The sequence below is a fragment of the Harpegnathos saltator genome, unplaced genomic scaffold (genome assembly GCF_003227715.2).
Source record: "Harpegnathos saltator strain DR-91 unplaced genomic scaffold, Hsal_v8.6 scaffold51, whole genome shotgun sequence".
NCBI classification, from domain to species: domain Eukaryota; kingdom Metazoa; phylum Arthropoda; class Insecta; order Hymenoptera; family Formicidae; genus Harpegnathos; species Harpegnathos saltator.
This window is the reverse complement of record NW_020230327.1, coordinates 201,095-475,000: the sequence shown is the minus strand read 5'-3', so window position 1 is coordinate 475,000 and position 273,906 is coordinate 201,095. Positions and strand designations below refer to the sequence as shown.

Below are 273,906 nucleotides of genomic sequence, written 5' to 3'. Positions count from 1 at the left end.
TTCGTCAAAAGGGCCGTCCCTAAAACACTCCGGCCGAGCACTTTCGGCCACCTTGTATATTTTATTTTGTATCACAAAGCGCGACTTTCTCGTTTCCTTTCACGTTTCGCGAAGAACTTTTGCGATGATACGAGAGATGTTCGATTCGAGTTTCGACGAATGGTCGTCCAACAGATAACAGCGATCGTATCTAACAGCTGAAAAAGCATTGACTTGTTGGTCGCAAAATTAACTCGGTAAGCGGTGACAGTCGCGGTTCTGTTCTTCCACACCTCAAGCCCTCAACCTCTTTTGCTTTCGTCCGTTTTTCCGGGATTTCCCGCGCCCCCGTCGCGTGCCTCCACCCTACACCCAAGTAACGTTGCAACCTACCCGAGAATCTTTTCCGAGTTATTACGCGAAATGCGTCCTCGCTTTTATCCTTCAACAACTAAATCCGCAAAACCAACTCGCGGTACACAGACTAAGTAGGAAAAATCGTATTCTGTTGACAATTCAGCTAATATATCAACGACGTGCTTCTGGCGTGCAGAGCACGACAAAATGTACGAATACCTCAATAATTACACGTTGCATATATGTACGTTTATATACATATATCTTTTTGTTTGTAATATGTGTACGTTAGTAGTCTACGCGTTTTCTTTACTCTCGCATACATCGTGCGTGCCAGCATAATCAGCCTTTCCGAGCTTCATACTTCAACTATGTTCGCTATTACCTGAGATCGAACATAAACGGCAAACGATTCAATGAAAACTCCACAACGAGCCCGCGCTCCCTCTTTCGCGTCATTCTCCAACAACGCGCGTCTAATATACGTTATTACGTTGAATCCGAAAAACTATGGTATCTATGAGTGAACGGAAATATATCAAGGGTTATTTTTGCGATATCTTATCGTGATTAATTGATAAGTAATTTTGTAATCCCGTACGCGCGCGCGCACGCGCACGCGCCCGGAAGATATCGACGAGAATCCACCGATAAAACCGAAACGATTCACTAGACGATAAAAGCAACTGATCCGATCGATTGCATCGTTTTAAACATACCACTCGTCATATGGACAAAACTCTAAATCATCATATCGCCTACGGTATTAGCTACAACCTTTACAAATCTTCCCGTCTGCATCCCCTTATTTAGACGAAGGAACGTACTAGTCGAATGTAAGGTTACTGGCAGAGTGCTAGAAATAATAACTAGAACCAACTAGTGGCTCCGCCGAATTTTGTAGAAAGACCGCCGATGCCCTTGCCGAACATGTTACCGACTTTGCCAACAACGTTCGAGGTGACGTTGCTCAGATTGGCCACGTAATTTGCCTCCTCTCCTGTTATCGTCTCAACGATCGTCACTTTTGTCTTAGGTCTCTCCACCTCGTCGTCATTACCATTCTCCGAAAGCCCTCTGCAATGCGAATGGAAATCATTGCAGCAGCTATTTCTGTATGGCGGAAAAATTTCTACAAACGCGTATATAAGATTATGTGTAAGATTTTTCTAAGAGCGCGACTCTTACTCTTCGTTCTGAGCGCTCATGGTTAAGGCACAAGTTGCTTCTTCCGTCTGCATCCTCTTGGATATAGTCTGATATGTCTTCGAGTTGAGTTTCTCCTCCATTACGCCCTGGAGCTCGAAGTCCGAGTAGATCTTCTTCACGATGTGAGCTAGGCAGGTACATTGATACAGGTGCAGGTTATGATCGAGTCTCTCGGACAACCAATTACACAGTATTTGTATCTGCGCCGTGTACCATTGCTAGACACAGAAGCCAAACGAATCAACGCCAAGTTTCATCTTTCTCAGTTTTCCAAGCTCGCAGGTGCTTTAAATCGACTTACCTCGAAGAAAGTCAGGATCCACAATTCGTCGAGGACTTTGCTACGAATCTGATCCATGCAGTTTCTCGTGAAATTTACGTAGGCTTGTCCCATTTCCTTCCCACTTCCTGATACCTTCTATAAACAGCAATTTGCAAAGTACCGATTAAAAAACGTGCCTTTTAGTGCCTAAGTAGTTAGAATTTTGCGTCAGTCGGTTTTACAAGTATTTATCATTTAGCGGAGCGGAGCAAAGTACCGTAAAGCTGAGAATGGAACCGATGAGGGAACCTTCGTCGTAACGAGACAACTTCGAGAGTGTCGTTTCTAGTACCATTACAAGCTTGTTGATCATTCCTTGATTCATTCCCGCTGACGTCTTTTCGATCATGTCGTCGATCTTTGCATGATATTGATGCTAGAAACACGCATATTAATTGACGTGTGATAGCAGTACAGATTTATCTGCCAAACGGTCATTTCACCGTCAAGATTCACGTCATACAAGATATGCTGCGGCGCCCTCTATTCAATTCTTTATTCCCCATTAAATGCGACAACAGGATAAAAAGATGGATCAAAGTTCGAATTTCACGTAACGCACATATCGACTCTTATTAATAATAAAAAAAAGAAAAAACAATACTTCTACACCGAACATTCTCTCACGAGTCGTGCTGAAATGGAAATATCGTATCGTGGTGATCTTCTCGAGGGCTAAAAAAGTCAAGAGTACTTACCACATCGACACCATCGACAGTACAAAGTTTAAAACTCTGGTTCTTGGCATCCAAGATAACATTCACCATAGCGCACATCTCCGACGGTATGATATAATCGGTGGAGGTGAAAGTCACACCCTTCTTCAGCCATTGCTGAAAGGCCGCGTCGGTCCTCTGAATGCACGACTCCACCATGTCGCAGGCCATCAACTTCAGCCTCTGTTCGAGATGTTGTCGGAACTCCTGGTCGGGCCAGTGCAGTCCGCCGATAAACGACTGCAACGCATCCAACTTCCAGAAGAGGTCTTCCGAAGTGGCGCAGCCGTTGCCCTTGATCTCCCATCGCTCCTTCTCAAAACCTTTGTGAATCGACTGAGCGATCGACGTTTCCATCAAATCGACGTAACGCACGACCAACGGCGCGAACGTGTCGCGCAGATGCTGATGAAACCTTCCGTTCTTCAAATTGTCTACGTGCAAATATTAAATTTCACAACCATCTAGAATCCTCAGACCTAAGCTCGGAGCATAGGGGAACTAATCCTATCTCTTCGGATAAATGTAAACTGGCATAAATAGCGAACGTATTGGAATATACGTATTGGAATACGTAACATACGACGTGATAAATACGTGACAAGTACGTAGCGGTGGAATGAAGATCAATCCAGTTAATTCGCTCGTCGATAAAATATAATATGTTAAAATATCCTTTTTTTTTTATATACAAGTACAAGCCTCTCTGTACATACGTGAAGAAACAAACTCACCGTCCGTCCTAAGATAATCGTTCATAATCTGGAACAGCGGAAAACTGTCCCACGTGTCGGGTGGTTGCTCGGCCAGAATCTTATCCATGTCTTCGGCAAAGAGCGACCAGAAGATCTCAGCGTGCTCCACCATAAGATCGCTAAACCAGGCGAACGCCTGCGGTACAGTGTAGTAGGAGCGGATCGTGAAAATATTGGACGTCGCACATATACGGTGGGCACTTCTCTTGTAGCTCGGGGTGATGGGGACGCCACCCTGAGCACGGGACCCTCGAGAACCCAGAAGACACTACTTCTACCATGATACGTCGGTGATGTGAACGATCGCGAGACTCGTGATTGCTATGCGACAAGCGTTTGTTGCTATTGCTCTCTATATCTCTCAACTTGGACTCTCGGCTCAGCAGAGGAAACGCCGAGGGATATCGCAGTTGCGTGTAACAGAGACTGCTCTCGTTTGCAGAAGATAGATTATGAGTGAGAGGTAAAAGTGAAACTATATATTTTTAAACGAAAGGCAACAAGAGAGCTGTATGAAGGGATAGGTGTGGCGGATAGATGTATCAGCGAACAACAATTCAACGTCTTTGGCGAATAAAAAATATTTTTCTCTCTTGTATGTCATTTTTATACTGTCTTGAGGTATCGAGTAAAATTGCAAATCTTCAACAGTGTCGATTTGACACTGTTAAAAATGTATTCAAAATTGATGTGTTCAAAATTAAGAGTGAAGTAACGTTGGAGTAACAAAGTCACACACACACAGTTCATTCCCTGATACAGCTGCCCTATATTGTTCTGTGACATGTTTTGTGATGTATATATATATACACATGTGATGTACACGCGTGATGTATATTGACGTGACAAATTAGAGAACGCAATAACTCAAGAGAAAAAGTGTCGCTCTAGCCCTTCCACAAAAAGAAGCGAATAGCTCTTCACCGCAAAAGGACACCTCACGACGCCGCCCGCCAGCCGCACATCCGGCGCATTACTCTGAACGAAAGTGATTTTTTGCAAATTCTCGCAGTGATAATGAAAGCTGCCTAACGCAATTTTCTAATTCGCGATCGAGATCTACAACGACGAGAGAAAAGTGGGCGAACGCGCGTTTGTCTTCTGAGGAGGTGGCGGACCCTTACCAAGTCCGTTGTTTCCGGCATGCTACCCTCTCTCTCGAGAGCCCCGAGAATCGACACTCAGTTCTAAAAACCCAACTAATACCTCCGAATAATGTTCTTCGTTTTGCTGCAGCAAATCGACGCACAACTCGGCGAGGTGAATAAGATCCTCCAGCTTCTTGCTGGGAGGCACACACACCTCGCCGCTCAGATCGTCATCGAGTTTTGCCTCGGCGGATAATTTCTCGTAATTAACGATCGCCGCTGTTTCTAGGCATCTCTTTATCAATGCCTTCACTTCCTCCTGTGGCACCGACGCCACGCTGTCCTTCATCAGGACGCGTTCCAACAGAGACAAGGTTGATTTCAACGCGCCTTCAGGCCGCCCGAATGGAAAACTGTACCTATTGTGACAAATTTCATACAATTTACATAACGTTTTCTGTGCATACTTCGATCGTCATAATACATATGAGTTGGTCTTTGGGAATGTTATATTTTTTGAAGGAGACACATTTCCATTCCTCAATCGATTCATTTTCTTTTAGAAAAGCAATGTTAATGTACTTTTCAAAATAAATTCTTCAAGATATTCCTTGTGTCTCTCGAGCAAGGGGATTATTTGTTTACCTAAAGTTGGTGATTTGTTTCTCGAGAATCAGTCTCAGCCGTTCCTTGATCTCCTGAAATTTATCTTTCTCCTCGTGGGTGATCGAGCCCTCACCGTCGGTTGTGTTACCGTAAACATGAGTGGCGCAAAAGGCAAAGCTAAAGTGTATCAACGTGGAATCTATCATGATCCCACGATCGATTCTGTCCAATAGATCGTTAAGGTAGCAAAGATGCCGAAAGCACCCACGCACGCCGTATCTATCGTCAGAAAACAAACGTTCAAGTCGACATCGCAGATAAAATTTACGACGAAAAGTAATCGCGCCAGCATCTTAAAATGTTCACACGACTCGGCCATCATCTACTATACTAGTATATAATACTGCCGGAAAAGTGCTGATTCGTCGTGAAAAAAATCGTGGCTTTATCGCAATTACGCAAGAGGCGCGAATCTTGCAACCTAAAACAATTCTTGCAATTCTTGCAACGAATTTAATTTTGGTGAGTTTCCCGATGACTTTGTGCATGATAAATTTTTCTCTAGTAAAAGAATATTGAAAATAGTCGCTACACATTACAAATCCAAAGAAAAAATCACCTATTCGCTCAAGATATATTGGTGCTTATGTTTGTACGAATGCAATCGTACTAAATGCGTTTCGGAGACAGACATAAAGATAGAGAAGGTGAGATTAAGACTCGAGGCAAACAACAGCTTCATTACCTGGCGCAATACTCGTCCAGTACAAAAACTTGACCAGGCGAGAACCAGCCGAGCGAGCAGTAGGGATCGTTCAGTCTGTAATCCAGGATCAAGTTCTGCAAGTACTTGAACAGAGCGGCGTGGTCGAACTTGCACGGATCGGCGCTTATGTAGTCCTCCATGCCGTGCTTCTTCGCCCGGTCTGCGTCGCCCTGGATCTTGCTGATGGTGGAGTTCTTGTCGGCCACCGAGACCGGTGGAGTGGGCTTGTGCGACTGACCGGTCGCCCGGTACATCGCCATCACCCACAAGTGACACTCGTTCTCGTCGTCCGAGGCGAACACTATATGATCGCCCTCATGCACGGCGTTGAAGAAATACCTGTCGGGTATACGCGACTCATAAGCTGAATCGTACAAATCGCACGCGGACCGGACACTGGTCAACGCACGATCTTTGCCCCGCCAGCTGCAAGATACCCTGCTCGAGCGCGCTGGACACGTTTACGTAGCGTAGATCGTGTCTATCATCGGCGCGATCATCGTAATGAAAAGAGATTCCACGAGCCCAACAAACTCTATTTGTTTTCGCAACCAACTACTGAATACCGCTACTAAACTGCTCGCTAGAGAACCAACGTGAAACTGAGACTGAGGAACGAACTTTCGGCTCATGGAATCGAGCTGTCTGACGGAATGGAGCATGGGGTTCTCGAGCAATAACTGGAAACTTGAAATTCCAAGGTCGGATCGATGGCGATTGAGAGATACATGAGCTCGCTCCAACCGCCGAAAGATCTCCTCAGATGTTCGTCCGACTTGCTTTTGTTTTCTACTAAAAAGAACTTTCGAAAAAACAAAAAAAGAAAAGAAAGAAGGAAAAACAGTAACGTGATATGTCGCGGTAGTGAAGACGAACGAAGCGTCAAGTGCTGTCACTACTAAACGCATTGCTCAACGTACCACATCAATCGATGTCTCGCTCACGTTCAATAAGAGGAAAAAAAAAAGAAAAAGAAGAAGAAGGGGGAAGAAGACAACGGAAGGGCAACTCGTCTAACAACGTTTGCGATTGTGTGCTCTACTTTGCTCTCTACTCGCATGCTGCATCGCGGCGGTTAGGTATTTTTCACTCTCCGGCGGATGTGGCGGGGGGAGAAAATTTACCTTCCGCCCTCTAAATCCATGCCGACCACGAGATTAGCAGAAACGACCTCGGTATAGTCCACTGTATAGCCATCGAGCTGCATCATTTCCGACGGCTCGCTTTTCTTCTCTTTGTACGAGCACATCGCAAATGTGTACTGCGAGACTTGGACCAACACAAAGTACCGCTTCTTCCATTTTTTCCATACAGACTTGCCCATCGCGAAGAGATAGCCGCAGTGTTTCATGTTGAGTGGCTTGTCCATACGACATGCGATCTTCATACGTAAATCCTGATCGGCGCAATTCTTGGGCACGGTCATGTGATGCCACTCGGGCACTTTGCTAGACAACGGATTCGGCCGCAGTATCACCTTGCCAAGCTCCTTGTCCTCGAGCGCGAGCATCGCCGAGTTCTCGGTGAACAATCTAACCTTGACCACCGGTAGCGGGTGCATCGTCGTGAAGTCACCCTGTGTGTCCCACCTATAATATACCCGAGGACGAGAATGATGCGGACGGTCCTGACCCCCCTGCGGTCGATCGCGATCGGTCAATCGTTCGATCGTTCGACTCTACTCACATGGGCTTGGAGGCCTCTGCCTGACCAGTCTGTAGCTTCTTTCCGCCCTCCACCTCCATGGTGCAATAAACTATTCTATTGGATGCTAGGCTTTTGAGGCCTTTAACCTCCATTACGACTACTTCCACCTGGAAGGTCAGGCCGACGTCCATTTTCGTCAGCTGGGGCTCGGAATCAGCGGAGTCGCCCTCCAGTTTAGCGAGGGAACCCTGACCGCGGCAGCGGGAGCGCTCACCACGATGGTTGTAGCGCTTCAGCTTCTGCAGCCCGTATTTGCTGTCTATCGAACCCTTGGAGACCGGTAAAGACTCCAAATTTGACATTAGCAGGTTGATAGACGACTTGAGCTCCTCGATGTAGAGCGACTCCATTTCTTTTACGAGGAACCTGGGCATGAGCTTGCGGTTCTAGGGATAAGAGAAGGACGATCGGCGTTCAGGAACAGAGCAGAAGCAATCGATGGAGAATCGCTTGGAGAATGTGCGTGAGAAACAGAGAGAGAGAGAGAGGGGGAGAGAGAGAGAGAGAGAGAGAGAGAGAGGGCGAGGGAGAGAGAGAGAGAGAGAGAGAGAGAGAGAGAGAGAGAGAGAGAGAGAGAGAGAGAGAGAGAGAGAGAGAGAGAGAGAGAGAGAGAGAGGGCGAGGGAGAGACAGAGAGAGAGAGAGAGAGAGAGAGAGAGAGAGAGAGGGCGAGAGAGAGACAGAGAGAGAGAGAGAGAGAGAGAGAGGGAGAGGGAGAGAGAGAGAGAGGGAGAGAGAGAGAGAGAGAGGCAGAATACGAGTATTCTCCCTTGTCCCGTAGAGAACGACGAAGCGATCGATAAAAAAATAGAAAGAAAGAAGCGGTTGTCACTGTACCTTCTCCATCTCGTTGACCTTTTGTATGCGACCGTCCAGCTCCCTCCTGATGGCGGCAGCCTGCTCATCGGCTGAATCCAACAGGAGGGCGTTGAACAGAAGCTGGTGCTCAAATTTCTTGATGCCGAGGATCTGCTGAAACATGTCGTACAGCTGCTCCTTCGACAGTATCAGCTCCGAGTTCAAAGACTGCTGTTGCATCCTGGAAGGCCTCTTGGTGTCTTCGTCACCAGTACCTTTCAAAATACAATCAAACTTGGCCAACCAGGACGTAAGCACAGTCTCTTTGCTCAGTCCATCGATTTCCGGGAGACTCCGAACACGTTTCTCAATGTTCTTCTTGAAAACCTCGCGGAAGTCGAGCTGGGAGCATCCTCCGCTCTGCACCATTTGCACTATTCTGTCTGACTTCAAGAACACGTCGTAGTAATTCTGTATAGCGTTGTGGAACGCCTCGTCCGCCATGATCTGCGTCTCGCCCTTCAAAAAACTCTGAAATTTACACGGGCTTGTTTAAAAAAAGAAAGAAAAAACCTCCGCGCAAAGGCGTCTGCGTATGCGTCCTGTGGGATTGTGCGATTGTCCTCGGTATTATAACGCTCCTCTCGTCAAGGCGCGCTATTCGCAATTCTGATTTTCGCTAATTAGTCTTCTCGCATTATCATGTATACTATACACAGAGTATTCGACGACAGGCCGAACATTTGCCGACGAACAACAACGAACGAAAACGAACCGAAAACACGTAATATACGAGTAATGTACGAGTATACATTCGTATCTCTCGATCACATAAAAATGTCAAGGCGTGCTTTCAAGGAAATTTGACGTCGCATAGCGGCAAATGCAAAGACGATTAATATGCATCTCACGCAGTGTGATATAAACCGTGAGACACACGACTGCGTTGATATACGAGAGAAACGGGCTGTATTTATAGCGGCCAATAATTTAATGCGATCGTACAGCGCTTCGATATATCTAAGAGCAGCGAAGGTGAAGGTTACACGGGTAGACAACTATAAGACTCTGAATAGGGCTTCGAGAAACAGCCATCTACCACGAAGGGTTTCGCTCTTCTTGCTCCGTGAAATAATAAATACATAATACGTGTATTCAAACGGTGTATTCTTGCACGATTCAAATCAATAAATAGACGACGATAAAACACGTCGCGTTTTTCTTTTATCGTTAATGACTCGTTTTTCGCAAACGAAATGTTTCTTCGGATATTTACCTGAAAACGAGAGCATATCGTCTCCAATTGTTGCTTCGTTACTTTCATCTGCCTCCGAACCATGTCCATCGGTTGTTTGGCGTTGAACGGATAAGCGATGCATCTCGATATGAAGACATAAAGCTGAATCCGAGTCTTCCTCTCCACTTCTTCCCTCTCCTGCTTGTCCTAGAGGGGATGAAAAGAGTGGTATTAGCGGAACAATAGCGCATATCTTAGATAAATCGTAATCCAATCTTCCTTCGCGCAAAAGAAATTGGGCCAAGCAATATGTTTCCTCGCAATTTCTGCTGTTCGTAATAACTCAGAGTCCGTTACTGTTTCTATTACAAGAATATTTGCTATGGAAATTCACTCTCTCTGTACGCTTGCATCTCTATCCGCTTATATATATATATATATATATATATATGTTTTAGCCATGATATATTTCATATTATTCTCAAATATATTTTCGAATATCACCCGAAACACGGGAAGCGCCGACATTGAAAATGTCTTTAGTGTGAAAAGCAAGAAGGAGCATGCAGACGTGTACCTGCAATTCTGCCTCCGTTTTCTCGCTGGCTACCGACGGTGACGGACTCGTGGGCCTCTGGGCGTAATTGGCGGCGTCCTGTGCCGCGCTCGTCGACGGCGACAGAGAGTTCCTGGCGCTGGAGAGATTGGGCACGTCCAGGCCGGCTCCACCACCGTCTTGCTGGCCCGCCGCGCTAACAACGCGACCCCCAGATCCATGAGCACCCGCGGAGCTCGGTGGACCCACATGATTTGGACCACCGGGCGATGCGGTGAGACCCGAGGCGAGCGAGCCGACGCTACCAGAGCCCGGACCGCTGCCGACGCTGCCGGGATGGCGACGAGAGCCGTGGGAGCTTCCGCTCCCTGCACGGCCGCCGCCGCCACCACCGCCGCCGCCATGGTGGGTGCTCTGATCCTCCTCGCTCTCCTCTTCGGACGAGCTTGGGTCTATCATCGTCTAAGAGACGCTCTAAGGGGGTGCGCGCGCGGTCCTCGACCCCCCCCGTCGCAGGAGGCCCAGCCGCTTCACGTGGTCACGGAGCCGTCGTGCTCACAACTTTCGGTGATGCTGATCGCGTGCTCTTTCGCTAACTGAAACCAGTGTTTGTTCCCACATTTTTTACACGGCAATATCTCTCGTAATCAATCGCGATATCGTGTTTGGCAGAAAGCGCGTTCTGTGAAAAATCCATTCGCAGCTCTTATTTTCGCACAAAGACACACCTGCAGTCTCAGTAACCTCAGTAATTAATGACTGGTAATGTGGCAGATACGCTAGAAGCTAAAGGGAAAATTTGAAACTCGCGAGTCTCAAAACAATATTTCTTTACGCGCTCTTTCTCCCTCCAGGCAACAGCTTAATCCCGACACTCTCTCTCTCTCTCTCTTGTATATATTTTATATTTTATATTTTATATGTCGAATTATATGAATTTATATGCGATGTTTCACTTCTAGTGCAATTGCGTAATCCGACACATAAACAAGAAACCTCTTTGAAAGCTTTTTTTACATGAAATATCTCCTCTCACAATATTTTGTAATATTCTCATCAGGAGCGGAAAAACACCGTAAAATTTGCTCTAATATTTAAACAGCGAAATAATTTGTGATAAAAATGAAGCTGCACCGCGGCCTATTGGAATAAAAAAATATATAGAACCGTCAGAGATGTGATCGGCCAGTAGCCGGTCTGGTCACATTGAACTGTGCAGTTGCTGAGAATTAATGGATTTTATATAGTAGGAAGTAAAATTATAGCAATTTTCCGTTTCTATAGCACAAAGCCGTATTATTTCGTTAAATGCGTAGCGCGTTCAATTATCGTTGATTAAGCGCGGAATTTCTAATTATGTGCGCGAGGCGATTGTTACGTTCGTTGTCTGGCATGAGCGTACAAGTTGCGTGTCAGGGGTGCAAGTGCGTGCCTCTCGGCGCAATTTGCATTCGGTGTTTTTCAAGTGCAAAGGCGCACTCTTCGTCGCGAACTTCGAAACGCGCGCTCGCGTCGTAATTGGAGACTGTCGTACGAAAACGAACGGAATCATTTATCCCGATCTCATCGTGTCGTCGACGCGCCAAGTGGCAATTCGCCGGAATGCGCCAGTTTCTCGTGCTTTGTCGTGTCGTCGCGGAAGCACCTCGAAAAGGCAAAAGCCTCAGATGAGGCCTTTGAGCGAGGTCCTTAATTCCGTTTCCCCATTAAAGTCCCGAGAAGCAAAAGCCCGAGAATAAACCTTTGCAAGAGCGTCCTGCCGAGAAGCGCTGGTTCAGGTCGGCCTGGTAAAAGCGGCAAAAAATCGGTTCGCATATCCCGCGAAGGGAACGGGGGATTTAATCCCATAACCCGTCGGAGAGACAGCTAAATTTATCGGCTTACGGCGTATACTTTGTGCGCGCGGCTTTGCCGCGTGGTTTTATCTTAATTATAATTGATCGTTTGAAGAGTCCATGGCCTCCCTCTCTCTCTCTCTCTCTCTCTTAAAATACTATCGGATTGCCTCGAGCGAGTTTCTATCGACTCTTTTACGAGAATTTATCGTGGCGGTCGTATATAAGAATTGAAAGCTCACCCGACGCCAAAGATACGCGAATTTCGCGCGGCTGATCTGCAACTCGTAATACGGACGTTTAAAGAGTTAGAAATATGAATTACACTTCAAGCTATCGCGACTTATGAATACGCGAATATAAAGTGTAAAATTGAACGAGCGATACGTTAATAATGTCCAGTCGTTATCTTTATCGCGGCTGTAACTCTGAAATTGTTGTGCATGGTTGTACGAGTTGAGAATTAATTAACAGTCATAAATTAAGAGATACAGCAAAAATCGACGTATAAAACCATTTTCAATATTTTCGCAGGAATCTCTTTTTCTCGAGTTTCGGTATTTATCGCAACCGAACGTGAAATTTTTCCGTTACCTTGTCGTGCGCGAGTATATGTATGCGTCGTGATTTATTAAAAATGCGTACCTTCAGCTATAAAATTATAGAATTTACATCGCTGCGCAGTTTTCGCCTATGAATCTGCATCTGTATCGAATGAATTTATCGACCTTTTCAATGCGATAAACATGCTCCCGTATTTACTGACAGTATAATACCCTCCAATTTCGCGTCGTACGGATCGTGGGCTACGAATGGCAAAGCTTAATTGCATTTAACTTCTCCGTATGCGCAATACAAATCCGTCGGTAATTGAACCGGCTCTTTGATGTGCACCTGTAATAATACACAGTCCTTCGCCCACTCACGTGCGATATACATCGTATTCGATTTAAACTATCGTCCATCTAGCGAGAAACTCGCCTTCTAGCTAATATTGAAAACGTGAATGAATCTTCAAATGCGTTGTCCTCGCGCGTACATTGCAATGTACAGTCGTATTCCTTGTAATCCTACAAATTTTTCTAACATCCTACGATATCGGGGAAAGAATCTCGAGGAAAAAGAACAGAATTTTTAACAAATTTGACATCAATTTTTGCAAGTAACATCGGCACAGCATCATTATTTTCCGTAATTTTGTCAGCTAAACGCTACGTATGAAACTTCGTATGAAGTTTCTATTAAAATGGAAATTAAGAAAGGAGTAAAAATCTATTCATTTATGTCACTTAATCTAACAATAAGTTTGTGAAAATACAATTTCCTACTTTAAAATTATATTTTGATGGATCTAAAACTTTCCGATGCGAGATGATTATTTTCTAACTGATATGGAGTGAAAATTGTCACTTTTGATGAAACATATATTTGCACGATACCTAGAATTCACATATTACGACGTTCCCGAAATAAATTTTCACGGAAACAAGACGAAAAATAGCAGACGTTTGAAAAGTGGTCAATACTGTCGATAGCAGCGATATAATACAATCGATGTAGATTCTAAATTAATTGCTGAATAGATCCTAATTTAATTTAATATTCGCTTGGTTCCTCCATAGTACGCATTGCGTAGGCGTAATTATGTCAACGAATCGTGTCCCATGTAAGGCGTCTCTAGATTGACAGAAATGCCAGCGGATCATTCTCAATGGTATAACACTCTCCAGCGATTAAATGAACCGACACGTGCAGACACGTGCTACGAAAAATAGATTGCCTATTACAAGCTTGGCTGCGTTAATGGAGAAATGCTTTTCGCGTCACGTCCGATGAGAAGAATTATTTCACCGAACAAAGTCAGTTGTTAATTGTGTCTTTATTTATACGGTTTTAATATAATGTACGACAGATAAAATATACATTCCTTCTTTATAGATTAATTAATTCAAAAGATATCTCAAGAAAAAGAAAAAAACGTCTAATGCCCGTTACAATGTAGAAATAGGAAATTGAAGTAAAAGAGAAATGCTGATGAGAATATGCTGATTTTCTTCACTATTATTCTGATATGGTTCGTAAAATGTTCAACCAACGTATAAACGAATTAACCGGAACCAGAACTGGCGGATTGTACATATAACTCGTAATTTTAATAAAAATTCCTGGAAGAAAAAAATCTCTCTTTCCTCCGTCAAGTCTTTAGCCTTTAACTATCACGAATAAAAGTGATATAAAAATATTACCTCAGTCACGAAACTTGGTCAGCATTGTTCCTTTTGTTGATTTAATTTCTTGCCAACAGGAATTATTAACTCTCACTTGTTATCGAGCTATGAATTTCATCTTTGCAATTTTTAGTGATTTATCAAGATAAATTTAATTTATTTCGTAAATACGTACATGGAAAGCGTAATCTGAAAAAAATTTATCCAGCATTATTCTACTCTTGACCTATTTCTTTAACGTTGTCTATTCTTCGTCATGTCACATTTGTCAAACAGATAGATCCGCCACGAGAGTACGAGAGAATGCCGAGCAATCTCCCCAAATTCTCAGCTTTCACGAACTCCAGTCGAGAACAGTTTTCCATATAATATATCCCTGAGCAATCTTCGGTTTTCAAGAATCTCGCGCAATTTTCGGGGCTCTCATCCGGTGTAATATGTTGCGTTAACACGATATTACATGCAGCGTGACAAGTGCGATCGCTCAATGTGTAAAGAATCCTACTACCAGGGCGAACGAAGGAAACTCGGTTGGTTGACGATAAGTGTCGGGCCGCGGAACTTAACAGCGCGGAAGCCGTCGATAAGCTACTTCCGGCTAGCGAAATCAGAACGAAGGAAGCAATGCACGTGAGAGAGGAGAGCCCGCGAACGTGAAAACATACCTGTTCCGTTCCTTGTACTTCGAAGAAAACGCACTTGTACGGATGCACGTGTGTGAGATTATGCATGCGTGTATACATGCGACTATTGTCCGGAATTTTTCCAGACACGATCATCGATTTCCGCATGCGATACTGCGCGCCCGACGAATGCAGGAAGCGAACTGGAACGGAAGAAAGACGTGCGTGGCCGTCACAGTGCAAACATATCGATTGTCTCTGGCCTGTCTCCTTCTCTCCGCTTCCTCCTATCTCTCTCTTTCTCTCTCTCTCTCTCTCTCTCTCTCTCTCTCTCTCTCTCTCTCTCTCTCTCTCTCTCTCTCTCTCTCTCTCTCTCTCTCTCTCTCTCTCTGCCGAGTTATATCCGCGATTCACCACTCGCGCTTCATGTACGCACGCGTGCACACATCGGATACGCATCGTGTGTTTAACGTCAAACGAGCAAACGAGGTTACCACGGGTCTGGAAAATCGAGATAAGTCGGAAAAAGATCGAAGAATGTCGACGAAATTCGGAGAAATTACAAGAGAACTTTTGAATTGCTTTATAGATAACAAAGAGTAAAATCTTTTAATGATGACTGTCGATATCTCGTAAATTGCAACTTGCTGAATTCTAACGTTACCGTATTTTTTGTTTCAGGTTGCCCCTCCCTTCAGGTTGAATGCATCTGCTGAGATGCATTTCCTTCACTTGACTATATCCCATTTCATTACGAGCATCGCATATTTCTTCAGGCATCGAACGTTCATGTAAGTAGAAAAAGAAAATAGCCGACCGTTCACATTGTATCTCGTATCTCTACGAGAGAGCCTGGAATAAGAGATCGTCGCGCTGCGCTTAACCCTTTGTTTGCCAAAGGGTTATTCTTGGCAAACCTCGTATTTCCGAAAGTCGGATCTCAGACTTTGCGTTATTGCCACTGTGCTAACCAACAATGGGCGCAAATTTCGAGCACGTAGAAAATTCGTATCAAAATTCTGTGTATCACCGAATTAATAATAAAGCATCGATCTCGAACGTCGCGTAATGACGCACAAAACAGTTTTGTGAGACAGAGAAACTGCGAAAACTTATGGTGGTGAAATATTTTCCATGAAATAATATTACTAATAACTATAATACCATACAATATCGATATGATTCGATTGACATAATGCAATTCCCGGTTTAATTTTCAAACCAAAGTCAGTCGTGCGAATTTTGTCGATACGTAATCGGCTTCCTCGCGTGATCATTACACATTGTAATAATACGCGCCCGGTTCGCGTACAAAGGCGCGTGTATACGGGCGTGTTAATGCCTAACCCAGAAATGCAAATGTTTCTGTGGCGACGTTGATACAGGGTGCGATTCGTCGACTGGGAAAGTGAAATACCGCATTCGTGCGAGACGTAAAACGCGGATACTCGATTGTGAAGCGGTGTGTCGTTATAGTAGTCGTTATCAGACACACGCGTGCACACAATGAATATTTAGCAATAGCGAAGTAACGTCTGGTGTAAAAGGGATTTGGAATAGTAGAGATAATGGCATCGGGGTTGCGAAACGATCAGGCAACAAATGCAACATTGCGCTGCGCTAAACGTTAAACGCTAAACGTAAACACGAAACACACGCGCACGCATCGCTCGCCGATCGGTATTACAAAAAGAAACTGCAAATTATACTGATAATTTGAATTATCAATCTTTTGTATCAGAAATGCCTGACAGATTGAACGTAATGAATCAAATACAGTAAAGAAATAACGTCAAATACAGTAAAAGAAATAACGTCGAATTTTATATACTGAAAATGCAATAAATAATAAGAATTAAGCGTAGTTATGTGTTGACTAATGTCGAGCTAGGATTAAAAGGTGAATTATAATCTTAAATTAATATTCCGTGTATTAATCTTCGTGATCGGATAAAGCGCAATTTTAATGCAGAGAGAGAGAGAGAGAGAGAGAGAGAGATGTTATAAAACATTACAAAAAAACTAATAGAACACGTAATCCTCGAGATTCCTCTCCATGCTCTAACTCGTAGCTCTTTTTTTCTATTCATTACAAAAGTAACTAATTGAAGCTCATCAATCTGTTCAGTTACATACGCATTTTATTATCAGGATTAAGTTCCCGCCGTAATGTCCTTTTCCTCCGCGATGTTAATGGTGATCTAGAGTTATAGTTGGAAGCTTACGTCACAGAGAAGAAATAAATATAACGCTCTTGAGCGTAAGATTAACAACTTCATTTTTATTAACCAAACTTTAGAGCTTCCTATCTCGAGCTTCGTAGACAAAAATATTGTGTATCCATGTTTGCTTCTCCGGTATTAGGATATTCCTCGCATAAAAATATTCAAAAAGTTATATTATCTGATATAGTTATTTGACACGAACGATACATCGACTTGAAGGTGAAACAAAATTGAACGGTGATAGAAACGAAAGGAAAAGACATCAGTAAGAGTTAAGAGTGAACATGATCGGAAATGGAGCATGACCAATCTTGTATCCTCCTATATCCTACGTACCGGAGAGCACGAGAATATTCGCGATATCATCCATGGGTGGCTGGAGCTCGACTCAAAGCTGGATGTAGTATGTGCCGAACACTCTTATAAATAACACACCCGACAATGATGGAAACGACAGGGACGGATTATGAGCAATTTTGCAGGTTGGGATGTGGCGGGTTAAGGGTGAAAACGATCGGATAGCGGCTTGCGTAACGGCCAAGTTTATCAAGTTAGGTACTAATCCCGCATGTAAGCGCAGCACGGCCGAACGCTATAGGCACCGGTACGGGCGATTAACTTATTGGATCACGTAAACGCGCCCCACGGGGAAAAGTTTCGAAACGGCACCACGAGAAAGAGGGATGAGGAGGGGCAAATGAAGAAGAAGGAGGAGGAGAAGGAGGAGGAGGAGGAGGAGGAGGAGGAAGTGGTGGTGATGGTGGAGGTGGTAGAGGAGCAGGAGGATCCGGGGCACGATTGCGCCGCAGCCGCGACACGAAATTTCCGCCAAACTTATGCGCGCGAAGATCGATAACCGGCGCTGTGCTGTAACGGTTCGGTTTTGGTAATTAGCGGCGTGCAGTCGGCGCACATTTTCCAGATGCATTCGAAGCCGGATTTACACACGAGCTAAAACGAGTCGCGGCTTAGGATCGCACGTTGCACAGTATATGCCTCGCGTCAGGAAAACGTATGTGTGGATTGACAGTGTTGATGAAGAGTGACGCAAACACGAGAGTCTGTGACTCCTCTCGGGAGAATTGTTTTTTATCCTCCTTCCTTTCTCAATCATCTTTCGTTTAATAGTTAAAAAGAGAACACAAAGATATATATATATATATATATATATATATACATATATATATACATATATAATATGAAATACTATGTACACGTGAAGATTACAATTCCAAAATCCTTTTTCTCGAAATGTATTATGATGACAAAATGATCAAATTGAGGGATAAGTGGGACCAAAATGCTCGAAAATCCAGTTATGACACATTTAATTGGGTTGCCACGAAAATAATCCATCTTCTCATTTGAATGACATATATTTTAAATTTATTATCATAATCTACTTTATCATCGTGCTAGAGAAAGAAAAGACAGAAAAGATTCGTTGACGATATAGCTTAAGTACAGGACGTATTCAATTCCAGCATCGAATAGACTGCGAATTCGTTGAAAAATTTGCCATTAAAATTACAAAATAGGAGTTCCTAGCGATTACTTATATATTTTCATCCAGACTCTCCTCTCGATATATAAAATCTTTCCAAAAAATAAGTTTGGTAAATCTGATTCGAATACTTTCCTTCCGAAACATATTAATTAATTAAGGCTTTAATCGCCAGTAACACCGCTTGTACACGGGAATTCATGCGCGAAATTTCCATGGAACTAGAAGATCGATAACCGGCTATATAACATTCAGTTTCGCTAATTACCGGCGTGCCATTGATGCGCATTTTTCACATACCTGTTCTTCGTTTGGTAATATTCACGACTGAAACACTGACTAACTGTTTGACTAACTAATTAAAATAATTGTAATTATCCGGTAGAAAATTAAAAGTGACAATTTTATCGCACGTTCTCGTATTTTCTGGAAAGAGAATAATTGCAACTAGAAATTAGTAACATTCTACATCGGAAATTCTCAACATTTCCTGAAAATATATGAAAAATATATGAGAATTTAAGGATGATATAAATATAAATATTTTTAGCTCCGTCGTGTCAAAGAGTTGACACAGCGCTAAACACTCCGATCCCCGTGTCACGTTTACAACGAATTTCGTTATTTTTAGAAATGCGTGTTGTTCGTCAGAAATTTTATTATTATTTCTGATGCCGGAGCTCTTCGGCCGGTGATTGGAAATCCCGTGTCAATCAAATTTTCCGGCGTATGCCGATGCTTTTAGCACGATATTGATGCGCTCCTTTATCTGCACTTATTAAATATGGCGCTCATTGATCCACTTATCATCGCAGCTCGCGTTGCCTCTATCAATCCCATTTCCATAACGATCCTCGCAAACGAGAGAAGTCTACTTTTTATTTACCATCCTCTCGCAATGTATGTTCCTACTGCACGCTTTTACACTGCCTTTCATACTGCTTTTCGTTCACGTTCTCATAGTTTTCACGATAGGCATGATACTCCGAGAAAAAGAGACACGAAAAAGCGAAAACAGACCGGGACTGGGATGAAAAATTATTTTAAGCACACGAAAATATATGAGATGCAAGGATGATTATCTCCAGAATGGTGCCGCTTTTGTCTCTTTTCCTCGTTCCTCGTTATATATACGGATTTTATGTTGACCGTAGTTAGGGCAAGTAACAAGGTTAAAGTTAGACCTGCCCGTTTAAAATGCCTGGATATTATTTTTATCCTTCTACGCGAGGTCGTACCTTTTTATCAAGATCCAGCAGGTACGTCATGGAGTACCACCTGTATCGAACCGTGCAAAAGAATAAATATATTGATTTTAGCCGTCCTATTTACCGGCACACACGCGCACTTCACATTGCGTTATGCCAGATTACCGCCGGAGGATTCGTCGTACAGAGTATTCCGATATGCAAAAGTTCACGAACGACTAATCGGATTTTCTCACATGCTCAAAACGCGAATCAATTATTTCGCTTTACGGTGTTAATAATTACAATAAATATTACAGCATTATCTTTTTAACACATGAAGTCTTCAGTGTGTTAAAGCGCGCACAAATTACTTTTTACTATCATATTTTTCAGCGGCAATCAACCATTGTTTTGATATTCCTCTCGAGATGAAATATATTCTAAACGACAGAAATAACAGCCATTCAAGTATCAGAAATATAAAATGGATGTTGATTTCGCCGCGATTTTATTTTGATTAAAATTTGATTAGAAGCTCACACTTACTAGTGCAGCTACCGCTATAAACTGCAACGTTGTCTCGATAAGTGCCGTCAAACCCCCCCCCCCCCAAGAAACGTATTCCAAATTGATCGAAAAACTCTCGACCGAATACACAGTATCTGGAATATCTTACATAGTAGAGTGCGCTATACCGCAACCATAGCAACGAAATACTTCAAATGAGATTTCGAACGTACGTTAGTCAGCGCATAAATTCAATTTAAATCTTATTCTTGCTCGTAAATTCGCGCGGCGTGGTAAATGTCGGAGGAAACGCGGCTCTGGATTTTCCCGTGCGACGAAACACGACCTATACATACGTGTATACCTCCGGCATGATCGATAAGTCGTTTTGTGAGCAGCATGAATGGCAATGCCTTTGCTGATGCACCATTCACGAGGAACAGCGCAGAAAAATCTCATTCCGCTCCGAAGGACGCGAACTGATTTTGCGAACGAAAAAATTCCGCACGTGTCGTTTTTCATTTTCGGACGTGTGTGTCGTCCGCGCGCTACGTGCAAAGGCACTATATCCATCAGTCGTAACATGATCGATGGGACTTTCGGCGAAAGATAAAGGACGTCGAAATATAGGACGGACGAACTCTTGTTCGTGGCTTATGAGATTTTGATCTGATATTCTCCCCGTCTCGCTTCCCCCCGCTCCCCTCTATGTGTATGTGCGCGCGCGCGCGTATTCCATATACCACTGCTTGGCGTTTAACAGTAATAATGTCTGCGAGAGACCATCGGTAATATAATTCACATATATATTCGCATAATTTCGCAACCTATCAAATTCGTACGTCAGGTTGCACGATAGAACCCGCAAATTCAATTTTAATTACGGACCATTGGACAAAATTGGAATCGATTTGGCCATGTCTGATTACTTGCTGCAACTGTTCAACGCGCTGTGTTAAACACTTGAAACAATTGGAGAACATATTACAGCAAAATACCGCGACGCTATAATTGATTTGAATATCTTTGTCCATTCCGCGAGAATCCCTTATTCTCGATGATCAAATTCGAAAATAATCGACAACTAGCAACGAAAATAATTTGCGAGGAAAATCGTAACCCAAATTCGCCAAGGAATCTTTCACTAAAAATAAGATCGGGAATTCTGGGACACTCTGTACGTGCGTTTAATTCTGTACGGAGGAATTGAATGTGAAAACGATTCAGTGTGGAAATGGCGAGAAAACTCTGTTCTCAAGGACGTGAAAAATTCTATTGTGACACGCAGTCGTTAGATTTTTCTCACGCACACTAATCAAAGTATACGCACGCTACAGCTTTTCGTCCTTGCGTCGCAAAGTGCACCACGATGTCATCGTTCTATTCAGCTCGCGATGAAGAGCGAGAGAGAGAAAGAGAGAGAGAGAGAGAGAGAGAGAGAGCTTGCTCGTAGAATCCGATTCTCTTTAATTCGCATTGGAACCTAATCCAACCGTTTGATCGACTTTTGCATCCATCGGATGCCGATATCTACCACAACGTTTCCGTTCATCCTCGACATTCAAGCCAACGAGCCGTACGTAAAAAATCGATAGCCGCCTCGATTTACAATGACACACCGCTGCTACGTGCGTCCGTCCTCGCTCGCCGACGCGGAATCCAACTTCCTCGTTCAGCTTGCCGCACAAAGTAAGCTCACTGAAGCTCCAAGAAGACTAACAAATACCGTGAACTATTTAGCGAACCATACAGCCGACCGGCAAACACTAGCTGATGCAGTCAATAAATTCAAAATCGCCAGCTAGATATCGATTAAATATATTATCAATTAAGTTCGCATCGTTAGTAAATTATCTAATAGGAAGCACTAGCGTGGATTAATAGACCGTCGACCGCGCGTGACGAGAAGAGAGGATGAAGGTGGCGAGACTATCGTCGATTAGACCGGATAATATAATCCGGTCATCCACCAAAAATTAATATACCAACGCGGTTGATCGGCGTGAATCGGCCGGTATATCGTCAGTTAGGATCTACCGTCATCACACGACACGACATGTCTCCACACGAGTACCGGCGCGATCTCTCGACGCGATCACGCCTCTAGAAGGAACATAATGTAGTAGGATTCGCAGAGCAGACTGGCGACGCACGAACTCTTGAAGACGAGAGCGGAGCTTCCGCGCGCGCGAGCGGCTTTTCCTCGCGACGTGGTTATTGATCTAGCGCGTCGAACGTGGCTTCGAAGGCTCGCCGTTGGCCCTAGGCACACTCAAAGGTGCACATTTCGTGGCTTGGGTGTGTCACACGCTGTTCCACTGCCGATGGGCTTTCAGGTCCGGCCCGGGAGCGACTCTCCCGGGGGACCGCAGGCTCGTCTCTAAGCGGAGCTTTTAGCCGTAAAAGCGAATGTGTGGGGATCTGACTAACCTCCTATCAACCGATGTGTGGTCGCGATTCTCTGGTCTGGCGAAGGTCCATCCCGCTATGTGCAGCCGGTGTGAGATTCGCGCAGGTCGTACACGAAGAGCACCACGAACGACAAACGCCGCGGCGGCGTTATGGTCCGTGTGTCCACCCGTCTGATCAGTAACGCGCCGTACCCACTCGGAGAGTAGAATCGAGCAGCGTGATGGCGGTGGTGAACGTCGCCCGAGATGAACTGACGCGACGAACCGGAGGAGAGGAGAGTGCAAGAAGAGAAGGAGAGAGAGAGAGAAATAGAGAGAGAGAGAGGGAGAGAGAGAGAGAGAGAGAGAGAGAGAGAGAGAGAGAGAGGAGAGAGAGAGAGAGAGAGAGAGAGAGAGAGAGAGAGAGAGAGAGAGAAGACAAGGAGAAAAGAGTGAAAGAGAAAAGAGAGAGAAGAGAGCTAGAGAGAAAGAGAAAGGCCGGAGACACTCGAAGGAGCGAGAAGAGGAATCACCTGCAAGGGTGGAAGCGGCAGACGGACAGACCCTTCGTGATCCGCAAGCTGGCGTGTTCGAACTGCGACCGCTCTGTTCTGACTGGTGTTCTGGTGGAAGGGAGAAGGGGCGGCAAAAGTGGAGGTGGTATGAAGAGGGATGGAAAAGCTGAGGGAAAGAGAAAGGGGGTAGTAAAAGGGGAATGAAGAGGTAAGGGAACGTCGGAGGGAGCGAGAATAAGAGGAAAAGGTTGAAACGACGCGAGGGAGAGCGAGAGTGGATGAACAGAGAAAAGATGAAGGGATGTTGCAACGAGCGAGAAGGAGGGAGGGCAGGAGGGCAAGAGGGGTTTAGTGAAACATCAAAGCGAGAGGGAGCCACGGTAATAACTAGCTGGCGCATCGAGAAGAGAGAAGGCGTGCATGGGGAGAGAGATCTACGGTGGTCAAACGGTGGTTGCGGAGGAGAAACGGTGCTCATGTTATTAATTTCGCAGGGAGCCAGGGCTAAAAAGCACTATCATAGCTGCGACTGGATCAACGACGGCAATGACGAGCGTTGTGTGACGTTCATCGCGCCTAGAAGAGAGAGGTATTGACAGCGGAAAGAGATGAAAATGAAAGAGCGACAAAAATACAACCATGTCTAAGAGGAAGAAGAGAAAGAAAGAAAAACAAAGAAAAATCAGGGAAACCTGATGAATATTGAAATGAGCAAGGAGAGCGCAGAAGGTAGAAGGATGTCTATGGTACGGGGAATCACCAGCCTCACGTTGTACGGTGGAGAGGGTTGGAGAATCGACAAGCTTTTAAACAAAAGTTTCAAAGTCGATTGTCATCAGAAGTCAAAAGAAGTCACTCCAAGTCAATTCCACGCGACAAAAGGCATATATTACGAGAAGAGAACTAAAAGAATTAAGATATTCCGCAGATTAGCATATCGATATACGCAAAGGAAAGGAGCCCCAGCAGCTAGAGGCAAAAGAGAATACGACAAACGGCATAGCTAGAATCGAAATAAAGATCTCAGACGCCGGATGCATAAAACAAATAGAGGACGAAAGAGAGAGGGAGAAAGGATCACGTTCTGAAACTCCCTGGAGCAGGAGTGGAGTCAACGACAGATAAAGAATACGTAAGGCAATATCGAGACGCGATTCGTGCATGGAAAAGAGACGGAGCGAAGAGTAGAAAACGGAGAGGAGATGCAGAAGACGGCGACATGCTGGCAGAGAGGGTGAACCCGCCGACAGCGAGAGGGACGAAGGCAAAGCAAGAAGAGGATGAGAGATGGCTCGCTTGTCGCCGGGGTGCGGGGCACGACGAGACGCAGGGTGAGGGTAGGATCGTTAGGGTGGGAGCTAGAGGGAGCGAGGAGGGTGCAGGAGACGGACGGAGGGGTGAGGCAGACGAGGAAGACAAGAACGGGGCTGCGGGGTGCGCGCTCCAAGTGGCACTGGGCCATCGATCGGCTGCGCGCGACCGTCCGCGTCGTAGCAGCTGAGCATTTCGCGCTGCACGCAGATTCTCGCAGCGCGACTTCTCGTCGCTCTCCTCGCGTTCGCCTAGGCGAGAGGAAAAAGAAGAGCGTGGAGGTGGGGAGTAGGCGGCGAGGGAGGAAAAGCGCGTTGCGTTGTGACCAGGAGGGGATGAAACCGCGACAGGGTCAGTAAAGGGAATCGAGGATTAACCGCTCAGAGGGATGCTCGCCTGTACGATTTTCGCTCGCTCGCTCGCTCGCTCGCTCGTTCGTTTTCAGCCGAAAGCTCGACACACCGGAAAATGGTAGCTTACGTCGTGGACACGCGGAGCGTGTTCAGACGAATTTTTGGAAGCCGCACTTTGAGATCCGCTTTGAGATCCGGTGCTCTAGCCGATGGTGGGTTTTTGGGTCAAGTGGGCCTAATCATGAGTCGGGAAGTCACGTTAGCGAATGTACTTTGCCGTATGTACCGACTCGTACGGTTGCTTGGTAACGCAGAAGTCGTTCGAGGGAGCTTTAACTTTCAGCGCGCGCACGCGAAGACGGAGAAATGATAATTATTTATTTGAAGTAAGTAACGTCGAAATCACAAGTGTGTTAAAACATCGCCAGATACCGAAACGGACAATTTCTGCTGCCGAGATTGTCGAACATCTATGATAATTACGACCGAAAAATCTTCTTTTCAGAATCCTCGAGCAATTCTCGCCCGAAAACAAGAAAAGACGAGAGACGTCAAATGTCCTTCAACGGTAAATTGCATTCGAAGATCTATTTGCTAAAAAAGGAATTCTCGTGAAGTAGTAAACAAGATTATATGATATTGCCTGACATTTTCCAGAGAGTATATCTTTGAAAGTGGACGAAAAACAAGACGAGTCGAAAAACTGCGCTGGAAATATTGCGCATAAGGATATTCTGGCTTTGAAGTAATATATATATATATATATATGTATATATACATATATATATATACATATATATATATATATATACATATACATATATATATATATATACATACATATATATGTATATAGAAGAGGAGCATTAACCTATCACGTATCTTTTGATAGAATAAATTTTCTACTACGCTCCACAGTTATATATATATATATATATGCGATTATTAGTTGCAAGATATTTTCTTTTCAATTTTTTCGAACTGATAGGATCCATATGACACGATGCAACCTACTATTACTTCATTTAACCCAGGCAAATCGCATCTATTCTTACCACTTCGCGTGACACGATCAAAGAAATATACGCCGCATCGATCGCTTTTTCCATATCCATGTACGAGTGCATTGACGTTACCAGAAACCTGGGATGTATTGATCTTGTGTGAAAAAGCCGAAGGCCAGCTATTGCCACAAGACTGATAAACACTTTCGAGTTTTTTTCTGCTGCCTTATGCAGATTCTTCATTAATTAATGAATTCACCTGACTAATTTCAAGGTGGCTTCGAACGGATGTAATAAAAAGAGCGTAGTTTCGATATCTTTTAATCATCCGAGAAATATGAGTCGTTAAAAACACGAATACAACTCGAATTGACGATAATTAACTTTAACAATTTAATTTATTAATTAAGTGGTTAGTAGTGAGTTCGTATTAATCTGACAGGTGTATAATTATTTTCTACATTCTGCTGCTTTATTTGATTTGGAAAACATAATAAATTGAAGTTCTCCTGGATTGATGCAGGATTTGCAACGGTTCTCCTTTTTTATCCCGATATCGACGAAAATGAGCATCAGCATCGGCGCCTCGCATCGGTGGCTCACAACGAAATCGCGGAAACGAACGTGAAATGAACGAGGAAACGTTTCGCGATGTGTCCGATGCTAAAATTAACGACGCCAACTTTGGCGTCCCAACAACAAGTAGTAACTAATTGTCCTTTGTAATCATTTTCCACGAGCGCCACCGAGCATTAAAAGAAATATCCGGCGATTCTCTGGCAGTCGCGAAACTTTGCGAGCCAAGTCGAAAGCGCCACGAAAAAGCAAATAATGAGGCAGCCGGACGATAATCGGATCAGTCGAAGAATTTATTGCTCGTTTCGCGAATCATATCATCGACATCCTGAGACAGGTTTCAGTCAGCCAATCGGTTGATCGGTTGCTGATCTCCGATCTCGATGCTGAGCTTGAGAAAAACCGGTCTGCTCGCGTGACGATAATGGGGCCGCGACTCGGTCGCACTCGCGTGGCAAATTTGTTTTTATTAATAGGCGGCGATCGATATGGTGTGCAATTTTAATGCAATTACGCTACGCCGAATTGAACGGTCGAGACGTACAAGTAACGGTCAGTAGTTACATCCGGGTACCGATCAGACGCGGTCCCGAGCCAATTTATCGTCGTAACAATGCCATGTACGCCCATATTCGTTGTAAAATTCATTGCCACTTGGCTCGCGGCATTTATTTATCGCGACACTTCGCAATCTACGATCGATGAGGAGTCTGAGATAAATTCCGAGCGCAGATAGGCGAATACACACATACACGAGGCGCGAAGTGTATTCTCTTCGATTGGCAATGGCGATATTGCTCCGCGGCGGCCGATGGTGCTCGCGTGATCAAGTAAGCAGAAATACGCGCGGAAATATCGCGCGAGCTTACAAGGAAACGCCATTAAGTTCGAAAACATGGGAAAAGGGGTATTATATCGGTGTTATCGAGCTGCAAATTGGCGCATTGGATGCGAAGGAAGCATCGCCTGTTCATGACGAGCGAGCTTCTTCACGATACTTGGTGCTTGGAGAGATATTACTTTTGAGTCTTATAATACTGCAGCTTTAGCTTTCGCGTTATTGGAGTTATTGCAAAAGTTGGATTGTATATAAATTCAATGGCTCAAAAAATAAGTTGTTTTACAAATTCGCAATTATCTGGAAGATAACAGGAAATGACGGATAAGTTTAATTAATCGGACACGCGTACTTTTTCGTTACTATTAATAAAAATGTGTGGTTTGAAATCAACGAAAACTCTTGATATTTCCCGGACACGTGTCTCAAAAAGTATCCGAATAATTAGAAATGAATGGTCGCACCTTTGATGCTGCCGCCAATGTCGTCCGCCGGACGGCCAAATGCACCGACGTGATAACGATGCGTCGTTATACCGTCGCGGTGAATTATGATTCCACATTCATCACGCGGATAACATCGCGTCGTGCAGACCGCCGCAAACGGCAAACGGCAAAATAAAAAACGGGCGCGTCCCTCTTTGTTTTCTGACAGCAACAACGCCTGCAACTTTGCGCTTTTGTGCCGTACATTCCGCGCTAAATGCGCCTACCTCCTTTCATCACGAATATTTTCGACAAAAAGAAGATTATAAATTCCGACTGTCGGCACGGAACAGACGGAGTTGACAGGCAGAGAAGACTAAGTTTCATCCGCTTTCTCCCTCTCTCTCTCTCTTTCTCGCTGCTGGAACATTGTTCCCTTCAAGACGCAAGACATTTTTGATTCAATGCACTTGTCTCCTTGCGTCACGAATTCATTCAACAGATTCATCGTGTGCGCGTGCAAATTCAACTGTTGACATCGGGGATCAGAGTCGAATCGAACGGTATCGATTCCCGTCGTCGTCGAGACGCTGCTCGTCGCAAATGCAAGCACGGTGCATTCGTTGCCATCGGACGCGGAAGCACGTGCGGTCACCTCGACCGTTAGTCTCGCCCTTGCTGTTTTGGTCGACTCCGACCACCGCGGAACCTTGTCTGGATTCGAAAACATTCGTGACCTACCCCGAGGACGAGGTTGCAGTGTTTGCGATGTCAAAAAGTCAGCAGCACTCACCAGGAATTCTGGCGCCATGCCAACCGCGGAAAAATAGGTTATCGATTAACCCCTTGGTCTTGGTAATAACTACGACCCCCCCGAATCCGGAAGGAGGGTAGGCAAGCCGGCAGGCAGGCACGAGGAAACAGAAGGAAAAGGAGGAGGGTGCAGAGAGCAAGGGGTTAGAGATCCGCGTCTAAGAAGTGGAAATCTCGTGCACGTAGCTCCGAGACGCCTTCCTCGCGCCCGACTCCGCAACGAGCATCGTTAAATATATATATATATATATATATATATATGCGATCACGTACGAGCAGGCAAAATCCGTGTCAAGTTTTATTAACGTCCTCAGTTCCAGGAGGGACTCGAGTGTATTTACCGATTATAGTAGCGCCGATTAGCGCTTCGGCTAACTTTGATCACGCGAGACTAACGAGGTGACGAACAAAGGAACGAGGCGTGTGAAAGAGATGCCGCGCCACTTTCTACCGGATGTATAAAAAAAAATATATATATATATTATTATTATTAATTATTTGTGATATTTTTGTGTATTCTTAATTTTTATCTACAGAAGCTCACAATACTGCCAGTACGTTTCTCATTACTGCGTGTGATTTCGCGAATTATTGCGATGCTCAAAAATGAGAGATTAAAAATAAAGGAAGATTGAAGATATTAATTTCGCACGAGAAATATCGCGAAATACTATCATTAAGTTTGCATTTCCACTTGAAATAGTCCTTCAGTAATATCCTGCGTACTTTGGAGTTGTAGCAAAGTTACATTTTAGATGAGAACTTGGAGGAGGGCCCTCTCGCCATTCTTGAAATTAAACGGATTTAGTACATAGCTATTTTGTTCACGATGGAGATACGCGAGTTAATTTGCGCAGCGATTAAAGTAAATGGAGAGTATCTGCACGTTGTTACTGTGTACACCTTTATAATCTGTGTATACCAGCGTTTTATTAATAATTCAGGGTCGTAGGGAACGCATCGCCCAGGAAAATCACCGAGCTCGCGTCTTGCGAGAGAGTATAAGTGCGCGCGTGTACGAAAGAGGAGACTGAGAGAGAGAGAGAGAGAGAGAGAAGGGCATGTTTACTCTTATATTATATTATACACAGCGATTGCTCTCGCGCGAGAAGGTCTATCGCAATTTCCGGTAAAGATAGCTTTACGCAATGTTCATTATCAACTTATTAATCATTCTCAATAAAAAGTTGTCGCGAGCGCGCGAGCTCCGTTCAATTTCGGCAAAACAAAAAGTTAAACGATATAGTAAATATTAATTAAATAGCATATTACGTACGAGGATAAAGAGAGAAAGTGGGCAAACTATGCAAAACTCGATACACCGGGCATTTCCTGCGTCCGAAATTTCCTCAGTCCTGCACGATATCGCTAGGTTGCCTGTATAGGAAATAAATTCTCTATGTGACTCAGAGAGATAGTTTCAGCATCGTTTTATTCAAGATCAATTAATTTTTGTGTACTGTTGCTTGTGCGACTACTACATGAAATTTTCGTCGAATTTTTCTTCAGATAATTTATTAATCCGAGTAATTTTTCTTCGCAATTATCGTTAACTTTGATTCACGTTTACCGATTCAGCCTGATTTCTGAGGAAAAACTCACGTAGTGCTCCGATGTTTGTCCAAAAATATATACCTCGTCCCACCTTTACTTCCATCTGCTTCAACATATTACAAGATATTGCTGAATTATCGATTAACATCCCTTTATATAGATCTCACTTCCCACGTTAATCAGCTTAGCGCGTAATATTATCAGCTTAATGCTTAATATTGTTAACGTAGTCTCTTTCGAGAATTATTACACAAGAATCGATGAGTGTTTCGTCTGCAATAGCGATCGATTTTCTCCCAAAAATAATCAATTACTTAGCAATGCGCAAACAATCGCGTTATCGAGAGTCATTCATTTCGACAAATCTGAAAATTTCGATCAGCTTCTAATTTCGAACTGTATCAACTATCAACTACTAAGCTGACACTTCTAAAACTGTGATGAGCACGAATAATACATTTGAAGCACGTAACGGCGATACTTTTGTTGTTCGGTCCGAAGCTGTTAAAACATTCACGGCGTTTTGTAAGGTTTCCACCGCACGTCACCGGATATATGTCTGATAAACGGCAGCCGGAACGAGGATACGCATACAAAGTGACCTCATCATCATCGACAAGCAATCTAATGCGATATTCCCTGACAAATTCGCGGATTATCCATTTATACAAGAAAAATTCGATGGAGAAGCACTCTTGCAGATTTTTTAAATTTCTCCAACATATCCGATCTCATCTCGGATCTCATAAAAAAAACATACTTTTGCCGATATTATCTCGTACTTATTCAGTTTCAATTTTAATGTTTGACTCGTTTCTAAGGATTATCATATACTCAATCGACAATTATTTAAGCAACAATGATAGTTGATTTACCTCTTCATCAACATATACTTACTAATTAAAAAGAAGAAAAGGTTTCCTTACACTTTACACTGCATACCTCCGATCCGAAGCGGATCAGTTTTCCATTGAACACTTTGAAATCTCGCGGCGATTCCAGCGAAGAGACATACGGCGCCATCTCGCGGTCATATGGTGAATCACAAAGAGCGCGCGCGCGCGCGGCAACGGAAGGGAAGCGTCGTGGTCCCGTCGATGGGCGCTCGCGGATATGTTGGCCGACGTTGACGACCGTTGTGTCGATACGATGGTCAGGTTGGGGCCGCGACGGCTGCGGATAGCTTCTCACGTCACCTGGTGCACTTCGGGATCGCCGGCGGAGCAACGTAAGACAGTAGTAGCGTGTACGAGCGGACGAGCGTGGCGGCCGCGACCACGTACAATATAATGACGCGTAAGAAGACAGCGAGGGCGAGCGCTCGGTCGTCGTCGGAAGCGGGCCAGTGACATTCGGTCGCGCGCGCGGGGCCAGGGTCGGTCGTCCGCGTCAACCCCGGGGCGAGGGAAAGGCAGGCGAACGCGACAGACGGACGGACGTACGGGCGCGGGCGGGTGTGAGCGAACGAGTAGTAGTTGGCGAGTGGCTACACGCAGTATGGGAATAACCTGTCGGACAGCAGGCAGTGCTCCGAGCCGCCACGGAGTCTACGACGGAACGACGCCGACGTTCCCGTCAGGTCGGCGCACGGTGCACGATGATATGATATAGTCCGCGGACCCTCCAGGGACTGACTGCGTCAAGACCAGAGCAAGAGCGTGAGAGACGCACCCAACGTCATGTTTTATCACCTGCATCTCAGGAGTCGTCTTCTGCAGACACTGATCCTCGCGCTGATCGGCCTTACCTTCTACGCGTATTACCGTACCACCGTGTACGATGTCCGCCAGTTTAGCCTGCCACGAAACACCAGTGAGTATATGTAATACTGAAGAGTGATTTACTTGTGTCACAGAGTCACTGTGTAGAAGAGATTCTGCAGTAGCAGTTAATATTATTTATTCGTGAGTCTCAAGCAAATATAAGATTCCTGCGGATCTCTTTACATTTTTATTTGCGTTCAAATATGGAGAAACAGTGTAATTTTTGTTTGCAAATATTTGATGAAGCACTGTGTATGATGGACAACTATATGGTGCTTTCCCAGAGCATATTCTGTCAATATTTTTCACCACTTTCAGATGTAACTTTGCAAAAATCAATTGTTACAAAAAAATCAATAAATTCCAGATCATACCGTGTACCAAGAAGGCCTGCATCTACATATGAATCTCAGTGTGGACACACGGCTGACAGGAGCACCCAGAAACTCCAGCTCAGATAATGTGGCTCCAAGTCAGTATACAGCGCACAGCGTGAATAATCTCTCGACCCTTCTCACGACGCTATCGACGTCCTCCTCGTCATCTTCTGCGAGCACGTCGGTCAGCTCGAAGCAATCGAACGAGAAGCAATCGGCCGTGCAAACGGTAAGGATCAGCGTCAGCAACGCGACCAGGTCGTCGTCGGTCGTGGTGCGCAGTGATTCCGCGCGCGCCATATACGAGACCGGGCACACGGTGCCGATCCCGGAACGGTGTCCGAATCTGGGCAAGGACATGGATCTAGTCGTGATCGTAATGTCCGCGCCGACGCATCTCGACGCGAGGACGGCGATCCGACAGACCTGGGGACACTACGGGCAACGTAGCGACATGAGCGTGCTCTTCATGCTCGGCACTACCAACGACCGTAAAGTCGAGACGATCCTGCGCAAGGAGCAGAACATGTACAACGACATAATACGCGGACGCTTCCTCGATTCATACTCGAATCTCACTCTAAAGACTATCTCGACGTTGGAATGGGTGGGCAGTTACTGCCCGAAAGTGAAATACCTACTGAAGACTGACGACGACATGTTCATCAACGTACCGCGACTACTCGCGTTCGTGAGCAAGCACGCAAGGGATCGTAACGTGATATTCGGCCGGCTGGCCAGGAAGTGGAAACCCATCAGGAACCGCAAGAGCAAGTACTACGTGTCGCAGGCGCAGTTCCAACAATCGATCTTCCCGGACTTCACCACCGGCCCAGCGTACTTGCTGTCGAGTGACACCGTGCGCCGGCTGTACGACGCCGCCTTGGACCATACGTACCTGAAGCTCGAGGATGTGTTCATGACCGGTATCGTCGCGCACAAACTCGGCATCAAGCGCTCGCACGCCAATGAATTCCTGAACAAACGCATACCATACACCGCCTGCAACATTCAACGTGGCATCAGTATACACATGGTCAAGTACAGCGAGCAGTTCGACCTCTGGAAAAAGCTGCTGGACGGCAAGAGCAAGTGCAAGTGATAATCGAGGCCGGGCGAAGGTCCTACGCTTGACCCTGGCAAACCAAGTGGTACGATCGTTACCGCCTAATGCGACTCGAGTGCCCGGTTAACACGCTGGCTCGCGAGACCAGCCATCATATACATACGCATACATCCACCCACCCATACACAGGCACACACACACACGCGCGCGCGCGCGTGTGTCGAACACACTTCGCTCAAAGCGCGAACTCGGTGACACGCATAAAGAGTGGTAATTGCAAGAGTGCACCGCGAAACGAGAGAGACGTAGACGATTTCGTCGCTTAGATTTTCACACGACCCGCGCGCGTAAGCCGTATGACTTCGCGATTCTGCCTTCTCCCACAGGGGTCGGAACGACGGGAGCGGTAATAGCTTCATACGCCGGAAGGATCGCCGAGATATCGTGGCTGAATCCTTGTGTCTCGCATTCCTCTTACGTTCCCTCAAATTCCAAAGAAGTATTTTTTCGTAATCGTTACGTAAAGTTGCGTTAGAAATTATGAAATTATTTTGTAATATGTAGTGATTTCTCTCTTTTCCAACAGCCTCTCTCTTTCTCCGTCTGTTGCGGCAAATCAAGTCGGATCTCTCACGAAAAGATTTCGCAATTTTCTTCGATCTCTGGCCGCCGTTTCTTCTTTCTCCTCTTTATTTATCATGTCGTGGTACTAAAGTGTTTGCGGATATGCATCGCATGCTTCCGCCGCGTCAGCTCAGCGGCGGATGTGCGTGTCCAATTGTCAGCTTGTATTTATGCGAATCTTATCCTGCGTGTTGGTGCCGCACGAAGCGAGATCAGACAGCTGTGCGTGCAGTGCGTTAAATGCACCAGTATAAGATACGCGCGGTCCGATATTTTTACGCTGTAGTGTAGGAGGAAAACGCGTGCTCTTCCGCGCGGGGAATATCGCTCGCTACATGAGATTCCCAAGGGAGGGCTCCTTCGTGTAATCGGCAGCCTCGTTATAATCGACGTCGATTGCCACGTGCACGTGTAGCCGTCGACATTCAGTCCGTGGTATAATCAGGTCAAAGTAACAATATCTCGCAAGATGTATCGGGTATCGCGCGCACTTTCTCCCGACGAACAACTCTCCGGCGAATTTGGAGCCGATGTTTCCAGGCGGAAAGTTCAGCCTTAAACGCGCTCTGTTATTTGGCATTTAAGTGGCGCTTGACGAATTACGCTTTAATAGCATCCGTGAATTTCATACTCGATCAATATACCGCGCGCAATACTCACATTCTCTCTACCTTTCTCTCTAACAGATATTAAAGTCGTTAAAGTTTAGTCAGCCAGGATTACTGCCGAGTAACACATAAAGGTACCTTGTTTGATTCCCGGGGAGAAATAAAAATCGAATTCGTCGTGCTCGTCGAGGGTACCTAAGAGTCGCGCAAAGCTCCGCTGCGCTCCGACCAAGTGGGGTAATTGAGATTACACATTTTGTGCGAACGTGACAACGCGATAAGTCGCAGTCAACTGCGCGCGAATCTTCTCTCTCCCGAATATATTATCTAGTCATCGTTCTAGATAATACGTCGCGCGCGCGCACGATAACGCGGACGTGAATGCTGTGAAGCTCTATACACGATATCGACTATCCTCTGCGCCTCACACTCTTCCCCGTTATATCTCACACTCTCGTTATCGCACTACTTCTTTGTATCCTGCGGAAATATCGCATATATGTTTCCGTTCTCGGTGCCATATGTCTGAAGCCCGATAACAGATTTTTAGGCCTACGGCGCGATAAAGTGTAAAAGAAACGGAAGCCGAAAGCGGGGCCGAAACGAAGCTATTCCTGGTGAATGGAATTGCCGCTGGCTATTGTTTTCTGTTCTTTTCTCTTCTTTTAAACGAATATTACGATCAATAGCTGTCGCCCCTCGATGAATTTTCGATAATTATCGAAACGTTTGGTCGGCACTCTGACAGCTACTCTACTCAACCTTCTCTCCTGATTTTCATTACCGCCAGAATGGTATATTCGTATTTCGATAGTGTTTTATAAATATACACTTTTTTATTAGATTATAAGTACGTAATATTTCATGAGGGAGTCATTCCTATGCACTTCTACATTGTCTCATTACCCATCGGCCTCGGTTAACTATTTTTATATCTCATCGCGTCCAGGAGCTTATGTACACGTTGTGTTCCTATATTGCGCGACGCGCTTTCCAAAAGTGCATTATTTTTTGAATTATTATCATAGTCGCTTTTATCTCGTACGCTGCTCCTTCATACCTTCACACACTCTTTATTAAATTATTTAAGAAATTTACATCACATTGAGTATCCTATATTTTTAGAGCTTTTTAAAATTATTTAATCGAAGATAAATGTAAAACGTTTAAAAATTATGAGAAACATACATTTATTTATTTATTTATTTATTTTTGTAAGAGTTTATGTCCTTTCGGATGTAGTATGATTTTCGCATCCTGCGTGTAACCACCAAATCGAGCGTTCTATTCGTGTTAAGAATGAAAATGGAGCTAATGAGGTGTCACTTGACACTTCAGTTGCTGCTTTTAAGAATTGCCATCGTAGAAAGCCGACCATTGGTGGATTCGATTGTCAAGCCAACGCTAAACGAGTCGTTAAACTTTTGCAGTTAATCAAAGCCGTGCCTCGTCCAGCGAATTTGATCTTACAATCGAATCGATTCCGATTCTTGTCCAATAGGTTGAAGGAGGAGTGCATCTTTCTGTATTATCCGTTTTTCCTCGAGAGAAACGCCCGTGCGAATCACGCGCGAGTCGCGAGTTAACGAGTCCCGAAGATCAGGCCAAGGCTCCTTGCGAGCTCATTGCGACTGCACGCCACACGCACTCCAATTGTGTCCTTGGCACGTATTCCGACCGGCACGGCGCGTCCAAGTACGAGGTAAAGGGACTGCTTTAACCGCGGTGATCGTCGATTACGCGAACGATCGAAACGAAGGATCGTTCCATCCTGATTGCGATGCGATGCGATGCGATGCAATCGCGAATGGAGAACGCAAACGGCGAGCGGATCTCTCCGACCGAGCCTGACGAGAGAGAAGTGACACGATCAAAGTGACCTAGTCTGTAGTATTTCGCCGATCACACACGAAAGGTCGAGAGAAATTTTCCGAAATGTAACTCCCTCCTCCGATCGTCTCATCAAAAGAAAATCGCTCAAGAGATCGACTCCGCGAGAGATAGTAGAATAATAAGATAAATGATCAGGGGTCGCCATGAATACAATGAGAAACTAATTTAGCGACCAGTTTATGATTCATGAGCGGTTACGCTGCGCTAAAGAAGAAATGACTTGGCTCACGCAACGTCCGTCTATCTGCCGTGCGCCAAGTCGGACATTGAAAAATCAAAGTTTGCAGGGAATCGTGCGGAGATCGCCGTTCGTAAGCAAATAATTTCTGGGATTGATAGAGATTGATATTTCCTCTGGAAGCTCTGCGCGATAATTAAATCTCGCGGATTTACACAGTAATAGCGCGCAGAGAAATTCTGCACGAGAGAATCGGCCAGTGAACATGTATCGTCACCGAAAAGTCAAAATCTCGAATTTCGAAAAGTGGAACAGTTTCTCCGAAAGTCACGATTCCGATGTCTCGGAATCTTTGAAAATTTGAGAAACAGCTTTCTCAGAGTACATCGGAAACATTCAATTACCTCGAAAAGTTATGATGTCAAAAACTGTATTTTACATTGTCTCGCGCGCGGTATTTCGACGGATTATGACTTTTCGGTTCTCTCATTGCTCTCTTCGGATTATCCGACTTTTCAAACCTCGACACGTTGCTTTCTTTCCCCGGGACAATGCATGTCCATTGATCGGGCGTATCGCGAGCCAAATCACGGTAAACGACGATATTTAGCCAAAAATTCGAGTTAGACTCTTTTAGTTGCAGCCGACACGAGATAGCGAAACGTACTTACATATTCTAGATTTGCAGTATTGTACTAATATGTATCTACGTATGTAATACACGCGCGCGTCTCCCCCGCTCACGATAGATTGCACGTCGCACGATCCACTGCGTCCGGAGATAACAATTGTCATTCGTAACGCGCGATCGCGCGACGGATAATAATTTATTTCCATTCCTCTTTCTCTCTCTCTCCCTTTCTCTCTACCTTTAGCTTAGGTGAGCTGAGTGCCCTAGATGATGTGCATTTTATTTTTGTATGCGTCTACATATATAATAATAATAATGATAATGATAATATGTATATTATGCGAGTGTCTGCAACCACATGGATATGTGATTAATTGACGTGTGGTTAATTGTTACTGTACGTTCACTTAGTATCACGGAGTCGGAAGAGCCGCGAGCGTCAAGAATCGCGAAGCATTCTAATCATCTGGTTCGAATCTTGCCGCGTTTCACCCTTCGTGCTCGAAAGGATTTTTATTTTTTCCCCCTCTTAGGGGCGTAGCGTTTTGCATAAGAGCGAGCGGCGAGCGAGAGTTAGAAATGCAGCGAACCGTCTTACGAGAGAGAGAGAGAGAGAGAGAGAGAGAGAGAGAGAAAATTGCGCGAGATAACGGTGCGACGTTTAATTCCGCTCGCAGCTCATCGTGAATTATCCGTCGTTTAATTTATCCATGTGTAGCGACGTTTATTTATGGAAAAAGAATATATTTGTATTTTTTTGCAAAATTGCGAAAAATCTGGGCGCGAAAAAAAGCAAACGAGTGGACATTCCTCGTCGGCTCACACTATTACGCTTATACGCGCAATGCACGCAACACGCATTGCGAAATGTGACGCAATTCGCGTAGAACATCCGGTTCGCGCTAATAATACATAAGAGTCAATGAAATTAACAGTTCTTATGTTGCAAAACAAAATGTTGCAAAGTGAATGGGTGAATTGTGAATACGTACGTATCAGACATACAGAAGTTAATTGCGATATGAAACTTCCGACTGTATAAAAAAATATCAGATCAAACATCGTAAAATTCGAAGTCCATGACGAAGAAGAAAAATATGGAAAAGAGGCAGTAACATCGCTCATAGACATCGTGTTTTACGAAATTTGACTCCTCTTGTCTGTATACTTCATTCTATATCGTATTGGCTCTTATTAGCCGTCACTTGAAAAATAAACTTATTTTCTAGTGAAAAAGGAATCGAGTGAAACAAACCATCTCGTCTCGAGGTTGCGCAAATTTAATCTTAGAAACTACTCAAAGAATCTAGTCAAACTGAATATAAAAATTCAAGTTAAATGAACGGTCTGACGTAGGAATTTGAACTACAAAATTTAATCAGTGATGAGCAATTCACAAAAACGAAATATATTTTCAGATGTTCATTAAATATTAGACTAAATTTTGAGCTTGTTTCACACAAACAAGGGATTAAAGGAAGACGAATATTTTGCTAAAGGAATTATGTCAGTTGGTTCGTTATGCGCAACTCTGAAATTGAATTCGTTTATCCCGATTCCAGTTGTTTCGACGAATCTTTTTTCATAGTGTGTATCCGTTTCGTAGTTATCTAAATTTAACATTTTGGTGACTCAAATGCCTCGCGAAAAATTGCGCGACGCCATGTAAAGGATCTTTATCGACGCTGATACAAGCGTTATTAATCATCGTATCTCTAATTAAGGGAGATTAATGTTTGTTCCCATGATACGACCATTTTTACCATGTACTATCATCATCACATAGGAGATTACGTATGACATTTTCAGTTGCGAAGCGAATAACAAGGAGGAACACTTGGAAGGCTGTATCCGCATTTTACGCACATTTCTCGCGCCCGCAGGTCGGACGATTCTTCATTTTTCGCGTAACTTCATTCTCACCTTTGGCGAACGTGTATAAACTGTTCGTTGTTCGATATTTAGCGCGAAAGATCGAATCGCCCAGGCCTGGAGGAAGCTCGAAAAACGAGCGCGGTCTGAACGTCACGTGTCATTGTACGGCGAACGTTTCAGATCGCGCGCGCGTTCTGGAGAGCTTCGTGTGTATTTTTTATTTCCAGAGATATTTATATTGTACTACACAGATATGACAAGTGCTCAACCATCGTTTGAAGAATATAGATTCTTTGCTCACACCTGTGCGTTACTTGAATCTCCTATGATAAATCGTCGGTGAGAATCTCCTATGATAAGATCTGATCTCCCCATAAGAAAGATAAAAAAATATAATATACAACTGATTTTCACCACGCTTCTAATATGCTGCATCGGAAAGTATTCTCGCTTGACAAAAAAGGAAGGAAAAACTGTGCCGCGCTGTAGACTTACTTTTACACGAGGAATTATCCCTTCATTGATCGTTTTACAATCAACCGCGTAAAATTGATTCTCGTTACTCTCGTCTAATGTCAAATAATTCGCAATTATCTCTTCGCGATTAATCTCAGATCTCGATAATTAAGATTGAGACCTTCCGATCACCGAGACGCACCGATACATTTTTAGTCCGATCGCATAACTCGAGCGCAATTTATTCATTTGGCGCGCAATCATCGCGTTAGCTCAGTAAGAAAACGCAATATCTCATTGCGTCATCGCCTCGTCGTTATAAATATGTTTGCAATTTAAAGGACCGGGACTTCCCGCGGCGATGACGCCGAGATACAAGTTAACCGATTATCGTTTGGATCTTGACGAGGCGGCAATTCATGATTCTATTATCCTACGCGTCAGTCCGGCACGAACGTGTGCGGCTTGAATTGCACAGTAGCATCGCGATAGAGATAAAATTATGAGTAATTTACTGCATGGTTATATATGCATACGCTCACCTCCCTCATACGAGATTACTCACTTTTGTATCGCGTCGACGGCGAAAGTGATAGTCGTGGCTACCGGTTACACATCGGCACTTCTCCGCGAGACTCCGGTGTGCCTTTCGCCACGTGTGAAAGATATTTACTCTCAAAAGTGGAAAGTCCGTGAGATATCCACACGTTCATCAAAAGAATCACATACACACACAAAAGCGTCCTGGTGATCTATGATACTACAATTATTCGCTTCTCGAAAGCGAATCGTATATGATCTCATTTAGCTTCTTTAACCGTCGCGCGATAACTTTGAAAGTGAAGGAAATCATTGCGCTGCAATCGAATCTGTATTTGATTCGTTTGTTTCTCGCAAAATTGTACAAGCGCGATTGTTAAGAAACAATTATAATAATAAGTTTCGTTTCTCCATAAATAATGATAATTATTTGTCAAATATGACTTTCTCCGTGACGACGTCTCCCTGCTATATAGCAAACACATTCAAAACTGTCAGCCTTTTATTGAGAACAAGCTCTAAGTTACTTTCGCCAAAATCTCTCGCTATGGCGAGTGTAGGATCAAAACTCCGGAGCGGATCGCAGGTCGAGCTTCACGACGACGAACCACCGATTTAGAGTTATGTAACCGGTGATATTAAATCCTCTTCGAGTAATAACAGTCAAACACAGAGAGTGGATCGGTCGGGAAGAGAAAGAAAAGAATATAATCGTAGCGGCGGTAGAGCAGAGAAAGGTGCGGGAAAGGAAAGGTGACACGGGAAGGGAGGGGAGAGAAAGAAAGATGGCATTTGCGCAAACCGCTGTAATTAAATGCAAATACTGCGTGCACCCGACGAAATTAATATTTGACGTCGATGTCGTGCAACCTGACCCAGGCGCTTCGTTTCTCCTTCGAGGAATCGAGGACTCGACGATTACAATTTGCCCAGTAATGAGCGGCAAGTCAGACGCGCGCAATCGTCGACAAAATGAATAGACTAAAAACCTATAACCTGATGGCGAATTAACAAAGAACAAAGAAATCTCTCTTTCTCTCTCTCTCTCTCTCTCTCTCTCTCTCTCTTTCCTTGGAACGGCAAATTAGTTCATTATCGATAAGAAAATAAAAACTCATCGGTATTAAAGATAAAATTAGTTATAAATCTTCGAGAATTGGAGTTAATTCGAAATTAAGATTGGAGCTTGATTAAATTATATTGATTTAAGAATAATCATTTAGATTTTATTAAATTATCCATTTAACAATGTATTTAACAATGCAGTTTTGCAAGCGATCGAGCGAGTTTCTCTTTTCAATTCTTTCGGTAGAATGAAATACAGACATTTAACAAAATATCATTATACCGTTTACAGTCGAAAATTATGTACTGATAGTATATTATATACTTAATATTTATATAATTATATATTGACAGTTGAAAATCTGGAACTTGTGACTCACTAATTTCTATGTAAGTACGTCCCTGTCGCTTAATTTCTATCCCGCGACCCGTTCCGCGCTATCGTGACAGGATTATCTCTTAGATAATAACGTCGATGAAGCTCACCAACAACCGACCGCGATAAATGCTTTTATGTTTCAACACACGTACCCGAGAGATTTACTACGATTAAATAAAAGTCGACTGACACAACGGATTCTCGCTTTCATAGTTTTTTTTCTCTTTCTCTTTATTATATCATGAGAAAATAATTGCGCAAAAGAAAATCTAAAGAGATTTAAATTTCATATTCTGTAATCATTGAAAAATATTGAGATCCCTTGTACCCCTCATTAGAGGATAGAGATGTTGGACAAAATAATTAGCTTTCAAGAAAGCAGATTTTAGTTTGAATCTCGGCTAAAATTTTCTTTTTAGCCGAGAGTCGAACCATAATTCACTGTCCTCGCGCTCTCTCGAATAAAATTCGAAATATCGTTTTGCTAGAGAGGAACGTACCATCGTGACGTTGGCAGACAAATTGAAGATTTTCTAATTTTTTATTTCTATAATTTGGAAATCATTTAGGGAAGTTTAGGAACATAGTCTCATAGTTTGGGAAATAATAGTTTATTAGTAATTAATAAAAATTAATTAAGCATTAAGTTAGCAGACATAATAAAAGAAAAATGTTTTTTAATTTTTAATTAACGTAAAATTATTTGGGAAATACGTCTGTAATGTTTTTAACGTTTGGGAAATAATAAATTTTTATAATAATTGAAAACAAAGATTACATGTGGTACATTTCCGAAGATGGATGGAAATGCACCAATTAGAACGCAGTATTTTCATCCAGCAAGCAATCCAGCACACAAACAATCACCGTGTGCCGCTGGCTTAACGTTTAGCCAAATATTTAATTTCCTAGCCAAGAATGCTTATCTTCACCCCAAAAAGAAAGTCTTTTCTAACGTTAAATATTTAAGCTGTGCACATAAAAATGGATTCATTGTTTTGTATATTTCGACTGGTTATATTTTATGCTTATCAACAGATTTGGCTAGTTGATTTTTAATTCACGATAACATCAAATGTAATGTTTATGTTCACAAATTTAACAAATTTTACATGTATAGGATACAAATGTTGATATATTTGGTAAGAAAGTGTCACTGCAACACTATATATTTTTCCAGGCGTTTAGAATGGTGCTTGTTTGTGTGCTGGATTGCTTGCTGGATGAAAATACTGCGTTCTGATTGGTGCATTTCCATCCATCTTCGGAAATGTACCACATGTAATCTTTGTTTTCAATTATTATAAAAACTTATTATTTCCCAACCGTTAAGAACATTACAGACGTGTTTCCCAAATAATTTTACGTTAATTAAAAATTAAAAAATATTTTTCTTTTATTATGTCTGCTAACTTAATGCTTAATTAATTTTTATTAATTACTAACAAACTATTATTTCCCAAACTATGAGACTATGTTTCTAAACTTCCCTAAATGATTTCCAAATGATACAAAAAAAGAATTAGAAAATCTTCAATTTGTCTGCTAACTTCACGACGGTGAGGAACGTGAGAGCAGCCAACACGACGTTTTCGACATAGACATAGTATATCTAGACTGCGTGTTTGAGGAGTGGGTGTATAGCTCACGTAGAAAAGGATATACTCTGTTTTTACTCGCACAATCCCGATGGAAAGGGTACAGAGGAGGCAGTTGCTGTACAGTACTGTACAGTAACCACTGCTCCTATTGCCCTTCCATCGGGGCTGTGCGAGAGAGAATGAACAGTAAAAACCAGAGAGGAACGTGAAAGCGGACAACACGGCGTTTTCGGCGACACCGACTTTCCGCAATGGGAAAGTGCGCCATCTGCATCCATTTTGAGAAGGGAACTACGATGCTACATCCATCTTCAGGTTTCGGCGGTAAAACCTTCATGTAGTGACAGTCTGTGCTACATCCATTCTCAGGCGGTTTCTGTCCATGCTACAACCATAATAGCGTACTTGACAAGCGCGGTCTCGCATATGGTTACGCGTTTATAACATCGATTAACATGTTAACATGTGCAAAAAAAAGAATTAACATTGTGTATGGTTAATATCATGAAGATCATACGAAGTGTTCGGTAATTAGCTGCCAACGCGAAGTGTGAGGGTAGATTGGGTTGAGACAAACATAAAAGTCCCATACCGTTTTTAGGAGACAAAGGCACGTTCCTGTATCTTGAACCGTATAGGAGATATCCAAGGTTAAATTTTTAAATTGTACCGTTAATATCTCCGCTTCTACTGGGAATTAAGAGTCGAGTTTTATGGTCAGAATAGGGTTGATACAGGAATATATTTTGGCAGAAAAACAGGCCTGTATCTCGAGCCGTTTAGGAGATATCGAAGTTTAAAGTTTCCCAACTTGTACCGCTGATATCTCCACTTCTACTGGGAATTGAGAGTCGAAATCTATGGTGGAAATAAGGTTGATATAGGATTATATTTTGGCAAAAAAAACAGGCCTGTATCTCGAGCCGTTTAGGAGATATCGAAGGTTAAAGTTTTCCAACTTGTACCGTTGATATCAACGCTTCTACTGGGAATTGAGAGTCGAAATTTATGGTGAGAATGGGGTTGATACAGGACTATATTGTTGCAAAAAAACAGTCCTCTATCTCAAGCCGTTTAGGAGATATCGAAGGTTAAAGTTTTCCAACTTGTACCGTTGATATCAACGCTTCTACTGGGAATTGAGAGTCGAAATTTATGGTGAGAATAGGGTTGATACAGGACTATATTGTGGCAAAAAAGCAGGGCTGTATCTCGAGCTGTTCGGGAGATATCGAAGGTTAAAGTTTTCCAACTTGTACCGTTGATATCTCCGCTTCTACTGGGAATTGAGTGTCGAAATTTATGGTGAAAATACGGTTGATACAGGACTATATTGTGGCAAAAAAACGTGCCTGTATCTCGAGCAGTTTAGGAGATATCGAAAGTTAAAGTTTTCCAACTTGTACCGTTGATATCAACGCTTCTACTGGGTAGTGAGAGTCGAACTTTTTGGTCAGATTAGGGTTGATACAGGACTATATTGTGGTAAAACCGCATTCCTGTATCTTGAGCCGTTTAGGAGATATCGAAGGTTACTTTCCCCGTAATTATCCGCAAAAGTGCTCGTAATGCGGATTAAGCAGCCGCGGGAGCTACGGTACGGAAGGAAAATCCATGTGAACTTTACGACCTCACCGGCAGCAGGCTCTGATTTGTTTTTGTCTTTATCACCGACGAAAGAAGAGCCCATTTTAAAGAACGATCGATAAATTCGCGACTACTTTGTTACGTTTATATCATCAACGTCCGCTTCAATCTCCCACTCTCAATAGAGTCTCAACGCGAGATCGAGCGCGAGTTATGAAGATTCAGTTTCCGCGAAGAAACTAGTCGGCAGACATTCGCAGCCGCGGTGGAATTTAACACTCGCGTTCGCACGAGCCTAACATTCTACTCCCGAAAGGGCTCCATCGTCCCTTTTTTCACAACGGTGCGGATGTTTAATTCCTTTCTTCCTTATTTTCCGCGACGATACCGCGACGAGGCGCTAACGAGGCAAGTTCGCTTTTATCAGCGTTTATGTCGAGAGCGCTTCTCGGGAACATTTCGCTCGAGGGGTTAATCTGCGATAGAAAGCGACCGGAGGCCGCTGTGGTTTAAAGTTAAATTGCAGTAACAGCATTGCTATCGAGCTGCTCTGACACAGACTGCTGGCATCCGTTCATGACGTCTGCCGCGCACCTTTGCGATTATCGGCAAATTTAGTTTTCTTGATTGCTCGCGCGATTTTAAGTGGCCATAATATATGGCGATATTACATGGCAATATGTGGCAATAATATAATAGCAACAATATATGGCAACAATATATGGCAACAATATATGGCAACAATATGACAGCAATATATGGCAATAATATATGGCAATAATATATGGCAATAATTCATGGAATATATTTTTCACTACAATAGTCAATGCAAATTTGCGGCATGCACAATGTAATAATAAAAGAGCTCTCTGCGAGCATTGAGTCAAACGCTCACCGATGATGATATTGATGATGTCCCGTTGCATCCAACCAGATCCACCAATGTCCGTCCATGTCAATGCTCTTCATGTCGCGCAGCATCCATCTTGCAGCACGTCCCACGTTGATTGTTACACTTTTGTCACACTTTCACAACACGGTCGTAACTTGTATGAGAACAGCAGTATTTGCGTCAATTAACGAATGTTTTTCGTCGACATCGGTGGAAACTTTTTACGTGCTGCGAAACGGACTTTATAAACTTGATCGCCGAAGAGCAAGAACTGTGTGAAAATTTATCGACTCGTCCAACGGATTTTTACGGTGCTTTTCGCGATCGCGTCTGAAAAATCGCGAAAATGCGGGAGTATCAATATCTACGAGAATATTCGCGAATGCATGCGAGGAAATATTAGACAATCAGAAACCGGTCACTTCGAGGGAGCGCAAAAAGAGAGAGAGAGAGAGAGAGAGAGAGGGGCAAAGTTTTCACGCATGATAGTTCCGTCACGACGAAGCTTACGTTCGCGATACTTTGGCGAAATGAGAGTTTAAGCTTCCTTTATTAGCAGCGCGGATGAAAATGCGTATATTGGTAACCGCGATATTCGAAGGCACGCGAGCGAGGGTACCTCAAGCTCGGCGCTGGCACAATTCTGCGCATATTATACGCTACTCGAGACAACAGGGATCGTGATGAATGAACAATATTGCCAAATAATTTTACAGCCTGTCTTGGAAATAAAAGAAAAGTAGCCAACAGTATCGGCATTTATACGTATGAATATAATTTACGTACAATTGAATATTGTCAAATAATTGTCATTAAATAATTCTGCGGCCCGCTTGAAAATGAAAATAAAGCAGCTGATAACGGTATTGCGTTTGTAGACATGAATATTTCTTACTCAAATGAACGTCAAAAGAGAATCTTTCGGTATTTTAAATCTCGTATGTAATGCAGGCTGTCGATAAAGTAATCCTCTCATTACTTCGAGCAATGTATTTTATTCAACGTCAATGTAGTCGAAAATGTAGGGTTTTGAGAGGACTTTATTTTGGTGCCAGACCCAGGCCTGTATCTCTAACCGTTTAGGAGATATCGAAGATTAAAGTTTTCCAACCTTTCTTCGTTGATATCTCCGCTTCTACTGGGAGTAGAGAGTAGTCAATGTAGTCGAAAGTGTAGGGTTTTGAGAGGACTTTATTTTGGTGCCAGACCCAGACCTGTATCTCTAACCGTTTAGGAGATATCGAAGATTAAAGTTTTCCAACCTTTCTCCTTTGATATCTCCGCTTCTACTGGGAGTACAGAGTCGTCAATGTAGTCGAAAATGTAGGGTTTTGAGAGGACTTTATTTTGGTGCCAGACCCAGGCCTGTATCTCTAACCGTTTAGGAGATATCGAAGGTTAAAGTTTTCCAACCTTTCGTTGATATCTCCGCTTCTACTGGGAGTAGAGAGTCGTCAATGCAGTCGAAAATGTAGGGTTTTGAGAGGACTTTATTTTGGTGCCAGACCCAGGCCTGTATCTCTAACCGTTTAGGAGATATCGAAGATTAAAGTTTTCCAACCTTTCTCCGTTGATATCTCCGCTTCTACTGGGAGTAGAGAGTCGTCAATATAGTCGAAAATGTAGGGTTTTGAGAGGACTTTATTTTGGTGCCAGACCTAGGCCTGTATCTCTAACCGTTTAGGAGATATCGAAGATTAAAGTTTTCCAAAATTTCTCCTTTGATATCTCCGCTTCTACTGGGAGTACAAAGTCGTCAATGTAGTCGAAAATGTAGGGTTTGAGAGGACTTTATTTTGGTGCCAGACCCAGGCCTGTATCTCTAACCGTTTAGGAGATATCGAAGATTAAAGTTTTCCAACCTTTCTCCGTTGATATCTCCGCTTCTACTGGGAGTAGAGAGTCGTCAATGTAGTCGAAAATGTAGGATTTTCAGAGGACTTTATTTTGGTGCCAGACCCAGGCCTGTCACAAACACACACATGCAAAATCTATTTGCAATTCGCATTGACTCGAACGATATTTTATCTCCCATAGTCCCACATCCGTCATGCGGAATTTTGTTTATCTTTTCATTTTGCATTTACTCACCGAAACGACTTGCAGTCAGAGCCGGCCACGTTCCGCTTCAACTCTGTAACAAAAAATTCACATGCGCTTATCAGATTTGACCAACGAGTGCAGGCGAATAAAAGAGTAGTTTACCCTCTGCGATCGTAATTCAAGTCGAGCCGGAAATTATATCCCAGCTCTAGATCGCCAAGGGTCAAACAGAGGACTATAGTAAACTTGTAGTAAACTTACCTTCAAGCCGACTCTGCTTGGCCAGAACCGGAGCCTCCGGTGCGGCATCCGCGCCCGCCGGATTGCTGTTGCTTTTCGCAACAACTGAAACAGAAAAATAATTTTCCCGGTTGATAACCTGCGGTAGAGAGAAAATATCTTTGATCAGAACAAATCGAAAATACGGAAATATTTTGATACGGAATTTTTATCTTTATGTTTTGGTTCCAACATTGGAAATTAAATGGGACTTGAAGCTTTCAAGGAGCTGATGAGGAAGAAGTTGCAAAGGCGAAGATCATAAAGGGTTGAACACAGATGTGTAGGAAACTTGTAAACTTTACCTTCCGACCGACTCTGCTTGGCCCGAACCGGATCCTCCGGTACGGCATCTACATCTGTCGGATTGTTGTTGCTTTCCGCAATAACTGAAACAGAAAAGTAGTTTTCCCAGTTGATAACCTGCGGTAGAAAAAGAATATCTTTGATCGGAACGAATCGAAAATACAGAAATATTTTGATATGGGAGTTTCATCTTTATATTTTTGTTCCAATATTGAAGATTTAAATGAGACGTGAAGCTTTCAAGAGAGCTGATGAGGACCAAGTTACAAAGGCAAAGATCGTAAAGAGTTGAACACAGATGTATAAGAAACTTGTAAACTTTACCTTCCGGCCGACCCTGCTCTGCCCGAACCGGATCCTCCGGTGCGGCATCCGCGTCCACCCGGACTTGCTTCCCGCAACGTCTGGAATAAAAATGTAGCGTTCTTGGTTGGTAAGCTGCGGTAGAGAAAGAATATTTGGTCGGGATGAGTGGAGAATATTCGTTACGATTTTTTTTCTTCATTGACATTGAAAGTCTAAATAGAAGTTCTTGAAAGAGCTGACGAAAGAAAATGACACCAAGAAGCGGAGACAACAGTTGCGTGCTCTCGAAAATACTCTTTTACAAATGGACATTTAAATTTAGATTCCGTAACGAGAGTAAACAGACTTGAAAGAAGCGCTGACCGAAAACAAAAAAGGTCACAGTCTAAGAAGAAGGTATGACGTTGAATATTCTACACAAGACCGGTATACTCATACAGTTGGGAATTATTCAGAATGTTTGATTGAGAACGTGATGAATTAGAGATCCGCGTTCACGGACCGTTATTCGTTTCTGTCTGGATCAATATCTTTTGTATACAACAACAATAACTAGATAACAACAATAAATAGATAGATAGAGATTGACGAGAGTAATTGCAAATTCATAAAGTGATGATTCCTAGTCGGATGATGACGGATCGTGAATGCCGAGCGCGAAATTCCGACTGCTTATTCCCGGAAAATTCGTCAAAAAACGTCCGCTCTCGTTATCGGAGGCCTCCCGCATAATAAATGATTCCATATACCTGGAAACGTGACGTATTGCTGCCGGCGTCCTGTTTCCCGGCTGCTGGAGTCCTCCGGATTTCACTCGCTCACGCTTCTAATGCCGATACTCGCGATTCGACCGTGCGGTTAATCAACGTGATGTCGACGCAATGCGGATTAAGTATCTCGAGGACCGACGAGATACATTTCTTTTAATTACGCGAGACGGAAGTAACGAGCGCGTCGCGCACGGCTGCTGTTGACGGAATGAGGTCGAATACACGAGGTGCGCGAGTATTATAATGCGAAGGGCAAACAGTGTCGTCGCTCGCGAGCCGATCAACACGATCGGCGCGATGTAAACATTGCGGGCCTCGGCGGCGGTTGAAGCAAAAAGGGACTTGTCCTTGGATGTCTCTTCTTTTCTCGAAAGTTCCGGAACGACAAGGGAAACTTTCCAACGAGGTCTTTCAACTGTACGCAACATTGATGTATTCTATTTATTGATTACTGAAAATAAAGAAGATTACTCTGTCGAAGCACCGAACATTTGTTAGCTTTATGTTAATTAAAGAGGAATGTGTTAGATTAGAAAATGTGTTAACAACTAATTGTACAGAGTGTCAAAGTTGTTATGATGCTGTGTTCGGAGAATAATTAAAGGTCATGGTAACGTTAAAGAGTGGAATTTCATCCCATGCGAATTTTGTCTCATTCTTATTAAATGTTAGTCCTGTATAAAATGTCGTATTTAAAATTATTGTTATGTCGTATTTAAAAGTATTGTTTCGCATTCACGAGATTGTGTCGTGAATTCTGTTTTGCGTGAATCTCAGATTGGATCGCGGGCCAATACTTTTCAATGCGACGGGGAATAGAACGTGAGAATCTTGTATGCTTCTGAATCCGAAAATAATTAGGAGAAGTGAATACTTTTCAATACGAAAGTTCGTATTTGAAAATTATCGATTGCGATTGAATACAAGGCATGTTTGAAATGAATTGAATCCTTATTAATGCGAAGCATTCACCACTGCCATCTCGCATTTAGCGCGGTGAAATTTAATGGGAACTAATACTTTTTAGTCCCTTTCTTCAGATCAGAAAGTAGAATTCAGATGTCAATATTCAAAATGTCAGTACTTTTTAATATGTTTCAGTTCGACATTTTATACAGGGAGATTATCCGCTGCGGACAATAACTCTTCTACTTTTCATCGAATATTCAATGATGATAAATAACATTTAATTGCATTCGTTTGGCTTTTATTATTTCGAAAATAAAAAAATATATACCAGGGTGAGATTTTACCCATGACAACATCGACGTGATTTTCTTTGATGCTTTTTTTGAAAGTTCAAATATTTCGTCGACTCGCGGGATATTTATAATCGGAGTCTCGTCGCATTAATTAACATGTGCTCCTCCGAGCGGATCGAATGCTCACCGACGGCCACTGTCAGTGCCACGAGCGAATGTCCGGAGCGGACGGAATGCTGAATTGAGAAGCAGGACGAAGGGAACGGAACGCGGGCAACGATACATCATGCGTCTCCAGACATGTCAAATCGTTTATTATAGAGGAGACTTTGATACGACAACATGTATTCGAAGATTTAACATTTAATACGTACTTTTATTTTCTCTGTTCCTCCCCTCTTCCTCCCGCTCTTTTTAGACTACCGGGCATAGTCTGGTATAGAGGTGGCAACTGTGGTTGCAGCACGGACATAAACCGCCTGAAAATGGATGTAGCACGGACTTCCACCACATGCAGATTTTACCACCGAGACCTGAAAGTGGATGTAGCATCGTATTTTTTCCCCTCTCGAAATGGATGCAGATGGCGTCCTTTCCCAGAGCGGAAAGTCGGTGTCGCAGAAAATGTCGTGTTGGCCGCTCTCAGATTTCTCTCTGGGCTGCTATTCTGTAACTACTTATCGACAGTTGTCGGTGTCGTTAGCGGCATTGCGCAGGTTTTTCATATAACAAAAAAGCTGCGCAATGCTGCTAACGACACCGACAACTATCGGTACGCGAGTACGGAATACAGCCCCTCGGTGCGATTCTTTAACTCATTATTGGAGTTAACGACAGTTTCATTATCGTTGTGCAGCTTTTCTACGGTACACAAAAGCTGCGCAACGATAACGTAAGTGTCGTTAACTCCAATAACGAGTTACAGAATCGTACCACTGCTTTCTTTCTGGTTTTGCTTGTCTCGACGAGTACTACAGAATGTAATTTAAGACGAAATTTTGAATTTCAGGAAAGCCAATAATATCACAAACATTTTATTTAATTTCCAATCCTTTTTACTTTGTTCACAGAATATCCATAAGGTACGATATTTCTCATCATGTTCAGTCAGGGAGCTTTGAATATCGCCTCCTATAGTACATGTGAAAATAATTTACGACTCAAGCAATATTTCTCAATGTTAAAAGAAATATATCGACTTGTAAAAACGTATACGCACTTAATTCTCTATAAAATACCCACAGTAACAATAACAATAACAATAATAATTATAATGTTGATGATCACGATTATGATAATGATGATAATAAAACGCTCGACGAATCTAAAAGTTATCATGGAATCTATTTTACACTTTTACAAATCATAAAGTTAATAGTTACGCGAGAGATAAGTACTGCATTAGATGGTACAAATGATATATCATTGTATGATTATTATACGCGATATCGTACATAATATGCGTACGCTCTGGAATACACAAGATTCAAAGCTGCAGTGGTATTCTCTATACTACATTGAACGATATTTTAAATTTGTCTCGATATTTTAAATCACATCTTAAGCCACTCATCGTTTGCAATAATTATAGCAGCAGATCGATGTGATCTCAAAATAGCTTTAGGTAATAGGAAACTATAGTGTCCCATCAACTTGCCACTATGATTATTCTTAAATGCAACGTTCTAATTTCTCAATCAATAAGAGAAAATATCGTTAACGTGATACGGAAGGCCGCTGCAGTTTGCACGATACCAGAAACATGTTATGATATATGTACAACGAAAATCATGAATCTTCAGTGTTACAAGTTCCAACCTCTACATAATATCATTTGTTGTACAGCGATTAATGTACAACGACAATTAATTACTTTATTGCAACCGGTCTTCTATTATTTACACAGCGTCTTCTAGATTTTTTTGTACCCTCTGCCATTTTGCCACCATGGTCGACATCTCCTTATGCTTCTTGCTAATGCTGATTCTCGACTAAAATTACGTAATATTCAAACATGGGTCAATTTACAAATAAATTGAAAATTAATTTTCTTGATCTTAACTTGCAAAGTAGGCAGATGAAATGCGTGTAATTTGATGATATAAATATTATATGTTCTTTTCAAAAGGAAGACTAGAGTATCAAGAGAGTTTCGATTGCTTTGCAATGAACATGTCCACTACCTTCTTCCTTTTCTTCTCCTTTGTCGTTGTATCGCAGCAAGGCACGGATTCCGGTTCCGTTTCTGGCAGTTTTGCTTCCTCCATACTTGGTGCGGATATTTGCTCCATTACCACGACATCTTGATGTTGTGCTGCTGCCCGTTCCGTTTCCGTTTTTTCAATACGCGCGATATCATTGTAAAAGGAGTCGAGAGCGGATCCTAGGGATTCTTTCGCGGCTTTAACTGGGGGTTTGGCAATGATTTTGTTGTTCGAGTACATTGGCGTGTATCCTAGCATGAACTGAATTGCACTCTGCCCACTGTGTTTGTTCGCAACTGCGATCGTAGCTGTCTGCTAATACACGGGAAAAATTATAATATTAATTGGGCATATTTTGTAGATAAATGTATCTTAGTTGCAAAGATGTTATATTGAAAATTGAGTGGACGCCGTAAGTAATGATCTCACACAGCATTTTCATTCAAGAGGTCTGGTCTCTAAATCGCTCGAAAAATTTTTCGATGAAATTGGGTCAATTGCGAGTTCTTTAACATATTTTGTGTGTAAATTTCCTAATATCATTGTAATTAAGAAGCATCCTTACATTGTGCAAATGCTGATGAAAGGCTGGGTAATGAACAAACGGCTCCTGCAGCAAGCCCGGCTGATGACTTAAAATAGGTATCGTCGGGTCTGGTATTGAAGGTGCGTAAATCGGGTTACTTTGTTGGGACGTTGCGTTGTATATGATTCCCTTCAGGGTTGCAGCTTCGTAAGAGGTGTCTGGCAAATCTACGCCCGGTGGTAGAGGCTCCATATTCGTATGATTTGCAGGTATCGAAGTCTGCGGTGATACAGCTGCTTGCGGATGCGTGTAGGACAAGGATTCCAAGGCTGGATTCACTGCTTGCGTCGTATCCAGATTCATTATCCTGTCTGCGAGCAATATATCCAAATTTCATATTATAGTTCATTAATCATTATATCTATGATATAGTAATGCGCGGTAAAAACCATCTATATAGAATTATTGTTTCGTGATAATTCCTTACCTTTCCCCAAACGCTTTCTCTTCATGTCCAAAGACTTGTCGTCGGATTTCTTTCTTTTTCTCTTGTCCTTCTTCAAGTCCTCTTCAAATATCCTTGGAGGCGGCGGCGGACTCGGATTAGATATCTGTGGTGGAGGTGGGGCTTCTATATCCGTAGAACGTCCCTCCGTTGCGTTTTCGTCGTCTGCCTTATTATCCTCTTCTTCAGCCTGCTTCTCCTTCGGCTTCTTCGTGCCAGGAGATCCTAACACGAAAAAATCCAAAGGATTAATAATTTCATTCGTAGACTTCCCGTTGACAAGGTCCTACGTAAATGCATCTAGAAATACCTGTGACTGATAACTCTTCCGATTCTGGTGGCGGAGGAGTCGTGCATAATTCCATCTCCTCAGTGCCACCGGCAATTCCAGTGTCAGGATAAGTCCACTGTGACGTTCCAGTGGATGTATTGTGATAGAAGTACTGCTTCTCAGACCTAGAAAAATCCCCCGCCAAAAAGCAGCATATGAGATCGCTTTCTAGTGACGTTTTTGTCATTCGTAAGTAATTTCTCTATGTTACATCCATATACACGCTTAAGTAATGTTTCCGTGACGAAACATTCGTTCACGCGATATCGTCCGTCACCAGATTTCTTACAATATGAAACAATATGAAAAATTATAGAACATAATCTAGTATAACACTCCTACCTGCGATGCCGTGTCTCGTTTTTACCCAACGTAGGCCTTTCAGTTACAGAAGATGGGAGATAATCATGTAATTATGAGAGCGTGTTCTCTCTCGTGGAGCAAACGTTAATGCAAAATAAAGAAGTGAAAGGGAAATGAGGGATCGTGACTAAGTGTGAGGGCAATTATGATAAAAATTAAGTCCCGATAATATCTGGCTTATCTCTGTGATGTCTGTGTGGTCCCAAAAATTACCAGATATTAATAAAATATAATAGACATGTGTGATAGTACTTACATCGTTACGTTCAGTTTGTCGTTCGTCATCGAATAGATTAACGAACGTGTAATGTCAGATAAATTTTTTGTGCGATTTGATGCGCGAAGAATAATTTGATATTTTTCTCTTTATTTTTTGTTTTATTAAAAAAATTAGATCCATAAAGGTAATATATACCTAATGATGGCACATATACTCTTGAAACTTACAATATTTCTATGATAAAATATTTCTTGATAAATAGTATTGAATCTATATTTTTACACGTGTATACGACATATACAAAAATACTAACGTGTGAATTCATTTGTGATATTTTCAATAATTATATATCACTATGAAAATTGTAACAACGATAAAATACTCGATTAAATGCTCTCATAGTTGCTCTGTGAAAGTAATTCTTCGAAATTCTTTCGCTACATACTTTATTATAGTTAAAACGCGAATAATTAATTGACGCGACCAAAGAATATTGGAATTATTGTCACTTCTCACTCTTTTAGTATCTTCTTATCTTCATTTCAGAAATTTTACTTCAGCTTTGCACTTTTCTCGTAACCGTTCGTAAGCACAAACAATTCCTTAATCCGAGTAACTCGTGCTTGTTACTCAATTGTTGCAGTAGTGTTTGCATTATAACAGATTGTAATATCACTCGACACGTATAATTCATCACATTGACAAAATCACAAGGTCAATGACCTTTTATATTTTACGTAGGAAAGAACGATCACTCAATTTAACACTGAAATAATAAATCACTCTTTACAAGAGACTGCAATTCTTACAGGAGACTGCTCACTTGTGACTGCGTCACTTAGGCTAAACTGCTCCGTATGAAACAATAAAAATATATCAGCCGCATCATTGCTTTAGACTTTAGGAATAAAAAAGAAAAAAAGAAAAAAGAAAAAATATATACCTGCGTACATTAAAATAATATCCGTATATAATGCGACAATTGACTGTTTGTCATAAATATTATTAAATATTACCAAAATATTACTGAATTAATGATTACTGATTTACTTTAGTTTGAGCGTGATTAAGAAAAAATGTGAATCGTAGAAAAACAAATTTGAAAATATCACGTATTTGAGTATACACAGACACACGCAAATGACGTCTTAAAATATCTGAATATCCTTGTTTGGAAGTGCTCTACACAAATTGTCATAAATATTAAAATGCTCAAAGTATCCTTGAATATAATGTACCTACACCTTAAAGAAAGATAGCCAAAGAAAAGAAGAGATAGAGAAAGATCTGTTAATTAACTAATTCGTATCTTATATAGATTTTCGTTCTATATATGAAGCAAATTTTTCCGGTGATGAATGAGATTATGTAGTAATACATGACAATTGCATGTATGAGCTCTCGTATAAATATATATACGTACATATATACATACATATATATATATATACATACATACATATGTAGATATACGTACTTTTTCTATAAATTAATGATACATATAAAGCCATTAAACATATATGTTATATATGTGATATATCTATATTTACATAGAAAAATAATAATGCAAATTGCGAATGGAATACTGTACCTATCCCATTGACATAGCCAACCAGCTGGTGCTGCATCTTGTTCTAATCTTTCCAATTCATGATTTGTATTAGTCAGCCACTTTTGAAAGTAATTTTCCTCTAAGCTACCTGCTCCCCATGCAGCAGATAATGTCTATAATATAACGATAGAACATAATTAATTTACATTAGTATTTCAGCATACCAGATATTAATTCTTCTATCTCAAAACGACTTTTGTACAAAAATAAAAACAGTATAGAAACATGTACATTTAAAATAATAAATAAAATGTCATAATACAAATGTCTTCCTCGTCTATACGCCCTCGTCTATAAATGAATATTTACTTGTAACTGAATTTGCATTGTCTGGACAGCGGAAACGCTGTCTCTTCCCTCGGAAAGAAATTTCAATTTCTCCGTTATAATCTGTGATAAGTTATTCATTTCCTCGTTGACTCGTTCTTCGATTACATTGGACGTTATTTTATATTCCGTAGGTACTTCCGAATCACTAGATTCCTCCTTAAGACCGAGCTTTTCTTCAGGCTTATCGCTAATGTTTTGCTCCGTCTCTTCATGTATCTCTTCGCACTCCTTTGGACCTTCAGTACACGATTGACTACACATTTCTGTATCGCCGTCATCAACACTGCGAGAAGTAGCTCCATTGCTCGTGGGGTCACTATTATCATCCTGAATCGTGTTGTCGTTATTTTGTTTAATTTTGCTGGATGTAACTGAAATTGTAGTAGCTATTAATCATCTATAAATGCAAAACACAAAGATATCTTTACAAAATTAAAATTTATTGGCAAGGATGATTCAAAATATGTTACTGTTGATGAGAATTATTAAAAATAACAAGTCTCTGTGATTACTCTGAAGAATCAAAAACAGGTGAAAATAATCAATACGATACCGTCAAATGCTATTCGCTTCTTCCGTTGGAAAGCCTTTCCGCACATTTGCATGTCCTCGAGGAATATATTAGTCTTCATCTTGTCCTCGTCCGCCTTCGATTCCTTCTCTTCCGTTTTTTCATGATCCCCTTTTATTTCTCGAGTATCTGCATTACCGTCGTTACTTTGATCGGAACTTTGCACATTGCTAGAACTTTTCGTGAGAGCGCTGTGAGTATCCTTCAATGTGTTGGTCGTGCTTGCATAATCTTCGTCTTGGGCGATCGGAAACAGAGGTTTTATCTCCTGCTTGGGTCTCGTTTCTTCTTCTACGTCCGAATCGTCTCCATAACCAGGCACCAAAGAAACGTTGATATCTAATTTTGGAACCATGTTGTGCTTTGTACTTTTATCCTTTCTACCTTTATTCTCCGTAGAAAATTCTTTCTCTCCTTGAAGCATAGTATTATTGCTATCGGACTCAACCGTTTTGTTCTCGTCAGACTGGTCGGATTGATTCGTCGAACTTGATATGTTAACCGATTTTGTTGAGTCAGGTTTATAAGGATGAGACAAATTTTTAGCAGACGATTGCATTCCCACAGGACAAAGCGCAGGTCCTATTTCATTACTCTTTGGGTACGACACAGAATTTGAATTTCTTGATTCAGATGGTAATACCGACGTTTTCTTTTCATCCGAGGAATTATTATCATCCTCCGAGTCGCTCCCATCGCTACCAAAGGATGTTATCATTTCTATCCGTCTACAAAAAGTAACAGTATATTTTTTAAATTACAAACAAAATCCTATACAATCCTATATTAATACTTTATCTCAATATCATACCCATCGTCAGAATCATCATCTTTCGAAGGAGATTCGTTTTTTGTCTCCACTTTACTTTCCGAAATACATTTCTTTGGTGTCTCCTTGTGGATAAATCTGTTACGATTCCTTGCTACTACTTCCTGTGGTATCATGCCCTCAGGAATATTTGCTTGCGACTGTCGATCTACAACAATCACTTGTTAATAATATCTTGCATTATTAAGTAAAATATTACTTGGAATTAAAAAATTTATAATTTACATGCAATAGATGAAAATTCCATCCAATGAGGACTCTGAATTGAAGGTTTTATCACAGATTCCATTTCAGATTGTTTCCTTATCAGGCGTAATTCCTCTGGCATGTCCCATGTTACCTCATCAGTTTCGACATGCCAGTAATAAGGATAACCACTAGATTCGTCATAACATTCTTGCCATACTAAAGTCACATAAACATCTCTAAACATTGTACAGTGTTTATAAGTTAACTTGGTGAATTTATTTAATAAAATTCTCTCTTACATGTTTGTTGACCTGTACGATGTATAGATTGTGGATTCATCTTAACTGCTAAGTTTGGATCTTTAGTAACATTACAAGTGGGTTGTTTTGGAGCAATAAGTTGAATTTCCTACAGGACATATATAAAATTAAATTTCTATATATAGAATACATATCACTGTTTATCTAATAGATAAAATGTTAAGTATATCAGGAAACTGATAACAAATTTGGATAGTTGGATAATTACCTTAAAGAAATCATTGACTTCATCATCCAATTTCTGTACATCTTTCTTGGAATCCTCTGTATCACTGTCAGAATTATACTGACATAATAAATTGGCCAATGGATTTTCAACTTCATTTTGTATAGGTTGTACACTGTTTGTTGGCTTGTATCTACCTATAACAAAATATTATTTATGATATATAAATATAAATAATATGTACAAGTTATGTCACATAATAATTTCCTATATTATGTCACATAATAATATCCTATATTAATTTGTGAATTTATCTATAACATAAAAATGATGCAACCATCGATAATTGTAAATAATTATTAATTTGTATATTTAGATCAAAATTAAAAAAAAATATTTACTCTGAACGTATTCGATGTAATAAATACCTTGCGGCTTATCTATCGTTAACACCGGCCTTCTCTGACGTCTCTTCATAATAAAAATACAAGAACAATTACTAATTCTTACGAAGAATCCTAAAAGCAATTCACAGCGCGGAACACACTCTTTGGGTACAACCACAACTTTTGCTCACGTGCGTTTCGATGTGCAAATGTACATATTGTAGTACAACGTACACATTCATATGCCACTTTCATAAACTAATTAGGAGCAGTGTTTCTATACTGCGAGAAAGTAATTATTATAAAAGACTCGTACATACACACTCATCACAACCTAACTTAACCTAAAATATCCCTTCCACCTTGAGCAAGTATAACCAATAGGCCTGTTCGTTTTGTCTGCACTGCTGAACCGATGCATTAAGTTAAAGTGAGACAAACGTAGGTTTTCTCACTTCAACTTGTTGCACCAGTTCAGCAGTGCAGACAAAACGAACAGGCTTAATATAAAGCCAGCGGCACACGGTGTTTGTTTTCGTGCTGGATTGCTTGCTGAATGAAAATACTGCGTTCTGATTGGTGCATTTCCATCCATCTTCGGAAATGTACCAATCAGAACGCAGTATTTTCATCCAGCAAGCAATCCAGCACGAAAACAAGCACCGTGTGCCGCTGGCTTTAAAGATGATGATCCCTCAACATTTAAATTTAAAGTCTGTGAGTACAGTCTGTAACTTATACCTCAAATTGAAATAATTAAACACATTAAATATTAGTAAGAATACAAATATAAATAAGTAATAGCGTTTTTCATTGGGAAAATGAGTGCGCACTCAATGCGCACTAGTCGTGGACGATGTGGTTCATTGGGAATTTCAGTGCACATTAAAATCATACGTCGTGTTTCATTGGAAAATGTAGTGTCGAGTTTTTGCACTTTCGTGCACAAATTCGGCACGAGCTCGGAGAGATGGTGTCGGTTGAGTGCAAAACATGGCGGCGCAGAACAGAGATGTTTTGAATGAACAAACGTATGTGATAATTTCGGATTTCCTTTCATCTTCATCCAGCAGTGATGAAGATGAGTATTTTCTTCGAAATCCGAGGCGAATTGTTCCTAAAATGAAAAACTTTTTGCAAATAGTACATCAATATTCTGATCACGACGTAAGTTTATTGTTATAATTTAGCTTGTGAAAATAAAAGTAGAAAGTAATTTTTATTTTTGTTGTAGTTCAAATCCCAGTTTCGAGGGCAACAGCATATGATATTATAAATAATTTCGAAAATTCGACGTTCTATTCTGGTGATACAAGCCACGGAGGTATTAAACCGTCCTCTGCTGAATCACACGTTTTATCTTTTTTGTGGTAAGTTTTACATATACATGTATAGTTTTTAATTCATCCACCACTCATATTATATATATATATATATATATATATAATATTAAAAAGATTTCAAAAAATATTACTTTGTATAGGTTTGCAGGAAATAAAGTGTGCTTAAGAGATGTTGCACAAAGATTTGGAGTATGCGCTACAACGATTTTTCGACAAAATAAAAAAATGATGGATTTTCTATGCGATATAGCTGGAAACGTCATCAAATTTTCTGACAAAGAAAATACTGCAAACGAATTCCTTCAAGTATGTATATTTAATTAATGTATTTTAATGAAGCTAAAGCTAGCAGCCGATTCATAGCTGAATTATGAAAGCAGTAGTTTTTAATTATTATTTAATAAATGTCAATTTCTTGTTAATTAATTATTTAATGCTAAAAATTTTTCTATTATTCTTTAGTTCTAAACAGTGCTTATGCGAATTTGCTACTAGTTTCAGCTTTATTGTATTTTATGTATGTTTTTCTAATGAGTTATTTAATGTATATGTATATAAAATTGAAGATTGCAGGATTTCCGAAAGTTCTTGGCTGCATTGATGGGACTTTCATTAAAGTCCGAACGCCAGCCCACAAAATAAAATCGACATATGTAAATAGACATGACATCCCTTCGATAACATTGCAGGGCATATGTGATGCTCGAAAGAGATTTATAGATACATTTACAGGAATCCCGTCGAAAATTCACGATGCGCGCGTACTCAAATTATCAGATATATGCGACGAGTTGCCAGGAATATGTGAAGGCGGAAAATATCACATTCTAGGCGATGGAGCGTATCCAATAAGAGAATGGCTTATTATACCATTTAAAGACTACGGAAATCTGTCTGCAAAGGATAAACAATTTAATAAAATGCTGTCTGCGACTCGAGTATTGATCGAGAATGCGTTTGGACTGTTGAAAGGTCGTTTTCGACAATTAATCGAAGTAGATCTACATACTGTTGATAAAATATCAAAATTTATTACATCATGTTGCGTTTTGCATAACTTATGCATAGACAACAACGATAACTTTGATGTCGATATTGTTATAGAAAACAATGAAGATTATAATAATGAAGGCAGAGGTCAACAAGAAGCTCTATTACGAAGATTAGGGGAAGTAAAAAGAAACCAATTGATGAATGTACTTTTTCCATGAAATAAAAATTAATACAATATGAAATTATCAAACGTTTATTTGTCCTGTGGCAAATAAGTACATACTTTCCAATAAAAAGCAAAATATATAAAAACAAAGCATATTTTTTTTATAACACGTACATATTGATTATTTTTTCAAAATTCATATATTATATCTCTTATTTATTTCATAAACATGTAATTTTTTAACATACACGCTTTTTCAAAAAGTTTGATTGTAAAATTAAATAACACTGTTTTAAAATTAAATAACACAATAAGTTTACTTTATACTGGTTCATACTTAATAGTCTGAGCAGTACTATATCTTTCGTAAAGTGCGAAAATCAAAATATGCATACGCTAATATTAAAAACCAGTAATATTAAAAACAAAGACATACAATTAGTAAACGTACAAAATTATAAGAGAAAAAAAAATAATTAAAATTATATATCACATCCAGCGTTTTAGTTAGGAACTTTCATATTAACATATGGTTCAGACTGATTTTACATTAGTCTTTCTTTGGTTTTTTTTAATATTTGCTTGTTTCTGTATCATCTTACTTTAGTTCCCACTACTTTTGTTTGGCGAACAACTCCCGTATTAAATTCAACTTTTCTTGGTGACGTCTTTCTTTTGCCGCTTCTTTATTTTTCCAGTATTCCATCCTTTTATCAATATCACTTGGTTTCGATTTTTTTGTCTTCGGTGGTGAGCTATCAGTAGAATGTGTAGAGGCACTATCATTGCAGATTTCTTCCGACATTCTTGTATTCAATTTAGGATATTTAACGCTCCTTGCATTTCGCAACACCTCGGGCTCAATACTATCGTCCGAATGAGCAATTTTACGCAATTCTTCTTCGAATGGTACATCCTCTCTAGAGCTGCCTGATTTAGAGTTGTTCTCAACTGCTTTTTTTTTCCTTTTGAGAACGGTTTTATACCGATTTTCAACTTGAAGAGGAGTTTTTAATACGTCCAACATCGTCAGCATATCTTTTGAAATTTGCGCCCACATCAATTTTTTAGTTTTGAATTTTTTCATGGGACCAATATCCGACATATATGTTTCATATTTATCGAGAAGAAACGATGTTCCTGAATTGCTCCAGTAATCTGAAAATCACGTTGTTTAATGATTAATACAATAGTCTACATTATAGCACCAGTAAACCTATTAGTAGGTATTACAATAATGTAAAAATTTTGTGAAGTCAAAGATTTTAAAAAATCTTTTATATTTTATATTACATTTTTCATATTATATTTATTTCATTTATATTATATTTATATATATTCTATTATACATATATATTGTATGTATTTTATTTGTTAATAACATATTTAGATTATATTTATTAACGTATCATTCTTCGTTTCGTATCGTATTCATTTTCTGCTCGAATATAACAAATACCATATTTTATAGTACATTATCATAGTGCTATGAATAGTCGTAAATGCTTTATTAAAACAGATTTACCGCTACTCTTCTTTCCTTTTTTATCGTACTCCTGCGATTGTGATTCATTCTGATCATATTCCTGTGATTCAAAGGATTCAAACATGAGTGCTTCATTTTCTTTATTCTACTCCGATAGCTGATCTTCATTGCTGCGATTATCACCATGAATATTCGCGTGGAATATCAATTGTTCTCTGTAATACAAAATATATTGACATTTTACACTGCCATATACAGGGTGAGTAAGGATCCTCTGCAACAAACTTAGACAGATTGTTTGGAAAGTCATTCTGATTAAAAAATGTCATATGAATATAGATCCTATTCTTAATATTTACAGACCTCAAATGTTCGACAGAATTTGACAATCACTGCTACGATGGTGTAATAAAAGTAATCAGATTCAGAATAAACACTTTGAACAACTCCTGTAAACTGTCCGCAAGGATACTTGAAGAAATAAATGCATAATTCATTTCATAACTGTACATGTCACCTAAATTTTACAACTTCTGTAACTATGTAAATATTAAGAATAGGACCTGTGTTCATATAACATTTTTTACTCAGAATGACCTTCCAAACAATTTGTCAAAGTTCGTTGCAGAGGTCCTCTGACTTACCCTTTATTTTTTTTTTAATTTTTTTTCTGTTGTGTACATTTGAATTCTGTAGAACTTTGATTCTTTGAAGAAATAATGAAAAACAAGATTGCTTGGAATTAATATATGTATGTAAGAAACTGAAGAGTTCCTGTTTACCCTAAAGTAAACTTACTTATTTTTTTAAAGTAAACTTGTAAAATAAAATGGTAATTATATTTTATAAAATAAACTTTGCTCTTAACTTCTTAATGTGCTTTTTCGGAAGATTTTGATAGCTTGCAATTAATACATCTCAAAAAAATTTTACTTACTCATCTTCAATCACTCGAGATATTTCTTCAATTTTCTGATTTTCGCTTCCATGTAGAACACACAATCCATTTTTAATCATAAGTTTTATATATTGTATGCTATAGGTATCGTCATCTGAAATTAATTGACACAAGAATCAATAATATTCAGTTAATATTCTTTTATGTATATATTTTTGAATATCAAATGAATTGTGTTTTACAAGCTTTACAAGGGGTTATATATGCATTCAAGTTTTTCGAGTAGACAATATCCAAAAACTATTATGTACATAAGTACATATGTCTTTGCCGATAATTTATTTATACTACGGGAATAACCTCAAAATCCAAAATCATGCAAGTCCTATATAATTCTATACTTACTCATTATTTTATTGTATAACTCTGTTTCGCTTGATAGAAGTTTTAACGAGAGCATGTCATTATTGACTTTGAAAGAAATGCTTAATTCTTCTGATTGTTCCATAGTGAAGTTTACGTTAATGCATATATTTTCTTTCAATCCGAGGCGAATCGGTTCTTATGCGCACTCATTAAGTCATAAGTGTTTCATTGGGCGTGCAAAAAAACTTGCACTGTCGGTAAACTCGGGTAGTGTCGCCTAAACTCCACGAGTTCTTAATGCGCACTCAGTGCATCCCAATGAAAAACGCTATAAAATATATACAAAATTGAAAGATCTCTTCCAACGACAAGACACTAATAAAAATCGTTGGTAACAGCGAGGTAATAGAACCGACGAAGCAATATCATCGACGAAGTAAAATATCGTCGACGATATAATACTAAAGACTGTCAGATTGCGAATCTTGCAAAACAGTATGGGACTTTTATGTTTGTTTTAAACCAATCTACCTTCACACCTCGGCTTAGCAGCTAATTACCGGACACCCTATATATTTAATTTAAACATAGTATTATGTTAATATATCAAAATATTTTATTGGGTAGTGCGTATTTTTTCATATCATTTTTTATAATTATGTAATATTAGTGTATACACATGTTCGTTAAAATATAAATAATGTTTAATTTTATAATGATTATTAGTATCACACGACGTTTAGTTCGAACTTAACATGTTAATGTATTCGAAGATTTAATATTTTAATAATACGTACTTTTATTTGTTCCTGCTCCCTCCCTCCCCCCGCCCCGCTTTTCTAGACCTTCAGGCAAAGTCTGGCATAAAGGTGGCAACTGTGGTTGTAGCACGGACATAAACCGCCTGAAAGCGATGGATGTAGCATGGACTTCCACCACATGTAGATTTTACCACCGAAACCTGAAAATGGATGTAGCATCGTAAAGCCCTAAACACAATGCCAGACAACAGGCAATAAGAATAAAAATAGACCAATCACAATCGACTATTAAAAGAATAATCTATTGTGATTAGTCTATTTTTATTCTTATTGCCTGTTGCCTGACATTGTGTTTAGGGCTTAAGGGCCAGAGCACAGACTTCTGCATAACGCATAATACACAACGCATAAGAGAATCAACCAATCAGAGCTCTTCATTCCCCTCCTCAGGACAGAAATGAAGAACTCTGATTTGTTGATTCTCTTATATGCGTTGTGTATAAAGCCCGTATCAGACTACGGATTGGGATTGAGTATTGGATTGAAATTTAACCAATCAGGAGTAAGTTTACTATACTTGAGATTATTTTCTCTTTTTCAATTGGTCAAATTTCAATCTAATCTCAATCCCAATCCATAGTCTGATACGGGCTTTAGGCCCCTTGCACAATGCCAGGCAACAGGCAATAAGAATAAAAATAGACCAATCACAACAGATTATTCTTGTAATAGTCGATTGTGATTGGTCTATTTTTATTCTTATTGCCTGTTGCATTGTGTTTAGGGCTTTATGCGTTATGCAGAAGTCTGCGCTCTGGCCCTAATTCCCCTCTCAAAATGGATGCAGATGGCATTTCCCATGTCCTTTCCCAGTGCGGAAAGTCAGTGTCACAGAAAATGCCGCTCTCAGGTTTTTCAGTCAGGCTTAAATATAAGACCTGACTATGAATACCGGCCTAAATGTTATTTACGAACATCTTCATTTGTGTTAATAACTTTTTAATAAACATGGAGCGACGGCTAAAATCTTCTGAAGGTTCTTCCGATCCCTATGATATAAGCTAAAATCAAGTTCATAGAAATGAAGTATGTGTGTAATTGATATATTGATTGCATTTAATGCACAATCCTGCACATACAAACTTGTATTCTGCTACAGATGTATTAAATTCATCGTAAGTATCAAAGATAAGAATATCTTCAAGAATCCCAATATCTTATTTCTTTATCATTTCTTATCCAGATAATTAACAATCTGCGTCAAGCACAGCCCAATGATATTTCATTGTGATCTATTGTTGATATAGGCTAAATCGCAATTATTTCAACTGCCAGTAGCTATCCAGCAAATACATATTGTAATTTCCTACTCAACAATATAACTGTTATATAACACATATGTTATATAATAATTATATTGTTGAATAGGAAATTACAACTAACATGCACGTTACATGTAATATTGTGTTTGCTGGGTATCTTTGCGACTTATTAATTTAAAATCATTGCGGGTCTAATTCAGAATTAGTCAATACATACGATATTAAAATGATCTGTAAACCGATCCAAAGAACCGATCGAAAGTGATAGAAATCAGTGACCCGTGCAATCTCAGTTAAAATCGCAGTCGGGAATGACAGGCGATTTCATAATCTGTCATATTAACAGAAAGCATTGTGCAGGCAATACCAATCAGCTGATTCGTTTGAGAAACAATCTCGGTCTGATAAAATCATACGAACGCACAAATATCCGCGCGCGACGCTGTACCTGTGCGCACGTCGATGCAAACAAATTGTGCAATCGCACAGCGAATAAACAGTCAATCATCTTTGACAGTCTTATCGAACGTTACTATTTTCCATTTTCCGTGACACTCAATCACGATTGACGTTGATCACCGTCATCGGCGTATTATCAGTCGAAATTACGGTAGATTAACAGATGAAACTCTCGATAAGACCAGCACGGAAGCAAAGAGTGTAGAGCATTCCGTAAAACCGCGCGAAGCCATATATACGGCGCGCTTATTCAGAAAATTGCACAAGTCGGCACGCTCGCGTCCACCGACGACGATCTTTACCTCGTCCATTGGGCAATCGAAGATGTTGACCGTTCTCCTTTTCACGATCCTGGCGTTCGCGAACGCGACGCTAGATCCTGAACTCCGAATATTGGCCGACGAGAATTTGGCGAAATTGAAACTCAACGAAGATTTACCGCCGGACGCGAAGCTCAATACTGTAAGTTCATTTTACAGTTCTGTCAAACATTGAATTTTCCTCGCGCTACTTGGGAACAAAATAACCAATAATTGTTGTCGAAGAATGTGAAAATACCAATTAACAAAGTAAATTCTGGAAAATTGCCCAATCAACTAAAGTTGAAATAATGAGGAGAGCAAGAGGAAAAAATTGAAAGAGAAATGCCTGGCTTGTAAGAACCGCAGCCAATATTTTGACATAAATTGCTTTACGTAAATAGTAATTTACGTAATAAGTTATAATTAATTGATAAGTAAAATACGGAGAGGAATTTAATTCCAGGCCGATCCGCCGATTTTGCATTCGGAAAATTCAAGTATTATCGTATTTCTTTGCGCAGATGGAACTGATTGAGAAATATCACTACAAACCTGAGAAGCATGTAGTAATTACGCCCGACGGTTACATTTTGGAACTACATCGCATAGTAGGGAGAACGAATTCCACTGAGCAAAGACCTGTTGCGTTAGTGATGCACGGTCTATTGGCTAGCTCGGCAGTGTGGGTGCTTTCTGAACCTAAGAAAAGTCTTGGTAAGAAGACACACTTCGAATAAAGCATTTTAACGTCTACCTAACTACGGATATTGTCGTCTTATTCCCGAATGAAACATTCATCTGTCTTAATTTGTCCTTAAATCGATGACTGATGGAACGGTCATCAAAATTATCCTTGGATTCATTATTATCATTGTCGTTGAGTGCAAATTGTTGGATATTAATTGAATTATTAACGTATCCATTACAAGTTTGTATCTTTGTTTTTACTTCAAGCCGATTGGATTGTCTTTGAAGAGAGGCGTTACAAAATTCGATGGCCGATGCATTCTTTCGCTCTCTGAAACTGATTATGCGACTGTTGTCGTGGGTTTTTTTTTTTTTTGTAGAACTCATCCGTACTTTATCCCGGATATTTTACATTTTCACTTCGGACTGAATATTCAAAATGGAATTTCAGGATTCATCTTGTCGGACGCGGGATACGATGTGTGGCTCGGCAACGTGCGCGGCAGTATGTATTCCCGTACCCACAAGAACCCGTCGATCGCAAAGGAGGATTATTGGAATTTTAGGTGAGACTTGTATATATATTACACGTGATACACGTAAATGTAAAACACACATACACACATATTACATATTTAATTAACATACATTATACGCGTGCGCATTGAAAATAAGCTGAAAATAAGACGCAAAACATACAAACATACAGCGCGCGTCTAAAGTTTCAATTCAACGTCTCGAAACTTGTTTCAATCAATATTTGCAATCTTATCTTCGAACACTCTTCAATCCTTTTACCGTTCAATGGAAGGGATTAAAGCGCGCACAGAGAGAAAGAGAAAAAGGGAGAACTAATCTTTATTATATATTAACTTTTTCACGTACGCGAATCTCCGCGCACAAATAATCATATCTCAGGGCATGATAACATCGTGATAACAATAAAACAATCGTGACTAATGTTTTCCCACTTCACAGTATTTCATAGTAGATCAATATTAATATTAGACAATAATGAACATGTAATAATCATGATAATTATTTCTCTCTCTTCCCTATAACCTTTGGCCGAGTTTGGCAATTTTTCTTTTAATTTAATTCTCGCCGCCAATCGTCCCTCATCTTTCGGAGCAGCCCGCGGAAAATCTCTTCGCGTTGTCGCGAATAACTGATGCAAGCACAATCGCGTTGATAAACATTCGCGATAGGCTGATAACTCGATTCGAGTGCTATTGTTTTGATTCTGCATTTATTGCACCGTTCTGAATTTGCAAAAAAAGATCGTCGCTTTTGTTGGTAATTAATATTATCTCGTATTATTTCGATCAAAAGGAATTCTTTCGATTGTGTTATCCCGATTAGAAAAGCGATTGTTTGGACACGATAATATGAAGATAATGTCACAACGAACATCTCAGGCACGAGACAATCTCTAAAAAATATTAAGCAACTTGAGGAATGTAATCTGAAGCGAGTAAAATTTATTTAAGATTCGATCGAGTTTCTTCAAATATCGTTTCTGTAGGCATAAAAATAAATATAGACATAAAATATTGTATCAACATTGGGATTCGTAAAATTAAAAAGATGCACTTGCACAATGACGCATTTATACAACTGAAAATAAAGAAATATGAAAGCAGACGATGCTTTGCTCTCGCCGGTACTTAACGAGCAGGTAGAATTTTATTGCGGAAATCCTTATCTCTTGAATCTGGTTTCTTTCTTGTAATATCGCTTAGCTGAAAGCTCTATATTTTCGACCAAAGCTTTTCGATCTTTCGCGATCAAGTCGCAATTCATCTTCGCATACATAATTTCTACGAAATCAACATGAACTCATTATTCGCTGGCATGGACATACTTCATCGAGTCTCCTATGTGTTTGTAGCTGGCACGAGATCGCTACGCGTGATCTCCCGACGATGATAGATTATATCCTGAAGACCACCGGTCGCGAGAAGCTGTTCTACTTGGGGCACAGCCAGGGCACCACCACCTTCTTCGTCATGTCAGCGCAGCTACCCGAGTACCAGAACAAAATCCACGCAATGTTCGCCATGGCTCCGGTGGTTTATTGCTCCAACATGATAAGTCCTATTTTCCGGCTGCTGGCGGTATTCTCCACACCGATCGACGTATGTAGCTCGCCGAATTTCACAGACAAATCGGCGGTTTCTGCTCTATGATTTCTTAACGCACACGTGTATACGCGGTAATAATATCTAATGGTAATAATAATCCCGATGCAGTTGGTGGCGAAATTAATCGGTCAGTACGAATTCGAGCCTACGAACGAAGCCATGCAGAAATTTCAGGCGTTAGTGTGCGCGAAGGATGCTATCACGCAGCCATTGTGCTCGAACATGCTTTTCTTAATCGGTGGATACGACCGCGATCAATTCAACAAGGTACGATATATGTGTTATCGCTTAGTTGTGTTTTTAGATATGAAGTGTCGTAATGATACAAAACATGTGTCCGAATAATAAATACCAACAGTGATAGTCATCTACTGGTAATCAATCTTAGGGTTGGAAAACATTCTGCATATACTTATGTGTTACTCTATCACTCTTGCAGACCCTTCTGCCGATAGTCCTCGGACATGTTCCTGCTGGTGCAGCCACGAAGCAATTCGTACATTATGCGCAACTCATTAATTCTGGTAAGCAATCGCTCGCTCGCTCGCTCGCTCGTTCGCCCGCCCGCCCGCCCGCCCGCCTGCCTGCATTCGTTCTTTGCGCAAATATAGCGAAAAGTTTGCGTACTTAAATCTATCTTCCCCTCTTAAAAATAAAACAAGAAACACAACGTAACAACAGTTTCGATTTTTCATCAGGCAAGTTTCGACAGTTCGATTATGGATTTTTCGGTAACTTGGGCATCTATAACAGGATATTTCCACCGAAATACGATCTAAGTAAAATCCGAGTGCCGATTTCACTGCACTACAGCTCCAACGACTGGCTAGCAGACGTCGAGGTTTGTATCTTTTTGCACGGGGTGATCCATTCAATTCAACGTTCAAACGTCAATGTGTCTGCATCTTAAGAGAAAATAAAGCAATATCCATCAGATTTATCAGATTCAATAATGGAAACGCGAAAGCGTCCACAAAAACGTCTAATGGTAACGGGAACTCTCTTAAACCTGAGGAAAGATTAAAAGATTTTTCCACGAATATTATCGGATATATTAGAACTTAGACTGTAAATCATGCAAGTATCTCGGGCTTCTTCTCTCTTTTTGGGTACAGACATATTCCTCGAGATGTGAATTGCTTCCAAAAAATAAAAAGATACGAGCTTGTACGGATACCTTGCCAAGGAAGAAAAGAGGAAGAAAAGGAGGGCGAGATCAATTATAACTATACAGCACCGTGCAAGCTTATATATTAAACATTTTTTGGAAAGATTGAATATTCTGAAAAATATCCAAGACACTCGAGTTAAATGGATCTGTGTATAACATCATTTTGTTGCGCCAATCTTCTCATCACACTTACATCATATCGATTCTCTCCGCAGGACGTGCATCAGTTATACAAAGAGTTAGGCAAACCTTTCGGCAAATTCCGAGTGCCGCATGACAAATTCAATCATTTGGACTACATGTGGGCTAAGGACGTGGATACACTCTTATACGACAAGATACTGAGCTTAATGACGCGCTTCAAGGATTAAACTACGACATCTATGATGGACCAAGCGAAGGCTAAAAAATAAGACGAAGGTCAAAAAGTAACTTGCTTTCTATAAAAGACTGGATTTTGTACGGCGATTGTAAAAGTATCGAACGAAAGGATTTTTTATTGCATCATCACCTTCGTTCATTCATTTTCACTATTTCAAGATGTTCACGAGACATATGTGTTGTTTCTACGGTTGTATAATTTAATTTTAAAGCGTATTCTGGATGGAAATAACACCAGAAGGCAGATGTAAGTGTGCGATGATCAAACTGAGATCTAAATTTTTTCGCGCTTACATCTACATTCTGACATACCATGCATATGTGATATATCAGCTCTTTCTTTCTGAATTAAGTTTCTCGCCAATTTCTTGTTAACCCTCGTACAATCTGCTCAGACATATAGCCAAAGATTGCATTTTGAAGAATAAAAATTTTTTACTGTGATATCGAATGTAATGAAAGTTCCACTTGAGACTTAAATTTATAAATTTGGTTAATAGATATATAATATAGAACAATTACAAATAAGTCGCGTCTTTCAATATCCATCGAGTATACCGATAATTCTTATCAATCTGTTTTCCTAATTATCAAAGATAATTAGCATAGACTTAAGACGTTTGGATACTTAATATTTCCTAAAAGGAATTATCTGTAGAATATTCATGTCAATTTTAGTTCATAAGTAATTTTGCAAATTGATAAATATGTAATTGTGTTAGTGATCGAATAATGTAGTGATGAAAAGCCGAAACGAATATTGATAAATACATCGTATACATTATTAACTACAATATAATGAATGAAATGAAAAATCCGTAGACGCTAACGATAAGAAAGCAACTCTCATTAGGAAGTCCCAAGCAGGAAGCGCAAGTATCGAATTCCGCACACGTGCTCATGTAACGTTGGACATACATGCGAACGGCATGAGAGAACACAATAGATATTTATAGTTCCTATACGGGAAACGTGATAAACGAGTCTAACAAAGTTACGCAAATGATGCGAAACATAACAGGTAATTACCTAGTTAGCTACTCCGTATATTGCAAGTCACAAGGTTGAATTTTATCGAACAACGCATTATTGATGTTCTGCACGCAATATCGTGTGCATAGACACGTGTGAGTACGCGTGTATGCATATGTGTTCGCGACCGCAGCTCACTCTCTCTCTCCATTTTTGGCGTCATAATTTTTGAACAAAATTCCACCTCGTGATGTTTAATATCGCTCTCCGCAATAGCCTTGTTTTTACATCGTACGTTATACAACATTTAGCGCATGGAAAGTTACGAGTTTAGAGAAAGGTAAAATGCATCGTTTCGTGTGGAATTCGTTTTTATTGTTAAGCACAATAATATTCGTCTGCTTTTACCGCATCTTCTGCATGTTATTTAATCGCGAAGATATCTCTCAAAATATCTCTCGGTGGTACGGAACGGATTTCCACCGAGCAAGCTCGATCCTCCATGAAATACGAATATTGCCGTGCTAACCGCATTCGTATTTCGCTTATCAGCTTGTATGCATCTTCGAGTTATACGAAAAATAGTTTTATTTCATTTCCGGTACCTCGCACTATTTTGGTTTGAGAAAACGCGTCGGAAGCTGTGGTCCTGAAGTCAGCAAAATAAGCGAATACGGATCACCGTCACCTTAACAGCATTCTTCGCTCGGCACCTCGGGATGTATGTGTGTGTATATATATATACATATACATATATGTGCGTATGTATATAAGTATATATAACGTACGAAGTACAATAGGCATTTTAACAGCTACCGTCGATTTTATTCCGAGCCTATTTAGCGGTGCTTCTTGAACCGATTTCATGTAGCAAGTACGGCGAAAGCATAATGTACATCATCGTGTATAACACCGTAAAGATACAGATCATTCTGCTACTATTTATATATGCAATTTTTGTTTGAATAAAGTCGCTGGAATATATCTATTTATATATATATATGTATATATATATATGTATATACACAACAATAAATAAATAAAAAAAGAAACGTAAGGCGTTATAACATATCAGTTCAGGTATTTTCAGTCGATCTTCGGTACAGGATTCGATTTCTTTTCTTTTTTGCTCTTTTTTTCTTCAATTGTCGTGATTCTAACTTCGAGCACTTTCTGACTGCTTAAATTGTATTCGCTGCTTATAAAAAGTGGCATAGCGAGCTGTTGCTGCGAGAAAAAAAAAGACATTGCACGCTGGTAGTACTTTTGATAATATTTAATAGTCAGTCTAAAATTTGAACAATGTAGCAACGTTTACGATAATCAAATACTGCATGAAAAATCGTTTGAAAGATTGCACTATATATAAATAGTATATTATATAATGTATAATCTATATATGTATTTTATTATATATATATGTATGTATAAGTACCATAATATGGAGTGTTTAATATTACATAAAAGATAGAATTTAATCGGGCAGAAATATGATATCTCTCTCTCTCTCTCTCTTTCTGGAAACGAATAGTTTTTTCCCTAAGTATACATCGCCTCGAGATAAAACTTCTTGCATTAGTCTCTGTGCACAATATAAAAAATTGTGAAGGTAGCAATGAACGAGTCGTACATCGTTATTCAATAGCATGTTAGTTTTACATGGAAAAAAAGTTGTTAGAGTATTACGTGTACGACGGTATCATCGTACGACGAGATTGAGCTTTCTTTTCTTTTCCTTTTTTTCGATCCTTTTGAAAGTCCTTAAACTAACCGAAATTGTCATGTTAAAGTAAATATAAGGAATCGGTTATGATCGATGCGCAGTACATAAGGGATACAATATGATGGTTTTTTTTCAAATAATATAAAATAACGGTTTCAATCAATCACGAGCGGGAGTTACATTCATTATTGGCGATTACCTTACTGGGTACTGTGTATTCTCGCATTTGTGTAGAGAATCAAGCAAAATATTTCACTTGCGAATCCACCTAACGCGAAGTATATATTTATATATATATTTTATATATATATATAGTGCACTTAGTGTTCTTGAACACTATTATTAAACAATTACGCTAAAATTTGCTAATTTAAAATCGCCAGTATTGAACTCAACCGTTTTGCATATTACCTAATATAAAACAACACAACAAACTTGTTGGCATACAAAGTACATGTAACATGTAAGGTTGTATGTCATCTTATTCATTTTTTTTGCTTTCCAGTTCATTTCCCTACCCTTCAAAGTTTCTCCACAGAATTTATCCGTGTTTTATACTCCCACTTACATAACGATAAACAGTATTCAAGTCAGAACGTTCACATTTCTTTTATCGCTCATTTATCGGGCGCATGCATTAGTTTTAAAAGAAATTTTTGTTATGTATACATACACATACTGAAGGTCCTTTTACACATGTTTGGTGATTTTAAATGTAAACTTTTGTTTTCGCATAGTGAGCGAGAAGATGAGGAGAAAGGAAGGGAGGAAGGGAGGAGAAAAGGAAGGATGGAGAAAAGAGAATAGAAATCAGCTTATCCGCTCTTAAACAGGAGAATGGCTACCTGACCCAGATAGAAATAGATAAAATGTCTTGTTTCATGCGTCACATAGCTACCGAAATTACGTCCTACAATGCAATGCCACGTTGGGTTATACTTCTTGTCAAACTCTTTCTTGATATATGCCGCAATATCCTGAAAAAGGCCAATATCAATATAAGCTGATGGCAATATATAATATTAATGGTAAAATCAATAATGATATTGATCTAACAATTTCACTAGTATACCTCATATACATAAGGAATGACAAGTTTTCGAAAAAATATTTTTATGCAATTTAGATAATCATATTTAGATGTTATTTGCTTTTAATTGAAGCTTCCCATTTTATATTACTAAATTCTTATGAAATGAATGGATCCTTTCATCTGTACTACTTAAAATTAATATTTAACATTCTCTTTATTAATTATTTGCTTTATCGTAACATTCTATATTAATTTCTTTTATTATAGATTTTTATATGTGTATACACATGCAACTGTACCTTTTTTCGTCAAAATGCAATTAATCAAATAAAGCATTATTTTAACATACATTACATGCCTAGTAGAATTGTTTAGACTCCAATGGACCATTTAAATCAAATCTCATAGACACCCAATTATCATAGTCAAGTGCCCACAAAATATGATTTGTGCTATTATTGTCATTGGACAAGACATGATAGAACAAAGACTAAATATACCTAAGTATCTATATATATTTTGATCGTGTCTTACACATTCCCAGCATGCTCTTCAATAATATTCAGAAAATAGGTTACCTAGTACATTTATAACATAAGATAGAAGGAATATATACCTTTTCTATATTATATTTTTCAAGTGCTTGAGTAGCACAGTCTACAGCATCCTGCTGCATCTCCTCTGACATATCTGCATTCTTGATTACAGCCTTTCGGTCCGACATTTTTTCTATTGTCCTGAAACATAGAGAAAATCATGGTCACACGGTATACCGCCATTGTTCACAATAAAGTATATTTTTAATACTAATATTATACAAGAACTAATCAAACTTGCCTTGGCAAAATCACGATAAGAATTATATATTTGTACATACAGTCATATACACACACAGGGAACCATTAAATAATTTGAAAATAGCATGACTTAAACAAAATATAATCATTAATCGATGTGATGTGTCTCTTTCATCTAGATTTATATCACTTTCAAAATAAACAGCTTATTTATAAATGACATTATCGGTGTTTAGAGCCAATTGGAGTTAAATGTCACGCAGGTGAGACATGCTAATTAACGGCATATTGACGCGGGCCTCGCCAATGTAACGCGATCATGCGTACGCTATTAAAAAAATGTAATTGAGAAATTGAACGGATAAACCTGGATCGCGGAAAGCGCACGACTTTGACAGTAGCGTGTACATCCAACGCCGGCATGACAATACTTTAGTTGTGTGCGTGCAGCACTAGATCCAAGCAAGACAGAGACAGACGTAGAAATAGAGGTGGGGAGACAGGAGGTGAGAAAAAGAGAGAGGGAAGGAAGGGAGGGAGAAAGAGAGAGAGAGAAAGGGTAAGGGAGCGAGAATTCTACTGCTATTGCCGCGAATCTCGGTGCGAGGCACAAATAGAGAATAGGAGACAGAGAGAAAGCAAGTGAGTGAGAGATAGAGAGAGAGAGAGAGAGAGAGAGAGAGAGAGATAAAGTAGCGCGAATAGAGCAGAGACGACAGAGTGAAAGAAAGAGAACGAGGGACGGGAGGTGTGAGAGAAAGAGAGAGTGAGAACAGGATAGAACAGAGTATATGATTAAAGGAGGAGGAGGAGGAAGAGGAGGGCGAAACGCGGGAGGACGGTGTTTTGTCGATATGAGACAATAAAGAAAATGCTAATTCGGCCGGCACGCGAGAGCACGGAGCCGCGCGAAAGTGGGTCGCGCAACGATGCCGCTCGTCGTGTCGTCGACGACGGCGACGGTGGCAACGACGACCGTGGTGATGGTGGTGGTAGTGGCGGTGGCGACGAAGACGACGAGGACGGTTGCTTCGCCGTCTCCGGCGGAGCATCCCCGAGCCGCATCTGACGCAAGACCAGAACGTGCTCGAACGAATCCCGGCGATGAGCCAGGCTCTCGACGACGATGACGGCGGCGGCGGCGACGGCGGCGGTGGCGGCCGCGGCCGCCGCCGCCGCCGCTGCCGCCGCCGCCACCACCGCGACGATCGACGACGATGACTTTGTAATCGAGTGCCGCCGCATATCCACAGAGATTCGCGACGCGACGCGACGAGACGCTCTCGCGTATCCCGTGTTTTCTTTACCTTGTCTCGTTGACACTGTCTCCGGCGGATCACAAACGGGCTCGCCCTCCGGTCCGTGAATAGCCGCGAATACGTTATTTAACGCGCGCGTTGCAATTCGCGACAACGATGATTTGGAGACGCGACGATAGACGCGTGATCAAACGATGGACGACGTTATTGCCGTTCGGTTGCTGCTGCTGTTTCACACTCGGGGAGATTTTGCGCTCGTTGGCTCCTACGGGCCTCGAGAGAGATACGGTACCTCCGCGGCGAATCGGGCTCCGGACTGCGAGTAGTGCGGCCAAGTCGCGCGCGACACCGGCCTGTGATTGGCCGGCCGACAGGGTCTTCTATCAGGGTCTTCTATCGTCCCAGCATGCATCACGCGAGCGACGCGCGAACAAACGAAACGCACGGACAGATGAATGCTCCACGCGGGTGGAACTCCCGCACTGCGAATCCGCGAGTCCCCGTCGAGATATAGAAATGAATCAGCCATCTCGGGAGACGCGAGCCGCTCTCGCGCGTCTATCGGCGAGTTCTGCTAGTCTTGACCGCATGTGTTGCATGTGTCTCGTTATCTGCTCTCTCCAAGTGAGATGATAAGCGTACGATCGAACGTCCAGGGGGAGTGGAGCGTATACAAGAAGTGAATGGAAGTATGGAGACATCGGATAAAAATAATAGACCTCGGGTTATAAATAATAATAGATAAAGAGAACGAGGGAGTATGCGCAGAATTGCTAGAGAGATTCAAGAGCAAAGTTGAAGAAGGAAGCAAAGGTTCTAATAAGATTCGATTGATTATCTAAATGATAATTGATATCACTCGAAAATAATATTTGGTTCTACTTAGTTCTATATTCGTCTGTAAAATAATAACTTAAAAACTGATAGTATATCAGTACTCTTCTTTCTTCAAACAAACACTTCAAACGCTCATCTTTTCTCCCTCTCTTCATTCTACCAAAAGAACCAAAAGTATTAACGCGTGTATACTTTCATGGTATTCTGAGTATATGAACAATTATATATATATATATATATATGTATGTATGTATGTATGTATATATGTATACAAATAAATGTAATCGAATGATTATTATGTAAATATAATCAACGAGCTGCACGAACGAATCAAGAGCCTTCTTAAATTTTATTCGCGATAAAACGATACGCGGCGAGCTTAATTTTTATTATTGACCGTAAGCGCAACTTTCGTACGCAAGTATGAATTTCCGTATGCAATTTTATATAATACAATATTTCAGCTTTGACCGATGATAATACTTTGTTTCGCGCAGCGCTGATATGGCTTGTCTTCAACTGCGATGTTACTTCGCTCAAGTTTAACGATTTCATTTGCAAAGTGCAGTCTCTCATGCATTCGCCTAGTCAGTGAGAACAATGCATTTGCCGATGTACGAGGCAGGCTCACTCCTCATTCATTAATCATTCATCTATTTCTGTACGTCGGAAGCGCGCGAGTCAAAGAAAATATACGCAGAAAGATATTTTTGAGCTTGATTAATAAAGAAAGTGCTCTTTATCTGCGTCTTCCGCCGACCGATCGGACGATATGATGACATGCACTTCAATCCCGTTCGCCAATCAGCGCTGTCGTTTTCGGTGCCTCTTGAAAATACGGCCGCGCGATTGGTCAGCCGATGGAATTCGAACACTTCGCGCCTCATATCGTGCTCCCTTCTACCGCGCGCAGTGCACTCAATGGTATATATAAACGTCCCTCTGAATCGATAAATTGCTATAGTGAGCTGCAGTTGAGAGCGCTAGTGATCACTCGGCTTCTCGTTTCTTCGTCGTCTCTGGTTGCAAGTACGGACAGAAATCCGACGTCTAAATTTGCGTCGTGACTGTTTCTTTCTAAGTTTGGTCATTGAAAAATTCGTGAGATATGTTCCGCATTCTCGTGACGATCGTCGCACTCTTTGTGCTAAGCGACGCGAAATTACATAGGTAAGTAAATCGAAACGATTACAACATTTAGGCTACGTTCCGATATTCACTGCCAGCACTGAAATTCTATAGTATACATGACACAAACTATGTATTTTCAGTACTGGCAGTAAATTTCGGAACGCAGCCATACATGACATCGCATGACATGTATCAATTACGGATCACTCGATAAAAGCCCCCGTGTCAATTTGAATATCGCTGAATATTGAAGATTATGAATCAAATGTCTGAAATATGACAAGCCACTCTCTAACTACGTTCGTGGCTAGCTCCGTCACGATTAGTCAAATTTTAATTTTCAAAATCCGTTATCCTCAATCTGCGAAAATTGATTTTGTTACCGTCATCGTGGACCTTTGTAACCATATAAAATATAATTGATGCATGGAAAATGATTTTAAGTCTCTGGAAAAGTGTATTTTCGTTCATCATTACGAAAAAAGATATGTTTAATATTAGGACACAAGTAGTATATTTCTTTACGATAAGATATATTTACTTTAAGCTTCAAATAGAGTGATAACTTAGGTGTCAAATCAAAAATTTTGTGAAAATTTGCTCTTTCATATTTATCTGTAAAACTTTTTCAAGGAAATATCATATATTGAAAGTGTAAAAAGATTACTGATAAATATATTTATGAGATACTCAAATTATATCTTTCACTTTATCTCACGTGTAAATAAATGAGCTAAAAGTAGCATGTTATGATGTATCCTTGGTTTAGCAGACTTCATCAGTATCACTCTGCTCTTGGAAGCTTGCCTACCTTATTCCAAATATTATTTGTCCCCCCTCAATGAACAATTGTATATTGTCTTCTACTGTTAAATGTGTGCTAGAGTAGATATATATCATCTATTCTAGTCAAATGGTATTCTACCCAAAACTGTAGACTTTAGACAAAAATGATAATGAAATAATATTTTGTGTATGTACAATTTAGAAAGAAAAAATGATTAATTTAGCTTTATAATTAATTATAATTATAATTAATTAAAACTAATTTGATATGACCTTGAATATAGGAATATATTTAACACTTGTATCATAAACACTTAAGACAATATCTAGAGCAAAGCTTTAAATATATGCTCTTTTCTTTTAAAAGATGAGTCGCAGTGTTCTTTATATGACTGATCGCTTATACCAATAGATAAAGATATTTATATTTATATGTACATATATGTATTGCAATGCTTTTAAGGATCCAATTGCACAAGACAGAATCTATTCGAAGAATTCTGCAGGAAGTTGGTACAGATTTGCATCAAGTTCGTTTATACGGAGTTACTACTCCTACACCAGAACCCTTGTCCAATTACTTGGATGCTCAATACTATGGCGTAATTACCATTGGGACTCCACCACAGGAATTCAGAGTGATTTTTGATACAGGTTCTTCAAATCTTTGGGTACCATCCAAAAAGTGCAGCATTACTAACATTGCTTGCTGTAAGTATGCTATTGTATTTTACTGCTTCATTATTTATATATTTACATTTATATTTGAAGCATTTGTTATATAAAGTTATATAATCATTTGGATAATTGGGGTAATTAGGGGAATAATTATATATCAGTTAAAAGTGTAAATCACATTAATCTTAACACTATGGTATTCTATTCTATATATATCCATATCTCAGATAAATCTTTAAAATAACTTTAAAACTGAATGAATATGATTTAAAAAGACAAAATTTTTTATAACAAATATTATAGAAACATACTTCATTTACTGTAGACTTATTTATGCAATTTATCACTCCCTCTTAAGATGTAAGTGACCTTTGATACACTAAGATAAAATTATGAATCATAACAATGTATTCATCTAATTATATCTGGTAACTAAAGAAACAATAGATTGTTTATCCAGATTATTAAAATTATTTATTATTGTTGAGAAAAAACTTATATTATTATTTAAATTCCATTGTGATTTACAGTGTTGCATCACAAATATGACAGCAGAAAATCCAGCACATACCAGAAGAATGGCACTGAATTCGCTATTCGTTATGGTTCTGGCAGTCTGTCTGGTTTCTTATCATCTGATGTAGTGAATGTGAGTCATTCCACGAAAAGAAATTTGATAAGATATAAGTATGATCTAATAGTAAATCTTTACTGAGTGTTCTTTACATATTAACGTTTTCACTATTCTCGATAGAAAATGTACAATATTTTATCACTAATGTCAATATTTTTGCAGATTGGTGGATTAAATGTTCAAGGTCAAACATTCGCGGAAGCTGTCAAAGAACCAGGTTTGGTCTTCGTCGCCGCAAAATTCGACGGTATATTAGGAATGGGTTACTCCACAATTGCTGTTGATGGAGTGACTCCCGTCTTCTACAATATGGTGAAACAAGATTTGGTACCGAAAGCTGTTTTCAGCTTTTATCTTAATCGGTACATATCTTCTATTTTACTGTTAAAAGATTTGATGTTTAAAAACATCTGTTTAATTCGCTAAATCAAATATTGCCTTTCCATATTATAATAAAAAAAGAATATAATCTAATCACATAGCGACCCTGATGCTAAAGTGGGCGGTGAAATGTTGTTGGGTGGTTCTGATTCGGATCATTATGAAGGTGAATTCACATATGTTCCCGTTAGTCGCAAAGGATATTGGCAATTCGCAATGGACAGGTATATAACTATATTCTCTGGAAAAAAAGAACGGAATTTTATGATAGAAATCTACATAAATAACAATAGAATAAAAGATAAAAGCCTAGTAACACTATATGGAATTATTATTAACTTTCTCCAGTTCTTATATTTTCTGAATTATACATCGCTTGCACTTTCACGCACATAATTTACATTATCGTTTTGCAGTATTCAAGTACATGGTCACACTCTGTGCGCGTCTGGTTGTCAGGCTATCGCTGACACTGGCACCTCATTGATAGCTGGACCAGTCGAGGAAGTCGCAGTTATTAACAGTTTAATAGGAGCCACTACTATCATAGCTGGAGAGGCAATAGTAAATAAACGATTAATTTTGTACTTTTCACTGATATAAAGATTTTATCACACATTTTCTACAAGCAACACAAACATCTAAATTTTAATATTTCAAATTATGCAGAGATTATTACCAAAACTATAATTTTATGTGCTCTTACTCGAAGGTTGATTGCGATTTGATTGAGAAGTTACCCGGAATAGATGTCATCATAGGTGGTAAGATGTTCAGTCTTAGTGGTAAAGACTATATTCTTCGAGTAAGTAACATAAATCTTGATTCATACTTTACTGTAAAATTACCAAAATAGAAATTTTATGCATCATGTTTGAATTCTTCGTAGGTTAAGCAGTTTGGTAAAACGATATGCATGAGCGGCTTCATGGGTATGGATATTCCTCCGCCAAACGGACCACTATGGATTTTGGGTGATGTGTTTATTGGCCGTTTCTATACTGAATTCGACATGGAGAATGACCGAGTGGGATTCGCTGTGGCAAAATAAAATAATTGATTCTGTTCCTGTTCCAAGTTTATCATTAAAAGAACGAAAAAAAGTGTAACAATCGAAATTAAGATCAAGTAAAATTCATTTAGCATAATGATCAAATCTATGTTTATTGCTTTGTAATTGTTACTTATCGACGATTTAAGAAGTGTGTCGTGAAATATACTTTTATAATATTTTAGAAAAGTAAAACAAACATGTATAATTTCGATACTTAATGTTTAATCAATGCATCTTTTTTGTGCATAATACAGATGTAACTAAAGATGTTGAAATGGAATTAAATTTGTTGAAATAAATAATGTATTCTTTTCATACTATGTACCAATTTTATTTAATAATAATACCAATTCCAATATATTTATACTTATTCTGAATAAAATACCTCAGCTATATTATATCTTTGAAGTATTTTAGTATACAATGATCTTTGACCATAGTATCATAGTACATACATGTACATCTTATTATGTTCATAAAATATTTTATACAGAGAAAAATTATACATCGATTTCTTTCTTCTTGACTGCATGGAGGCCATAGCAAAATGCTGTGCTGGATGACAAAGACCATTCCTTAATTATTGGATTATATACTATTCCATAAATTAATTTAGTCTTACAACCATCTGTAAAATAAAAATATTAAAAGAAAATCCTCAAGTTGTCTGATGCAAAAGTACTTGCATGAATGATTTTTACATATTATAATTTCATATATTTCTTCGTGCAAAAAGTATCTTTAAGTAACACTATATATAATCTAGGTAAAAATTTACTTTTTTCCAATATACATTGAATTTCACAGGGAAGAATAAAGTTATTCCAATCATGGGTGCCGCGAGGTATTATATTTATAACATATTCAGCAACTATAATACCAAAAAACCAAGAGATTAGAGTTTTGTTCGGTGTTGTTATAAAAATTGATCCACCAGGCTTCAGAAGTCTTACACATTCCTGTAGTAAATATTTGTAAAGTGATTAATTCGATATTTAATATTTTAGGTAATTTCTAATGTGATATCATACCCTTAGAAATAATTTTTGGTTATATACATGTTCTATAACTTCAGAGGATACAACAACATCGTACAGTTTTTCATTCTCACCAGAGAATTCCTCTATGGTTGAGTGAACATAGTTTACATTCTTCGATATATTAGAATCTAACTCTGCATGCAGCTTAGCAATATTTATTAATTCTTCTGATGCATCTATTCCAGTTACTTGTGCTCCTATTCTAGCTAAAGCCTCAGATAGGATACCTCCTCCACAGCCAACATCTACAATCTTAACTCCTTGCAATGACATGTTTGGAGTCTGTTCTTTGAAACCAATATTAGCCAGACCATCTCTTATAAATTGTACTCTAAGTGGGTTAAATGCATGAAGGATTTTTATTTTACTGTTTTCACCCCACCAGTCATCTTTTAGTTTGCTGTGATGCTTGACATCTTTAATATTTATGGTTGATGTTGATCTGACTAATGTATAATTGATTTTTTTCAATCTGTTAAATCAGACAACCAATATACTTCATATTTAATCCGACAAACACTTCTCGGTGATTTGTGTAAATATTGAAAATCGAAATCTGATAAAATTATTGATAAGACCACTAGTAATCTGATAAAATTATAGATAAAATCAGCATTTTGTAACCAGTAAACAAATTTATAAAAAAGTCGGAACGGAACATTGTTATATAATTGATACAGTTAAATATCATAATAACAATTAAACAGTATACCTATTATAGAGAATAATTCTCTGTAGCCCACAAGGGTAAATAAAACTTTTCAAAATATTCATGCTTGCATTATATAAAATAAAAGAATAAATAATCAAAAGATGATCTTCACATAACATAGACCTATATGACAAGTGGTTAATTTTAATTGAAAATTTGCACTTTATAATTAAATATTCTGAGTTATATGTAACAAACAATTGTGTGTAATCTTATTTTAATTTCACAAATGCACTGTCCAGATTATTTTAACTCTTATATTGTAAAGAGAATAAGAAGTATTCATATGTCACAGATCATTGCAACAACATTGTAGCAACCTTGCAATAATGCAAATTGTAATAAAGAGGCATACTCATAGACATAATAAGAATAGACTGCGTGTGAGGGTCAAAACTTGAAAATCAAGTAGAAAGAGACGGACAATAGGTGCCGAGTATCTTTCTCTCTCACACAAGGAAAGGAGTGGGGAAAGAGTGGGGAGCAAAAAAGAGTAGTGAAACAGCTGTATGCGGTTGAAAAAAGGTGCGTAGTCGGTTCCCAGTTTATTTGCTGTACGATTCAGGAGATGCTCTGCTTTATTTATTTAAAGTTAGTATCAACGTATTGTTACGCGCTTAATTTCCTTGCGATCACACGCGCATGTCGGTCATAGCAGGATTAAGGGTAGCGTGAAGGTTAGAATCACATTGGAAGATCTTCTCTAACTGCTCTGTCCGCGTTTCTCTGCAGCTTTATTTCTCTACTTTCCTTCTAATGCTTCGGACATTCGTTTCGCATTTTCATTTAAGAAAAACTGATTATTCTGTCAGTGTTGTGTCAATGCTGGTGTGTTGCTAAAAGTTTTTGTTGACTACAGTTAATCGAATCCGTCGACGCACCATAGCATATACATATTCACGGAGAAAACAAGGAATAAAATAATTTAAAAAATAGTTATTACGTGCTGTATTTGTGGTGTGGAAGAAAACCCTCTTTATCCACGATCATTTCATAAGTAATTTAAAAAATATATTTGTATTCAATATGAATGTAAACATATCGTAATTAATAATATATATACACATATATATAAGTGAAAATATATATGTAAAAAATTTACAGAATCCCAAAAAATGAAGAAATGCGAAAAAAATGGTTTCACGTTATTGGCCGTGATGTATCTTACAAAGGAGTAAAAATATGTGACCACTTTACAAAAAATGACTATCATGAAATGAATGAATATAAACAAAATAAAATATTGAGAAAGACTGCAGTTCCATTAATTTTCGTGGAAGAAAATTGGTGAGAATGTTAAATTATAAATAAGAACATATATGTAATAATCTTACAGGAAGATGCAATAAATCCATTACATTGAAATATTTTGTTTTGTAGTAAACATGTGGAGAAGGATACAGATACCAATTTAAGCACAGATATAAATACAAATACAGCAGAAAATAATGACATAGACAATAAAAGAAATAGGTAAGAAACACTAAAGATACACTAAGATATACACCAAAAGGGAAAATAAAGTTATCGTAATATATAAGATAAAACATTAATGTATGTGAATATTTTTTGTTTTATAGTGAAAATACGAGTAAGAATTCCATTACGGACACAGATGCAGATATACATACACATGTAGCAGAAGATGTTAATAACATAAACATCTATAGCAACCATAGTAATAATCACAGTAGAAAAAGGTGAGATATCTAAAGATTTAAATAATTTTTCCTATCGGGTATTATTCCAACAAATTATAAATTATCAAAATTTTATTTTCAGGAAATTGTCGCAAGAGAATTTTAGAAACTCAAAAATTAAAAAAATATTTGTAAACACTTCTAAACATGCTACAAAATGCTTCCGTAAAACAGATTTTGTGTCTGATGCAAAATGAGAGCAGTTTGTAAGATATGTGTCATATATTCGAAATGAAACAAAAAATATGTGGCAAAAGAAAAACCGTATGCAGAAGAAAGTTTTAACTTATAAAGATTTGCTTCAGGACCTGAAAAGTAAAAACTTTATAACAAATAATGGTATAGATGCAATCAAAGTAAGTTGAGTTTAGTTATTTTCCATTCGCAGAAAGATTTGAAATTCACATTGTCCACAATATTTATTCTCTTATAAGAAAGTTCATGATAACTCTCCAATCACAATGTAACTTCATCATAATATTGACTCTTATAGAAAGGTCCATGATAATGAAGCAAATGATAGAACAATACTTGATTTCTACATCATGTTAAAAATATGATATAACAAATGTTGTGTATATACATATACCCTCTCAATCTACAAATCTACAAATGCACTAATGATGTTATATCTTCGTTCTAAATAAGTTATTATGTATATGTCTATGCGTACAACCATTTGTCTCCTTGATTTCTTCTGTTTTTATATCTATATTTTGTACTTCCTTTTTCTTTATTTAGGATATATTGTCACCTGTTATGCAACAGTTGCTACTTACAATGTTAAATAAGAAGCGAAAAAAGTCGTTCCCCGAAAGTTTAAAAAGTTTTGCATGCACGTTACATTTTCATTCGCCTGCAGCATATTTGTATGTAAGAAAAATGTTTTTAAAAAGTTTACCTCACCCCAGTACACTGCGCATGAGGACGCAGACAATTCGTAGCAATTTCGGTATATCTGAACAATCGTTTAAAACTAAACTCGATAAGGTGCAAAATGCTAGAGAGAAAGGAAAAAACTTAGTTTTCAATATAACTTTTGATGAAATGAATATTAAGAAAAAAGTTGATTGGGACGGCAAAGAATTACACGATTTTATTGAAACGGGTATTAAAGATAGTAAGTCTGACAGTCTGCCACTTGCTACCCATATCCTTCTTTTTATGTTAGTGTGCATAAATGATCATTTTAAAATCCCAATTGCATTTTATGTTATCGAGGCATTAAATGGTAAGGAAAAAGCAAATTTGTTAAATAACATTTTAAGTATTCTCCATGAAAAAGCAATTTACGTTGTTAGTATTACATTTGATGGAGCAACTTCTAATATTGCAATGTGCGAGATACTAGGCGCACAGTTAAAACATGTCAATTTTGAACATATTGTTCCATATTTTAAGCATCCTATTAACAAATCTAAAAATATTTATATTTTTTATGATGCATGTCACATGTTGAAGCTTGTGAGGAATGCAATTAGTAAAGGGGTTATTAAAGATAAAGACAAAAATGTAATAAGTTGGAACTTTCTGAAAGAATTAGTAAATGTGCAAACTGTGGAAAAATTACATGTTGCCAATAAAATGCGAAAAAGACATATACAGTTTTTTAATGAAAAGATGAAAGTTAATCTAGCAGCACAAACATTAAGTAATTCTGTAGCTGATGCATTGACGTTTTTAGAATATGAATTAAAAGAACCAAGATTTATAGGAGCTTCAACTACTGCAACATTTTGTAAAACTTTCAATGACATATTTGATATCTTAAATTCACGTAACATATACAATAAAACTGAAAATAAACATGCAATAACAAGAAATACATTATGTACTATTAAAGATAAAGCTAAAACTTTTATGCATTACATTGCTTCCTTAACGATAAATGATATTCCCGTATTATAAAGCATCCTCAAAACAGGTTTCATTGGATTTATAATTAATTTGCAGAACATTATTGCATTAGCAGAAGAATTATTTAATGTAAATGCAATAATCTTTCTTCTTAGATATAAATTATCACAGGACCATATCGAAACTTTTTTTTCATTGATTAGAAGAATGCATGGTTGGAATAATAATCTTAGCGTAAAGCAATTTAAGGTGTCATATAGAAAGATATTGCATTTAGCGAATGTATCAGTCTCATTGAATGCTAATTGCATTCCACAAGATGATACTGTATTGCTAACACTTTCACATGAATCTACGAATGATATACAGACAATTAACGAACATGTAGAACAAAATAAAGATACTATTTTAGAAGAAAGATCTTTAGAAGATGAACCTTCAGATCTCATCTTTATTGAGCATAATTATGTATTACGTGATAAAAAAGTTAATGAATATGCTGAAGAAATCATTGCTTACATATCAGGATATGTTGCTAAAACTATTATGAAAAGAATTAATTGTTCAGAATGCAAACAATTACTTTCAAATAATACATATAAACAGTTGAATATAGATCGTACCAGTAAACTTATACAGATAAAGGATCTAGGCAACTTATGTAAAGCATCAAATGATGTGATTACGATATGTAAGATAGCATATAAAATAGTACGATGTAATCAACATGGACTATTTACAAATAAAAATATTCTTGCACATCTCATCATGTGAGGCTGTACGCTCCATTCCTGTGCATATATTTGACTATAATAATCATATATTCGATCAAAGTCCACTTTTTGATCACCGAAACCAAATAATTAAATTAATTTTGAAAACATTTTTTAATTTAATTTTAAAACATGAAAGTACATCATTCGCAGATTCGATACAACGAGTTCGGATGAAAAATAATAAAATAACCTTGTTCAAAAATCAATAAATAAACAACAACTTATATAAAAATATATATATATTTTTTTAATAAAGATTATATTACTTTGTAATATTGATATTTTTATTACAACTTTTCCACACATATTCATGTATAAAATATTTAATCGTTTCAATATAAATGTTTACACGTAGTTTATAATAGTTGAAACACATTTATCTCTAAATTTTAAACGGTTTTATTTAACATTACACAACTTTTTTTAACCTAACATCATGTATATAGCACGTTATATATTACTACGCATCACTGCGCATGCGTGAGCAGAGAAAGAAAGATACTCGGCACTTGCTTTCTGTCTCTTTCTACCTGATCTTCAGTCTTCACAAGAGTACACGCGCAGTCTATTCTTACTATGTCTATGGGCATACCGTGCCTATAAAGCCCCTTGCACAATGCCAGGCAACAGGCAATAAGAATAAAAATAGACCAATCACAATAAATTATTCTTGTAATAGTTGATAAATAATTCTTCTGCTAATGCAATAATGTTCTGCAAATTAATTATAAATCCAATGAAACCTGTTTTGAGGATGCTTTGTAATACGGGAATATAATTTATCGTTAAGGAAGCAATGTAATGCATAAAAGTTTTAGCTTTATCTTTAATAGTACATAATGTATTTCTTGTTATTGCATGTTTATTTTCAGTTTTATTGTATATGTTACGTGAATTTAAGATATCAAATATGTCATTGAAAGTTTTACAAAATGTTGCAGTAGTTGAAGCTCCTATAAATCTTGGTTCTTTTAATTCATATTCTAAAAACGTCAATGCATCAGCCACAGAATTACTTAATGTTTGTGCTGCTAGATTAACTTTCATCTTTTCATTAAAAAATACGCGAAATTGCTAGTTGAAACGAGATGAGATATTCATATTTCAGCAATGGCTGAACCGATCGACGTTTTTTTAGTCCCAATCGATTCAGCCTTAAAAAATAGGAAGAAAAGTGTCCTAGTGTTTTTTGTGTACGTTGTCTCCAAGTATATATATTTTAAGACAAAGTCCAAATTACGGAAAATTACGATTCAGTAAGAAAGTAAGAATAAAAAAAAACACTAGACCGCTGAGGAGAGGGGATTTGTGCATCTCGTTTTTCCGACACAGTACCGCGATACTGTAACTCGTTATTGGAGTTAACGACACTTTCGTTATCGTTACGCAGCTTTTGTATACCGTAGAAAAGCTGCGCAATAATAACGAAACTGTCGTTAACTCCAATAACGAGTTACAGAATCGCAGCACAGAGGCGTTACGAGCGCGCTGAAGAAGCAAAGAGCAGCGAGTGCGAGTGAGCAAGCGATAGAGAGTAAGAGAGAGAAGAATATTGCTAGAATACAGGAGGTGGAAATGTGTGACAGAGAGAAAGAGAGAGAGAGAGAGGGAGAACGCGGGAGAAAACGAGGGAGAGAACGGGGGAGAGAACGGGAGAGAGAACGAGAAAGAGAACGGGAGAAAGAACGAGAAAGAGAACGAGAGAGAGAGAACGAGAAAGAGAACGGGAGAGAGAACGGGAGAGAGAGCGAGAGCAAGAAAGAGAGAGAGAGAGAGAGGGTAGGAACAGGCGAGAAAGAGAACCGGCGAGAGAGGTGAAAGAGAGAGGCATAAAAAGGTGAGAATGTTAGTATGCGCTGGTATGTTATGATGCACGTCATTTGATTGCCGATCAGCTGATGCTGAGCAGACGATGTGATGAGCTATGCCATCGAAAAATCAATACCGGTGTTTATTGACTCGTCGTCCAGGGTGATCGCCCTTCAATTATAAAGACCGCTTCATACAATTTATAAGTGGTACAGGTATTACGCGATTTAGCTGGATAATTAACAAGTATAAATTAATAACATTTATATATTAATAATGTACGTACGTGACGTATATATAAAATAATAATGTAACATAGTATAAGACAATATAATATAACGTATATTATAATATTTTTAAATATTTGAAATTCAAATTTTTTTTAAAGGTATATATATGTACATAACAAGTTTTTACAAGTAAAACTTAAAGATAATACATAAGATTTTACAAGTAAAACTTATATAAAACTTACCTTTTTAAACAAAAAGGTAAAAAAAAGGCGCCAAGTACAAGCGCAACACGTATTGTGTTATTTTTAGAAGTATCAAACTCCAATTATTTTTTTATCGTATATATGTATACATACGTTTTTACAAGTAAAACTTATAATTATAATAAAACTCTGCAACACTTTTCTACTGTACAAAAGAAGTGATATATTAGAACAGTAGCGCCAACTGAGAAACCTAACATATATATATGATTACTGTATATTTAACATAATATTTTTAGAAATCTCAAATTAAAATTATTTTTTTTAAGATATATATTATGTACATAACATAAGTTTTTATAATATATATACATAAACTTTTAAAAGTAAAAATTATATCGTGTTATAAAAATTTAACACGTTTGTTAATAGTGTCCAATGTTTAAAAACAATATCTTTTTAAATATTATGTATATAACATAAGTTTTTATAAGTAAAACTTATCAAATTATTTTTTTTGTAAGATATATATGTACATAAACATTTAAAAGTAAAAATTATATAGTGTTATAAAAATTTAATACGTTTGTTAGTAGTGTCCAAGCGTTTTTGTATTTTGTATGTTCAGAGGAAAAAAACTTTCTTTCCTGAAGTCACTGATTTGTTAATATCCTCCAGAGATAGCGATATTCTCATAGAATTCGATATTGATAGTAACTCAGGAGATAATTTTGATTTATAAAAATATATAATATATTAATAATAATTATATAACAAAATAATAATAATAACACAACAAAAAATAATAAAAAATACAAACAATAAAACTAGCAAAAATAAAAAAATAAATAAATAAAAATGACAAAAAGATTATAAAATAATGAAAAATACAAAAACAATTAAAATAACAAAAAAATACAAATATTGAAAAGTTGCAAATTAAGAAAGAATGCGTGGACTTATTACATTTAGAGGCCTATTTAATTATATTTAAATTCAAATTTCAATTAAAATTAAATTAAAATTTAAAAATGTAACCTTCGGTATCTCCTAAATGGCTCAGGATACAGGAACGCGCTTTTGCCTCAATATAGTCCTCTATCAACCCTATTCTCACCATAAATTTCGACTCTCAATTCCCAGTAGAAGCGGAGATATGAACATTTAAATTCAAATTTCAATTAAAATTAACTTAAAATTTAGAAATGTAACCTTCGGTATCTCCTAAACAGCTCAAGATACAGGAACGCGCTTTTGCCTCAATATAGTCCTGTATCAACCCTATTCTCACCATAAATTTCGACTCTCAATTCCCAGTAGAAGCGGAGATATGAACATTTAAATTCAAATTTCAATTAAAATTAACTTAAAATTTAAAAATGTAACCTTCGGTATCTCCTAAACGGCTCAAGATACAGGAACGCGCTTTTGCCTCAATATAGTCCTGTATCAACCCTATTCTCACCATAAATCTCGACTCTCAATTCCCAGTAGAAGCGGAGATATGAACATTTAAATTCAAATTTCAATTAAAATTAACTTAAAATTAAAAAATGTAACCTTCGGTATCTCCTAAACGGCTCAAGATACAGGAACGCGCTTTTGCCTCAATATAGTCCTGTATCAACCCTATTCTCACCATAAATTTCGACTCTCAATTCCCAGTAGAAGCGGAGATATGAACATTTAAATTCAAATTTCAATTAAAATTAACGTAAAATTTAAAAATGTAACCTTCCATATCTCCTAAACGGCTCAAGATACAGGAACGCGCTTTTGCCTCAATATAGTCCTGTATCAACCCTATCCCCACCATAAATTTCGACTCTCAATTCCCAGTAGAAGCGGAGATATGAACATTTAAATTCAAATTTCAATTAAAATTAACGTAAAATTTAAAAATGTAACCTTCGATATCTCCTAAACGGCTCAAGATACAGGAACGCGCTTTTGCCTCAATATAGTCCTGTATCAACCCTATCCCCACCATAAATTTCGACTCTCAATTCCCAGTAGAAGCGGAGATATGAACATTTAAATTCAAATTTCAATTAAAATTAACTTAAAATTTATAAATGTAACCTTCGGTATCTCCTAAACGGCTCAAGATACAGGAACGCGCTTTTGCCTCAATATAGTCCTGTATCAACCCTATTCTCACCATAAATTTCGACTCTCAATTCACAGTAGAAGCGGAGATATGAACATTTAAATTCAAATTTCAATTAAAATTAACTTAAAATTAAAAAATGTAACCTTCGATATCTCCTAAACGGCTCAAGATACAGGAACGCGCTTTTGCCTCAATATAGTCCTGTATCAACCCTATCCCCACCATAAATTTCGACTCTCAATTCCCAGTAGAAGCGGAGATATGAACATTTAAATTCAAATTTCAATTAAAATTAACTTAAAATTTATAAATGTAACCTTCGGTATCTCCTAAACGGCTCAAGATACAGGAACGCGCTTTTGCCTCAATATAGTCCTGTATCAACCCTATCCCCACCATAAATTTCGACTCTCAATTCCCAGTAGAAGCGGAGATATGAACATTTAAATTCAAATTTCAATTAAAATTAACTTAAAATTAAAAAATGTAACCTTCGATATCTCCTAAACGGCTCAAGATACAGGAACGCGCTTTTGCCTCAATATAGTCCTGTATCAACCCTATCCCCACCATAAATTTCGACTCTCAATTCCCAGTAGAAGCGGAGATATGAACATTTAAATTCAAATTTCAATTAAAATTAACGTAAAATTTAAAAATGTAACCTTCGATATCTCCTAAACGGCTCAAGATACAGGAACGCGCTTTTGCCTCAATATAGTCCTGTATCAACCCTATCCCCACCATAAATTTCGACTCTCAATTCCCAGTAGAAGCGGAGATATGAACATTTAAATTCAAATTTCAATTAAAATTAACTTAAAATTTATAAATGTAACCTTCGGTATCTCCTAAACGGCTCAAGATACAGGAACGCGCTTTTGCCTCAATATAGTCCTGTATCAACCCTATTCTCACCATAAATTTCGACTCTCAATTCACAGTAGAAGCGGAGATATGAACATTTAAATTCAAATTTCAATTAAAATTAACTTAAAATTAAAAAATGTAACCTTCGGTATCTCCTAAACGGCTCAAGATACAGGAACGCGCTTTTGCCTCAATATAATCCTGTATCAACCCTATTCTCTCCATAAATCTCGACTCTCAATTCCCAGTAGAAGCGGAGATATGAACATTTAAATTCAAATTTCAATTAAAATTAACTTAAAATTAAAAATGTAACCTTCGGTATCTCCTAAACGGCTCAAGATACAGGAACGCGCTTTTGCCTCAATATAGTCCTGTATCAACCCTATTCTCACCATAATCTCGACTCTCAATTCCCAGTAGAAGCGGAGATATGAACATTTAAATTCAAATTTCAATTAAAATTAACTTAAAATTTAGAAATGTAACCTTCGGTATCTCCTAAACGGCTCAAGATACAGGAACGCGCTTTTGCCTCAATATAGTCCTGTATCAACCCTATTCTCACCATAAATCTCAACTCTCAATTCCCAGTAGAAGCGGAGATATGAACATTTAAATTCAAATTTCAATTAAAATTAACTTATAATTTATAAATGTAACCTTCGGTATCTCCTGAACGGCTCAAGATACAGGAACGCGCTTTTGCCTCAATATAGTCCTGTATCAAGCCTATTCTCACCATAAATCTCGACTCTCAATTCCCAGTAGAAGCGGAGATATGAACATTTAAATTCAAATTTCAATTAAAATTAACTTAAAATTTGAAAATGTAACCTTCGGTATCTCCTAAACGGCTCAAGATACAGGAACGCGCTTTTGCCTCAATATAGTCCTGTATCAACCCTATTCTCACCATAAATTTCGACTCTCAATTCCCAGTAGAAGCGGAGATATGAACATTTAAATTCAAATTTTAATTAAAATTAACTTAAAATTTAGAAATATAACCTTCGGTATCTCCTAAACGGCTCAAGATACAGGAACGCGCTTTTGCCTCAATATAGTCCTGTATCAACCCTATTCTCACCATAAATCTCGACTCTCAATTCCCAGTAGAAGCGGAGATATGAACATTTAAATTCAAATTTCAATTAAAATTAACTTATAATTTATAAATGTAACCTTCGGTATCTCCTAAACGGCTCAAGATACAGGAACGCGCTTTTGCCTCAATATAGTCCTGTATCAACCCTATTCTCACCATAAATCTCGACTCTCAATTCCCAGTAGAAGCGGAGATATGAACATTTAAATTCAAATTTTAATTAAAATTAACTTAAAATTTAGAAATATAACCTTCGGTATCTCCTAAACGGCTCAAGATACAGGAACGCGCTTTTGCCTCAATATAGTCCTGTATCAACCCTATTCTCACCATAAATCTCGACTCTCAATTCCCAGTAGAAGCGGAGATATGAACATTTAAATTCAAATTTCAATTAAAATTAACTTAAAATTTAGAAATGTAACCTTCGGTATCTCCTAAACGGCTCAAGATACAGGAACGCGCTTTTGCCTCAATATAGTCCTGTATCAACCCTATTCCTCCCATAAATTTCGACTCTCAATTCCCAGTAGAAGCGGAGATATGAACATTTGAATTCAAATTTCAATTAAAATTAACGTAAAATTTAAAAATGTAACCTTCGGTATCTCCTAAACGGCTCAAGATAAAGGAACGCGCTTTTGCCTCAATATAGTCCTGTATCAACACTACCCCCACCATAAATTTCGACTCTCAATTCCCAGTAGAAGCGGAGATATGAACATTTAAATTCAAATTTCAATTAAAATTAACGTAAAATTTAAAAATGTAACCTTCGATATCTCCTAAACGGCTCAAGATACAGGAACGCGCTTTTGCCTCAATATAGTCCTGTATCAACCCTATCCCCACCATAAATTTCGACTCTCAATTCCCAGTAGAAGCGGAGATATGAACATTTAAATTCAAATTTCAATTAAAATTAACGTAAAATTTAAAAATGTAACCTTCGATATCTCTAAACGGCTCAAGATACAGGAACGCGCTTTTGCCTCAATATAGTCCTGTATCAACCCTATCCCACCATAAATTTCGACTCTCAATTCCCAGTAGAAGCGGAGATATGAACATTTAAATTCAAATTTCAATTAAATTAACGAAAATTTAAAAATGTAACCTTCGGTATCTCCTAAACGGCTCAAGATACAGGAACGCGCTTTTGCCTCAATATAGTCCTGTATCAACCCTATCCCACCATAAATTTCGACTCTCAATTCCCAGTAGAAGCGGAGATATGAACATTTAAATTCAAATTTCAATTAAAATTAACGTAAAATTTAAAAATGTAACCTTCGATATCTCCTAAACGGCTCAAGATACAGGAACGCGCTTTTGCCTCAATATAGTCCTGTATCAACCCTATCCCCACCATAAATTTCGACTCTCAATTCCCAGTAGAAGCGGAGATATGAACATTTAAATTCAAATTTCAATTAAAATTAACTTAAAATTTAAAATGTAACCTTCGGTATCTCCTAAACGGCTCAAGATACAGGAACGCGCTTTTGCCTCAATATAGTCCTGTATCAACCCTATTCTCACCATAAATTTCGACTCTCAATTCACAGTAGAAGCGGAGATATGAACATTTAAATTCAAATTTCAATTAAAATTAACTTAAAATTTAAAAATGTAACCTTCGGTATCTCCTAAATTGCTCAAGATACAGGAACGCGCTTTTGCCTCAATATAGTCCTGTATCAACCCTATTCTCACCATAAATTTCGACTCTCAATTCCTAGTAGAAGCGGAGATATGAACATTTAAATTCAAATTTCAATTAAAATTAACTTAAAATTTAAAAATGTAACCTTCGGTATCTCCTAAATGGCTCAAGATACAGGAACGCGCTTTTGCCTCAATATAGTCCTGTATCAACCCTATTCTCACCATAAATTTCGACTCTCAATTCCCAGTAGAAGCGGAGATATGAACATTTAAAAGGTCCGGGTTTTGCTATACTTCGACCCGCTGTGCGTCGTGAAGTTAGCAGACAAATTGAAGATTTTCTAATTCTTTTTTTGTATCATTTGGGAATCATTTAGGTAAGTTTAGGAACATAGTCTCATAGTTTAGGAAATAATAATTTATTAGCAATTAATAAAAATTAATTAAGCATTAAGTTGACAGACATAATAAAAGAAAAATTTTTTAAAATTTTTAATTAACGTAAAATTATTTGGGAAACACGTCTGTAATGTTTTTAACGTTTGAGAAATAATAAGTTTTTATAATAATTGAAAACAAAGATTACATGTGGTACATTTCCAAAGATGGATGGAAATGCACCAATTAGAACGCAGTATTTTCATCCAGCAAGCAATCCAGCACACAAACAAGCACCGTGTGCCGTTGGCTTAACGTTCAGTCTAATATTTAATTTCCTACCCAAGAAAGCTTATCTTCACCCTAAAAAGAAAGTCTTTTTTTACGTCAAATATTTAAGCTGTGCACATAAAAATGAATCGAATAGGTTATTTCTCCCTGTGTCTTATCATACAAGTATTCATTGTTTTGTATATTTTGACTGGTACTTATATTTTATGCTTATCAATAGATTTAGCTAGCTGATTTTTAATTCACGATAACATTAAATGTAATGTTTATGCTCACAAATTTAATAAATTTTACATGTATAGGATACAATATTGATATATTGATATATTGATATATTGAAATATTGATATATTTGATAAGAAAGTGTCACTGAAATACTATACTTTTCCAGGCTTTTAGAAAAATATATAGTGTTGCAGTAACACTTTCTTACCAAATATATTCTTTCAATTACACGAGACGGAAGTGACGAGCACGTCGCGCACGGCTGCTGTTGATGGAATGAGGTCGAATACACGAGGTGCGCGAGTATTATAATACGAAGGACAAAAAGTGTCGTCGCTCGCGAGCCGATCAACACAATCGGCGCGATGTAAATATTGCGGGCCTCGGTGGCGGTTGAAGCAAGAGAGATTTGCCCTTGAGCGTCTCTTCTTTTCTCGAAGGTTCCGAAACGACGAAGGGAATGCTAAGAGGTCTTTCAACTGTATGCGACATTGATGCACTCTATTGATTACTGAAAATAAAGAAAATTATTCTGTCGAAACATCGGATATTTGTTAGCTTTATGTTAATTAAAGAGGAATGTACGATTAGAAAATGTGTTAGCAACTAATTGTACAGAGTGTCAAAGTTGTTGTGACGCCGTTTTCGGAGAATAATTAAAGATCATGGTAGCGTTAAAGAGAGGAATCCCATGCGAATTTTGTCGCGTTCTTATGAAATGTTAGTCCTGTATAAAATGTCGTATTTAAAAGTATTGTTTCGCATTCACGAGATTTTGTCATGAATTCTGCTTTGCGGAAATCTCAGATTGGATCGCGGGCCAATACTTTTCAATGCGACAGGGAATAGAACGTGAAAATCTTGTATGCCTCTGAATCCGAAAACAATTAGGAAAAGAAGTGAATATTTTTCAATACGAAAGTTCGCATTTGAAAATTATCGATTGCGATTGAATACAAGGCATATTTGAAATGAATTGAATCCTTTTTAATGCGAAGCATTCACAACTGCCATCTCGTATTTAGCGCGATGAAATTTAATGAGAACTAATATTTTTTAGTCCCTTTCTTCAGATCAGAAAGCAGAATTCAGATGTCAATATTCAAAATGTCAGTACTTTTTAATATGTTTCAGTTCGACATTTTATACAGAGAGATTATCTGCTGCGGACAATAACTCTTCTACTTTTCATCTAATATTCAATGATGATAAATAACATTTAATTGCATTCGTTTGGTTCTTTTTATTTCGAAAATAAAAAAATATATACCAGGGTGAGATTTCACCCATGACAACATCAACGTGATTTTCTTTGGTTTTTTTTTTAAAGTTCAAATATTTCGTCGTCTCGCGCGATATTTATAATCGGAGTATCGTCGCGTTAATTAACACGTGCTCCTCCGAGCGGATCGAATGCTCACCGACGGCCACTGTCAGTGCCACGAGCGAATGTCCGGAGCGGACGGAATGCTGAATTGAGAAGCAGGACGAAGGGAACGGAACGCGGGCAACGATACATCATGCGTCTCCAGACATGTTAAATCGTTTATTATAGAGGAGACTTTGATACGACAACATGTATTCGAAGATTTAACATTTAATACGTACTTTTATTTTCTCTGTTCCTCCCCTCTTCCTCCCGCTCTTTTTAGACTACCGGGCATAGTCTGGTATAGAGATGGCAACTGTGGTTGCAGCACGGACATAAACCGCCTGAAAATGGATGTAGCACGGACTTCCACCACATGCAGATTTTACCACCGAGACCTGAAAGTGGATGTAGCATCGTATTTTTTCCCCTCTCGAAATGGATGCAGATGGCGTCCTTTCCCAATACGGAAAGTCGATGTCGCAGAAAATGTGTTGGCCGCTCTCAGGTTTCTCTGCTTTGACCCATATTCAGAACATGCTTATAACTATGTTAGTGCGCTGTTAACTAATCAGAAGGTATATTACGTGGCTTTTCATTGGTTAACAGCACGTTAACATAGTTACAAGCGTGTTCTGAATATGGGCCTTTCTTTTTAGAGTGAAGATAAGCATTCTTGGATAGGAAATTAAATATTTGGCTGAACGTTATAAGCCAGCGGCACATGGTGCTTGTTTGTGTGCTGGATTGCTTACTGGATGAAAATATTGCTTTCTGATTAGTGCATTTCCATCCATCTTCGGAAATGTACCACATATAATCTTTGTTTTCAATTATTATAAAAACTTATTATTTCCCAAACGTTAAAAACATTACAGACGTGTTTCCCAAATAATTCTACGTTAATTAAAAATTAAAAAACATTTTTCTTTTATGTCTGCTAATTTAATGCTTAATTAATTTTTATTAATTACTAATAAACTGTTATTTCCCAAACTATGAGACTATGTTCCTAAATTTCCCTAAATGATTTCCAAATGATACAAAAAAAAAAAAATTAGAAAATCTTCAATTTGTCTGCTAACTTCACGACGGTACGCTCCGTTTCGCCGTTGAGTTAACTTAGCGTTGATTATTGAATGTATGACGTTCTTGTCTCAAACTAATTATTTGGTAGTTTGGCTGTGAATACACGGTATTCGCTAGCACTGTCGTGGATGCATGATATACTTTCCTAATACGAATAAATCACTCATTAATTCGATCGTGGATATACGACATTCTCTATATATTGACCGATAATTGTCGCTAATTATTGAAATCTGACCGATAATTGTAGGTTCAGTTATCGCGGACGCGCGCAGCTATTTTATATGATTATACCTACGGTATTTTGAACCGATAATTGTCAATAGATATGCACAAAATGTATATAATACTTCTTCAGTAGTTCACTACTGTGTGTGTGTGTGTGTGTGTGCGCGTGTGTGCGTGCGTGCGTGCGTGTGTGCGCGTGTGTGTGCGCGCGCGCGCGCGCGCGTGTGTGTGTGTGTGTGTGTGTGTGTGCGCGTGCGCGCGCGCGCACGTATCAATTCAATTATATATCAATCAATATCAATTATATAATAAATATTGTAATATATAATGAATTCTATATTAATTAAGATAGGGAAGATAGGAATCAATTATTCTGTACATATCCCCTTTCTCATAGCTGTGTAAATATATATTAAATATAATATTTTTATATCTTCTTTCTCTTTAATATGGATAAAATCCTTTCCTAATCTTAAGATAATAATGTTAGTTACATTCTTCATAATGTTCTCGAATTGTCTCTTTGATAACATTTCATAATTAAATAATATATTACTATATAACATAAATTAATCACGCTCTTTCAATAAAAATAAAATCATTCTGATTCACAATTTCTTTTTATATTTTATAAAATTTACATTCTATGATAAAACATATGTGACATAGATCTTCAATTTTGTTTTGTAGATAACTTAGGTAAAGAATACCAGTATCAAATATTGTTCCTATAAAACTGTCGCTTCAAGCGCAATTGTTGACAATAAAGTTTATGGTTGTGGAAGACTCGTACGTATTCGAATACCGTGCATATCTTTGATTTCTTCTTTAAGAGCCTGCACATATTTGTCAAATGAATTGATTATAACATACTATTACCAACTTCTCTCAGAAAGGATTATTAGTTACCTCGTTAATTATTCGATGTTGCTTCACAGTGTTTAATCCCTTAAATTCTGGGGCGACAACGTTTATATCGAACATAGCACCACATCCTCCTTATGCAATTGAGCAAAAATTAAAATAGATTAATATAATATGTAATGGATGCATAGTATTTTTCATAATAATTGCTTACTACATCTTCTGAGAAAGTTCTTTTCTTGCAATATAGAATAATTTTTACCTGATACATCAGTCACTTCTATCAACACTGCTTCAGGTAACTTGTTCCTAAGGATGGATATCATTTTTTGCTCAGCCTGTTTACCTGCAAGTACTCCACCAGGTCCATTCCATAGCCGAGATAGCAGCTGCAACAGTTTGCTTTTATTCATCTTTTTCATCGCTGCCTCGAATTTGATCATTTATCTATAGCATGCAAAACATTGCTCAAGGAAGACAGTTAAAATTAAAGTTAATGTTAATTTCATCATAATTTTACACTTCCTTTCCTTTTTAATTATGTTTTCTCATCCTCTTTATGTAATTAAAAAATGAAAATAAGGATATTGTGTAAAAAAAGTAACAAAAATATAGCTGAAGTAGAAACAAGTAAGACTTATTTTAATTATACTGTCTATATTCCTTTTTACTTTCTCCTTTTCTAAAATCTCTTAATATAAAATGTATTTTAAATATAGAAAATGCAAATATTGCACTGCTATCGCCTTTCACGTGCTAATTCGTATCTATTAGTAACTTATAATACACTGTCACTAATTATATTATGTTTCAGTCATGTTATTATTTCCAGTCACATATAATATTATATAGTCACTTGTCAGAGAAGAGATAAAAGAAAAGAAAAATACTAATATATCTACAAAAAACAGTCAAAATTCGTGAATAAGTTGTATTCGACCTACCGATATCCCGCGAAAACTTGACTTAAATGCACGTTGAAACATAGCCGAATGAATTGCGGTTGTTGTCTGTTTATTTATCGGGCGTTTATTCTTCCTTCGACTAGATAGACTCGTTGTCAATAAATATTTTTTTTGTCGAGAAAAAATCGACAGAATACAACCGGCTACCATAGACCTACCTAACCTGGTTTGGAAAAGAACAAACTTTAAGTTAACTTAGATTAGGCTAGGTTGGCCGCGCTGATCAGCTGACTTTTTATTACGTACAAGCCACATGACAGTAGGTTGGCCGACAGTACATTGGCTGACTCCGCAGATATCCAAGGCACGTAGATAGCTAACTTGTAGCCCTTGCCTCTTAGGCAGATTCAATTTTCTCCTGAGCTCCTTATTATTCATGTTTCTCACTTTTCAGATTACAACAAGCGAGAATCTAATTTTACATATGTAAGGATAATATAAAATCGGTCGATTCAGTGATTGTACTGTTCGGTGTCATTGCTGCTATTCAACAAATTCGATTAACGAAAAAGATGTCGAGCTTTTCAGATTCATAAAATTCAAACCTACACGATGAAACGCTCCTGTCTACTTGCGATGCATATCTAGTGTTTGATAAATATTTGGTGACGCAGTATTGAGGCAACATATAAGCCTCGTGTCATACTCTGCTCATTGGAACATACAATATTCTTGTGTTAAAGCTATTTTTTTCAACCGAAGAAACCCGACCTCTGCCCTGAGTAATGTGCGTAGATAAAACGTTTTAAGCACCACCCATCACAAAGAACAAAGAAGAAGCGTGTTTTTACTTTAAATCAGTTCAATCTACAGTCACGACGTTTGGGATTGCATTTTTATCTGTAATCGACGTTCAGTATGAATTACGTGACGAACGAGGTTCCTGAAACCGAACGACTGATCACTAATGAGATGTTTTTGTCGACTGCGCCAAGTCCCTCCGCTGTGCATAATAGTGAAACTCGAACAGGTAAATAAATGGGATCATAAAAATGGAAAAAAAATCACACTGTTTCAATACACATTTTCCATTAGCTTTAAACACAAAAATTTGGATATCTAAAGTTCCACTGATAAACTGATCTTTTGTTCCTGTCTAGTCTTATTTCTGGAAAGAGAAATGAGTCACACATACCATAATCAGGGAAAAATTGATATTTATGAATTTGTATCTTGCAGAGAAATATATCGGACAGTATGAATTAACATAAATAGAATGAGAGAACTGATAATGAACCAATTTCATGAGCATATTCATTTCATATTTCAGGTGCTGGAATCTTAGGAACCATTTTTCTAATTGTCAATGCTACACTAGGGGCTGGACTGTTAAATTTTCCTCAAGCATTTGACAAAGCTGGTGGAGTCGGGACCTCTGTTCTGACACAGCTTGTTTTTCTTGTGTTCATCACAGCTGCTCTAGTGATACTAGCCAGTAGCAGTGACTTTATATATGCTGATACTTTGCAAGATGTATTTGCTGGTCTGTGTGGGTCTAAATCACTTATTTTCTGTGGAATATGTGTAGCCCTTTATAGTTTTGGCTGCTGTTTAACATTTCTAATAATTGTTGGCGATCAATTTGACAGATTGTTTGCTACATTTTATGGACTTGACTATTGTCACACTTGGTAACTGCCGCAATAATGAATCTAATTATCTATAAAATTACTCTATCTTATAAAAACAGTCTGTTTAAATTTGCAGGTACTTATCGAGACCATTCGTGACTGCTGTGAGTTGCAGCTTGTTTATATTACCCCTATGTTTTTTTAAAAGATTGGATGTTTTAAGCTATGCAAGTTCCATTGGCTGTGTAACTATCGTGTACTTTGTATGCCTAGTGACTTACAAAAGCATTACTGAGCACCGTAATAATGTGCCACCCATGAAAATCTGGCCGGACAGTGGATATGAAGCTCTACAGTTAGTACCCATCATCTGCTTTGCATACCAGGTATATATATATTTTCCTAATCCCTTTATCTAGATGCTGTATCAGTATTATTTATAAGTACATACAATATTAAAATATAATAATTTTTGTGTGATACTACAGTACAATAATAATTTATATATAGGCCTCATTATCATTGTAGGGTTATCTAAAAAATTGCCAAGTAAATTATAACCCATAAAAAATATGGGTAACCGATTATAATTTAATCATCGATTCAAATTATTAAATGTAACTCAATACACATCGATATAACGCAGCATGTGTGCGTGTATTTTATGTCTACAGAGCCACATGACCGCGATACCAACCTACGCCTGCATGAAAGATCGCCATCTGGGCAAGTTCATTCTGTGCGCCGTCATCAGCATGCTCGTCTGTTTCGGCGCGTACACCACGGTGGGCATTTTCGGATACGCTACGTTCGGTTCAGGTCGTGTGCCGAGCGATATCCTGCAAGGCTACGATGATAAGAGTGTCGTGCTGGCGGTGGCGATAATCGCTGTGGCCGTAAAGAACTTCACCACCTATCCTATCGTCCTATACTGCGGTCGAGATGCGCTTCTCGGTATCTCCGACGTGGACCTTGATCGAACTGGTGTTCGAGCGGCCGTCACCTTGGTGTGGTTTATCTCATCGTTGGTCATCGCTATCTTGGTACCAGACATCTCGCCGATGATCTCTCTGTTGGGATCATTGTCTGCGATATTTATCTTTGTACTGCCCGGCATTTGTCTCTTGCAAAATGTGCTCTTGAAGGATCCGCAATTGTATCTGAACAAGGACCGCTTGATGATAATTTTTGCAATTTTCTTGACCGCACTCGGCGCTTTCGCATGCGGTGTCGTTTTTGTAGAGGCTCTCCATGATCTGTACAAAAAGCCATTCGAGCCCAATCATCTGGTCACCGGCTTCAGACAACTCAAAGAGAGTTTATGCGTTTGATTAGGATTAGATTTATACGGGCTCTCTCGAAACACGCGATGTAACCTGCGTGATCTGCGAAACTTGAAGATTCGTCATTATTAAAGTAACAATAAATTAAGGATTGTTAGCTCTCTAAAGATCTCGTACGTGAAGCTGGGATAATATTAGGAAAGTTGATCTTTGTAATTCTGCCTCATTCAATCAGGTAAGACGTCAGAGAAAGAGACTGATGTATATACATTTTTATTAGTAAGTTTTTCTTTTTTTTACCGATCGACTCGTACGCGAATTTTTAAGTAATAATATAAGGACGAAGATGGATGTCCTTCTATCGAAGTGTGCTCAATAGTAATCGATATGCTGCATTTGTGGATATAAATAAAGCTTCCTTTGATACTCTTTTTACAACAATTTGCTGCCGCTCTCAATTTATCCTAATCTTTACAGAGGAAGGAAATATCTCTTATCGTCATACGACTAAAATTATACGTCAATTTTGTTCGGTACTCAGTGCACGATGCATTGAGAATATTGCGGAATTTTAACAGAGTTTCAATACAGTATACACGACCTTTGAGATACACGTGTCGCTGGATCAAGAAGTCGCTTTCGAGGTCGAGAATTCATCGGTAAAATCGTGCAATAAGTTCCCGCTTAAATCCTCGACTTTGTCTATGGTCGCTTTGCAAAAGAAGCACTCTCTGGCGTTAAGCAGATGACGATCTATGCAAGTGCGACACGTTTGATGATTGCACGGTTTGAAGGTCGCAGCGATTGGGAACGCGTAACAAATCGTGCAAGTATCATCGTCGTCGCTTATCATTTTGGCTTCTGGTAACAGCGTACGACACGTGTCGAGATAATTTATCATCTTTTTCACTCGATCAATTTCTCCCACTGTTACGTCTTCTTCATCTGCGAATAGAGAGAAAGAAGATGAAGAAATAATATGAAGTTATCGTTATCGTTATACTTTCAAGAAGAAACAAGTTGTCCGTTATTCTCTTTACCAACTTTCAAAGATTTCTTTCTCTACTTCCGTGCAAGTACGTTAGATATACTTACAGTTCGAGAGCGAGAACGGTTTCACGTTTTTCGCTTTTGTGTTTTTCAGTTTCGTGTCGCCCAGAACAAAGTACAAAGAACTGATCTGGAAGCTGGGCTCTGTCAGTAAGCATCGCGTAATTTTCGGCACTTCGACTGACGGTTTTGCTGATAAAAGTAGAACACATTCATTAAGATATACTCGGTACAAACAGCAAACGGAGGTTGCATCTGCACTGAGATTGTAGTACTTGCCTGCGAAAGTGGACATCTCCTTCTCGAGTAATGCCAGCAAGATACCGATAACAGCGGCTAATATGGGAAAATGGTCTACCGACTCTAGATCCGGTATTTCTAATAGCACTACGTGTTGGAAACAGCTCGTCTGCGAGCTCATTCTGTTCAACACTTGGCAAAGTAACTACAAGAGGAGCAACGTGATACGATCAATGCGAATACGATGTATGGATCGTGTCAAGACATCGTCCACTCACCTGACATAATCTGGTCAACAAGGTCTCACTGGAAGACTGCGCAGGATCGTTGAAAACACTCGGTGCCACCGTGGAGATCATCTCCAGCACTCGGAGCAACGAGATCGCTAGATCGAAGCAAGTTGCACAAATCTTCAACTGTCTCGATTCGATGAATACTCGCTCCGGTCTCGACGACACGTTGTGGATTTCCTGCACCATTCCGATAAACTCGGAGAACGCCCAGTTCAATTGATTCAACAGGGAGTTTAAGAACTGCGTGGTCGCTTGCGGATTTTCCAACAGTACATCTCTCACGTGCGCTTGGTACACTGCAGACGGGCATGGTTCTGAAAAATTACAATAATAGCTCATGGCATATTTTATCTTCCCTGAAATATAATCTAAAGTTATCGTCAGGACTGAAAAAGTTATTTTTTATTTATAATGTAATAACTCTACTATAATAATAATTAATAACTCGCGCGTTACTCATATTGGAAAACAGTTGTTGTTGCTGCTATCGGCAATAAAAAGAAGCAAAAAACACGAGTCATTAAAATTGTTTTAAATTTCTTCACCACGTTTCTTCATTTCTTTTACAATACAATAGTTATTGGAAAAAAATTAGAGAAAAAAAATGGTTTTACAAAAACGCGTTACTTCTCAATCCTAGTTATTATATCACATCGTATTGTCTAACTTCCACATTTCGGAGGAAGAAATACGTACTTATAGGCTGCGAAATGGATTCTTGCTGCAACAACTTCGGGCCGACCTTCTTCGACAGATGCGGACTCTTCTCGTAACGAAAGGCGAAGCCGTTACCTTGCCAAAATCTGACCAATACCCAATTGGACTGCGCCCAGGCACGATTCTCGTAGGGCTTCAGCAGGTTCGTGACAACCTTAATCCTACTGTCGCGCGGCACGTTCTCCAACGCCTCCAACGTCAACGGATTGGATACGAATCCGGCGAGCGTCAGTATCAGCATGTCTTTCGAATTGGCATGCACTATTCGCGGATCCAAGAAGTGATCGCACAGAAACTCGGCGGCGTTCAGCAGCATCTCCCGGTAGTCTTGTATGTTCTCAATCGGCGTGGTGGGATGCACGTGATTACGGAGGGCGACGCACAGATTGGCCAACACCTCCAGGTAGAAATCGGGCACGAAGCTGAACATGTTGCCCTGCTGGCTAGCTGTCTGCAGGGTCAGCGTGACCACTCGCAGCAGCCACGCCAGTTGCGCCTGCTTCTCCTCTGAATATACAACCGCGCGTATCCATGCCATATGCCTCGCTTGTTCTGATAACTTCGTGTTGAATACACCTATCGTGCGTAGTAACTCTCGCTGCGTCGCGGCCACGTCCGGGTCTTTCGTCGTCCCCTTTTTCACGAGCTCAAGCCTCGCCTTGGTGTCGGCGATCGCGTTTATGTACTCGGACATATTGTCCCGCAGACTGGCCACTTTGGCCAGCTGCTTCTTCGCCGCTACATGGTAGAACAAGATAATACCGTCTAATAATTCCATCAACGATATTGCCGGATCTGCAGGACCGTAACGTATTGGAGTCCTATCTTCTCTAATATGCGGAAAGAATCCCAATCTTTCCAGTATCATAGAACTACCTTGGCTCGGCGGGTTGATGTTAATTAGACGAGGATATGCGGCAGGTATCGCCACGGGCAGGTCAGCCAGTCTCGCGGCCGCGCCGACGGCAGCGGCGGCTGCGGTCGTATATGCGCTCGACGCTTGTTCGTGCGCCGTAGCCATCTGTTCCATGGCAACGATTACCTCATGATCTGGACCTAGGAGGCGTAGCAATTCGTTCTTGAATGTCTTGTTTAAGTGGGTTATTACGCCACCGAGTCTGTCGATTCCAGTGTAATTGATCGATGCATCGTAGAACGCCCTGCCCATTCCAATTTATAAGGAAATGCTATTACGTAAATTAAACGTGGCTCAATAATACTTGCGAATAATAGTAATAATGTACGAAGCGAGTGCTTTCATTTGGTAAAAAGACAAGAAAATAATCTAGAGAAGAAGGAAGAAAAAGAAAAAGGTCAGAGAAGAACTAGTTGCGGAGTATCAATATGTACATGGGTATACGCAGCTGTTCGCGGCAAAACAAAAAGTAGCGAGATGCAAGCGTTTAAAAGCATTTCAGATATATCAAATATATATATATACAATTGTATATATTGTGTGTGTGTGTGTGTATATATATACTGGATGATCCGAAATTCCTGCATTCGAAGTACAGGACATGATATTTTATGCTAAAACAAACAACTTTTTTCTTTAGCAAAATTGCGTCCGACAAGCAGTTTTTGCAGGAGAGCGTGTTAAATTTAACGAATAAGCGCTCTACGTCTACGTAGCGCTCAGGGCCGGCGCGCGCGCCTCACTCGCGTGTACCTAGTCCGTGATTAGTAATCATAAGTAGTGTCTTTTAAGACGCTCATACGGTTCTGTTGTGATTAGTTTACGACATTTTAAGACTGTGCTTAAGACAATTTTAAATAATAAGAATCAATTATGAACAATACCGGGATTTGACCCGCTTTCGTATTTGTATTGCTTAAATAATGAAAAGTTAATAAAATAAGTATTGCCTTTATTTCTTACGTAATAAATGAATAAAATATTGTCTGGTTGCACAATATTATCTGAAAATAAAGACAAATGTAAACAGTAATATGTTTTGCGAGCTGTGAGCATTCTATTATTTCAAATATTGCACAATTACGTGATAATTAAGTAGTATCATTAAACTTAAAGATTAATTTACTGATCAAGCATATATATATAGGAGTACACATATTTGTAACAGTGATTAAAAATAAAATATTTGAATTAATGTCTTTTAAGAGCTCTCTTTTTATTTTTTTATAACAGAAAATACAAAGAACTTATTTAAAATTCAAATTGTGTGATATATTCACGTCACGGTCTACATTTATTTATTATTGCTTATGCACGTTAGCCTTTCAATATGTACTTTCCTTACATGTTTCGATTATTGCGAGGAATATTGCTATAGCCTCAATGATTTATTTTCTTAACCAACTTGACTATTGAGGCTATAGCAATATTCCTCGCAATAATTAAAACATGTAAGGAAAGTACGTATTGAAAGGCTAACGTGCATAAGCAATAATAAGTAAATGTAGACCGTGACGTGAGTATATCACACAATTTGAATTTTAAATAAGTTCTTTGTATTTTCTATTGTAAAAAAAAATAAAAAGAGAGCTCTTAAAAGACGTTAATTCAAATATTTTACTTTTAATCACTGTTACAAATATGTGTACTTGTATGTATACGCTTGATGGGTAAATTAATCTTTAAGTTTAATGATACTACTTAATTATCACGTAATTGTGCAATATTTGAAATAATAGAATGCTCACAGCTCGCAAAACATATTACTGTTTACATTTGTCTTTATTTTCAGATAATATTGTGCAACCAGACAATATTTTACTCATTTATTACGTAAGAAATAAAGGCAATACTTATTTTATTAACTTTTCATTATTTAAGCAATACAAATACGAAAGCGGGTCAAATCCCGGTATTGTTCATAATTGATTCTTATTATTTAAAATTGTCTTAAGCACAGTCTTAAAATGTCGTAAACTAATCACAACAGAACCGTATGAGCGTCTTAAAAGACACTACTTATGATTACTAATCACGGACTAGGTACACGCGAGTGAGGCGCGCGCGCCGGCCCTGAGTGCTACGTAGACGTAGAGCGCTTATTCGTTAAATTTAACACGCTCTCCTGCAAAAACTGCTTGTCGGACGCAATTTTGCTAAAGAAAAATGTTGTTTGTTTTAACATAAAGTATCATGTCCTGTACTCCGAATGCGGGAATTTTTGATCACCCTGTATATATATATATATATATATATATATATATATATACAAATACACACACATAAAATATGCAAAAGCGCTTCATGAAAATATATTAAATTGACTGAAAATGTCTACGTTACTAAAGTAGGGAGTCGATTCCATTTGCTAGTGTATATGTGTCTGATAACACTCGTAACGTAATGCCTTATCACCTGCAGGGTATATAGACAGGGCTTGTTCCAATTTCAGTGTCCCATAAAATTCTGAATGCAACCAGAAGTCGGTGAAAGCAACATAATGTGATCGGCAAGGGTGTCTGCAGAATTCGTAACGTATCTGCAGGATTGCTGACTGATTTGTTCGATATCGCGCGGACGATTCGCGCGCAAAGAGTTTTTGTATTTACTGATACATTGTCTACTTACGCGACTGGATATCAGGTTCTCATTAATGAAGCGTTTGAATTTTCTTAAAAAGATAGTTCTCGAGGCCGGCTGTTTCGCCGTGCCGTCAGTATTATTCAGTAGAGTGACTAGTAATTCGACTTGTAACGCTTCTACCTCTGCAAAGGAAAGTGATTAGAAAACATTATGGAAATCTGTCTTTAACATTTTTTAGAGTAAGACTTTTGTGGTATAATGTAATCATACAAATAATTATAACTCATAATCGTATTTTAAACAAGAGAAATGCAAATATGTTACATCTTACCAGATATGGCAGCTTTGATGCGCTCGCAAGCGTAAAGATAATCGCCCTTATTAGCCTCGATAGTCGGATCGACGGGATTCGTCTTCCACCAGACCTTGCCTACTACGTCCGCTAGTCCGCCCTCATCCAATGGCTTTACGTGTACGAAATTGGCGAATCGCACACGATCGAACAGTAAATATTGCAACAAGTGTTGACGTGTGACGGTGTGCTGACAGATTCGAGTCAACAGCATCAAGCTCTTGCACTGATCGGGATACTCGAGCAGTAGAGAAACATGCCTGAATGTGGAAAGTAAATGAAGAACCGTGCTCTCCAAACACATCTTGATCTCCTGCTCCTCCAAAAACGTCCACAGCAGATCCAGACAGATAATCGGCTTGGCGCTGTGGAAATTGGAATATAACGACTTCGTTGTTACCATATAGTCAGTGTTTAGATTGCACAACGCCTGCATAAACGGCACAAAGACCGCTTCCGTGATGTAGGGAACAGTGAGTAGCGGCCCGATGTGCTTCAAGATAGACCTCGCTAGACACATAAGAAATGCCTGAGCACTCATCATTTTGTCCTCCATCGGAATATTCTGTTTGTCATGCTGCTTGTTCTTTAGTTGTTCCAACAGTTCGATCATTTGAGACAACCATTGAAAGAGGAGAGTAGCCTGCAAAACTTGTGCCGTCGGTGGTGCCTGTAGTGGTTGGTAACCTTTCACAGGATATCTGAAGGGTATAGAGCCAAAGTTGGCTGTTAGGTTCTCGGTGAAGGCCAAACTGACAGTGGGAAAGTATGCGATCCCGGCGCCTATCGGTACGTTCTCGAACGCTCTGCCCAGACTTCTACCGTTCCTATAGAAATCTATCGTCCCATCGTCCATGTCCAACGCACAGCCAATGATATCACCTGTTAACCAAGACTCGCCGTACTTGTGCGTCGTTACGTTCCACTTTCTCATGCGATTTCCGTCATAAGCGTATGAATTGGCAGTATCACCTGAAAAAAAAAAAAAAAGAAAAATAAGAAATGTTAATAATCAATATAGATCTCGACCTGATGCTGTATTCTTCATGTATTTGTTTAGCACACAAAGCCACAAAGAACTCAAATTGAGCATTTTTCTATAGCGCGAAGCCTGAAATATCAGAAATGTCAATGATGAAGATTGAAACACAAATAAATTAAACTCTGTGAGAAGACTGTGTTCTCCTACTTGTAACAAAGATATCCGACAGTAATTATTTTTATGTTTTTTTCGATCTTTTACGTACCAACACCAAATTGCTGATTAAATTTGCATTGAGCAGTCCCCCAACCCACTTGCATCACCCCCTTGGATCCAAGTTGTACTTCATACATCCACTTTCCTTTAAAGACTGCAGTGTTGGCTCGCATTGTGCTGAAGCTACTTTGCGAATTAACGCTCAGCCGATCGGGAGAGACGATGCAGAGACCATGGTGCATTGATATATCGAATCTAACGACATTAGGGCCTATACGACCTTCTCTGTTATCCTCGGAATTCCCGGTGTCGATATAATTTAGCAGAGATTTTCTGATATAATCATTCACCCGAATGAGACTGTGCGATGACCTGAAACATTAGTTAGCATTGGTAACGATTATCCCAGATAGCACAAAAAATCCTGAGATTATCTTGGATATCCTAGAATATCCCTGCGGTATATACATTGAATCAGAATTATTCCAGAATGTTGTGTACTGCCTAGGTGTGCCTAGATATAATCACTTTAGCTGTTTACAATCTTTATCACAGAGTACTTTGTTGAGACACGTTAAAAATATGTACGTGTACCTTTTATCATTCCGATGTACAAAAAATAATGATGATAAGAGAACTATTGTCTTATCATATACAGCACACATATGCATGATATACACAATATACACAAGGTCACTGCATTTTTCCTGTTCTGTGCACCTTCTTACAGTTCCCACGTTTGAAATGTGAATATAGTGAATCACGAGGAGGAGAAATGACAAAACTATAGGAGCGGGAAAACAACACACGGAAATAACGAACGAGAATATCCGTACCTGGTCGTTGCAAGATGATCCTCCTTGGATCTAGCCCCGGTGACGTGCTCGATGATGGGGCCCGTACCGAAGACTCTACGCAGAATCTCGTCGGTGTTCATCATTGCCACGGTGCAAATTTATCGAGTGATCAGCAGAGAGGCGTGCGAGTGGGCAAGAGGCCAGCAGATGAGCAGGTTAATTTGGTAGTCGACGCGACGACATTCTCAAACGAGCAACTCCGCGATCGAGTTCGCCTCATCCACGTTGATTCGCGTCGTTCCAGGGAAACGGCGGCGGCAAGGCGACGGGGATGATGGATAGTCTCGACGACGATACTGATTTCGTCAAGCTCGTATCGACGGAACCGCCGATGCCGCCATGTCCGAAGCGAACGATGAATCGCGCTCGCGAGAAGTGTTGGCTCCCGTCGCAAACTTCTCGTTATTGACACGGGAACGGACGAGCGAGCGCGCGCGCGTTGACGTGTCATACTCCTGGCGCTCGAGCCGCAACCAGGTGGCAGCTGGGAGCAGCAGGGAGGGAGGGAGGAGGATATCAGCTGATGCATCAGCCGGTTGCGTCCGCGCAGCATCAATGACAGATTAAAGGGGTCCGGAATTCCGGAGGAACGTCAGGGATAATATAGTAAGTCACTCGCTATATGACTTGTAAAATCGCGGAGCTGCGGCGAGTATCGATCGCGAGAGGACGGACGCGCCGCAGCAGACTCGCTAATTTTGCGTACGTTACGCGCGTTTCACACCCGGCCCGGTTTGTCGCAATCGTTGTTATCTTGAGATCAGCACTGGCATTTAATTGTATTCACAATCTGTCCGGCTGATTCGTAACGTCTGCACTGCGTATTATCTTCGAGCAGTCTCGTATATCGGCAATTTTATCTCAATAAGGATAGAAATATTCGTAAGATAAGACACGCTATTTGCTGGTGAACGATTGAAAAATCCAAAGAGCAACGATTAAATCATATTAGAGAACATCTCGAGCGAATGTCTCGTGGAATATTCGTTTCGAGGCGTGTTCGTTGTTGAAAATACTCTTCTGTCAAGTTTGAATCGATAGGTATCGAAAATGGCGGAAATCGAAGATGAATACGAGGGAGACGCAAGTCGGGTAGACTGTAGGCGCGGGAATCTTGTGACGGGAATCGGGACTTGTGACAAGAATGCTCGCACGTGAATAATAGTATACAGCCTGTAAGTTCGTTTATTACGATATCCATAATGTCATTAGCCTTAACGGGAGAGATTATCGATTAAGCTATTACGCTCCTCTCGGATCCACTGATAAGACGTGGCTACGCTAAAATTATTACGCGTTAAATTACGTTACAGATCGTTTAAAAATCGTTATTATCGTCCGACGCGTTCGGCGCCGTGTAAAAAAAAGAAAAAGAAACGATAAAGAAAAGGAAACGGGAGTTGATTACTATATAAACGCAGTCCGCGGGTACGATTTAAAACGAAAAGATGTGGGCGGGGAAAAGAACGAAGGGGACAGCATCTAAAAAACAGTCTCGAAACTCCATAAAGATCTCGAAAATTATTTTACAATCAATGGAGGGAGCAGGGCGGAGGGCGGGGGCGCGTATTCTTGGCTTTGGTATTTCTTAGTGCGGTGGGGTATAGCGCCTGCAATGTTCGGCGAGCCCAACATCAGCCAGTATTATCGCACTCGAATTTTTCAAATCGGAACTACTCTCCATATCCGATTGTTGATGCTCTTTCTTTCTCTTTTCGTACATATAATTTCGAGTATCCCGCCGGCCGCTGATTGTTAATTTTAACGACACGTTCATACGCCGATATGGAATTGATTTTTCCTCGCGATCGAAGCGTCACCGCAAACAGCAAACCATTTGAAATGGAAAGATATTCGTGCGCAAAGTGCGTATCTTTGAAATACGACCGAATAAAAAGTATCATCAGCGTGTCTCGAGGTTGAAGCGAACTCTACATTCCTTCGAAGAATCAATTCCAGATTCAACCGCAAAAGAATATTGAGATTTACTTGGAATTATTCGATCGAACGTCGTAGGAAGTAGCGGTAGAATTAACAGAAGGAGACAGAGAAAGAAATCCCGTTTTCACGAAATTATCTGGAGATACCAATCGGGAACGAGGCTCTCGCGAAATCCTCCTACGCAGGGACGCCGTGATCGCGATTGAGATGAGAGCACCGGTGATCGCGCGGTAATACGGACGACGCGAGGAACATCGCCGAGCACGTGCTAACATTTAGTTGATACACACATAAAGTGAGAGGGCATCGCGGAATTTATCGCGTTTCATCTCGGAGACACGCTCGAATCATCGAATCACTGATCCGCCGTGATTGATCCAGTGTCGAGTGTGAAAATCCTCGCGAAAACTCGCTCGCAGGAACGCACGCATACGCTAATGCCGTCGTAACATTTGCGCGTCGGTATACATTTCGTGTGTTAATTAATGTACGTGTATACGATACGCTATCGTTAAATCACGAGTACACAGACCGACATAGTGGTCCCGACGCATCACGCGAATTGAGTCAATCGGACTTCCCAAACGTGCGCGATATTGCTTACTTGTTTATCGATTAGCTCAAGGAAGCGGGAACGATGTGTCAAGTGTCGGCGTATCTGTCACACACAGCGAAAGCTTCGCGTTCATGCTCGGAAACAAATGTGTGTGTACATTCAGAAGATACCACCAACCTAATTGTAGCGAATGTTAAGACTATTATGCCGGTCTGTGCGCATTCGTTTGCGAAACGCTCATGAATGAGGGCGAATCCGCTGCTCACGAAGCTGCTACACGGGATAATCCGTTATAACAGCAGCCGAAGTGACAATATACTAGGGGGGGGGGCACGCGTGTGCGACAAAGCAACTGCAGAGGAGGATTCGAGAAAGGAGTGAGTGTGTATGTGAGTATATTTTATTGTATTCTTATATATGTCAAATAAGAACGTAATAAAAAGTCAACATGTACGCCGTCACTTCGGCTCTCATCCTGAGACATCACCGTGCAAGCTCGTGCAAACAGCGGCGCGCAATTGTGACAATTTGATACGCTCCGAACTTCATCGAAATATGTTCCAAACATCTCGCAAACGAGTGCATACAAGTTTCCTCATTTTCTCGCTTTTTTTTCTATTTTTTTTTTCTTTTCGATCGATCGATTACAGGGAGAGGCGATGCGTGAATATGTCGAGCTGTTACATAGAGGGTTGTCTCTTCTTCTCTCTTCATCTGTTTTCTTTTCCTCCGTTTTTTCCTCCTTTTCCCTTCCTCGTTTTTCTCCTTCCTCTTCTCTCAGCTTGAAATTCGATCCCGGGATTGAGTAACGGCCTACAACGCCATGTCAATCGATAAATACTAGCATTGTCGTCATCGTCGTCGTAGTCACCTAGCTATTCTCCTCTTCCCCCTTTCGCTCTATATCTCGGATATATCGAACATCGCTGTTTTGGATAGTTAGTACCTATAATTAAGACGGCACGCGGTATACATAGTAACGTACCCTATAGTAAACTTACGGTAAAGTCGCGGGACTCGCGGGACCCCGACCCTCGTCTCTCACTCACTCACTTCCGCTCTGACGCGAGATACGAACTCGCGTTCAAGGGTGGTGTGTTGATCGGGCGGGGAGGGCTGGGGAGCAGCTCTTGCTCTTCCTCTCTTCTTTTCTTGCCTCTTCTCCTTCCTCTTCTTCATTCTTCCTTTTTTCTCTTCTTTTAAAAAAAACTCATACTAACACTCGTTCGCGCGTAAAGGAACCATCAAAACGCGTTCGCCGCGTCTCGCGACTTACGATATATTCGTCAAGAGCAACAGGCAGGAAAATCCAGGCATGCGGGCACGCGCTAAAAAATAAATTACATCCAACGTTACAAATTCGCACACACATCGACTAAATATTTTACTTGCCAAGATTCTCATATTCTTCGATATTAATTCTCTCTCTCTCTCTCTCTCTCTCTCTCTCTCTCTCTCTCCCTCTCTCTCTCTCTCTCCCCCTCTCTCTCTCCCTCTCTCTCTCTCTCTCTCTCTCTCACACACACATACATACACACACACACACACACACACACACACACACACACACACACACACACACACACGTACACACACGCACGCACGCACGCACGCGCGCGCACGCACGCACGCACGCACGCACGCGCGCGCACGCACGCACGCACGCACGCACGCACGCACACGCACACCCACACGCACACCCACACGCGCACACACACACACACACACACACACACACACACACACACACACACACACACACACTTTCGCTCTTCCACTCTTTCTTTGTCTTACTCTTTCACTCTCTCTTTTTCTCTCTCTTCTCTCTCTCTCTCTTTCTCTCTCTCTCTCTCTCTCTCTCTCTCTCTCTCTCTCTCTCTCTCTCCCGCTCATTCTTTTTCATTATTTTTTTTCTTATTCTTATCTTCGCTCGATGACTAGAAACATCGCTTCGCGGATCATTTGGTAAAAAAATTATGCGAAAATGGAAAACATCTGTAGAAAAAATAAACTCGCCACCGCGCGGATAGCATCGCGGTCTCGCACATACTACTATTCACTAAAAGATCCGCTCGTGCCAAATTTAGCACCGAGATTTAGCGCGATTAGTATGCGCGCGAGCGCGCAGACACGCACCGGACCGCGCTATCCCGCGGTGGCTTTCCTTTCTTCTCGGGCACGGTAATTAATACAGTAGAAGTCCTCGCGACTGGGCGGAGTAACTGGTCGATGGGTGGTCGCGCTTATCGCTAATCTACACGCTACCGTCTCGAAATGGCGTAGTTTCGAATTCGCAGCACGGTCTCGCCTTGGCCTCCGGCAAACGGCCTAGTTTTTCGCCTTTGTTTTTCATCCCATTGTTTCCATTCTGCTCTTTTATTCGCAACCCGCGGGATTTCGCCGCGCGAGAAGGAACAGTTATTGTCAAGTACATCGTTCGGAAGCGGTGTGGACACGCGAGATAAATCGAAATTGGTCTGATGAAAATTAAGAGGGGAATATCATGAACGTAGTCGAGGACATCGGCTTCGCGAGAGCGATGCGACGGTTGGTCCAGTCCCGTCGTGACGGCTGAGCGCCGCTCGGCCTCGCTTCGAAAAATCCGCGCGTGTCGGGGTGGTTCGTACTAACCCCCATCCCTGTCTCCAAGAAAGAAGGAGAGACTGGACCTTTCTCGCGCGTCGCTCTCGTTCGTGACTCGAGAGATACGTTTCCCGAGTCGCATTCGGAGACCGACTGTACACTCCGGCTGCAAGTGAAGTCTCACGACGGCTCCGAGAGACAAGAGAGCGACGACATCCGGCCGATTGCCGGGGCCAAACGCTCCGACCGAGCGCGACAGTAAAAAAAACCTCTTGTCCGGCTCCGATGATGATTACTTATGGCAATCAGTTAATTGGCCTGTTCCGCGCTCTGCGCCTGCTTCTCGATCTTGCGCGCGAGCTCAGGGCTCATGTGCGGGTGCGGGAACGGCAGCACCGGTTTGCGCAGGATCGTCGGCTTGACCTTGACCTGCGGCTTGAACGTCGACACCACCTGGCTGCCGCCGGTCAGATGCATGTCGGCGAACTTGGCGACTATCTTGGGGGTGGATCGCGGCGGTAGGGGTGACTTGAGCGGCACTCCGCCGCCTCCCCCGTCAGCGAGCTGATTCGAACTGGCCGACCGCACGATCTCGTCGTTCTCGATCGCGTCGATCGCGCCGATCTCATGATCCGCGGTCTCCACCCGCTTCAACTTGCCCGCAGAGTCCGAGTTGGTCTTCGTGTTCTTCTTCAGCGTGCACTGGTTCTGCTTGGCGAAGCGTTCGGCGGCGGTACTCATGTCCGGCGACTCCGGGCCGCCGGTGGGCGAGGTGGCGGCCTCAGCGCGCGCTGGCGCCATCGGCAACGACGTCGGCGTCTCGTCGTCCGAGCTGCTAAGGCTGCTGGACGAGGCGGACTTTTTGCTGGCGTCCTGAGCGGAGAGCGGCAGGTCCATCACCAGGTCAGGCGTATGCTTCTGTCGCATCTCGCGAAACTCCTGAGACGTACGAAAGGACTTTGGCGTCGGCGGTACAGCCGGGTTTAGCTGGGTCTGCGAGGTGGCGCGACGCTGCCAGAGCTCGCGGTTCGCCGAGAAGTTGGTCGTCGTCGCCGTCGTCGTCGTCGTCGTCATCGTCATCATAGCCGTCGTCGTCGTCTCCTGTTGTTGCTGCTGCTGCTGTAGGTCGTCGTCCAACGTTGTCGTCGTTGTCGTCGTCGATGATGACAACGAGTTCGCGTGGGTTAGCTGCTGATGCTGCTGCGCTACGACGTTCTCGCCGACGCTCTGCGACTTCCAATGCTGCTGCTTGCGACCGGTGCTCGCGCGTTTCGCAGCGCCGTCCAACGACGACATCGTCGACACGCATTCGCCCTGCTCCTCGTTGACGACGGTCTCCTCGCTGCCGCTTCCGCGTTGTGATTGCTGCTGAGCGTTCGTGTCTGTCCCGTAAACGGAGATCTTGCTGTTGTTGCTGCCACCGTCGCAGCAGTCGACGTTGTTCTCCAGCGCGATCTGGAGAACGCCGTCGGCGCGATGGTGCTCCGACGACGAGTGCCTCTCGTTCTCCGGAGTGGACACCCTGGCCAGCCTGGACGGCGTCGCGGAGTCCTGCAAACAGTCAGGCGGAACAATCGTAGCGAGACTTGGCGCGCGCGCGCGCGTACAGCGAGAGAAAGCGCCGGGGGGCTCTAAATGGGTGTCGCCTGAAGTCGAGAGACGGACGGGTCGTTTACTATTGCGGGGAATACGCAGATTCTACGGAGTCGTCTTGTTCTACCGATCGTGCGCGCTGTAATGAGATACGAATTATTGTATTGTTGTCTGTCTATCGAATCTGCTTGCTTCTTTATTTTTACACAGCGAGTCTCTCGCCGCTAACGGACCAGTGCTCTTGTGTTCTCCGTCACAAACGCCACATACGGTTCGTGCTGCAAACCGGAAAATGCAAGACGTCATTTCGTTGGATATCAAGAGCCTTCAAGACAGCTCTGGTTCTAAATGAAACAGATAATACAGGAGAACGTGAGAGACGTGGGCAATGAAATTTATTCCTCTTTGAATTTTCAGCTTTATCCCGCTTTGATCAGTGGTTTCCAAAATCGTTGATGCATTTAACGTGTGTACATTAAAATAAAAGCAAAGAAATGGGAAGATGCGTCGAAGAGACGCACGAATCGTTCGCGGGGAATGACCGCAAGAAAAACTCGACGACACAATTGTACAAGAGACACTCTGTGTCTCTGAGAGGCTGTCCGGTAGCGGCGAGACAACACGCATACACAACGTTTCCACGTAAACACGTGTAGATACAGAGATTGGGGGCAGTGAGTTGGGTAATTTGTGAGAGATTGACAACTGCACGATGTACACAACGTGAGATATAAATACCGTACGAAAAAGGTGCCGTCGGTCGGATCGGGCAAGGTACACCGAAACTTGGCTCCATCAAGCTACCCGTACGGCCAATCGTATTGCCAATCCAACGCGACACATCGTGCAACGCGATCATCGCGAAGTGATCAGAGTCGTCGCGTGACTCTCAACACGATTGATCCAGAGTAGTGTTTTCGGAGATCTCACGGAGGCACGCACGACGCTTATCCGGAGCTTATCGCTCGCATGCAAATAGAGATACGCAAGAGTCGAAGGCAGAAGGGAATCGGATAAAAAAAGTACACACACATGAGGCAGTAACCATTAAGGAGACAGGATTAAAAACTGCTCGTAAAACTGAGACGAATAGAAGCGGGCAAAACGTACCGGCGCAAATAACGATGGATATTAGTTCACCTATCTCTTTCTGTCTCTATCCGATGTCCGAAGAGGAAGGTGCTAGAGTCTGGGGGTCTGGGCGGAGGGGGAGGTTAATAAAACGGACTAGGCTATTGCAGTGGGTGAGATCTCTCTCTCTTTACTCACCTCGAAGCCGAAAGGATATCCGCTGGAGATAAGCAGGCCCCCCGCGAGCGGCATTCCTTTTTTTGGTCTCAGACTAACAGACCGAAGAGGTTCTCTCTACGGAGAAATTTCTAAGACTCGCAGAATCGACAGGAAAAAAAAAAAAGTAAGAGAGGGCCGAGAACTCGCACTCCTCCCGCCGAGATCTCGATCTCGAAGTCTCGCGATCAACGAACGCACAACAGCGACGACAACAATAACGACAGCGAATTTATCGCACGACGACCAACTGCGACGGCCAGTTTTATCGAACAGTTTTTAGTCCGCCCAGTTTCGCCCCCGCGTAATAAATCTCTACGCATGTGTACGGCGCGAAACGGCTTACTTTTCTCGCCAACTAAAGGCGCCAAGAGACTAAACGTATATCTGGAAAAACAGCAACCATCCCAACCATTAAAACATCGACATTCATTAACGAAAAGAAAAAAGGAAACAAAAAGATATATATATATACGTGTAAAGGAGAAAAATAAAAAAATATATACACACATACACACACACACACACACACACACACACATACGCATGTACAGTAAAACGAAACGGTGCGCAGGACACAGGCGACGCAAGACAAGAACAACCAAGGCGACATGCAGCACAACATGAACATGTATATTTCTATTTTATTTACAGATCGTATCGTACAAAAATGTATAAAGTCCTACAAGATACTAGAGTACTGCTGTGTTTACCGGATAAGTTAACTTAAAGTAGCGGTTTCTCAGAGGGTGGCGTGCTCTCTTTCTCTTTCTCTCTCTTTCTCTCTCTCTCTCTCTCTCTCTCTCTCTCTCTCTCTCTCTCTTTCATCACAACGCGTCTCTTCGTCATCGTCTACCGTGACGCCGGATGCGACGTCATCACCGTCGTGAGAAACGGCACTCGCGAAACTTTTCGAATATATCTTCTCTCGGAATCACGCCCGCGGTGAGATATCGGCGATATCGATTCGCGCACGTTGCGCGTTAAATGATTAACGGCCCAGCTAAGCTTCGCGCGCGCGAGTAACTCGGCGTACCGACGGCGACTCGGAAATTCGGCGAATTATTCATCCGAAACCTTTATCTCTCTCCCTCTCTTCTCGGCTTCGAGAACTTTTTCACCGACGGAACTCGCTGTGTCAAATTGCCCGAGCATTTTCGACCCGGTCACTGTGACGAGAGACTCAACGTCGAGAATCCCGTCATTTTCGAGAACGAAGGAGACGACACTTGTTCGCGATCGATCGCGAACAACGGTTCATCCGCACGCGGTCGTTATAGACAAGACGAAGCGATGCGTGGTGCCTGATGTACAGGTGCGGTGCAGCACAGAGGCGAGAAGAAGAAGGAGAAAGAAAGAAAGAGAGGGAGAGAGTAAGAGACGTTCGTGTTGCCAATCTACATTGTGCATTCCGGGCGTGATTTCGTTGCTATTTAATGAGGGAGACGAAATAAAAGGAAAAGAAAGATACAAACAAGTCCGACGCAACTCGCGACAGCCATGCACCTGAGTGCGCCCGAAGGGGCAGGATACGAGAACGTCGGAGTCTACCTCGCGGTGCGGTGCGGTGTGTCGCGCAGTATTGACAACAAGCACAGAGATGAACAACAACAACAACAGCAGCAACAGCAACAACAACAACAACACGAGGAGGAGACAGAATCGGGAGATTAATGTCAGTAGCTAAACGGTGGTTTCCAATACCTCTCGACTGATGATCGGCTGCGCCGATGAGATGCAGGGCACATTCGTCACCACGGACGCGATAATACCGCTGGCGTTACTATTGTCCGTTATTATGTTCGTCGTGGCGGACGACATATCGGACGCGGCGCCGGACGACCAGGTGCTGGGGTTAGCTGACGGGCCCATCAACGGCGAATTGTTGCTCGATAGAACGCTGTCCGCCGAGCTGGACGCTCTTCTACGCATGGACTCCTCGCTGGACGATTTCAAGAGTTCTTTCTCACGCTCCTCATCCCTGATGCACCGCATAAAAAATGCCACCGAGACGGCGACGAATTAATGACATTATGATTTGGATTTTGATAACTCGAGAGTGACGAAGCGAGTTGAGAAAAAATAACTTGTAGCGGAGAATTTAATTCATACGATTGACATTAAGAACAATAATTCAACGATGAACAACGGTTCAATGTAAACGATGATGAAATAACGATTGAAATTCAAGTGGAAACTGCAATGAAATGTAACTGTGAAAACTGTGACTCATTTTGGAAACTGTACGTTCAAGGTTTTCGCATAATCAATAATCAATCGCATAACAATTTGCATAATCGCACTCACTTGATCTTGAGCATAATATATTTGTCAGGAATCAGCCCTTCTCTGCCAGCTAAAGCGCCTCGCCACCAGTCGTTGCTGACCTGTGTGAATAACGTCAGAGTGTCGCCCTTCTTGAAGCTCAGCTCTCTCTCGGATCTCGCGTTGAAGTCGAATTGCGCGGTGGCCTCGAGATTCTCCGATTCTAACGGACAAAACAGAACGTGAAGATATTTCTCATCTTGTGTCAGCATCGACAAGTAAGTTCGAGGTGCATTACCGTCTTCGGACGGGTAGACTTCCGAATCCATGTCTTCCTGAACTTGATCCGTCGGCGAATCTCCCACGTCCCTGAATCACGCGTAAATATATCTCGTTACGACCACTCAAGCAACGTGAAAGCCTTGGACTGGACGTCTGAGAGACGCGTGCTGAAGAATCACGTCTCTTGGACGTCTTTACGACGCCCTTCGCGTATGTTTCCCTCGTCTCGAAACACGACCCATCGCTCGCGAGAGATGGCCGGCGATAATTCCTACTTACACATCGTCCGGTTCTCTGCTGATATACTTTTCGTACTGCGTGCCGCCAATGTCCTCCGGGAAGATCTCTTCGCAGAACGTGATGATATTCTTGATCAGCTCGTTCACCTGATTCTGGTACTGCACCTGATCTTTGTCCTCGGGAACGGGCACCAAGGTTGGGCCGAAGCAGATAGCCAAGTTGTACGGGTCCATCATGTTCTCGTCCGAGAATTCCGACAGACTGCGCAATAGGGTCCGGGATTTATGCAGGTCTGGCGTTCGAATCTCACACGAGCCGACTGATACTCACTGATTGAGGAAAGCGAAGAGATAACGCATGACGATGACAACCGGCCTCGGCAAGCTCGCTATCATCTCCTTCATCTTATTGACGAAGTCTTGTTTCGACTCCAACTGCGCCAGTTCCATGAGATGCTCGAAGTAGATGATGGGGAAGAGCGGTTCGCGCAGCTCCCTTAGATACAGCTTCAACACCCCGGCGACGCTGTTGATGTCCGAGGCGTCAGTCACGTCCGCCAGAGGGTCTTCGCCTCTCTCGAACCACTCGCGGAAGTTATTGATCTCCACTTGGGAGCCGGACACGCGGAATATGCCTTGGTGGTGCAGACCGTACAGATTGATCACGCGAATGCAGCTCTTCATGATGAGCGGTATCTCCTGGTTAGTGCTCTCCAAGTACTCCTCGAGCGAGCCGCCGAACAGCTTCGGCTGACCGTTCATCTGCAACCGGCCGATTCGCTTCCGGCGAGCCTGTTTTTGTTTCGTGGCTGAGATGGACGGGTTCGGGCTGGCGTTCGAGCCGTCCAGTAGGCTCTGCCGGATGTATTCCTGTTTCGCGTCTAGCCTGGCTATCCTCGATGTGCCGAGAAGATATTCCCTGAATTTCTGCGAACACGCGCGAACAGACTGATCGCGGGCACGTCGGGCGCGAAGACATCGGTCTTGTGTCAAGAGACCAAACATCAACGTTTCTCGTCAAATGTATATTAAAATGAGGATAAACCCGGGTAAAGAAAAAGTAAAAAAAAACAAACCGGATGAAACAAGAAAGCGAGTCTCAGAGTTGTGTTGCACAAATTTTGCGATAAATTGAACGACAAGATTCAGAGTCAACTTATCTCGCGAGATAAGACGTAGAACACAAACGTCCTAATTTGATCCTATTGCGATTCCAGTTTAGATACAAACGCGAGAATGTACATCAACTGCGGCGTTGGCATCGCGCGTTTTATTTCTGCGTTCTTATCAAGGAGTCACCTTCGAGGGATCTTAACGCAAGAGGCGTTTTATTTCAGGGAAATAATCTATGGAAAGAAAAAGAGAGAGAGAGAGAGAGAGAGAGAGAGAGAGAGAGAGAGAGACGCCCTTTCTCTTTCTCTCCAAGTACCGAGCAGCGACGCGTTTTCTCAGCTATTCCCTACCTGTCCCTTTCTCGCGCTTCCACTATCCTTCGAATGCTAATGCGACAATCAATATTCTACCGCACGGCCAGGTCTTTCGCTCTCACACACCGTCGCCGAGATAGAATTCCCCGTTTACTCACTATGAGGTAGAACTCTTCGGTCTCCTGTCTGTCGGCCCGCAGCTTGATCTGCACGGTCTCCGGCGGCCTAGACGTAGGCACGGCATTCTCACCGAAATATCGCGAGCAATCGTAATCCTTGGCGGTCAGCATCTCGAGCAGACTCGCCTCCGCGGTCTCCAGCGTCTTCCACACCTCCTCGGACTCGGTACGCAACGACGTCACCCTCTGCTGCAGCTGCGCTAGCCGTTGCTCCATCTCTGAGTGCAGCATCTTTTGCAGCTCGGGCTCGGGTGTCTGTCGGGAGGAAATGTAAGCGCGGCGGTTTTTAGCAGAGCGCTCGTGCGGCTGTGCGGCTATATCTCGAGAAACGGACTCGACACAGATCGTAACGATCAAATGCATTTCTCTATTCTCGTTCGTTGACACTTGAATTACAGCTTGAATCTACAGCTAATCGATTTCGAATCGAAATGTTGCAAAAATGTCCTAAATTCTCTCGAAATTTCTCTCGACCTCCTAATAAATGCGCACTCACTACTCCATCACATGCCGTTCGATTCCCGCGTTCCCCGGGAATTTACCTATCGATTCGCTAAAGCGACATTTCTTACGAGTCAAATTACTGTTTGACTAAAATATGACGGGGGTTTCTTCTCATCAAAGAATTTAATAAAGCTCGAAGGAGAAGCCCCCTCTCTCCATGGTCGTCTCTTCATGGTTCATCATCTTTCGCCCGCTGAAATTCGCCGTTATTGCCGTACCTCATCTCCGCGTTGTCCTTGGAACTCAAACTTCTTGGGAATCATGAAGGCGGTGTGATGAGACTCCAGGAATCTCTGCTTATCCGCCCTGGAGTCGAGCGCACCGACGCAAGCGGCTAATTGCTCGGCGCCAGATTGCAGGGAACGCTGCCTGCCCTCCTCCGCGCTGCAGTGCATCAGCAATGCTCTTGCTATGCAGTTGTGAAATCCAAAGTCCATGCACTACGCAAGGAGAGCACACAGACGCACTCACGTCATTTCTGTCGTGCGATATCTGTCTAACGTGCAAACGCCGAAGCGTCGCGTCGTCGTCCGCGATTTAATCGTCGTCAAAGTAAAAGCATCTTGACGAATCAACTCCGACTGCACTTTCGTCTCGTATCAATGAATCGTATCTAAAGGGAACGGTCGATAAACAGAGAGGACTACGACAAGTGGCTGAAAGAGCCACGTGCATTGCAATTTACCGTATCTTCGTCGTATCTTGGACTGTTCGATCGGTCCAAGATCGGTTTTTGCGGTTTTCGCGCAATCGATGGGAATCAGCGAGGCAGTCGACGTGACATCGAGCTCACGACCAAGTATGGAACACACAACGTCGTGGAAATGGGATCGCCGGCGACGATTCCGTAGGGTTCATGTCGAGCAACGACGTCGTAGCCCGACGAACAAGTGCAACGACAATTACGGAGCCCGGAGAGAAAGCGCGGCGGCGGCGGCGGCGGCGGCGGTGGCGAGACAGTCGCGGGGGGTCAATGGGGTGTGTGCGTGTGAGTAACTTACGTCGATGAGATCGGACAGGTCGTCGACGAAGTATTTGTGTATCGTCGTGTTCGACGCCTCCAGGCACAGGATGTACTCGTTTCTCGCCTTGAGCGCCTTCAGCTTCGCCTCCTGGTACTTGCTCTTCCTCTGAAAGGAGATTGCGGATCAGAAGAGCGCGGGACTTTTGCTCGTGCGTGCCGCGACGCAACGCGACGCGACCGACTGGGACCGCTTAGTCTAATTAATCTCATTAATCGACCGCGACCGGCAGCAGCGTATTAATTGACCCGGTCGATTCCAGCCAGACGAGCACCGCCTGTGCGGTCGCGTCCTTTTCCCTCCGAGGATTATCCGCGATTATCGCTTTTCGTGATGCGCACGATCCAGCTGCTCGTCACTTTGCTTTCGATTATGTCACTTTACGACTATACACCGTCGCGTCGTACGCCTCCGACGGAATTTTATCTCAATCGCCAACACAATGTAACTTCCGACAGACATAATACTCTAATAACGCCGTTTTCTTTATTTTTTATTCTCGATATTTTATATTTATTTTTATTCTCGGTCAAACCGGGAAACGTATTTCTTTTCTTCAACTCGCCTACACAATCGGTAGATAGTTGTAATATTGGAGGGTAAAAGAAGTTCTTTTATCTCCATGTACAACTCTGAATAATCTGTAACTTCCATAACAATCAGCGGTATCATCCGCGTGATCAGACATTAAATAATTTAATTTTAGAGAAATTTGTCAAATCTACGTGTCCCATAAACGAGAGAACGTGCGTTCGACGCTGGATGCGAGCAGTGGCGCCGAGTGTAACGACGATAACGACGACGGCGACGAGTCGGTTGCACGTGTTGTCGATCTATCTCTCTCTCTCTCTCTCTCTCTCTCTCTCTCTCTCTCTCTCTCTCTCTCTCTCTCTCTCTCTCGATATTTTTTTTTCGACCTGCTAGGCTCCTGCTTCTCCTCCCTGGTCTTTTTCTCTCGATGTCCCCTTTACTTGCAGGCCGTTTTAACCATCTGTCTTATCACACTACAGCCGCCCAAGGGGGAGCGCTATTTATTTTTCCATCGAGCTGCATGTGCACGGCAAAAAATTCATTCTGTCAGGTCGTCCCTAAATCCTCGGCCCGCGTCTGCTCGGATTGGTAGTAGGTTGGGAAAAAAAAGACACGTACGGACAACGCGTCGTACGGATTTCGTGGAGTCTCACTTCGATTCACTTCGCCGAGTGGATGAAATCCACTCCAGGTAGGCCGAAGAAGTGCTTTGTATCTCGGGAGACTTCAGATGAACGGAGAAGCGGAGTGAATGCACTCTAGCAGAAGATAGAAACGAACGTGTTTGATGCGAAAAAAACATACGAGTGCGCTTGTGTCCTCTCAAAAGACATCAAAGGCTGGACAATATTCCCTACAAGCTTTAAGACTCTCCCTCTCTCGCACAGCCCAACGGAAAATTGAGTTTGGCCGTTGGAAATTAAGACGTGCGGCGGACGGGCCAAGTGCGACGTGAACTCGACGCGTAACATTTCGCCAATTTACGGAAAAATAATTCGAAAGATTAGATATCGCGCGGAGAGAACGTTTCTCGGAACAATATTTCCTTCGTTCTCATTTTCAGTCGTACGCGATTGTCATTCGCACGCCATTCTCGCCGACTCCGCGACTCGCGCCCCAGAATGCGCGAGAGCTGCTTTTCGAAAGGCCGGAGAGACGGGATTCGCTGCAAAGCGCGACTCTGCGCTCGATTCCGCGGAAAGCGGACGACGAGCGCCAACGAGATGGACGCGATGATGGGCAAAAAGCGGAACAATTGCCGGACTGATGACGCAGATACCTAATTCGGACATCCTGCGACTGGCCTGAATATTGTTCGGTCGACGCGGTGATGGCCGCGTCTTCACCTGGCCCCGGCCATGTTTTCGTTCACCGCACCATAATGGCTCAGCTCGATATTTCGCGGGGCTGTTATTTCCTTCTGATAATGCGCGTAGCATGCGAGGATATAAAGTGTCATCGATCGCGTCTCGCTCTAATCTTGGGCGAGGTGCGCGGTAAGAGCGGCGGCGGTAATAATTCCCGTGCGACGACAGTCGTAAATCACGCAGCGTGCTCGTGATAACGAAGTTATTCTCGGAGTAACGCACGTTTACGGAAACTATTCCGACGTTGTAATGTCCGTACTAACAAAAACATCAATTCCATATTCGCGCGTCTCCTACGACTATTGCAATGTCCTCAAAGTTGTATATATATCTCGCGAGCTTTGCGCGAATGTAAATTTCCTGAAACGTACTTTGGCTAAAATTAGGGAAATATACATAAATTCCTTCAAATCGCCACAACCGTGGAAGATTACAGAAGATGAGAGAGAGAGAGAGAGAGAGAGAGAGAGGAGGAGGAGGAGGAGGAGGAATGAGAGGGGGATCGTTCATTTTTACTACAAATCGCGCTTTGAAGACTGACTTGATTCCAGTTTCGTTTTGCAACAACACTCGCGTTTGCAATCAGCAACGACGTCCGCAGCGCGAATGGATTCTGCGAACGACGGATCTGCCGGTTGATTTTAATGATATCCTTATTGTTAAATTGTGACAGAGGAAATTAGCGGCAGCATCCGAGCCGTAATGAACGTATTTCCGTTGCACTCCTCCAAACGAAATTATTAAGACGCAGCACAGACGACAGCACTATTCGTTCCAGCTGTACTTTCAATTTCCTTTCAATCGCATCGACGAAGGCCAGACACGCAAACTTCCAGCCAGCCCCACGCGAAGTGCCCGCTCGCTTTTAAAGGGACACGAACAAAGAACACCCAATTTCTCGATATCGAGGAAACCCAAGTGCCAGAAACTTTGTTATTAATTTATCGAATCTTATTTGCACCGTTATCTCGACAATTATCTCGACAAGTTCACATCTAAATTAAATTAAAGAGCAACCCGACAAAGTTTTCGCAAAATATTTTCTCGCCTTTAAAAATCCTCCAAGACGCATCATTTTTTTTCCTCCGTATTCTCTGACCCTCTTTAAGAATCAAATTGTTGATTGTCTGAATCTGGAACATCTACGGCGGATGTTCCAATCGTCTCGAGTGTATTTGTTCCAGCATCGGTGGAGTACATTCGATTCACTCTCCAATTTCGAATGAAACTATTCGCCCCGCGATTCAGCGAAAAGAAGAATTCAATCCATAGGAGTGAAAAGCCATTCGATATCGAATGACTCGACTGTCGCTCTACTTTTCGAGCGGGATTTCACTTGGAGAAACTTACAGAATAAGACGAGCGATGCACAAAGCTATCGAGAAATTAAATAAACCTTCAAACCCGATCCCAAGTATTATCGTTTGAAACAAGCGCCCCGATTCACTCTTAACAAGTTAAAAAATACCGATGTGTGCCATCGTCCGGTCTAAAAAATAAAAAATACGCCACGACTCCCCAATGCCTATTGGCGTTGGCCTGTTACATACGAATCGTCGTGCGACAAAGCGGAAACGTACTGAAACATATTTCCCCCCTCAAGCCCGAGCTCGACGCGTCGCTTTGACTTCGCGAACAGCTGGTGGACGCGCGAATGTGAAAAAGAAGCACGTCGAATTCGTGCCGTCAAACGTGTTCATCGTCGCAAAGAGAGCCCTCTGATCGCGGACGATAAATCTTACCGCCGGCGTAAAATCACTAGCGATCTGTCGCCAGGAGCGACGATCGAGCAACCGACCGACCGACCGTTAAGAGGCCGCGTGGCCGCGTGGCCCGTTCGGTCGCGCCAGGTGCCAACAGCTGCCTGAGCGCTGAGAGAGCTGAAGAGAGGGAAAGTCATCGCGCATCGCGCGGATGCGATGACCGTCGACGAATAATTTCCATCGCGACCGCGTCGTCCGCTCGTAACGAGTCGTCACACCGCTGCCAAAAGCCGAAGGACACTCTCCGCGCGCGAACGCAATACGCCAGATTTATCCACGGCCAGGGTCGTCCCGAAAACGGCCGGTCAATTTGCGAGCATATGGCGGACGGCTTCTGCATTGGTTACGGTAAACAACGTGAGGCGCGGTGAACAGGAGGTCTACAAGGAGCTCGGTCATTAGAAGGGAATGTGTCGTTACCGGAGGAATAAAACGCGTCACAGAGCCAAGTTTTCGCCGAAGTCATCGGCGCTTCCGTCGAATTGTGTATTAGTGAGTTCGCGCACGGGGCACGACGGATTTATCCGCGGTCAGGGTCGTCCTCAAGGAGAAGAAGGGCGAATTGGCGAGCGACGCACACGTGGCTCGCCCCGGCGGAATTTCGATTCGATCGGTTATCGTAAATATACGATAAATGCAGGAGATGTGCATCAGGGGCCGTCTGTCGCCGAAATAAATATATTGTTGCAATACAGCTGATCGATTTCCACATACCGAAAATAGACAGCGATAGACACCGTTTTCCCCGTCCCGGCGGAGAATCATCACTTTAGAGAAAATGAACTCGACGGATACTCTTAAACTCGGACCGTTCGATTTCGTTCGCGCTGCATTCGACGCGAGTAACAAGCCGAAGTATATCACATTCGGGATACGCTTTACAAAGTTTGGACGCAATTTCTTTTCGCGGCACACGATCCCAGATTCGCTCTCTTATCAGCGTAACTTTGGCAGGCTGATTGCTCGAAGCAGCTGGAAAGAAGAAACTTGCACGAGCTCTCGCGAAGGTCAAGCGCTATCGAGCTACTTCAGACGTCGGCGCGAAGCGGATCTCCTCCTTACGTGTGCCTGTCGTCTCTCGCGAGAAGGCAGGCGCTCGAGAGATCTCGACCTTCAACAATTTTACCACTAACCTTGTTAACTTCCTTCTCGATGAGCTTGTACTTCTTGCTGCGCGCGAGCTTCTCCGGCGGCGCGTTCGCGACCTCGAGCTTGCTGCGTTGCTGCTCGGCGACGCGAAGCTTCGTCTCCGCCTGTCTCGACTCCGCCTGGTAAGCCTGGAAGGTCTTCATCGTAGTGTGCAGCTCGTGCAGCACCCGTAGTATCTCCTCGTGCGTTTCGTAACCAATCTCGCGACACTGAAACGAATCGAGCAGATGGATGTACTTGGATGTACTTGCGGTCTTTGTAAAGCGAATCTTCAATTCTCACCGTACGCTGAGATGAGAGTGATTGATATTTGTGGCTACAATTATTGACAATTTTACGCTCGTCTCGCTCATCGAACAATTTCAAAATAATTAAAGACGAGAAAATAATCGAGCAGCCGCGAGGAGAAAACGAAAAATAGAATCAGTATACGAATAAGAAAGCGATGAGAGAGATTTACAGAAATTCAATTACCGATCTACGAGAGCGCGCGCGGGAAGAAACGCGTCTCGCGCATGATCGCATCGACATGGACAAAGAAATACGCGACAAAACGAGTCGCGTATTATTCCAGCGCGACGTGACCGTCGCGCAGCCGACGGCGCGGCGGCCCCCGTTCCCACCTGGGAATGCGCATCGGCGCCGTGGCGAAACGTCGCCGTCGTGCCGGCGACGGAATTGAGACATTCGCGGCAATTAATTCGGCGAGACAATGGAACAGTCGAACTTCTCACGGCGCGGCGCAGCCGCGATCGGCGACGCGATATCGCGAGCCGACAACTGCAGCGGCAATCGAGGGAGAAGAGAGAGGGCGGCGATGCTGGGCGATTACGGGAGCGCGTATGTGACACTCACACGCTTGTAAATTCGCTGCACGTCCTCCATCACCTGATTGAGGCGACCCACGAGATGGGTGCTGTAGACCTCGGACAGGGCGGCGTGGTCCCGGCTGAGAGACTTGGTCTCGTTGACGAGCTGCTGCCAGCAGGCGTAGCTGGAGAACAGGGGCCATTGTTCCCGCCTGGAAAAGACGATCGATAAAGGGCGATATCTCGACGAGACGGCGGATGTTCCGTCGCGCGCGCGTATCGGCATAATTACACCGGCAATTAAATCGCCGCCGCCGCCGTCGCCGCCGCCGCCGTCGTCGTCGTCGCCGAGACAACCGATAGAACGTTGTCTTGCGGTGACCGCCACTGCCATCGTCGTCAATATGTCGTAAGCCGGGCTGCTTCGTGCTCGTAACCGCGATCGCTCCACTTACACGTTCATGCATACGCCAAGTGCGCGGATATAAAAGCGCGTATCGGTAGCGTAATGTGTTATGAAGGCGCGTCGTAACGATAAAGGCGTTTCGTTCCGCGTTCCCCGCCTGTACGCTTGTCTTTCAGATCGAGTATTACGAGAGAAATGTACTTTGTGCGGATGAATTATACAGTCGACGGGAGAAAGCTTGCGATATTTTTACCTTGATGAAATTCAAGACGCATCCGATACCCAATGAGGAGAGTTTACTCTTTTAGTCTTTTATCGAAAGTAGAGTCATTTATTTGCTTGACTCTTTCGAACGTGTTGTTCAATGTGTAACTTTTGATCAAACTGTGGTAGTCGATTAGGTAGCCAATCGACTACCTAATCACAACTTGTGTTTTGAGAATTTTTAAACAGATAAATTCTTTCGCTCCTGCCATCGACATCGATAATCGTAATCGTAATATTTTGTTCTCACATTACGATAACCGTGACACCTACGTATAAAAATGTGTCTAAAATCGATTCGAGAATAATCAACCCAAAACTATTTCGACAACATCGCGTTTAAAATCACACGCCTGTAGACATTCGGACGAATTATAGATAGCGTCCCCGCGGTGCGTCCGATGTTCTCTCGGTAGCAAAGTGTCTAAAATTGTTTCGACATTAAGAACGTCTATAAATAATAATTTTCACGTCGCAAACGGGCCGTCTAAACTCGTCCAGTTATCGACCGTAAGACCCAGTTTACACTGATTATTTTTCGCGCCAAGACACGCCGCTGCCGCAAAGGGTGAACGAATGTGTCGTGGCCGGCGCGGTGTAACCCCGGATGCGCTAAGCAAAGGAGGAGCTATCGATCCGCGATATCTCTCGAAGCGAAATGAGGGAGATGAAGAAGAGGAAAGAGAGAGAGAGAGAGAGAGAGAGAGAGAGAGAGAGGAGGGGGGGAAGCGCGTGCGGCATCGTGTGCTGGATTACGTTTACCCGTGTGTACAGCGCGGCGAGAGAAGCAGCGTCCCTTTTGTGGCCGCTGAATACGGCGCACAAAAGGGGCACCACGCGTTCAGGGTTGAATGAGAGAAGGAACTGGGGCATGTCGCAAATGCAGCAGCGGCTACAGCAGCGGCGACGGCGACGGTGACGGGGCGGGCGAATGCACGCGCGTGTACGACGCGGGGAAAAATACGAAACGCTTTTCCGCCATCGTGAAAGTAGAGCGCGGAAAATGTCAATCGCGGCCCACCCGCGAGAAAAATACGAACCGTCATGATGCATGCGATGGAGCTCGTAAGAGCGTTTGTTACGGACGGATATACCTGTTGGAAACAAATCCGTGCGATCTCGCGATATCAAGAATGAAATCAAGATCATTGAGATATATATAGTCAGCTAATTATCAAACGTTTTAAACATCTGTTGAGGATTCGTGAGATCTTGTGAGCTCCAAATGTTGTCGTTGAATCTAATCTTGCAGTAATAACGAATTTCAAAATCAACTTGAACATCAAATCGCATGAAATTTTCCAACTGTCCGATAATGACGTAATATGAAAAACGATACACATGTCTGAGCGTTTCATATGTTGCAGAAAAAAGCTTTCTTCAGGAACCCTAAAAAAGAGCCAACTGACATTGTGTGTGTGTGTGTGTGTGTGTCAATGACAGCGTAAGGAAAGCTTTTATTTGCAGCATATGCAGAAAGGCTGCCGAGAGCTGGAAGGAAGCAGAAGCAACAGTAAACGTAGCATCTCTTACTTTTGTTTCTGCTCCTTATGCCTCAGCTGTATGCTTCTGGCCATCTTGTCGAGAGACTTGCTGTAGTCTAGCTCCAGTTCCGCCCTTTTGCGGAAGAAGTCCTGGAGCTCGGCCACGAGGGCGACTTGCGCCTCCATCCTCACGTCGAGGCATCTCAGCTGCTCGTTCAGCTGTAGCCGTATGTCTGCGAGCAGAAAAAGGAGAAACCCCGTCAGTACTTGGTCGCTTCGTTCGTGACGAGCGTGTCGGGTTTCAAGGTTCGTGCGAAGACCCTGAAAAGACTTGTCACGGACTTTGCCCGGAAATTGGGCGCCTTCGAGGTGGTAACGGATTGCTCGTCGTCGTACCGTACAGGATCAAAGTTCGTCGGCCTGACGCGACAATTTCAACACGAAACGTGACTTTGTATGCGACTCTGTACTTTCTAATTTCTCAGAATGAAATCTCACTCGAAGCGAATGAAAATCCAGTCAAAGCGATATCGACGATACAATACCACCACTCGAAATCACAAAAGTGAGTGTTTAATTCAAATCTAAAAATGTATTCTTAACCAATACCATATACGGACGAATATTTCCCTTCAATTACAGCGAATTTTACTCGTAGAAATTTAGAGCATGACGAGGCAAATAATTTTTCTCTCATGCTTAATCGCATACATATTTTATAATGAAGTATTACGATTTAATTACAGCAGCGTGTTCGTTGAAACGTGTTCATTGCAAATGGGTTATTGATAAATGTCATTTATTAATCATCAGATTAATTATCAATTTCCATCGCAAGCGAGGCAGTTCGCAAAAACGAGATGTCCTTTTTTCCACTCTGACGAATAAATTCCACCGTCAGCCGATTTATTTCAATTGTACAATTTAATCGGCGGAAAATCCTTTGCGCTTGGTAGAAGGAGGAAGGAAAGATTATCACACGATATCCCACGTGGAAATTCGTCGGTCTTCACGACGATGCCGGTGGGATCGATTCCCGGCGCAAACTTGATCGGACAAACACTATTAACTTGAACGCACAAGGACCGTATTGTCTCCCGTGACACGATGCAGATTCCGATTGGGTGTCGTCGTCTCGTTACTTGGTCTCCAGTGCCGCGATCATCTTCCTCGTCCAAGTCGTTTTATTCCCGCATCGACGGTAGACAATGGTGGAGAGAGGCGGATGCTGCGCGGAATAATAATGTCTCGGGGATGACGGGCGCGTCGCGCGGCGGAGGACTTTGACACGATCGCGCGCGCGGACTTCCGACTATCTCTCTCCCGCTTTCCCGTATAATCCGTATTCCGTTAATGTTATCCGCAAGACAATGACGAGGACGACGACGACGACGACGACGACGAGGTCTCGGGTCTGCGGCGAGACGGCGCTAAAAATAGACGGTATGCGACGGACGCGAAACGATCTATCGTTTGCCGAGACAGACTTTGCCGAGACGAGGAGAGATGATCCGCGAGCGCTTACGTGCCGCGCAACGTGATTTATTGTCGCGGTCGTATCTCGTTTCCGTTCCGAACTTCCTTCGACTTTGATAATAAACGTCGCGCGCGCGCGCGCGGATACACGTTGCACACGTACGCGCGTAATCCGTTTCTGATGAAGCGCGAAGGAGAACGTCCTCAATTTCTCATCGTCTTTTTGTCGTGACCCGCGTCGTTGTCTCGGAGCGAAAGACACCGCGCGAGTTACGAACGTTCGTCGAATCGTGATCGCGCCGATCAGGGACGTTTAACTTTGTCGCGATCGGATTCAGTTTTGCTATCTCGTCCTTCTCTATTTCTCCCCTCTTTACCCGTTTGATTTTCCTTTGATTTCATCAACATGTGCCGCGAGGAGAGTCATCGGTTAGTCCACGTTAAATTTTCCGCTCGAGCCTTTTGATATTTTATTAGCTTCAAAGCGAAGTATAATCATGAAATACTCTTGAAAGTTTTATGAGACACGTGTTATTTGAGAAACATAATAACACGACAATGTGGCTCTCACCGATGTGCCACGTGATGTATATGAGAAGTCACAAAAAGGGAACGCGTCGAAAGATATGAGAGAAAGAAGGCGCTACGACCGTTTCCTTATTCGCTTTCGAAAGTCCGTAAATTAGAAGAGCAAGATAAATATACGTTAGATCCTCCCCCTGATTGAATTTTTCCCTGGTTTCTCGAGACTCGAGTTTCACTTCCGTGAAGCTTCGAAAACTAATGGGAGGTCAAAGTGGCTTGAAAGATTGTCGTCGCCCATCAAACTTTTTCCCGAAAATTTCAATCAAAATGAAAGGAAAAAAAAAGGGGGGGAAAAGCCCTGGGCCGACGGTGGTTGGAAATAACCGTCGTCATTATTGTCGGTCTTATTGTCGATCGAGCGGCAACCGACGCAACATAGTAATCTAACAGCGAGCTCACTTTGGCTGCACTAGCGCGCACTGGTGCATACCAAAAGCCATCGCGCACAAATTGACACGAAAGCATATGCATAACGTAGAGGCGACACGCCAATGAAATTTTCAGCATACATCACCATATTGTTGGTCGGAATTTACAGCTGGCCGTTTCAGCGACCGAGATACTTCACGTCTTGTGCATGCCTGCGCGCTTTGCCGCTAAATTTGCGCACCGCGCTTTTTACAGTATATCGGTCGCGTCCACAAATAAATTCGATATACACGTTGGTTTATCCGTCGAAAAGAGATTCATTCTAACGCCGAGAATACAAAATCACGCTGCGGCTAAATTAGGATTAGATTGAGTGCACTCGCTCGCTAAATGCACAAACTAGCTGATGTATGCGATCGATGTAGATTTAATTTTACCGCTAAGTTTATCACTCGACGTTGCATATAATTTAAATATAGTTTAAGTGCAATTTTATCTTATCGGGCGTGCTTTTCGGAATGGGTATGACCGCACCGGTCTCGACGCGATGCGATGCGACTCCTCCATACGACGGACTAATTAAGGTTTAAATTTGAATTAATAATCTTGTGGACTTTTTCGGAGAAATGAGTTTGAAGCCGTTATCGCACCGTGTGTGCCGCTCGATCCAATTTACAGCGTTACACTTGACAGACTGCTTCGAAGAGGCGGAAACGTTCCGATCGCGTAAGCGTCGATCAATCAGCGTAATTGGACGATCGTCGAGCAGAGGAGCTGGACGGTCTTAAAACCGTTTTTCTTTCATCGACCCGCCGACGTTTCAACGAGTCGTTAAAAAGAGCGCGGGAAAGAAACGGAGAGAGAAAGGTCTCCGGCGAGATAAACGGGACGAGCGGCAACGAGCGAACGGAACCGGAATGGTTCCTCTGTTCGTGACAGATCAAGGCGACGTCGCTTCGCATTTTCGGGAATATCGTCCGTCGTCTCGAGACAAAAAAAGAAGCCTGCGGGAGAGCACATGTCAGTCCGCTCACGTGTTACCAATTATCGAGAGCTCTAAACGGATCGGTTCATCGGCGGGTAGCCTGGGCCGTGTCGAAACTCACGAATGGACCTTTTATGAGACAGCGAGTCTCCGTCAATGTGTGTGCGATAATGTTATTTCTGGGAAATACCGAGTCCGGATGAAAAGATTCCGCCGTGGTTTTTTTTTTGCCATTGGTAGTCAGCGCGACGTGGTCGCGTCTTAATCACCACGTGATGAACTAGGTCGAGAGATAAAAAAATATGCGTTGAAATGCAGGATCGGAAAAGATAATTTTTGCAGGTGACTCGTTACGGCGTCACTCGTTGCCCATTGAAAAAAATAACTCATTAACGTCGTCTTTATTCGTTTTGGAAGAAAGAAAAAAAATCACTCGTTACCAAGTATTTGCGAGCTCTCATCTGTGGAGCTTTGCCGATTTGTTCAACGAGATCGTTCTAATTTTTAACGAGGTGACGTTAAATAAAAGATGCTTCGAGCGGAAAAGGTCGACGCGATTCCGACTCTAACAGTTTCGTTTGAATAATATCGAATGAAAGAATGAATATCGACAAAGATCCTCCGATAATCTCCGCCCACGGTCAGTCAGTTAAAATACGATATACTATATCTCGGTTTTACGACCGCCGTCAGAAAACGATTTTTTAACGATCGTAAATATATTTTGCGTCACCCACGATGATACCGCGGATATGCCAAGAAAAAAATGCGGGCGTAATTACTCTATCCATCGTGTATTACCTTATTTTCCCTTCAAAGAGAAAGACCGCTCATTATAATAAACTCTTTTTACTCGCCTCGCTCGACTCGCTTCAAGGACGGAAATTTCGTTCGCGACAGCCAACGTCTTGGAAGAACGACTAAGCCGTCCACACGGGTTTCCCTTCCAAGGGCGAGCGCCTCGATGCATTTCGCCGGACGTAGTCCTATCGATTTCCTAACTTCCGCGCGTGTGATTCATCCCTCCCGAAAGGACGGAGAGCGATCTTTGACCCCGAAATGGGAACGAGACGCAGACACGCAACCGCACGACGGAGGTAAATAAACGCACTCTCGTGTGCGCCCATAGCTTCGGGCTACGTATACAGGGTATCTCAAAGCCGCAGGACATCCACCCTCTGCGCGTAACGAACACTCTGTCCGATGCGGAATCGATTCCCCTTCGAAACGGAAACATCGAAGCTCACTGGCATGGCGGCCGCCGCGCGGTGAGCGAGAGTTGATGAAAATTCCGAGCAACTCGTGATTCTGAAGGTTCCAACGGTCACCGACGGTACCGGCCGAGACATTCTCGCCCGCCTTAATCGCTTGCGGAATAAAGTCATGCGCTCGATTGCCAGTGTTAAAAGAGAAAGTCCACGACAAAAACTCATCCCGCATTTCTAATCGCAAGCGTGAATTTCACTGCGCTGAGTTGCTTTAGATCGGCGATTACGAGTCACAAGATGACGGTTGAGAAAACGACAATTCAGAAGCGGCAACTCAACGGGATGATCTCCCGGCGTTTACAGCACGGAGATATATCATTTGCTCGATCACGAAGAAGCTATTCGATCAAAGGGAGACATCCGGCGCTTCTGGAACACTCTGTAGAGCACCCCCGCTGAGTCATCTACGTAACAAGCGAGAGGTCGATGTGTGCTGCGCGTCATCGTGGTCGGATGCACCAACTGACGAGCCGTTAGCCGATCAACGACGACGACGACGACGACGACGACGACAAGGGAGGATACGGATTGACCGGACGACATCGGCCACGAGAGTGGAGCACCGCGACGATCTCGTCGAGCACTTTGAAGACGGAGAATTGCGGTCTACGATTAACTAGACCGCGATATAGGCGCTATTAGCGAAATAGGTTGTACGATACAGGCCAGGCCGCTCGTCCTCTTTCAATCGCGCCCCACCGATTGAACGATTGTGCATCATCGAGCTATTGTTCGGCTGGGATTAATGTACGGGGTGTCCGGGAACACGCAACCAGCATTCCAAATGAGAATTTAGCGGTCGAGTCGGCGGCTGGGCGCGCTAAGCTTCATATTTACGCGTTAATATTAATGTTACATATATTATTATTATTGATAGTACATTAATAATAATAATTAACGATAGTAATACGTTAATATTACTGTTCCGTGAAAATATTAGCGTCTCATTCCTAGCGTTGATGTAACGTAACTTGAATAATCGCCTAAAGAAACGTCCTTTATCTTACGATGACGAAGGTGAAACGCGAGAGAGCAATTCACAAATAGATATCTAAATTTGCAAGATACGTTTAAATAAATAGAAAAAAATTATCACACAAATTTCAAGCACCTCGCAGATTTCTCAACAACGGCGGAAACGTCTGCGACCCTCGTCCCTCGTTGCGTTTAATGAGCCGCGTGACGAAGTAGGCGACGTGGGACGGAAAGTTCGGGAGCATCGTCGTCAACGACGACAACGACGAGAAATACACGGAGGAGAGAGTGGCGTACAAAAACGCGTTTATGCCCGAGAAGAGAGAAAGAGCGGCAGTCGAGAGGCAGCTGCGCCTAAAAACCACCCACGACAAAGCGCGAACCGGTTGTTGCGGTATCGCACCCCCGCCGCGGCCAGAAATATGCGCGAGTGTGCATACGGAGATTACCGGCGAGAAAGGGAGGAAGAGAGAGAGAGAGAGAGAGAGAGAGGAGAGAGAGAGAGAGAGAGAGAGAGAGAGAGAGAGAGAGGAGAGAGAGAGAGAGAGAGAGAGAGAGAGAGAGAGAGAGAGAGAGAGAGAGAGAGAGAGAGAGAGAGAGAGAGAGAGAGAGAGAGAGAGAGAGAGAGAGAGAGAGAGAGAGAGAGAGAGAGAGAGAGAGAGAGAGAGAGAGAGAGAGAGAGAGAGAGCGCGAGGTCGGGTCTTTAGGATGATCCCAAAATACGTTCGATTTCATTCTCCAAGACGCTGCGATCAGCGGGCGAGGAAACGGGTTTCTTCGCCCCGTGTTCGCCAATCGGCCGACGCTCTCGAACGGGAGCGATGCACTCGCGACGCGGAAATTCTACGACGAACAACATCGATCGATTCGAGTATCCCACAATCACTAATGTGCGCCAGATTTTTAGAAGAGAACTAATTGAGCTTGAGTTGATAGAAATGAAATTTATAATAACCGTGTGAATGGAGTCGTGGCGAATAATTGGAGCAGCGCCTGCATGCAACGTGAATTGATAAATTGTATGTAAAATAGACTCCTCTTTCGACGAGTTCATATTCATTATCTGTAACGCCGATGCACACGAATACACACAATCAAAAACTCACAACTCATCCCGGTACGATTTGTAGACCGGCAACATGTACTCTCTGTGACGATCGTTCCTTTCTTCCTTTCGTTAACGAAGCTACCAGTCGCACAAACGGAAGAGAGGGAAAGAATACCGAGAGATTTCAATTTTATCTCACCTTTAGCTATCTCACGTCGGAGACACACAAGCGCGAGGAAACGTCTCGAAATCACACAGTCTCGCAGCCGGCTGCGTGACGAGCACGCGTCGCTCGTAAGTAGCCGTAATTTTTGCGCACGATCTCATGTGCGTAACGCAAACGCGGACCGGAACGCATGAAGGTTGACACGGCAGGTGCGCAACGCGCGCGTAACAGAATCCCGCGGCGAGAAGAAGCGGCGGGCAATTTCGCGAACGACTGTGATTTAATAATCGCAGCGTCGCGTCGCGTCGCGAGGATCCGTTAGAACGCGCATACGGTACACACACACACACACACGTGCATGTGAGGAAACATAACTGTACGACCATGTGTATCCATGGGCAAGTGGACGTGATTCGCCGCGGCTACAATGTTAACGTTGTTATCAAGCGGATCCGACGCGCGCTCGTTGCGCTGAGCGCGAATAAATCGTTGCGAGACGAACGCGTCGGTATCGCTTCCTGTGTTACATCGTGCCCGCGCGTTCATTTGTCTCGTGTTTTATTACGCGATGAAAATATTATATTTTCTTCGGCTCGCCGTTCAATTTCGCGAATCAGCATATTGCGCTTCTCGTAAAGTCATCCACGGAGGAACGGGCACAAAATTGCGAATTTAATTGGCTCGATCGCTAATTAATTTCAATTAGCTGATAATTGATCAAACTTTATTTTTTCTCATATTTTCCATTTCATATTAATATTCTCTTCCAGCACGGAAAATAAGCGAAATATCTAAAGTTGTACGTGTGAGAGCGTCTGTTTATCTTACTAGTGTATCGCTGTTGCATGCTACAAGATGAATCGAATCTAAAGTGCAGTGGATACGTAAATTTTTCTCTCTGAGAGAGAGAGAGAGAGAGAGAGAGAGAGAGAGAGAGAGAGAGAGAGAGAGAGAGAGAGAGAGAGAGAGAGAGAGAGAAATATTCGACATATTAAGACATCGCAGGTGTCTCGACCACTCTCATCTACTTGAATACGTAACATTTGTCGATGCCTCGGCACAGGCAGTTCTGTTTGTAAATATATACTTGCTTTCATCGGCCAGACGTGTTACGACACATATCGTTAGTCGCGCGTTTCAGCGTTTTGTCTTACTTGGCAGAGCACACATTTTCTTCGCCGCAGAAATATCGCAGCAATGCGATCCAAAAACTAAAAAGACAACATTAAGGAATGATTCACTCACTGAAAGGTCACGCGAGGACAGCAGCAATGATGCTGTCGACGAGTGAAACGACTTTGCGGATACCATAGATGAGATACGATATTTTTTTCGTTCAATTTTACATAAATTCAACTTCGACAAAATCACCTTAATTATTGTTTAAAAATATCCAGAGCAGATTTAATGTCGCAGAGAAGAAAGATCACGAATGAAAACATCGCCGATGTAAAATTCTGAATTCGCCGGGGATCTAAATCAACGGGAGGAGCCGCGCGGCGCGATTCACCCTATTAGGAGCAAATAATTGACTTGGCGAATCTCCGACGAAATCGTCGGGAAATGTACAGATCCAAAGTCCGAGGCTTCGAGCTCCGTCCTCCTCTGCCGCGTCACCCTCGATTCGGTCAGCCAACACCCAGTTATCGCGACCTGTGAAAGCTCCTTATCAATCATCGGCGATCCCCTTGTCGCGCACACCTCACCCCTTACACCCTCGCAGAACTCGTTGTCCTTCTCCTCTTCGCCACCTACGCTCTCGATATTCCATTTACCTTTTGCGTAGGCCTCCCACTCGTGACGTCCGGCCAGTTTGAACATTTCTCCCGCGTTATTTATTATCTCGGGCTAGAGCTCTCTCTCTCTCTCTCTCTCTCTCTCCTCTCGTCGTCGTCGTCGCTGTTCCTCGTTCCTCGTTCACCCACGTTCACCAGCTACTCGTGCACGTCACTACTACCACACCGCAGACTTCGGAGACCTCGTGTTACACTGTGTCTCTCCTCGGGTGTGCACACGCACACCGGCGCTCGAGCGAGCACGCGCTAGCACTCACGTACATGCACTCACACACACGCACACGCGCGACGCGCGACGCGATCGCCCGGTATATATCACGCGAGTCTCTCCGTAGGCACGCACTGTGGCTCTCTGAGTGTGCGACGATTACTTGCCATCTGGAAGGTATACCGATCTTAATTGCAGAGCTTCCTCCGATACGATCCCAATCGCGAGATTAACACGGCCATCGGCCCGCGATCTTTTTCCGCACTGTCTCGCCATCGGCGACGATGTCACCGTGACCGCGCCGTTCGGACCGACGCGACTAACGGAAAATGTTACGCGCGAAACCAGACGAGAGAGGAGAAACGGCGATCCGGCGAACGCGAATCTATACGGACGTCTGAAATGGCTGTTGAAGTTGTAATAATAATCGCCGAGAGGTGAACGGACTCTCCTCCGTGAAGGAGAAAGAGGGAGAGAATCGGTAACGTTGCTTGGACCGCAAACACTTGCTGCGTTCGATTTTACACTCGCTCGTTCCCCGCTGAAAATCTCCTCTACGATCCTCCGCGAATTTTATTTCATTTATACAACGCGCTCGTAGCAAACGTTAACCCGCTTCGTCGTGCTTCGAAATGCTTTTTTACGTTGCTGGTTAAATGAAGCGTCGTTTAATAGTATAAACCACGAAAATTCCCGTTACTTCTTTCTCACCCGGTGCGAATCATCTATCCGTTTCGAAAAATATATTAATTTCTACACCTTTCGTCACATCGTTGTTGTGTGATCCCGTACAAACTGTGCATTCGAATCAGGGAGTGGAAGTACTCAAAGACTTCGATAACCGATACTTGTAATCGATAATACAAAAATATCGACGCCTTCGGACGCGTCTTGGATGGCGGCTCAAAGGAAGCGATATCGGCCACTTTTACGCAGTACCGGCGCGCGCTCTCCTAAGCAATTCTAATCGCAACAACCTCGCACGTCGGTCATCTGGCGCTCGTCCGTTGCACCGTCTGCGCAGTACAGCGTACATATGCACCGGGTGAGGATTAATAAATACGCGGAAAGGAAGGCGAATTACAGTTAGCTCCGTCTGTAACGCGAGGCTCATGTTCTCTCTCTCTCTCTCTCTCTCTCTCTCTCTCTCTCTCTCTCTCTCTTAGAGAGAGAAAGAGAGAGATCCGCTGTTTTATGACTCCCGTTACCCTCTCCGACTCCCCGGGGCGCCCCGGAAGAAACTCGATCGAGGGGTAAACGAACGCCTCTCGGCAAGGAGAGGAACTAGAACGTCGTCTATCGGGAAGGCGAGTTCACAGATCATGGCGATCTCGATCCTACACGCTTCTCGATTTACGACGATCGGCCGCATTTTCCGGGGATAATTCCGTCGTTACCTTTCGCCGAAGTACCGAATGCGCAAGAACCAGAGATTTCTCTGTTCCTTTCGCGTCAATATTTGTACTCGTTTCTCTCTCTCTCTCTCTCCCTCTCTCTCTCTCTCTCTCTCTCTCTCCCTCCCTCCCTCCTCTTCCCTTTCCGTTGAATACGCTCAGGAAACAAATTATACGTCTGGCCATGGTCGTTGTTAGACTGGATAATAGATTAAACAGGGACCATGTGCCTGTGACGAAACCGACCGAGAGAGGATATTTGCTTTTTTGTTCTTGATTACGACAGCCCGTAGATAAATTGGGCGCCTGAAATATTCTATTGAAAAAAAAAGAAAAGAAAAAGAAAGGCACGAAATAGGGGAGTGCTCGCGACCGTAACGTGAGCCGCTCGACGGAACGAATGAGAGTAGTACCGATAAAACGACAGTCGGCCGTTATTAACGAGCACATTCTGAGAGAGAGGAGAGAGAGAGGAGAGAGAGAGAGAGAGAGAGAGAGAGAGAGAGAGAGAGAGAGAGAGAGAGAGACTACGCTTATCGTTTATGTCCGGTGAAAGAACTCTGTTGATACAACCGTACAGTTCTGCTTAAGTGATTGTTATCGGGGCTTAACTCGCGTCCGTGTATCTGCGCCGCGCGCGCGCGAGAGAGAGAAAAAGAGAGAGAGAGAGAGGGAGAGAGGGAGGGAGGGAGAGAGATAGAGTACACGCTGCCGCACTCGATAATGTCGCGACTATTTTTACATCGCCTGCTTCGCGCGCGCACCCAACAGTTCAACCCTCTCCTCCCTGCCCGCCACCCCGATCGACCTCGCATAATCAGTTAGATCATTGGAGTTACGCGATTGAATATTTATGAGAACGCGGCGGCGCGGCGGCGGCGGCGGCGGCGGCGACAACGCGTCCGCCGCGCGGGGAATTGATAATCCACCAGTAGGGCCGGACAATAAAACAACGCGTTTGAACTTTCATCCATTGAATGACCGATCAATCATCGTATTATGTATCATCGACCAAAACGACCACAACGATCGAGTTGTGACAATGGTCGTGAAAATATTGGAGAGGCTCGAAGGTCGCGCGCACGCGCGCGCATGATCGATCGCACCGAGATGAAACGTATGCGAAAGTGAAAAGTGGAAAACTTGGTTACGGATCTCTCGTGAGAGATCGCGCAAGAGCGTAACGTTTCCTTTCCGCGGTAGCGCAGGAAGGAGAGGAGATGCGCGCGGATCGGCGGAGAGATGAGTTTCACCTGATAATTCGAGAGAACGAGAAAGTGAAGAAACACACACGGCGAGAGTCGCGAAATATCCTCATAAAGTAAAGTCCGCTATGAAATATCCCGGAGTCGAAGTAAATAAATCAACAACGATGCCTCGACGATAAATAAATCAACAGCCTGTATCCCCTGAAATCGAGACCGTGCGCGCGTTTCGAGGTCCGAGCTGTTTATGCAGAGGATCAAAGTTATTAATATCCGAGATATTATAAGGTATCGTGTAGCGGATATCGTTCCACGTAATCCGTGACGAATGATAACAACACGGGCGCCGCGATGTTTTTCACGGCGTGCTCGTCGAACCGAGCGGGTCGAGAATCACTCGGCCGTCGGAGCGAGCGAAGGCAGGAAGCGCGAATAATTTCGCATTCCGACGAGAAGGGCGACACGCCTCTCTCCATTATTTGATTACATCGCGCGCACTGCCGACATCCGTTAATCACTTTCGACGGCAAAAATCTCGACCCGACGATCCGACGATCCGCCGATCACGATGCACCTTCGGCGATACCTCGGCGATACCCGATCAAGCCCCTCGGCGCGATTCCGCACTACTTATCATCGCGCCGCACACACACACACGCACCGCACAGAGAATGTGAAATTCGTATGATTCTGAAGTCGGATAAAATGGGAAAAGCTGAGCGCACAGGTTGTCAGTCTGATTAACACACTGCCAAATTATCGCGGTCGGCCGCGAACGATTTCCCTGTCGTGTCGCACCCTCGTGCGAGAGAATGTGTAACGGTCGGTCGGGATTTATACATTCGCGCGATCAATCTCCAGCGAGATAGTATTTTCGTGCTCGCATGACGACAAACGGCTCTCGCCGTGGAAATCGGATCCGGACCGCGTTGTCGATCGCGCCGATACCGCCAAGTCCCGATTTTTCGACTTCGGCCGGAAAAATCTGCGGAATACTTATCAGCACAAACCGCGCGCGTCACGAGTGGAGATGAGTCCGCGGTGTTACCCGCGAATAATCGTCGCAACAACGTTCCGGGTCGCGATGTGGATCAAGCCCGATCGGCCGATTGATCTCTCAACGATGGCGGCCGCAGGTGTTAAAGCGGCGTTGATTAGGCGAAATAGCCGGTACGAAGCGATCACCGTTACTGCCGAGTCGCTCACGCGCACGAGAGAGAGAGACCTCTCCTCTCTCTCTCTCTCTCTCTCTCTCTCTCTCTCTCTCTCTCTCGTGCGTCGCGAGAACTCCCGACCGACCGACCGACCGACCGATCGATCCATCGATCGATCGATCCTGCGGACGTCATCGATCGACGGCGGGGAGATTAACGATACACATCGAGGCCGTGTTAGAATCGCTTTCGCACTTACGCCACTCGATCATTGAGTAACGACGATTCTCATTATAAAATCAGCGGTTTCACTTGCGCGTATATTTAGAATAAGCGTCGATCGCGACTTCGTCGAGAACGTTAATCTCGAGAGCGGCTCAATCGGCCCTCATTATTCTCCTCTGAAAGACTCGCAACTCGAAGGATGAATTCCGATTAATTCCCAAATCGCTGGAAACTGGAGCACGAGCGAGCGCGTTTCTAATGATTTTGCATCGAGTATCGCGCAAGTGCCGCTGCTTTCCCGCAAAAGTTCAATTGCTCGATCTGCGCGATTCGTCACTGCTTATCGTCCGATCGCGCATATGCGCGCAATATGGAGAAACACGAGAATATGAGGAACCCGAGCTCATTCACCTCTCGCTCACCGCCCACAGACTCCGTTTCTCCACTCCTCCCCTTCAATTACTCATCAATTTCAGGCAACACGCACACACTTTCTTCGCGTTACCCTACACTAATTCATCTCCCGGACGCGTCTTTCTCAATCTCGTTTCCGAGCACAGCTGTCGCGCGACCAATCGAAGCAACTAATCAATCAATCAATCAATCAGTCAGCCAGCCAGCCAGCCAGCCAGATTCAACCCGTATTTTCCCGTATTAGTTAGCAATACCGTTGCTCGCAACGCGCAACGCGCGACGACCCCTGCGCGACTATAACGGACGGCACCGAAATCGCAAAAGCAGTAGCACGATTTCCGACAGGCCGACGACCAGGGCGAAGCGGATTTTCGCGCGCGCGCGCGCGTGCGGACGCTGCGGCCGGCGCTCGGGAGTCGGCCGCGTAAACTGGCCTGTAAGGACAGGCAGTGACTGCTTTGACCGTCGTTAAATTAACCACAATTACCGTTCCCGGGCCCACACATGCTCTCACGCATACACCGCCGAGGAGTCAGTGTGTCGGGCACAGGCGCGAGCGGAAAGCAGGCGCGGTGAGACGCTTCGAAGGGCCCCGCCCTTGACATTGAGCGCCCGCGATCATGCGTGATGCGATTTTGCCTCGAGAAAAACTCGGCGGGATTGCCGTTCTCGCCGTGACTCGCTGATAACAATCTTTTTCGTCTTTGAACCGTGAGAATCGGCTCGCGCAATGTGGAATACTCGAACGAAAGGACGACGACGAGGGTGGAGGACGACGGAGAGATGTTTCTCCGACGAGAAAGGACAACGCTGACAACAAACTCCTCGTTTCGTGGAACGGAGGCAGGTAGAGCGACGACGTTCCTGTATAATCCACCGTGATAATGAGTAATCAATAACTGATGCTGAAGTGTATCGGCGCGACGAAGCGGAGCTACAGACACCTCGATAATAATAATGGCAGTATCGTTGCCACAGGCACGGAAGCGGCGTATAATGGGCGCGTTAAAGGGCGCAGAGGACCTAGGATAGATTTTCCATAGTGGGAGGAAGGAAGAGAAAGAGGGGGGAGGAGAAAGAGAGATAATGGCTTTAATCACTTTTGCTTGCGCGTTGACGGACCGGCGAGCGCGTCACAGAGCGCAAATGATTGCCTCGGGGATTGCATAAACGAGAAATAAATCGCAAACTTCTCGTCCAGCTCTACGAGTATTTTACTTTCGCCTTTACGTCATATCCTCGGAGATCGGACGGTCTCGCCCACGATGCATCGCTCGGAACGATAATCGGGAAATCCGGCGAGCACGAGACGCGGCGGTAACGACAATGGGTGGCGAAATGCGAATAACCGAATTAAAAATTCGCGCGACGCTACGATTGCGGCTACCGCACGGTGAAAAATACGGCTGCGATAAGGTGAAAAGCATGCGCGCGCGAAATTCGTTAATCGAGGAATCGATAATTTTCGCGGCGAAATGCTTCAACGGCCGACAGTAACAATATCAATGTTGCTCTGCGGTGCCGCGTTAAATGAATATAACGATGCACGATGCACGAATTACGGGGGAAGGGGGAAGGAGGAGGAGCGCGAGGATTAGGTTTAAACTGCCGAATAATTAGGTTTACTCGTCGCATTCCACGTCATTGTATGTGCTCGTGACCGTGACAAATTCCGAGTACGATGAGTGCGACGCTCAAGCGTAATTTCTTTATCACCGCCTTTGTTGCGGTTGTTACACGTAACGATTAACATTCGCTCAGAGATCCCGAATATTAAACGCTCTCGCACGCTCAATTAAATCGTGATAATCTCTCGCAAATTTGCACGTGCAAATTAAAGTGTTACCGCGTTTGTCAAATTAAAATAATATGTACCTGATAAAAACACGAAAATTTCGCTGAAAGAATCAAGGTATTCAAAATTCGCTGTCTCTTATCTAAGACCGTAAATTTTTCACACTTTGGATCACTTTGGTAACTTTTTTTTGCGTCAAGAGCAACACGTTCCGCACGTTTGACGATCCGATTTGTTCCTCGCGCATCTTCGGTCCTTTGATATCAAAGCGAGCGAGTGTTTCACTTTATTTTAGTATTTCACTTTTAGTATTCACTTTATGCGTATGCTGTTAACAGGTTAACGCGCATACGCACGTGCGCGAAATGAAACTCAAACGAATTGATATGCAGCGCATCGACCGTCTTTCTCTCGCTCTCTCCATCGACTTCCTTCCTGCGCGAATTGAAGGGAAGCGTCAAGTGTGTGGTTATTGCGTCGACGATTACTTTTTCGTTATCTTAACTCTGATACACTCGCCCGAGTAACTGTGTCAAGCTGACCCGCTGATGATGTATAAATGTGTGCGCGCGTTTGCGTATGTTGCGTGTGTAAGTGCGACCAGCTTGAAGAGCGCAATCGGCACAATGGCGGGTCGGAGGATGGTTCGATGGCCTCTCGATAAGTTTAATAAAAGTCACTCGATAGGATCGGCCGCGCCTCGTTGCGCAGCCGTACAGTTAGACTCGACCGTTTCATTCGAAAATTTTGTGGCCTCCGCAACAGAGAGGGTCCCCGTCGGTCCCCAGAATCCGCAGAAACTCGAGAATGTGTCACGCGTAGTGTCATGCATAAATATAGATTCGAGTAAACGTCCCAGAGAGCTATGAGTGATATGCTAGATATTCTACATGTAATATTCTGCGTAAAAAAATACATATACAGGGTGTCCGAAAAATCGCCTACTCCACTTCGGGAGGTGATTCGGGACCTAAAAACAAGCAAAAAAGTTCATACAAACATAGGTCCGGAAATAAGCCGTTTCCGAGTTATAGCCACTTTTATGTTCAAAAATCGTAATTTGGAATCCGCTTGGCATCCCTCTTTCTTAATTATTTCTTAAATTAAAAATTTTTATTTTTAAATTTTTATTTGTTATTTTTATTTAATTTTTAATTTTCAATTTTTATTTTTAAATTTTTATTTTTAATTTTTCTTTAATTATAATTTTTTTAGTTTTTTTCAATTTTTCAATATTTGTAATAATAATTCATGGGTTTGAAGAAATAAGGAGGGATCCAAATTTTCAAAGTGTTCGGAATTCCTTTGATAGAAGAATAAGGGCCTGCATTCGTGCTGAAGGTGGTTATTTTGAACATCTTATTTAATTCGATTTAAATATCTGTTCATGTTTACTTTAAAAATAATGTAATCGTATTTACAAATATTGAAAAATTGAAAAAAACAAAAAATTATAATTAAAGAAAAATTAAAAATAAAAATTTAAAAATAAAAATTGAAAATTAAAAATTAAATAAAAATAACAAATAAAAATTTAAAAATAAAAATTTTTAATTTAAGAAATAATTAAGAAAGAGGGATGCTAAGCGGATTTTAAATTACGATTTTTGAACATAAAAGTGGCTATAACTCGGAAACGGCTCATTTCCGGACCTATGTTTGTATGAACTTTTTTGCTTGTTTTTAGGTCCCGAATCATCTCCCGAAGTGGAGTAGACGATTTTTCGGACACTCTGTATATCTTGATATTAAAAATATATTAATACCGATAAGAAGGAAAAGAAGTAAAAATTGGTAGTTTGTAAAAACGAACGCGGTTCGCCCCGAAAAATTTAGCGAGAGAGAGAGAGAGAGAGAGAGAGAGAGAGAAGCAATCTCGTTATTAACTTCTCAATAAAGCCGCGAGAGTGCGAACAACGATAGAATTTAAATTAATCGGGTAATTCTCAGAGCTATGGGACACCCTGTATAGCAAGACGAGATGCACGGAGAGGGAAATAATGGTGCGCGAACGACGGTCGTCGGTTCCCACCACTCGGCGAGAATTCGTCTCGATCGTCGTTTCGCGATTCGCCTCTTCTGGCTCGTTGATTTTCGAATAAGCATCGTCGAGTTCCTTTTCTTTCGTCTCTAATTGCGCCATGCTTGCGATAGTAATGTACCGTTTTAATGATGTGAAGGCAAGCTGCAGTGCAGCGCAGCGCAACGCAACGCAACGCAGCGCAGCGCGCGCGCACGAGGCCGATGATAACGCGGCACAGCATAAAACAGCTGTTTAATTTGTCATGAGCGAACACGTTCCTTAACGCGAACGCGCGTATACTACGTAATTACGGTAAGTAAGTAAGTAAGCGCGCCAGCACGATGGGTCTGTTTTCCCTTGGGACACGCGACATTTGTTTTCCTTCCGTTCCGAGATACGTCTCGAAGGCGAATCGGCAATTAATTTCAATTGGTTCTCATTAATTTTGCGTTTCAATTGAATCATCTTTCAGAGCGTCGAGCGTATGAAATTCAACGTGGGGAGGAATAGCAAACAAGTGCCTTGTCACAGTGATTAGCGAAGGAAATTTCATCCATTAACAAATGATATTTGCCTATGATATTATTGTTATTAATAACTGTGATGGGTTATTGTTTGCCATTTCTTTCCGCGCAGAATTCCGTTTTCGCAAAAGTAATCTTAAACTATAAAATTTCTCACCGAGAATACGTCATGGCTAATCTGAAGAATGAATACAAATGCATTTATAATATGACATGCGTAATGTATTTACTTATGTCCTAAACCTTGAAATAAAAATTACGTGCTGAAGCGTCTCGTTATAACGGAAGAAATTGCATTTGCGTTTATTTCCAGTTGTAAAACGATGTACAAACAAACACGGAGCTCACGTGATATCGCGTGCGATAAAGCAGAAACACTGCTGGCCGCCGGATTGATAATGATGCCGGATTGATAGGGTATTGCATATTCCACATTCGCTTATCAGCCGCGCTCGTCAACGGAAGATGTTACACGAACGACTTCCGCCGGTTTCTTATAATTTTACTCTCACGAATATCTCATGTGCTTGCACTCATGTACTGATTCAAGAGATACGCAAAATTACACGGCAGAATCCACATCACGATAACAAGTCATATACTGAAATTGTTTAAAAGCATTTATACACGTAAAATTATTTCGAGATCGTCGCAACAATATGTAACACGACGTTGTGACAAGCACACAATTCTTACTCCATTTCTCCCCAATACGAAAAGTTTCCAGAACATCTCCTCGGATGCACCCGGACTTATTTTGGACTTGTTTTGTCCGCTGCTCGTGAAAAAGAGGGGAAACTGAGCGCAACACATCTCTGACATTTTCGGGCTAAAATCCCTTTCTAAAACAAGTGCTCCAATTACATCTCGGTCTACATTTTCGCACGGACAAGGTCAACCGAAACTTTGAAGTTCTAGGCCATCGGCACAGACCTGAAATAACGTACACCACAAGAGCTAGGAGAGAGAGAGAGAGAGAGAGAGAGAGAGAGAGAGAGGGGGGAGGGTGAGAGTGAAAAGGCGACTGAGGGCGACTTACAACATAACGTGTGATTATACAGGCGCCGAAAGGACCGCGGCTAAGTTTTCAATCCTGGCATAGTTCCTCCGCTAGCGCTAATTATCGATCGCTCATGCCCACAATCGCAATCACAGACGGAGAACAACGATCGCCTTAATAATCGTGCGGTGCGCGCGAAATTATTACGCTCTTCGAAGCGCAAGCTCGCGCAGGAGTTGTGCAAGAATGCAACGCTCGTAGCGCACATCTATTGTTGCAAGAGCCCGGCGGCGGCATTTGAATCGAGGGACTGACGTGGAATGTCGGGAGAAGAGAGCGAGGTGGAAAACGGAAAACCATGGGCACGAGCGTGTGCTCCGTTCTCCTCAGGGTGAAGATCGCGTTTCCAGCCAATGTCAACGGGCGGGATTCGTCTTTGGCCGCGCGTCCGTCTGTTACGAGCGACGAGAGCCGGGACAAGTCGAGTTCGTTACGACTTTTTCTGCGTCCGACTGATGTCATTAGGATCGTGTTTCATGCGCGTGGATGCCGACGGTGGAATTAATTGTCGGAATTAGGAATTAATTGGCGAGACCAAACCTACTCCCGTGCGCTCGCAGGGTTTAAACCGCGACGGAGCGACGCAATTTTCCGCCGAGTCGAATGAGATCGGGAAGAAGAAGAGATCCGCTCTCTCTCTCTCTCTCTCCCTCCCTCTCTTTTTCACTGGAAACGCCGTGTTTAGCTAATGGCGAGTAAATTTTACGAGCAATACCGTGCGGCACGAGTCACATGTGCTGCAACGTCGGAGATCAATCGGTCGAGCAATTTCCGCGGGTGAATTCGAGCGATTGCATAACTTCGTACTCTTCGATCTTTCTGGGTTCCGTCGACACGTTTCTCTCTTTCTTCGGCTGACGCTCGTCACACGTGCTTTCCCGCCGGTAACAAAATTCAAGTATGCAAATATATGTGTCAAGATACTCTCTAAATTTCTTAGAGTGGAATCTCATTGAAAGCGAGTGCAAATTCACTCGAAACGACTCGAAGATACGAAGATGTCGCTCGGAAGAGTGTATGTCCAACTCAAAGGTGGATTCTTAATCTACATAAGCGGATATTCTCTAGCTCTCAGCTAATTAAACTGAATATGTCTTCATCACCTGGCATACGCTTCTCAATTTGGAACCAAAGTATTCACTCGACAATTCAGAACAGAGAATTCGCTCTGTACGAATGAAAAGTCACTCGGCTGCCACTCTATTTTCTCCGAGCGGAATTTCTGTCAAGACACCTAAAGGACATGCACCCCGGTGTGCAAGGCCTTTGAAGAGATTAAACATCAAAAACGGAATCAGGTTTCACGGTAATGAGAATATGATTTTAATTAAAAGAGCGTAATTGACGAAATACATAAATTTTTAATGACCAGATAGATGGAATATTTCACTGTTGCGCCGGATAAAGATCGCTTCGCGGTTCACAAGAATACGTCTCTCGTCACGAATCCCGCTTGTGTATGTGTCTGTGTGCATTGCTGTAACGCAATTATAGTTCGCGGGTTCGCCACGCGCGGCAAGCTATCGGCAAGATTAATCGGCGAAATTGGAAATTAATTGGCGAAATAACTTCTCCCGTGACTGGAATTCTCTCCGGGTGCAGCGGCGGCGAGGCCACGGCGCGGCCGTGTTCAAGCGGTTTAAACTGACTTTCGCGCGGCCAAAGATCACAAACGAATTCAATTTGTCACGGCGGTGTCACTTTCATGCGCGACGCAATTGTCACGCAGCAAGTAATTAGCCTGGAAAAAAAGAGTTATGCGACCGTTCGCAAGTCCGCGAGCAATGGCCGGCGAACCGCGTCGAACTTTACGTCTGCTGCTTACGAAGCCTTTCATTTCTACCGTACAATAGCCCCTTGGAGAATATCCCACGATTGACATGATTTTTCGAGCATACTCGGCGAGCCTCGAAAGCTGAGACAAAAAGATATCCTCCGCGATTACAGTATCCATTTGCAGGAAATCTTTTAAGCCGACTTGCTAAATTCTCAGAGTAAAATTTCGCTAAAAACAAGTGAAAATTCGTTCGAAGTGAATGTGAAAGCATTACTCGAAATCATAGAAATGCGATGAAAACAAAAGTTCACTCCAAGTCTGTCAATGGATTACATAAAATTCATATTTCCGTATAATATAATCGCTTCATATTATCAACTTTTATAAATGATAAAATGTGCATTCATTATATGATTGATTAAAAGATCAAGTCATGGATCGTGTGACAAGCTACAGAGGCCAGAGAGAGAGAGAGAGAGAGAGAGAGAGAGAGAGAGAGAGAGAGGGGGAGAGGGGGAGAGAGAGAGAGAGAGAGAGAGAGAGAGAGAGAGAGAGAGAGAGAAATAAAACCAGATGATTAAAACCAGGAGCGAAACGAATTATTTGCACGAAGCGCTTGCTTGCAGAAAAAGAGAAATGTCGGCCGAGTAATTGCTTTTATTCGACGGTATCGGGAGAGAGCGTCGATTATTTAATTCTTGGCTGGAAACGGCCGCGTCGATCCCGCACGAGATTTCACCGGGCTTTTGTTTCCGCGGGGCTGGCGATTTCGCGCCGCGAGCCGCTTTTGTTATCGACATTCGCGCACGGGACAATCGGAAATCGACACCGAGAACCGCCGGATATACTGCACACATGTACGCACACGGGAGTGCGTCTCGAAGTTGTCGTTTCTCCGTCAACCTGCGGATTCCTCAGCAAACTGGGAATCGAGTTTCTAGCATGACTTTGACGTCGAACATACGATTAAGAGATTCGCTCTCCAAAATTCCGTTGAATATATTTCCATCTATTATGGACTTGCAAAAGAGATAAAGAGAAAGACACTCGTCAGAGCTCGTCAAGTTTTTAACCATTTCTCTTATTAATAACTATATTTCTTATTAATAACAATGAAACGATACATGTTCATATCAAAGTCATCTGCCACTTTTCGATTAATTATATAGTTCCGCATCTAAAATCTTTCAAGCGAATAAAACTATGGACGGTCTGTTAAACTTTCACAGAGACCTAATAAATAAAAAAAAATGTTATCTCATTGCTATTCCTTATGAGATTAATTAGCAAAGATTTCGCCACTGGATTCACCGGGAAGAAGCCGAAGTTCAGCGACACTCTGTATGCAGGTGTCGTTTTATGGTTCACCGCGATACAGCTGTTTGAGACTCGATTTCCAACGTGACGAGATGCGTGCACGAACGTCGATGCTATTTCATACATTATACTCTGGACAGTCGCTCGGAGCGATGTACAGATTTATCGTAATGCGTATATCCGTGTATACACACGTGCGCGCGCGCGCGTACACGACAGACTTTTGTCGGAATGTATTTATTGTCACTCTTATCACGCGCAATAAAAGAGATATCGGCGACGCCGATACGGAGGCAAGCTCTCGGACTCCATTATGTGTTTACGGAAGTATAAATACCGCTTACGGCCACGGAGAGCTTCCTTAGTAAGGGAGCTTCGGCTATCTCCCCTAGTTTCGAGCTCGCAGACGATGGACTGGAACGATTTATCGTACATTTGCATTTCGCCGATACGCGCTACGCCTTATTTGCCACGCTGCACCTAGAAACTGCACGTGGTGTTTTCGTGTGTCTAATCCGAAATGTTCTAGAGACTCACCCCGATAAGTCGCATTTCGTGGGACAATAGAAGTTTTCAAACCAACAACAAATAAAAAAGAATGAGAATGAGCAATCGATAATTAACCTAAAAAGATTAAGGATACAAAGGATGTAAAGATCAATATTGAAAAGAAAGAGATGAAATGATTCGCGTCCTATTGTGTCCTTTTGAGTCTTTTTTTGGTAAAGAAGAGCAGAAAAGTTTATTTCAATCAGATCGTGTGCGAAGTACATATGCGATTAAACTGTCGCGCAATAAAACCGCGGGGGAAGCTTTACGTGAGAAACGTTACTAACACCGTGAGATATTTCTGTTTTCTTCTTTGTCTTTAAATATATTTATGCTCTCAGATTTTACGAATTTGCGCTATCGCGCAAACACCGTGTTGTTTCCATTCAGACTTGTCGCGCGACGAGTCCGCTCGCGCAAACGGGATCAACAAATGATGATGCAAAATGAGAACGAAAGGGAACCCGAAGGCGAATTTAGACGAGCGGATTTTCGCGTTGCATCACCACGACATCCACGGTTACTATTTATACCGCGCGGACAGGTACACCACGCGAGTCGACACGCCGACGATTTATCCGCCGATAGCAAACAACAACGCCGTCGTCGTCGCAGTCGAACGCACCGGCGTTTACATTTTACACGCACGTGCAAATGGGCGCCGATGTGGCTGTATTTCTCGGCGAGGCGTACGAACGATATTTTTTTAGCACTTGGAAATCTCGATCCCCGGTCGAATTAGGGGAGCTAATTTGCGCTACGCTGCTACAAGTCCGCTCTACGCGTGCGAAAAGCGAGGAAAAATCGTCGGTTATATTTTTTTAATTTAACACCTGCGTTGTTTGGAGTTTTTCTTTTTTTATATTTTGGCTTTTCTTTTTGCCTTTTTTAACTTTTAATAACGCGAGGCAGCGAATTGCCGATGCATCTCATGTTAAAAACACGCTGCGACCAATTCGCTCGGCCAAACCCGAGCCCGGATTCTTCTCCGCAGAGTCCAATTTTCTTCTCCTGCCCCGAAAAAAAATTCGCAAGGCTGTCAATCAACCCCCCTAGCACGCGATCATGCATGTGTGCCGGTAACATAACGTGCGCTGTCGCATCGTTTCACACATACGGTCGTAGAGGAAACGCGACTCACGCACGCACGCACGCACGCACGCACGCACCCGCCGCTCCTCCCCTCCCGTCCCTCCAGCTCAACGTGTCAATTTAACGGCTTCCTGCTCCGGCGTCGAGTTTCGCCATGCACGCACCGCTTATCGACCGAAATGTCCCGCGCCTTTTGTACACGCGTACGTGTGTACGCGTCTAAAAAGGAGGAATGTTGCAGCGGGCAAATAGGAAAATAGTAAATAGCACGGTGAAGCAAAGTGGCTGGCAAAATGAAGCGAGCGTGAACACGCGTACAGCAGCTTCGACGAGCGTTAAGCACTCTCGTGAAAGTGTTCGGAGAAAACCCGTTACCGCCTTTTAAAGCGTAAAAAAACGACATTAGCAATTTTTGAGATCGGCACGGCGATTCTTACCCAATTCCTCCCGACACACACGCGCGAATGAAACTGTGATATTGAACGCGAGAAATGAAACGCCTCAACTCCGGATTCTCCGACGAGTGTTTTATTTTCGAGATTAATGACTCGCGGATAATCGCTCGCACTCGAGAGCGACGAGAGCGAGAAGCGAACAGTCGGCCTCGGTATATGAGTCTTCCGTAGTTCCAACGGGAAGTTTGATAATTTTTTATCGACGGTGCCTGTACAGGTTGTGTGAAAAGTTCGCGGAGCGGCATCTATAAGTAAACGGTAGAATTATAAATTGTAGTCGGTTATATAGAATCACTCTTCACATGAATCTGTGTTAGGTTTCATTTCCATCTGTCAATTCTTTCTGTGTTTACAAGCCAATTGAAGTTGACGCGTCGGTACATTTGTTTGCAACGAAAAATTTGAAACAACGTGCAGTGATTGAGTTCTTTGTTAAAAAAGGTTTAAAGGCAATGGAAATTCTTCCGAGATGTGTTAGGGGAATCTGCTCCTTCAAAAACTGGTTTGTAAATGGGCACTTGAGTTTCAACGTGATCGTACAAGCATTGAGGATGATCCACGCAGTGGACGTCCAAAAAGCGCAACAACACCAGAAATCATTGAGCAAATACATGTTATTGTTTCTGAAGATCCAAGTGTGACTACGCGTGAAATTGCTCATACCATAGGCATTTCAGATGAACGGGTACGGCATATTATGCATAAAGAATTACAAATGAAAAAGGTGTTTGGAAAAGTGGTGCCGCATACGTTAACAATTCAACAAAAACTCGCTCGAAAGCAAATTTCTCAGCGTCATTTGGATCGTTTTAAGAAGAATGAAAACCGATTTTGTGTGTCGTTTTATAACTATAGATGAGACTTGGATCTATCACCATGATCCTAAATTGAAACAGGAACGTTTACAGTGGACTGAAGCTGGATGTTCAGTTCCAAAGCAAACGAAGCATGAAAGATCGGCAAAAAAGGTTTTGGCATCAGTTTTTTGGGATGCTAAAGGGGATTTTGTTAATTGACTATCTGGAAAAAGGTAAAACAATTAACTCTGAATATTATCGTAACCTTTTGGATCAATTGGACGCAAAAATTCGTGAGAAAAGACCTGGTTTGCAGCACAAACAAATCATTTTTCACCAAGCAACGCACCTGCTCACACAAGTGTTTTGTCAATGTCTAAATTCAATGAATTGAAGTACAAATTGCTTGATCATCCACCGTATTCGCCAGATTTGGCACCCAGCGACTTCTATCTGTTCCGAAACCTGAAACAATTCCTCCGTGGAAAGCATTTTTTGTCGAATGAAGAAGCTAAAGCAGCCGTAGAGGCATATTTCGCAGACCTTCCAGAAACACACTTCCGCGAAGGAACAAAATTATTGGAGAGCCATTGGGCCAAGTGTATTGAAGTTAATGGAGACTATATTGAAGAATAAATTCATTTTTAGAATTTAGTATTCTTTATTTCAGTTTCGCTCCGCGAACTTTTCACGCAACCTGTATGAGAGTGAGAGAGAGAGAGTGAGAGTTAGCATCCTAGATGCTTACAGCATTTGTCATGTTTGCGACCTACAATTTTTATCGGACTGCCGATCTACAATATCCGTCTGAACGCGCACGCGAGTCCAGACCCGGACTCGAACAATCGGAAAATGAACAGCGTCCTCAGATAAAAATTTGAAATACTTGGCTTGTGCGGCGCACACGCCCGCGGCTACTAAGATCGGGAGACGGAAATAATTTCCATGGAGAGTTCGTTTGGTACGCCCGAGGAAAAAGCGACTGTGCGGGTCTACCGGGCAGTTGAATATGAAAAATTGAACGCGATATCGATGGACCGCTCCGTACGGCAGCAGGAACTCCGCGCGCTCTCCGTTTCTCGAAATTCAACAATACGAGATTTCATTCTCGGCGTATTTTCTGCGTATTCCCCGTGCGCGGAAAATAGCGTTTTAATGTCGTTCCCTCCGGCGTAACTATGTCTAATTGACGGAGCGAAGTGCACTTGCACGTGAACTTCGACGAAGGCGCGATTGTAAAATCGATGGCACGTTAATTGAACGCGAGAGGAAAAGCTTCGAGGGAGCTCATCGAGAAAGAAAGAAGGAAAGAAACAGAAAGGAGAGACCTTTTGCGATCCGTCCGCACTTTAGTTTGCATTAAGTTCTGCCCTATTACGTTGCTCCCCGCGTTCTGAACTTTCACATTTCGTCAAGTAAAAATACGTTCGCATTCGCTAACTGGCAATTAGCTTATCGGCCAAATTAGTACCGTCGGCAAAAGAACGCTCGAAACGAAACACCTATTAAAGATCGCGAGACTTGACTCGACCTCTTTTATACACTGCACGTGTTCTCTCTCTCTCTCTCTCTCTCTCTCTCTCTCTCTCTCTCTCTCTCTCTCTCTCTGTCTTTTTCTTACTTTTTTCTCCCGCACGTTTCGCTCGCTACAACTGCCGCCTTATCGGCGCGAGTTATCTGCTGGCCTCTAGTATTTTTCTCTGCGTCATACACCCTCGCGTACACTTCTTCGCCACCAGAAATTCTATATAGCTATGACGGACAAACGCCGGCACCCGTGCGATAGGCGTTTCTCCATGTATCCACGTATGCTCCACGTATGCTCGCCCGTATAGGATTTCCCCTATTGTATAATATAATGACATCATACGCGTCGTACGATGTATAGAGACAATGTTCTCAAAACAGCTATCAATGGAGGACGTACCGGGCATAATTCATTAAATACCGAAGGTCTTGGAGAAACTCGACAACGACTTACTGCCGGTGTACACATGTGATACTTTCTATTTAGAAAAAAAGCTACATATATATGTGACTTTGAAAAAAAATCACTCTATAACTATAATGGAATGTTGCGGATACAATTTTGGACTTTTTTGGACTTAAATGTGAGTAAAATATCGCTTGTTTCTCGTGTCCTTTCATGTTTCAGATGTAGAGCAAATTTTTTTTCATATTTTCAGATCTAGAGCGAAATAAATTGTCGCCGGAGAAAAAAAAGAGGAGGAAGTATCCCACGTTGACACAATAAAGATATTTTTATCAAGCTGAGAGATATCTCAGAGAGAGAGAGAGAGAGAGAGAGAGAGAGATCAGCGAAATACTGATAACGAGAAAATACGAGAGTAACTTCGCAATTGTACATAATCGTTATCGTCGAATTTAAAGCCAAGTGCACGATAATTTATACGTATATGTATTCGTGTGATTAGATACCTGGAAATACATCCTTGTTGTCGGGATTGTACGGATGAATCCACCCGTTTTTCTGCTGTATGATGCACTGGAACATGGTGCCAGATGTCTAGCTTGCGGAAGAGGTTGCGAAGAAAAATCGCCAGAGTATGGTCTCTCCGGAAGCGAACAGTGTCCGTTCTTATCGGAACGACGCGACGCGACGCGACGACGAAAAGTATTTAGTCCAGCACCAACAACACGTTCGCCAGCTTCACTCGCGATCGCAATCTCTCGACGAGTCGAGTGCAGAGTCTCATATTTTAATCGATCGATCGATCGATCCAATCTGCCGCGGAATGTCCTCGGGGATCGTCCCTCTCACGTAGAATCTCCTCTTTCTCCCCAATTGAGAGCACGAAGCTACGGGGTCGTTGTTTTCGCGCGTTCACCACGGTCCGACCGTCGTGAAACTCCGGCAGTTCCTCTCGCGATCGCGCATTTCGATTCGCGGCAAAACTTTTGCCCCTTCGTTGATGCCGACAGTTTCGCCCGACAGCGAAAAAGATACCTCCTGGCCGTCTGTACGGCGTCTCACGCCATAATCCGCAGAAAAAGGACGGTCGAGTCAGCGTGAGCGAACCCACGCAGGTTGTAACTCTATAGACGCGTCTCTAAGTCGTTGAACCGCACGACGGCGTTCCATCGAAGGCCACCATCGCCGCCGTCACCGCCACCATCCTCAGGACGATGTCGTCTGCGAGATCTCGCGGACCGCGACGGTCCAGGCTCATCTTCCCCACGACAGAAAGAGAGAGAGAAAGAGAAAGAGAAAGAAAGAGAGAGAGAGAGAGAGAGAATTCTCGTCTCCGCCTTTTATCTCCCCTCGCCCGCTCCCATCGGACCGTCGATCTCGTTCCGCCACAGCGGAGTCTGGCCTTGCTCTTTCCTCTTCCTGTCGCCGGTGTATTCCGCACTCCGCCGACCCACCCCCGGCGTCTTTCTCCTGTTCTTCGCTCTTAATCGGGCTTCGTGAATCGTTAATTCCTCAATCGATGATTTCGTCGCTCTTCCTCTCGCTCTTCGGAAGCTACTTGTCTCTTGGACGACTTGATACGTCGATTAGATTATTGGTATCTCGATTGTGCCGTTCTTTTATCTTTCTATAGATTTATATCGCCTACTGCAGTTTGCATTTTATTTGTTGTTTCGAGCACGCGTCGCGCTCTCTATTCTAATCGCGAGAGGACGAGCTAGTCAGCGATAAAGTGACGCGCGTGCAATTATGCAATCAAATGCAATACTCCGAATTCGAATTGAAGTGGTGTTAGCCCGACGATAGAAGCGCATCCGTCGTGATATCGTGGTAACGTTTGCCTCGTACGCTAATTTCAACTAAATGAATATCGTTCAAATATATAACGCAGAAGCGATTTCTTCTGTTTTTCTCCTTTTTTACCTATTCTTACGTCGATTTTTATGTCGTTCAAAAGTGCACTTTGCTTTGTTTCCGTCTATCCTCCTACGTGAAGAGATATTAGCGCTAATGATTACGTACAATTTCGTTGTAGCAAAAAGGACGCCAGGTGCATCTCTCGCTTTGTTACGGCGAGCCGAAGGACACCACCTGTGCGCAACCCGGCGAGATGCGTCGGGAACGAACGACGTCCTTGGGAAATGCACTTGCCGCGGTCTCTTTCTCTTTCTCTCTCTCTCTCTCTCTCTCTCTCTCTCTCTCTCTCTCTCTCTCTCTCTCTCTCTCTCTCTCTCCCTCCCTCTTCCTCTCTGTTCTTCTCTTTCCTTCTCAGTCACCCCCCTTTCCCTCTTTCCGCAAAAAAGCGAGGGCGTGATATTCGCAATTTCCCACGCTGTCACATTCGAAGAGGCAGACTGACAGACACCGATGTGAAATACACTCGCGTCGCGTCGCGGAGATTAGCCGGATACCTGTCGCGACGTCCTTCGGAAACCGTCCCCGCGGATCCTCCCGCCGACCCTCGCTCAGCGGAAACTCGTACACCGTCGACGACGACGACGATACCACCACGTACGTCCAGGATATCGGCTCGGCCCGCGCACACGATGCTCCGACGACAAGGAGAGACTCGCGAGAGGCAGTACGTCGACGACGGAGGCAGCGTACCGGGGCTACGCTGCTACTTTCTCGCCGCGGCCGATCTTCCGACTCTTCTTCTTCCGCTGCGCTCCCTTCTCGCTTGTCCCTTCGAGTCGGAAACGACGCGCCGACAATAGTAGCCGCGATCTCGATACCGTCCCACGCGACCGACGCGGACGCCAGCAGTGTCCGCGGTAAAACGAATCGAAGAAAAGAGCGAGAGAGAGTGTTCTCTCCCTTTTCCTGCCCCCTCACTCCCCCCCTCTCTCTCTCTCTCTCTCTCGCACTCTCTCTCTGTCTCTCACCCTTCAATCTCCTCCTCTCGTCCGACCCCTCGGCGGGAGAGAAGCGGAATAGCGTCGCAACGGAACAGAACGGAGCAGAGCAGAGCAGAGCAGAGCAAAGCGGAGCGGAGCGGAGCGGAGCAGAGCGCCGTTCCCCTCAGCACGGCGGTGTCGTCGCTCCTGCGAGGAGAGACCGTAGGAGGGTGGCTGGTCGGGTGGCTGGCTGGGATCGAACTAGATGGCTCGTCGCCAGGCAACCGGATTTTCCCTCTTGGTCTCTCGCGCGCGCGGCTGCCCCCCTTTCCTCCCTCCTTCCTGCCCTCCTTCGTCGCTTCGCTCGCTCGCACGCTTGGCCGCACCGCCCGCGCTCTCTTTCTCTTATTCCTCTCTCTCTCTCTCTCTCTCTCTCTCTCTCTCTCTCTCTCTCTCTCTCTCTCTCTCTCTCTCCCCTCCCTCCCTCTATCCCTCCCTCCCTCCCTCTCTCTCTCTCTCTCTCTCTCTCTCTCTCTCTCCCTCTCTCACTCTCTCCTTTCTTCGTTTGTCTCTCACTCGCCCTCGCTCTCTCGCTCCCGCACCCGCTGTTCCGCGGCGCGGCGCATCGCGGACTCTCCACCGAGAGCCCACGTTGCCCTCCCTCGCACGCTGTTCCCTCGCCCGTTGTGCTCTCTCCCCGCTGACCCCCGCGGCGAACACACCGCCGCGCCGGCACGACGCACCGGTTCCTACGCCGTACCTCGCTTACCCCTGCATGCCGAAGGATGCACCGACGGCGGATCCTTGTCGGGATGCTGCATCGTGAGCGCGCGAACGAAGCAAACGATGCCGACCCGAGCGAAACGTCTTGGGCGCTGTCTCCCTCGGCCGCTGGTTCTCCCGCTTCCACTTCAAGCAACCCTTTACTTGACCATCTCGCACTTCACTCGAGGATAACGCGAAAGAGGATGCCGATTTCTCGTGGTTTCTCCTGTCGCGGAGATCGCGAGACTCTTACGCGAGAACCGACTGTCGCTTTGCAGACGCGATGTGAAATAACACGCAGAGAGGCACAATAGTATCACTCCTCGCTCCTCCCCCCGCTCCGTAGGAGAACCTTTGCGCGACGTGATAAATATTTGCCGAGTCGTGATAAAACTCGTGATAAGATATATCGCATTGGTTACGTACACATTAATTGCACCGCATACCAGCGGCGGCGAGGTCTGTCGCCATCCCGCCCCGGGTCGCCGTGCCTGCGCTAAAACTCGTTAATGCGCTCTAATAATCACCGATAAACCTTGGCCCTACCTCCTGACTCCAGATAACTTGCTGGTTAACTTGCGGAACCTCCGCAAGTAATCGACGATATTGCGCGCGTGTCGATTCTGAGATCTCTCAACGCGCTCGACGCCGTGACGACGTTGCCACCGCTGGCTTGGCCGTCGCTGTGACCCTGTCGCGGCTCATTAAGTATGGAATTTGATTAATTACATTTGGACAATCCAGTTGTACAGCCGGTATGGTCGATGGAGAGCCGGTGAAACGAGAGAGACAGGGGGAGGGGAAGTGCAACTCGAGTTATTTTTATCTCCACCGACACGGTAAATATAAATACGCTTGAGTGATTCATCCGCCACTTGAACTCTTGTAGAAGCAGCGGAAATCAATGTGTCAGTTCTCTTAATAATTCAGATGGATCTTTCATTGGAAAGCGAAAAGGTCGCCTGGGCGCCGTGAGTGCTCGTCGCGTGCGCTTTCTGGCCAAGAAAGCCGGGTCATTTCTCGGTCGATCCTTTCGATGACGCTAATTGCTCCTCCAAGCTGTGCCGTCACACGTTCGCCGAGGTGCCGGTCGCGGAGAAATCGCTTGCGATTCGCGCTTTTCAGCACAACGCCGCGCCGGCTGGCCGAGACCGGCACTTTCTACGTTCTACTTGGAGAGGTGCGAGCGAACCCGCTGGTTTCGGCGGAAAAAACGGCAAAACCGAGGGAAAGAGACCCGGAGAAACTCCGCGCGGCGTGGACTCGCGCAAGGACTCAATCGCGCATAATGTCCAGCTGCGTAATGAGATGGAAGGCACTCTTTGCACTGAACTCTCTCGCCGATGTTTAGCCGCCGCTCGCAAACGCAAGGTGAGCGGAATCACGCGGGATAATAGCGGCGCGCGCGAGAGAAAAATAGAGAAGGAAAGAATGAAAGAGAGAGGGCGGCGAGGACAAGTTCATTATGTCCTGGGAAGTGTGTCCTACGAACAGGTAGCGATCGAGCAAACGGAAGTAATTTAGCCAAAGTACAAAGTACAACGATAGATTACGAAGATAACGACATACAACATACGCATACAGCTAACCATGTGATATTGTATAAAAACAATATACTGATACATATAGAGAGAATGAAGCAATGTAAAGGACATAATTGCAGTGAGCGGAGATTGCAATTTGACACGGTTGAGCAAACATGAAGAAAAAACGAGACGCTGATAAACGACAATCACGATGATGATTGTGCGACGATAGGATCGAGCAGAAATCACTCAACGTCCAACGTGAAAAAGAAATGTTTTCCGTCGGAGCACTTCGAGAGAGGGGACGCTTGTGACGTGAACATACAGGAAAGATAAATTCCAGCCGGAGAAAAATCGATAATAAAATCGCATAATTATCGTCCGATGACAGACGCCAGATGACACCCGATATATATAAACCCGTACGCGCAAGAGTACCCGCGTATGAGCACTTAACGCTGAAATTGGGGAGAGACAGGGAGAGAGGCGCAGGCGGTAGGATAACAAAGCTGAAGACAAAGATAGCGACAACGGCAGGGGATGGGTAGGGGAATCAATGGGTGCTACTCTACGACCTCGCTCTTCTCTCTCTCTCTCTCTCTCTCTCTCTCTCTCTCATTCTCGCTCCCACCCCGCCCGCCACCCTCTCTTTCTCTCCCTCTCTCTCCTTCCTCCTCTCTCATTCACGTTTCGAACGTTACGGCTCCTAGCGTGTGAGAGTCGCCCTATATCGAGTGTCCAACCCTCGAAGCGTGACCGTGACTGTGACTCCGGGGACGGGCGCAGTGCGCGTGTCCGCGGTGCATCGATGTCGCCACCGCACCACCACCGTCGCTGTTTCTGCGTGCATCATACACGTAACGTGATTCGCTGCAACGCGGTCGAATGCATTCACCGTGCGTAGAGAGAGAGTGAGGGAGAGAGAGAGAGAGAGAGAGAGAGAGAGAGAGAGAGAGAGAGAGAGAAAAGCTAGCTCGTAAAGCTCTGATTGAATGAAGGATATACATATATTGCATTGCATTTACGTGAAAATTCAATTTCCCCGTATAATAATAGGTATTATTATCGTTTCTTCGATTACATCGGCTAAAGAGTTTCCCCTCGCCGGTGGAAACTCAAGTGGGATTTTAATTAGTGGGATCGCGTCTCTCCGGCGTTTTAATTAGCGGTCTTATCACCGAGATGCTGCCCGGTTATCGTTGGTAAATTACATGTTGATACAATCATTTTAATTGCATATTCTGAGGATTTAATTGCATTATTATAACAATAATAACGCGCGCAATGCGTGACTGTTTTCGTTGTAAGTTTGGTCCACCGATAGCAGGTTTGGGGACGTTTGATTTTTGGAGACCAGCTCGTGTATTATCAATCGCTGATTCTATTTTGAAAACAAGATGAAAAAATCGCCACGGATACACGTCTGCTCTTTTTTCTCGCTCCGTCTGTTTCTCTCTCGCTCTCACGCGTCTCTTCGTTTAGAAATCGACGCATCATTATGTCAGCACTCTTCGCGTTGCATCACACATCAATACAGAACTTGGCTAACCCTTCGGCATGGTCAACAAGTGTCGAGGCCTTTCATCGGCCACTTCAGCGACACTCGGGGTCGCCTTACCGGCGTGCTTTATAACACGGTGCACACCCTTCATGCTCCTCCGGTTGCCACCACCAGACTCTCTCGACTTTGACCCTTAATTGCGTCGGTGGGTGGATTCGCCCGAGCGAATCGTGGGTTCCTTTTTAAGCTATCAAGTTCATCTGCGCGAATTGCATTTATGTCGCACTTATTGTGTTATGCCTCGCACGAACGTTTCTTGAAGCGCAAATCGAAATGAGGGTGCTGGCTTTAGTATTTCAATTTATTCTTGTCGCCAAAGCGACATCATTTTTACACCGACAGAAATAAATGCATGATTTTATTAAAATTACAGTCAGTTTCGGCATTAGGCATGATTATTATCACTAACATTGTAATAACATGACATCCTCGACCATAATAATAACAGCACCATGCAGTTACGGTCACAAAAATGCCAAAAACGCCTGTTTCAAGCTTAATAATGCTTTAATGAAATGTTTACCAAATGCTTAATGTTGTGTTTAACTAAATGCGTTTAATCAAATTTCATTAAACCCTTTATTAAAAGAAAATGATAATATATGATAATTTGTATCGGATAATTTTGAAGCGAAAAAAGTCCTTGGCCCCCCCCCCCCGATTCGACTCACTCTTCAATCTTACACGCCCTGCTGTTACTAACTGCATCGTATGTAACCTCCGGTCCGATACCGCCTCTCGTTTGGCAACCCTGAATGCGAGATCGCGAGATAAGAGCGAACAATGCTCCAAATTGCAAGCGATACTCGCGGCATGGCGTTGCGCGGCGCGCTATTTCGAGGGCATGATTAAATCTCCATTAGAACACACGTTGAAGAGATTCAATGGGCGTCGCGGCTCTGTAAACTCTTTCTAGTCTTTGTTACCGCGCCGGCGGCCTACGTGAGGTCCCGCGTGCGGCGCCAACCGGCTATTTCCGGCGCAGATTTCCGGACCGATTTTAGTTTTCGTGCCTACACGCCTACGAGGCCAACACCAGAAACGGAAGCGACATGCACTCTCACCGGAGCCCCTCCTCACTATTCCAGTCCTGCTGGCCACCCGTGACTAAACGCATCTCTCAACTTCTTCCCGGGAATATCGAATGACAAATCTCCGCCTACGCCTACGTCCGACCGAGAGAGAGAGAGAGAGAGAGAGAGAGAGAGAGAGAGAGAGAGAGAGAGAAATTACCTCAAAATATCGCCGCTGCAACATGCACCCAACTATCCGTTTTATTCTTCAATTTCGACCTTGTGCCTAGTGAATTTACGGTGCGCGTCATTAGACGCGCTTGCCGTAAACTGAAGTTCAAGATTAACACGTCGGATGCCGATCATCGGCCGAGTTTTGGCACAATCGAAATCAGCGCGGCAGTCGACGCGTCAGAGCAGAAAGCAGTTTTCTTTTCGCGCTGGTAGCATTACCTCGAAGTGTTCAAAATGTTGAAGAACAGAGAAATCTCGGCGAATCGCAGATGCGAAGAAGAGCCTAGCTAGTCTTCGCGTTTCTCCGAAGCGCTTCCGACGGTTTTCGCGATGGAGTATACCGACACTGTCGCGTAACAATGTACGATTTCATAAAGTCGAAAAGTCGAAAAGAGTGCCGACGAATTAAATGCCGAGTATAAAGAAGCACGGCGACGAGAGCTTGTTGCAGCGATAAATTTGTCGGCAGTTTACGCCCGTGCGCAGCTACAGCGAGGAAGGAAAAAGTTCGCGGCGGCGACGGCGGCGGCGACGGCGGCGGCGGTGGCGGCTCTCGGCGCTAATATCGACGACCTTTCGCGAAATTCACTTAGCTGGAGTACTTAGACGCGACGAAACTTTCCTGCCTGGTGTAATTGCTTTAGTTTGGACAAGTTGTCGGCGCGGTATCGTTGCCGGGGACGGCTTATCTCCTTTCATTATAGATCCGCGAATGGCTGCTCGCGAAAGCCGCGAGCCACGAAAGTCTGAGGAGCGTTCGGAGCCAGACGTCATTAAGAGCGCGCATTCTCCGACTACGATTGCGATCTCTCGTGATCCAATTCTCGATTATGTCCGAGGACTGCTACATGCTCTTTTCAACTCTGGACTTTCACCCTGAAATATCGCGGAGTGTGCGCTCGCGTTATTATACGGGCCTGTTTTTCCTCCTGAGAACGGAGTCACGGTGAAATTTTGGAGACAAGATTGCAAAATATACGCGCCGGGCTGTGCAGCTCACTCAAGTTCATTGGACTTTGACATTGAACTCGAACTACTTTCCAAACGAATTGCAACTAACTCAGAGACACGGAATGCTCAAAACTATCACATTGCCTTTTCATGCGATCTCGCGCGTAATCTTATCTCCATACATTTAGGAATGAAACAGCAAAGATGGGAGATTCCGATTCGATTCCCGATTTGAAGCAATGTTTTCCGAAACACTGCAATTTGCCTAGAGAATTGAAAGAAGACAAGAGAGGGACATTACATCCAATAATTTATATTCGCGACGATTAACCTGCGTTCCGCTCCCACGAGCCCAATAACGATTCGCGCGATTGGAAATCTAAGAGCCTCGGAATAATCATCGATCTTATTTAAGAATTAAACATTGTAATTGTGAGAACCCCTTGCTTTCGCGATATGACCCTTATAATAATCCTCCTCTCGAGCACGACTTTCCCACTGTGTAGCTCGTTGCGCCGTCGCCCCAGCTAACGCAATTCCGGGCTATACTTGGATCTCGTTTCGATGGCGATTTATCTCAATTAACGAGCGGTTCCGCCGATTATATTACCGCTTGATATGTTGCGTCTAGATCGAAATTTACGGCTCGAATAAGACGAGAGCCCGTACGGGCCGCTTAATTTGACGATGATTCGCGGACATGCGGCTTCCCCCCTTTTACACGTCAGCCTCGCTCCTTATTGTTACCCTCGGATCGGATTAAAACAAACGACCAAACTTGGGCGTCCCGCGGTGCAACGCGTTATTTTCTATTAAAGCGCCGAGCACAATGCACTTGAGAATTTAATTCGAGTCATGCGCTTGCAGAGAGAGCCAATTACTAATTGCGTTACTAACGGAACATTTCTACTTGGAGACTGTCTTCTGTAGAAAATGGCAAATAACGTGCGCGTGGGGTATTCATTAACGGGACGTAGCGCGCGTGGGAAAATGGAAGGAACGATTGAAATTGCCAGTTACGTAACAAGTGGAAGATTTATTGTTAGAGTTTGTACTTGACGAGACGCATTTTTCGATCAAGAAATGTAATGTTGGAAAGTTTAATTATATTTTCAACTATATTCGTTACATTTCTCAGAGCTCTTCAGCATATCGCTGGAAGAAGCAATTAATTTGAAAAATAAATCCATATTTTACACAGATGTGATTATTTTAATGGACTTTGCGAACTTTTAGCTGCGCTTAGTAAAACGAGAGAGAGAGAGAGAGAGAGAGAGAGAGAGAGAGAGAGGGGAAGAGGAGAGGTTGAAAAACAAAAGACATTTGGCAGTTGGCGGCTCTTTGCATAACCGCGGCCAATTTTGCGCGCGATGCACGATGACGCAGTGAAACCGTCGATATGAAAATATGCAAAGTAAGCGACCTGAAGTATCGAGTGTCGTTTACAATTCAAGCACAATCGACTGTGCACTTCTTCCGTGCTACAAATCGAGAAGACAGATGCTGTTTCGTGGAAAGAAAGCGCGGTCTCCGAAAGTGCACTGTTCTTTTCCGCTTAGTCGCGAGTCTCTCGGTATTTCTCTCACCTCTGCGAAATATGTCGCAAATTCTACCGCTCGTCGCGAAAAGTACCACGATAAAGTCTACCGCGAAACTTGGATACGGCGCACTTTGCTAAAAGCAGAGGAGCAGTAGGACTCCCTTCAACATTCCCGAATAATTCAAGCGCGAGAGCGTTATTAACTCCTCGATCAAAAGATCGCGAGGATTAATCATTTCCTTTTTCAGTTGTATAAAAATAAAATTGAAGAGGAAAACTTTCCTTTTCCCGAGAAAGTATCCGTAGCTGTTTTCACAAATAAGCTTTTTCAGTTTTCTTGGGACATTTTCTAGCAAGCTGAACGTGGGAGTATTAATAATCCCTGTATCAACGTAAAAATGAGATAGACAAGAGACTTTCATTTTCGACACGCATCGCGAAAGCATTCTCTCGCCTCCCTGTTTTCGCTTCCGCGTTTCTATTGTTCGTCCGCCTTCCAAACGGCAACGATCGAAACACAGCAACGTGGAGCTTTTGTGTCCCTCGCTTCTTCGTGTCTGTGTATTTGGATTCCTATATACACTCGCGGCATACAGGGTGTGTCATAACTATAGGAGAAAAATGTCTATTCCGTGGCGCATATGAAGCCAATTATTAATGCAATTCGATAATCACAAAGAAACGCAGCATCGAAGACCGCTTGCTCTCGACGAATGAAAAACAAACTTCATCGTACAATTAGCTCTGATTGATTTTAATGCAAGTCGTTTCTATTCTCGAAACTTGATTGTTTCGAAATAATTAATATTAATATAAGAATTCTATCAAAGTAAACATTTTCCGATTGAATTGCCGTCATCAGAAAGTCGTCTCTTGTTTTTTTAGGAAACTGTTAAATAAAATTCCTAGTAAAACACGTTGTAAACGACGTTGTAAAAATTTCCATTAAAAGGCTGCATCAAAATGCTGCGCAAGACTCGGCGACTGGCGGGAAAAGGGTTGACCACTACTGCTCCATACGCTATTTTCCACACCCTTATCCGTCTTTCTTCGTCGCCGCGCAAGAGAAGCTCGAGATTTCACGACGATATTGAACGCGCACACGTGCGTGTTTGTTCGCGACGACGCGACGAGCGCGCGCTGTACACGTTGTACGACGCAGCTGCGGATATTTTTAACGGAAACACAGCGACCACTCGAAAATCACGACGTGGAGCAAAAATTGGATCCCCGGCGTAAGGGCGTGTGAAACTCGTTCACGTCGTAAATTTATTCGCCGTTGATTTGATTCTTGCAACGAGTCACCGAGCGAATTGCGTGCGAGCCGGCGATAAGTCGCACACAAAGATGGCTCATTTGAATCGTTGACCTCACCGTGATCCGTATTTCGACCGAACGACTGTCGTCCTTGAGAGCTGCTCTCTTTTAATTTCGAGAATCAACGCGTTCACGCTATCGCCGTAAAAAATCTGCCCTTTGCACAATCAAAATCTACTTTTAACAATAAACATTCGTAATAGCGAATTTATGTTTGATTACAAAAAATGTAAAATCAGCGCAACGCCTCTTTCAAGGAGAATACAAGGCCGGAGATTTCAACGTCTACTCATTAATTTATTGCATTTATTTGGACACTCGCCACCACCTGCTTCTTCGCTTTATCATTATCGCTCGCGCGAAATTACTCGATCGGGTGGCTGGGCTTTTCTCCTCTTTTCGACTGCCGAGCAGCTGAGCACTCAAGGACAGCAAATAAAATCATGATGGGGCTCTCGTTCGATTAGTATGCGTCCCCGTGCGTATGCAGGGGCAGCAGGTGAGATTTGGCATTTTACCGAGTCGCAACGGCATGCGACAACTCTCGGGCGAAGCAACGCAACGACGACAGCTGCAGCCGGCAGCGCACATAATCGCCTCTCTCTCCACCGTGTGTGAGAGTAGATAATTTTCTCGCGCATTCAAACGTAGCCCTCGTCCCGGCCCGGCTCTCCTTCATCTATCTCGTCCTTGTCTCCCTTTCTTTTCGCTGCCTCCTCGGGACAGACTTTTGACATGCATGTGCCACGTAGATGATAACCGCACAGGCACTTCAGAATGAATCTCTCCATGTCGCGATCTACAGGGTGTTCCGACTGCATCGCAGTCGACGATTTGACGGTAAATCACACGATGAGTCTAATAAATATATAATTGACAGAGAGAGAGAGAGAGAGAGAGAGAGAGAGAGACCATGTCATAAAATATAATCATAAAAAATGTCTACTATAAAAATTAATGTATCCAAATTCGTGATAATACTAAATTAAATTTAATCTGCCTTTCAATCATTATTCACGTAAAAATTACGGTAACCACACTACATATCACTAGTAACATATCACTAGGACCTAATAAACATCTACCTCCTTCTCATGACTATTTATGATTGTTATCCAAACATGATGTACGACACTCTGTACAAACTGTTCTCTATCTACGTTTAACCTTGCAGGCCCTCGAGACGTTTTTCGTGCAACCGCAAACGAGATTTCTTTTATACAAAGAACGCTGTGTTGGTCGATTATGCCATCGTCGGTAGCTTCGAAGAAAGAAACTGACAAGACTGACGCGAGACGAGAGACGGTCGATTTGATAAGGCGTAAAATGCGCTGTAGTTGGATGGAAAATGAGCAGTCGTGCGGCTGCTCCTTGTCATAATATGCGCGTTATCAATTCGTCGGACGGAATTAGAAGAGACAAGTGAAATAATTGCTCTGGTAAATGTAAGAAATTTCAATTTGATCTAACAATTATTTGACACAATTTGAATCACACGTGAGCGAAGAAATGACGAAACGCGAGTCGATACTTTTCTCGAGTTCAAAACTGAGGAATTTTTATCGCGATACCTCGAGAATACGTCTCGCGCGTCGCGTGATTAGAAACGATGACGATTGTTATCTCGCTTGGATTTATCCGAAAGAACTTCCTGCTACGTTTAATGGAATTAAAACAGAGCTGCTCGCGCTTGCCGATACTTGCAATTATTTTGTGCTCGCGTGATATATCTACCCAACGCGCAATCTGCTATTCAAACATGTGACGGGAGGTGACGCGAGACCAAGTGCGTTCGGCGAATCTTATTTCGTACGCCATATTTCATCAACGTAACGATGATGCCGCGCGCGCGCGCGGCTCGGCTAGGTCGTAATGAAATTTTATGCCTTTTTCACGTGCAGGGCGTGGCACCCGGCAGCACGTCGGCCGGCCGACGAAAGAGGAGAAAGAGGAGAAAGCCGGGAACGTGCTGTACCTGCGGCACAGAGCCGCGTACAGCCCGGGGAACAAAGACTCCCATACTATCTGCGCGAGGACCCAAGAAGGACGTTGTAAGGACGCCGAAGGAATGTCGAGAGACGATGAAAGCTAAAATTATCACGAGTGAAGCGCGGGCCGCCGATTTAGTTTATTCTAGAGGAATAACGGAGGCGAGGCGTCTGTGTGAAAAATTTCAGCCAAGAGTTAGAGCACATCAAGAGAATGCAGGACGCGAGCAACGACCATTCATCTGCACCTGCAGCCGCAGAACGACACACACCAGTGTCGGCGAAGAAACGTGACGAGGACTGAACGTCGCGAAGAGAATTGCGCGGGATTAAGACTCCAGAGAGAAATAAGAGAGAAAACTGGAAAAATTGTTGGGGGACGCGCCGGGATATAGGTCGCCGTGAGAACAAGAAAGATAGAGAGACGACACAACGGGAAGACGCAGGACGCTGAGGTACTCGCTGGACCTCTTCGAAGGACATTACGACCGAACACCGGCAGAGGATCGTGCCGTCGAATAAAAATTGCCGCGATGAGGGTTGCGCGGGTTAGGATTCAGGACGAAGATCCGCTCTCCCTCGAGGGAGAGAGAGAGAGAGAGAGAAAGAGAGAGAGAGAGAGAAAGAGAGAGAGAGAGAGAGAGAGCGAGAGATCGGAATTTATGGCGGGGAGGGTTCTGGGTTGAATCGCGCGAAACACACACGGTGTACAAGCGCGGGCTTAGGGTTCGCGAAATGCGTTGCGACGGTCGGGAAACTGTGCCAAATCGGCGCCAGCCGGCCGATGGGCGCCCTAAATTTTCGACTCCCGGAAGAACGACTGACTCGGGGAGCGACCTCGATCCTCTCGGCAGGAGTAACGATTTTCGCGAGGGGATTCTCCTTGCGAAGAGGTCAACGCGATGCGATACTCTCTGCGGTGCACTCGTGAATCCTAATGCCGTGACGTTTGGATATCTCCTCCTCGTAAAGGCAAGAAAACTCGTTCGTTTGAATAAAATAGCGCGTTAAGAGTGTTTGGAGATTCCTACGGTCTATATCGTCGCATCTCTTCCTGGTGCTCGTCGCTACAATGTTCGCATCGTTGTTTCCTTTTTCTTGCACGCAATGATATTGGAAACTCCAGGTATTCGTCAAACGGACTAATTGTCGCCGCAACGCGTACCGGAAGAGAGCGCGACGACGATGGCGTTTTTCACGCGATCTCAGACACCGAGGGAAAGTGTGAGATAATTGAACACCTGCCGATCTCGTGAGTGAACGTTGCGCAAAGGTAGCGAGAGAGAGAGAGAGAGAGAGAGAGAGAGAGAAGAGAGAGAGAGAGAGAGAGAGAGAGAGAGAGAAAAGCGGAAGAAACGTTCTGTATTATTTCCCGCGCATCGCGCACGCGGTAATTCCTCTGTCGCAAGAAGCGCGATATTACAGTTTCCGCTTTATCGGCGAGTATACAAGGCGGCTGAGACGACGATGACGACGACGACAACGATGACGGCGGCGACTGTGCACTTGGATGCACGCGCCGCCATAAGGGTTGCACGTGTTCGAATGAAAGGTCTCCCCCTTTTTGACTCCCAGAGAACGACTGCCGCCGTTCGTAAAAATATCCGAGGACAGGAAGCGTCGTCGTCGTCGTCGGTGCCTTTCTCTTATTTTCTTTCCGCCGACGCACTGCGTTGCTCAGAAACATGAGGGTCGGAGAGAGAGAGAGAGGAAGCACCATAGATTACAAGAATGCGTTTCCGAAATAACGCAAAGATGCATCACGTCGATACGATATACGGGGTGTCCGAAATGGAATGTAAACACCGCATACACAATATCAGAGGACTTTACACAACTTTTTATTACGATATGAAAAAAAAAAACGATCGGTTGAAGAAGGCGGAAACGCCGAAAGAGGATATCTTAAACTTTCTTCAGGATAAGAAAAACGAAAACACGCGATATCGGAACTATAGTCTCTCGCAGCATCTCGTACTTTCTCCCGTTAGAAAAAAATTCACTCCAAACTGGCTCAAGGATCGTTCGCGGTTGCCGAAATTCAGCCGTGAAAATTCACAACCGAGACACCCTGTATACTCACTGTATATCGGCGGGAACACGTCCGCTCTAAAATAATACCGATCTCCGAAGCCTCACGTTTGTTTGCTTGAGAAAATATTTTGGTAGGCGCGCATTTAAGCGTGCGCGGCGTTGATTCCGCGTTGCGATGGTATCGCGGGAGTGTGGAGTCGATATATACGAGGCAGTCTAACGTATTTATGGTTAACAAGTGGAGGAACCGGAGAGGAGGAACGCGCTCTTCGCCTCAGTTTGCTTTTTCTTATTTTTAGATGGCTACACGAAGAATACGGGGGGTGTAAAATATAAAGGCATTTGCGCGGAAATAACGCGTTGCCGTTTATGCGTCGAAATACGCTACCTGTACTGGGAGCGTGTTTAATTAATCCAGCTGTCTCGTGTATTTCCCAACGTCTCTCGTTATTAATGTATATACTAATTAGCAACGAGTGCTGGCTGAATAATTTTTGGTCGCATTTAACATATGATAAAAAAATTACGATAATATACTCAGAGGCACGTTCTATCCAGTTATTTCTACCTAACACTATTTTCCTAAATTATTTTATTATTATTATATGTAAAAATATACATCAATACTAATATATATAATTATTCGTTTTCTTATTAACGTTACAATTGTTGAGTATTACAATTATTGAGAATTCATGACGCCGCTCCCATCAGTTTGTAATTATAATAGAAAATCGAGGGCTCCGCCGATCGGCTCGTGAAGATTGTCATTATTTCTAATATCCTGCCCATTAAATTTCAGGAATTATTCATTCTTATTTGAAATTCATGTGGTTTACGATAGCGGGGAAGAAGAGAAGCGAAGCGTTGAGCAGGCGCGAACGCTAGGAAGAAGCGGGAGAGACGCGAACGAAGGTGCGTTTGGAATTCTGATAGAATGGATCGAAGCGTGCGGCGCGACGCGACGCGCCGTGGCGTGGCATAGCGAATGCATCGCTGCACCGTGCGAATGCATCGCGATGCACGCATCGCCGAGTTCGCGCGTGAACTGGTTTTGCACGTTACACGTCGACCGATCGGCCCGAGATTCTTGCCAATATGACTCTCCGCGTTAAATGTGAGCACAAATCATAATAACTTATTTTAACTGAACCGCAACAGACTGCGAATGTTATTATCGAGACACGCGAAATAAAAATCGGCTCAACGATCAACGATCCGGCAGAATTTTTACGATCTGCGTTGCGATTGCGCGACGACGCTCGATCAATCGTGATCGTGACACGTTGACCGTCGACACCGATACGCGAAGTAAGACTTGAAATCCGGAGCAATGAGATATCTTTCTCCGATGGCTTTTCGCTCGGGTCCTAGCTGATAGTTACATTTTGTATTTTTTCGTCCAACAAAGATGCAACGTGTCAGCGTAGACGGTGGCGAGGGTGCTGCGGATCCTTCGTACGGTACTGCGGCTTGTGTATCGCGGGAGGTGCATAACCGGCGTACACACAACTGACTGGTTAACGAGATCGATATTACGGCAGACGGCCGTTATACGTGCGCCTTACGCGCACGCACGCACCCACCGCGAGACGTCGGTGCGCGAAAAGGACCGCGGCGATTCACACGCACGTGCACACCCACACGTGCAAAGTGTGTACGCGCACGCGCCTCGGCATTGCACTTGGAACTGTGAACGCGCGCGCGCATACATGTGCGGGCGCGTTTTATGCAACGAAATAAAAGACTTTTACTCACGTCGCGCGCTCAAAGTGCCTGTTTATATCTCATTTGTGTGCTGACATTGGTCAGCACACAAATGAGCGAATATCGCGACACAATTTAACACCGAAATTGCACCTAAATAAAAGCATCTAACGGACGAATGTTGAAACAAGACGATCGCGATGAATGCTAAATGCCCCGCGATAATGTAAATTTTTATTCCGAAGGCCACGTCTAAAATGAGCTTGTTTAATACCGCAAGAATATTCGTTTCTTCCTCACGCGTATGTTGTATAATTTAATTTACGTTGGGCGAAGAGAATTCATGATTAGACTGTCGTATTTTCTTATAAACGTGACGATAAAAAGCGAGACGGGAAGCAACGTCTACACGAGCGCAGCCCGACTATTCTCTCTTCTCTCCTTTCCTCGGCCTCCCGTTTTTCTCCGCACACTCGCTCGTGCGCGCGTGTGTGGGTGTGTACCATGCACGTGTGTGCGTGTACATACCGATGTGTGAGTATGCGTGTGGTTACGCTTACCAGCCGGCGACGGCAGGGCCGGGCCCGCAGGCCGGAAAGCGTTCGTTTGATCTCATTGGAAGGGTCGAAGGTTCGGCCAGGTAACGGAAGGGCTCCGTCGGACCGCAAGTTATAGTAGAGAGCTCGTCATCGCGCCTCTCTCGGCGTTATATTTTTGATGCCATGCCGTACACAACTAAACGCGTACGGTATACACATTAAGCGATTTTCCTAACATTCTCACCATTTTTTCACTGAGGCTGAGGTACATACTCCGTTTTGGAACCCCCCCCCCCCCCCAAAGAATGCCTCGCGATGATTTCCCATGCACGAACGAAGCAAAAGGATTAGATTAGAATAATACAAGATCGCATTGTTTTGCGCGAGATATTGATCGACGGCTTGGATTCTGAAATTCTATTGTCTCGTTTATTCTCTGGCATTTATGAAATGGACTTTCTATTTTATTCGGATTTATTTCCCTTACTTTACCGGGAAGCGTATCGCGCTGACGAGCTTACGGTACGGGATTTTGCTATTAGATTATTTTCCGTGCAATACTGCAATGCACCCCGAGGTACGTATGTCATAACGAGGTCGCGGGAAGTATCTCTACACATCCGCGCAATGCGTCGCCGCGTGAAATCCCGCCAAGGCCTGTTATAGGAATTAAATCCGCCGCCTACGCCAATGGCACGATTAGAAAGTCTTGATAGATTAATATTTCCGCGAAGCGGGGATTTTTGCGCGAAATTTTATCAAAGTAGTCCGGAGGCTTATGTGATGCTGGAGAAAATTATTTCGTCTTCCGCGTAGCGTGGATATTACTCCCGGCTGCGTTAGATAAAAGTCTCGTTTCTCTCCGGCCTGCGAGAGCGAGAGAGCTCTCTACGCGTATCTATGCGTATCGAAACAAAGTCGAGGATATCGATAACGCTAATGAGAAACGAGATCGACCGAATCGGCGAGACGATCGAATATGTCAGAGAAGCGGAAAATCCTCCGACGAGTCGACTGTTTTCTTTCGATTAGCGTTAGAGGAAGCCGTGCTTTATGAGCGAAATATTTGGTTAAGTATACAAGATAAGCAGAGAGGCGTCTAAGGCTGAAATAACACGCTTCGCTCGAGAGGCGGTGGACGCTCTTAGAACCGATCAATCGTTAAGCTCGATCGAAGGCTGGACACGTGATTAATCTCGACGTAAAAACTCAATCGCATGTTGCGCATGTAGAGTGCGTTAACTCAGGTCGGTCAATTCACCGACCAATCAAGTCAATGATTAACGCGATTACGTTATAGCATCATTATATTCAAGAGAGGACAGATAAATAAAATCAGTTTACAGCGATCGCGCGAGCCTCTCGTGGACTTTCTCGTTTCGTATGAAATATTCAGTCATGGAAATTGCGTCTCTGGGAAGGGAAATCCCCGTTAAAACAGAGTCCACGTGAGACTGATTGTGAAGTAAAATTTTGGCGTTCTGCTTGCAATATCGTCGAACGATACCGGCAGCACACGGTTTTCGAACACAAGATCTTTGTTGATTTCGACATCGATGCCGAAAGCTGATCGTGAATGTGCGCAATTCGACCGATCAAACTTTTATTACTGATCCACACGGAACGTGGGGGGATTATCGGCTCGTAAACGTCACGAATATTGTTGTAACGAATCGTTCGATCTCCCGTCGCGCTCGAATCGACGTGCAATCCGAGAACGATTCGACTAGGTGCGCCTGGCCGCACGTTGCAGCCTTCGTTTCTCGTATGCACTGACATTCCAATGCTGCTGCAACTGTCTGCACTTGATCGCCTCTCACTGTGCACCAGCAACGGCAACGACGACGGCGGTGTTCTCGGCGGTAATCAACGCGTAATGCCTTTTCGATTCGGACGCGGCGGGAAAAACGCGAATAACTTCGCAGCATGCGCGCGCGCGCGCACGCTCGGATTCTGTCTCGGTTTCGCTTCCGCGTAATTATTAAACGTATTATTAATCGGGAAAGGTCCGACACACTAGCGCAGTTTCTTCGCGCGATGATTCATGCTCTTCTCGCGATTGAACTCGCCACAACGGTAATGAGAGATTTATGATGTCATGGGAGCAAAATTAATCGCAACAATGGTGATATTCCACGGCGAATTATACCTCGTTTTGCAATTCGAACAAAATTTAACGGGGAGGATAATTATTCCGGATTGACGTTAGCAAAGCTCGCGTGGCAAATAGCTGAAAATAATACACGGTTCAATCTGACAAATGCGCAAAATACCTAGCCGATACCGGGCGTTCAGGTCGAAAGATTGTAATGCAAATTTATGCATAGCCGACTACGTCGGAATCGCTTGAGAAGACACTCGGGATTGATGGAGCTTTCGATCCGGTTCCGCAAAATACAAAATAAACAGCAAGTAAACAAATAAAAATCCGGAAAGTCTGAATAGCGCGTACGTAAAGTTAACGGACGTTGGCGGGATACGAGGTCGCGAAAAAAAAAATCCTTTCGCGAGATAAGAGATCACCCCTATCTCACCCCGAGACGCGAATCGCGCGGCTTCGCTTCGAGCATGACGCGTTTCTCTTCTTCTCATGCGGAACGACGTGTTTATTTGCGAATCGACCGCCTAGTTTCTATCGCTGTAAGTATCTCTCCAATGGAGGAATCTGTCTCTTTCTCTTTCTAACGTCGCCGAGTGATCTCGTTGTCGAGATCTCTTCCCATCGGATTTATTCGCGATCTTCTACGTTTGCTTTCTTTTTTCAATTGGATCTCGAAAGCAGATCCCTTTAGAGATACACCGAGATCCTTCGTTCGTACTTTGCTCCATCGCGTCTAATTCAGAGAAAGGCCGAACAGACATCTTACGAAACATCGTGACGTGAATATCCCGACTTTGTATCCCGACTTTAAATTCATATACGTGAAACGCGTCTAGACGAAGCTCACAATTTGCTAGAAATGTCTTCGTAGAAGTAAAAGTAATTTTTGTTATTTTACCGCTATATAATGTTCGTGCACAGCCGATTAATTATATCCTATTATGTGTAACCCAACGAGACACACGGTAACATCATCGTGTCGAATCATCGATGGCTCAACGTCTGAAGCGTTTTTTAGTTCCGAGACGCGCACACGTAACGATGTGAATCCGTTTGACTCACGTCTCCAATTTTTCGGAGAGATTTGGGGTAACGACAGATTTATGCGCATCGCAACGGCGTACGTTTACGTAAGTCGCGCGTCGCAACGTCGGAAGTTGAAACTCCGCCGAGTTACGCGAGTCGTGCGACGACCACGAGATTGGTAACATGCCATTTTGCGTATTACACTCCTCACGGTAGACAGATCGCACCTGTTCGCCGCGCCGAAATCGCGCTCATTAATCTTCACGAAGTGGATACCGCCTAAGTGAGCGAGTGTGCTCAATGACGCGCCGAAATAGACTCGCTCGTGACTGCGATTCATGCGCGTTTACTCACGCTCGCGGCTGATCGGAAATTCGTATCGACCGCGAAACTCGAAACTCCGCTCTCGAAACTGCCATCCGGACGAAACGTGCGCGCGCGCACGTTCCTCTCTCCGCGAACAATCCGCCGCGACAAAGCGCGCTAATGTGCCGAGGCAGAAATCGGTGTTCCACCGATGAGAACCGGCGCTTCTTTTGCAAAAAGAAGCGAGAAGAATGAGGAAAAGGAAAGTACGCTAGCGTTCTTATTAATCATCGAAGAGTGTTTCCCTCGCCGAAAAAAACCGACTTTGTTTCTCGAGATTAAAATGGACCTGCGTACAATCAGCTGATCGAAGCTTTCAATGCTTATTTTCGATGAGTTTCGCAACGTATATTCCGTTGTATCCAATAGAAGAATTAATGTTTTGGTAATTTTCGCGAGAGATCCATTTCCCTGTTGGATATGAAATGCGTCGCAAAACTCAGTAAAAAATGTGTTGCAATTTATAATCAACCGACTCGTTGATCGTATCCTTTCGATAGTTAAAAAAAATTTTTGTTAACGACTTGTGTTACGGACACGTGTTTATATAGCTATGTAACATTTTCACGAGAGATTGTTATTCATTTGTTGAACATTTCTATAATTAATTGCTGTATCGCGGAGTCTCTTGCGGAGTATTGCGCATTTAACTTATCACAAGGGAATAGTGCCAAGGCTGATTAATATTCTCTTTTACTATAGATTTGTCTATAATGTAAACTAGCAGAAGAACGAGAACCATCAACGTCACGATTCAACGTTGCGATTCGAGTCCGGATAAAAATTGGATACGCTCGCAGATACGGATGTAAAGGACATTTGTCTTTCCATCTTGAAAATGTCAAAATTCATGTGTAAAGAAAGACATTCCAATACGAATTTCAAATCATAGGGCAACGTTGACCGTCATCGCATGTCATTGCGAATGCAAAATATTAAGTTTCACATTATACAAATTAAGATATTGCGGTTCTTGCGTACGAAATATCGACGTTACATCGACGATCTTCCGGCAACTTCGAGACGAATCAAAAGTTCTCTCGCCGATCTGATAACTTGAGGTTATGTTTTACGAATTTCTCCAGATGAGCAACCATCTTGATAATCTCACTTTGAACGAAAAGTTGAGGGAAGTTAAAAGCGACCAAAGGTCAGAGGTAGCTTCTCAGTTTCGTACTTCACACGTTGAATAATGCACGCTGACAGAGATTTACACACTTGCATGGTATCGCATCCGACGCGATTCACAACAATCGATTATCGCGGCTCCGACGTTTACTTTCGAACAGCGTGTCAGAACTCAGGAGACGCACGCGAGCACCCGAATTTCGTACGCAAGCACCCGAATAGCAAGAGAAGAGAAACGGCCGTAAAGGCGCCACAAAACAACACTCACTGTTAAAGACGAGCAGCTTCCGCGTGGAACCGAGCCGTTTGATGGGTGACTTGATGCCGTCGATCTCTTCCTCGTCCATGATCCCGTGCCGGCGACCGTGTGGACCTTGATTTCCGCTGCTTGCCCGTGGACTCTCTCTCTCTCTCTCTTTCTCACCGCAGGGGGCGAGGGAGATGCGTTCTTTCGTTGCACTTGCGGGCACTCACACGACGCACTCACATATGCGATAAACGCGCACACGCCGGTTGCGCGTTTCTATCGTCACGCGCGCGAACCTCGAACGAACGCGAGAGAGACGGAGAGAGAAAAAGGGAGAGAGAGGGAGAGAGAGAGAGAGAGGAGGATAAGGAGACAGAAACAGAGAGAGAGAGAGAGAGAGAGAGGAGAGAGAAAGAGAAGGTAGACGCGGACACGCGCGCGCGCGACACTCGCCGCGGTTCAGAGCATTCTCTCGCGCACGAGGAGGCCGGATCGCCTCCACCGCGTCTGTTCGTTCGTCGGTCCCCCGTAGGAACCGGTTTACCGTGTGGCGTCGTTAAGCACAGCGGCGGAGAGGCGTGCAGAGAGAGCAGGATGCCCGATGGTGCGGGTTTTTGTGTGGACGCGGACGCACGCAACACACCACGCAGCGCCGTTCGTCGCGCGCGCGTTCCTCGCTCGTGGTGCACTCGCGGCTCTCGTTACTCGATCGTCGCCGCTCGTGGCTACTCGCGCGCGTCTTGCGCCGGTGCGCGAGCGAATGTCGTCGGTCGCCGGAGCGGAGGGGAGTCGATCGGCGATCGCCGAGTCCGAAGCCGTCCGAATCCGAACAGCCAGCCAGCCAGCCAGCCGGCCGATCGAGCAATTCGAACGCTCGACCAGCGAACTATGGAGATGCCGGCTGTACTGAACGAGACAGACAGGCGGAGGAAGAGAGAGAGAGAAAGAGAGAGAGAGAGAGAGAGAGAGAGAGAGAGAGAGAGAGAGAGAGAAAGAGAGACAGAGAAAGAGAGCGCGCGCAAACGAGCACGCTAGGTCGGCTCCTCGCCGCGTAGTGCGCCGGTTAGCCGCCTCGGCTCTCCTCGAGGCCGCCGCTGTGGCGTAGATATTCTTGGACAACGAACGTATATTAATTCAACTTCGGGGACCCTCCGTCGCCACCGCGCTGGTGCCGCCTGAATGCATCGTCGTCGCGCTTCGCCCGTTCGGTCGCGACACACCGCGTCTCACCGCCGTTGCTTGGCAACTGATGATAATTGCCGCGCTTCGAGCGTCGAAAGCGTCGATGGCGCTATCTAGCGGAACGGGCGGGAACAACCATCACCGAACAAAGCAACGTGTGAAATGTAGTTTTTATACACGAAAACTTAAGGAATCTACATCCTCGCACGGTGTCTTTAGTAATATTAATAATTGGAGATTAAAGGCAAAGGGAGGGGGCATTCTTTACGGCACAAATATATTATAACTCTGATAGAAATATCGATATATGTTAACGGTGATTCCGACGTGCACCGACATGATAAAACAGTGCACGCAACACGTTCTCTTACCGCCTTATTATCATGTTGTTCGATTATGTTATGTCAAGTATAAGCTATATTTGAAACTACTCGGAATGAAAATAAAGCATCGACGGAGACAAATGCACGTTATAATGACTTTGCTTTCCTCGTTAATAATTTCGTTCTTTTTGCGTTTATTTCTTTCCCCCTTCGTCTTTCGATATAACCGCAACATATATATCGTAACCAATTGTGTATAAAACCTTTTTCTCCCCCTTTGTCATTAAATGAATTACAATTTTCATTAATTATTAAATATAGATGCTATCCTAAAAATCTAACCTATCATCCCACGGGAAGAGAACGCCACTTCGCGCAAACATGGCGTTAATCGTCCAGCGAATTCAAACGAGTCACTTAAGCGCATCAGTTTCTATGACTACGGCTAGCAAAACATTAGCATCGTATAATACCTGATCAATCAAAGGATAAATGCGCAGTCTATGCGCCGGAGAGTCGTCCCCACGCTACGTTCCCACGAGCTACACCGGGCGAGAACGCGATCGTTGAGAAAATGGACCCTGAAAAGACCGTTTCCGGTAAGACCGCCGAACGACCGATAACCCGTTGGCGGCGGGACCAGCAGGAGGATGTGGCTAGCACCTCGACCAAAATTGACAGGCCGCCGACCGGCATGGTGAGACCTCAGAGCAAGTATGATCGGCCGAGATCTCGACGGGGGCACAAAGACGAATCGTCGGAATACGCCGGTTCGACTGTTAATTTTCGTTCGGCGACGCCCGGACGTCTTGCCCTGGCAAGGCCGCCATCGACATCCTTCCTGTCTAATCGTGTTCCAACCGCGGGCTCTCGGCTCGTCAGAATGGATTCCGGACTGACTCGATCTAGCACAGGACTAGCCGCGACCAAGCAGTTCAATGTCAGTATATTAGATCGGCCGATAACGCAGCATGGGATCGCGGGTGTGCGGCCGGGAACCACCAGAGGTTTACCGATGACTAGGTAAAGGCGCGTTAAAGGGAGGGAGGAAATAACATGTTATTTGTTTGTTATCGTTCAAAATTACTTTGTTGTCAATAAAACTCTGGTGATGCAATTAGTAATGGTAACACAATAACATCGTTTGAAGAGTGATAACGAATATATAATATTTAGTTATTTTTATTATTTTACATAGGCAAAATATTTGTATGAATGATAGTATATCACAAAAACTTCCAAAATTTAATTTAAAAAATTGTAATAAATTACTTCTCAAATAATAACAAATTATTTCCCCCTTCCCCCCTTTCTCTCTGAATAAAGATATTTTAATCTATTGCTGTTTATAATTCTTTTGATTTTTTTTCGAACTACTATAATTAATAATTAATAATTACTATAGCATTCTGTTGGCTATACATATGAAAATGAAAATTTGCTTTTGTCTCTAAGAAAATTGAAAATACAAATTATTTATGCTCTGAAATGTTTCTCTATTGAAATTACTGCTTTTTACGAAGTTGTTAATCATACGGTTGAAATTTCCATCTACAGGCAGATTCAGGACAAGAGATACTATGAAGGGTTGCTGCAGCTGAAAATAAGGGAACTGACCCAGGAGGTTGGGACCATAATGAAGGACATAGACACGCAGAATAAAGAGAAGGCCACCTTTCTGCACTATGACAAGAGAGCCAAGAGCTTAGCTGCAGAATTGACGACTTTGCAAGCCGAATTAGCAGATTACAATCTCGTCGTGGACAAGATGACCTTGGATGTTGACAAGGGAACGATAGAACAGGAGGCTAAGGAGCTTGAACTGATGAACGAACGCAGAACAGCGGAGGTCGAGCGACTGTTTGAGCAACGTAAACAAATGGAACAAAGGTTGCACAAAATGGAGAAAGATATTGAGAACGAAAAAAAGCGAACTGAACATCTGATCGAGAGCATGGACCCGCAGACAAAGGAGAAGTACGACGACCTGTCCCGGCAGAAGACGGACTTGCAGGAGCAAGCGCAGCAGATGCAGCGCGAGCTGGATCAATTGTCGAAGGAACAGGCTCACCTGGAAGAGCAGATTGCACTGTCGCAGGTGAAACAAGAAGCGGTGAAGCTTCAGGTTAGAATCATAGAAGCGGAGGAGAAGCGAGACCGACTGCGAGAAGAAGAACGTAGGCGATTGTCACCAGAGGACGAGAAGGAGCAACTGCTGCAGAGGATAAAGCACGACAATACGGACATCGCTGCGACAGAGGCGCAGATAGCCGAGAAAGAGAGGAAAGTGAGCGAATTGGAACTGGAGCTGGAACAATTGGAAACGGATATGGAAGATAATCAGTCGGAGAAACAGGTGAAATACAAAGAGCTGCGTAAACGGGAGGAGACAATGGAGCAGTTCATGTTGACATATGAGCAAAACAAGCAGGAAGAGATTGAGAAACTGGAGAAACTCAAGCGAGACATTGTCGACAAACTGGCAGCAGTAGCGAACGGAGTGGCCAACAACGAATACCTGACGGAGGCCGAGGAAATGGCCGTGTTGCGCGACAAGTTTTCGTACAACGATTATGAAGTCACGCATCACGACGACGATTTTGATAGTCTGAAGAAGGATTACGCCACTATGCAACAAACATTCAACAAGATGAGAATCCTAGAGGAGAAACTGCAACTTGAGTCCAAGCAGATGAAGGAGAAACTGAAAAAACAGCAGAGCGAACTGATCATTCTGGAGGATCTAGACGGTCTGAAAACACGAAACGAGCTTAAACGAGACGAGTTAATTGTTGAACGTGAAGGACTGGTGTCTGAGGAAACGATACGCGAGGATGAGCTCAAGTCCCTGCAAACAGAATATGACGAAATCAAAGAGAAGCTGGAGAAATACGAGGTTTATCCAGAGATCAATAGCCTGGAGGATAAGCTGGCGAAATTGAAAGCGGACAACAAGGAGATCAAGGAATTCATGAACAAAGAGAAGGAGCGCGTTAATTACGAACCGCTTAAAGAGAAAGCATTCAAATTAATCAATGATTACGGTCTGGTGCTTCGGGAAAATCTGAAATCTCTTTATTGAATCGTATGTTTGTCTTTTTGAGATATAACAATGTTTCTTAGAAAATAATAACAATGCGAATATGAGACAACGATAACGACGATTATATACCTGCGCTTACGACTGAATTGTCTTTATCTCACGCGTTTTGTCGTTCGAGTCTTATATGTTTATTATTATTACTAACAATTACCTCATTCTTGTCCGAATCGAAATCGGCTGGGAGTGGTATTTTATTCAACTTGAAAAATTCAATAAATCCATGTTTGAAAGATTTGCTAGGCTTGATATTTTTCTCGCGCATTATTTCCCAGAGTTCGAGGGCGTTCTTGTGATCACCTATTTTACCTGTTAGTATAAAATGTCAATAGTATTAAGTATCGATGAATCTTGTATGTAGTATGTATGTATTTCACTACATGTGTGTGTGTGTGTGTATATATATATATATATGGTATATACTTACTATAGTAGGCAAGGAGCGTGTCGCACAAGAAAATTTGGTTCACATTGTTCGAGTCCTGAGTCGCTTTCAAAATCATCAACAAGCTTTTCACATTGTTTGACTTCTGCGCGAAATTGAAGTAGTGCATGAGGTTGTTCATAATGATCCTTTGTTGCTGTAATAGAAAAGTCGCAGTGAAAAGAAAGTATAATAAAAGAGACACAATAGTCAGAACATGTCGGGGATATGTTTCAGTTACCTGCAATATAGATTGTAGTTCCTCCATTTTTTCCAAATTTGCCAATGCTATTACCAGCGCGGTGTTGGCCGCCTCGACGCTGTATGTATTCGCCATCATATTGTATACCTCCTCTATGTATTTGTTCACATTCTCCAAGCGCGAACCATCTCTCTCACGTAGCAACGCCGTGAACACCTCTAACACCAACGGCAGTTTCTGGTACAAACGCATGCAATTTGCCAACGTGTCTACCGCCAGTGGAATATTGTTTTGTTTCAATGGTATCGCTATCAGTGGCCGCAGCACTTCGACGGTCATGTCGCAATAACGCTTATTTAGTAGAAGGTGTAACATGCGCTTTGTGTTTTCATGATATTCCCTTTCCGCCAACGCGTTCAGGAGCTTGGCGCAGCTTCTGCTCATGTTTTTCTTGTTATTGACGTTTGGGAAGTTCTCGATAATGTCGAAAGCTGTTTTCACTTTATCCGCTTTCACTAACGCGATGGCGAACAACAGGATCTTCTTGCTATCTACCAAGAATGTCGAGGAAACATTCCGCATATCCAAAAGCAACATCTCGGCTTCCTTCAGTTTATTATGCTTGACATATATCTCAAATAGTTGTATCTTCATGCCGGATGACCACACATACTGGTTTTTATCATATTCTTTCTTTATCTCCTCTGCTTTCTCCAAATTGTTCTGTAAGTAATATATATCGAATAAACGGCGCAAAATATTCTTGGTACCGAGTCCTTCACTCTTCAGTTCGACGAGATGACAAGTCAGCTCGTTGATACTCATGAACCGCGGATGCGGTATGATCGTTATTATTGGGAATTGCAAATTTCTGTCAGTCATTTTATCAATCATATTGGCCAATTTCATATTTAAGTTAGAAGTAATATTGGCATTATTGATTCTGTTCTTCAAAATGTCAGCATCTTGTGTTGTTAATTTCACTCCAATGTTATAGAACGTTTTCAACAAAAGATGAAACTCTTCCATGGACAATTTCGAACTGTTCTGTCTCAACAGCTTGAACAGGAATAAACTTACACAGTTATGACCCTCCTCATGCGCAGTCAGCACCCGTGCGCAGTCCTTGATGTTTCGAGTGGCCAAGTAAACTTCTATTAGCGCTGGTAACAGTATTCTGTAGTTCAACTTCATATGCATATAATCATACAGACATATCACGTCCTCCAGTCGATTATTTTGCAGCAAGAAGTATATCATAGGCGTGTTCAAGAAATAGGATTGTATGTCGATCATTTTCAATTTCTGCAATGTGATAATCGGATTCGCCGTATTCAGGTACGGAAATATATAATGGACCAACGTTTCAAAGTCAAAGTCCACGTTCATGGTCTTCATGGAGTCGATGAGCGAGTATATTTTGGCTTCGCCCTCGTTTCGCTGCGCATTCACCAGCAGAGGCCAATAATAATGAGGCCTTATTTCGATATTTCTCTTCCGCATCGCGTTGAATATCGCAAGAGACAGTTTCTCTCTGCCAAGTTTCAAGGAAGTTTCTGCTATGTTGGCTAACGCCATGGGTTCGTATTCCGACTCTACAAAATTGTTCGCGAATTTCATGATGGTCTCGTTGGTTGCGTTCGTTATGATCAGCTGATTCAGGAAATTGTTCACAATGCTCTTTGCGTGTTTCGCGCTCTCTTTGTTCAACGCTATGCAATTTACAATTGCATACGCGTCCATAAATTGATTCGCGCGCACCAGTTCATTTATCGTACTGTTAATTTCGGACATGACTATTGTTACCGAGGATGTGAGGAAATTCATGATCACAGGGATATGTCTGCCATTGCCAGATACACTCAAGGACTTTATTATCTGAAGGAAAGTCGAGGGATCTTGCACCTCGTCGTTCAGAATCTTGACCAAGTTTAGAATATCACCTTGTGCTGCATATCCGCAGGCTAACTCGGTATACAACCTGTTAACGGGCAGATTCGCGTTTTGCGCGGACGTAATTACATTCAGTGCTTCAGTGATGTTACCCTGAGCCAAGTAAGTTTGCATCAATGTGCAATAGGTATTCTCATCGAGTAAAATATTTCTGGCCTTTATCATGGATACAATATTCCGCAAGTGTGTAATATTACCTGTCTTGATAGCCGTGTTGAGCAGCAAACGATACGTGTCATCGTCCGGCTTCACGCTCATTTTGCTAAGGAACTTGTTCGGATCCACAGAGCTAGAATTCTCTGCATACATATTCAACAATGTGTTGTAATGCTCCAACGTTAGCGCGCTGTCGTTTCTCTTAGCAAGCTGCCATACCCGATCGAGGAGACCTTGCCTGTCGTTCGGTTTCAAAGTAGACAACGAACTGCCGCAACATTTGAGCAGCAGCACGCCGGTGCTCGGCTGCAGCTGGTACTTGCTCTCGTTGCACAACTGTATAACCTCCTCCAACCTGTCCGCCGACCATATTTGCCCCTGTTCCACATCGTTGCAAAACGATGTCAGTTTCTGATTAACATCGTCGACCGACGATTGTGAGGTTGTTATGCTAAATGTCCTGACGCCGCACGCTCGGTAATTTGGTCGCGTCGGCGATATCGTCGGTGATATATAACAATGATGCAACGAACGGAGAACATAACCTCCTTCACGTGCCAATGACGATGTCGAGTGCAATGAACAAATCACCCGTGATCTTATATCACTTCTGAGAACGGTCAATACATATTTTCTCAAATGTAGCATCTTATCGGCTTCAATCATCGCGTATCTTATTGAAAAACTAGTGTTAAATGTATGAACATCACGAGAACATGTAATAAGAACGTGTAATAAGAACGAACGATGATCGACTAATAAGTCGATATTCGAGTCTCATTCTGTAAAGGAATCGATTAAATTATTTTGATGTTCGACCTGTCGATTTCAGACCTGCATCTTCCAATATCTAGAGTAGAGTGATTTTATTATATTTTTTAAAAATAAAAAGAGACAACTAATTTGTAATTGAGTTATATTATCAGAAAATTAAAAGCCTACTTGAATCATTATTAAGTCGCAATTTAGATTGTGCACAACTTCTCAAACAAAATATCAAATTATTATAACATCAAAATGACAAGCAAAGTATAACGTTCCTAAAACCAGCGGCACACGGTGCTTGTTTTCGTGCTGGATTGCTTGCTGGATGAAAATACTGAGTTCTGATTGGTGCATTTCCATCCATCTTCGCAATCCAGCACGAAAATAAGCATCGTGTGCCGCTGGCTTTACTTTGATTATTCCTATAACTTGCCGACCTTCATAAAATTTAACCGAGACTAGACCAAACGTATTTTGTGAATTTTTTTAGTAATGTATCAAATAGTACTCTTCTAGCTACGTCAGATGGCGCCATAAAATATTCTAATTCTAGGCTAATGAAACACACAAGTAAATCTGATATATAATTCAATCAGCTCGTTAAAACATCCTTCTTAAGCGTTTATATAATGTTTCTTCAATGTATTTATTTATACCATAAAATACGAAAAAAAGCAGCAATGAGATATTTTAGTCTTATATACAAATTTTTAAAAAGGCATTTACCATTAACAGATAAAATAGTTCACTAGTAAAAAAGTTTAAATTAATCAATTATTATTAATAATCTTAAAATTTTATTGACTGTAAAAAATTGCTATATTTTTTAATCAATTTTTTGGAAATAAATTATTTTCTTCAATATAGTCCATCCCTAAGTGCTAGACACTTTTTTGTGACACTGTATTTCGACGAATTTCTCTCACGGTACCGGTAGATGGCGCTGGATAAACTGTTGTCGAACTTGTCCATTTATATATTTCCTACGATGACTGGAATCGTGTTCAAGAAGCAACAATTATATCGCATATGGCATAATTCAAGAAGATGGTCGTTGAATCTGCAAAACTTGTGCTGTTCAACGTAAAGCTTGTTGATATAAGCAAGTACGTATGCATTCCAAGTAAGGCGTTCAAAACATTTGAGATATCTGCTACACATCCACAATGTAACCTCAATAACTAAAGCTGGGTATTCTGTGTATGTGTGTATCAGTATTTTACGGACCAATTTATTCGTAAATCATGAATATATTATATTTTTCTATCGAAACGTATTAATTAGAGGTTGTATATTACACTTCTCTATTGTTACTCGATGAAAATCTTTCGTTGAAACTGGCGGTTTCATGGACTTGTCTGATTGGTTGTCGTTGATCACATGACCTTGATTAATTCCAGTTGGAATAATCGATGTTAGATCAACCGACGCCATTGCATGAAAACCCGTTAACGACGATTGTGTGTCGAAAGCGGATTCTGCGGAAATCTTCGAAATTTATACGTTGTACAAACGGTAAGTATCCATAATTATTACTCTCATATAGAAACAATCAAAATCAGACTTTATATGCCAAAAATTGTACTATTAAGACAAAGAATTAATGTCGAATTGTCGAGTGACGAGCGCAGCGTTCACAAATCATGAATTCGCGATTGTTTTAAAAATGACGAAAATTCTTTGTATAGCTTTTTAAGGTGTCTTGTCGGGTAATAAACTAATTGATTTATATTTTTTTGCGCGAGATGTAAACTATTATTGGCATAATTGAGTTACAAATGTTTCATATACATATATATCCTATAGCGTAAAATTAACGGTCGTAATTGTGAGAAAATGGCGCCATTTTGTGGTGAGGTAGTGATCGTAAAAGAAATATATTTTTGATATATTTTTTATATATTTCGGCATTTTTTTCGATTTATTATATATTTTATTGAATTGATTCCAACATAGTGTACAAAAATTTATAATCTTTCTTCAAATAATACATAATTCGGTATAATACGGCAATAATGGAGTTCATCAGATGAGAAATTTCAGGATTTACAAATGGCCATTTATGTACTCGGCATTTCCTGGTAATTTGCTATATAGAATACATTTCACATGTTACGATTCGATTACATGACACAAGCAACACACGCAAATGACAAATGACATGTTTATATTTATACTCACATAATAAACACACGCAACAAATCACAAACCTATATGACAAAGCTAAATATACGGAGTGTTTCAGTAGTACTGTAGATCCATTTATAATTTTTAAGTAGGTTTAGCACTGCAAAATTGCAAAACAAAGATTTGTATAGAAATATAAAGCATTATTTATAAATATTATAGCTTGTTATATTATATTTAGTTTTATAATATAAATTTGATATGGAATTTTTAAATTATGTTTTGGTTTTTAATTGTCTTTAAATATTAAATTCATTGTTTAAATATTAAATCCATGGATCTTACTGGCAACAAAACACTGTGTATAATTTAATGTAATCTATATGTAATATAGGATAAATACGGAAATAGAATAGAATAAATAGAGATAATATAATAGAATAAATAGAAAATAAATACGGAAATATAAATAAATAATTAAGTGCGTCGACGTACTTAGGCTCTTATGGAAATTATTAAGATACACTCAAAGCAATAAATATTTCACGCAACAAACTCCCTAAGATGGGGAAGCCCTTCGGTATACATATACATATACATATATAAAGATACGGTATTGTCCTTGAAACTTACATACTAAGTCTTACAAATACGCAATATTTTTTTATTATTAAATACGAATGAGAACACAACTGAAAGCTTTCCGTTTAAAAAACGGCTTCGCGAATATTCATTAAAAATATAGTCGATTACAACTAACGTAGTTATAGGGATATTTTAATTTTAAATTGTTTCTTCTTACGCTTTTATAGACTAGTTTACATTTTTTCATATGTCTTTATACATATTCTTACATTTCTACATTTTTACAGACTAGATTTACAGACTAGATTTATTACCCATGGACTGAGATCGTATGCTCTACTGCGTAAATCGAGGAAGGACGATTGTGCATCGAAATTGCAAACGAAGTAAAAAATGTGCGTAATACTGTCATTCATCGTGGAAAACAGTGAGTGAATAAATTATGATAAATTGTTCTGATTCTAGATCAAAATAATTATGCACAGTATTTATTTTCGACAGTCTCTCTCTCTCTCTCTCTCTCTCTCTCTCTCTCTCTCTCTCTCTCTCTCTCTCTCTCTCTTTCTCAGTTTCGATTAACTAAAATTTTGTATTATTAAAAATTAAATTCCATTAACTTCCCAATATGTTATGGTGCAGATAAATAACAGAATAAGTATAAATGTGTGCAATACATTTAATTATTAAGAAGCAGAGATTTTATAAATATTAGTTCTTTTAAGTAATTTATTTCAAAATTCTTTATTGCAAATATTTAATTTAAACATCTAAGAATCAGATCTGATAATCTAAGATCTAATAATCGAATTGTAGTTTTGCATAATTATGTACTGATTATCTCGTTGCTACTTCTGCATGCAATTTCAAGGAGATCTAATTTCCTCTCGATAAAACTGTTCGAGTAAATTGTCCATGAGCTTCCTGACTAGATGTCACTCTCAAGTAATATATCTTTATGTATTACTCTATCAATTAGGATGTGTGTTTATATGCTTTATTAGGGGAGAATGAACTTATATATTTTATTTCACTATATAGATTTCTATGATTAGCAGTTATTTTAGTACTAGATATTGATAATGTTAATGTTGCATTCAATTTTTTGGTAATATTAACTGTCATTTGATTTATTACTGACTCGACGTATATCTTTGGTATTTTAATAGATTTCTTTTAAACAAAATAAAGAAGGATAGGATATTTACTTTGCACACACAACTTCTATTAGCCTATTCATGAAATAAAGACATTAATTTTCAAGTGATTTGCACGCGAAATTAACCTAAACTTTATAAAATAAATATTTTTTTTATCCTATATTCACTTAATTTCGTTATAGAATAAAAAGGAAATCATGTAAACATTAAACAGAATTTGAACTTAAAGATTAAATTTGATTAACTCTCCAAAATATTAATGACTTAAAATTAGTAGGTCTTTTATTTTAATTTTTTTTAATTTAAAGTATTTTTGATCTTTAATATGTTTATCTTCGAAACAAATAAATTTCTATTAGAATATAAACTAAAAATAATATAATTATAAAATGTTAAAATAGGCACAGCCGCGTGTAATACTAGTTAATTACTATTTTATAATTTAATTTATAAAATATAGTTGACAGAGGAAAAGATAGTCTCTATTGATTGAATTGATAAAAAAATTAGAAGAGAAAGATCGAAATATGTAAATCAAGGCTAATACAAGTTAGGAAACATCATCGTTCTTGCGTTGTAAGATAGTATTTTTTGTATTCTCCTTTTATTTAAGTTTTCTTCAGTCAAAATACAGATAGTAATAGTACAATAGTACTTGCTATTTGTATTTTGGCTGAAGAAGACCTAAATAAATCTCCCGTTATATATAAACCTATTTTTGAAACGGAAAATAGAAAAGACTAACTGTTTTTATATAAAACAATGATAATTTATCACGAAAATGAAATAATCAAAATCTTTTGCAATTTACATCCAACTATATACACATTTGCACATTTGTTAAATAATTATAATTTATAAATTAAATTATTTATTTGCTTGTTTGGTATGTATGTTTTATATTCCTATATATTTTTTTATTATATTTAAATAGATAAATAAATAATTAAAAGCATATTTCAATGGTAAAAATTCAGAAAATTAAAATACAATATCTGATTTTCTCTTTGCTTTCTCCTATATTGCTAACATTGCTTTTTCCTATATTAATAGCTGCCATTAGGCACAGTCAAAGACATCTTGCTTTTGCATCAAGATAAAAGAACATTATTTCAATATATTAACTAAGTCATTAAACAAGTCAATTGAGGTCATTATACACAAATTATCATAGACTCAAATATAAGACGTAAACCTTAACTGAAAATCACTCATGTTTTACGTTTGGAATCTAAAAGATGTAATTGATGGTGAATCTAATAAGTAGAAATAATTTCCTTTCAACCAAGTTTAATCTAAATTATTTTTATGTATGATTTAAAGAGCGATATCTTTTTTATTAATGCTTCAGTTTTATTTACGATCGATTACGACAATTTGTGTGTGATGACTCTATGAAATGCACAGGCACTTTATACGTACTCCATTTAAATCCACTATAGTATCCTCCATATACTTAAATTATAATGCATAACTTTTTTTCTTTCTTTTGTTTTTCTTGAAATAGACTAGAAATTATACATACAATCGATTATTAAATATGGAAAATTAAAGAGTCTATATTAATACTAAATAATTCAGATACTGGCACATTTCCCAAATTATACATCACTTATCATATTTGTGTGAAATCGAAGCTCTCATCGGATGACTTATTAATGACTAGAATTGACTTGCACGACAAATTACCATTATTATTATTATTATGATAAAAATTAGCTTCATACCATTAAAATATATTATGAGAAAGTTATACAACATATGCTACTAAATAAGTTAAAAAACTTATAAAATTATCTGTAGAATTTACTAATATGATTATTCGATGTAAATTTCTTATGGCATCGTTAATATTCACGGGCTTTTTTACACACCAACACATATATATCTACAAATAATACTGCTAAGATACAAATAATACTGACTAGAATTGACATGATCGTCCGCGGCACGAGATGTAATAATCGTACGCTTAAAAGTTTCAGAAAGAAATTGCATTTATCAGTGGCCTGCATATTCTATTTTAAATATGGAATTAATTAATCTTAATTAAATCGTTTTTTAAATGAATATATCAAATATATCTATAAATAAATGTAATTAGAAGATATTGAAATTAAACAGAAATTAAACAAAGTGAGAAAAATGTATTTTGTTTCATCGAATTATTCACTTCATTTATTTCTTGCAATCTATTCTAATTATATTTATTTCAAGACATATTTAATTTATTCATATTTATTTATGCATATACACAAATCTTTTAGAAGTAATGATGTAATAATTTAAATTACCTTAAATTTACTCTTGCCGCTCGTATACCAAAGTTATTATATAATTTTATTTTTATTTATATTTACATTAGAAGGAATGTGCACGTATGGTTTGTTAGAAATTAGCAACTTTTAAATTTTAATATAATTATTTGCAAAAATTTTTACTGACGTGAAATTTGTGCCTTTTTGTCGAGATATTTTTACAATCGCATAATTGCAAACTATTGTGATTAACCATCATTTTTCATTCGTTTAAATTGATATCTTGACTAGATATATCGTCATTTGACGAAAGATATTTTTTATTAGATTTTGGGGATTTTCGAATTTAAAATATTAGCTTTTTCATAGAGTTAAAGAATTGTTTGACTAAATTTGTTCCGCTGGATAGAATATATTTTTGGTTGTATATTTTTTGTACTGAGTTAAAAATACGTCTGACTAGATTTTCACACATATCTTTAAATGTTACAAATTTAAACATTCTTTTTTAAATGAGTTGATTAGATTCCGTTGTCTTTGTCTTTAATTAGGAAATTAAGAGTTATTTTTTACTTTATAATGAATATTAGTTTTGCATTTTAAAACTTTATACTTAAGCATGACTTAACTATAACTTAAAAATAATCTCACTAATGTCTGCTTAAAATGAAAGAGACTTGAGTTATGAAAACGCTCGGCTGAGAAAATTTTCATTGCCATATTTTATCGTTTTATGCAATAATAATACTGCACAAAGAGGAATACATGCAAACTAAAATTTTTCTATTTAACCAATGCCGGAAAAGTATGTTAATAAATAACTATTTCGAATATCGATTTTATAATAAATGTATTTTAACATATATATAATATGAAATATAAAATATATATAATATACACGTATGTATATATATTTATATTCATATATATCTATATTTATGTATATTTATATATATGTAAAATATACTTAAATATATATAAAATCACATTTATATAAATACGCATTCGAAATCATTATTTATTACATATGTATGATTATATTTGACTCAATTCTGAGCAATGATATAATTTTAAGTCGCGATAATGCACTCGTATACATAAGAATCTGCTACTAACTATACTTAATGCAACTTATGTACGAGCATTCTTATATTTGTTATATACTATTTTATACGTTTATACTACTTATACATATATTACGCAAATAAAATATTACATTATCGCGAGTTTAAAAAGAAATTCCTCTCGGTGCTAAAACGATTGATACTATTCATAAAATTATATTCACTTGATATTCGATGTTTTCCGCGGTAGTCGTTGTCGTCATCAACGGTAAATTATAGATGAAATGATATGTGTCGTTTTTGAATCTTGATAGTGAATTGAATCTTTATAGTGTTTAACAAACGTGACTTACTTGTTAAATATTCGGACGAAATCTTGAAAGTCGACGAAGTGTATACCTTCACGATGAAGTATGAAGTTTAAATTCGGTCGGCAAAATCTGCATGGAAATCTCCATCCTAAATGGAGGTTACGGGATGTGTGTGCTTGTTCTAAAAATAGACATTTTAAGTCAGATAAAGTTATCAAGAAGATATTTGGAATGACCAAATTGCTTCTTTTCACAATGTTACTTACGTATTGATGTTGCCAGCTTTAACTTGTGGCAGTAAATCTGCTTCATTAGATGGGATCAGCAACTAAAGTGTTTTGATCGAATGTTAATTGGTACACCTTCTGATACGTCTGGTTAGTTTCTGTACAGTCTTCACGACTGCATAAGTGAGATCGATTGTCGCTTTTCTCAATGCTGTCTAATACGGAAGTATACGAAATATCCGAATGAAAATTTTTCCAGCGCCGCGAAACGCGGTCGTTTATCCTCACCGAGCATGTGAGCGTTCGAATAGTTGTTGTACTTTCAGCATCAGTACTCTACATCTCTCCCTCTTTTCTTTTTCTCTGTCTCTCGCCCTCTCGTTCTACTTCTCATCTTGCGTACGTACATGCGGCCTTAACAGAGCACTTTTGTTTCAACCATTCTGTCTGTTGCAGTTTTTCGTCGTTGTGAAGCTCGGTGTAGTTTCGCAACGTCTTCGTTGCGTGACAATCACACTATGTCCCGAGAAACGTAGCCGATGATCATTTTGGCAATATTTTCGTTAGAATATAGTCGAAGATCTTAATTCGACGTGGAATTCTCGCTCTCGGAACATTACGTATTTACTAATGCAGTTGCCACGCCGTCCTCCCTCATCCCTCATCTCTGTATCTTCGAATCAAAAGTTCGCCACGTGCGGATAATCCTCTTCCTCCGTCGTCTCCGATGTTACTCCTAGCAAAGTCATCGGCCCGCATCTCTTCTAGTTCTTCGACGGAGGATCGTCCACTGTTTCCTGAGATCGTGATATTATTCGGTAGCGCCACTCGGGTTAATCGATGCGGTCGTCTAAGAGATTTCAACCCGATGGGACGATTCGTGATACGGGGCAGAAGGTCGCGAAACCCTCGGAGGTTTTTTTTTTTCGAGCCTTGCAACGAGCGAGTGAGTGTATGAGGGATGAAGAGGACGATGAGAGAATAAGAAGCAGTCGGTGAAGAGAGAGAAAGAGAGAGAGAGAGAGAAAGATATGGACAACGGGCGAGAGGAAGATAGAGGCCCGGGTGAGGAGGACTAAGGGAGAGAAAAAGAGAGGAGACTATAGGCTATGACTAGAGAAGGATGACTAGGTATATGACTAGAACGGTATCCTCCGAGGGTCACGCAAGCGCACACTCGCTCGCCTTGTTGCAGACTACCCTAACTCTGCTTCCGAACCGGACGAGCACGCGTGTCCTCTCCCTACCATCAAACATAAATCCCCACTACCCGTACCCATATACCCCCGCTCCGATGCAGCTTCAGCTGAACCTAGGGCTTGACGGTCGCAACGTGTGAGGTGACCGCGTCAAGGTACCTGCTGTTACTCCGATCCAACCGTGTGCATCCGTCCCCACCATCGTGCGCCTGCCAGCACCCTACCTCGGCAGGATCGCGGTCCACGGTGTCCTCGTGGGAGATGTCGCATCCCCGTCGAGCACCCACGACTCCCACTTCGACGACCTGAGCAGCACCCCTCCAGAATGCTCGACCCACCTACGTTTTGTCGAGCTGCCCCACTACGTTCGTGTTGCTCCCACTACGAACGACCGTTCGTCCCGTGGATTGCACGACGTCGAACCGATAGACAAGCCCGTGTCGCGCCATTGGTGGTGGCCGGATAAGCTCTTCACGGCTTCCTCACCGTTCTCTCACGTCGGACAGACCACCGGCGAACTGCAAATGACGCTCTGACCGCTGCGCTCCAAAACAATCGTATTGGCGCACAGATTCGAATTCGAATCGGCGCGTTAGCCTCCACCGGTTTTTACGCCAGCGACCGTTTCGACGGTTGACTAATTCATCCTCACCCGCGCCCGCTCCCTCGCGAAGGGCAACGCGCGTCGCATTTATGTGCTCTTTGCGCCACTATCCCCTAGCATCCCCGACGATGAACGAGCCGTTGCGCTCCATTCGCGCGCTCGTTATCGCCTGTATGTGCTTTGCCCCTCGTCCGTTACGACGATGGTCCGCCGTTAATTAGCTCGCAGGTGACGTCCGCGAAACGGTTCTATTGAAATTGCTGGTTAAGGTGTTTGCCTGTACGTACGACAAGGTCAGCTCGTTCAACGAGTGTCACGTTCAAAGTACCACGGACAGCCGTTGAAGCGTTATAGCATAAAGACGGATCTTATCATAAGAAAAGAAGAGAAAAGAGTCGTCGTTCGTTATTCCTTTGGAAGGTCACGTAATCGGCGTAGAGTAAAAATTAATAGGTGATTAGAGCAAAGTTGGAAGAATGAGAGAGAAAGAGCGTGTGTAAGTTATAGTCTCGTTTCTTATAAAAAATTCACTGCACTGAATTCGCCGAGTGTACAGGTAACAGAGGCATCGAGGGTGGGAAGAGATTGTTGAAAATACGCTACGGGTCTCAAATCGTTGGCCACGTACACCGCGTGCATCGTGTTCTGTTATTACCGTATACGCAATTTCGCGTTCTTGTATCACGATAATATTGCATAATGACGATAGAGCCGTATTGTGTCTGTCTAAAAGAAAGCCCTCCAGGAAGAGCGCCGGTCCCGTTGTAGAGAGGAGAAACACTTTGCGTTGCGAAAGGTACAACGACAGCTGCTTTCTAAACAGGCGCGCGTAATAACACCCTCGACGAAAGTGACCCGACACGCGAGGGCGTACGCGGCGGGGGGTAGGAGCCGGGATTACGCAGGAAACGCGGTGTCTCACCGGAGTTTTAGGGGGGTAATAAGTGCAATTTTCGCGTACTCTAATTATATCGTCGGGGAATTTCCGCGGGGACGCACATGTCGCGTACCTGTCCGTGAGAATTTAGCGATGTGACGCTAGAACCACACGTACCTGTCCTCCTGATATCCATTTATATTTTTTCGCGTCACACACTCGTTCTGTATCGTGCTACACACGAAAATTATCACATTTCTGCATTTTCCATTTTTGAAGAATTTTTGCAGCCCTCATTATAGCCAATAGAAGAAAGATTGCGACATTCCTATCGCGATGGACTTCAGAACGCATTCGATATCTGATTTTATCTGAAGATTTTATCTTTTGAGAACTTCTGCAAAACAAATTCTCCTCACTGGATACGGATGTGTTACGAAATTTATTGAAAGAATAAGATTGATGCGATTTTTCTTCTATTTCGCACCCTTAAGTAAAGTAAAGTCTTCAATAATATTTATGCATTCTTCATAAATTATGCTTTTATCGATTATTAGACCATTGCACACTCGTGTAAGTCGACGTCATAAATTCGACTCCATGTCTCGTCAAATTGCATCGTGCACGTTTAACCTCGTCGCCGTCATAACCAGCAAAAAAAGCGTGCGTCATAATGGTGCTATTCGGTGTTGGAAAAGGGGGGTAGTTTATACCGCGCTGCGACGGAAAAGTGATTTACTTTGGGGGTAATAAGCGAGGGGGAAGGGAAGGGCCGGAGTGTCGGAGATATGCGCGGCACGCGCCGTGATTTTGTAGCAAAGGGTGCGAAATGCTGTTCGATCTGGCATGCTACAGGGCCGCAAAGCCCTCGTGAATTCACGGGCCGTCGAGCACGCTGAGGTACGAGACATAAGGCACGCCGCTTGCTGCCGCGGGGTGTGTATAGATTTATGACTGCCGCACTTCCCCAAGCACGACGCACGACAGGAAAAAAAGGAGATACGCGCTTGTTCATTTGCTTCGCGAGCCGCTTCGCGAAACTAAACATTCGCCCGACTGCAAATTGTATTGTAAATTATAACATACGCAATATCAAAAGCTCTCTTGCCTTCTCTCAATGCAAAAATAATCTTTTTTGTCTGAAAGTAAAAACAGTGTCTCTTAAGTATATCAGAGCTATGGTAAAAGTCTGCTGCGAAATTGATAAAATAACATTGTATATACATATATCTGTACTTCCGCGTGTACATGCAAATATATTCGCAATATAGTCAACATACGGAAAAATCGGAAATAGTTGCAGAGCGCTAAATCGCCGTTTGCGTCTGACGTCGTGCAGTGGCACGCTGCCAGACAATCGAAAGTTTATCGTCACCCTCCGAGAGCGCAGGGTGCCCCGAGCGAGAGAGCTATGGCGTTCCACGAGGGACGAGTGAATTCGATGCGGAACGAGGGAATTCTATAATACGTGACCCCCGATCGGGGATGGCACGCGTTCGTAGTCTACGGAGTGCGTTTGACGCTATGAACGTAGAGAGACACCCGAATCTCCCCGCTCTCCGCGACAAATGGAGCTTCCCCTGATTCGATAGACGTAATAAAATTCATGGCCAAGTCGAAATTCGCTCGCGGAGCGATGCGATCGCTTCGGGTGTATCTGTCTATCGGGGATCTTCGTCGATGAAGTGCTAATGGCAGCGGTACCGAAATTGGATCGTAAACGATCCCGCGGACGTGACGGATACGGCAGATGCTGGAGTTTCCTCTCGTTTCTCGAATCGACTGAATTGAGACTCGCGCTTCACAGAGGGATAGAGAGAGAGAGAATGAGAGAGGGAGAGGCAATAACAAGAATAACTCCGACTAATTTAATAGAACTCATGCGCGCGCACGAGAGAGAGGGAGAGAGAGAGAGAGAGAGAGAGAGAGAGAGAGAGAGAGAGAGAGACACGAAAGTGTTTATTGCTTGTCCGTTTTGCTACTCACACTTTTATTGCGCTGAGTCGCAGCGTAATATCTTCAATCGCGTCTTTGCGTTTCTCTCTGTGGAATCGTGCTTATAATATTATGCATTGTTCACCAGGTCACGTCACTTTGTTAAGTATGACTTCTGTATTCAATTCTGCTTCAGTTTTAACGTGAATATCGACAAGAAGAAGTGAATAATATAATACTTATCATAATCAATTTGCAACGAGCAACACGCGATAATTGGTAAATCACAGCGCTCACATAATGAACACTTGCTCGTTCACGCTCGCTGACACTTTGCACCTGTACCTTGGTTCCTGCATCGTCATTCACTCAACGCCGTGACACCTACGGAATATGCGGGCTTAACATTGGCATTCATGGTCGACTCGCAGCTATCCAAGGTTCAGCGTGCAATGTCGAACCCCCATCAACTGACTCGAGGCTGTGATAACAGTTATCGTCGACTCGCTGACCTTCTGTCGCACGAACTTTTGGAATTTACCTACACACGCACGTTTTCGTTGAATATTCAACATTCGTCCTACTTTCTCATCGAGATTCGTCTGACGCACGATTTACAATCTCGAGACAGAGGGAATAGCGAATTTTGTCCTTTTTGTTTAAAAAAATATCCTCAGTCGAATATTTGGAGTTTTGAATTTTGCGTGTTGTGTAAATTAGCAGCAAAACTAGGTTTAATAAAATGTTTGATGGTAAATTCGATAACATATGAACAGATCGAAAATACGATCTTGAGGCATCGATACCGAAGTCAGTGATGGAAATGGTCAAATCCGCTCCTTATGACCGCGTTCGTTCGTGGACAGTTCGAGCCAATTTAGGTTAGTGTGGCTTTAATAAATGAGACCATTACGTCTAGGTCGGACCTGTAATTATCCTATGTTTCGAACAAACGTGCTCTCGTGACCGGTCTAGGCAGATGTCGTAGCAAATTGTGTAACCCCATTCAGCCTCCGGAGGATACATTTCGTTTCTGTTGGAAATGTATATGCTCGACAGGAGGAAGTCATTTGTAAGCTGTTGCATTGTTAAGTTGACTCATCATTATTAACACTTACTTATAGGAAACGAAAACTGCGAACGTATACGTCCTTTCTCTGTACATCCGATATGCATTTTGTCGACGCAATTCGTTGAGTTTATTATATACAATATTTTTCGCGATCCCAGGCGTGACGGGAAATTTGTCTATTCAAACGTTAAGGCCGAGCTACGAACGTCGGTGTTAATATTGGAGGGCGAACGAGCGGGCGGATTGAACGCGCATAATCGATCAGAATAATCCATAGACCTTATCTCCAACGTGCATAGCACGCGTCGACAGATGTGTCCCGCAAATGCTATTACGCACCGAGCGCGTACCTATATCTATTATCTATTATCTGTCGCTCCGCTGCACACGCGCGCACTGCCGTTGCTTTGTTAGTTCTCGAGACTGTCACGTGTTCAGAAATTTTCAATAGACTGATTTATTCGTTAGTTTCCCTTTCGAAACTTTTCCCAGCTCGCGAAATACCAACTCAAATCGACGCAGGAATTTTCGTCGTTGGTAGAAAATCACGTCTTAACAATTGCAAGCGTAGAATCGAAAGCTTAGAATATCAATATAATTCAAATTAATTACTATCGTTAGATAATTTTACTTTATTTTGATCAATATTATTCTTGATTTTCATTTTGTAAAAGTAAGCAAAAAATAGTATGCCATTTGACAAATTTGTTGCCGATTTTATTTGATTATCAGACGTCATGACTGTTTTTGTTTTACGATACAATCGGCGGTAAAAGCAGTGTCGCGATATCACGCAAAGACAACCAGCTCGCGAAGTCATCCGGGATATCCATCGGTTCGGTAAAAAAAATTCTTTAGCGTCCCTGCCAATGTATCGAGCTCGCAGCTGCGGGACGCGGTTGCGTGCCTAGTCCGTAACTTAATCCCCGAAACGAATATCTACGATACAGTTTAATTAGCTAAGTATGCCTGCGGCAGGACACCATTACACCGCACTTTACTGCGCCATGGGGCGATATTCTCGTTCTCAAGACAAACAGCCGGTCTCGAAAGGGTGCCCCGCAACGCACAAAATCTCCAGTCACGCTACGAAATGGAATAAACGTTATTGATATGGGCGCTTCAGGTCGTCGGGGGTGCTCACCACCCCCGCTGCTAAGACGTCACGGTTAGATTGGATGAGACGGAGGGAGAGACTCGAAAAATTCTTCCGGACTCGAAAGACGAAGTACGCAGTCATTTGACATTTGCTTCGTGCAAACTAGTAAATGCTGATGTAGCTGTTAACGATAATAACCTCGTACGTACTGCATATTGCTTCACGTACAATACATTTTATTAGAACAGAAAATAAGGTTGACATCGGAAATGACTATAATTTTGGGGGAGATGAGCCATTGTTCCTTAGATAATTTGTGGTTTATTGCAACACCACCGGTAGACAGTTAATTGTGCTCACAATGTGCTCGTGCGCGAAGCGAGTCACCCGCACATCTGCCTCTACGCTTCTACCGTGTCAATGAAATAAAACATAATTGCGTATCCGCCGCGTTCGAGATCAGCCGTTGGATTCTTTAATCGAAACCTATAAATCCAACGTGTCTTTCTCTTTGGGAGAGCCACCGTTGGGATCTTCGCTCGCAAACCAAATGGCTTGTCGTCGCGTTGCGACGGTTATTGGATTCGTTGCTCAGGAATTCGATAAATTATCACGTAGGGCGAGCACGATATGGCGATCGGAATTGAATCGAGCTCCAACACGAAGTTATCCGACACACCGACACCGACTATTCCTCAAATGATGAATCGGACGATGCTCGATTCTCATCGTCTGACGTCTCAATTTCCGCGACTCTCAAAGCGGAAGTCTAATTAACAGCTCAACAAAGCACCGAGATAAAGCTTTGGTTTCGAATCGTCTTATCAACGAATACGCGATATGATTGCGTCGCTTATTCTCTAAGGGAAAAATTATTAATTTCACTATAAATTATCATTATCTTCCTCATCTGCTGTTTAACGTTGTTGCAACATTCGACTATTTAATGGAAAATTGCAATTGAAACGTTCGTTATACAACAGTGTATGAGGATGCTGTGTCAAATCCACCGGGCGTCATTTCCCACGAACAGGTGGCGATCGGGGAGGGAAAAGGCTCCGTCGTTCGTACTTCGAGAGCGAAGTGGCCGCTTTGTTTCACTCGAGGGTCTCGATCGGATCGCACGACGTCCTTTGTTCCTGCAAGGGCACGTCGTTCGTTCCAACGGTAACTACGCGGCCAGATACAAAGGCAGCCTGTGATAACAGTCTCGTAATACGTGCGAACGGACGCAATCACCGAGTGCTTTATTGTTATCTATCGTGGGACGCGCCGACGATCGCGAGATGCTACCCCGCGATAACAAAAGAGTGTCGCCTATTAATTATACGACGATCTTGTGCTCGCTCTCGATGGGAACTGCATTCTGAGCGGGATCAAGGGATCCCATAAGGATGGGAGGGGGGAGGGGTTGTTGTGTTATCCCTAATGGCTGCTCGATGAGGGATGCAATCTGTAACCAAGAATCAGCTCCTCCGCGCGGTCGTAATTACTAGCAGCAGTACCGAGTAAATATTAAATATTCGGTTATTCGCGTGCACTTTAGAGTAATTATCTCATCAGTCGGTGAAGTAAATTGTTAATGTTGTTGCGTTAAAAGCACGTAATAACACCTCGCGATCTTTTTCGCCGAAATTTCTCGGCGTCCTCGGAATGCCACGACGACGGTGCCCAAAGTATATCGATGCGTCTCGTAAATTAATTATACTCAGCGGCGTTCTGGGAAGCGCGAGCGCGTTATTATCCAGCGCGTATTACCCCTTTCTCTCTCGACGAATATTACAAAAATAACATGGTATTAAAGCATGAAGTCCCCATTTACAAGCGGGTTCGCTACGCACGCGCTCCAATTTCCCCCGCAGCGCCGGCATTCGTGCTTCCCCTCTTCGTTTTCTGCACCCCACGAGACGCTGCACAATGTTGCGCAGAATCAAGACTCAAGACAATCGACTTGAATAATTGATGACCACCGTAGACAGGTCGGAAAAGAACAGCGGCGGAGGAGAGCTAGAAACCACCCTCGGAAAACTTTCATTACGTACGATGCGTTATACGATGAGTTGCCAGTTATAAAGTTATTTTGCCCGCTCCGCGGAAATTTCTACGCGGCGTTTATTGTTATTCGCACACTTGTTACACTCGGCTGTATCGAGAATCAATATCTGCTCGGCCCAATGGTCTCTGTCTCTCTTTCTCCCCCTTTCTCCCCCTTTCTCCCTCGCTTTCTCCTTCTCTTCCATTACTAATAACGCGAATCGGCGCGGATGCGAGTCTGACGTGTCGTATCCTCCGACGAGAAATTTGTGAAACACCGCGGTATGCTGATGACGGAGAGTGCCGAAGGGTGGAGACTGCAACAGGTGAGCCCTTTCGAGGCTTCGTTGAGATCCCTTTCGCGCTCATCCACCCTTCCGCCCACTGTCGTTGCGTAATGATGGGTACTGATGGGGCCAGCCGTGAAAAAGCGCCGAATCGAGTGGTGAGAGGCGTACGAAATAATGACGGGTACATCTGTCGAAAACGTGATTGTGTCGCGAAGTAAATCTGAGATCTGAGATAAAATAGTCTTAGCGAAAAAACCGCTCGCGATGAAAACGGTCATCTCAGTGCTCTCAGCTTGCTTAATTGGTAAGCAATCTTTTCACGGCTAGTCGCGCGGATCAACCCGTCGGAATAATATAATACGGCATTGTCGAAATTGCAAATTCGTACGATATAATTACATCGAGCAATGCTATGTTGGAAGATATGATTTACGGCGCGAGCCGTAAATACGTTACGTTGTTAACGTGAATATTTTATAAATCAAACGCACGAACGACTATATGTTGCGCCGTCGGCGTGTTATTTGTACGCTTCCGGAGGCATTCTCTCTATCCCGGTTCCGTAATTTATTTTAATCATCACGTTCGACATATCCGCGCGCCCACTTGCACGGGAATTGAAATAATTGCCGTTCAACATGGCGCATAACGGCGTACGCACACGCGCCATATGCCGTTATTTCAATGTACGAGGCAACGTCGTAAATACAGAGATACTATAATGCGCACTTTGGTGCCCTGCGCGTCGTTGCGGGAGGTCTATCATTTTCCATGGGAACCCGTAAACGTTCGTCGATGGCGTATGACGCCTCCGTGGGAATTTTTGAGAGAAGCGTATCGGCAGCGTGTTCAGGCAGCGACACTATTATAACCGGCCGACCGGTTAATTCACAACGTTTTCGTACATGGTATTTAGAGATCGATGTATACGATATCACGACGTGTATTCGCTGGTTTCTTTTGCTGGCGGAGACAAATTGACACAGCGGTATCTTTGAAGTGTGTTTCTTAGAGGGAGATCCCACTTTGAGAAACTTGGAGGGCATAATTTGCGAAATTTAATGAGTTTTACAACGAAGAGTCAGATGAGATGTAATATAGTAAAATTAAATTATAGCGTTTTGTATTATATAAATATTAAATTATTAATCAGCTCTTTCTCAAGAATTCCTTCGATCAGATCGCAAATGTGCTCTTTGAACGCGATTCTGTTTTCCTATTTTTTATAACGATATACACGGCGGCACTTAGATTGCGGCTTGCTCGCAAAATAGCGTGCAATCTACACGCTCTAATCGCTCGACGAAAGTTGAAGGCATCGATCGGTGTGTCGTTGGGGAAAAGAAGCCGGAGAGGAACGGGGAACGTATAACAGGGGAAAGGTGAAAAAGAGGAAAAAAAGAAAAACACAGCGGAGTGAAGGACCACGGCAGCGTGATCCACGAAACGGATCGGTGTTGCCGGCCGACCGTGAGCTGCAATTTTCTGGTAATCATTTATCCGCGACACAGTGTTACACTTTCACCCTTCTGGCACGAATACGCGGCAGGTCCCGGCGCACGTACCGTATTATGCGATTAAACGATCATAGATTAGGCGCAACGACAGCACTCGGTATGTGGAACGCTGATTCGTGATAGCGTCCTCTCGCCACGAAATATCCGCGCTTTTGGCGTTGTTTATTCCCTCTTTCATTTCAATTCACTTCGGTGACCGATGTCACAGGTGATGTAACGCTTTCTCTCTCCATCAGGTCCGTTGCTTCGTGAAACAAAATAATTTTGCCAATTATCGCGTAATTATTACGTTTCATTCATTATGAAATTATAATCGCTAGAGACGTGCGTTTGTATTAGGGCAATTAGGGTATTTCACGACCATGCTATATTAAGATAGATTGCGCATGGATTTATGCAGACGTAATGCATGGTAACGAGACGTGAAAAACCCTGTTGCCACGAAAGTTGACGTATCGTACCAGAGCTTTGATCTAGTGTTTCAATCTGGCGGACAACTTTGTTGATAAAGAGCTTTTACGGACTAAATGAGCAACTTCGATGTTTCTCATAGGCGACGTACAATTAATAAAGAGTGAACTTCATCGGGGTAAACGATAAGACCTGTCGGACAAAAGCTCCGTTGTTTCGCGTTGACATTTTGCTTGCACGACTTTCCGAAAAAATCCGTCAATACTAAGGATGCGTTTTCTACTTTTATTTTTCATCACGAGCTACTTCTAACAAAAGGTTGTAAACTTCTAAAAAATATTAAGAGAGTTTGTTCCAAGTTGACCAAACTGTTAAATCAGTCACACATTATTCATTATGTTTATTGTGAGAGAAGAAAATGGGAAAAGGTCAATGGTCAATTCCTTCCAAAACACATGGGAATGGGAAAAGATTAATGGGTAAAATTCCTTTCAAAACACATGCACACTTTTTGTGTGTCTTTTCTAGCTAAAGTCACGCCGCGTTCATATATTAAAGGAAAAATTCCATCTCGTAGTCCGAGTAAATGTGTGTGATATCTCATTGTAGCGTTCCCGTGCGTTACCTTGCGTAATAGAATCTTATAGTATAATAATATCAGGCGCACACATTTCGCATCGGTGAGGCAAGGATTCCTGAACGACTCGATTGTTAATTTAATATCCATTATACCGCTTGGAGCGAGGGAGTCGGATTTCGATAACACGTAGCGCATCTCCATTGATCCTCTCTCGTTCCTTTGTCGACTTTTCCCCGAGAGGTGACGTAACCGCCGTATCAGAACCCCATACGCGATCTGCGATCTCTCGATGCTGCGTTGTTGCGAGGGGCGCGTCGCCGACAAACTCGTTCTCCTCGTCTCTTATGTGACACTTGAATGACAGGTCGCTGGGGTTTCGGTGACACCGTAATGCCGCACGCTCGTGCAATTGCCGAGATTGGGCTGTCGTCATTTACTTATTCCGATTACTATTGGCGTGTTACTTCAAAGCCGCAATGGTAACCGGCAGACTCGAACCTGCAAGTTTTTTGTGCTTTTCCGTTCATTATGCGAGCTTGTCTTCGTTTATAAGCATTCGGGGAAAGAAATATCTGGGTCAGGATTAAGAGACTTTAACTTTTAAAAGCTACCATCGAAGAAAATTATATTAATGCCCCGTCATGGATGAAATTTTATGTTGGTATATATTTTTTTATTTTAAAAATATAAGAAGTCAAACAAATGCAATTAAATGTTTAATTATTATTGAATATTAGATGAAAAGTAAAGAAAAGTTATTGCTTGCAGCGGATAATTTAATATTTAATAAGAATCAAACAAACTTCGCATGGGATGAAATTTCTTCCATGGTAACCTTTAAAGGTTAAATAACCCGTTGTGAGAAGAAATTGTTGTTGGAAAGAAGTTGAGTTCCATTCTTAGACTTTCCCAAATGCGAAGTCTTCGGTATTGGAGTCTATATTACTACACTAGGATAAAACTCTTTTGGAACGTACGTCTTATATTACGAAAATAACGATATTTTGTGGATATCAAGAAAACGGATATTGCGATTATCGCGTGAAGAAATTTTGCAAATATGTTTATTTTTAGAAAGTCGAGGATAATCAAGTTTGCCTCGAATAGTGACGTTGAAAGAATTACATGGTAATAACAATTTGCTAGAATCTACTAGTTTCGTATTTTTATTTGCTAAATTTGGCAAAGAAATAATAGAAAGTTTACTTTGAATCGTCTGAATTTCGCAATGCTGACACAATATGCGAATTTATCCACGATTCTATGTTTGGAACGTGTTATCGTCAAGATTATCGTTCCTTGTAATTCGATTTTCAGTTTAATCCTCTCGCGCGTCAGATTTAATTTGTACCACCCGTTGTATTAATATCTGGAACAATGCAAATTTATTCCGGAGCTAATGGGACGAAGCTGTTACTTTGCGAAAGCATGTATAATTTGCGGAATTTAATCAACGATAGTTAGAATATGGAAGATGTTTAAATATCGATCACCAGACATGTATTAATTTATCCGCGGGCCGGAGAATATTTCGTTTGACCATAAATTTAAACCAGTTTCCACGTTCCGTCATCGCGCGGTGATTGAAATGGATCCATAATTAATTGTTTTATAATGATTAATATCTATTCTCTATTTTAGAATTTGCCGTGTGCTCCGAAGTGCCGTAACATATATTTTTCTCGTGACTTGCAGCAAATAATTTTCTAACAAAAAGTTGCCTGCAACATTTCGATCTTGCATCTTTCATTGGGCATTGTACAAATGAGCTTTTCGGAAGAAAGAGAAAAAGAGAGTAGTAAATTTATCAACGCATTGAAGTACATGTAATATTTATTAACTCTGTAGTTTTATAACATTTTATCATTATTTAATGTAATAAAATTTGTTCGCTTATGCTTTCAAAGATGTAGCAAACGATCATGAATGCAAAACGTTATTGACGTATGTTTGTTTACTTGCGTCACTAAGAGTTAATTAATTGTTAAGTAGCTTGTACAAAAAACGACATATTTATATAAAAATCGATACATCTATCGGTCTAGATTACGAATCTAGATTATAATAATACAACGCGGAAGATCGACCGCGCGATGCCGAACACTGCAAAATTAATACAACTAATTTAATCCCTCATTTAATTATTCACGATTAAAGAAATAAAATTAACACCAAACGTACTAAATTTAAAATGCAGATCGGTCTCCGATTGTGAATTCGATTCGCGCCTCTTCAAGTGTCTTCAAGAGACGAAAAAACTACTTTCTTGCACAAATAGCGCTATCGGAAAGCCGCGAGCTCCCGGTATTTCCGGTCGTTATTGATCCGATTCAATATTCCCCTCACCAGTGAGATTCCCAATTTCTGTTCCGTGGCGCGACGCGGATTAATGCGGTTTAAGGCGGTGAGTTCTCGCGAAGCAATCACCGCGGAGAGCTTTCGTGCCAGACGACAGTATACGCGCCGCTTATACGATACGTAAGATCTCTATCGGGCTGCTCTCGCGCCGGTAATTCTCATCTCGGGTCACCGATTTAATTGTGCCGCCTATGCACCACGTACTCGTGAGACGGCCGCATTACGAGGACTAATCTCGCGGATTGGCAGCGACGATAATGCCGTTGCAAGCGCAAACGTCGGAAAAGGCGACCGTAACGCGCAGCACGGACGTGACCGCGCACTTCGCCACGGTAACGGCCTTTATCCCACACATCTCACTTGTCCGTTATTAATATTTACTCCTTTTCTATTTTTCTCACTCGGGTTCCTAGAAGGTGAAAGCTTATCTGGGACAAACGAGATAGAACAGGGAACTCGGTTTGTTCGTTTAGGTTTATTCATTAATAAACAGAAAAAGTGTTTCGTACTTTGAAGAAAATGTTTCTTTCGGGCGTTCCGTTGAATTAAACCACACGATAATAAAATAGGATTGCGGAGCGCGGAAGTGAGACCGTCTCTCTAATTGCACGAAAATTCGTCAGTAGAGTTCATTCCGAATTGTACGCGACTTCGATCGATTCTGTCGCGAGTGAAAGTTAACATTGTGCAATCTGAACATGTATCAAGAGATTCATCGAGAATAAGATAATGATGAAAGATGGAAATGAGAAATAATTTTAATAGAAATATGTTTAAAAGCTGGGCTTATTTGTAAAACAAGTATATTGAGCGACAGAGACTCGAGCATAACTCGAAAGAAAATAAGAAGAAAATGGTCACAAAGACTAATTTTTCGGTCAAGACAGAGGTTCCCTTTTTCTGTTATTTTCAATGTAAAGTTTGAATCTTCCGAGAAACACTATTCGGAAATACTATTTAGAAAGTCATTTTTCATTCTGTTAATACTGTTTAAAAAATCATTTTCGAAAAGCACACGAAATTTTCAAAAGCCGGACTCTCTTTTCTTTCGAATGTTCTTGTACTCGCATGTACCTTCTAGAAAAAGAGGGTATACTCTTTCTCTCTCCTTAGAGGTAACTTTCTAGTCGAAATATTCGGAATATCTGACTGTGTAGTCATTCGTTTACAACGAAAGAGCAGTTGTCATTTATCATCGGTTAATCTTATGACCGGACGTTTTTTATAGTCAGCGACGTCCTAAATGAAACTCGCTACGCCTTTCTCGAATATCTTTCCCCTTCTACCGTGGCCTTTCCTTTTCGTTAATCTTTATAGGCTACGGCTCAGTTCGTGGCCGTCGTAATATAACTCGGTCGGCGCGTGCAGGAGCCAGGAAATATTATAGCTTTAACGTACACTCGGCCTCTGTAAAATTATGTACTCCTGCCTCGTCAGGAACCCGTATATGACTCTTTACATGCCCGGCGGCGAGTAAGAGGATCCTGTCTCGACGCGTGCCAGGATGCGAGGATAATCAATTTCTTTCTGCTCTCAATTTTCAGCGCGCAAAGACGGTCGGACTGACTGAATAACGAAATAGCAAAGACAATTGAAATGAAATAGCGCAAACAATACAGATTATCTGTTAAATGCCAAGCGAAGACATCTGAATATCAAAATCTATTTTTTAGTTAGCATTTTATACCAACTTTTCTTAAAATTTCGCGCATGGGCGTGTCGCCTCGAGAAGATACTGTACGATGATCAATATTAAAATATTCCTTCATTTTTCGAGAAATGTCACACGTACGCGATACTTGCGCATGCACGTGCCGGTGTATTGCGTCCCGGGAAAATGAACACAGCGTAACGTGTACAGGTGCACATGGAGGGCACTTTGGCGCACGGCAAATTAGAGCCGACGTAAGAGTTCTCTATTTGCTATCATTTATTCCCTTTGTGGCGTTATTCGGTATCGCGGCGACATGTCGTCGGAGAACATCGTGGCGACGACGGCAACGATAAAGGGTGTAAGAAGAAAGTGAAGATTCTATCACCCTTCCTTGACCTCCACGAGTTCATTGACACGGGGCGTTGAGTACGAGGAAATGCGCCTTCCTCGTGGCGATCTACAGCTATCTGCGCAAAAGTCCACGATCTTAAATTAAATATATCGCCTTAGTTAGCACTTTCTGTGCCGTCGAAACGCCGTCTATTACATGATTATTTTTACATGAAATATCCGGTAATCTCTCCGAACTACATTTCAGCGAAGGATTCTCTGATAATTTCGGAAATAACGATATATGATGTGAAAAATTTGCTTATTAATTTTCATACTGCCGAGAAGCGTGGAAGATACGACGATGTAATGAAAAATACTTATCGAAAATATTTAGGCAAAATATTTGAAACGCAAAAGTTGAACGACTGGTTGTATCACAAGGAAGATACGCGCTGAGAAACCTTCCTCGAAGAAATAACACACAAGACGTTGCGAAGCCGTAGGAGTCGCGTCCAAATTAATTCCAGACCGGGTGTCGTTCATTTTCTTTTTCTCTCTCGTTCTTGCTCTCCCTTTTTCCGTATCTCCTAATCGCGGGATCAGACATTTTGGGAAACCTTCTCTCGAGGAGCGACGATTAGAAGGTGGGCAATCGTTGTCGCGAGACGCGAACGGGAAGCCCTTGAGAAAATCCCGCGCTATGGTATGGTTTCCGAATATTTTCGCTTTGTCCGTTGCACTTGTCGACGAAACCGTTAATGGCGTATGACTTCTTACGGCGTATGACTCATCGTTAACCAAATGAATCCTTTATGAGTAATACCACATGAATAATACCACATAGCAGGTTTACGTTAGCAAAATTTAATATCCTCCACGATCAAAAAAATGTTGTTCGCTTTGTTGAAAATTAAAAAGTCCAAATAAGAAGCCACGTCTGCGATCTTAGCTAGGGAAACGCGTTAACTTCACAAATAAGAGGAAAGAATATACTGTCGAAAGTAAATATCGATCCTCGATGCACGTAGCGTGTGCAACACACGGTTAAAATGCCGAGGCTCGGGAAAATTCGTCAGAGGGTTCGACGACGCCGCGACACCGTAGCATTCATTTCCCACGGCATGCGATTCTGGGACGAGGTGCGGGGGATGTTCGTCGCGATGCGCGCTATACGGTTTGATAGGAGGGTGCACATCCCTCGTACAGGTGGGACGAGGTTCTGGTGTTTATGATGTAGCTATGGGAACCTGCACATCACTCCGCAATGAGTCACACCCGAGTCGCGTCTCATAATTTTTATGTTTCCTGTCGTTCACTTACTGTCACTTGTATTGTCCTACGACCAGGAGGTCGTTCGACGACGACGACGACAGATTGCCCTAGCCGAGTGCCATTCAGGTTTCCTTGTCTTTAGCTTTGTAGTTTGGGTCAGGTCGAGATCTTCATTTAACTGTCGAAAATTCCTCCTTTTCTCCTCGTTTCATGGATATTTCGACACGCAGTTAAACGCTTAGAGTTAAAAAGAACATATGTCATATACTCTCTATTAAAGTCTACCAACTTTGCGCTTTCAATCGAAATGTTCCGTTATCACTTTCACATTTCAGAGTATTGAATATTTTTGCACACTGACATATATATCTGCCTCTATCGGATTTTTCACTTGATTAAACTTCTCTGACTTTATTTTTTACATAAAAAATTGGAAATAGAAAATATACTACTAATCTTACGTGGTTGCTTCTAACAACAGATAGTCGTCGCTCTGCACGCGAAAATGACTTTGCCGATACCGCACTATTCCTTAGGAGATTGTAAGACTCTACGCGAATGCAGCACGTTTACACTCGCGCGCGTTATATATTCAGTAGAAAATATTCATATCGTGACGCGTGCTTCATATATCGCTGCTGTGAACTATTTCTGCTCTGTAAATTATAGGATTGCGCCTTTGCTAAATCAATAGGAAAGGCGAGAGAGCGCGCCTTACCCGATCGAAAAAGAAAAGCACAACTTTCTATCCCTATGTTCATGATGGAAAATAAAATTCTAAAAAAACACTCGAGAACGATTCAAGTTACTTTCTTTTTTTTTTTTTTTCATTTTCCATAGCCATCATCAATACTATCGATATAACAGTAGTATGGCAAGTCCTATCAACGTATGTGTAAAATGCAATTTTCTGTACTTGAAAAAAATCGCATCAACGTTAACGGTAAAAAATTAAGTAATTATTGAAGAAATAATGCAACTAGGAAACATGAAAAATTGCAAATTGCAGTTGCCACATGAAAAATTGCACTCACTTACTACGAAATGGAACCGAGGAATTTTCAATGAATTTTAGAGTTTAGGACGTTATTCAATTTTGTGAAGTTAGAACTTTTAGATGAATTTAGATTTTTTAATTAAAATTAAGAGATCGAGTGATAGAGAGAAAGAAGGAAAAAGACCCACGCGGTTTTAACTGCGCTCATTTCCTTCCTCCTGGGGAAAGAGAGGATCGTGTCGTCACGTGTCGCGCGAGGATATCGATGACCGGGTTATATCCTCGGCGCCGATCGGATGGCGACCGATCGCGGAACTGCGAAACATAACGTAGGCAGGACGCAGGAAGAGCGTAGGAAGGAAGTGTCGCGGTCGCTCTTCCGGGCAGCTGGCCTGGATATCGGCGTGTCGGGTGTAGCATGTAGGCACTATGGTAAAGTAATCCACTATAGGACACCGTACAAGTGCCATTACCGCACGCGTTGGCTGGGGCTTCATTTAATACCTCGTGGTACATAATTAGGATCCGGATAAATATAATATCCGAAGCTAATATCTACCGTCGCGCGCTTTCTATCAAGCGGCTTTTGCTCGTTTCGCATCTTACCAGCGGGATGTACTTCGGGATATGGAATTGGCAATACTATTTAATAAGGGGCTACTATTTAATAAAGACTATATAGCGTGCAGTTACGTATGTCCGTAAAATTTGTATCTTGGAATTTAGAATCGCGAAGATATAATTGGAATATTAAGAAATTTCAAGTTAATCAGAATTCGTTTTTCTTCTCTCTTGCTCTCTTGTTCCATTTGTCGTACGTGTCATTTTAATCATATATGATGAACACGAAGCCAATAAAGATGTATATCTCGAGTGTAATACACGCGAGAACGTTGTCGGCTACGGCCGATTTTAATTTTGTCTAATTTTGTCGCTTCAAATTATGAGACATTTTCGTCTAATGTATCTTTATCGTGCTTATTAAGAACATCCCGAAATAGCAGATACGTATGAGATATTCACGAGATTGGTTAATGCTGGTGACGTTAATATGTAGTTGTCGGTGATAACGAGGTGAAAATATAGCGCATCGGAAAAGTCTCGCGAGACGCGCTTTCGCGACATAAGTTGGCGCTGAGTCGAGGGAGAAGAATAATGAAATATGCGGGCTTGGGCGGAAATACGCGGTCCCCTCCTGGCACGTTAATAATCTTCGATTAAAAGTTCATTGCAGTCCGGAATTTTAATTGCTATTAGAGCCTCGTGTCCATCGGTTATACGTAATTACGATTGCAAGTACCCGTGAAGTCGAGGCCCCGTTTCGAGAACCAGAGGCGCTCGCTGCCGGTACCGTCGCCGTCGTCTCGTCGTCATTTTCTCTCTCCTCCTTCTCTTTCTTCGACGTTCCGCCGCGAACAATTTGTAATATTCCTTGCGAAGTCCTCGAAAGTTGATGAGGGCGCCCGGTCGGTCGCCGGCGTTGCAGTAATTTGCAATCTCGCGAAGCGTAGTGCGAGAGGGCGAAAAGAGGAGCGCAAGGAGGAATCGGGGGGGGGGGAGGGAATACATTTTTAATACGTCCCGAGACGAAGTCACCAAAGTTCGTATTTCATTATCCTCTATTTGTCGCGAGACAATTACAATGGGTTAATGTACCGACGTGCCCAGAGAGAGGGAGAAAGAGACCTTTTTGGCAATTTAAGCGACGACGTCCGCCGACCCACTTTTATAACGTCCCGATATAAGCTACAGAAATAAATCTTTCGCGGCGTTCGGCGTCTATCTCGCATGATTTAAAATAATTTCCTCCCTTTCGTTCCATCATTTCCGGAGAAGTCACATCTCAGCGGTTACTTTTGCTATCGGAGAGACATCATGTGTCTGAAGAAAAGAGGAGACGTCTGTGAAAAATCGAGACCTAGAATAGAATTCCATTTTCTCTAACTTTTTTTCGACGATACCTTCGAATGGAACCTCTTGTTCTCAAATGAACGCACAGACTACCCGCAGTCTTCGGGTCTTACGGCATGTCAAATCTATGTCTCGTAGGTAACATTGAGCCCGTATCCGTCGCGGTAGTTACCTATATGGGCACTCGAAAAGAGAGGTTGAACAAACAGTGGAGAGAGCCGCCGAGAAAGAGAGAGAGAGAGAGAGAGAGAGAGACGTTCTCGAGTCGAAATTCCATCGGTGTGTGTATCTCTCTCACTCTGCCCCTATGAATTTTAAATTACTTTAACTGTCGTCTTGTGGATCTATTAAGATACAAACAGAACTCGCTTGTCCGAGCATTCTCGAGAGAAAGAAAACCTTCGATCGAGAACTTTGTCCTCAAGTGAGGATGAAGGACCTGCGGGCTATTCGACATTGATATATCAGATGATTAATATACGTTCTGCTGGTAGATAATTCTTTACCTCCGAGTTACCTGAGAGTATCGGAAAAACTGTCAAGTTTTTTCAACTGAAAAAATACAGGACTCATTAGTTTCATCTATTTTTGTAATCGTGTTGTTTATTTATCTGCCGTAGAGATAAGAGACGAGATGCTTCGAACGCTGTAACTTATCGTTGTCAATTTCGCGATCCATGATACGGCGCACATCTCATTGTCTTTTTCTTTCTTTGGAGGCGGGGGGGGTGATTGCGGGGTTTATTTGGACTCGCCGTATAATTATTATTTTTCCGCGCGATGAATTCGAGACAAGAACTCACTGGCTCCCACATGTTCGAGAATCGATTGCCCGTGGTTACGATGACTTTTGTGTGTGCTCCGTGCGGCGATTAAGATCTCCGGGGTTCTTTCTGCGGTCGTCGGCGGTGCCCAGACACGCTCTCGGCATGTGGCCAATGCGTCTACTACGGCGATACGAGAGCCCGTGCCACCGCGCGTCCCCGCTGCGTGCTTCATGCATTATACGCCGTATTTACCGGGGGATGCTGGTGGACAGATGCGTAAGTGGACGCAACCCCTGCGTACCCTCCCCGTGACTAGAGGGGCAGCCGAGACGAAGCATTAGCGAGAGCCCCATTCCTCTCATTCCCGTTCGATGAAAAAGAATCCGTGACCGGTCGACTGCGTCATTCAGGAATTCGTGCAATGACGAATGTCTCGCTCGTACAAATCTCGGAATTCGATAGACGATTTGTCGAGAGCTTACGTTTGTACGCGACTCGGTCGACTAATTCTTCGCCGATTAATCTTGACGAAAATGCTGACGAAATGAAAAAGAAAACAATCGATATTTGTTATTTGTTATAATAATCGGCGATCTAATCTCGCGTGACGAAGGAAAGGCTCCCAATTGTAATGCACACTCGCTTGCTCTCTTTCCTCTTCTCCGAGGGCACTCTTTCAGCCCCGTGCTCTCAACAGCTCCAACACTTCCGAGCGCGTTTCTTTTATTTCTGCTGTCGCTTGACTTCGCGCAACGATTTGTCGAGTGCACTTGCAGCCTTTCATTGCGATCCATTGTGCGTGCACGAACGCATTGTGCGTTCTCTGAACGAGAGACTGAATTCTTCACTGAGTTATCTTGGAGAGAATGTAGTTATAATAAAAAGAAAACCAGATTATTAGACTGAGATTACAAGGTGAAACGTAAAACTGATTCTGCTGAAGATTTCTCACTCAATTTTTCCATTTACTTCACAAACTTGTACAATTAAATAATTTACCATAACGTTTCGAATTGTTAGAGGACCCATGGTCGATTGATATTTGCAACACACAGACTGATCGCGACGAGTAAATTATTTGTCTCTCCGTAATATAATTTTCGTGAATAATTCGTGTGCCAAATAAGATGGCTCCTCAAAGAGAGTTACATGGCGTGTACATACGCACTCACGATTTTAATTAACCAGGCCGTCGGCGTCGATCGGGGACGACGTTGCGATTGCCCTCGCAAAAGGAGAGCGGATACATCGGTCTTTTGAAGTATCACGAGAGAGGTTCTCATTGTGCGCGACGCGTGCCCGCATCATCGAGTCTTCGCGCACAGATGCGTATTCTTATACCTTGTATCCCGTGCGAGGAGACGCGAAATAGTTATTGTATGAATATATCACGGTGCAGGCGTACATGCCGTACGAGTGGCACGAACGGGAAGTATTCTCGCTGGAAGTGGCTCTTTAGGTATCTCGAAAGTGGCATCTGCCCGATTAACTACATTGTGGGCTGCAAACCGTCTCGAGGGTGGCGAGAGAAACGATCTCTGGGTCGTTCAGGAAATCAATTATTACGTGTAATTAGCAGTATTTCGGTGATAATTTCTCACGAGTGGCATGACGATAAAAGCACATGATTAATTATATCTAATTATTATCGAAGAATTAAACGTCGAGCAAAATGAGAAATGAATGAAAGCGACTTGATAATACCAAAATTTACGTTAAGATCTGAGGGGTGAAATGTGGTAGAATTCACACGGCACTATCCGAGTGAGAAATGAAATGACGAATTATTACCGTGGACGATTCATCGTAGGAGATAGAAATGGCGAATTCGGAATATCGATAAATTCCATTTGGTAAACAGTCGCACGGGTCCAGCTCTCGTCCTGAAAGTCGCGTGTAATATCGCAGCGCTTTTTTTCTCAGGCACAATTCATCGACGATCAAATACAAATATCAGAATGCCGAACATGATCGCGTGCAGCGCGGTGCACGGGAGGGTCGCCGTATGATAACGCCACGGGACACAGTGTTATCTGAGTTCACGACAATGCGATAAGCCGGTGTCACTTTGCGTGGCGAACGATAAAGTCTTTATCACCTGCCGTTTATACTCACGTTGGTAAATAGGGGGCGTATCTTTGTTTTTTTTTCTAGTTTCTTTTTTATTTTTATATTTATATCCTGAAGGTTCGCACGCAGAACCGCGATCGTCGTCGCTTTAATCCGTCAAAGTCCAGTACAGTTCTCTGGAAATACAAGCCGCAGGTTTCCTCGAGCTCCGTGCGCGAACGATCAGTATCGGGTCTTACACGTACGCGTTACAAACAGAACGGAAAACTCGATCCCTAATTTACATAATATGTCACCGCTAATTTTCATACATCTCCGTGTAAATATTTTTCCGCACGGAGAAACGCGACGTTATACCGTCGTATTGGGACGCGCCACGGACGAAATCCGCCACGGGGATTACGAAAGGCTGCCTCTTCGTGCCAATCTTTTTCGCTGACCCGCGATACATCGAATTATTTCGCAGCCGGCGGCAAGGCGCGTCGCGCCCCTTTCGCCACGTGCTCGCCGATCTTATCTATGAGAACGCATGGAAATGAGGTGCAAGCCGCAAAATCGGCACGGGGTTGCACCGCGACCACGCCGGGGTCTCCAATGGCACCCCGTATCTCCTGTTGGGACACGCGTCCGCTACCTATCTATAGCTGTGCACGCGCGCGCACACGTGCGCCTATCGCTGGTGTTGCCACGCCACATTGCCGGTATTTGTGCACTATGCCAAGTCGCCCCTCCAGATAATTATTTGTAATTTTTGCCAGCGAAAAGCGGAGTTTAGACGTATAAATTCAGAACGTTGGATAAATCGAAAAGAGATTTGCACTTTTCATTATTTCATCGCTACCTAAATTTCGCTCTCGGTTATGTCATGTTTTCTATTCGTGTTTGACGACATAACGTCCATTTTCTTCTTTTATTCGCAAAGCTATAGACATGGTATGGGCCCTATGTGTGTCGGAAATAAAATTAGAGCAATTCCTTTGATTCACCAAGTTATCTGAATTGCTAAGATAAGGATTTCCATTATTTGAATTTGCAAGATAAGGGCTAAAGTTCATGTTGCGCCGACTTTCGAAGTTCCCTGCGACTCACGTCGATGATATCCTTTCCCGATATTTGCATTCTCCCCACACGAGTTCGGGCTGGTCTCGGCCCGGTGCGCGTAAGGGAGGGTGTACCGCGCTAGACTCCCTTTACCCTCCCCTCTCGTGTGTACACACACGCGTGCAGGGCCAGGTGGTGTGACGTGGCTCTCTTATGGGGGTACGTATGGGGGTTCTGCAGGCAGCTGCGGCCTGGATCCGACAATGCATCGACATAAAAAAAGAGCCCTGGCACGAGGCGAAGTGGCGAGAGGGGGCTCGAGAAGAGGGAGGGAAGGAGAGAGTGAGAGTGAGAGTGAGAGAGAGAGAGAGAGAGAGAGAGGGGGGGGGGAGAGTCGACATCATCACGACTTGGTGGCGCGATTAGAGGGAGGGTTTCGCCATAGGCTTAGACTACCACCGTTTCTAACATCCCTCGCACAAAATGCCGGAATTTTTATTGGGGTGTTCCGCGCGACCCGTCAGGATTTCGCTAGGCGTGATTGCGGATCTCATGAAAATGTCCTCATTCGCGGCGAGATGCGGCCTCGCGCGTCGGAATTTAAACGAGAGATTAAAATCACACACGTCGGATGTCGCCGCCGCAACTTCTTCCCGGATAATTCACGCTAATCTCGTTACCCTCTCCCTCTCGCTCTCGACAATTTCACGGGTTTTTTTGTGCCCGTTGGTGCATTATACGCGCGATACGTTGTCGCAATACATATGATATATTGATCAGAACTATTGGAAACAATGCAGTGTATCTATTGCACTATGTCTATCGCAAATACTGTGTATCGAGTAATCAATGTTTGCGTACTGTTTTAATTAATGATTAATTATCACGTGGCGTTTTATTCATCCCCGATGCGCGCCGGCCATATAATCAAGTGTCGATATTATATAGCGAATTTAGTATCCGCCACGAGAGCTACAACGTCATATTGCAAAATCGGATTGCAATATTCGGTGTTAAAACGTGCAATTCTTTTTTTTCTTGTTTCCAAATCACAAAATAGATATTGATTGTTTTCCGTTGGGTAACACTAACATGTGTGTACTCTCCAAATTCTTTTCAAGTGCAATCTCGCTCGAGAAATAGAGTTTTCACATCAAACTCTGTTGCATGACATTATAATTTATTTATAATCAAGCACGATGGAAACGATTAGAAAGACCAGTAAATTTGGGCTCAATAAATGTTAGAGCTTTGTTGAAATTTAATGTATTTCACCGTCATTGAATCAAAATGCACATTGGTCGACTGAAACATTCGTCACTCGAATATCTCTATTTTAACTTCGGGTTAAATTTATTCTCGTGGTGACAACACTGTCATCATTTCTTCGAGCTGAATGAGTTTTCACTCATTTTCAGTGAAATCTCACTTGGAAAAATTTCGAGAGTTCGAGCGTGGGTTCAATATTTGTCGGCGCCTATGAACCGGCTGCAGACGTCACACGCGTACCTTGAACAACTCGTCTCGAAGACGCGGCTGAAGATCGTGACGTCACAGGGCGTACACGTCACGCGTAGCAGGTTGTATCGGCATCGTGCGTGCGACTCGGCCTTCTCAGGGTGGGGCACACGCAGTTGTAAGATCCATTCACGCCGGATATCTCCGTGCCGAGGCACCTTGCGAAGGGTTCTCCTTCGAGAAGGGTGCGCACAAAGACGACGTTCCCCTTCGGGGTCACGCACGGAAAGACGCTCGCTCTTCGTGTGCGAGGTGTACGTGACCCTGGAGCGACCTCCCCTCGTGGGGTGAACTTGTCCAAAGAATTTTTCGGGGTGGTGGGCAAAGAAACACGCATGACACCGTGCGCTTAAGTGCATCCACCGAGTTGGGTGGGACAGGAAATGCTGCCGCAAGGTGCTCGCGTTTGTGTCATTATCGAATCAAGCTCAGATTGCTCTGCACGCCTGACGAGTTGTGATATTCGAAAGCCGCCTGAGAAGAAAAGAAAATTATGATGCGCGTTGAGGACAGGTATATGATCGTGCGGATATCCATCGTGAATTATTTCCTTCCGCGGTAATCGACGTCGTCCTGAGACTTGAAGATGCAAGTTCCATTTCTCTTCAGGTAGTTGAATGACGCGATCTTAAAGTTGATCCGACATATTTTCACACGATTTCTTTTCGGTACAATTAAAGAACGCCGTACACTTACTTTCGTCGTGAAAAATAATCATTTATTTCATAATTGCACTTGGGAGATACGCGTAAACTTTTCTTCATTGCTTTTCGGAGAATATGTTCCATCTCTAAGGAACGATGTATTTAATAGGAAAAACACTTCGATATAAGCTCGCGTCGATATAAGTAAATTGACAACGCAGTAATATTAATCGCACTAATTTTATAATAGACGGTATCGTGTCGTGCTTTCATTACTCACAAGTCGGCGATCCGATCTCGGCGTCAGATTATATCAGCGTGACGACGAACAAACCACAAAGTTCCGCACGGCAGTTTCTAGAGGCGAGCTACCGAAATCCTCGCGTAGATAAGGCTCTATCAGGCAGATGTTGGCCGAAGAGGCTTCTGTCGGACAACACGGAACCGTCAAAACGATCCGCCCAGTAAGTGTCCTAATAAATAGCCCAGCATGTCGGATGCTTCTCGCCTGTTGCGCCACCCTCGCCTAATTTAACCCTGCGTTTAGCCTCGATACGAATTCATTATTTCCACTAATGAGAACATAATTCACTGCGTTCGAGAAGAATAATCGTCTCTGGAACTGCCATCATTATTTTAAGACTGAACACTGCTAAAATAGATCGGGTAACGTGCACGTGTGCATCCAAACGGTAAAATATATCAACGAAATGATCGAAAGTCTATCGATCGAAATTCTAAGGGCCGTTAATAACAATGTATTATGCGAATGAACGTCTTAGAACCGATCGCGTTAATAATAGTCGCGTTAAGAATACGAACCTGCCCTTACCGACGTTGATTTATTCACGTTCATTGCATTATTGCATTAACGAAGCTCGGAATTTATTTAATTTCACGTAATTCGGGCAAAATAATTGATGTCGAAATTTCTGTCGGCGGCGCGGCGAATCGAGTCGGCGCAGCCTTTAATTAATTAATGCGCCGCTATTATTGCATCGACTCGTCGCCCGTGCGCGCAAATAGATGTGAAATATTTCTCGTCCGTGACTCAATCATGTTAGACACCGTTCGCCGAAGACGGGCAAACACCGCGAGCCGGATTGCCACAACGAGCGATTGTTTACCCGGCAAACGTGTCTCTCTCCTCCTCCTCTCTTTCTCTCTCTCTCTCTCTCTCTCTCCCCCCCCCTCCTTTCCGACGTGCGATGCTGATTCGAGAATTCCAGCGTGCGAACGCGCGTATATTGCGTGTGATAAGCACAGGACGATAATAATCGCGCGCGCATGCACTTCGCCACGAGCGCACATCGCGAACGCACATAAAGAAACGCATACCCGAACGCGGTAATTAGATAAAGCGTTATTTTCGCGTCGCAGAGATCGCGTAATTACATCTCCGCGGAGTGTTGCACGTCCAGCAGAGCGCGATGATGTCGCACGCGAATTAGTCATTAAAGTATACATTGTAGTCGCGTGAGTATCGGTTGGCTTTTCAGAGGTGTACGTATTCGAATAGGTAATATAATAAGAGTAAATTGATAAATATTAATTACACGAGAAAACACGAGCATGATGATGATGACGATGACGATGATGACGATGATGATGATGATGATGATGATGATGATGATGATATCGGTGTTCCTCCGTGAAACACGAGACAGTAAAGAAATATAATTATCATACGTATGATGGACGACCATTATTCCGCCATAATCTCTCGGGATCTTATTTCAACGCGCTTCGACAACAAACTCTCGATGGTGACGCGAAATGATGAAAGATATCCGCCCATGGAAATCCCGAGCATACGGTATATCGCGTGAACGCTAGCGAATGCGAGTTTGCGATAGGAACGCGTGTACAAGGCGTGTTGGCGCAACATTGTGAGCCACCGGCCACCGGCCGGGCGATATTTCGCGTGACCAACCACGACATTTGGCATCGCGCTAACATATTCGTAAACATTTTTCGTGGTTTCGTAATTTATGAGCCACTTGAGCTGCGCGTAATTGCCGACGTAAGCGTCTAATGCTCGTTATCTCGCGCGAAAACACATGACGCTTTATTTTTTACGAAGCGCGCCATGCGGATGGGTTAAGATCGATATTACCGCGACTTATCTGACGGCGAAATCGAGTGTAAAGCATTTACGACTTGTTACATTATGACATAATTTTGCCTAATAGCAGCTCGGCATTATCCGCGTGATCGATAAACGGCATCGAAAGGGTTGAAAATTCGCGCGCCAGGCGCCGCGAGAGAACGTCATGTTGCAATTTCTTTTTCATGGAAACTACGAGTTTTTACGTAAAGAATTTGTCGAGAAATAAGTAATAAACGAGTTGGAAGAGAGAGGGAGAGATAATTTGGTAAATTACCTCGAAGCGCACAGGCGACGCTCTCGCGCGCATAATCGCGGCACACAACGGCTTCTCGACCCGCTAGATTGATTTCCTAACGAAATTAGTGGGATAGGAGGACGATAGGATCCGCATGACGACGGTGCGTTTGCGTGGAGCAAACGTATGTATGCCTCTCTCGTTAGGCTAATTACATCGACGATAATTGCACGCATCAGGCGACGTCCGTCAGGACGCATTTGCAATCGGATGTTATCGAGGGATCCGAAATATGGGGGTTGGCATGATCTTGGGCACGTGACCATAACGATGAATATGATACGACGAGAGGATCATCAGCCTCGTCGAGTTACACGCACACGTGTACACGTACACTGCGTGTAGTAATGAAATTAAAAAGTTCAAGATGTCAGATATTATTGTTATTATTGTCATCGACATTTCTCACTTACGTCGTAATCTTATATACGTCGCCAAAAATACTTGATGTTTTTTTTATTAAATACGACTGCAACTTCCCATCGCGAAAAGAATTTGTCTTCCATTTGCAAGTTGCACCGTTTGGCACGTGAGCAAAAACAAATTACAACAAATTACAAAACAATTCGAATTTCGTAAAGCTTTAATTTTCATAATCCATGTCCGTGGCTTGTATTTACAATCTCCCTCGTTATCGGCTTTATTTTCCATTTGTCGATTAATAACGATGGACGAGTCGGGGTGGCATGGTAAACAAATAACGCCGGTAAATCGTACATTAGAATAATTTTAGCGCTTTTATTTATACAACGCGACGGCGTATATTGACGTTGCGCAGCGTGTCGCCGCTCTCGTTAATTAACGAACATAAATTTGTTCCCCGGTCGTGCGCGAGCGCGCCACATATCTTTCCTCCGCATCCCATATGACGCCCATGCGCGCCGTGTTTACAAGCGCGTGCGGCATTACGATGCTTAGCTATTAATTAATTAGGGAGACAATTACTATGCAGATAGATGTATCTCTCGTGCGCGCGTCGCGACGCCTCTCCATATGCGTCGCTTAAGCTTTTCATTTTCGGCCGCGATGATTCGACGTAAATGGAACAGGTGGTTAATTCGCCGACCATAAAACAACACACGACTGGATAGCTGCATTAAGCGAGCTCGTCGGTAGCAATTACAGCAAGCGTATGATCTCGCAGTAAAAAGAAAAAGAAGGCTTACGAAAATCAACGCGTAGAAATCCGCAGTATATTTCGCGCATTAATTGTATCGCATGTTTTAATTCGATCTACAGATAGAAATGTTACAGCTCCGCTTTTGTTTGTAATCTCAGGAACTGTCAGTGTCACGACGCATTCGCTAAGGAAAAATTAACTCGAAATCGTTGATAGGACCTCTCGGTCAAATCAAGATCACGAGTTTTGGAACTCGCGTATTGTGTGGCTTTTGTGTCTCTTACGTGATTAAATCAATCGTACCGCTTATATTTCGAGGTCTCACAAACCACTCACGTTTCTCGATCGAGCACGGTTAGCTCAAGCTTCGAGCTGAGCTGAGAAGTCGGCGAAAAATCGGCGTGTTTTTCGGGCTAAACGAACTCATCGTCTGGAACGACGCGATACGCGCGAGAGGCAGGTCCATCGAGGGCGAGAAAGGGAGGCAGGAGGGATGCTGACTCGCGTGGCGAACTTTATTTCAGAATAGAAGTTGCCGCGAAGCCTATAGGTACGCATGCACGCGTTCGTGCGCGGCACGCGTGCGGCTCTATGCGTGCGCTCGTGCCGCGCGACGCGGCGCAAACAATAGCGCAAAATCATGCATTGTGGCGGTGCGCATTGTGAACCGGAAAGCTGTGACATCGAGTTCGGGCAGCTGCGCTTTCGTTCCCCCCTTACTCTGATTCGACCTCCCCGTTCATCGTGTCCGTCTTCTTTCACCCCTCGTGCAGCGATGTTCCGGCTTGAGGGGGTATATCGAAGGGGAGAACTCGAATCCGGATCCGATCGCTGGTTTTCTCTCTCTCTCTCTCTCTCTCCTCCCTCTCCCCTCCTTTCTCTCTCTCTCTCTCTCTCTCTCTCTCTCTCTCTCTCTCTCTCTCTCTCTCTCTCTCTCTCTCTTCCTCCTTCTGTTCGTCTCTGTTTAGACCGCCAAAGGCAAATATGCGCGGAAATCTGATTTGTCAAATATAATTCACGCGATAAGATAGGTGGGTGCGCGATGAATCCTCGAGAGCCATTGTTTCCGGCAGCTGACTACCCTTTTTTAGATTCTATAAACATGGATAATCGGACGTGTAGTCAGAGTGAAGGGAAAGTTGCAAAATTTTTTAGGCTTAGAGTAAAAGAATTTATTTCTTCAATCATTCTCAGAAGATATTATTAGTTGAGAGGTAAGATTTTATTGTTAATTCGTGGGTGATAAAATAATTTCACGTTTTCCAATTCGTTTATAGCCGTTCTTGTGTAAATCGCATATAATAGTTTGTACAGAGGCATGGGAGAAAGTATATGAGGTTAGAATAGAGAGGAACGTTTCCGTGCCATCTACACAGGGTGTGCGTTTTTGTAGAATGTTTTTCATTTCCTCTTGGACGTTTCCGGCGAACATCTTTGAAGTCGGGGTTAATGTACATAGGTGGAAATAACGGTGTTGGGGTCGGGAAAGGCTCACTCCATGTGGGAGGTGCTCATCGCGGAAAGGGTGCAGCGACGTGAGACGAAAAGCTGGAAAATCTGGTAGCTCGACCACCTGGACAATCCTTCCGATATACATTAGCGTGTGCCGAGCAGATGTTTGACGATGATGTCCGTTTGACAGTTTATGTCAGATTTGCGCTTGCGTTGCCAACGATATTTGTTTCTTTTTATTCTTCATCAAATATTGTAATCTACCTGTATCAATTGCCGACACAGAAGAATATTTATTTAAAAATAACTGGTAAAAATTAGGAAATATTGTGAATCATATTAACGTAGTGAGGTAGCGAGTTGCACATTAAAGTAAAAATGATACTAAAAGAAGCAAAGCGAGAGTTGCCGGTAGGGACAGCTTCCAGAAATTGCCCCGAAGTAATCGAAACGCCTGCGTATAAGTGGCGCACGGTGTAGTATCGATTTCTCTGTATATGGAAGTAGAAAGGAACATCTTACGAAATGGTCTATCGCGTCAGAATGAAAAGTAGCCCATTTCCGGGATGATGGATGAATCGAAGGATCTCTCGCAATCCTTTCCGCGGCGCGTGCCGCTAACAGATGCAAAATCGGAAAGAGGGACCCTCGACGAAGAGAGCGGTTTGTTCCGCTCGACTGCCGTGTGCAGATTCATGTACGACCCTTGGAAAAGTAAGCGTCCATCGTCGACTTCTCGTTTCCCCTTCCTGCTCCCACGTACATTTGCTCGCCGTTGGCAAACATTTCTGACGTAACACGCCAGTTATGTCGAGAGAAGGATATTGCTTTCCCCATTTTTACAAACAAAAAGAATTATCGCTCGCTGATTCAACGACCGCTCGAACGTTTAAACAATCGCGTTTAAACGCACGGTAGTATCACATTCGATCGAATATTGGGATACCTTTTTTTCTCTCTCTTTTTTTTTTTCAGTTAAAATATCCTATTTCGCTTATATAGTATGTTATTTATTAATCGATGATCGCTATTCTAGACACTCCAAACGTCTCGCGGTATATTGTTGGCGCAGTTTCATTCACAGTCACGTTTTCGGATCGAGCCAAGAGGCACGAGGGGGCATCTCTATGGCTTCTTGCCGTAGGTCGCATTACGTCTCCGCCATTCATGGCTCGTGGCCCACGTGCTAGATACGCACGCGTGCTCTCACCATACGCAACCTTAAGTCTCGCACCTTCTGCTCACCCGCTTTCTCGTGCAGGTCGCTCACACTCGTCCTTCCGGTATTCACTACCATGATAGACGATACGCGAACGCTGTTTTACATGTTATTATGAATTAACTCCCGTATCAGATGTAAACCAAAATGCATGAAATGTTTCTTCAAATACAATTTGAATAATATTCGGCGATTGATATCATGTTTTTTTCCGTAGGCAGAACGCCTTAATTTTTTTATAAAAGTAACGAAGTTATTTAATATCGAATTTTTTTCGTGGAGAGAGAACATTCGAACGTTCACATAGAATCAAATTTTATTAAAATCCTGATTTTGTTAATAAAATATATTATGCATATGAAATAAAATATCGAGCTTACACAATATTCAATTTCTCCGAATTTATTTTTTGCAAAAGATGAAGTCTTACGTATTCTCTTGTATTTTATCAATCTGTTTTATAATCTAACGGTCGCATGCGTGTTATATCCCAATATAACACGCTAATTTGTAACATTATGGTCTTTTTTTCTTCTTTTTTTTACAAAAATGATATTGAATATTATACGAATCTTTGTTTTATTGCGTATCACGTCGAAATGACTTCATTTTGGTCGACACGTTGCGCCGTCAAAACGAACACTGTCCTCGGTCATCTTAGCGCAATCTACATTTTCATCCTCGCTCTACTGGTTTTTCCTCTTTGGGGAGTCACCGACACATGTAAACGACGCGGCCACGGGCGTCGGTAAGCGTCGCGGTAAGCCGGCGTGTAAGTTACGACGACACGCACCGGCGCGTAACCCCGACTTCCGTTTCTGGCGGCAGCCGAAGTTTCCTCGTGCGGGCTTCTGAGGGGGCCTCCTAAGGGCGTGCGTTGCTGAATGAAAGAAAGATTACGACGTCCTTTCCTCGGGGCGAGGCTTCTCTTCTCATCGAGGGGTCGTCGCGCAAATAAAACGCTCTGGTCACAAGGTGTTACACGACAAGCAGGTCCTATTTTCTTTGGATCGTGGTCGTAGCGCCGACCACCGGCTTTCCTCCGCGAACGCTACACATTTAGCACTTTTTTTTTGTATTTCAAGACGAATCGTAACAGAATGTTGTGAGGTCTTTTTTATCCCATGTTTTTTAAACCACACAGTCAGCCTCGAGTCAATGCCTAATTCTTTTCTTTTTTATCGGATAGATTGCTATGGATTGTGTTTGAGAAGTTTTTTTAGTTGCACCTTCTTAGATCTTAATTAGAAATGACATCATATCTCTTTTATTTTGGGGCTACAGTTGATTATACAGTTTACAATTTAGGGCAAGCCGCTTGAGTAATTGGTTTCTATAAGAGCACTGAGAGAATTAAGATCATACAATTAAGAATACCTAAAATGTTATTGATCAATCTGGTGATTAAATTATCTTCAATATTTATGTCATGTAGATTTTTTCATAAATTATCCTACAAATCCGATTAAACTAAATTTAGAATGTGGTATTTATAAGAAAGATGAGCCAATCGCGGCGATTAAGAGTAAGAATTAATATTATAATTGATTTATCATCAGGTAAAATCAGGTTTATTTTCAGCATGCAGACGCAACGAAAATTGCATGTTACTGCGTTCAAACTTATTTCAGATATGTGAATATTTTAAGAGATGGTTCTCTCCCGGTTTGACTGTCTCACGAGACGAAAGTCTGTCGGTGTGTGTGTTTAATTCTTTCAATTATACGATCAAATTCTCGCATTTTAATAAATGCAACGCCGACCTTTTATTCTTTTTGTTGTTTCTCCGAGAGTCCATAACATTCCGCGGCGGCACGGCGAAGCACCCGTGTGGCCCCTCCTATTTTTTACACCGTCATACCAGCCGTACTACCTTCGGCATCGCGCAACATAAATCACATCCTGCATCCTGGATCGCGTAATGCCTCGCAGGACGCAGGACACGACGCACGGTGCGGGCCCGTGCCTTCACGCACGAGCGTGCAGGCCACCGCGCGCGGTGCCGCACGCATGTCGAAAATTACGGCGCAAGGAGCGTGCGGAAAGGGGGGGGGCACACAGAGGGAGGGTGTGTGCCCCCTTGACGGAGCCACAGGGTGACTCATCACCTGGCTAGACCCTGTCGCGAGGGCGAGAGGGGGACCAGCGGTGTTGGAAAGGGCAGGTGAGGACGCGGGCACGAGCCCTAAGCGGTCGAGCTCGTGTGTTCGTGTGTCTATGTGGGGAAGGGTGCACCTCATCATCCCTCTGTCGGCCCCTCTCTCTCCCTAGCCCCCTCCTTCTGTCTGGGCCCTTTCTTTTGCCCTAAGAGAAAAAAGCGAGGGAAGAGGCCAAGGTGCGTGCGCGATACACGCGTGTGCAGTGTGTACCCCCTTGCTCCCTCCTCCGGAGCCTTCCCCGTCGCGTACGTGCCGCCGGAAAGTATCGCCTTTCATTAAAATTACCCGGGCGCTTAGCGATCGATCGATTCGCGCGGCCGATACCTTCGTAACGTTATTCGTTGTCGACGCGCGTCAGCTTTTTGTCGAAAGCGCGAGCTATGCGACGAGGGAACGTCGCGTCGAGTGCAATTCGAGGGACAGACACGATTAATTGACGCGGTGGAATCGATGACTGGAAGAACGTTGTGTAAGCGGAGACATCGTTTTGAGAGAAAACCGCCGTTTTCTTAATTTCGTCGCCTTTTTACGTCGTGAGATTTCAAATTATCCATTGGTTCATTATATTATAAATAACAAAAATTACACGGTTAACACGGATATTTCGCGAGGAAATAAAAAGAAATTTGGATATTTTTTTATCGAATTCGAATCTTTTCACCTGCGTACTTTCCTCCCAACGAATGTATTAAAGTTACGATTAGTAATAGCTGTAATTAATGGTAATAACACCTCCAAGACGCGGCCGATCTGTCATAATTATAAGAAAGAGAATCGGCAAGGACTCATTCTAATAGGTTCTTATCCCCCGTAATATCAAAGTTACAATATCAAAGGCCATTACGCGACATTACACCGTTAGCGTTATATACGCAGCACGCGTGCATTCTCATGTGTATAAATATATCAACTCGTTGCGCTACGTATGCGACGTGCTATTCATTGATTCCATTCATTGTACCGTTCAATCGACGGCAATCGACGTAACGTTTGTGAATTTGTCGCCACAAGATCGACAAATGTGACTCGACAAGATTGTACCGTTCTTGCTATTAATTAGATAAATTTATCATGTAAATAATTTGGGAGTAAAAATGATCTCTTAGGGAGGAGACGACGCGCAAATTTTTCTTTAACGTTGATTATCTTGGAATTAAATTGAAAATAAATTTTTTATTAATATGTGAAATATAATACTATCGCGTCTCTTTAAGTTGCATATAACTCGACGAACGAGATTCCAACATTCTCTTGCTCTGGTAAAATTTAATTCTTTACGTCAACTTAATTCTCCACGTGAAATAATTCTACAATTTTCCGCCGTCGAACGATCTCTGCGGAACATGCATTCCGAGTTCCTCAAAGAACTCCTAATTGAACTAGGTACGGGAATGACGAGGGAATATCTGATATCGTCACTCGTTACATTTTGCAGCGACAACACGGTCTTGATAGACGCGAGTAATTCCGGATCTCTCGAGTTTCCTTGTTTACACGCGAATGTCACTTCTTCGCGGAAAATCACAGAAACTAATTGCTAGAGCGAAATCGTCGTTGAATCTGCTTCCCTGGATACCTCGGCGAGTATAGTTATACGTACGCGCGCTATACGCACATACGCACCGCTATAACGCGATACACGACAGATGTAATGTCGTTTGAAAAATATAACCGTTACGTCGCTCGTCGACAATGGGAATCGATGTGAGTCGCGACTCGCTAGATTATCGTCGGTGATCTCAGTGTCGTCGTACAGATAGAAAAAGAGTGAAAGAAGGCGAGAAAGAAAAAGAAAGAGTTATATATTGGATGGACAAAAATTGATTACCGACGTATGTGATCGAACAAAGCCACGCCACGACGACGATCAAGAGCCTCTCGTCGTCGTCGTCGTCGTCGTCGTCTATGATTTTTCCTGCTATTTCGATGTTCTCAGGACACTGACGTAACGCTTCGCAGATAGAAAGAGCGTACGTGTTCTTTAAATTACATCGATCCGTCGCATATAAGACACACACACACACACACACGTATGTGTCTTATGTGCACCTTCGCTTTACACGCAAGGACGCACACCGGCGGGATTCGAACTTTTTTTTCCTCGACTGCCCCCTACAAGAGAACGCCGCTCGTCGTCGCTCGGCGCTCTGCTAATTTTTCAAATTCAAACAGTCGAGAGATAATGGTATTACTCCCACTCTCTACCTCCACGAACTCTCCCCGTCAGGAATAATAACTGTAACCGGCGCGACGGTGAACGTCGCGAAAGTTATCGCGTCCTGCAGTGGGAAACCTCGGGCGAAAGCCCACGGCTTTTTCCTTCGCAAGAATTACGCGCGGTCGATCGTCACGAATCCATCGAATTTATTAGATTTTTTTGTGCGCGCTCCCGCGAGTTACTTTGTTGCAAGTCCACTCGAGAGAGGCGGCTTTTCAGTCCCTGCGGAGTTTTATGCGGTATCTCCTTTCTTTCTCTCATGCTTCGTGTCTAAAGTTCTCCGAACTCCGCAAAGGTCACGCGTTTTTGTTCGTTGATGCGAAGTATTGTAAAGTATCAGAGTATCATTAATAAAAAAAAAAGGGAAAAATGTCGATGAAGCGAACACTTGTTATAATGATGGAATTACTTTAATTACATATTTTTTAATGCGAATGTGGAAAGCGATAAACAGTGATACAATTTCGGGGTCGAATTATCGTCACTAGATTCTTGTCGCGTTCTTAAAATCGCCGAACAGCCAATCGCTGAACGATGAACGCTGGCATTCACGCATTTGATATCGGAATGATTCCACACCCCCTCTCCGTGAACCACCGATCACCATGGACACCCGTTATAAGTATCGCGCGTGAGTCGGGGCCTTTGAACATTGACCATATGGTGTGCCATGGCACGGCTACGATTTATACGCACCCCAAACGTATCTCGCATGTACGCAACCATAAGATTTCATTAATTACCATTGTCACAAGGGCGAACATTCGTGGACGCCAGAGAAAGAGAGAAAGAAGGAGGGGAAGCGGAAAGACTTAATTATATGTCGAATGCTCATTACGTTATTACACGGAGCGTTACCCGCCGATTGCGGGATTGCGGATTGCGCGTAGCGTCGCCGGCCGTATCGATGGCCGTGATCGATCGCAGTGCGAGAACGCGATGTGTGTGCATCGTGTCGTCGTGAGACGACGGCTGAAACTCAAACCACGTTGACGATGACATTTCGTGTAATGCACCGGCGACATATAGCAGCGCTCGATTGCGACTAGGAATAATTAATCTCCGATATTGTTTGTTATCCGCGGTGTATACGCGGGTATCCAGCTGCGAGCAAAGTGATATTGCAGTTTCAGTGTGGCTGAGATGGTAGGCGTTGTCAAGCCTAGAACGGATGTATGAGGCTTGTGGAAACGAACACATAGCGTGGTTGAGTATTCTAACTTATTTTTATTAGTAATACGATAAGCGATGATAAAATAAGCAAATAATAGGAAGATTATAAAAGAGAGAACGTACGTTGCGATAATATCGTCATGCTGGAATCATTAATGATAAATTGTCGTTGCACGAGTTGGGAAACTCATTCCATCTCTTGAGATTTATTTGTTATACTTTCGCTGCGCGCGACTTTTCTCGAGACCTCGCTGAATCTCGCGGCTCAACGTTAACCCGCAATTTCGCTATCTGTGCGCCGCCGCGCCGGAGACACATCTCCAATACTGCTCGTCATTGTCATCGACGCCGCCGCTTCTGCCGCTTCTGTCGTGACTTGGAGGGACAGAAGGCACTGAATTATGCTTAATTATTCGATCTCGGTAACGCGCTAAAGCGAGAATAATTACTCCCTCTCTCTCTCTCTCTCTCTCTCTCTCTCTCTCTCTCTCTCTTCCTCTCTCTCTCTCTCTCTCCCTCTCCCTCTCTCTCTCTCTCTCTCTTTCTCTCTCACTCACTCTGTCGTTTCTTCACGAAAGGAATATGTGAGTTAAATTTACGCGGCTAATGGACCGCGGTGTGTCAACATCGCTCGCGGCCGAATATATCCTGCGATTTAATATCAAATCTGTAGGAAATTTGCCTCACAATCTGTTCTTAGGCCGGGCGCGACGTCGCAGAGCAAAACACGAGGGAGAGAGGAGAGCGTTTAAGAGGCACTTTCGATGCAAATCCGGTGCACCCTCTCGACACGTTTCTCCTCCCGCTTTTTTCTACAGCATCTTCCCTTCTTTCGATCGCGAAACACTATCTAATTTGCCTTTGTGCGCTGCCATAAAATTCAGCGCGAAACTTACAGCTACCGGAGAGCGCGCCTTTCTCCGAGCCTTCGCGAGTCGCGACTTTCAGCTGCAGACCGCACACGATCGAGATCCGTTATCGTTGCTCGATCGGTGTACACTTGAACACGAAGTGAAGACGTATCTGAAACGCGAAAGAGAAAGAAAGAAGAGTTACTTAAAAGTTATTTAGATAGATTTGATGGAACTGTCGGGTCTGATGCGTCCACTTACCTGATTAGCCAAGGCTGAGAATTGAGATGTCGTTGGAAGCAGAACGACGCAAATTCGTTCAAGTGTCGTTAAGGGGAAAACGGGGAGATCCAGCGAATAATCCTCGGCGTTTGAGGGAAAAATACGCGGCACACATACGCGGGACATCCCGTATGCAAAAAGTCAGGCGGTCTCGGGCCACACGCAATTTCCCCGGAAAGCCCTTTCACGAGAGCGGAGGCTCTCAAAATCTATTACGTCTTCGACACGTCGCTGTCGGGGTTCTAACTTATTCATGGACCTGTTGAGGCGTTCAAGATGCGTTTAGGGACGGGGAGTAGGCGCGCGCTTCTCGTCCCCGTCCCTGCCTCTCGTCGCGCGAGTAGATATAAGGGTAGTTAGCGCCCTTCCTCACGTTCGTCCGCTTTGGGGGCGGGGGGGGGGTGTAGGGAGAGTAGAGAAAGAGATAGAGAGGGATGAAATCACTACAGTGGCCAAAGACTCGTGAAATTGCCCGTTTAAAATACAGCAGGATGCTGCCGTGTGTTTGCCGCGCGCAGATTACGCGTAACGATGCTCCGCGAATCGGTAACAAGCGGACTCGGTCGAGAGAAGTAATGATAGAGGAAGAGAGAGGAAAGAGGAGGAATTATACGAGAACGTTGGATTTTAACATCGGGGCAATTCAGGTCTCACTGCTTCGCTGTATGCACGTGTGCAAAATCGACGGCTCCTTTAATATCTGCTTATGATAACAGGAGCGGAAGCTATTTTCCGAGCGCTCTATTTATACTCGTGTTTCGACAAGATACGTTCCCGATCGGGCGAGAAGGTGATACCTGAGGGTTAATGCACCCGTTTGAAGACACGTGAGCGCAACGTGAAGCGAACGTACGGAGGGACCGTAATCGAAAAAGTCATTGTTTCATTTTATCACAGTGAAGCGCAAGTAAAGCGCATATATAAGACCAAGTCTAGACTCGCGTATTATGCAGTTCGATCCAGCCTTTTCATGGTTGGCAGAACATCCCTGTCCATATCCAGAGATCCACATGGATCTGACTCGATTCTATTTAATTGAACACGACTGCGGTTTGTGCGCGTAGCAAGATTCGCGCGAAACGCGCCTGAAACTTGCTTCTTTCTACTTAGTCTTTCTGCGGTGTCAAAGAGAGAAAGATCGTCGTTAGAATTGTAAAGGTGCCGCTTCCGATCGCTCGCGCGATAAGCATCGACGAGTATCTCGAATCGCGCATTACGAATTACATAATTAAGCATCGGGCGAGGACCGGTCGGTTATCCTTCGACGGGATCGGGCTCGACGCGCGCACAAGGCTAGGAATAAATTGCACGCTCGAGAATGCAACTGGCCAGTCGGGTACTTTCGAGAATTCGTCGACTATCGTCGGTCTCGATCACATACCTCGCATGACGAGACATGCGTCGCCGCACATAATTGGCCGGCTATGTGCGTGTCTTTACGCACCGAGTTAGAACGGAGAACGAGAGCGAGTGAGAAGGAGATAAAGAAAGAGGAAGGAGGGAAGGCCCACGTGCGCGCGGGGTTCACCACCGCCGAGGGTGCCGCACGCAACTTGGCAGAACGGTTATGATTCACCTGGGCCGGCACGTTGTTATAGTTACTTAAGTGCATCCTGCTTATCCCTCGTTGCGTTCGCCACCAACAAACCTGGTCTGGCTGGTGGTTCGATTTTTTTCCCTACACGATTCTTCTCTCGTGAATTCTCTGGAAATAAAGACGTCACGCTTTGGAAATAGTCGATGCAAATGTAGCACAGATGTTTGTTTGATTTGTGCTTTATTTCGACTCTGCTGGCTTTCGACCGAGATAGCTGCCGCAGTTGCGCTAGTGAAAATTTTTCATCAAACTTGAGAGTCGTTTTGCGGCAAATCTTTCGAATGTTAAATTTTCAACAAGACAAATAAAAAAACAAGATTTCCATTAAAAATCCAAAAAGCCTCTGGTGGAATGGTGCCGTCACGATGTCTCTCGAGTTTCAAGGAATTTTGTTCGGCGCCTGTACGGCGCTCTTGGAGAATAAAAAGGATTCATATTTATTGTATCAATTACGCGCACGCTTTTCCGCTTATATCTGATGGTGCGTTGTTGAAGAGAACGTTTTATCTTTCGAGATAAGTTGAGAATAATTATAGGCGTCTCGCGTGCGTCCATTTTGCATTCTGTGTTTCACCGTCGTGAATGAAACCGTTTGCCTGCCTCCTCGCACGACGCTTCGTCGGATTCGGGCTAAGAATGATTTCACCCATTTTACGAGACAGCAAAAACACGAAAACGACGAGCAAATCAGTAACGATGACGCCGGTCTGCTGGTGGTAGTGGTGGTGGTGTCTAGACGACGTCGTCGTCGTCGTCGTCGTCGTCGTCGTCGTCGTCGTTGTCGTCGTTGTCGTTGTCGACGTCGTTGCACTGACTCACTCGACGCCGACGCCCGACGGTGGGGCACGGCTAAATATTGCGTGCACGCAATGACACACGATGCTTTGAAATAGTTCCACAAGGCGACCGTGCGTTGATTCAACGGCATATCCGACTCGGGGGAAGGAAGAATTATTGGCGGACGCAGAAAACGCTTGGAAACGGGCCGATAATCTTTCGCGAAATCGCCGATGGCGACGCGCTGTCGAATTAGAAACGATCGAATAAATTTTGCAAATGGATAATCCATGATGATGATTGGTATGACATATAGTGGCTGGATAAAAGATCATAAAGAACGATTGTCACGCGGCTAGAGATTTAAATATTGTAAATAATTAAAAATATTAATTGATCGGGTATAATTAGTATCGGGTCAGTTACAGTTGGAAAGTACACTGCTATATAGTATGATCGAAATGTATAGCTTGATAAGGGAGATCAATTTTATATTATTCGGCCCCATATTATTCGCCCCTCGTTATGACGTTGTAGCGTTTTCGCGCGAAAACATTTCTCTACGCCAAAAAGAATTTCCACGGATCACGTTAACAAACAAACGATTAGGCTCATAACAACGGAGACGTGTGTTCGCGAGAAGCTTTTCGCGAATCGTTAGTTTGCGAAGAGCTCACGTATGAAAGTCGTGATCAAGGGTCAAGAGGAATGGATCCGGGTGGGAGGGAGAACGTGTCTGGGAAAAGCATCCGATTCCAGGACGCGGTGGTAATAATTTACCCAAGAACTCTATAATTGGACCTTTAATCTCGTTTACGGCGAAGAGATCAAGCGCACTCTGTCAGGGTCGCGTACGCTCGAGCGAGCGCGTCGGTGCATTCCGGTGCACCGGCGGGCGGCGTCGCCCGAAATAGAGCCGCGCCGTAATGTCGAGGACTCCCAACAGCATTTCTGGGACATCGTCGATAGAACGGGCTCTCGATGAACATGCACTTCAGCCACTTCTGCCGTTGCACGTTCGCGATCGCCTGTGCGTCGATCATCGCGTTCGACGAAAACGCTTAAAAAGAGACAGACTCCACGATGAGTGTGTGTGTGTGTGTGTGTGTGCTCCTTACACACTGTGGTCTTTGTCTTCGAGTCGAATAAAAGTGCTTTAGCATTTTACGAGATATTAAAGATCTTTATATTCGCATTTTTTAACAGGTAGTTTAGGATTTTTAAACTAAATGCTATACATTCCATAATTTGAGACAGCGAAAGTTTTGTCTCTTCTCTCTTCTATCCTCATTCTATTACAACAATTACATTGTACATTAAACTATCCAGACACGATGGAAATGAAGGACAGAAAGACTAGTGAGTTTTAGTTCAGTAAGTAAGTTGCTCTTTGCAAATCTTCAAATGTACACTCCACGATTCGTACTTGGTTAGTTGGAAATTTATTAATTGCTATATTTGGGACTCATTTTGCCTGCAGGGAGATAATGGTAACAGATAAGCTTGCTCGCTTTTTCCCAACATTTGTTGGGAAAAAACAGTTAATTTTGAATCATTCTTACGTATAATCGTTTTTCTCAATCCCTTTTTAACTTCGCTGTTGGGCGACTCTTTCGGAGAAAGCAGGATGCAGGGGTTATAACGCGGCGTCAGTTACGTAATTCTTCCATGCGCCGTGTCTTCGGACGGAAGATTAATCTTGAGAAATCGCTCCTCCTCACGGTCGCTTACGAAAGGGTTGACCGTGAGTCACTCGTCGGCCTGTTCCAGCGACGCTGACAGCGGCGGCCCTTGAGTCATAACGCGAGCCGCTATCACGCGTGATGCATTGATTCGGGCTCACCGGTGGCAGTGTGTCACGCGACGCGCGCCCGTCGCGTCCCGGCGCGTCGCGTCGCGACGTTCTCTCGCGCGTCGCGAGCGGCGCCCAACAGCTCGTCGCCGACGTGTCGCCGGCAGAAATCCTATACGATCTCTATTCCGGAATCGCCCATTCCGACACCAACAACCCTCGCTTTTTTGCAACTGTGTGAGGCTTTGTGTGCTTCGGTGAACCGACGAGTTACTTTCAAAGCACATATGTATAAATTCTTCGGAATTTACGAGAATATCATCGTAATTTATATGAATTTTTATATCGTTTCGCAAGTCGAAAGAAAATCTACCGAAAATCTATTCTTTTGTCTCGTACAAATATTTTATGCTGACGATTAATTCCATAATTTATCATGCTTACAGTATAAGGGAAAACTTTGTTTAATATTTTAGTTGCGATCATCAACGAACAATGTGCAAAAGCATATTCACACACACAGTCATGGATGATAACTCGGAGAATCGATGAAAAGCGTTTCTCTCGATCTTTAATAGCTTTGTATAGACGCGGATGCGCAGCGGTGTGAAGTTCCCACGCGAATCCAACTGTTCGCTGGGGGTCCTCCGCGAGTGAGAGAGAGAGAGAGAGAGAGAGAGAGAGAGAGAGAGAGAGAGAACATCGACGTGTTAATTACCCTCGTCACCCCATAGACTCGGCACTCGGGTTAACGGATATTCCAGACGCGTTCCACTCGAGTCTTCAAATTCCCACGCTGTAATAGGCCCGATAAATCGATCGTTGATAGCCGAACAACGACAACGTCGTTCCGCAAAAGTGCTATTTTTAGACGAGTGGTTTGATCGGCATTATAATGACAATTATAAGGAGTGAGCAGCTTGAAACAAAGTAGTTGAGCGATCTCAGGACTTTTATCGTTATTATTTTTTATCTGAAAATGTATAAATCCGCGTTCCAAATGTCTATGAGCGTTTGTAACACTCAGTGAAATTTCCCGTGTATAGAAATGAATGAAAGATCCTACTGACGGTCATACGCAGAAGAACGTTGATCTCTGAGATAAAAAGAAATTTCTCTCTCCCTGCAAGGGACGTCTTCGACGTATCCTGTCGCGGCGAAGTAATTATCGTCGGGTGCGATCGGTCCTTAACACGAGAACTCGTGGGATCCGTTACACGGTCCCGTAATTGCGGCGCTTCGTCACTAGTTTCTGGGTCCCTTCGAAATTGCTGACGGTTGATCGGTGATTCATGCTGTACGAACGAATGAGGCACGGCCGTCGAACGCGTCGGCGATATGCATTCGCAGGTAGACAGGCAGGAGAGACAGACCGCCGCACCTGCGCGTCGCAACGGTCGCGGAGTGATCGCGCACTGAATTACACGGGGTGTATCGCTCGGGGTGGCCGCCGGGGATCTTACGAAGGGGTAAGCACTGTCGCGTTTGCGAAATGAACGGCAAGCACGCCGTCCGGAGCGGCAAACCATCGAGTATCGAGGTGTATAATGATACTTAATTCGATAATGCTCGGCCAAGTGATTCCAAGTTTCGATGTAATTGCACACGCGCCGCGGCTTAATTTTTCTGCGGCCCGACCCTCCGTCGGCGAAACTTCCAACGTACCAATTCCGTCGCCTACAGACGTATACATTGCACTCGACGCCACCGCCGACATCTTCCCGCCGAGGGCACCGAGGTTATACTTACGGATTTATACTCGGTCTGCCACACGTCGCGACGTGTCGCTCCGTTGCTAAACATCGCGACTCTCTCTCTCTCTCTCTCTCTCTCTCTCTCGCTCAGCGATACGGCACGCTAATTATTCATTCAACTCGCGCGCTCTTCATAAAAAGCACGTTTCCTTGGAAAAGTAATTTCACCCCTCTATACATTATCAACGTAATTTCTCTTTATTCACGCAACTCGCTTTAGAATCATAAAGACGTAACCTTTCAAAATTGAATCACCCCCTAAGAATAATAGTATTTCCGCGTGATGTTACATTTATCGTGTCAGTTACCAAGAAGACGGACGCGTGGGTCTGAGCGACTGGAAAACTCGATATTGCTCGGGATTCCACGATCGGCCGAATCAATTATACACGCCGCTTCTAATACCGGCCACCTCGGCATCGCGCGATACCTGTAATCTTGACGGGCGTGTCGAGCTCTTTCTGCGCAAGATACAAATTGCCGGTAACTCGGAAGTATCCGCTGCTGAAGCAGCGCGCGAGTACCTGGTCGTCTAGGTCGTAGGGTACATAGGTATCCCCGTCGACCACCTTTGGAGAACGAAGGAGGAGCAGGAGGGAAGGGAAGGGAGCAGGACGGAGGCGTGTACGCATAATGCCTATGTACTTCTGTCAGCGGCACGCGCTCATTAGAAGCCGGTTGCTTGCAGCGGCCCGGCATTGTGCGCCCTCGTCAATGGAGGATCCGAAAGAAAGGCGAAGAATAAAGAAGTTCCCCTGGCGCGCCATGAATGGCAAACCTGCAATCTGCTACCGAAACCCCGTCCGCCTAATGGGGGTCGACTGCCGACGTCTCTCTTTCTCTTCTTCTCGGTCTCCCGTCTCTCCCGTCTATCTTGCTCGCTCTCCGTCGTACAGGGCCTCGCGAAGAAGACGAATGCGCGAGGGACGATAACTAATGGGATACCTGTTACGACGACGTTGCCGCGACGATGATCGCGAGTCGGTTGGACCCTCTCCCGCGAGCGCATTCTTCGCTTCGGGTCCTCGCTGTTTGACTTTGCGTCGGATGAAACTTTTTATTTCGACAGCTGTGTCCGTCTCTCAAGTTTCTTTCCTCTTTCTCTCTTGTCTCCGTGAAGACAGGAGTTCGTGTTTACATTTGGAACGCGGAGGAGATAATTTGACGTAATTTTTTTAGGGGGGAGGGGGAGGAGAAGAGCGTCACTCAGATGAGCGTAAGTTTTAATTGTATTCTTTAATCGATTGAGGATATCCGCAAAGTATTCTCGCGTCTGGACGCAGCATGATGATCTAAGAGGATCATCGCCCGGTTTTTCTGTCGATGTCGCGACGTGCACATCCGGTCGTCTTGATCGCTCGCGATCCAACCTCCGGCCGGCGAGCTCGGGAAAACCCTCAGCGCCCGGGCTTTCTTCGGCGGATAGTCACCGTGCACTTGATGTAGTCGCGTTTCCCTTTAAACGGATTACGTCGCAGTATTTAGCTTCGCTATTCAGAAGTCGGCGTGCACGAGCAACCCTTCCGGCCGATCTATGAATACGGCAATTAACGCGTACACCTCGAATTACGAGAGCTGCTCCCGCGACGGGGACGGCCGTTGAAGCCGGGGAGAAATTCGCACAGGAGGAGGAGGAGGAGGAGGAGGAGAGCGGCAGAGGTGGGAGAGGAGAGCGAGAAACGGAGATGGAGAGACAGAGAGCGAGCGGGGCTTGATACTGCAAATAAGCGTCGTATGCGCGTTAACAGGGTTAAGCAGACCTAGCGAGCGGCTCTCGGAAGTAACGAAGTTACGAGAAGTAACTGTCGGAGCGACGCGCGAGCGCGTGTATATATATAAACGCATCGACTGCTCCGCGCGAGAATATCTCGCGAGAATATATCCCGCGGCTTCGTCAAAGCTCCGAGCACCGCAAGCGAGTCGTGAGGTGCGGCAGACGCGTCTGCAGCCTTTCGCGTTTTCCAGGGAGGCCGAGGGAAGGTCGAATTAAAAAACCCGCTCCATGGGACAATTTACCGTCGGTTTCGAGTAAGAATCTTCCTTGCAGAGACTTTTAGCTGATGTGATGGAAAGAAAGGGGAACACTTAATGAAAGTCTTGAATTTTATGAGTTTAACAGGCGCTTGGGACGGCCCGTTCGTCTTTGCGATCAAAATGATAGAATTTACCATAGAATAATACCAGTACTGATATAAAGCAGTACTTCTTATACAGGTGTTAATTCTTTAATTAATTCTTTGCAAAAGTATAATTTTGTATGACAGAATGTAAATTTTTTGAAGATTGAAGATTGAACGTACGTTCGCGTACGTGGCGCGAATTGCGTGGGAATCGTGATGCTTGAACTCAATTAGTATCATCGTCATCTACCTTCGATCCAAGTCGCATTGATCGCGAGCAAAGGCGAAATTCAAAGCCAACGCGAGTCGGTCTCACGTCGCGACTGTAACTCAATCAGCTGCGTATGCGGCGGCGTCGCCGACTGCTTGGTTACGAAAGTATAACCAAGTGCACGAGTGTGCACGTAGCGGGTGGTGAACAGGGGAATCGGCCACGTGCCGTGCCTAATTGCTCGCGCAGCGACGATTTTTAATATAACCGACCAGCGCCCTCCGGCTGCCGTTAGGTCCGGCAAAATTACGATTAATGGAATGCTCATTGTGTGTTCCCGTAATGAGCTCGTGTCGCACGGCCCAAAATATCGTAAAATATTTACCACTAAAATATTTACCTAAAAAATAGTATTTAAATATGCTTATTAATTTATCGTTTACAACGAGATATTGATATACAATCAATTCATATTTCTCGACTCTGGCTTGATTCATACAACGAAAAGTTAAATCTTTTCGATGTTTTGGACACTTTCGATAAAAACTTTTGAGATTCTCGTGATTTTGCATCAAGATGCAAATCGTTAATAATCGTTATGATATGAATGCATCCTCGAGAAAGAAAAGACCACAGCAAGTCCCAGGAAATAAAACGATTCGATTCCTCGACGACGGCAGTTGATTTCTTACTTACGTTCGCCGGTCGCATCCGGTCTAGCAAAGTCATTAGCGATAAACAAGAGAGCGCTATTAAATCGATAGCAGTGTGTCCCCCTGCATGACGGGAATGTTGTTGCGGAGGAGTCGCAAGTCCCCTTAAAAATCCGACGGTGACTCATGATAGTCGCGACTGACGTCGGGCAGGTACCGGCTACTCTATCGGCCGCGTTATCGCTCCCTCGACGATGGAGACCGCTGCTGAAATATCCTCGATTTATTACCGAGCGTCACGTGTGTGCGTACGTGCGTGCGTGCGTGCTGCGTTTACTCTTTGCACGTGCTGCTGAAGGTTGTCGTCGCCGCGCCGCTGCCATTTTGCGCTACCTTTCGCCGTTCACACGATTGTAACTTACGAGATTCCACATAATCTTAAATTACTGTTACAAGAGACTCGACTGATGACAGATTTATCTCTTTGATGAATTTATATTTCACTCGAAATTGAGTAAATCTGAAGAAATGTGAAAATTAAAGATTCTGATTGCGCTTTGAAACATACATTCTTATAAATTAAGAATCCACTTTAATTCCGAATTAAATATTCACTCTCTCTTCTCTTCGAGTAAATTTTCGCTCGTTTTCAGTGAATCAGAAATTTCACCTTACAATATTTAGAGAGACATAACTTCTGATCTATGACATATTACAAATGAATCCCCGCACTTTAACATTATTGACATTAAAATACGGTCTGCCACACAAGCATGTAATTGCCGCTTTAAAATCACAGCAGTACCGGCCAAAAGGAAAAAGTTGTCACAGCTGCTGTGATGTGCACAAACTTCCCCAAACACGTTCTCTTTGCTCGCTGAAACGTTGACTAATCGACTAATCTATGAGGACGAGGCGCGGAACGCGCTCGCAAGATACCCTAATAATGGAAAATTCACGACGAGACGCGCCGAACTCGTCCGGCTGTCCGAAATACAGTAATCAAATCAGTCCCCTTTTTAATTAACCCTCACCGCGGCTGCTTCGCAGTCAATCTGATCAAACATCACCGAGCCTCTAAACAGGAGGAATGGAAGAGCCCTTTCCGTCTCTCTCTCTCTCTCTCTCTCTCTCTCTCTCTCTCTCTCTCTCTCTCTCTCTCTCTCTCTCTCTCTCTCTCTCTTTCTCTCTCTCTCTCTTTCTCACTCTCTCGTTCTCTCTCCTGACGAGTCTCTTTTTTCGTTGTAAATTCACGTCCCACTGTTTGCTTATGGGGTGGCGAAAGCCACGGTGGACTTTCTCCTTTCCTCTCTCTCTCTCTCTCTTTCTCTCTCTGCGCGAGCTCTTCCATCGCCCTGTGTCCGGCACCCTGCTTCCTCCTCCCCTGCCGGTATATATACCTTTCTCGCACGCTATAATACACGGTGGGTCCAGGGTGAGTCAGTTTCTAGCCCCATACCCACCGTCTTGCCGCGGGTGCACATCCACACACATCGACTTGATGTAGGCCGCACTTTTTACGCACGTGCGTACGCGGGGATACACGTGTCGAAATCGACATACCCCGCAGACGAGGGCTGCTTTCCTTTGATGTTTCCTTCTGCTCCTTTTTCTATTGATTCTGCGACCGAACATTTCGATATCAAATTTCGACGTTGTCCGCGACTTAATCGCCAATGGACCGTTGTGTCCCTCGGAGCGAGCGTAGTAATAACGCAGGTGGACTTGTAGAGACTTTCGAGATCTTTGTTTTTTATTCAGAATTAAAAAATTTATTATTTGAAGAGAAATTAAAGTTTAATTTCTTTGACAGTATTTCAGAATTAATTATTTTGAGGATTTGAGATCTGACGAGTACTGTATCGTTATTATTTTTCATACAAAGGCCAAGAACTCGAGTGAAGCTCCAACTGAAATTTTTTTTAATATAAAAGAAATTGTGTCGCGACGAGAGGGCGACGTCCGCAGTTTTTCCGACAAAAGGACAAAAGAATAAGCACCTTCGTGAAAAGAAGCATGTCTCCTACAAACGGTCTGCAGTAACACAATTTACAATTTAAACAAGATCCCCTCAACGAATATTTACGCGATGGGGGGCGTGACGACACCAAACTCGGGGCTGCTCCTCCCGTTGATCCTCCCTCGTCAACGTACCGACACTTTCGCAACAAATTTCTCTCGCTAGGAGAAGACAAGAAAACGGGGAAGTATAGAGGAGTGGAGGGAGGGGACGAGGAAAATGCACGCACCCTCGTTAATCCGGCTGGACACGTGCCGCGTGCGCGTGTCGGCATCGCGAATTTTCTGGCTGCCGTAACGCATTGTGTTATGCATCATCACCACCGCCTTCTCCTCCTCCTCCTCCTTCTCCTCCTCCTCCTCCTCCTGCTCCTCCTCCTCCTTCGTCAGCTTGTCCTGCTTCTTCTCCTCGCGTCCATCCGTCATGTGTGCATGTTGTGTTCCCGTGATGAGGTAACCGCGAATATAACGTGTACGCACCGGGTGTGCGTACGGTGCGTGCGTGCCCGGTCTCTGGGGAGCCTGCGAAGGAGGCCACGCGTGATCAGGATCGCCGCCAGAATCCTGTGAACTGTTAAATGAACTCTGGGAGGAGTTCCGCCGGCGGAACGTGATAGGCGGACGTGGTTTCGGCAGCTTCGAAAAAGTAATCATCGCACATCGGCGGGGTACCAAAGCTCCTCGCTCGAATCGGTCTTAGCTCACTGACGGGATTAACTCCGCCAGGACAAAGGAGAGACGCGTTCCTCTCGCGAAATCTGATTTGTGAAATTCGTCATCATGTATCGATCGCGGCGATACGTCATACTTGAGAGCGTCCAATTTCTTTTACATTTGTGTGTAATATTTCGCACAGGTGTTTAATATTTCCATAAATTGTCCTTCCTTAAAATGGAAATTTTTTTAGAAACTCGGAGGAGCAAAGGGAATAAAAAGTGTGCAATTCGCGTATCAAGCGAGAGGAGATGATTGGCATTACACAGTTAAGACTGTAGGCGAGATGAAGACTCGCATTATGTTGCAGTGAATCTCACGACCCGTGAAACGGACCCTAGGGAGGAAGGGTTACCGTTTTCGAGGGGCAAGCATCATTGTATAACGCTCCGGCGAGTATGATAATGTAATATTGTTGATGGGCTGCCTCGCTTCGGCCACGTGGCGACTAGTTGATGCATTATCGGTGGTCTAATTGAATTTTCGATAACTGTGCGTAGATGTTTCAGAGTGAGCTCAGAATGTTTATAAAAGTTGTCACATGGTTACAGAGTAATGCTCTCTAAAGATACAGTCTCTTTTTTACAACATATGTACGATTTCGACATCTTGGAAATTGTTACGACTAAAAATATAACATATCTGAGACGCGAAATAATTTTCGTATTAAAGAAATTAATGTTCCGTATGAAGTAAAATTAATAGAATATCTCTAAAGTGGAATATCTCTAAGGTAAATTCTCACAAAATCAGGGCCGGACACTTAATCGCGATGCATCCCACGGAGGAGAGAGATAATTCGGCGATGCGCCTGACGAATCAGAGAGGCGCCGAGACGGCGAATTAATTCTACGAAATTTACGGACGCGCGATATGTGGCTTGGTGCACGTGTCGCGCAACGTGAAACGGATAAACTCGAGTCATCGGATTTTTATGGGGGGACTAGAGAGCAGCGCGAGTGCGCGCAAGCCATGTAAACCAATTTGCACGCCATGAAGCCCCGGCGTATATCCGTTGCACAGGATGGAAGGGAGAAGGGGACGAGGATATTTCCCACAGGAATTGTCGGAACTTGCGAGGAGTGGGTTCCCACAGGAGCGCAGCGACTACTATGGGAACCCATGAAGACTATCGGGAGAAGACCCGTGAATGCCTGCACGAAACAATGGGGGTGGGGAGCCGCGATTCCCTTGTGATTGAAAAGCGCCCGATGATGGGCTCTCGATGATGATGCCGTCACACCATCGGCTATGGTAATGCCTAGAAGTGTGTCGAGGTGTGCTCGTTGTTTTCGTTGCTAACTCTTTAGTCTTGATAATCCGTATTTACGATTGTTTACGATTGCGAGTAAATATACTCGTTATAATTGCAACAAGAACTGTGATTTCTATGTAGAACTACAAGGAAGTTATGTGCTCTTTAGGTCCAAGAATTTAAGTTCAAGAAATACGGAGAAATTTACGCACACGCATGTTATTTATTTGATTTTAGTAGATGAGAATGTAATATACGCTTGGCAGAATTATATCGCTCTAAGGAAGAAGATATTTGGGATTAAACATTTTCTGATAATATTAAACAAATTCGGGTAAATTTATTATGCCAATTTCTACAATTGCGTTATGGATACATTACGTGTGTGCTTCGGTTAGGGTAATTCGAAAATCGAAGGAAGGCCGATTCCATGGAAGTTCGTGATATCTGATGCCGACGAATGTAAACAGGAGTGACACACGAACCTTCATTGGTTTGCGCATCAGACGCTCTAAGGTCCCTCGTCATGCAACCAGTCGCAGACTTGTTGCCGGCAATTGATACAAGCACTACTTGTCCTCTGGAAATTTAGCCCTCAACGTGCAAATGCACTACATTTCTTCGTATTTTTGCTATATCGGGATATGATCGGGAGAAGATAATCAACCTCAAATAACTCCAAATTTGACGCTGCATGACGTGTCCGACATAAAATTAAAAAGATGCTACGTCGCGATTGTAATACGCTCTTTTTTCTTCTTTATCTGCATCGCGCCGTCCGATAAATCACGATATACGAGCCAGAAGTGCAAGCGCGAATAATATAGTCCGCCCCCACATGTATGCAGATTAGACGAACTTCGGCGGCCGCGAAATGGTGTGGCGGTAATGCGCCGCGATTTCGCGAGAAATCGCTAATTGAAACGCTCGCTCGCTCGGTCGCGCTCGGCCGTTCGTTCGTCCGTGCTACGAACACGATACTAATCAGCCGCATTTGCATCTGGTTACGTTCGTCATAGGAAAACCTTGCTCTTATCGACGTTTAAGCTATTAGGGAAAGCCGCACGAGTCGGACCTTAATGCAAATTGCGAAACGCGACATTTATTTCCCCGCGCGATTATTACGTTATAACAAAGACCTACGACGTATGGTGTGTATTGCGGTATTGCGCTGCGATACCGTGATATAATAAGTTACGAAAGAGAGCAGACCAGCGATGCTCGATGGTCTTTCCACTTGAATAAAAATGAAAATCAGGTCAACATAAAAATTGGAGTACCCAGAGATGGCTGCGCACAGCAGAGTTACAACTTTTGACTAATTTTACCGTGCGAATATTTTTGTATATTTCATTACTCATACCGTCCCCCGGTATCGGAATTCCGTCCGTCACAGTCACTCTATTCACCCCGCTGACGTTTATCGCAAAACGAAATTAACTTTGTCTCCGTCGAGATTTTACATCGTGCTTCTCGCAGAAGTGTCATCGATCGCACGTCGATCTCGCGGCGAGAAATACGCGAAAAGTCCGGGAGAAGAAAACATTCGAGGGCGAGACATTCGTCTCCGCGACTAATGGCTGGCACCTGCGAAGCGCAACTGCCAAGTGTAAGCGCGAATAATGTAGTCCGCCCCGGTGTGCATGCAGATTACGCACGTCGGCGGTAACGCGAAGCATAATTCCGAACAATTACATCGTAACAATTAGTAATTAGGCATGCCACACCGAGAGAAGGAGAGCAATACTGATCGAGGAGGCCGAGTCGACGTCGGCGCGACGTCGGCGCCCGCTCGCTCGACGCGATTCAAGTGTGACTTAAGTGTTATCCGAGCTAGCCATTACACACCCCCGCCGCAACTCGCCATTCACCTCCTGTAATTGATACCGGCTGGACGTCTTATCTGAATTGCCGGTCGAACAATTTTACATGCCCCGACGAGAAAGCGACTTTTCCCTCTACCTCTCCCTTCCGCTACCCGCGGAGCAACGCGACGCAATTGCACTGTTAGTTACTGGTTGGAAACCGGCGGTTTCGCGGGCCGCGCGATGGACGATACCGTATAATATATCCGAGACAATGGAAATTACATAGCTCGAGACTATCGCATCACGCTTGTTCGATAAAAAGGCATTAATGTCGAGAGGAATGAAAGACTTACTCGGAATTTTCAGCCGCTTATTATTGCGGCCTTGCCGCGGCAGAAAACTTTCGATAAGGGGCGAGTTATTTCAGATATCGGCGGCGCAGATTGCGAGCGCGACGTAAGTGTAATTCTGAGACTTTGACGCGCGTGGAACACCGAACGATAAGTCTATGTGCACGTGTACGTATCTAAAGCACACGTAACCTTTTCTCCCTCAAGAAACTACTAGCAAAGAGAATACTCTTTGTGTATAAATCCATCTACGGTTAAACGACTGCGGATGCGAGCGCGCGGCTCTCCTGTACATTAAATCGCGGAATTGCAGCCTCTGTCGCCGTCGCCACGCGACCTTAATAAATTACCGGACGCTCCGAGGGTGTCGGCTCGTTACTCAAAGTTCTCTCGATGACGCCACGCCGAGGCATCAAAACAGGGACTAATGGACCGTTGCATCGGGTGGCACCGGAGGAAGAAAAAAAGGGACGAGCACCCCCGAAGTGTCAGAACGCTCTCATGGAGCCGAGGGCGTCGGGACGCTCCCATGCTCGGCATAACGCAGCCGACACCCCAACATCGCACTTCATTCCACTCTCGACATTATCCTACCCGCGAATAGGCGGACGACTACTCGCACTGTTACGTGACGTTTCCTTTTTCGTCGGGGACGCCCTTTCTCATCCAAGTTATCGCGCTAAAGTTGGCGCGTCGCCGTGACACGTGGGGGTATTTCGATAGTTCGCGCCACCCTGAAGATATCTCATTCGGCACTGTCGCCAAATGGAGGTGTGTAAAGAGCGATTGTGCATGCATCTAATCTTCCCCCCCCCCCTCTCCAAATATCAAACTAGTTTCGTAATTTTTAATGTTTAATTTTTAATCTTGACTTGAATTTTTATTATTCGATATTAAAATTGTCGTCAAACGTCGGAAGAGGAGCCGACAAAGTTCGCAAATTTGATGATTTCCAACCCGGTTACTATCGAACAATCGTTTAACCATTACTATTTTAACCATTCTCTCCTCGATCAATTTGGGACCGAATTTTCCTTGACGAAATTATCGTGACATCACCATCGTGATTCCACCGAAAGAATGCATACGCGTGCATATGCAGTTTGCGGGCTTGATCACTTACCGAGAAACGTATTATCGTCGACCACAAAGCACACTTTCATCCATTGCCCTTCTCTGCTAGGAAATTGGGAAAAAAGCGTGGATGAAACGCACAACGATTGAATTTATGAATTCCTCTGCGCCATTCTCTATAGCTCTCTTTCGATGTTTTGTTACAAGTATGGTAATCGCAATAATCAAGAAAAAAGTAAAGAACTTGCGTGACTTGGTTCTTTTCACTCGATTCTTTTTTTAGTGCAAACTCTATCGGCTAACGTACAACGTTTCGTTTGATTTACGACGAATCGGCCCTTGAAATCAGCGACAGAATGTGATCATTCGAGAATTCTTTCTCGACAATGGTAGATTGCCGTTCGAAATGGCCTTTAATGCGCGCTCAAGAAAGTGACGCGCGAGGTGCCATTAAAAATGGCCTGAACAATCGTCGCGCGTGCAAACCCTTCGACTGTAACCCAGATTGCGCTAATCGAAACCAATCTCCGCACGTACACGCCGGTATTTACGTTAGTAATTTCATCGCTCGCGCGATCAGTCCGCTTTGCAGTGCGTTTATGCACACGCTCGTCTCGCGTACACGTGTTTTCGCGTGCGTGCTCACGTCTCGAATTGCTCGAACTGCGAGTTCAGATAACGATCGACGGCCGCTGTATGAGATGCCGTTTCATATTTCGCGAAATAGGGAATTTTTCAGGTCGATGGAACAAAAAAGCCGCGCGGCGCTCGCCACTAGGAGCCACATCAAACTATGTTAATATGCCATCACTGCCTGACCACGGTGATCAGCGTGTTAATGAGCGTCGTTAATCACGTCGTAATTATCGCTTGAAACAACAATTTCACTCAAAGACACCCTAAAACTTTCATCTTTATTTGATTTTCTCGATGGCGGTGTACGCGAAAAGCTACAATCGCTTCCCGACTCTAAGTGATAGAATATAATACGAGTGATCACTCGATTCGGAGTCTCATCAGCTTACTTGGTATGTAAGTCGCCCCGTTATGAGACCCAGACAATCACATTTAACGGGGGCAAATGCAATTATCCGGGAATTGTGTCTAACCAATATAATATTAGACGCGTGCAATATTGAATGAGTGACGACCGCTTTTAGCCGTTCTAATTGCATGTGTGGCTACCTGATTTTGAGTTTGATTTGTCTCTCACGGAACGATCGTTGCGATAAACGACGAGCGATCGGTGACATTAAAGCGATACTGAAAAAGCACACCGATTAGTTTTTTCAGTCTTCACCCATGCGCCCATGCGTATCGAAAAGTTACTCCAAAAGTGAGGGAAAGTCGCGAGCTCTAACCCGTGCCAGCCGTTTCCATGACTTTAATACTTGACTGACATCCAGAGAGTTTCGGAAGTGACGATCTCTCGATCTCTCGTGGGTGGACGGGCATGCAACAAGTGCTCGGAAGAGGAGGCGAAGCGCGGTTAAAAGTGAGGAAGGAGGGTGGCGGTAACAAGAGTCGGAGGGCAAGGGCGGGAAGGGCGACGAAGCGACGAACCTGACACGAAAGCGACCGTTTAGCGAACCACGCGAATGCACCCTAATGTTGCGAGACATCTTTCGCCGCGTGTAAACGCACGAGTCGCATCTGGAATTAAATCAACTTACAAATATCTGAGGAAATTATTGATAATTATTGATTCCGAGCTTTGTTTGGTAATTATGATATACTTAAAGTGCAAGAAATATCAACAATTCGACGACGTTCCTAACGATACACCCGCGAAAGCATTTTTCACCCGATGTTACGTTACGGTATATTTCGACATTCGAATTGAGGTAGTTCGTGGGATTAAATTGAAAACTTGAAATATGCCTGTACTTCACGACCATTTCCCGGAGTTGAACGTGAGGAAAAAGTGATAGATTTAAAAACTCTCCAATTAGCTCGCATATGACGTTGAAAGTTACCGGGCTGTGCGCCTCGTGGAAGCGATACGCTCTGCGCAATAATGTGTCACGCATGGAGGAGGCAGCGACCGATCGCTGGCCGTAGCGGCCTTTATTAAATGCCTAGACTAACTAGCTCGGCTATGTGATGAAGCATTCCGTTGCACATGACTTAACACTACGACGGCCGTCCGACGGTCTCACAGAGATAATTTCATAGCAGTCTGCATGCGCACCCCCGTCGCGAAATACCGTCCTCGATCGCGCTCTCTAATGAGACATCGATTACGCTACTCAATTTAATTCTTTATTTTACTGCAATATAAAAACGGACAGCTCGTTTATGACGCTGAAACTTATGCCCGCCGCAATGTTTTTATGTTTCAAAACTCGCGTTATACATTTATCGCGTTTGTACAGATGATTCACCAAACTTTAACTAATCGATAAATAAACAGTAGAATTGCCAAGACTAGCTTTTAGCTATGTAATTCTTCATCGGAAAATTAATAATTTCTATTTTAGCAAACCACAGAATTTGGTCGACATTAATTAAAAATCGTTAATTAGGTTCATTAGAATTTCACGAGTCATCTAAGTGTTTTCGAAGTATTATAAAAATAAGCGAAATATTACAGAGAGATGGATATGTATTTCTTTGTCTTATCGCAATGTTTATCGATAGATGTCGATGTTTTCCGAAACATCAGCGGTCTACGACACATGTAATTAGATGGTTTAGTTATAACAGCATACGAATTTGGCAGATCGCGCCGTTTCATCTCTCTTCTATCGTCACCACGTCCACATTTCTAAATCTCAGTTTCGTGAAATTCACATAAAGCAAATTGGTAACCGATAAGTACATATTCGGACGCTAATGTCGTCCTTACAGAACTAACCTGTGGATGTGTCAAATGATGCGAATCAAATATCTCATATTTTTAACGCTCAAAAAGTTCCACCTTATTTCGTCGTCGGTTGTCGTATTTTGGTGAGTTAAAGAGATAACGGAGCGTCTGACAAAAAGCAGATGTAAAATTGGATAGGGAGCAGGTTATTACATTTTTACCATATGTCTTTCAATTAGAATATAATCGCGTTTATATCGAGTCGCTATTTTTACGATGTCTCTTGTGTGTCTTTTGAAAAGATATATGCTTTTTAAGTAAGTCCGTTATATACTTTGTAACGTTACCGAAAATCTTTTTTATCTTCTAAACTTTTTTAGTTTTTCTTATTTGAAGGATTTTGAATATTATCGTTTCTTTTTAGTATAAAAAACGATCCTCGGGTACTATAAAGCAAGAGGAAAGATATATAACGTTCCATTATTTGAAAAAAGTTAATTAGCACTCACAAATTGAAAGTTGCATATTTGACGGATGTAATGGAACGTAATGAAACATTCATGAATTTTGGAAGTATCAGAAATGTATGTTCAGCTTCGAGTTCCTTGAATGTCGCATCTACGTAAGTCTATTAACGTTTATCCGCGAAATGTTAATCGATCTCAAGGATCTAAGGATCTCAACATTCACTCAACGTAATTTGAATAAAAAAGTCGTACCATCCAGAGATTCATAGATCTAAGTATTTGATAACTTTGGAGATGCAAAGGTTCGAATATTTAAAAATCTAAAGATGCGATCTTCCGACACCACATGATATCTCAAGATCCAAGCGTGCTTTCTTTCGCGGCTGTTTACCAAACAATCGTTCGCGTAAATCCGCAGGAGCGAAAACAAATTTTACCAAGACACGCAACATCGGCACCGTAAATCACCGCGTAAGAGGCTCAGAGGAACTCGCACGTCGGCGCTCGTGATCGACCAGCTGAAGAGCAGCTTTCAGTACGCCGGTGATTTCGCGCCGCATATGCGAACGCGTCGAAATTGGCGTCCGGAATTCTTGATAAGGTATCTCGGCGATAATCGACGCCGAGACAACGAGGAATATGCCACGGTGCAATGCGGTAAAAGTTGCAGGAGTTTTGCGCCGGATACGCCCAGGACCTATTCCATCGGCTTGTATTTTGGCGTAAAAAGCATCAACAACATTGATAATTTCTTGAACTCGTGCAGCACGATAAGAAGCTTGAAGAGGCTCGTTCGCAGGTGAACTTAATGTCGGTAGTATTTAAAGTAATCCTCAAAGCTACGTGAACACTTAAAATATTTGTCATTTTTACAAAAGATTCACCTCATTGAGGAAGCTTCAATATTATTTTTAATATATTGAACGTTATTAGCCTCAGTTCTTTTGGATTCTCTTTAGTACTAGCTCTCTCAGCTAAAGCTCTTCACGTTTTTTGTGTTTTACATGTTTTACATCTTTTAATGTATGTTTGATAACATTTCTATACGACGAAGTCAGATTAATGGTCGTATGCAAGCATTGGGTCGCTCAGTCAACAACCGCCATATCATCAACAACCGTATCTCTCAAAGAACGCGCAAGTCAGCAAACAGAGGTGATCGATAGTACAAAATTGGCAAACGTCTCTAAACTCGATCAGTCTCAGAAAATCAGTTGCCATAGCCATCAAACCTACGAAGATATCGAAGAAGAAAACAGTGACGATGTATCGAGCACTTTACAAAATAATTGTGTGGTCGACGATTATTTTCCCACACTGTATTTTAATCATTATATCGTGAAAAAATATTGCAAGCATTGTGGGTCTCGACTAAGATGGCTGACCAAGAAAGATGCGCAAGTGCAAACCTCAGACAAAAAAGATGCGCAAGTTCAGACCTCGTGCACGAGAACTTCACGACGGAAGAAAACGACGAGAAAACTGAAATCGATGAACGAAGAAATTCTCCGTCGCGACGAGCCGACGTCCAGATCGTCCATCGCGGACTTTCGCCCTGACTTCCTCGACGACTCGAGCAAAGCAAATCGCAATGAAGAGTTAAGATTGTCTATTCGATCTCTGGAGAATAATCGTGCCGAATATATAAACAAATTCACGGCCGTGCAGCGGCAGATAGAGGAAATAACGGCGACGTTGAGGGAGACTTGCGATAGCGAGAAGAGTTTGCGTGATAATTCAGAAAATTGCGGGAGATACTTTTTGTCGACACGCGAGGATGCAAATGTAGATGCACAGCAAAATACAAATCCGGATAAAATCGAAGAAAACGAGATCATCGGAGGACGACTAGATGATCGTGAAAGTGTTGAAAAAATTCTGGACGTTGGTAATGTTGATGATGAAGCTCTGGTCTTTACTGGTAAAAGATATTCAAAGGATACTATTATTTCCATGGCGGATCTTCACGAAAGATCGGACGTGGACGATATTTTCGTACGTGATTGTATTCGGGCATTTACGATAAAGCAGATGCTTCATCCTTCGAATGGAATTTCCACATATTCCCACAAGAAGGCAGCGAAATGTCGCTGCGTCAAACAGATCTCTTTCGATCTGGACTTAACAAAAGATGACGAGGAGGAGACTCGGATATTTTCGGCCGAGGATCGGTCCCTCGGCGAAGTCCATCTGAGAAATTTCGCAGTTACGAACGGTGATGAGAATGCGAAAGTTATAATCGGAGATTTCGTTGACTTGGACGAGCCAAAATATCATAAGATGACCGCCAACGAGGAGATGGGCGAGATAGCTGTGTTAAATGGCATTAAAAACAGAATTGACAGAGACTTTGACGATCTCTCGACCAAGAACGAAAACGACACTGAGGATTTCCTTACCGTTTCCCAGAAGAATATCAATCTCGACTGTGACAGTCAACTTTACCGATCAGCTGCGACGGAAGATACGACATCGGCTACGATCGTGGAATCGCCACTGAATCCCGATTCGATCGAGACGCAAATTCGCGAATCGATATGGGTTGACACCATGTGCGAACTCTCAAATAGACATTCCACGTTCTCGTTGTACCATTCTTGCACCCAGTTCCCGAGCTTCGTCTCTTTAAGAGAGAACCAAGACGAGCCCGAAGCTGAGGATCAGAGCGTGATCGACGATGATTCGTACTCGAATTCACATTCGAACGTCGATCATTCGCGAGTTTCAAGCAACGAACATTCTCAATCAAGCTTAAATCTCGACCGGTCGCACGACATGCAAGTTATCGCACGACACGACACAAGCGCAAATAAATCTCTATCCGAAACAGTCAACGAATCGAATGACGCGTGCGACATGTTTGAGAGCCGAGAAGTAACAAATAAGGTTTACAACTGTGGATATATTTTCGATGACAGCAACGAAGAAGAGAAGAAGTCGCGCGTTCATCCTCGGCAACAGTACACGGCCGATACCACTTTCGAGACGTCCAAATCATCGCGGTATATCGGCTCGATAGACTCAGGTGTGTTCGTCAACTCGTCGCTGATCGATCTTCAACCTCACGAGAGCTCTTTCGATGACAGCAAACCGAAGCACAAGAGAAAGCAACGTCGCGTGACAAAAAGAGTACTCCACGGTTCATCGCGTACCTTCGATTTCAGCTCGGACAGCAGCAGCTGCTGCACCGACGACACGCTCGATCGAAGGATAAATGACGTAATCAGGGACCTCACGAAGAATCTGGTACTTTGTGAGAGAAAAGTCAGGATGAAGCTGAGGGAGATGCGGAAGACCGGTCTGAGGACGAGAGAAACGCGCTACGTACGTATATTCGTGAGCTCTCTGAACTTTGGTACTCGAAACTCGAATTCTTTAATCTCAAGATCCCCCAAAAGCTTTCTTAATGTCTGATAAACGTACGAAATGCGTGAATTAGTCATCGGTCTACAGTCAAGCGTGAATTAGTCGATAACGCGATAACGCTTTCTGCAGTCTCAGCATAGTCCGCCGCGTGCTTGCAAGTTTAACGACAGTCTCTACGACGCTCACTGCGACTTCTTCAAGTCGCCTCGACGATCCAACGAGGACGAGAGGATCAGCGCTGTTTCCACGCCGTCCTTCATGTCGTTGCCGGAGTCTGAAATCGAAGATCGCGGATCAGTTTGTGAATTGTGACAATCATCAGCGCGATCGCTGCCGATTTTAGGAATTGCATTTGGAAATTGCGACCAGCGCAATATTTAACATTTCCTCCCTCGCGGAGTAGTGTCTATTTCGACGCATAAATATCGTACTTATCAGCAAACACATGTGAACATTGCCATGAATGTCGCGACGCGTCCTTCTTTCAGACGCTTCGAGTCCTTGACGCGTGAGCGACAGTGTACAAAGGGGTTGCGAAACTGTGTGTTTTAAGCGTATTCGCATTTTTATTGTACGATTCTATTTAGTAAACTTTGATGTTTGAGGTACCTTCCGTTGTGTGTGATTGACTTGTTGTCTTTCATGACATATATATATTCGTAGTCACGTCAGAAGTGATTTTGATCACTCGTGACATACGAAGCGCGCAAATCGTCAATAGGCAAGCCGTGATTTATAGCGATCTAGTCAAATAGGACGATCTAGCAGCTCGAATGCATCATCAGACGACAGACCATCGTCCCCGCGATCTCGCCGATCGACACAACGATTCTCCACGGACGCGACAATCGAGCGTCGTCGCGCCAATTTCGCGGCTCGTCGCAACGTGCCGAGAGCAGTTCGACCACATCATTAGACGACACTGACCGTTTCCGCGTTGCGTCCACTTGCGGTTTCCTTTGAAGGAGTACTGAAAACGAACGGCAACGGGTCCGATGCGAGCCAGCCGAGCGGAAATGCATAAACGAACGAACTAGCGAGCGAACAAACTGTCGTCGTGGACAGAGAAGACGCTCCACCGCTCGTTTCGCGCGCGGGAAAAGTCTTCTCTCTCTCTCTCTCTCTCTCTCGCGAAAACGGTCCAGCCGGAAAATGAGGGACGAGATACGCGCGCCGGATAAACGACGGCGATCAAAAAGGCGCACCCCGACTTTGTCTCCGTGACCGACGTCTGCGTTTGATACCTCGGAAATGGCGACTTCGGACGTGTCACCGTGAAACGAGCGAGGTTCTGAGAACGGTGGACACGCGAGAAACGCGAGCCAACCTTAAAACACTGCTGTTGCTCATGTGATGCGACTGGAATTGTTTTACCACCTAAACATGATGTGAACGAAAAATTTTTAGGGATAATACGAAATCTTGAAGCAACCCCCGTTCGGGGCGAAGTAGCTTCTCCTGAGTAGTTTGTAATTTTTTTATGTAAGATATTTATAAAGTAGGATTAGGAATTGTTAATTTGTATTACACGATGCGTTACCTATCATTCATCCGTTGTGTAATTTTTCTCCTCGAAAGCCAAGAGAAATCCGGTTGTAGATAACTGCGCGACCGCGATAACAAAAGTAACAGGTGAATTGCGAAATCTCGTAGAAAATCAGTGTTGCCCCTTCCCTCGTGCGTCTCTTCGATCGTTGCAACAATCGTTGTCTCGCGGTGCACCGCTGACGGGTCCTACGGTGGTACTTTTGATACGGAATTTAACCGTCTACGAGTCTCGCGGCAAGAACGCGATACTCCTCGCGTCGAATTATCGCGGTGCGCGAACGTCGCGGGGATGTGGTGTGTCCCACATCGCGAATCCGAGATTACCGGGTGATATTTATTTCTTCCTTTGTACGGGACCTGGCTGACGGGACCGCACGACGTATCAAAGAACTCCCGGGGAATTAGGTACCGCGAGCACCCGGTATAAGGTGCTTTCCCGCGGCTGATCCTCCGTCACCGTGAATGGGAAGGCTCGCGAGTCCTCGCGGATTGAGAGACGCGTTTCTCTTTCCCTCTTTCTCTCTCTCTCTCTCTCTCTCTCTCTCTCTCTCTTTTCTTCTCTCCCTATCTACCCATCTTTATCTCTCTCACTCACTCTCTCTCTCTCTCTCTCTCTCTCTCTCACTCTCTCTCTCTCTCTCTCTCTCTCTCTCTCTCTCTCTCTCTCTCTCTCTTTCTTTCCCCTCTAATTCCTCCGAGAAAGTAATTATACTTCTTTCCTCCGTGAACTCCGTTCCGTCGTGGTGACGATGTAAAAATTAAGAAGGATAGAGCGTTCCTCTCCGAAAAGTTCCGATAAAAGTTCTAGGTACATTCGCGTTTCATTGTACAGTATAACGGCTGGACATATGTAACAATCGATTTCGTCACGAAACTAGAATTTTAGCGAAATGAAAAAATACCGGCCTATTCCAGCGACGTGAAATATTTCATTTTATTTCTTGCTTCTTCGGGAATTGTTCATTTTTAGCCAAGCAATTATAGTGTCCGAATTAGAATATTGACGCATAACCCAATTACATTCTTCACAAATGACACTGTCGAGTTCAAACTTAAAATCGCACACGCATCCCTTGGAGCCTCGATTATTTCGTCATTCTGTTACATCGCAACACTGTGTTCCATGACTAGCGGATATAAAGTCCGAACTACATCGTATCTGCACGTTCATTCTGTGTACACTGGTCACTCGGCAGGAAGATTGTCAGAGGAAAATGATCAACCTACCGGGGTTGGCACGAAGGGTGAGGCTCGTGACGGGCGGATACATTCTTGGGGTCGGGTCAGAGCAATTCTCGTTTCAGGAAGCGATTGTGTGTTAACAGCGATGAAACACAAAGTGATGAATACGCCGACATGCAAACTGTTTTGCAGCCGCATCGCTGTGATATCGAGAACTTGTTTTTTTTTTCTACAATTTCTTTGTAAGCTTTTTGACAATTTTTCCATTGGGATTGATGTCAATTAATCATACGCGCGCTGCTCTGGTATTAATTCATCAGTTCAAATGCAAAGGGAAACGACGTGAACAAATTTTTTCGCACACGTTGTTGCGCGTTTAATTTTTATATCAGAATGTAAAATTCATCGTGTGAGGGAGGACGCGACGTTATAGGCGAGCACCGGACAGCAGGACATCGTGCCTGGAAGGTGGGCAAACAGAAAACGATGCTTTTACCACTCGGCAAACAATCGCCGCTTTGGCGCACATCACCACAATATCACTCTGCTCAGGGCTGGGTTAAGGTACAGGGAACCGTTGTCTTGGAGATGTTAAAACGATAAAAAGAGAGCGACGCTGTTTTCACGATACTACAGCATTCTGGCAGGATAACACGCTTAATATCTCATTGCGTTCCATTTGCTGCACATTATCACGGCCGTGTGGGGTCGCCGCTAATTGCACCTGTCTTATTGCACTTTAATCACCAACGTTGCATACTGGCGACAAAAAAATAGTTGGTACAGTTTTAGCAAAAGTAACAGCCAAGAGAAAAATACGAACAATTGTCGATGGACATTTCTGCGACCCAGGGTGCTGAGACAGCTCGTTTCAAACCTGATTCTTATCTCTTAAACGACAAATATCTCGAGGATAATAACTGTGAAAGCCCTGGGAAGGCGCGTTTCCTCGCGAACCTTCCCCCCGCGTGGCGTGGTGCCCGGATATCTCGGAAAGAGAAATTTCCGTCTCGAATGCGATCAATTTCCGTTCGGATGGAACCAAGGACATGAAATGTCCGACATCTCGCACAAAAGAAGCATTTCTCAATACTCTTCGGCAAATATATCAATTCGATGAAACAGTAAACACCGCAAAGACGACGCTTGCCATCGAATTTAACGAATTTAAACTAACGAGAATACTTAATGATTCATCAAAAGATTATATGACTATCGATCGCTTTGATCTCTTTTCTTTTACGTATAACATCCGTTTTCAGTGTACAATAGTTTCAATAGTAACGTCAACGCTTTAAAAAAGCATGTGTTGGCAACAACACGCGACAATTTTAATTTCAGGTATTTATTTCAGCTTTAATCAATCTTTTCCGAATCGCGCAAGTAGTTGGCCAGTTTTCTTGCGATTTCAATGTATAAGTAGCCTGAATTGCAACGAACTCCTGAGAAATTTATTTTGACCTGAGGACAATTATCTCTCGAGCGTCAGCGGCGCGCTTCGTTGTTCATTCCCGCGAAGGGATGTATTCTTCGAAGATCGAGCCTCTCTCTTGATATCATCAGTGTACTTTATCATTGTGTCAGCATGGACTGACATCATCCCCCATTGCCCTTTGGCTCGATCGTGCAAAATGTTTGATGTCACGAAGATTACCAGGGTGGTGAGCGTACACACCGTCGACGGTATGCCGTAGTTAAGGGCGTTTCGCGGTGATCCTTTCCTCCCGGACAAATACGAGGGTCGTCTTCTCGGGGCTCGGCAAGGACGTGTCGGAGGGTTTGTACAGGCCGGTAGACGGGCATCAAACAATTATATGATTCACACCGATTTCCTCAATTCCCCCCACGCACAGCGGCCAGCAATTTCGTGCTAATCCTAATGGAAATGCATCGGCTTGTTATACATCGTGCAGAACGGCCCGATTTTAACGAGGCGATCATTGGCGACCGGTCAATTTCGCCGTCAATTCGAAAAACATCGCGATTGTTTGATCCATGATTTTCGGATCTTAACACATGACATTTTCGGACGACTACTGAGATTTTGTGATCGTAATCAATTACCTGCGTAGAGAAAAATTTCCACCCCACATTTTATTGTTACATATTCGGATTCGTTCGAGCTTTAACCGGAGTCTGACATTTGTTTTGCGAGCTCTCTCCCTTCCTCTCATGCCATAGTAGACGTAATACCCTCCGGCTACGGGGACGTCATGCGCTGGTGCGCATGTTGTCCCGCCGACTGGTCTAAAACCGTGCGGTACACTCCGGAATTCGGTATCGATTGTAAAAAAATTCGCATATCCAAAAATTCGGTATCGCCGCACCGAGTCTGAAAGCCCGAGAGAGTCGCTCGAAACCCCGACGCAATATTTTTCTATCGTAATATCGAACATACTCCCGCTTGCAAGAGAAAGGAAACATACTCTCACAAAAGTGCGTAGGCGACCGTGCTCACTGTGCGATACGTATACGCACTTTTACACACTCACACAGCCATGAACGCACTCGAGACGCCGGAGGGTAGTTTCCCACGGGAGGAGCGATTCTGAAAATTCTTCGAAGACACGTCGATATAAAGGCTGCACTCGAGGACGAGGAAGAAGAGGAGGAGACGACCGTCGCCCCTGTCGCCACTCCATCTCGACGTTGTCGTCGGCGCGGCGGAGAGCAGCCTGGGAAAATTCTATTTCGCCGAGGCGAATAGCAAAGCGAAGATGACAAAGTCAAGGAGGAAAATTGCGAAATTGCTTCCTGCGAGCGACGCGGCGCTCGACCGGTCGGCTCTCCCGCACGACGCTATGTACTATGCGCTACCGGGACGCTTCGTCGTCGATCGGTCCGACGCGACCGCCGACTTCTCGACAGTTTTCCCGAAGAGGACGAAGAAGGAAGGTGAGAAAGGCCCGAAGAAGGTCTCGGCAGCTAAGTAGATTCCGCGATGCCTTTGTGGGCGTCCTCCCTGAACGTCGGCACGATCTCTCGGACCTGGATATATCCTTGTCACCAGGAAATGCACCGCCAATCGAATTCCCGCTCGACCTGGTGGTGTGGAATGGAGCAAAGAGAGAGAGAGAGAGAGAGAGAGGAGGAGGAAGGAAGCTTAGAGATTTATCGTCGGACTTTCCGGTCTTCGTTGTGGAATTGGCTTACGAAAAGGTTGCTTCCTAACAGGAATATCGCCCGCAGGAATTGGATTAACGACGTTATTGCGGTGCCATACGCGTGAAACATCAAATTTATGATTGAAAAACGCACACACACACATCAAATAGTATCTAAATGTGAATGAGCGGTCGCGGAATGATTAATTAGGTTTGTCTAAATAAAATATTGCATAATTATAATAAAATATTGCATAATATAATAATAGTGGGCTCAGGACCATGTCGAATCAGATCGATGATTTCGTCGTATATTTATATGTTTATATATAATAAACGATATAACATGTAAATAAGCTTCAACTCTTCATTAAGGTCATCCACTTCAATCCTATCTATCTTTTGCGCACGCAAATTGTCGATTAGCTCAAGATATCTCTATCTTTTGCTTTTGTCAAGATATTTCTCAAATTCTCACGTCCTACTTTTTCTCTCCGTCTCTCTCTTGATAAACCAGCCGTGTTTGATCAGCCGTGGAAAGACGGGAAAATTTATACGGCACGATGGAACCTATTAGCGAACAGTTGCGGAGGATTTCGAGAAATCAGCCTCTTAGGTTTAAAGCTCTCTCCCTCTCTCTCCCTCTCTCTCTCTCTCTCTCTCTCTCTCTCTCTCTCTCTCTCTCTCTCTTCCCATGGGGTCGCGACACGTCTCTTTATTCGACCGGCACAAAGGTTCCGCGAAGATTACAGGACCACCAATCCCCTCCTGTATGGATTCTACGAAGGGGCATTATGGCGACACATAGTAGAGTAATATGGAAGGGCATCTCATCCCTGGACAATACTACGCCTGAAGATCCATATAGCGTCTTCTCTCTTGCTCTGTCTTTCTCGCTCTCTGGATCGTTACATAATCGTGACGATCAGCGCAATGTGATTTCGATGGTGTGAAATCTTCGCGTGGAAGAACGTAATTTAAAATGAAAGACACACAGCTTCAAAGTTTCAATAAAATCCCAGGACGATATTTCCTCTCTTCAAAGATTTATCGAAGGTTTGCAATAAATAAGGTTGAAATAAATGAGATGTATAGGTTCCATTTTTGAGAGACGTGTATTTAATAAGTCAAGAAGTTATGTACATATATATAAACAGCGAATATATCCGCAAATTAATCCATAATGCAAAATAATCGGACGTAACGCATGCAAGTCGAGGTCCATCGCAAGATACAATTGATACAGTGATATCATACATTTATACATACGTACGCGTGTGTGTATGTGTATATGGGTGTATTTTATATACAATTTCCAGAGATATCTCTCCTTCTCTTCCCCCTCAGTACATGTAATGTCTTAAAAATCTGTATGACCTCATCATTTCTGGATAATTATACATGACGAAGTACATACAACGTGTACTTAATATTACAATCTTAAGACTACGAATTATGGGTAGAGATCGATGTAACACGTACTACATTTCATATAATTCTACAACTAGATTTACGCACTGCGAGTGAATGATTACTACGTATCCGTTGAACGCTAGTGAAAAGTTTATTGATAAAAAATCAAGGAAATACGACGAGGTCCATGTGCGATCGGCTCGTTATTGGCATCGCCGACTATATCAATATTTTCTTCTCATCTCGTCGTTTTATAACGTATCTCTGTATTGCAACTGAAGCACTGAACGATAAAAACCAACATTAAGTTCAAACTTAAAATTGCATTTTTCCCGAATTGCAAATTGATTCGCATAACTCTCTTTTTATCTCCTCCCTTCTCTATTTATCCGTAGTGACTAGAGACACTAGACTAGAAACGACTTTTAATTATTAATTGCTAAGCAAGCATGCTGCTCCGAACTAACGTCGATCATAACGAACTAGAGATTACATTCGGACTAGATTATGTACATATCAATTAAATGCACCTGCCGTAAACGTCTAATGCCATGGCACCTAAAAGCTACGCTTTGGACTAGAAAGTACTCTTCCGCCCCCGAATTAATGGGGCGATCGATAATGGAAAACTCAAAAGATAACGTAAACGAAAAATTGCACTCAAGCGACAAACGACATTGTTATTGTTAAAAGCATAATATAAGAATGATCTATGCGACTAGAAATCAAAGTACATTTCGATTGACTAGACATCGGCCACGTCTCCATTCGGAGATTTGCTTTTACGATTAGAGTCGCGATGTTTGATTGCGATGTTCGTTATTTTCTCGCAGATCTTCATCTCTTCAAGGTAAATTTCAACAGATTATATCGTGGTGACTAGACGATTCTTATTACACATATCTCTAACTTACTCTAATTCTGATAACGTCCTGACTAGATTTTACGACTGAAAATTAATTTCTTAACCATGACTAGAGAGATCTATTCTATCAGACTTTCGTTATTTCTTCCCTCCCGTGGAGAACTCTCGAAGAGTGTTCAATGCTGGCTTTCGAAATTCGAGTCTGCTCCCGATACTAGCGTCGCAGAATTCGACACGAATTGCATCTCAAGGACCTTAACTATCTTTGATTTCAGCTGTATGAGATTGATCGCTGGGATCGGTGCTCTAAAGACTAATCGTCGATTTCGTCAACGTCGGTTAACTCTGACATTAAAGTAGCGCGCGTATATTATTAATATTCATACGTTCGATTAAACTTTTCGTTATCTCGCGAATAAATTTCTCTCACACGAGCGAATAATTTTACGATGTTTACGACTGGACTTACGTTGGGACTCGCATTTCGAACTAGCAATTTAGATAACGTTGTCCTGAAAGGAGACGTGGAATCAATTAAGCTGAGGCCGCGTAGTTGAGCGACGTTGGCGAAAGCGAGCCTAAAGGGTGTTGTAATAACTAATAGACGCCTAACCGCGGCCTGGTCAGCGCGGACGACTTAACGCTAGACAAATTGAGATCGTCGTGTTAGATAGTCTCTATCGCTTAGCTTAACCGCGTCTCGCTATATACATACATCGCGCGTGTTATATACAGATTTACATCGCGCGAGGTTATCACCTCGCTGCCTGCACCTCGCTCACTTTCTCATTCGTGATTACATTGTCCAGAATTTTACAAAAATTTACAGGAACACCCCTCGTACGTACGAACACCGAAAATTCCGACGCTTTTGGCGCAACCATCGCGGTACTCCCGATTCTACAGCTACTACGATCGCTATACGTTAGCCGTTTAATTAACCAGCAAAGCCCGACATGATGTACAATACAATTTGTCTGACACAATCCGCGTAATTTTATCGTGTTTCACGCTAACCACTCACGAGTCACGATCGTCAAATCGTGTAATTTGTGCTGTGCGTTAATGTTTCGATGCAAATCGTATATTACTATTAATTAAAGGCGCACGCGTTTTCTCACATGATTTTACGACCGATTTCTCACTGTCCATTACTATAATCATCTGATCGTGAGAATGTGTTAAACATTCGCGTCGGTCGTATGTACTTATAAATCGACATTTCTCTCTCTCTCTCTCTCTCTCTCTCTCTCTCTCTCTCTCTCTCTCTCTCTCTCTCTCTCTCTCTCTCTCTCTCTCTCTCTCTCTCTTCCTCCTCCCTCTCTCTCTCTCTCTCTCTCTCTCTCTCTCAAATAATGACTTAATTGTGAATATATTATCAATTGTGAATGCGTCGTGAATCATTTATGATTCTTAGTAACACACATATACAAGAATGAAGAATTTCTATTTTACTGGCGATTATCTCTCTTAGTTTTTTCGTCTACAATACGATTGACATATACATACAAATTTATATTTGATTCGTACAACAGCGAGATGTACGACCCTGTTTCTTCCCGGTTCAGATCCTGAGTGGAGAAATCTGTAGCAGCGATAATCTCTTACGTCATCTAGTATATACAATTTTAAATCTATCAATTTCCCGGCCCGAATCGATCTTTGCTGCTGCAATTGCCGAACGAAAACGCGTCGCTGGCACATCCCTGCTATGACAAGACAACAAATAGTGTGTATCCGAGCGTTCTCCACCTCTCATTATCAAAGTTTTGTTGTTAGGACTTGAAAATCCCCGTCTCTCTCGGCGGCTATATATTTGTATCGATGTAAATTAATAAAAAACGTTCAACGAAGCGGAGTATATTTCCCGAATGAATGACGGCTGATGATCGGTTGACATTAGCACCGTTTCGGCCGTTGCGACTAGAGGAAATTTTGTGCAACTGCAAAAGGAAAACCTAGGAATTGAGAAAAGCGTCTCCCCTGTCCCCCCTCGCAATTATTTCCCTCCTCTGCGTATCTATCTTTTTTTTTTATTTTCTTCTTTTCCAGTCTCCCTTGCTAATACTACGAACGAGCACGCGGATGATTTTGATTGCGCACTTACACTTACGAAAGCCTCGACGACGTCGTCAGTGGCGGCGGAGCGGATTGATAAGAAGCCAGCCAGCCCTCACAGGTCAAGGCCGAATCTCCAGTAGAGGCCGGGTCGTCTCGGCAAGGGTCTCGCCGGAAATTGGTGTCAGGTCATCTCGTTGGTCAACTGGCCGGCCGTAAGCGTCTGTACGACTTCTGGTTTCACGACGGTCTCTTGGCCGTCAACGCTGTTATTGTTGTTGATGTTATCGTTGTTGTTGTTGTTGTTGTTGTTGTTGTTATTGTTATTGTTGTTGTTACTGCTACCGGTAGTGTTGTTAGTTTCAGGATGCTGAGCGGCCAGGTGCTTCCTCAGCGCGGTCTGCCTGGTGAATTTGGCCTCGCATCTGGTACACGAGATCTCCGCGCTGATGGCCGACGACGTGGACGACGACGACGACGATGATGTTGATGACGAGGGCGAGGAGGAGTTGGTCGCACTCGTGGAGGAATTACCGTCGTTGTTCGGCAGTCTAGGCTTGTGCCAACGACGATGGGAGGCCAAGTTGGCCGGACAAGAGAAGCGTTTGTCGCACTCAGGACAACGATACTCCACGTGGGCGATTCTAGAACAGCGGTGTTGCGCCAGCTGGAAGGCATCCTCGTGAAGCTGCCGGCAAAGCTTGCATTGATACGGACCAAGTCGGTTCTCGATCTTGGCGAGCTCGGCTCGCGCTTCCTCCGTCACTTCGACGATGTTGAAGGCGGGATCGATGTCGCCGGTCACCACTGCCTCGTCCGGACCCAAAATTACCGTACCCGACACCGGACTGCTGGTATCCTCGTCGAACTTCAGTCGTCTAGCATGCTTCTTCTTGGGCCTCTGACTATTGCTGGTCTTCTCCGTGCTGCTTTGCTTTGGGGTCGCGAGGGATGCGCTACTAGCGAGTCCCGAGGATGGTGACGCGAGATCCTCCTCTCGAACTCTTCTTCGAGGGCACTGAGGTGGCGACGGAGTGCTGGGTGGCGTCATGGGTGCGTGCACACCTTGAAGATGATGTTGCGGTGTCAGTAGCAGCTGTTGATGGTAACCTTGCATCGGTTGCATGTGCGTTGGACTTGTCAACAGAAGCTTTTGGTTGTGCAGGTGGTACTTCGGACTGAAGTCGGTACCGGAATACGGCGGCAGTCGAGTGCTTTCTTCGGAAAGATGGATCTTGTCCATCACCGTGTCGTGCAGACGAGGTGATCCCTTGTTGAGGACCAGCCGTTCATAATGACTCTGGTGACTTTGTGCCGAGGAGCTGCGCAAAGTGTCTAAGTCGTCCACTACCAACTGCTGATCGTCTTCCTGATTGTCTGCGCGATCTTCGCTCGGCCGAGCTTGGAGTCCATCGCGAATCCTGAGGTCCTTCTCGTCGTCCACTTCGATCATCTCCTCCGTCTTCGGAGTGCTCGGCGTCGGCGGTGGCTTCAATGACAGGTCCAACGGACACGGCGTCGAGGACCTCGAGGACTCCCAGGACTGCAACGATGAGTGATGCTCAGCCGGGATTCGCGAGTACACCGGCGAAGACGGGTCCTCCATCGGGATGTGCCACGTGGCGGGTGGCGCGGCGTAGGCAGGGTGGACCTCC

General features: G+C 43.0%; 17 protein-coding genes and 1 long non-coding RNA gene across 42 annotated transcripts in view; 8 read left to right on the top strand and 10 right to left on the bottom strand.

Annotated features, from left to right (window-relative positions):
- The window catches only part of Cadps (calcium-dependent secretion activator 1), a 24,708-nt gene extending 1,775 nt beyond the window's left edge, over positions 1–22,933 (bottom strand). The window contains exons 1-15 of one of the 4 annotated variants that reach the window (XM_019844349.2): positions 22,638–22,933; positions 10,117–10,691; positions 9,579–9,746; positions 8,342–8,833; positions 7,485–7,891; positions 6,923–7,387; positions 5,778–6,137; positions 5,072–5,311; positions 4,542–4,845; positions 3,318–3,474; positions 2,566–3,017; positions 2,085–2,243; positions 1,847–1,963; positions 1,525–1,763; positions 1–1,413 (exon numbers count right to left, since the gene is read on the bottom strand). The exon at positions 1–1,413 is cut by the window's left edge and continues 1,775 nt beyond it. In XM_019844349.2, coding sequence (XP_019699908.1) covers positions 1,206–1,413; positions 1,525–1,763; positions 1,847–1,963; positions 2,085–2,243; positions 2,566–3,017; positions 3,318–3,474; positions 4,542–4,845; positions 5,072–5,311; positions 5,778–6,137; positions 6,923–7,387; positions 7,485–7,891; positions 8,342–8,833; positions 9,579–9,746; positions 10,117–10,554 — 4,206 coding nt within the window. In that variant the 5' untranslated portion in view covers positions 10,555–10,691; positions 22,638–22,933 and the 3' untranslated portion in view covers positions 1–1,205. Of the gene's footprint in view, positions 1,414–1,524; positions 1,764–1,846; positions 1,964–2,084; positions 2,244–2,565; positions 3,018–3,317; positions 3,475–4,541; positions 4,846–5,071; positions 5,312–5,777; positions 6,138–6,922; positions 7,388–7,484; positions 7,892–8,341; positions 8,834–9,578; positions 9,747–10,116; positions 10,692–14,823; positions 15,077–22,637 lie in introns of those variants that run through there. The other 3 variants (XM_019844351.2, XM_025302660.1, XM_025302661.1) reach the window with 3 other exon arrangements.
- Positions 22,934–31,111: 8,178 nt separating this feature from the next.
- LOC105189492 (beta-1,3-galactosyltransferase 5) lies at positions 31,112–39,303 on the top strand. The gene is made up of 2 exons (XM_011151605.3): positions 31,112–31,798; positions 32,117–39,303. The coding sequence occupies exons 1-2, from the start codon at positions 31,666–31,668 to the stop codon at positions 33,226–33,228; spliced, it is 1,245 nt and encodes a 414-aa protein (XP_011149907.1). The 5' UTR covers positions 31,112–31,665; the 3' UTR covers positions 33,229–39,303.
- A 12,449-nt stretch (positions 39,304–51,752) lies between these two features.
- LOC105189491 (formin-binding protein 4) lies at positions 51,753–59,359 on the bottom strand. 2 transcript variants are annotated; one of them, XM_011151604.3, is made up of 13 exons: positions 59,022–59,359; positions 58,636–58,790; positions 58,407–58,515; positions 58,144–58,323; positions 57,901–58,066; positions 57,072–57,817; positions 56,498–56,889; positions 56,168–56,301; positions 53,973–54,118; positions 53,645–53,887; positions 53,197–53,528; positions 52,611–52,946; positions 51,753–52,418 (listed from the first exon to the last, which is right to left on the bottom strand). In XM_011151604.3, exons 1-13 carry the CDS (start codon positions 59,068–59,070, stop codon positions 52,326–52,328), a joined length of 3,081 nt encoding a protein of 1,026 aa, XP_011149906.1. In that variant the 5' UTR covers positions 59,071–59,359; the 3' UTR covers positions 51,753–52,325. The 2 variants fall into 2 exon arrangements, with proteins under 2 accessions (XP_011149906.1, XP_019699913.1); XM_019844354.2 differs by having other exon boundaries at positions 52,611–52,943.
- Positions 59,360–59,780: 421 nt separating this feature from the next.
- On the top strand, positions 59,781–61,554 carry LOC112589447 (putative nuclease HARBI1). Of its 5 annotated transcripts, XM_025302739.1 has the most exons (5): positions 59,781–60,146; positions 60,214–60,349; positions 60,463–60,628; positions 60,889–61,294; positions 61,427–61,552. In XM_025302739.1, exons 3-5 carry the CDS (start codon positions 60,548–60,550, stop codon positions 61,531–61,533), a joined length of 594 nt encoding a protein of 197 aa, XP_025158524.1. In that variant the 5' UTR covers positions 59,781–60,146; positions 60,214–60,349; positions 60,463–60,547; the 3' UTR covers positions 61,534–61,552. The 5 variants fall into 5 exon arrangements, 4 of the variants coding, with proteins under 4 accessions (XP_025158524.1, XP_025158523.1, XP_025158521.1 ...); XR_003113556.1 differs by lacking the exon at positions 61,427–61,552 and having other exon boundaries at positions 60,896–61,294; XM_025302738.1 differs by having other exon boundaries at positions 60,214–60,303; positions 60,889–61,554.
- Positions 61,555–61,762: 208 nt separating this feature from the next.
- Positions 61,763–65,048, bottom strand: LOC112589448 (uncharacterized). 3 transcript variants are annotated; one of them, XM_025302740.1, is made up of 4 exons: positions 64,271–64,559; positions 63,905–64,019; positions 63,007–63,182; positions 61,763–62,639 (listed from the first exon to the last, which is right to left on the bottom strand). In XM_025302740.1, the coding sequence occupies exons 3-4, from the start codon at positions 63,089–63,091 to the stop codon at positions 62,095–62,097; spliced, it is 630 nt and encodes a 209-aa protein (XP_025158525.1). In that variant the 5' UTR covers positions 63,092–63,182; positions 63,905–64,019; positions 64,271–64,559; the 3' UTR covers positions 61,763–62,094. The 3 variants fall into 3 exon arrangements, with proteins under 3 accessions (XP_025158525.1, XP_025158527.1, XP_025158526.1); XM_025302742.1 differs by having other exon boundaries at positions 62,144–62,639; XM_025302741.1 differs by lacking the exons at positions 61,763–62,639; positions 63,007–63,182 and adding exons at positions 63,189–63,673; positions 65,029–65,048.
- A 1,978-nt stretch (positions 65,049–67,026) lies between these two features.
- LOC105184784 (lipase 3) lies at positions 67,027–71,690 on the top strand. The gene is made up of 8 exons (XM_011143803.3): positions 67,027–67,235; positions 67,597–67,789; positions 68,214–68,328; positions 69,654–69,900; positions 70,015–70,173; positions 70,346–70,430; positions 70,605–70,747; positions 71,293–71,690. The coding sequence occupies exons 1-8, from the start codon at positions 67,098–67,100 to the stop codon at positions 71,446–71,448; spliced, it is 1,236 nt and encodes a 411-aa protein (XP_011142105.1). The 5' UTR covers positions 67,027–67,097; the 3' UTR covers positions 71,449–71,690.
- A 2,242-nt stretch (positions 71,691–73,932) lies between these two features.
- Positions 73,933–77,703, bottom strand: LOC105184785 (dynein light chain 1, cytoplasmic). Its single transcript, XM_011143804.3, has 3 exons — positions 77,291–77,703; positions 75,803–75,923; positions 73,933–75,130 (listed from the first exon to the last, which is right to left on the bottom strand). Exons 2-3 carry the CDS (start codon positions 75,908–75,910, stop codon positions 74,969–74,971), a joined length of 270 nt encoding a protein of 89 aa, XP_011142106.1. The 5' UTR covers positions 75,911–75,923; positions 77,291–77,703; the 3' UTR covers positions 73,933–74,968.
- Positions 77,704–79,040: 1,337 nt separating this feature from the next.
- On the top strand, positions 79,041–83,041 carry cathD (cathepsin D). The gene is made up of 8 exons (XM_011143806.3): positions 79,041–79,249; positions 80,460–80,707; positions 81,205–81,323; positions 81,471–81,670; positions 81,791–81,913; positions 82,106–82,253; positions 82,402–82,494; positions 82,579–83,041. Exons 1-8 carry the CDS (start codon positions 79,188–79,190, stop codon positions 82,738–82,740), a joined length of 1,155 nt encoding a protein of 384 aa, XP_011142108.1. The 5' UTR covers positions 79,041–79,187; the 3' UTR covers positions 82,741–83,041.
- A 52-nt stretch (positions 83,042–83,093) lies between these two features.
- On the bottom strand, positions 83,094–84,661 carry LOC105184787 (ubiquinone biosynthesis O-methyltransferase, mitochondrial). Its single transcript, XM_019842162.2, has 4 exons — positions 84,496–84,661; positions 83,775–84,255; positions 83,522–83,702; positions 83,094–83,371 (listed from the first exon to the last, which is right to left on the bottom strand). Exons 1-4 carry the CDS (start codon positions 84,612–84,614, stop codon positions 83,244–83,246), a joined length of 909 nt encoding a protein of 302 aa, XP_019697721.1. The 5' UTR covers positions 84,615–84,661; the 3' UTR covers positions 83,094–83,243.
- Positions 84,662–84,953: 292 nt separating this feature from the next.
- On the top strand, positions 84,954–87,793 carry LOC112589442 (putative uncharacterized protein DDB_G0274535). 6 transcript variants are annotated; one of them, XM_025302677.1, is made up of 6 exons: positions 84,954–85,020; positions 85,355–85,492; positions 85,600–85,782; positions 85,876–85,968; positions 86,076–86,195; positions 86,278–87,793. In XM_025302677.1, exons 3-6 carry the CDS (start codon positions 85,619–85,621, stop codon positions 86,390–86,392), a joined length of 492 nt encoding a protein of 163 aa, XP_025158462.1. In that variant the 5' UTR covers positions 84,954–85,020; positions 85,355–85,492; positions 85,600–85,618; the 3' UTR covers positions 86,393–87,793. The 6 variants fall into 6 exon arrangements, with proteins under 6 accessions (XP_025158462.1, XP_025158464.1, XP_025158461.1 ...); XM_025302676.1 differs by having other exon boundaries at positions 84,982–85,086; XM_025302674.1 differs by having other exon boundaries at positions 84,982–85,172.
- Positions 87,794–101,048: 13,255 nt separating this feature from the next.
- LOC105186627 (bolA-like protein 3) lies at positions 101,049–102,589 on the bottom strand. Of its 3 annotated transcripts, XM_011146964.3 has the most exons (5): positions 102,488–102,589; positions 102,221–102,404; positions 101,539–101,665; positions 101,322–101,410; positions 101,052–101,248 (listed from the first exon to the last, which is right to left on the bottom strand). In XM_011146964.3, exons 2-5 carry the CDS (start codon positions 102,389–102,391, stop codon positions 101,183–101,185), a joined length of 453 nt encoding a protein of 150 aa, XP_011145266.1. In that variant the 5' UTR covers positions 102,392–102,404; positions 102,488–102,589; the 3' UTR covers positions 101,052–101,182. The 3 variants fall into 3 exon arrangements, with proteins under 3 accessions (XP_025158438.1, XP_011145266.1, XP_025158437.1); XM_025302652.1 differs by lacking the exon at positions 102,488–102,589 and having other exon boundaries at positions 102,221–102,470; XM_025302653.1 differs by lacking the exons at positions 102,221–102,404; positions 102,488–102,589 and having other exon boundaries at positions 101,049–101,248; positions 101,539–101,742.
- A 212-nt stretch (positions 102,590–102,801) lies between these two features.
- LOC105186629 (putative sodium-coupled neutral amino acid transporter 7) lies at positions 102,802–105,536 on the top strand. Its single transcript, XM_011146968.3, has 5 exons — positions 102,802–102,968; positions 103,055–103,211; positions 103,512–103,872; positions 103,949–104,198; positions 104,487–105,536. Exons 2-5 carry the CDS (start codon positions 103,100–103,102, stop codon positions 105,141–105,143), a joined length of 1,380 nt encoding a protein of 459 aa, XP_011145270.1. The 5' UTR covers positions 102,802–102,968; positions 103,055–103,099; the 3' UTR covers positions 105,144–105,536.
- LOC105186628 (E3 ubiquitin-protein ligase RNF123) lies at positions 105,353–113,764 on the bottom strand. The gene is made up of 10 exons (XM_011146965.3): positions 113,281–113,764; positions 112,494–112,816; positions 111,226–112,218; positions 110,940–111,076; positions 110,727–110,830; positions 107,375–108,555; positions 106,664–106,992; positions 106,425–106,590; positions 106,191–106,337; positions 105,353–106,040 (listed from the first exon to the last, which is right to left on the bottom strand). The coding sequence occupies exons 1-10, from the start codon at positions 113,382–113,384 to the stop codon at positions 105,721–105,723; spliced, it is 3,804 nt and encodes a 1,267-aa protein (XP_011145267.1). The 5' UTR covers positions 113,385–113,764; the 3' UTR covers positions 105,353–105,720.
- Positions 113,765–114,468: 704 nt separating this feature from the next.
- LOC105186631 (SLIT-ROBO Rho GTPase-activating protein 1) lies at positions 114,469–184,790 on the bottom strand. Of its 8 annotated transcripts, none has more exons than XM_011146969.3 (14): positions 184,444–184,790; positions 135,002–135,185; positions 132,845–133,010; positions 131,974–132,198; positions 127,159–127,287; positions 126,376–126,597; positions 125,633–125,908; positions 124,379–124,974; positions 124,088–124,309; positions 123,825–123,895; positions 123,569–123,749; positions 122,966–123,242; positions 118,651–119,932; positions 114,469–117,126 (listed from the first exon to the last, which is right to left on the bottom strand). In XM_011146969.3, the coding sequence occupies exons 1-13, from the start codon at positions 184,520–184,522 to the stop codon at positions 118,691–118,693; spliced, it is 3,870 nt and encodes a 1,289-aa protein (XP_011145271.1). In that variant the 5' UTR covers positions 184,523–184,790; the 3' UTR covers positions 114,469–117,126; positions 118,651–118,690. The 8 variants fall into 8 exon arrangements, with proteins under 8 accessions (XP_011145271.1, XP_025158432.1, XP_025158433.1 ...); XM_025302647.1 differs by lacking the exons at positions 114,469–117,126; positions 184,444–184,790 and adding exons at positions 143,600–143,998; positions 148,218–148,667 and having other exon boundaries at positions 117,660–119,932; XM_025302648.1 differs by lacking the exons at positions 114,469–117,126; positions 184,444–184,790 and adding exons at positions 143,600–143,998; positions 148,296–148,667 and having other exon boundaries at positions 117,660–119,932.
- A 1,332-nt stretch (positions 184,791–186,122) lies between these two features.
- On the top strand, positions 186,123–189,262 carry LOC105186632 (intraflagellar transport protein 74 homolog). Its single transcript, XM_011146976.3, has 2 exons — positions 186,123–186,950; positions 187,485–189,262. The coding sequence occupies exons 1-2, from the start codon at positions 186,502–186,504 to the stop codon at positions 189,007–189,009; spliced, it is 1,974 nt and encodes a 657-aa protein (XP_011145278.1). The 5' UTR covers positions 186,123–186,501; the 3' UTR covers positions 189,010–189,262.
- bsf (bicoid stability factor) lies at positions 188,975–192,517 on the bottom strand. The gene is made up of 3 exons (XM_011146977.3): positions 189,693–192,517; positions 189,455–189,608; positions 188,975–189,336 (listed from the first exon to the last, which is right to left on the bottom strand). Exons 1-3 carry the CDS (start codon positions 192,426–192,428, stop codon positions 189,128–189,130), a joined length of 3,099 nt encoding a protein of 1,032 aa, XP_011145279.1. The 5' UTR covers positions 192,429–192,517; the 3' UTR covers positions 188,975–189,127.
- Positions 192,518–193,571: 1,054 nt separating this feature from the next.
- On the top strand, positions 193,572–195,800 carry LOC112589446 (uncharacterized). The gene is made up of 3 exons (XR_003113555.1): positions 193,572–193,633; positions 193,928–194,042; positions 195,527–195,800. It is a non-coding gene; the product is annotated as an uncharacterized LOC112589446 (long non-coding RNA).
- Positions 195,801–271,522: 75,722 nt separating this feature from the next.
- LOC105186634 (myb-like protein U) overlaps positions 271,523–273,906 on the bottom strand; it is a 3,246-nt gene continuing 862 nt past the window's right edge. Inside the window, exon 1 of the mRNA XM_011146978.3 lies at positions 271,523–273,906. This exon is cut by the window's right edge and continues 862 nt beyond it. Coding sequence (XP_011145280.1) covers positions 272,436–273,906 — 1,471 coding nt within the window. The 3' untranslated portion in view covers positions 271,523–272,435.

Bases quoted from the DNA above. Each gene is read 5' to 3' on its own strand.
- LOC105189492 (XM_011151605.3), top strand. From the start codon at position 31,666: ATGTTTTATCACCTGCATCTCAGGAGTCGTCTTCTGCAGACACTGATC. The intron at 31,799-32,116 runs GTGAGTATATGT...AATAAATTCCAG, and splicing joins TAGCCTGCCACGAAACACCA to ATCATACCGTGTACCAAGAA.
- LOC112589448 (XM_025302740.1), bottom strand. From the start codon at position 63,091: ATGTTTGAATCCTTTGAATCACAGGAATATGATCAGAATGAATCACAA. The intron at 62,640-63,006 runs GTAAATCTGTTT...CGTGATTTTCAG, and splicing joins AAAAGGAAAGAAGAGTAGCG to ATTACTGGAGCAATTCAGGA.
- LOC105184784 (XM_011143803.3), top strand. From the start codon at position 67,098: ATGTTGACCGTTCTCCTTTTCACGATCCTGGCGTTCGCGAACGCGACG. The intron at 70,174-70,345 runs GTACGATATATG...TCACTCTTGCAG, and splicing joins ACCGCGATCAATTCAACAAG to ACCCTTCTGCCGATAGTCCT. The intron at 70,431-70,604 runs GTAAGCAATCGC...ATTTTTCATCAG, and splicing joins TGCGCAACTCATTAATTCTG to GCAAGTTTCGACAGTTCGAT.
- bsf (XM_011146977.3), bottom strand. From the start codon at position 192,428: ATGATTGAAGCCGATAAGATGCTACATTTGAGAAAATATGTATTGACC. The intron at 189,609-189,692 runs GTAACTGAAACA...TTTCTATTACAG, and splicing joins AACTACAATCTATATTGCAG to CAACAAAGGATCATTATGAA. The intron at 189,337-189,454 runs GTAAGTATATAC...TTATACTAACAG, and splicing joins CACGCTCCTTGCCTACTATA to GTAAAATAGGTGATCACAAG.
- LOC105184787 (XM_019842162.2), bottom strand. From the start codon at position 84,614: ATGTTATGTGAAGATCATCTTTTGATTATTTATTCTTTTATTTTATAT. The intron at 83,703-83,774 runs GTATGATATCAC...TATTTACTACAG, and splicing joins ACCAAAAATTATTTCTAAGG to GAATGTGTAAGACTTCTGAA. The intron at 83,372-83,521 runs GTAAATTTTTAC...TTTATTTTACAG, and splicing joins TCAATGTATATTGGAAAAAA to ATGGTTGTAAGACTAAATTA.
- LOC105189491 (XM_011151604.3), bottom strand. From the start codon at position 59,070: ATGAAGAGACGTCAGAGAAGGCCGGTGTTAACGATAGATAAGCCGCAA. The intron at 53,888-53,972 runs GTATTTCTAGAT...TTTTCGTGTTAG, and splicing joins GGAAGAGTTATCAGTCACAG to GATCTCCTGGCACGAAGAAG. The intron at 52,947-53,196 runs GTAAGGATGCTT...CCCGTGTATTAG, and splicing joins TTCATCAGCATTTGCACAAT to CAGACAGCTACGATCGCAGT.
- LOC112589442 (XM_025302673.1), top strand. From the start codon at position 85,064: ATGCTCTGCTTTATTTATTTAAA. The intron at 85,087-85,599 runs GTTAGTATCAAC...AAAAATTTACAG, and splicing joins CTCTGCTTTATTTATTTAAA to AATCCCAAAAAATGAAGAAA. The intron at 86,196-86,277 runs GTGAGATATCTA...TTTTATTTTCAG, and splicing joins AATAATCACAGTAGAAAAAG to GAAATTGTCGCAAGAGAATT.
- LOC105184785 (XM_011143804.3), bottom strand. From the start codon at position 75,910: ATGTCGGACCGAAAGGCTGTAATCAAGAATGCAGATATGTCAGAGGAG. The intron at 75,131-75,802 runs GTATATATTCCT...GGCCTTTTTCAG, and splicing joins AAAAATATAATATAGAAAAG to GATATTGCGGCATATATCAA.
- LOC112589447 (XM_025302738.1), top strand. From the start codon at position 60,548: ATGATGGATTTTCTATGCGATATAGCTGGAAACGTCATCAAATTTTCT. The intron at 60,629-60,888 runs GTATGTATATTT...ATAAAATTGAAG, and splicing joins CTGCAAACGAATTCCTTCAA to ATTGCAGGATTTCCGAAAGT.
- LOC105186628 (XM_011146965.3), bottom strand. From the start codon at position 113,384: ATGATGAACACCGACGAGATTCTGCGTAGAGTCTTCGGTACGGGCCCC. The intron at 111,077-111,225 runs GTAAGATGTAAC...TTTCCTTTGCAG, and splicing joins CATCAAAGCTGCCATATCTG to AGGTAGAAGCGTTACAAGTC. The intron at 108,556-110,726 runs GTGATAAGGCAT...TGGAATGGGCAG, and splicing joins CCTGTCTATATACCCTGCAG to GGCGTTCTACGATGCATCGA.
- LOC105186631 (XM_011146969.3), bottom strand. From the start codon at position 184,522: ATGGACGAGGAAGAGATCGACGGCATCAAGTCACCCATCAAACGGCTC. The intron at 132,199-132,844 runs GTGAGTGTCACA...GATTCGTTTCAG, and splicing joins TGCAGCGAATTTACAAGCGT to TGTCGCGAGATTGGTTACGA. The intron at 126,598-127,158 runs GTAAGTTACTCA...CTCCTTGCGTAG, and splicing joins ACCTGTCCGATCTCATCGAC to TGCATGGACTTTGGATTTCA.
- cathD (XM_011143806.3), top strand. From the start codon at position 79,188: ATGTTCCGCATTCTCGTGACGATCGTCGCACTCTTTGTGCTAAGCGAC. The intron at 80,708-81,204 runs GTAAGTATGCTA...TGTGATTTACAG, and splicing joins CATTACTAACATTGCTTGCT to TGTTGCATCACAAATATGAC. The intron at 81,914-82,105 runs GTATATAACTAT...ATCGTTTTGCAG, and splicing joins TGGCAATTCGCAATGGACAG to TATTCAAGTACATGGTCACA.
- LOC105186629 (XM_011146968.3), top strand. From the start codon at position 103,100: ATGAATTACGTGACGAACGAGGTTCCTGAAACCGAACGACTGATCACT. The intron at 103,873-103,948 runs GTAACTGCCGCA...TTAAATTTGCAG, and splicing joins CTTGACTATTGTCACACTTG to GTACTTATCGAGACCATTCG. The intron at 104,199-104,486 runs GTATATATATAT...TTATGTCTACAG, and splicing joins TCATCTGCTTTGCATACCAG to AGCCACATGACCGCGATACC.
- LOC105186627 (XM_011146964.3), bottom strand. From the start codon at position 102,391: ATGGTAGCCGGTTGTATTCTGTCGATTTTTTCTCGACAAAAAAAATAT. The intron at 101,666-102,220 runs GTAGGTCGAATA...AAACTGTTGCAG, and splicing joins CAAGTTTTCGCGGGATATCG to CTGCTATCTCGGCTATGGAA. The intron at 101,249-101,321 runs GTAACTAATAAT...AAATATGTGCAG, and splicing joins AACATCGAATAATTAACGAG to GCTCTTAAAGAAGAAATCAA.
- LOC105186632 (XM_011146976.3), top strand. From the start codon at position 186,502: ATGGACCCTGAAAAGACCGTTTCCGGTAAGACCGCCGAACGACCGATA. The intron at 186,951-187,484 runs GTAAAGGCGCGT...TTCCATCTACAG, and splicing joins AGAGGTTTACCGATGACTAG to GCAGATTCAGGACAAGAGAT.